Below are 288358 nucleotides of genomic sequence, written 5' to 3' on the forward strand. Positions count from 1 at the left end.
TTCATGGACCCACTTGAGGTTGTATTAGGGCTCACCTTGTTTGTTTCCTTCACTCAGGGATTATAATCTCGTGCTGCCTGTTTCCTAGTATCTAAAATATTTTTCCTTGTATATTTCATTTCCTTCCTACTTAAACGTGAAATGAAAAGTCTGGCACCAAACTACTCCAACAAGACTAGAACTGCAAGTTTATACTTGCCTGTTCCATTGTTTTTGAAAATCTGCTATAGCACTTTTTATAGTTTCCAATATTTAAAAAATTTTTTCTTTAAACAGATTGAGCATAGATTATTATAAACACCATGTCATATAAATCTATTGTGTGTAGACCATGCATGCCTGGTAAATGTATTTTCTGTTGATTTTCACCCAGGTTCAGCATTTCTTATTCTCTTGTATGCTTTGTAAAATTTCACAGCTTACTGGCCATTGTCTTGAACAATAATTACAGTGTTCTCTGAAGTCAAAGAAAGTTGTCCCTTCCCTCCAGATATCTTTTCCTTCCTTTCTGCTATCATAGGTTTGAGAATGTCTCAAACCAAATTAAAGATGTAAATTCCCCTGATTCACCCAGGCTGAGCATACTCACTATGAATATACAATAGAAGGTTAAGTCTGTGACCATAAACTTTTCAATATTATTTTTTTTAATTTCATTTTTCTCTTCTTTTCCACGTTGTGCTAAGGAAGCCCTCCCTGCATTTCTCAGCACTTGTTTGCTTTTACTTTGAAGATTAGTTCTTTAGCTCAAGAAAGGGGAAAGTGGCAGGACTCTAGGCTATGATCTGTGTCTTTTTGGTCTGCACCAACGAGGGAACCAATAGAGCTGACTGGAGTATGGGTAAATGCCATGAGGGCAAAAGTATCATTAATAAGTATTTTCCCCTTCCTTCTCTTACTACATGCTTTATGTAAAAATTGACATGGGAGTTTCCCACTGTCTTTTTCAGATTATTAATGATTTCAAGCATCTGCTTTGCCAACACAGATGTCTACTCTATAGGGTAAAATGTGAATTATAGGATAGTCACACAATCCATATTCCATTAGAAAATATTCCTATTAGAAATATTTATTTTGAGCCTAAGGTGCTTCTTGTACTTTTCTAATTCCTCTATAAATCAAATCCTTATAATCACTTCTAAGTATAGTAATACTGAGTTTAATCCACTATCAACATGAACTGAACAAATATTATGCTTGATATTACATGAGGCATTGCTTTTGGTGAAAAAAGTTGTAAAATACCAGGATTCCATAGACAAAAGGAACTGGAAAGACAACTTACTTGAGGTCTTTTAGAAGAAAAAGGTTTTACTGGATTTTAAGTCTGTCATCATTCAAATGAATTGAACCATTATAACCACACTTACAAATGCTGGAAGAAGTCACAAAAAAGAAGATCCTTATTATATACTTATGCCAGAAAGTTAGCATTTCCCTAGCAGGAAATTTTTGTCATGCTCCGTTACTTACGATATTGTTAGGAATGTTAAAAGGATTTGTCATGGTAAATCCACATGGTTAGAATTATAGTATGTGGAAATAGCATATCCTAAAAACTATGTTAGAAAAATAAACCCTTTTTAGATTTACAACACCATATTAACAAGACATAAAACAAGGAGGCAAGTCACACTAAAATTTAAGTTGCCTAAATATCTAAATCTAGATATCAAAGGAAGATTAAATTATTAACTTCTATCACAAAATTAATAGGGAAATGTAAATGTGCTCTAATAAATTTTCTTTTTCAAAAACAAGAAAGCCTATACAAATTATAAATGTATTTAATTTAATAAACGTATTCTAAAATTATTTCCTATGTAGCGATATTTAAATCAATTATTTTACACATAGGTGAAATGCCAGAAAATAATTTAAACTAATGTTTGGTTGTCACAAAATATGATTGGTTTATTAAATCTAAAATTCTTTATTTCAATGGGCCACCTTAAATATTATTCAGTTATGGGACTTTCAACCTCTGCTTAATTGTATCCTGAAAAATATCTCAAAATACAATAAAATTCAGTTTCTTTATTTAGATAATCTGACAACGTTATTTATCTGGTGAATTATTCAAACCAAATTCTAACTAAAACTCTAGTCAAAACTTTGTAACAAATTTTATTAATTCTACCATTGGGATATGTTTGTCATTTCTAGAGGGGATTGGTAAGAATACTAACACTTACTTCATAACCAAAGAACTACTGAAGGGGATTTTTTGAGAATGTAGGGCTTACTCAAATCAAGTTCAGGGTATTGCGGTGAGGAACTGTAATAAATTGCACATGTTCTTAACTCATCATCCTGAAGGTTACTAGACAACTTAAATTATAAGCAAAACCCACTTTATGCAGATACAATATAGATAAAAAGACAAACAGGCACATATTATATATGAATGGGAAATTGATGCTCAAATATTAATATAAAAATATATTATTTTTTATTAGCTTGTGCATTATTTATTTCCCCTATTCAAATACACACCATCCTGAGAGTGAAGTTTTGAAGAGAATTTCATATCTGCTCTTTCCATCCGATTGAGGGAAATGTCTTCCTTAATAAGAGACACAGGGGTGACCTTCAAGATGGTGGAGAAGTAAGACATGGAGATCACCTTCTTTCCCACAAATACATCAGAAATACATCTACATGTGCAACAACTCCTACAGAACACCTACTGAACACTGGCAGAAGACCTCAGACTTCCCAAAAGGCAAGAAACTCCCCATGTACCTGAGTAGGGCAAAAGAAAAATGAAAAAAACAGAGACAAAAGAATAGGGACAGGACCTGCACCTCTGGGAGGGAGCTGTGAAGGAGGAAAAGTTTCCACACACTAGGAAGCCCCTTCACTGGTGGAGATGGGGGGTGGCAGGGGAGAAGCTTTGGAGCAACAGCGGTGCAGAGGGCAAAGCGGAGAGATTCCCGCATAGAGGATCGGTGCCGACCAGCACTCACCAGCCCTAGAGGCTTGTCTGCTCACTCGCTGGGGCAGGTGGGGGCTGGGAGCTGAGGCTCTGGCTTTGGAGGTCAGATTCCAGGGAAAGGACTGGGGTTGGCTGCGTGAACACAGCCTGAAGGGGCCTAGTGAGCTACAGCTAGCCAGGAGGGAGTCCGGGAAAAATTCTGGAACTGCCTAAGAGGCAAGAGACCATTGTTTTGGGGTGTGCAAGGAAAGGAGATTCAGAGCACCGTCTAAATGAGCTCCAGAGATGGGCATGAGAGGGGGCTATCAGCGTGGACAACAGAGAAGGGCATGAAACGCTAAGGCTGCTGCTGCAGCCACCAAGAAGCCTGTGTGCAAGCACAGGTCACTATCCACACCTCCCCTCACAGGAGCCTGTGCAGCCCGCCACTACCAGGGTCCCATGATCCAGGGACAACTTCCCCGGGAGAACACACAGTGCGCCTCACGCTGTTGCAACATCATGCCGACCTCAGCCACCACATGCTCGTCCCGCATTCTGTACCCCTCCCTCCCACTGGCCTGAGCCAGAGCCCCCTAATCAGCTGCTGCTTTAACCCCATCCTGCCTGGGTGGGAACAGATGCCCTCAGGTGACCTAAGTGAAGAGGCGGGGCCAACCCAAAGCTGAACCCCAGGAGCTGTGTGAACAAAGAAGAGAAAGGGAATTTCTCCCAGCAGCCTCAGGAGCAGTGGATTAAATTTTCACGGTCAACTTGATGTACGCTGCATCTGTGGAATACTTGAATAGACAATGAATCATCCCAAAATTGAGGTGGTGGACTTTGGGAGCAACTGTAGACTTGGGGTTTGCTCCGTGTGGCTGACAGCGTCTTGGTGCTCTGGCCGGGTGTCAGTCCTGTGACTCTGAGGTGGGAGAGCTAAGGTCAGAACATTGGTCCACCAGAGGCCTCACAGCTCCATGTAATATCAAATGGCAAAAGCTCTCCCAGAGATCTCCATCTCAACGTTAAGACCCAGCTCCACTCAACAACCAGCAAGCTACAGTGCTGGACACCTTATGTCAAACAACTAGCAAGACAGGAACACAACCCCATCCATTAGCAGAGAGTCTGCCTAAAATCATAAAAAGGTCACAGATACACACCACTGGATGCGGTCCTGCCCACCAGAAAGACAAGATCCAGCCTCATCTACCAGAACACAGGCACTAGTCCCCTCCACCAGGAAGCCTACACAACCCACTGAACCAACCTTAGCCAATGGGGGCAGACACCAAAAGCAACGGGAACTACGAACCTGCAGCCAGTGTAAAGGAGACCCCAAACACAGTAAGCTAAGCAAACTGAGAAGACAAGGAAACACACAGCAGTTGAAGGAGCAAGGTAAAAACCCACAAAACCAAACAAAAGAAGAGGAAATAGGCAGGCTACATGCAAAAGAATTCAGAGTAATGATAGTAAAGATGATCCAAAATCTTGGAAATAGAATGGAGAAAATAGGAGAAACATTTAACAAGGGCCTAGAAGAACTAAAGAGCAAACAAATAATGATGAACAACCCAATAAATAAAATAAAAAATTCTCTAGAAGGAATCAATAGCAGAATAACTGAGGCAGAAGAACGGATAAGGGACCTGAAAGATAAAATAGTGGAAATAACTACTGCAGAGCAGAGTAAAGAAAAAAGAATGAAAAGAATTGAGGACAGTCTTAGAGACCTCTGAGACATTAAATGCACCAACATTCGAATTATAGGGGTCCTAGAAGAAGAAGAAAAAAAGAAAGGGACTGAGAAAATATTTGAAGGGATTATAGTTGAAAACTTCCCTAATATGGGAAAGGAAATAGTCAATCAAGTCCAGGAAGTGCAGAGAGTCCCATACAGGATAAATCCAAAGAGAAACACACCAAGACACATATTAATCAAACTATCAAAAATTAAATACAAAGAAAGAATATTAAAAGCAGCAAGAGAAAAATAACAAATAACATACAAGGAAATCCCCAGAAGGTTAACAGCTGATCTTTCAGCAGAAACTCTGCAAGCCAGAAAGGAGTGGCATGACATATTTAAAGTGATGAAAGGGATTCAGATTCAACGGAGAAATTAAAACCTTTACAGACAAGCAAAAGCTAAGAAAATTCAGCACCACCAAACCAGCTTTACAACAAATGCTAAAGGAACTTCTCTAGGCAGGAAACACAAGAGAAGGAAAAGACGTACAATAACAAACCCAAAACAATTAAGAAAATGGTAATAGGAGCATACATATCAATAATTACCTTGAATGTAAATGGATTAAATGCTCCCACCAAAAGACAGAGACTGGCTGAATGGATATAAAAACAAGACCCGTATACATGTTGTCTACAAGCGACCCACTTCAGACCTAGGGACACATAAAGACTGAAAGTGAGGGGATGGAAAAAGATATTCCATGCAAATGGAAATCAAAAGAAAGCTGGAGTAGCAATTCTCATATCAGACAAAACAGACTTTAAAATAAAGACTATTACAAGGGACAAAGACGGACACTACAGAATGATCAAGGGATCAATCCAAGAAGAAGATATAATAATTGTAACTATTTATGCACCCAACATAGGAGCACCTCAATACATAAGGCAAATACTAACAGCCATAAAAGGGGAAATCGACAGTAACACAATCATAGTAGGGGACCTTAACAGCCCACTTTCACCAATGGACAGATCATCCAAAATGAAAATAAATAAGGAAACACAAGCTCTAAATGAAACATTATACAAAATGGACTTAATTGATATTTTTAGGATATTCCATACAAAACAACAGAATGCACTTTCTTCTCAAGGACTCATGGAGCATTCTCCAGGATAGATCATATCTTGGGTCAGATATCAAGCCTTGGTAAATTTAAGAAAATTGAAATTGTATCAAGTATCTTTTCCGACCACAATGCTATGATATGAGACTAGATATGAATTTCAGGAAAAAAATATGTAAAAAATACAAACACGTTGAGGCTAAACAATACACTACTTAATAACCAAGAGATCACTGAAAAAATCAAAGAGGAAAACAAAAAATACCTAGAAAGAAATGACAATGAAAACATGACGACCCAAAACCTATGGGATGCAGCAAAAGCAGTTCCAAGAGGGAAGTTTATAGCAATACAATCCTACCTCAAGAAGCAAGAAACAGCTCAAATAAACAAACTAACCTTACACCTAAAGCAATTAGAGAAAGAAGAAAAAAAACACCCCAAAGTTAGCAGAAGGAAAGATATCATAAAGATCAGATCAGAAATAAATGAAAAAGAAATGAAGGAGATCAGCTCTGTGCTTTGCGACCACCTAGAGGGGTGGGATAGGGAGGGTGGGAGGGACGGAGATGCAAGAGGGAAGAGATATGGGAACATACGTATATGTATAACTGATTCACTTTGTTATAAAGCAGAAACTAACACACCATTGTAAAGCAATTATACTCCAATAAAGATGTTAAAAAAATATATATATATATTTCCTCATTTAAATATTTAATAAATATAATTAATTGGACTAAATAGAATTTGGTGTTAAATGTATTAAAGTCATGGCATACTTAAAATATTCTATCTTTAAAAAGATAATTTAATAAATCAGTCTGTATTTCTCGTAAAAAAAAAAAAAAGAAATGAAGGAAAGAATAGCAAAGATCAATAAAATTAAAAGCTGGTTCTTTGAGAAGATAAACAAAATTGATAAATCAGTAGCCAGACTCATCAAGAAAAAAAGTGAGAAGACTCAAATCAATAGAATTAGAAATGAAAAAGGAAAAGTAACAACTGACACTGCAGATATACAAAGGATCATGAAAGGTTACTACAAGCAACTATATGCCAATAAAATGGACAACCTGGAAGAAATGGACAATTCTTAGAAAAGCACAACCTTCCGAGACTGAATCAGGAAGAAATAGAAAATATAAACAGACCAATCACAAGCACTGAAATTGAAACTGTGATTAAAAATCTTCCAACAGAAACCCAGGACCAGATGGCTTCACAGGGGAATTCTATCAAACATTTAGAGAACAGCTAACACCTATCCTTCTCCAACTCTTCCAAAATATAGCAGAGGGAGGAACACTCCCAAACTCATTCTATGAGGACATCATCACCCCGATACCAAAACCAGACAAAGATGTCACAAAGAAAGAAAACTACAGGCCAATATCACTGATGAATACAGATGCAAAAATCCTCAACAAAATAATAGCAAACAGAATCCAACAGCACATTAAAAGGATCATACACCATGATCAAGTGGGGTTTACCCCAGGAATGCAAGGATTCTTCAATATACGCAAATCAATCAATGTGATAAACCATATTAACAAATTGAAGGATAAAACCCATATGATCATCTCAATAGATGCAGAAAAAGCTTTCAACAAAATTCCACACCCATTTATGATAAAAACCCTCCAGATAGTAGGCATAGAGGGAACTTGCCTCAACATAATAAAGGCCATATATGACAAACCCACAGCCAACATCATTCTCAATGGTGAAAACTGAAACCATTTCCACCAAGATCAGGAAAAAGACAAGGTTGCCCACTCTCACCACTATTATTCCACATAGTTTTGGAAGTTTTAGCCACAGCAATCAGAGAAGAAAAAGAAATAAAAGGAATCCAAATCGGAAAAGAAGAAGTAAAGCTGTCACTGTTTGCAGATGACATGATACTATACGTAAGAGAATCCTAAAGATGCTACCAGAAAACTACTAGAGCTAATCAATGAATTTGGTAAAGTTGCAGGAAACAAAATTAATGCACAGAAATCTCTAGCATTCCTACACACTCATGATGAAAAATCTGAAAGAGAAATTAAGGAAACACGCCCATTTACCATTGCAACAAAAAGAATAAAATACCTAGGAATTAACCTACCTAAGGAGACAAAAGACCTGTATGCAGAAAACTATAAGACATTATGAAAGAAATTAAAGATGATGCAAACAGATGGAGAGATATACCATGTTCTTGGACTGGAAGAATCAACATTGTGAAAATGACTCTACTACCCAAAGCAATCTACAGATTCAATGCAATCCCTATCAAACTACCACTGGCATTTTTCACAGAACTAGAACAAAAAATTTCACAATTTGTATGGAAACACAAAAGACCCCGAATAGCCAAAGAAATCTTGAGAAAGTAAAACGGAGCTGGAGGAATCAGGCTCCCGGACTTCAGACTATACTACAAAGCTACAGTAATCAAGACAGTATTGTAGTGGCATAAAAAAAGAGATATAGATCAATGGAACAAGACAGCAAACCCAGAGATAAATCCACGTACATATGGTCACCTTATTTTTGATAAAGGAGGCAAGAATCTACAATGGAGAAACGATAGCCTTTTAAGTAAGTGGTGCTGGGAAACCTGGACAGCTACATGTAAAAGAATGAAATTAGAACACTCCCTAACACCATACACAAAAATAAACTCAAAATGCATTAAAGACATAAATGTAAGGCCAGACACTATAAAACTATTAGAGGAAAACATAGGCAGAACACTCTATGACATAAATCACAGCAAGATCCTTTTTGGCCCACCTCCTAGAGAAATGGAAATAAAACCAAAAATAAACAAATGGGACCTAATGAAACTTAAAAGCTTTTGCACAGCAAAGGAAACCATAAACAAGATGAAAAGACAACCCTCAGAATGGGAGAAAATATTTGCAGATGAAGCAACTGACAAAGGATTAATCTCCAAAATTTACAAGCAGCTCATGTGACTCAATATAAAAAAAACAAAGAACCTAATCCAAAAATGGGCAGAAGACCTAAATAGACATTTCTCCAAAGAAGATATACAGATTGCCAACAAACACATGAAAGGATGCTCAACGTCACTAATCATTAGAGAAATGCAAATCAAAACTACAATGAGGTATCTCCTCACACCAGTCAGAATGGCCATCATCAAAAAACCTACGAACAATAAATGCTGGAGAGGGTGTGGAGAAAAGAGAACCCTCTTGCACTGTTGGTGGGAATGTAAATTGATACAGCCACAATGGAGAACAGTATGGAGGTTCCTTTAAAAACTAAAAACAGAACTACCATATGACCCAGCAATCCCACCAATTGGCATATAACCCGAGAAAACCATAATTCAAAAAGAGTCATGTACCACAATGTTCATTGCAGCTCTATTTACAATAGCCAGGGCATGGAAGCAACCTAAGTGTCCATCAACAGATGAATGGATAAAGAAGATGTGGCACATATATACAATGGAATACTACTCAGCCATAAAAAGAAACGAAATTAAGTTATTTGTAGTGTGCTGGATGGACCTAGAGACTGTCATACAGTGTGAAGTAAGTCAGAAAGAGAAAAATAAATACTTCATTCTAACACATATATATGGAAACTTAAAAAAAAAAAAAAGGGCAGGACAGGAAAAAAGATGCAGATGTAGAGAATGGACTTGAGGACACAGGGATGGGGAGGGGTAAGCTGGGATGAAGTGAGAGAATGGCATGGACTTATATATACTACCAAATGTAAAATAGATAGCTACTGGGAAGCAGCTGCATAGCACAGGGAGATCAGCTCGGTGCTTTGTGACCTCCTAGAGGGGTGGGATAGGGAGGGTGGGAGGGAGATGCAAGAGGGAGGAGATATGGGGATCAATGTATATGTACAGCTGATTTACTTTGTTATAAAGCAGAAACTAACACATCATTGTAAAGCAGTTCTACTCCAATAAAGATGTTAAAAAATAAAATAAAATAAAATAAATGAAAAGAAAAAAAATAAGAGACACAACATAAAGTATGACTATTATGATGGAGATCTGAATAAACAAGTAAGGCATTTGATACCCCATCTAACAGGTCTATAGTGCATTTCCAAGGAAGTCATTCACTTGTAATGGAAACTACATAAGAGGAATAAGTTGATGAACCAAGTGTGGAGAAAGTGCAGTGGAAACACTGCCCAATGTTTACAGAAGCTTTTAGTGGTTTAAATTATCTCCAGGGACACTGGAAATTGACAAGGGAGTAAGAATTCTTTCAGCACCACTAATAAATGGAAGAATTCTTTATATAGTTAGATTTTGTGTTCACAGGGAGACAGGAGAGCATGATTTCTAGTACCTGAAAATCTGTTGTTAGATAAAACAGTCAGACATGTCATCAAATATTGACAAATATTAGCCTATTTACATGTGAATATCACATAATTTCTCATAGAACACAGATATCATATTATAGCACATGTAATTATTTTCTAGTTAGGAATGTTAAAAATATCATATCCCATAAAATGTACACATAATTATCTAGGATTTAGCAGTGCATTCTCTAAAAAAGTGTGCGTTCACGCCTTCTATATGTATATGGCTTTAATTGTTCATCTTCAGGGCTTACTACTTCCCTGATGTCCATAACTACATCTATGTTTATATATCTGCATCTATATATAAATTTATCTTTAGAAGTCTACTCAAAACTATCTATTGATGGACTAAAAAAATTTCAAACTTCATGTAAATAAATACTTGTTGATTACTTCCCCCCCATCTCTTGTCCAAATGGTACCCTCCTCAGTAAAAGTCACTTAAATCCACACTGTGCCAATAAAATTGTGTTGTGATTTTTGACCTTGATATTTATCCGTCTTTTACACACCACATCTGGTACATAAGCAAAACTTCTTGTCTTCTTAATGTATCCGAAATGATCTCACCTGGACTATGATAATAGTATCCAGAATGGTTGTCAGCATTCTCTATCACTGTCTGTTTTCCACATATTTTTGGTAGTATTAGAGTCATACTTCTATGACCATAAATCAAAACCCATCATTACCACGCAAACCTTTGGATCACATCAAAACAAAATCCAAATTCTTGCTCTCATTTAAAAAAACAAAACAAAGAAATAACTATAAGTCTATACATATTAACTTGCCGAAGGCTATTCCGCTAAGTCATTTGCAACCGTATTTTTTACTCTCAGCTCACTACACTTTAGCAAGACTTATATCTTTGCTCTTTGTTATTAATAACAAATTAATTACCATAGCAGTAAATTTGTTATTGCTGTTCTCTATGCCAGAAATAAGCTGCTGCCTAACTTGCTTCCCACTTAATTCACTGTCTGCTCAAATGCCACTGTCTCCCTGGATTACTCTTATAAAAATAGCCACATCATCTATCATTCTTTATCTTCTTATCCTGTCATATTACTCTTTGAAATATTATGGGTTTTTTTTTTTGTTGTTAGTTTATTGACTATCTCTGCCAACTAGAATGTTAGCTCCACTTCAGCAAAGGTTTTTATCAACGTTCCTATCTGCTATATTCCCAAAAAACTGTGCTTGGGACCCAGAAGATTTTTTTTTTTTTAATTTTGTTAAATGAATGAATGAGTGAATGCAGAGTTAAGTGTATTCTTCTCTGGAGGGTTTATGATCAGTTTTATCCAAAAGCTTACAGCTAACTATTTAGGGAACTAGGGGATATTGGCATACTAATGATTGAAAAGAAAGTTTGAGTTGAAATAAATAATAATTGTAACGTTTAAAATTTGGAAAGAAAAAAGTTCACTTTTAATTGTGCTACCATCTTTATATTTCTCTCTCAGTAGGCAACTTTAGGACAATCATAGTGCTTAATATTTATAATTAGTTTTTTGTTGTTTTACAAAGAAATGTTTTAATGTAATCTGAAAGGTGGAGTGAACCAAAACCTATCCATCCCATCAGTTTACCAAAACTATTTTTCTGGTATTAGCAAATTCTGATTTGCTGTTGGTCCTGTATATAGACAGAAAGAAAAAAAGTAGAACTGTCTGCCTTGTAATGGGATAATGCATAATTCTTTGTGCTTTGTAAAATACATGGTAAAAGGAAGTTTTATTAAAAGTATTATGAAATACATAGGCCAGGAGTTTAGACTACCAAAAAGCTGATAAAATAGGAAAGACATATAATTAGAAATATCCAGAGAATAAAGATATGTTACAGGAAACTTATGATGGAAACAGTGCATTTCCTGTAATTAAGATAATTTTCTCATAATTTCATTCATAGTAATCCATTTTGAATGACACTCATGAAGCACTGTTTGTTGAAAGAAGCAGGCAACAGAACAGCATGGACACTTTGATTTTAACCTTGTTACATTAAACATGGCACACTGCCCTTGTCAACCTTATCAATTACTCTATTTAAATTGATTTATTACGTTAGTTTGCAACTGTATCTTGGAAACGTGTGCTGACAACTTTTCATTCAATTCATCAGTTCTTTCTTTCGAAAGATCAATTACCTTATATTTTCTAGACCATTACCTGGGATTGAAGTAAGTCTCACAAGATAATTATTTAGGTTGTCCTTCTAGTACTTTAAAGTCTGAGTTTATTAACCTTTCTTAAGCCAAGAGAGAATTTACACGATATCTAGAGATTTATTGATAACTATTAGTCTAAATGACTTTAGTAAGACTTTTATATCTTATCAACTATCTCATTATACATATTTTTAGCATGCATTACTATTTTATCTGAAACTTAGCAAATTAAATACATTTTAACATACTTAATCTATAAACATAAAAGTTTTGCTAAAGAAAGATGGAATAGCTCTGTAAGTATAGTCTGGAAGCAGAGTACAAATTAGTCCATCATGCTCAACACTCTCTAATAATAGTAAATGTGATGAGAAGTTATTCTGATGACAAGGATATTCTCTCTCTTCTTTCTTTGCAAGATTCCTGTTTATACTGTTTGTAGTACACCAATCCGGTGTTATCTTAAAATGCTAGCCTGTTGACCATACTATATACTAGTATCCAATTTTTCTTTAATGCCTTCTGACTAAAGAGTTCTGAAACTCAGATGAGAATTTGATTGCTTTGAGGCCAAAAACATGAATAATTTATGTCCTAATATATAAGAAAAGAAACAAATGCAAAAAGTAAGCCTTTTCTTGTAAGATTAATTAAAGTGTTAGAGTTTATTTTATAAGAAGGACTATAGAGATAATAAATAGAAGTTTGGTATTTAACACATTATTCTCAGAGATCTAGGCAGTGCAAATAAACTGAATCAAATGCATATACATACTGAAAAAGAAGGACGAAAAGACAAAATTATGATTGCCTGAAAATAAAATTTTATAGCTGAAGGCCATGGTCAAAAATTAAAATATTTTTTAAATTATGAAAATGCCATACAAAGGCAAATGACATAATTAATACAAAATAGGTTTTCTACAACAAAAATAACACAAATAGGAAATATATTTTAAAAACTGACAGCAAAATATAAATTATATTAGAGCAAATAAAACAAGAGATATCCAAAATCTATGATAGAATAAAAAATTTACTAAAGGACAAAATTAAAGCTTTACGTAAAATGAGATGTTTTGCTTTTGGAAATGAAATCCATAGCCAGCAGAATCTCATTACTGTTGTTAGAGCATAGTTTTATGCAATTTTTTGGATGTTAGTTTCAATTATTATCAAATATAAAATATTTCTTATCTTTGATCAAGCAATTCTACTTCTAAGTATTTGCTGTACACATATAGCTGCAATGTGAAAAAATATTTATGTGAAAATAATTTCTCCAAATCTTTTATTATAATAGTAAAAATTTGAAGACATCTTAAATAGCCAAAAAGAGAGTTCTAGTTATGTAAATATATACAAACCATTACCTCAGTTAATAAATAACATTATTAGATAATCTTTAAAATGATTATTTATGCATATGTAATACAAATATACACATATATACAGAAGACATTCATATTATCTCAGTAAAAATATCTGTAAAAGTGTATTATGTAAATATATGCATTTAGTGATATCTGGAATAAATGTCATCAAAATATAAAACGTGATTATTTCTGAAGGTTGAACTTCACAGAATGATTATGTTCTTCCATGTCTTTTACTGTATGATTTAAATAGTGGATACTATGCATCATTCTAAAAAATATCATTTCTTAATTAAAAGGTGAAAATTAAAGTAGAGCTAAGAAAGCATTTTTGTTTATATAACTATTATTTTTCAGTACAGAAATAATTATCAGAACAATATAGTGGTATATGGTTTTAACACTAATAATTAAAGTTATTATTAACTTTAAAAAGTTTCTCTCCTGAAATTACATTGCATTAGATGCTATTTAGTGATTTATTACTATTTTATAGAATGTATACTTCTTTAAAAGATACACATAAATGATATAGCTGTATGGGGAACTATCTCCAAATATATGGAAAAAATAAACACTATTGCGAAAAATGCCTGAAAGAGTTGGATGTTAACTCTATTTTTTTTATTAAAGTATAGTTGATTTACAATATTGTGTTAAATATTGCACACCAGTTTCTGCTCTACAGCAAAGTGATTCATTTATGTGTGTGTGTGAATATATATATATATCCTTTTTCATATTCTTCTCCATTATAGTTTATTACAGAATATTGAATATAGTTCCCTGTGCTATACAGTAGGACTTTGTTCTATCTATTTTATGTATAGTAGTTTGTATCTGCTGACCCCAAACTCCTAATTTGTCCCTCCCCTACCCCTTTCCCTTTTGGTAACCATAAGTTTGTTTTCTATGTCTGACTCTATTTCTGTTTTACAAGTAAGTTCATTTGTATCATATTTTACATTCCACATATAAATGATATCATCTGGTATTTGTCTATGTAACTCTATTTTCTTTACCTTTAACAAAAAGTCTTGATTTGGAAGTGAGCATTATTAGACATGTTTAATTCTTGAAAAAATAGAAATACCTGTTTAATATGAAATTCTGTAGTAAGATGACATAACATATTTTTCTATTATTTCTGTACATGTTCTTTCCTGTAATTATAAACTAAGTTTGTAGTTTTTATTTTAATGAGGGACTAATCATATTGATAACAGAAACAGAAGACTTCAATTACTCCTCTGGTTTCTTTGTTTGTTTGTTTTAGTTTTAGTTAAATCTGTGCTCTATAAAAATGACTTTCTCCATCGCTTTAATATATAATAATTTTAGTCTCTTAATTGATCAAATATTCATTCATTCAAACATTCAGTGAACATGTATTTTGTACCATCCATATGCCCAACACTAAACTAGGCACAGTGGCCTATTTAAAAAAAAAAAATAAAAGAACTAAAAATTCTTAACTCTGAGACAAAACTATAATCCAATAGTTATAATAAAATCTAATAGATATATTAATACCATGAGTACCAAGTATTATTACAGTGTAAAGCTCATGATAGGGAGTTTCAAAAATATCTTGCCACGGTAGGAAATATAAATCTTCCTACAGAAAATATCTAAATATTGGTGTTACGATTTAAAGATACAATATTTTCCCCTAATCACAGAAAGTATAAGGCATAGCTATTATACTAATTTAGGTGGAATTAGTGATTAAACACTTTGTGATTTAAGTGTTTTGGAAGGTAACTTATTTTGAGTTACAAACAGAAGCTTAGTGAAAAAGTTTTGTCTCTTTAAAGTTGTAGCTCTAAACCTGTGACAAAGACTTCAAAACCGCCCTCTGGTGACGTCTGAGGACTTCCTCTGCACCATCTGTGCTTTTGAAATGTCAGCACTATAAGTATCTGACACTGAGAACAAGCTGCAAGGAGCTCACAGAAATAGGACTACTAACTTTTATCAGATTCAGCCCACTACTTGCCATAGATGGTAACAGAAACAATCTGATGTCCTTTACTTGATGAAAATGGTCTTCAGCAGAAACTGTTAAAAATGTAGGGATTCCTAGGAATTTGCTGACACAATATTACAAATTTGGATAAAAATTCAATTTTATATGGTAAATTAAAATTTTATTATTATTTTTTTTTGGCTGAGACGCTATAAGGAACTTAAGAAATCTGGATATATTCAATGCCCGTTAACCTTTGAAATGTTTGTTATTGACCAAAGAAAAGATGGTAATTTGCCTGTATTCGAATCAAATAATATTTAAAAATGGTTTAATTAACAAAATGACATAATTATGTTCTGTATATTACTAAATAGCTAGTTGATAAGAAAGAAAATCCAACGAATATGCAATCATCTCATCTCAACATTAATTTTACCTGCAATAAAAATTTGAAAAAAATATAAATTTGTCTACCATCTTGTGGGATTTTTAAAAAATGATATTTATTCATATAAATATCTATAAATGGGTTTTAAAATCTATCTTACAAATATCTTGAATTAAATTAATATAAGCTAATGTAAGAAGATCAGTGTGGTGGTATTTTATAATGAACCATGTAGAAGTAATTCAATTGTCAACTTAAAATGTTAGGGACTTAAAAACATACTTTTTTTCAGAGTAAAAAACTTTTCATATAACATACACAATGTTTTTCATTAGATACATTATTATATCAAAAAGGATAAGTTGCATTTTTGTTTTTGTGTAGAGTTAATATGATTCCAACTATCAACTTGAAGAGTAGCTGTATAACATAACAATGGGTGCATAATCAAACCATGAGTTACAAACCAGTTACAGTATAAAGAACAGCAGTGATTTCTGAAATAATAAGTTTAAGTGTTCTTTTTCCCTTTTAAATTGTCAACCATGACTAATGTGCCTTTTTTGGTACATCATCCAATTTGAGAGTTTGTTGGTATATATATATATTTTTTAATTGGAGTGTAATTGCTTTACAATGTTGTGTTAGTTTCTGCTGCACAATAAAGTGAATCAGCTATATGTATACGCATATCCCCTCCCTCTTGAACCTCCCTCCCCCGTCCATCCCACACGTCTAGGTCATCACAGAGCACTGAGCTGAGCTCCCTGTGCTATACAGCAGGTTCCCACTAGCTATCTATTTTACACATGATAGTGTATTTATGTCAAACCTAATCTCCCAATTCATCCCACTCTCCCCTTCCTCCCTTGTGTCCACACGTCCGTTCTCTACGTCTGCGTCTCTATTCCTGCTCTGCAAATAGGTTCATCTGTACCATTTTTCTAAATTCCACATATATGCGTTATTTGTAGAGATGTGGATGGACCTAGAGTCTGTCATACAGAGTGAAGTAAGACAGAAAGAGAAAAACAAATATTGTATATTAACGCATATTTCCTGGTATATTCTTGAACAGCTTTTGCTCTTTGTATCGCCTTGGGATATGAATTAAAGTTGTATAGTGCATATGAATCCCACACTGGTGAGAATACTCTTTACTTGTTTCTACTCATGAGGACAATAATTATTTATTTTAAAATCAGGAAAATAAATAAAATATATAAATATAAATCTTCGTGCTGTAAAAATGAATCTAAAGCAAGGAAGAACCAATATTGTTCATACTTAAATGTAATATTATATTTATATTAACAAAATTTAATTTAGTTAAATGATAATTTTTTCATGTAGCCAACAATTTATTTCTCTAATTATATAGAAATGAAATGTCAATAAGTATTATTTCCTGGAGGACATGACACTGATTCATTGCAGATAACTGCTGTACAAGCAGTTATAAAATGTTCAGTAATTGTGACTTTAACTAATTTATATTGTTTATTAGTCAAAGTATGAAGAGCTTCATATTCCTAATATTTTGGTGCAAAGAAGAGTTGACCCATGTGAATTGTTAGATTTAAGCATAAAGTCACATAAAATTAAGTAGGTACAGAATTACTTAATGAACTCAGAATGATCATAATTCAAAATCTGAAAGAAATTTAATTTTACATTGACTATCTTTTAACTCTCTGTTTTATTTTTATTGCAGGAAGAGATATTTCTTATAATACCTTTAAGAATAGTATCAACTTTTTCTTTCAAAAGTAGGCTATAAATATAGATTTCCTATAGCTCTTATTGAAGTAATTTAAGCCACCACTTTTCAGATGCAGACTTATTTTTTCCTCCTGATTAGGTGACACCAAGCTAATTTACTCTTTTGTATTATAATCACTTTGCTGGCTTTTTTTTTGCATACTGTTTGTCACAGGACAATGCAAAAAGAAATACATCAATTTTTACTATTGTACAATAGTATCTCAATGAAGAAGACAGTATATGGTATGGCAATGATGACAACAGTGTACAAATGTAACTGACATTTATCAATAAATGTAAAGACAATGAATTTTAATTATAAAACTATTTCCAAGTAGGCATGGACATTTTTTTTTGTAAATACCAGATTTTCAGTAAAAGGGGTTTCACTTCTTTCAACTGTGGTGCTAAGACAAGAATCTATCAGATTTCAGGGCAAAAACACAATGACAACTCATAAAGAAAATGAAGTAATAAGTCTTGCACTGTCAAAGATTATCATATTCAATATGATGGGGTATCATATTCAATATGATGGACAAACCTCTTTTAGAAGAACAATGGTACACTCTTGACAAAATACTTAATACAAAATAAAATAAAAAATGAACTGCACAAAGGCAAGGCCACATTAAACAGAAGTTGCAACTTGGAAGAAGGCAAAGATTAATTTCTGAATTTGGGGGCTTTGGCCTGAGGGAGTGGTGTAAGGCAGAGAGGTGCTTGGAGGCTGAAGATACAATAAAGACCCCACCATCATTCTGGCTTGAAAACTCAGATGACAGAGCAAGGTTTAACCCCTGCAGCAGAAATCTGAGAAAGGAATCCCAGACAGAGAGAGCTCTATTTTTTCTGTTTAAATTTTGCCAATTCACTGGCTAAACCCTGAACCTCATATTTATAGCATTCATGCTGCCAAGCTAAAGCTCAAAGAATTGAACTGAGATTTGAACTGCCATCCACCACAAATGAGAAAGAGTTTGCAATTTTTACCTTTCCAATTTAATTTCCTACACACCAAAATTATTACCACTCTCTGGGAAAACACAACAAAATCCACAGTCTACAATATCTACCATCACAAAGTCCAGGACACAGTGTAAAATGATTTGACCCATGCAGAACCAGGGGAAACACAACAGAGATAATCCAGGTGTTGGCAACATTAGGCAAGGACTTGAAAGCAGCTATTATATCTATGCACAATGAAGTAAAGAAAAATACCCTTAGAATGAATGAAAAGATAAGAATATTAGCAGAGAAAAAGAACCTATTTTTAAAAAGAGGTAAATATAGAATTTGTAATTGTAAAATATGATGTCTATAATAAAACCTTCACTGAGGGCTGGTTTCAGCTACAACACCAAAAGGGCTTGGAAGTCATACCCCCTGTCCTCACAGGAAGAAGCTGGACAGATTAAAAATCAACAATCTTTCTCGGACCCATTAGAGAAATGAAGTCACAGGACAAACTGCCATGCTGAAATCTGAAGACAAAGGAGCACCCACAGTGTTAAAGCAGGCAACATCTGTTTACCTGGAATAGAAGCTCCTGGTGCCATAAACTATCATGAACACTGAAATGTTTGATAAATTTCTGATACTGATAAATTCCTGGAGACTGAGTATGAACTGGTATGAAAGTGAAAAACTCCTGAAGGCTGCTTCTGTTGGAGGTCTCGCTCTTTTATGGGTATTCTTTCTAAGAATTTTACCACATTCTTATTATGAGAATCTGTGAAACATTTCCTCATGAATCTGGCAGAGGAAGGGGAGAAGTAACCATTTTAAAACATGCCCAGATCCTTCTCCATACCTAAGACCTACTTTCTTTGTAAGAATGGAATTCTGGAACAACGTATTGGGTGTGCATTAGTCAGTGTTCTCCAGAGACACAAAACCAACAGGAGAAGAATACATACTGTCTTCAATACCCCAAAAGTCCAAAACACTGTTAGATCTAATTTTGATTTTATGAGGCTGAAAACAGTTTTCCTATGCCAGTGGGATTGAATCTTGTGAATAGGCTCAAGAAACTTTATTTCATAAATACAACCCTGAATTTTGTTAGAATTTATCATCCACCCTCCTGGAAGAAATGTGGTAATGTCTCAGTCGGGGACTTTGAAACTAAGGATTTTGTTTTGAAACAAAACAACCACCAAAGCTTTGAACATCAGAGGGTAAAAACACTTGTTTTAAATCCTGCCCACCTCTTAGTGATAAACAGCAGAGGAGTTTAGGAGTTAAGATACTGCTGTGGAAGACTTCCCTTAGCACTTCTCTACATGAGACTCTGCCTGATAGAATTACCTCTGACCCTCATGGCATGTGGAAGTACAATTATTTAATAAATCAATTACTAATATACGTTTAAACATGGAAGCCACAAAAAGTCATTGATTTGCCCAACGGACTCCAAACACAAGGTCACTTTAACTTACTTACTCTTTGTGAACTTTACTCAGATTTCAGCAGCAGACTTTGGGTGGACCCTTCTTCCGTGGGTCTGCATAAAATGGTAACTTGGGTACCTGTATCAACAGAGTAATAATTTGGATCTCTCACATATCTGAAGATTCTCAGATCACTGGAAGAGATACATATGACTTTTAATCTCCCTTGGGATAGGAAGAGTTTAACTCTACCCCTAAGAAAGAAGCAGATGTGAGAATAGAGGGAGGATATAGCTGGGCTATCCAGCTATTCCTGACAGATGTTTGCATATGCAGCAAATTGAGGTCAAGGAGAGGAATCCTGAGTTAAGAAACTCAAATCTTTTATAGTGAGCAGTAAGCATGATTCAGCTCTGTTCTGGAGGCAGACACTGTCTCTATCCTCCAAGGCTCTTCTCTATGCAACCAACCTTGAAAAGATAGTCCTGCAAAAAAGTACAGTCAGTTGCACTGCTCACAAGACATACAGAAATTGGGGAAACTAATAAAAATTTTATCAAGACATTAGAACACAAAGTAAATATACAAAAATCAATAGATGTTTCATAAAGAAACAAAAATTGGAAAATAAAATTGAAAAATCAATTTACAACATCATCAAAAACATCACACTCATATGAAAAAAATTAAATAATACATTGAAAACCTGTACAGTGAAAATCATAATACATCACTGAGATAAAAAATCTTCTAAATAAATAGAGAAACAGACCATATTCTTGAGTTGGAAGACTCAAAATTGTGAAGATATCAACTCTCCCCAAATTGATCTACAGATTAAGTACAATTCAAAAAAAGAATACCAGTGGCATTTTGGAGAAATACCCAGGCTATAGATAATATTTAAATGAAAATATAAATGAGGTTGAATAGCTGAATCATTTTTTAAAAGAACTAAGAAGACTTACACTATTTCATTCTACAATTAGTGTAATTACTTTAATACACACAATGTGATATTGGCATAATTACAGACATTATTGATTAATAGAACTGAATAGCTATTCCAGAAATAGAACCAGAATGTATAGTCAAATGATTTTCCACAAATGTTCTAAGGCAATTCATAGATGAAAGGAAACTTTTTTTCAATAATCAGTACTGGAAACAAAGCTAGATATTCATAGGGCAAAACTTCACCCATCCTTCTCATACACTATACACAAAATTAATTCAAAAGGAATTATCTACCATCAGTTAAGTCACTCTCATTGTGAAAAGAAGAAAATAAAGGGAGGCAGAACATGATAGGAACTTTTTTCAGGGCACTTCTGGAAGGTGATATTTAAAGAAAGTTCCCACTGTGTGGTTTGAGGTAAGAACAGCAAGAGGATGGAGACAGTAGCTCCTAGCACAAGGCCTCACATATATTAAACAGTCCCTGTTCAACAACTATTATTATTGTTATGGTTTAGTCAGGATAGAAAATGCTATGCTGTGTAATAAATAAAACGTTGCATTTTCAGTGATTTAATAAAATAAATGTATTTTCTCACCCATATAAGGTTGGTTGTCCTCCTTTTTTGAGCTACCAGCTGTTGGGAACTTGTAGATTTCAAAGCCACTGTGTCTGGGGAGGGAAGACGTAAGGTGATTGAAGGGCCAGGAAGGCAAGATGCTTACATTCTTCTGCCCAACTGGCACTGGCAGAGACCCAGTCACATGGCAAATCTAATTTTAAGGGAGGCTGGGAAATACAGAAGAGCACAGGATCTTTTTAAATAACTTTTGGCTGCTCCTTTATTTTCATTATCACATTTATGAATAACCCTGTAAATTTAGTGAACCTTTCTAGATGTCTAAAGGTCTACTCCTTTTTCTAAATATTTATCAAGTACAGCAAGAGGAAAAATAATATTTGCCTTATGAACTTTTTTTGAAGACAACATAGTGTATTATAAAGAAAATAACACACTTTTATGCATAGTAGCTACATGGTAGCATTATTGTTGTTGTTACTTAAAAAATAATTTAAAGATATGCACAGCTATGGTGTAAATATAAATACTGTACCTGGCAAAGTATTGTAAAACTTCAGTGATTTTCATGAGTATAATAGATAACCCATATATTTTTATTCTTTTGTTTAGAATGTCTCAATATTGTCACCTACTGCAAATATCTGGATTTCACACTACAAGGTTATGATAGTTTTACCATATAATGGTTCACTTCTATGAAAAAAGTGGTATGGAGAAAGCTTAATATGAAAAGTAAAATGTCAGCATTTTCTTTCAAACATGTCTCTCATAATAAAAAAAATATTCTTTTCTGAATCTTCACTCATAAGGGATGAAAACAATTCATTTTTATAAGTAGTTAAAAAACAACACATTAGAAGTGAAAATTAAAAGATTTTTTTAAGGAAAAAATTTTACTCTAAATAATGTAATGGTGTTTTCCTTTTTAACAAGCAATTAAATTAAATGATATTAAATTACAATACATGAATTTTTTTTTTTTTTTTTTTTTTTGGCCACACCGTGTGGCATACGGAATCTTAGTTCCCTGACCAGGTATTGAACCCATGCCTCATGCATTGGGAGTGCAGAGTCTTAACCACTGGACCGCCAGGGAAGTCCCATGCAATACATCAATTTATATTAAACATTTAGCATTATTACATAATTATATTTTATATATTAACAAACACAACCATATGGTATGTACAATTAAATTATAATCTGTGTGTAATATAGATGCATGTTTCTGTAAATCACATTTGTATATTTTATTATATGTTATTAAATTTCACAAGTATCATTAAGGGGAAAATCAAAATTTTGATGTTTAAAATAAAAAGATTTTCTTGTGGGGGGTAATTTAACTTTTAAAAAATCCCTAAATTCAGATATGTAAAGACATGAAGAAATATTTATGATATGGGATCTTCTAAAGAAGTACCCAGTAAGGTAAAGCACCCTAAAGTCCTATTAATTTTTGAATAGGATTGGTTTGTGAAAGTGTTTTATAATATTTAAAGATTCTTTTGATGGTGGGAGACAAGACTATTACACTCACAGAGATGAAAGGGTTCTCTTTGTTACTTACAGCTCTGAACAAGTGAAGGTTGCCGGGGCTGGCACCCAGGGGAGAAGGTAATAGCAAGCTGGAGCTGTATAGAGTAGCTTATGTATAGTTGTAGGTGGGGTTAACTAGGTCTTGTGGGTCTCCTATGGATTGGCTAATTTGAATAATCTAATGGGCTCCAGGACATAGGGCTTATCCCTTGTTCTGGCCCAGGGGGAATAAAACTGGTGCATAATGGCCCCATGTATGGGAACTCAATATGTGGACAGGTCAGGGTGTGATCTTAACCAGCTAGCTACTCAAGATGCTGACTAGCCTTTAGCCAGGGCCTCAAAACTGAGTGAAGACAGCATTGCAAAAAACAACAACAACAACAACAGCAAAACAAGACAAAACAAAAACAGTGTCACACAGAGTGAATATCAGGTTTACATAATACATGAAGAAGTTCAGTTTTGATTTCACTGTTCTTGGTGAAATGTCATCATGATCACTCTACAATCAGTAGAATTTGGCAATTCTTTGCTCCTATTTTTTTTCATGAAAAAGGTCACCAGATTTTAGTTATACGTTCTTCACTAAGCTCTTGCTGGTCACTCACATGTCCGTGTTCCAAAGCAGAAATGCTATGAATTCATTTCAGCGGTATTTTCATGAATTGCTGTTATAGTCCATCACTTCCTGTGTACACCATCTACTCCCTCTCCATTCCCAAATTTAATCTCTCCCGCTCCCTTGTTTTAGCATCCACCTTGTTACATATTTTCTAATTGATTGAAAAATATCATGAAAAATATATTAACTCTTATCACTTCAACTGTTCGATAATTCTTTTAATTAAAATTTTTTTCTCAGGATTACAAATCTTTCCTTGAATATATTTCCCCTAGCTTGACAAATTCAATTGTTCTTTTTAATGATTATTCTTATATAGAGTAAGAGTCATGTGTTTCAGTGAAAAATATAGGTCATGCATTTCAAAAAAAATTGTAACTATACAACAAGAAGTATGCCTCCAATCCATCTCGGATCCCAGGTTCCAGGGCATAGGGCTTCTCTACTCCAGGACAATGGAAAACCACTGTGGATAGTTTCTTGTTTCAACTTTTTAAAATGTAACTACATATATAAATGCATATATTCTTTTTAACCTATACTTTCTACAGAGATCGAAATGCTTCTTGCCTTTTATTTGTAATATAACATATTACCAAATGTAGATCAATTTTCTAAAAATTTCTTTCTAACTATTTAGAATTTCTCATCTCAGATGTGCCATAACATAGAGATAGAACCAGATTTATTACCTATTGAAGAGAATTTAGATAGTTTCCAATCTTTTAAATATATTTATTTGCTTCTTTGTTTATATTGACTAATTTAATATATATATAGAGAGAGAGAAAGAAAAAAACAGAGAAAGAGAGCGGAAGACTTTGTAGTTATCTGGGTCATCCAACCCTGCCAATATATTAACTTTATTTTTCTTCTAGACCAAATGCCAAATGATATTCAGTTTCAAATTCAGTGTATCTCTTCCCTGTATTCAGTGTAAGCAGCCCTCCTCTTGGAAATCAGTACCTCTACCCAGCAAAGTTTAAGGACTGGAAATATAAATTCTGTGAGAAAAAGTAGACAATTTCCTTCCATCACTTGGGTCTTAGACCATATATGGTGCATCCTTAATAGGACCATAACACCTTATATCAATGATTCATTCAATATATATACTACTGCTGGAGGAAAGAGCCCTGACCACCATACAAGACATTATTCACATGTTGATATCTGACTGATGCAGTATATGGTAGAAATATTTCTGTATTGATCCTATCATTCTGCTTTCTCTGTCACTTCTCCTCTGCTCTTTAATAGGTCTTTTTTTGTCTAATTTGATGATGTGAAGGACCATATTCCACAAAATAATGTAACCTATGAACCTTCAGCTGATGATTTTGTTGGAAGTACAGTGAACAAGGAAGGCCTATCCATATTCAGAGAAGGTGTGAATTCCAGTAATGATAAATTACTGTCCTCTCACTGGTGGAAGGCATTAGATGTAGTCAATCTGCTACCAAGTAACTGGCTAGTCTCCATAACGCATACCATACTGAGGGCTAAATATCAGTTTCTGTTACATGTCAGCCTCTGCTGCTGGAATGTAAGTCCTTCAGCAGCAGTAGTAGATAGAGCAGCCTTGGAAAATGGAGTTCTCTTCTTTCAAACAAATATACAGGCTCTATCACTGTCACCATAATCGTTGTATGCATGAATTTATTGCAGTGGCCCAGAGTGGTCAAACTAAGACACTAGCTGGCATACATAAAAGAAACATTTTTCCATTTGATTGTTTAGTGTCCCCACAGCACAAATTTTTTTGCTGTACCTTACCATTAGATCTACAGATCTGCACCCTTTGTGTCTACTCCCATATGTTCATCTACATGCTTTGTCCCCAAACATTTGAATGTGAAATTATGATTTAGTTTCTTTTAGACCAATGACCAACAAACTCAACCATCTTCTATGTCCTAGAATCAAGATATATATAAAGCTTTGGCCACTTCTCCCTCCATACAAAACAAATGTCTAAGTTCACTCTTTTTTTTTTAACATTTTTATAGGAGCATAATTGCTTTACAATGGTGTGTTAGTTTCTGCTTTATAACAAAGTGAATCAGTTATACAAATACATATATCCCCGTATCTCTTCCCTCTTGCATCTCCCTCCCTCCCACTCTCCCTATCCCACCCTTCTAGCTGGTCACAATGCACCGAGCTGATCTCCCTGTGCTATGCGACTGCTTCCCACTAGCTATCTATTTTACATTTGGTAGTGTACATATGTCCATATATACACTACCACTCTCTCACTTTGTCCCAGCTTACCCTTCCCCCTCCCCATGTCCTCAAGTCCATTCTTTAGTAGGTCTCTGTCTTTATTCCCATCTTGCCCCTAGGTTCTTCATGACTTTTTTTTTTTTTTTGACATTCCATATATATGTGTTAGTATACGGTATTTGTTTTTCTCTTTCTGACTTACTTCACTCTGTATGACAGACTCTAGGTCCATCCATCTCACTACAAATAACTCAATTTCGTTTCTTTTTATGGCTGAGTAATATTCCATTGTATATATGTGCCACGTCTTCTTTATCCATTTATCTGTCGATGGACACTTAGGTTGCTTCCATGTCCTGGTTATTGTAAATAGAGCTGCAATGAACATTGTGGTACATGACACTTTTTGAATTATGGTTTTCTCAGGGTATATGCCCAGTAGTGGGATTGCTGGGTTGTATGGTAGTTCTATTTTTAGTTTTTTAAGGAACCTCCATACTGTTCTCCATAGTGGCTGTATCAATTTACATTCCCACCAACAGTGTATGAGGGTTCCCTTTTCTCCACACCCTCTCCAGCATTTGTTGTTTGTAGATTTTTTGATGATGGCCATTCTGACCGGAGTGAGATGATATCGCATTGTAGTTTTGATTTGCATTTCTCTAATGATTAATGATGTTGAGCATTCTTTCATGTGTTTGTTGGCAATCTGTATATCTTCTTTGGAGAAATGTCTATGTAGGTCTTCTGCCCATTATTGGATTGGGTTCTTTGTTTTTTTTATATTGAGCTGCATGAGCTCCTTGTAAATTTTGGAGATTAATCCTTTGTCAGTTGTTTCATTTGCAAATATTTTCTCCCATTCTGAGGGTTGTCTTTTCATCTTGTTTATGGTTTCCTTTGCTGTGCAAAAGCTTTTAAGTTTCATTAGGTCCCATTTGTTCATTTTTGTTTTTATTTCCATTTCTCTAGGAGGTGGGTCAAAAAGGATCTTGCTGTGATTTATGTCAGAGTGTTCTACCTATGTTTTCCTCTAAGAGTTTCAGAGTGTCTGGCCTTACATTTAGGTCTCGAATCCATTTTGAGTTTATTTTTGTGTATGGTGTTAGGGAGTGTTCTAATTTCATTCTTTTACATGTAGCTGTCCAGTTTTCCCAGCACCACTTATTGAAGAGGCTGTCTTTTCTCCATTGTATATTCTTGCCTCCTTTATCAAAGATAAGGTGACCATATGTGCGTGGGTTTATCTCTGGGCTTTCTATCCTGTTCCATTAATCTATATTTCTGTTTTTGTGCCAGTACCAATACTGTCTTGATTACTGTAGCTTGCTTTGGCTATTCGGGTTCTTTTGTGTTTCCATACAAACTGTGAAATTTTTTGTTCTAGTTCTGTGAAAAATGCCATTGGTAGTTTGATAGGGATTGCATTGAATCTGTAGATTGCTTTGGGTAGTATAGTCATTTTCATAATGTTGATTCTTCCAATCCAAGAACATGGTATATCTCTCCATCTATTCGTATCATCTTTAATTTCTTTCATCAGTGTCTTATAATTTTCTGCATACAGGTTTTTTGTCTCCTTAGGTAGGTTTATTCCTAGATATTTTATTCTTTTTGTTGCAATGGTAAATGGGCATGTTTTCTTAATTTCATTTTCAGATTTTTCATCATTAGGAATGCAAGAGATTTCTGTGCATTAATTTTGTATCCTGCTACTTTACCAAATTCATTGATTAGCTCTAGTAGTTTTCTGGTAGCATCTTTAGGATTCTCTATGTATAGTATTATGTCATCTGCAAACAGTGACAGTTTTACTTCTTTTTTTCCAATTTGGATTACTTTTATTTCTTTTTCTTCTCTGATTCCTGTGGCTAACACTTCCAAAACTATGTTGAATAATAGTGGTGAGAGTGGGCCACCTTGTCTTGTTCCTGATGTTAGTGGAAATGGTTTCAGTTTTTCACCATTGAGAACGATGTTGGCTGTGGGTTTGTCATATATGGCCTTTATTATGTTGAGGTAAGTTCCCTCTATGCCTACCTTCTGGAGGGTTTTTATCATAAATGGGTGTTGAATTTTGTCAAAAGCTTTTTCTGCATGTATTGAGATGATCATATGGTTTTTATCCTTCAACTTGTTAATATGGTGTATCACATTGATTGATTTGCGTATATTGAAGAATCCTTGCATCCCTGGGATAAACCCCACTTGATCATGGTGTATGATCCTTTTAATGTGCTGCTGGATTCTGTTTGCTAGTATTTTATTGAGAATTTTTGCATCTATGTTCATCAGTGATATTGGTCTGTAATTTTTTTTTTTGTATTCAAACAGAAAGTCACAAAAATTATAATCATCCTCATCAGTTCACTCAGTCCCATGTAATTAATTTTTTTATCTTGATCTTTTGTTAGCACTTTTATGAATTCATCAGTTTTCAACTAGAGTTCTGAAAATGCTTATTCATTCAGTTCAGCAGTATAGTCAGTTACCAGAAACCTGTACTTGCCAGAGTCTTTTCCATGAATTCCTTGAAGATGAAACCCTTTTATAGGAATATTTTTGCGAAAGCATCAGAATACACCCAGAACTGTCTGTAAATGACAAAAGACTTAAAATGACCACAGTTAAAGATTTGATGAAAGTTCATAATAATGCAATTGACAAGGAAATTTAGTTATTTCTGAGATATACATTTTAAAGTAATAACTAGAATTATGAGTTATAACATTATACCAGAATATATGATTTTTAGAAATTTCATGTAATGTCTGAAAGATTTATATTAATATATTTCCATACAAATAACCAAAAAGAAAGTTTACTATTAGTTGTTTTTGTTTGTTTGTTTGTTTGTTTTATACTGCAGTTTCTTATTAGTCATCAGTTTTATACACATCAGTGTATACACGTCAATCCCAATCACCCAAATCAGCACACCACCATCCCCACCCCACCGTGGTTTTCCCCCCTTAATGTCCATACATTTGTTTTCTACATCTGTGTCTCAACTTCTGCCCTGCAAACCGGTTCATCTGTACTATTTTTCTAGGTTCCACATATATGCGTTAATACGTTAATATACGATATTTGTTCTTCTCTTTCTGACTTACTTCACTCTTTATGACAGTCTCTAGATCCATCCACGTCTCAACAAATGACTCAATTTCGCTCTTTTTTATGGCTGAGTAATATTCCATTGTATATATGTACCACAACTTCTTTATCCATTCGTTTGTCGATGGGCATTTAGGTTGCTTCCATGGCCTGGCTATTGTAAATAGTGCTGCAATGAACATTGGGGTGCATGTGTCTTTTTGAATTATGGTTTTCTCTGGGTATATGCCCAGTAGTGGGATTGCTGGATCATATGGTAATTCTATTTTTAGTTTTTTAAGGAACATCCATACTGTTCTCCATAGTGGCTGCATCAATTTACATTCCCACCAACAGTGCAAGAGGGTTCCCTTTTCTCCACACCCTCTCCAGCAATTGTTGTTTGTAGATTTTCTGATGATGCCCATTCTAACTGGTGTGAGGTGATACCTCATTGTAGTTTTGATTTGCATTTCTCTAATAATTAGTGATGTTGAGCAGCTTTTCATGTGCTCCTTGGAAGAGTTTGAGAAGGATAGGTGTTAGCTCTTCTCTAAATGTTTGATAGAATTCGCCTGTGAAGCCATCTAGTCCTGGGCTTTTGTTTGTTGGAAGATTTTTAATCACAGTTTGAATTTCAGTGCTTGTGATTGGTCTGTTCATATTTTCTATTTCTTCTTGGTTCAGTAAGTTCACTCTTGATATTGGAAAGATTTCCGTTCACTATTCTCCTTCAAGGCATCCTTGAGTGGGATCTAGCTAATGCCAAAATATTTTGCTAACGCAGTTGTGTAGCAGGACTTAGTTTAGGTTTGCTCTTTTCTGCCAGTTGACTGTGGAAAATCCAGCATGAGTACATGTACGTACAAGATAAGAGGCATGAGCTCAACAGAAGTAGGGGTTGGGGATTCTGGGCTACCTGTCCATGCAATAGATGTCCTCTGGATCTGTGTTGGCTGATCTTGAATGTTACATTTCAGTCATGTGCTGGACTGCTGCTCAGCACACATGACCGTTCAATTCATTGCTCTGTAACACTCATAACATGATGGTGTAGTTCTAGTCACAAAGTCCTCTGATGCTCTGTAGTCAACAGGCTTTCAGTTCCTTCTAGGGGTAATAGAACACCAAAAGATGCCTTTCAAATTATGAGTAGTTCTCCGTTGTGGAGGCATGACCTTCTATGCTATGATAATCTTATTGGACCTTGTCAGGCACTTTACCCAGCATGTTAGTGTTGTACTGTCATTTCATCGGCTGTATCAGATGGCTCCAGTGGCCGGTAGCTTTAACCACAGTCTGGAGATTTTGAAGAGTCCTCTTGCTTTAGGACCCACTCAAAATTTGCAGACTTTTGAGTCACTCAACTGTTTTGAGCAATATAGTCCATCCAATGTCCTTGGTGTTTCTTCCATCATTTCAAAAAGTCTCAGAAAACTGTTTTTTTCTTTGTGGTATGGGCTACAACATGCTCACGTGTATTAAGAAGATATCTTGTTCTGCCTCATATGATTAGATACTTTAAAAATTCATAAATGTGATAGGTCCCTCATTCTTCATGCCTTTTATCTCTTACCATGAGGCATACTTTTGTTTTACTTTTTCATCTAGAATACCTGCAACTCCCTGCTCACCAGATCCAATTAGCATCATCGATTATGTGAATTTATGTGTGTTTTTCTATGAATGGCAAGATGATCAAGTTTACTTGGGCCACGTTATTACAGAAATCAGGACGGCTTATACAACCATAAGATAGTCAATGTGGACAGCTCTCCTTACCACATAAAAGTCAATTGTTTTTGGTCATACTTATTGTTGGAGACTGAGAAAAAAAAACAACCCAAACCAAGCCAAACCAAAACAAGGAACACCTAATTTGGCAGATAATGGACTGAAATGCCAAGTGCCAGAGGCTCTGTTGAGTTCTGACAATCAAGATACCTCAAACATCACAGCATCTTGTGTCCTGGCTACCACTTGACTAAATTTAAGATAGTCCACAGACAAATGCCATGATTCATTTGCCCCCCTAAGGATCAAGCAGGTAACTGAGTTAGAGAATAATAGGATCTACTGCCTGCCTTTAAATTTATTTATTTTCCGGAATCCCATTATTTTTTAAACTTTAAAAAAAATTCTATTGAAACATAGTTGATTTACAATGTTGCATTAGTTTCAGGTATACAGCGAAGTGATGCAGATATATATATCTATCTTTCTATATATATCGAGATACACATACACACACACACACACACACAATACACAGATGGCCAACAGGCACATGAAAAGATGCTCAACATCACTAATTATTAGATAAATGCAAATGAAAACTACAATGAGTTATCACCTCCCGCCTTCTTAAAATTTTGAAGATGGCATCAATCTTTGCAACTTCTACTTGTGATTCACTCTCTTGGCTGGGGCCTGGAACTACAGGGAATTTCATTTGGCTCTTCCTCCTACTATGACTTTTAACCCCCAAACCACGTAACTCATGTGTGGGCTTTCTTAGATGTTAAATGTTTGTGTCCTAGTTACATACTGGAAGATTGGGAACATACTAAGTTGGGTCTCTGAATGCACTATAGGTAAACCCATTATATATATGGCTCCTCATCCACCACCTATTGAATCAAATATGCTCTCTCTGGCACAACTAAATACTCTTAGTGAGTGCATTCTAAATCTGCATTACTAAAGATAAAGCTTTTCCTAAGCAGCAATATAATCTGCATAGCTTTGCCTGTTATAGATTATTGTGCAAAATGTGTTGTTTCCCCTTATTTTTCTCACTCAGGGCACTAGTTTAGAATAATCTATTTGATAATGCCCACCACTTGGCTATATAAAGATCTAACAGATGTTTGCTTTTTTAAATTGTATTTTAATTTATTCCCTAGTAATATCTGTATTATATTAATAATAGCTTAATAACAATAATGTGTGATCATTACAGATCACTTAGAAAACATTAAAAGTAATAATAAGAATTCATAATTTTATCCCACAGAGATAGTTTAATAGTTTAGCATATTTCCTTCTAATTCTTTTTCAATGACTATGTTTAATGTGTTTCTATTTATGTATGCATGAGTGTGTGTGTCTGTGTGAGTATGGCCTCTTCCACCACAAATCTGTATGTATAAATAGAAATAAAATTTTTATTTTAGAATAGTTTAGATTGACAGAAAAGTTGCAAAGATAGTACAGAGTTTCCATATTCCCTGCACCTAGTTCCTGCTATTGTTAATATCATATATTACTATGGTAATTTATCAGAACTACTGAACCAATATTGATACACTATTATTAACTGGCCTATTATTATTAATATTTCCTAATTTTTTACTTACTGTATTGTTTACTGTTCCAGTATCCCATCTAGGAATACTACACTACAGTTACTCATGTCTCTATAGGCTCTTCATCTCAGACCTTCCTCATTTTTAATTAGCTTGATCCTTTTCAAAAAGTACTAGTCAGGTGTCTTGTAAACTGTTCCCAAATTTGAGTTCGATGGCAAGCATAAAGGGGTGGAATTTTTGAAATAATTTTAATTTTATTTTTGTTATTTTAATTATAAATAATTTATACTTTTTTTTTACTCGAATTCTGCCATGATATTTTCTGTTCATGAACTTCATCTCATTTTCTTTATATTGTTGGTTTTTTCCTGTGAATTTTCTGTATACATTCTTTATCATTTTTAAATTTTCTCTTTAAAATTAAACTTAAAAGAATTTTAGAATAATTTAAGGTTTATTGAAAACTTACAAAAATAATACAGGGAATTTTGGTATTCTCTAAATCACTTCCCCATGCTGCTGACATCTACGTAACAGGGTACATTAATCAAAAGTAAGGAATGAGCATTAGAATATTCCTATTACCTAACTCAGGACTTTATTCAGATTCCACTGGATTTTCCATTAATGTTCTGTTTTGCTTCAAAGATCCACACTAGAATACCACATTGCATTTAGTCACCATATCTCCTTAGCCTTCTCTGGTCTATTACAGTTTCTTAGTTTTTCTCTTGTTTTTTACTTAATGTTATTTCCCAAGTTCTTTGGATCCAATAAATAATTAGGTAGGTTCCTTATACATGGTGTTTTACCTGAATCTCTATGAGGAAGTATGACATGACGAAACCATTTTTCTTATGTTTAATTAACTTCATATTACATGTTTTTGCCTCTGTTTTAGCAGTTTCAACTAAATAAATTATGCATAGTAAAGTTTTTATTTATCTTTTATCACTGTTTCTATACATATTATGCCGAATCTCCCTGTCCAGCCCCCTACTAGTACCTTAATCAGATTTTGTATCTTGCCAGCGACTTTGTCTTTTTCAAGCTAAGTCCAGCCTAAATAAAGTTCAATTCCCATCTTCATTTGAGGCTCATATCCTTCTTTCATTCCACTATGAAGACTTGACCTGAGATTCTGAATGTTGGAGTTGGGAACCACAGTGGTATTGTCTGGTTCCAAGTTACCTCCTTTTTACTCCTTCTCTAAAACTTAGATGTCTGAATGTAAAGAGCAAAATAATATGTGGGTCTTCACTAATCGGCCATTTAACGGTGTTCTTTCTTTTGCGTGTTGTTGATTCTCAGGCGAAGAGTGACTGATCCTCAAGGCACTTGGTGTGATTGATGCTCAAATCTTGATCCTTCATGGGGAAACCATGTGTTTTGTAGACAGCTCATTGGAGTTACTCTCTCTAGTTTCCTATACTTTCTGCTTGTCCTTTTACCCCCTTACTCACCTCCTTGATCTGAGGCTCTGACCCAAACACACTTCTTCTTTTGATCCCTTCAAATAGCAGGCAGCTCTTTCGAGTGAATCTGGGTAGGGTAACTCAAGTCCAGAAAATACTGATGGCATCTTCTTAGACATAACAAAACATGGGGATATGGACTGCTTATTTTTGACTCCTGTTTCAGTCTTGTCATTTCTCCCTATATTTTTGTAGGTGATGGTGGTGGTTGTTCATGATGTTAATGCAGGCACAGATAAATCTTGCCTAAGAAGATGTCCAACTGGGGAATAAGAGGGTATTGCTCCTGTCCTCCTCCTTGTGCCTTTCCTTCTCCTGCCACTCATCCTCTTTTGTTCTTCTCTTTCTGACGTACACTCTGATACCCACAAAAAAACAGCCCTGAGATAAATGTTAGGCTTTTCTAGGTTGGGCTGAATGCCATGCTGAACAACATCAGTGTTCTCTTTGTAAAGAAAGAGATCACGAACATGGAACAAACAAATAGCAGTGTCTATCACAGACGTGAATCTGGCACATATTCATATCTGACTCTCCAGTCCATGATTAGGGGAAATTCAAGGTCACACAATACGTTAAATACAGCTAGAGGAAACTTGTGATGCTTAGTGAGATAATCTATAGTTAATCATTAGAATGCATTTAGAATTTACATAGTACAAAATGGTAAAACAAAATCATAGAAATCAGAATCAGAAAAACTATGTTCTGGTCTAAGCCTTATGAATAATTAGCTGTTTCTTCTTAAGCCTACTTAAATTTTTCTTCTTCAATTTTCTCACTTGCCTGTTCACTAGAAGCGTATTAAATCCCATTTCTTACCTGAAACTGCAATGAAGTAACAGTAATGGTAATAATCATTGACATCAATAACATTTATTGAACACTTACATTTGAGCAAGCTCCCATTAAAACAAGTAAATACTACGTGTAAATAAATAACATACATAGTGTGCATATATGTATACAACATTATGAATATTTAGTCACATACTCACTTGTTTTCTAATAATAGCCTTTCCTCTATTTTCCCACTTGCTATAATATTTTGAAAAACATTGGTTTCTTTTGAATATTGGTATTGTAGAAAATTTAAATTATATTGGCATTATTACAACTCACATTGTAAGATAAGAACTTTAGACCTTTAGGCAGGAAGAAATAAACCAAGCATAATGGTCCTTGAGGCAGGCTCTAGATATTTATTACCACTCCCTTACAAAATCACAGTCCAAGATGACAAATAGGCCCCATGCAAAGAAAACAAATATTTAAAATAAACTTTCTAATTGAACTAGTTCATGGTTCCAAATAAACCATTATATTTGAAATACGATCACAATTACCCTAGCACTTAGTTCCTAATATATCAGCAAAGAGTCAAGTGAGAGAGTAAGTAGCATGACACTGAAAGTAATTATTTTCATTTAATGATACTTCTACAATGGGACTCTGTGGAATCTAACCCTGTTATCTCTGCCAATTTTTATATCGGTTCAATATGAATACACTGAGAGTGAGAGTATTTGATTTAATTTGCCAGAGGTAGTAGTGAGCCCAACAGCTAAAATTATGGAGATACCCTTTGACATATGTGATCTGAGGACAAGTTGGCTGTGACATCTATTACACAGCTTCAAATGATCTGGCTGGGTGAGTGCCTCTTCTGCAGTCATAACTCTATTTGCTTCTTTCATAAAATGAAGTACTTAATTTGACATGATCACTTCAGCTAGAAGAGGACCTATTTCTTCAGTTAGAATCTCCAAACAAAAGTACCCTTTCTGACCTCAGAGAATCTTTACTATGACTTTTAGGACATTCCTCAAGTCAAATTTGAAATGGAATTATCAGAGACGGCCATTTAATAATATGTAATTGGCACTCATTTCATTTTACTCTTCTTGGTGTAGTCAGGTGCCAAAGAAGCTTATATATTTCAAGCATAATGATGATGATAATAATAATAATAATATTGTTATTTTTAAATGCTTCCATTAGTATTTCTGTCCTCAAATACTATTTTGTGCTTTTCCTCTTTAGCATAATTACAGATATATCCATTAGCCTTCAAAGCATATGTGAGGAAACGTGTCTCTGTCTGGATTGAACGTTAAATTTGGCAAACTTATTGCTTCCATCAAAGTGTCAGAATTAAGCTGCATGTAATTCAAAGGGCACTGCCTGTGTACCTAGAGTTCCCTATTTATGCTAGTCCCCTCTCACCCCAAGACATCCTTAACCTTAGTGTTTCTGATGCTATTAACAGAATCATAGGAGCAGGAGTTTTCTTCAAAGCTCTTTGGTACAAGCTCTGACACAAGGCAGAGATAATTAGACCCTCAGGAATAATGGGCATAAAGTCTCTGCCTACTTCTAATTATTGGAAATTCCTCATCACTTGCGAGAAAAATGTTTCTCCTTTTATCTCTATGTACTAGTTAAATTCCTCCTTTTAGAGTGTATGTGAACAAGCAGACTTAACATTCATTTTTTCACAAAATTCCTCAAATATTTGAGTGGAGCAAACTGTCAATATGTATTTTTTAAAAAATTTGTCTACAAAATCACAGAAGCATTTATCTCTCATAGTTCCTCCTCTGTTGTTTCAAAATAGCACAGTGGAGACAAGTTACAATTCGACTTTCAAATACAGGAGTTATTTATCCAGAGACATGGAAATGTTTCCTCACTTCAAAACACATAAAGCCTAATTTAAAAAAAAATGCAATGAGATAATCTCAAGGTCTAAATTTATAGGACCTTTTATTTATAGGTTCCACAGGTTATTGTAAAAGCACACAGAGAAAAATGTTTTTTCTATCATAATTACAATGTATTCAGTTTAAAAATATGAAATATTTGATTCTAGATAGTTCTATTTCTATCAATCACCTATCAAAAGAAATTACATTTGGGTATTTATTCATACATAAAATGTTAATTTGTGTTTAATTTGATGAAATGACTGAAGTAAATAGGTCATACTTATTTTAAAAGATATTGTCACTGATCACAAGTGATGATTGAGTTTTAGTAAGTGTAGACTAACTTATCACCAATGCAATTTTGTATAAAAAATTTATTAAACAAGATAAAATACAGAATTATTTATGTTCCACATCATATGTAGTTAGATAAAAACTGATTAATAATCACTATGAAATTTTCTAGAAGAAAGATGTAATAATGGATAATATCTTCATTATACTGATAGAAAATTATAAACTGATTTTACTCTTCAATTTTAAATGTGAATATTCTGAAATGTTACTGAAAAATGTAATTTTTTTGTAGTTAAGAAGTTACTGGTACTTCTACTGGTACTACCAGAAAGAGAAATTAAGAAAACAATCCCATTTACAATCACATTCAAAAAGAATAAAATACCTAGGAGTAAATCTAACTAAAGAGGTAAAAGACTTGTACTCAGAAAACTGTAAGACACTGATGAAAGAAATTGGTAACCACACAAATAGATGGAAAGATATACCATGCTTCGGATTGAAAGAATTAATATTGTTAAAAGATACATGCTACCGAAGATAATCTACAGATTCAACACAATCCTTATCAAAATACCAAAGGCATTTTTCACAGAACTAGAACAAATAATTCTAAATTTTATATGAAAACACAAAATACCCTGAATAAGTAAAACAATCTTGAGAAAGAAGAATGAAGCTGAATGTATCACACACGCCCTGATTTCAAACTATACTACAAAGCTACAGTAATCAAAACAGTATGTTACTGGCACAAGAACAGACACATCAATGGGTAAATGGATAAGAGAGATGTGAGATATATATATATATATATGTATATGTATAAAATATATAATGGAATATTACTCAGCCATAAAAAAGAATGAAATATTCTCATTTGCAACAACATGGATGGACCTAAAGGGTATTATGCTAAGTGAAATAAATCAGACAGAGAAAGACAAAAACTGTATGATTTCACTTACATGTGGAATCTAAAAACCAAAACAAATGAACAAACAACAAAACAGAAACAGAGTCATTTATACAGGGAAGAAACAGGTGGCTGCCAGAGGGGAGGAGTTAGAGGAAGGAGAGAAATAAGGGAAATTAAGAGGTACAAATTTCTAGTTGCAAAATAAACAAGTCAGGGATATGTACATTGTGGGGAATATAGTCAATAATTATGTAACATCTTTGTATGGTGACAGGTCAATTATACTTCAAAAACAAACAAACCAGCAAACTCATAGAAAAAGAAATCAGATTGGTGATTGCCAGAAGCAGGGAGTGGGGGGAGGGGGAATTCAATGAATGCAGTCAGAAAGTACAAACTTCCAGTTATAAGATAAATAAGTACTAGCAATGTAATGTACAACATGATAAACATAATTAACACTGCTGTATGCAATATATGAAAGTTGTTGAGAGTAAATCCTAGGAGTTCTCATTAGAAGGAAAAAAGTTTTGTATCTATATGAGATGACAGATATTCATTAAACTTATTGTGCTAATCATTTCATTATGTATGTAAGTAAAAATATTATGTTGTACACATTAAACTTATACAGTGATGTATACCAATTAATTACATCTCAATAAAACTAGAAGAAAAAAGTTACTAGTAGACGATAACACAAAAATGTTCTCTTTATTTACAGTATACTGATATGAGAAGGTAAATTACTGAACTCAAAGGAAGAGACTGTCTTCTTTTGAGTATGGAGGTTCCTTTAAAAACTAAAAATAGAGCTATGATATGATCCAGCAATCCCACTCCTGAACATATATTCAGAAAAGATGAAAACTCTAATTTGAAAAGACACATGTACCCCAATGTTCATAGCAGCACTAATTATTTTTTTTTAATTTACTTTATTCAGGTATAGTTGATTTACAATGTTGTGTTAACTACTGCTGTACAGCAAAGTGATTCAGTTATACATATATATACATTCTTTTTCATACCCTTTTCCATTATGGTTTATTACAGGACACAGAACAGCAAACCTTGTTGTTTACCCATTCTATATATAATAGTTTGCATGTGCTAATCCCAAACTCCCAATCCATCCCTCCCCCACCCTCTTCCCCCTTGGCAACCACAAGTCTGTTGTCTATGTCATAGCAGCACTATTTATAATAGACAAGACATGGAAACAATCCAAGTGTCCATCAATAGATGACTGGTCTAAGAAGATGTGGTGTGTGTGTATATATATATATACACACACACACACACACAATGAAATATACTCAGCCATAAAAAAGAATGAAATATTGCCATTTGCAGCAACATGGATGGATCTAGAGAATGTCATACTAAGTCAGTCAGACAGAGAAAGACAAATACTATATGATATCTCTTATATGTAGAATCTTAATGAATCTATATACAAAACAGAAACAGATCCACAGATATAGAAAACAAACTTATGGTTACCAAAGAGGAAAGGAAGGGGGGAAGGACAAATTAGGAGTATGGGACTAACAGAGATAAACTACTATACATAAAATAGATAAGCATTGAGAATTTACTGTATAACACAGGGAGCTATATTCAATATCTTGTAATAACCTATGACAGAAAACAATCTGAACAAATATATATATATAATTGAAATAATTTATCAATTTGCTAAACCTGTGAAAATGTACAGCAACTAGAGTCTGTACATTTTCACAGGTTTAACAAGTTGATAAAATTACAGTCTCTGCCTTTTTAAAATATAGTTGATTTACTGTATCATGTTAGTTTCAGGTATACAACAGACTAGTTTCTGAACAATCACATTTCTTGTGTTTCTAGTAATATGTGTCAATTTGGAAAGTATGCTGTGTTGTCTCAATAACTTTTTGATTAAGTCAATTTATAAGAAAGGCAATCGCAAAAGCAAGATGTATATGTGTATATGTGCATGTATGTGTGTGTGCAAAATACGTATATACGTGTGTGTTTATGTATGTGCGTTTGTGTGTGTCAATATAGGCACAGAGATATAGAAGTCTAGTTGACCTTTGAATAACTCCATGGTCAGGGATGCTGACCCTCCCAGCAGTCAAAAATGCGGGCTTAACTTCACAGTTGGCCCTCTGTATCTATGGTTCAGCATCTGCAAGTTCAACACGTAGTACTGCAGCATGTATTTAGTGAAAAAAATCCACCTATAAGTGGACCTGTGCAGGTCAAACCTGTGCTGTTCAAAGGTCAGTTGTAAATACAGATATAAGTATGCTCATTCAAGTTTCCTAAACATTAGCATAATCCTAGTTTAAATACTAAATAACTAAATGAATAATGCTCATCATATGAAACGTACCAATTTCTTTCAAGACAGCTGTACAGGTTTCCTTGGTAGAATAATCACACTTAGATATTTCATTTTTGTAATAAAATTTGCATATCTACCTTTTGAGAAAATTTTCTAACATGTGTAATATTACAATTGTAATTATCCTCCAGTGTAAATGAATACTAATTAATCAAATACATTAAAATGTATCTGAAGACATAATATGCTTCTCCAGAGTGTAATTATTGAATTGGTGATCTTCAAACATTGGTAGTGTCTTAATTTCTGTAATATATTTGGAGAAAATAAATTAAAAGTATCCATAACCTTCATTTTGTTGGGTGACTTCAGTTATATTTTACCCCTTAAATTATTTTTAAAGGCATATGGCTTTATTCTCTTTTTTCTTTTTCATTTTATGGGTATCAAGAGAACAGTTATTTTTGCTGCCATAATGAGAATAAAATTTTTTCCAAAATTTGACCACATGCTTGGCATATAAAAAGAAGATAAGCCTTAGTGGAAATATACTATAATAATACATATAAATACAGAAAAAATAGTATGTCCAACTATACCCATTTATGAAAATAATATGTATAATGATACAAATATCAATCTAAATTGTTGAATATGAGGAAACTATTCCTGGTATGAAACATGAAAGTCACCAAGTTACACATTAAAATAAATGTGAACTTATTGACTAATAGGCTACATAATACTTTATGTTGCAAGCGAGGTTATAAGTGCTAACTTTTGAAATTTCACAATATGAAAAATAGTATTTCATCTGTTTTGAGAACAGGAAACTGAGGCTCAGAAATGTTATTTAACTTGTCCAATAACTCACAATTAGCAAATGATGGAGGCAAGATTTGCACCTGGGTTCTTTGCTGATGAAGTGTACACAAAGCATTTTCCAAGATGAAGAGTGTTGTGAAGGTCTTTTGAGAAGCCAATAATTTTTTGAGGTACTACTGAGACTCCTCAAGGCTATCAGAGAATATAAACAAGAAGCAGGGTATGGTGTGAAAGGACTGTTATTTTTATTTTTGAATTTTTTTACAATTCATAATTTTTTTAATATACTGCAATTGTATTTCAGTCACACAAAGTTAGCGTGTAGGAAATTTAAATGAAACAGTATGGTAAAAATAGCAGAGAACCAAAAAAATCTAAAAAGGACAGGAATAAAGACAAAGACACAGATGTAGAGAATGGACTTGAGGACATGGGGAGGGGGAAGGGTAAGCTGGGACGAAGTAAGAGAGTGGCATGGACATATATACACTACCAAATGTAAAACAGATAGCTAGTGGGAAGCAGCCGCATAGCACAGGGAGATCAGCTCAGTGCTTTGTGACCACCTAGAGGGGTGGGATAGGGAGGGTGGAAGGGAGACACAAGAGGGAGGAGATATGGGGATATATGTATACGTATAGCTGATTCACTTTGTTATACAGCAGCAACTAACACAACAATGTAAAGCAATTATACTCCAATAAAGATGTTAAAAAAATTAAAAAATAAAAAGCTAAATATGTAAAAAAATAAATAAAATAAAAAAATGAAGGAAGTACAATTAAAGCATGAGAATTCAACATTCATTAGTATTTCATCTTCAGTTTTTTCAGACTGACACTTGACACTTGCAAATTTTGAAACAACCTTGAGATCATGATGACTATTCTGAAGAGATTTCAGCACCAGAACTAAGATTTGCACATTCAGTTGTTTTGCAATTGACTTGTTAGCCATTTGCATAGCGTATAGTACAGATTTGTCACTGGTCAGATCACAGTGTTGAAGGAAAGAAGTACCTTCCTGTAATTAGAAAGGATCCCCTAAACTGCACTCACCTTAAGACATCCAATGTACAAGAGCACAAAAACCATCACAATAATGTGTCTCCAAGGAACATAGTTTTGATAAGGAAAATAACTTAAGCTTCTATTTCCCATTTTAATTACTGAAATCTCTAACAATGGCAAAACTGTCACATAGGACAGTAAATGTATACAGTAATTCAATCAAACTTCTTGAAAAGAACACATTTAGCAATCTGGGATAATGCAGAATGACAGGAAATATAACGTGATTCAACACTGGTTCTTTTAGTCATTTTACACAGGCATCATGTTAATATTAGACCAAGGCACATAACATTTAGTGCATAAACCAGTTTCTTTTTTAAGATCTATCATTTTTATCTTGGTCTTTTATCTTACTTTGGACCACCTGTACCCAGTACTCTATCCTACTGCTTAACTTAATCAACAAAATCAAAAGTGATTTCTGACCAGATTTATGGGGGACATATACATTTATATTATCAAAGTGTTTCCATGACCAAAAGTACAATAATAAAGATGAAAATGCCTCCTATTTCTTTTAGAAAATAGTACTTTATAAGCTTGCTGTATCTTTAATGTCTTTACTATTGGATGACAATGAATAGTTGATAGAAAAAAAACTGTATACTTAATTATGATAGCTCATCCATCACAGATTAATCTAAAAATGAAGTTTCTACAGAAGCAGGAACTATTTTAACAAGGAAAAAAAATTCCCTCATTCAAACCTCTTGGAAGTGGTAATGGCTGCAAACCTGCAGCATTTAGAAAAGTATGCTATCAACAAGCTCTGTCTTATGAACTTAGATTAAGAAATCTAGAAAGCAGATGGTGGATTGTTCCTTCACAATTTTAGTAAAATTACTGATAATCAAAGATTTCAAAGCAAATATGGCACATAACAACCCAAGCATAAATCAAGATGGAGAGCCTGGAGAATTTTTGATTTCCTGAATTTTCAAAAAATTCTATCATTGCAACATACAGGATTTCTCCCCTATTTTAATCTTAGAAGTTTCAAAGGAAAGGGAGTGGATTACATACTCACATGTGAGTGCCCGCACACACGCACGCTCACATGCACACACTTGGTGGTAAGTAGAGTATCTAGCTCCTTCTTCCCACCACCTAAGTCTCACTTTATTTATTAAAAGAAAATTATGAAGGACCCCTCGTTGTTTTCCTTTTGTCTAATGATTTCTATGACCTTAATTGCTGCCATCATGGTTACTTTTCTAGTATTTCAACATAAGATTCAAAAGCAGCTTTGTAGTCAGGAACGTGTACCTGAACACCTGTATAACTGCAGGGCACCTAGGTAATAATAACTGCCAAATTCAGGGACTGAACTTTTGAGTTCCACAGTAAGATATAATTCATGTGAATTATAAATGGTCTGAATCATGTTTCAGACCATTGAACTTACTGAAGTTAAAATACAAATAGCTGAAGACATGATGTAAAAGATTAAATACTTGGTTCTGTTAACATATTTACCAAGTAAAGTCACAAAATATTCCTCATTATTATTCATGCAGATAATTGAGAAAACGATAGTACAGAAATTAAGTTTAAATTAAACATTATTCCTTCCCTTCCTCCCACTTCCCTATACTCTACAAAATGTTTTCCCTGGGACTAGGCCTTGAAAAGGCCACTACATATTAGTTTGACATGCATTACTGTCTGCAATTAAAAAAGCGAATTTTGTGATGGTTGTAATTATATTATAAAAATGTCCACATTCATCAATCTAAAAAAGGTTGAAAACCTACAGTGAATCTACAATATATTGTTTTACATTTGACCACTGGTTTGTGTTATGTAGGAATCATAGATTTGGTAAATCACTAATAATTTAGGAAGGCATCTAAACCTTTAAATTCTGGATGAATTTATGTTCAAATCTACAAAATTGCTTGAAGGCTAAACTTGAGAGACTTCCTATCATTCTAAAATTCCTCACTCTGGGCAAATCATTTTTAGGACACCTTCTTATAAATATCACCCTTTGAAAGCACATACAATTCCATCTGTTCCACATTTTATGATCTTAACCTACATAGAGCTGATCTCAATTATTCATGGGATATCAAATGTGATAGGAAGACAAACCTGAGAGAAACATTTACAATACAATAGCATAAGTTGCTAAATTCTTCATCAGCATTCTCTGAAAAAAACTTCTCAAAGCCTTTCTCCTCTTTATTTTAGCAATGGATTGTGGAAAATGTGTGATTTTCTCTTGACATGAAAATATTTCAAGGCACGGTGTTCTTGCCTGACTGGTTTAGTATTTTCTGCATAACTGATATAGGAACTCCTATACAACTCTCTTCCACCCTGTTGTAAAGGTCAGAAAAAAGCATCAAACTGGGAGGGTACTAGCTTACTGCTAGAGTAGTAATGTCTGAAGGCTTTCAAAGTATGTTGTCTTTTCCCTCCTTCTGACTGTTTGTCTCCATTTTCTTTTTACAGCTCACAGAATGTAGGGGTTTTGTTGTTGTTAACAGTTGTTCTTTGCAGGGTTGTTTTTTGTTTGTTTTTTTTCTTTCTCCAGATTAAAGTCCTATCTCTTCTTAGTTTGTTTCTCTATGTGGTATTTCACTTGCTCACTTCCTGCCTGATTGCATCGATGAGCTCTTCTTTTAGCTTAGTTAATTCTTTTCTCATTTCATCTACAATGTTTGGCTTCAGCCTGTCAGAGTCCAGTCCTTCTGTCTGGACTCCGCTGGCACTGGTCTGTGATGAGGGTGCAGATTTTGGTCTGTAAATAACAGGTGACTTGCTGCCATTCATTGTATTTGTTCTTTCCCAAGGTTTTCTTGTTGGTTCAGGTGTACTTGTTGAAGAGGCCTTAGAAGTTACAGGCTCTGAATCTTCATTTTTGTCTTCTTTTTGTTCTGTTCCTATTGTTGATTCCTTTTCAGCAATTCTCTTCTTCCTGGCCAGCAGGGTGCTCATTTCTTCCATTAAACCACCACCCCTAATGGAAGGGGTCCTTTTCCACTACCCATAGTTTTAGATGAGGCCAAATTCACACCAGTGATCTTCCCTCTGCTTGGGAAACAGGCATCCTCCATCCGTGACACTTTCCTAAGTTTTGATCCAGAAATTGCAGCTGCAAGTCCAGTTAAAGGGTGACTGTCTTCAGACATGGATCCCCAAAAAATCCAGATGCAGGGAGGGGAGAAGCAGGAGGTGGTGGAGGAGGAGGGGGTACTTGATTAGGAAGAGGTGGTAGAGGAGATGGAGGCCCTGAGGATGGAAGTGGATGGGATGGAGGGAGTCCTGGGGGAGGAGGGAGTGTGACTGATGCCTGGGCAGGACCTGGTGGGAGTGGAGGAGGGGGTGGAGGTGCAGGTGGTCCCAAGACAATGCAAGCCTGGCTCAGCAGCAGAGGAGACTCCCAGCACAGAACTTAGAGGAGTCTCTGAAGAGGCAGGGGCAGCACATTTGACATTCTTCGCTCTCGCTCCCATTCCAGCAGCTCCCTTTCTAGCTGCTCTTGCCGCTCTCTTTCTTGCCTTTCTCGGTCCAGTCTCTCCAGTCTCTCCCGTTCTTGTCTCTCCCGCTCCAGGCAATCCTGACTTTCTTTCTTGTCTCTCTCTCTCCAGCTGCTCCTGTTCCAGTCACTCCCTCTCCAGCCTTTCCCTTTCTAACCTCTCCCCCTCCAATCTCTCCCTTTTCATTCTTTCGCCCTCCAGCCTTTCCCGCTCCAGCTCCTGTTGTCTTTGCTGTTCTTGTAGTTGCCTTTGAATTTCCGATTCTTCTTGTGATGGGCCATTCTGAACTTGGGCAGGTAGCTGTGAATTTTGTCTAGGCAACGTTGGCCCTGTTTCCTGTGAATTCAACACGTCGAAAGCATGCATCACAGCACTTGCGAAGACACTGGCATCTTCTTTGCTGCCAAAGTTGAGACCATACACCTGTCTAGCGTTCCACCATTGGTGGAAGGTCTGTGTAGCTTGATTGTACTTCAACCCTTTATTTTTTTAATGAAGTACGATTGACATACAATGTTACATTAGTTTCAGGTGAATAACACAGTGATCTGACTTTTATATACATTACATACATTACAAGATGATCACCATGATAAATCCAGCTACCATCTGTCAGTTTAATATTATTACAATATTATTGACTACATTCCCTATTTTATATATTACAGCACCATAACTTATTTATATTTGTAAGTTTGTGCTCTTTAATCTGCTTTGCTGATAAAATACATCCCTCCACCCTCCCACCTCCTCTCTGACAATCATCAATTTGTTCTAGGTATCTATAAATCAATTTCTGCTTTTTTTGTTGTTGTTCACTTCCTTTGTTTTTTAGATTCCACGTATAAGTGAAATCGTATTATATTTGTCTTTCTCTGACTTATTTCATTTAGCATAATACCCTCTAGGTCCATCCATGTTGTTGCAACATCTTCACTATCCATTTAACTATCTTCACTATCCATTTATTCATCGAAGACATTTAGGTTGTTTCCTTCTCTTGGCTATTATAAATAATGCTAATATGAAAATAGGGGTGCATATATCTTCTCAAATTAGTGTTTCTTTGTTTTCTTTAGATATATATCCAGGAGTGGAATTGCTGGATCATATGATAGTTCTATTTTTAGTTTTTTAGGAACCTACATACTGTTTTCGATAGCAGCTGCAACAATTTACATTCCCACCAACAGTGCACAAGGGTTCCTTTTCTTCCACATCCTTGCCAACACTTATTTCTTGAGTTTTTGATAATAGCCATTCTGACAGGTGTGAGGTGGTACTGATTTGCATTTCTCTGATGATTAGTGATGTTAAGCATTTTTCATGTGCCTGTTGGCCATTTGTATGTCTTCTTTGGAAAAATGTCTATTTAGGTCCTCTGCCCATTTTTTAATCAGATTGTTTGGATTTTCTTTTTTTATATGTTAAGTTGTACGAGTTCTTTATATACTCTGAATATTAACCACTTATTAGATATAAGATTTGCAAATATCTTCTCCCATTCAATAGGTTGCCTTTTTGTTTTATTTGTTTCCCTTCATTGTGCAAAAGCTTTTTAGTTTGATGTAGTCCCATTTGTTTATTTTTGCTTTTGTTTCCCTTGAATGAGCTGACCTATCCAAAAAAAAAAAAAAAAAAAAAAATTACTAAGACTAAAGTCCAAGAGCTGAATGCCTGTTTTCTTCTAGAAGTTCTCTATAGCTTACGGTCTTATATTCAAGCCTTTAATTCATTTTGAGCTTACTTTTTTGTATATAGTTTAAGATAGTGGTCCAGATTCATTATTTTGCAGGTAGCTATCCAGTTTTCCCAGAACCATTTACTGAAGAGACTGGATTTTACCCATTGTATATTCTTGCTTACATTGTTACAGAGTAATTGACCATATGTGTGTGGGTTTATTTCTGGGCTATCTATTCTGTTCCATTGATCTATGTGTCTGTTTCTGTTCCAGTACCACACTCTTTTAATTACTATAGCTTTTGTTCTTTCTCAAGATTGTTTTGGCTATTTGGGGGTCTTTTGTTGTTCCATACAAATTTTTGGATTATTTCTTCCAGTCATTTGGAAAATGTCATGGGTATTTTGAAAAGGATTACACTGAATCTGTAGATTTTGGGGGGTAGTATAGACATTTTAATAATACTAATTCTTCCAATCCATGAGCCTGGGATATCTTTCCATTTATTTGTGTCATCTTTAATTTCTTTCATCAAATATCTTATAGTTTTCAGAGTACAGGTCTTTCACCTCCATGGTTATATTATTCCTAGGTATTTTATTCTTTTTGATGCAACTGTAAATGGGATGGTTTTCTTAATTTCTCTTTCTGATAGTTCATTATTAGTGTATGAAATATAACAGATTTCTGTATATTAATTTTGTATCCTGCAATTCTACTGAATTCATTTATTAGTTCTAATATTTTTTGGTGGAGTATTTAGCATATCCTATATATAGTATCATGTAATTTGCAAATAGTGACCATTTTATTTCTTCCCTTCCAATTTGGCTTACTTTTATTTCCTTTTCTTGTCTAGTTGCTGTGGCTAGAACTTCCAATACTATGTTAAATAAGAGAATGGCAAGAGTGCACATTCTTGTCTTTTTCCTCATCCTAAGATCAGGAGAAATGTTTTTAGCTTTACACCATTGAATACAATGTAAGCTGTTGGTTTGTCATAGGTATTGTTTACTACTTAGAGGTACATTAATTACCTCTATAACCACTTTGTTGAGGGTTTTTGTCATGCATGGGTGTTGAATTTTGTCAAACACTTTTTTCTGCATCTACTGAGATGATCATATGATGTTTACCCTTTGTTTTGTTAATGTGGTCTGTCATGTTAATTGCAGATGTTGAGTCATTCTTGCATCCCTGGAATAAACCCCACTCTATCATGGTATACGATCCTTTCAATGTACTGCTGAATTTTGTTTGCTAATATTTTGTTGAGGATTTTTGCATCTATGTTCATCAAAGATGTTGGCCTGTAATTTTCTTTTTCCATAGAGTCTTTGGCTGCTTTTGGTGTCAGGGTAATGCTGACCTTGTAGAATGATTTTGGAAGCTTTCCTTCCTCTTGAATTTTTTTTTTTTTTTAATAGTTTGAGAAAAATCAGTATAACCCTTCTTTCAATGTTTGGTAGAATTCACCTATGAAGCTATCTGGTTCTAGCGTTTTGTTTGTTGGGAGTTCTGTGATTATTGATTCAATTTCATTACTACTATTTGGTCTAATCAGATTTTCTATTTCTTCCTGATATAGTCTTGGAAGACTGTATGTTTTTAGGAATTTATCCATTTCTTCTATGTTTTCCAATTTGTTGGCATATAATTGTTCATAGTAGTCTCTTATGAATCTTTTTATTTCTATGGTATCGATTGTAAATTCTCTTTTAATTCTAATTTTATTTGAGACCTTTCTATTTTTTTCTTGATGAGTCTGGCTAAATGTTTATCAATTTTGTTTATCTTTTCAAAGAACAAGCTCTTAGTTCCATTGATCTTTTCTATTGTTTTTGAATTGTTTTTCTCTTGCTACCTGTAAGATTCTCTCTTTATATTTAACTTTTAACATTTTAATAATAATCTCTCTTGGTGTGAGTCTCTTTGGGTTCATCTTGTTTAGGATTCTCTGTGCTTATGGACTTGGATGTCTGTTTCCTTCACCAGGTTAGGAAATGCTTCAGCCATTATTTTTCCAAATAAGTTTTCTGTCCCTTGCTCTCATCTGCTTCTGGGACCCCGATAATGTGAATGTTAGTACACTTGTCCTAGAGATCCAACTATCTTCATTTTCTTTTTGCCTTTTTTTTTTTTCTGTTCCAATTGGATTATTTCCAATACCTTGTCTTCTAGATCACTGATCCTTTCTTCTGTCTTATCTGATTTGCTTCTGATTCCATATAGTGTATTTTTAATTTCAGTTATTGTAATCTTCAGCTCTTGTTTATATATATATATATATATTATATATATATATATATTCTTTTATCAAGTTCTCAGTGAGTTCTTCAATTCTTCTTCTGAGTTTGGTAAGCAACTTTATTATTATTACCTGAACTCTTTACCAGGTAGATTACTTATCTCCATTTAGTTTAGTTCTTTTTCTGAGGTTTTGTCTTTTTCTTTCTTTTGGAACATATTCCTTTGTCTCCTCATTTTGCTAATTCTCTGTGTTTATCTCTATGTATTAGGTAGATCAGATATATCTCCTGGTCTTGAAGGAGTGGTCCATTGTAGAAGGTTTCCTGTGAGGCCCAGAAGAGCAATCCCCTATGGTCACCAGAGCCAGGCACTTCATGAGTATTCCTTCTGTGGGCTGTTTGAGTCCTCCTGTTGTGGTGGGGTCATGTTTGCTACTGGTGTACTGACTGGTGGGGCTGTTCCCTGGTCCAGCTGTTTGCAAGGCCTGGTCATAACTGCTGGATTCATAACTGCTGCCCCAGTGAGGCTGGATTCAGGGCCTGATTGCAACAGTTGTGGGTATGGTGGTTTTATGGGGTTGGTCCCCTGGCACAGGAGCCATTTTGTGGGGGAGGCATGCCAGACCCACCTGAGGCTGCCTGCCAGGTGTGGTGGGGTAGGGCTTGCTTTGGAAAGGCACTGACCAGGGTGGATGGATTGGACAGGGCGGGTCCTCAGGGGACTGCTAGGACAGGGCAGGAAATACTAGCAGGGTAGTTAGCAAATGTCAGAAATAATGCCCACCAGTGCCTGGCCAGCTAGGTAAAAGGAGAATTAGAAAAATGGCATCTACCACTGCTTTGGTACCTTGATAAAGTTCCAATAGATCCCTGCTCCTTTGGGACTCACCCTAAAGTTTGTCAATGAATCTCCTTCACATATAGTCCAGGCACTTTTCAAACATAGGTCTCTTTGCTGGAACTCAGAGTGAGTGAGTTTGTGCACAATCCATTTAAGAGCAGAGTCTGTATGCTATAGCCCTCCAGCTCTCCCAGCCATAAGCCTCAGTGGTTTTCAAAGCCAGACATTATATGGGATCATCTTCCAGGTGCAGGTCCCCAGGGCTGGGCTGCCTGATGTAGAGCTCAAACCCTTTGCTCCTTAGGGAGAACCTCTGCGTTTGTGATATCCCCTCCCACTGTGGGTCACTGTGCCAGGGATGTGGGTCCTGACTAGACTGCATCTCTGCCCCTCCTAGCCATCTCAATTTGGATTTTTCTTTATATCCTTAGTTGTAAAAGAGGCATTCTGCTAGTCTTCAGGTTGTTCTCAGAAAAACTTCTACACATAGCATAGTTTTTGTGTGTCTGTGGGAGGAGGTGAGCTGAGGATCTTCCTACTCCACCATCTTGATTCTCTCCTCCTGAAAGGACTACTCTTGATGAAGATATACAGTGAATTAAAGGCAAGTATTTTGTTTGTGAAGGAGTAGGAGCATCTGTGGCATATATTAGAAATTTAACAGCATTTATATTCTTCCAAACCTGGTTGTATGATATTTTCCCCATTAATCACATGGCAAGGTATATATCAGAGTAGTAATGCAGAGAGTTGGCAAGTGTCATATTGCAAAACAACACACAAATTATTTTCCAAAAATACTTATTCTGAAAATTAAATGACACCTTAAACAAAATAAATGTCCAGAATATAACTTAAAATTTGGCGGTTTTACCAACAAAGATTATCCACTTCTCTTTGATACTTAATCACTTTTGTGCTATCTTTATATGGACACTATTTTTTAAGCTGAAAATTTTCAGCATTATCAACATTAACTTTTATTGTGTACTTAATCAAAAAAACTTAATCTACTCAGGAAGGATTAAAATTTTGAAAGTGCATAAATATTTTAAATATTTTTATCTTCTACTACTGATGATAATTTCTACTGCTACTAACATTGACTGTTCATTTGTTTCTGTGGAAAACAGATCCACCAAAACATAATTTCCAGAACATAATTTCCAAGAAAGATCAATTTGGAAAGCAGTAGATTTAAAAGTTCATTCAATATCATTTTTAAGCTTCTCTTGAAACCAATGACAACATTTCTTGGCAAGAGTGAAAACTAGAGTTGCTAGTACTGTACTGACTGTTGTTTTTTAAAAAATGGATTTAACTGGAATGTGGATTTCTTCTTAAAATAATGCAATGAGGAACAAAATTCTGGAAATTATATTCCTTTTGTACATTATCAAATGTCAGGAAATATTTTGTATATTAGGAATTTACATTTTAGGAAAATACTCATAAATTACATAAATGATTTTGTGAAATTATTATGGAAAATATGGAATTATTATGGAAAAATATGGGAATTATATTCCTTTCTTTAAACATGTAGTATATGACAAATACAGCACTTCCTCTGCAGCTTAGTTTTCTTGTTTACTTTCTGCAAAAGTTAAAAAGCTACATATCTTATTAATACAAGATTATTTATTATAAATTTGCTTTTTTCTTTTGCCTACCTTACCTAAAATTTTCGTCTCAGAGAAGGGTAAGATAAATTCTAAAAGGAATATGGAGACTGAGATGTATTATAGAGGGATATACATTGAATAGAGAGATAATATTCATATTCTAATATAAAAAGCATTATACATTGTGGGAAGGATAACTGTGTTAATCACGATGTTATTATGAGAGAGGATTTTCTAATTTTCTAGCACCATTCCCATTCGAATGTCAATAATGCACCTAAAGGAAACACATAAGTACATTGTCCTGTGTGGTGGAGGGTAAGCATCATCTACAGGTTTCATCATGTCTGATTATGGTAGAATGAGATTGAGTCCTTTTCTGACCTAGTGATATTTGAGGGGTGAGAAGGAAAAAAGTAAAGAGAGAGAGAGAGAGAATCAGATTTGAAAGAGTCCCATTTTCCACCTACATAGTCTTTAACATAAAGAGGGGGATTTATGTTATATCAGGCAAGATGCTACAAGGGCAGAGATAGGAGGGATAGTGACTCACCTGGCTCTCTAAGCTAGATTGAGGAAAGTGGATATCTAGAAGGCTTCCATATAATAATCTAGTACACAGATATCACCATAGAACCTTGGCAGTGTGCTTAGGTATGAGTCATGAGCCTTTCAGAACTTGTAGGCTTAGAATTAAGAACTAAAATATAGTTGTGATAAAAATGCTGAGCAAAAAAAACTAGTGGGTTTATTGTAGTGAGTCAGATGGAAAATTTTGTGGGATTCAAGGTTTGTTTTCACCAAGAATAAGAGAAGCTGAGCTACGTATATCAAAGAGTGTCCCAGCCTATGCTGACTGTCTGGATGTGATTATTATTAATAGCAACTCTTTACTGTCAAAGTATTCCATTTTCAACAATAAGTCACATGGTCACTACAGATACTGTATATTCTCCAAGGGCTTTGCCATTGAAATTATAGAAGTAGAAAGAGGAAAGGGATGCTGAGTAACTAGAAAATTTTATCTAATAGACACCAAACATTATTTAAAAGGACTACAAAAAATAATGTATCATACAATTTTCAAACTTTATATAACAGAAAGCTACTTTTCTCCCTCATCCATGCATAAATGCTCTTGAATCAGACCAAATTAATTACAGATTAACTATTATGTTTTCTAGGCACATCAGCATTGTAGTATGAAAAAAATTTTCCAATTCCACAGCATTGCACTATTTATAAGATTTAAAGATAATGGAATAAAATTGTATTTTTGTTTTCTTTTGTTTTGTCTTTATTTTTGAATTTTATTTAATTTTTTTTTATACAGCAGGTTCTTATTAGTCATCAATTTTATACACATCAGTGTATACATGTCAATCGCAATCGCCCAATTCATCACACCACCACCCCCACCCTCCGCTGCTTTCCCCCCTTGGTGTCCATAGGTTTGTTCTATACATCTGTGTCTCAACTTCTGCCCTGCAAACCAGTTCATCTATACCATTTTCTAGGTTCCACATATATGCGTTAATATACGATATTTGTTTTTCTTTTTCTGACTTACTTCACTCTGTATGACTGTCTCTACATCCATCCACGTCTCTACAAATGACCCAATTTCGTTCCTTTTTATGGCTGAGTAATATTCCATTGTATATATGTACCACATCTTCTTTATCCATTCGTCTGTTGATGGGCATTTAGGTTGCTTCCATGACCTGGCTATTGTAAATAGTGCTGCAATGAACATTGGGGTGCATGTGCCTTTTTGAATTATGGTTTTCTCTGGGTATATGCCCAGTAGTGGGATTGCTGGATCATATGGCAATTCTATTTTTAGTTTTTTAAGGAACATCCATACTGTACTCCATAGTGGCTGTATCAATTTACATTCCCACCAACAGTGCAAGAGGGTTCCCTTTTCTCCACACTCTCTCCAGCATTTGTTGTTTGTAGATTTTCTGATGATGCCCATTCTAACTGGTGTGAGGTGATACCTCATTGTAGTTTTGATTTGCATTTCTCTAATAATTAGTGATGTTGAGCAGCTTTTCATGTGCTGCTTGGCCATCTGTATGTCTTCTTTGGAGAAATGTCTATTTAGGTCTTCTGCCCATTTTTGGATTGGGTTGTTTGTTTCTTTAATATTGAGGTGCATGAGCTGTTTATATATTTTGGAGATTAATCCTTTGTCTGTTGATTCATTTGCGAATATTTTCTCCCATTCTGAGGGTTGTCTTTTCGTCTTGTTTATGGTTTCCTTTGCTGTGCAAAAGCTTTGAAGTTTCATTAGGTCCCATTTGTTTATTTTTGTTTTTATTTCCATTACTCTAGGAGGTGGATCAAAAAAGATCCTGCTGTGATTTATGGCAAAGAGTGTTCTTCCTATGTTTTCCTCTAAGAGTTTTATAGTGTCTGGTCTTACATTTACGTCTATAATCCATTTTGAGTTTATTTTTGTGTATGGTGTTAGGGAGTGTTCTAATTTCATTCTTTTACATGTAGCTGTCCAGGTTTCCCAGCACCACTTATTGAAGAGACTGTCATTTCTCCATTGTATATCCTTGCCTCCTTTGTCATAGATTAGTTGACCATAGGTGCGTGAGTTTATCTCTGGGCTTTCCATCTTGTTCCATTGATCTATGTTTCTGTTTATGTGCCAGTACCATATTGTCTTGATTACTGTAGCTTTGTAGTGTAGTCTGAAGTCAGGGAGTCTGATTCCTCCAGCTCCGTTTTTTTTCCCTCAAGACTGCTTTAGGCGTTTCAGGGTCTTTTGTGTCTCCATACAAATTTTAAGATTTTTTATTCTAGTTCCGTAAAAAATGCCATTGGTAATTTGATAGGGTTTGCATTGAATCTGTAGATTGCTCTGGGTAGTATAATCATTCTCACAATATTAATTCTTCCAATCCAAGAACATGGTATATCTCTCCATCTGTTGGTATCATCTTTAATTTCTTTCATCAGTGTCTTATAGTTTTCTGCATACAGGTCTTTTGTCTCCCTAGGTAGGTTTATTCCTAGGTATTTTATTCTTTTTGTTGCAATGGTAAATGGGAGTGTTTCCTTAATTTCATTTCAGATTTTTCATCATTAGTGTATAGGAATGCAAGAGATTTCTGTGCATTAATTTTGCATCCTGCAACTTTACCAAATTCACTGATTAGCTCTAGTAGTTTTCTGGTGGCATCTTTAGGATTCTCTATGTATAGTATCATGTCATCTGCAAACAGTGACAGTTTTACTTCTTCTTTTCCAATTTGTATTCCTTTTATTTCTTTTTCTTCTCTGATTGCCATGGCTAGGACTTCCAAAACTATGTTGAATAATAGTGGTGAGAGTGGACATCCTTGTCTTGCTCCTGATCTTAGAGGAAAAGCTTTCAATTTTTCACCACTGAGAATGATGTTTGCTGTGGGTTTGTCGTATATGGCCTTTATTATGTTGAGGCAGGTTCCCTCTATGCCCATTTTCTGGAGAGGTTTTACCAAAAATGGGTGTTGAACATGGAAGCAACCTAAGTGTCCATCAACAGATGAATGGATAAAGAAGATGTGGCACATATACTATGGAATATTACTCAGCCGTAAAAAGAAACGAAACTGAGTTATTTGTAGTGAGGTGGATGGACCTACAGTCTGTCATACAGAGTGAAGTAAGTCAGAAAGAGAAAACCAAATACCATATGCTAACACATATATATGGAATCTAAGAAAAAAAAAAAAAAGGTCATGAAGAACCTAAGGGTAAGACAGGAATAAAGACACAGACCTACTAGAGCATGGACTTGAGAATATGGGGAGGGGGAAGGGTAAGCTGTGAAAAAGTGAGAGAGTGGCATGGACATATATACAATACCAAACGTAAAATAGATAGCTGGTAGGGGGCAACCGCATAGCACAGGGAGATCAGCTGGGTGGTTTGTGACCGCCTGGAGGGGTGGGATGGAGAGGATGGGAGGTGGGAGGCACGGGAGGAAGGAGATGTGGGGGCGTATGTATGTGTGTGGCTGGTTCACTTTGTTGTGGGGCAGAAACTAGCACACCATTGTGAAGCAACTGTACTCCAATGAAGATGTTAAAAAAAAGAAAGATAAAAATCAAAATAAAGTCTTAATAAGATTTTAAAAAAAAAATGGGTGTTGAATTTTGTCAGAAGCTTTTTCTGCATCTCTTGAGATGATCATATGGTTTTTACTCTTCAGTTTGTTACTATGGTGTATCACATTGATTGATTTGCATATATTGAAGAATACTTGCATCCTTGGGATAAATCCCACTTGATCATGGTGTATGATCCTTTTAATGTGTTGTTGGATTCTGTTTGCTAGTATTTGTTGAGGATTTTTGCATCTATATTCATCAGTGATATTGGTCTGTAATTTTCTTTTATTGTAGTATCTTTGTCTGGTTTTGGTATCAGGGTGATGGTGGCCTCATAGAATGAGTTTGGGAGTGCTGCTCCCTCCACAAGTTTTTGGATGAGTTTGAGAAGGATAGGTGTTAGCTCTTCTCTAAATGTTTGATAGAATTCACCTGTGAAGCCATCTGGTCCTGGACTTTTGTTTGTTGGAAGATTTTTAATCACAGTTTCCATGTCATTACTTGTGATTGGTCTGTTCATATTTTCTATTTCTTCCTGCTTCAGTCTTGGAAGGATATACTTTTCTAAGAATTTGTTCTTTTCTTTCAGGTTGTCCATTTTATTGGCATAGAGTTGCCTGTAGTAGTCTCTTAGGATGCTTTGTATTTCTGCAGTGTCTGTTGTAACTTCTCCTTTTTCATTTTTAATTTTATTGATTTGAGTCCTCTCCCTCTTTTTCTTGATGAGTCTGGCTAATGGTTTATCAATTTTGTTTATCTTCTCAAAGAACCAGCGTTTAGCTTTATTGATCTTTGCTACTGTTTTCTCTGTTTCTACTTCATTTATTTTTGCTCTGATATTTATGATTTCTTTCCTTCTGCTAACTTTGCGTTTTGTTTGTTCTTTCTCTAGTTCCTTTAGGTGTAAGGTTAGACTGTTTATTTGAGATTTTTCTTGTTTCTTGAGGTAGGCTTGTATAGCTATAAACTTCCCTCTTAGAACTGCTTTTGCTGCATCCCATAGGTTCTGGATCATCGTGTTTTCATTGTCATTTGTCTCTAGGTGTTTTTTGATTTCCTCTTTGATTTCTTCAGTGATCTCTTGGTTATTTAGTCACGTATTGTTTAGCCTCCATGTGTTTGTGTTTTTTACGTTTTTTCCCCTGTAATTCATTTCTAATCTCATAGCGATGTGGTCAGAAAAGTTCCTTGATATGATTTCAATTTTCTTAAATTTACTGAGGCTTGATTTGTGACCTAAGATGTGATCTATCCTGGAGAATGATCCGTGCGCACTTGAGAAGAACGTGTAATCTGCTGTTTTTGGATGGAATGTCCTATAAATATCAATTAAATCTATCTGGTCTATTGTGTCATTTAAAGCTTCTGTTTCCTTATTTATTTTCATTTTGGATGATCTGTCCATTGGTGTAAGTGAGGTGTTAAAGTTCCCCACTACTATTGTGTTACTGTCAATTTCCTCTTTTATAGCTGTTAGCAGTTGCCTTATATATTGAGGTGCTCCTATGTTGGGTGCATATATATTTATAATTGTTATATCTTCTTCTTGGATTGATCCCTTGATCATTATGTAGTGTCCTTCCTTGTCTCTTGTAACATTCTTTATTTTAAAGTCTTTTTTATCTGATATGAGTATTGCTACTCCAACTTTCTTTTGGTTTCCATTTGCCTGGAATATCTTTTTCCATCCCCTCGCTTTCAGTCCTTATGTGTCCCTACGTCTGAAGTGGGTCTCTTGTAGACAGCATATAGATGGGTCTTGTTTTTGTATCCATTCAGCAAGCCTGTGCCTTTTGGTTGGAGCATTTAATCCACTCACGTTTAAGGTAATTATCCATATATATGTTCCTATGACCATTTTCTTAATTGTTTTGGGTTTGTTTTTTTAGGTCCTTTTCTTCTCTTGTGTTTCCCACTTAGAGAAGTTCCTTTAGCATTTGTTGTAGAGCTGGTTTGGTGGTGCTGAATTCTCTTAGCTTTTGCTTGTCTGTAAAGCTTGTGGTTTCTCCATCGAATCTGAATGAGATCCTTGCCGGGTAGAGTAATCTTGGTTGTAGGTTCTTCCCTTTCATCACTTTAAGTATATCCTGCCACTCCCTTCTGGCTTGTAGAGTTTCTGCTGAGAAATCAGCTGTTAACCTTATGGGAGGCCCCTTGTATGTTATTTTTCGTTTTTCTCTTGCTGCTTTCAATAATTTTTCTTTGTCTTTAATTTTTGCCAATTTGATTACTATGTGTCTCGGCGTGTTTCTCCTTGGGTTTATCCTGTACGGGATTCGCTGCACTTCTTGGACTTGGGTGGTTATTTCCTTTCCCATGTTAGAGAAGTTTTTGACTATAATCTCTTCAAATATTTTCTCGGGTCCTTTCTCTCTCTCTTCTTCTTCTGTGATCCGTATAATGCGAATGTTGTTGTGTTAATGTTGTCCCAGAGGTCTCTTAGGCTGTCTTCATTTCTTTTCTTTCTTTTTTCTTTATTCTGTTCTGCAGCAGTGAATTCCACCATTCTGTCTTCCAGGTCACTGATCCGTTCTTCTGCCTCAGTTATTCTATTGATTCCTTCTAGTGTAGTTTTCATTTCAGTTATTGTATTGTTCATCTCCGTTTGTTTGTTCTTTAATTCTTCTAGGTCTTTGTTAAACATTTCTTGCATCTTATCGATCTTTGCCTCCAATATTTTTCCGAGGTCCTGGATCATCTTCACTATCATTATTCTGAATTCTTTTTCTGGAAGGTTGCCCATCTCCACTTCATTTAGTTGTTTTTCTGGGGTTTTATCTTGTTCCTTCATCTGGTACATAGCCCTCTGCCTTTTCATCTTGTCTCTCTGTGAATGTGGTTTTTGTTCCACAGGCTGCAGGATTGTAGTTCTTCTTGCTTCTGCTGTCGGCCCTCTGGTGGATGAGGCTATCTAAGAGGCTTGTGCAAGTTTCCTGATGGGAGGGACTGGTGGTGGGTAAAGCTGTTGCTCTGGTGGGCAGAGCTCAGTAAAACTTTAATCTGCTTGACTGCTAATGGGTGGGGCTGGGTTCCCTCCCTGTTGGTTGTTTGGCATGAGGCAACCCAACACTGGAGACTACCTGGGCTCTTTGGTGGGGCTAATGGCGGACTCTGGGAGGGCTCACGCCAAGGAGTACTTCCCAGAACTTCTGCTGCCAGTGTCCTTGTCCCCACGGTGAGCCACAGCCACCCCCCCCCCCCGCCTCTGCAGGAGACCCTCCAACACTAGCAGATAGGTCTGGTTCAGTCTCCCCTGGGGACACTGCTCCTTCCCCTGGGTCCCGAGGCACACAATACTTTGTGTGTGCCCTCCAAGAGTGGAGTCTCTGTTTCCCCCAGTCCTGTCGAAGTCCTGCAATCAATTCCCACTATGCTTCAAAGTTTGATTCTCTAGGAATTCCTCCTCCTGTTGCCGGACCCCCAGGTTGGGAAGCCTGACGTGGGGCTCAGAACCTTCACTCCAGTGGGTGGACTTCTGTGATGTAAGTGTTCTCCAGTCTGTGAGTCACCCACCCACCAGTTATGGGATTTGATTTTACTGTGATTGCGTCCCTCCTACTGTCTCATTGTGGCTTCTCCTTTGCCTTTGGATGTGGGGTATCTTTTTTGGTGAGTTCCAGTGTCTTCCTGTCGATGACTGTCCAGCAGCTAACTGGTGTTCTCACAAGAGGGAGTGAGAGCACGTCCTTCTACTCCGCCATCTTGGTTCAGGGCCTCCTCTAAAACTGTATTTTTAGAGGTTTTGAACTATGTATAGGGAATTGAAAAGCATTACTCACAAAGTAGTTTCAAAGATATCTGCCCCTGCATTATGAAAAATGGTATAAACATTAGTTCCATTTATGTTTATTTTCTCACTCATGTCCCTCATACTGGGTTTATGGTTTCTGGAGCTAATATATGCTTTGTTTTTTGCTATTACTACAAAGCAGTTATATTGCTAAATATAGCTATTTACAAATAAAACTCACATTTCAACCTCAATAGAAGATGGGGAAATTAAGTTTTGTACTTGTTATATTTTTATATATGTTCTTATTTAAATCTGAAGAACAACTTACATAAATTACAGAGGAAACTAAAATATATTAAAAATGTTCCACAATTACTTTAAAGAAAAAAAGTTTTTGTTCAAATACAGAAGATAACAAACTTACTTAAATGTGTGATAACCTGAAATATTCTGCAAAGTTGTGTTAAAATTACATTTTTGAAATTATTAAATATATATTAATGCCTCTAAGGTATAATATTCTTCTAGTGTCATTTTACCAGACAAAATATGAGAAGACAGGAAAGTTTTTTCACTTTTATGTTTAATTTTAATATTTTTATAAGCAAACAAGAGTCACAGAAGTCATTTGTTAGCTTAACATAAATGTTACAGAGACCTTGATAAAATGTCAATGTTAGCAGAAGAAAGTCAACATATGATAGTTAAAGCGTGTGTATGTGGGTGTGCATGTGTATATATGTGTATAATCTCTTAACTAGATAAATGCTCCATTTATAATTTTAATGCAACACACATATAAGGCAGGAAAAATGATAAAATATTTTAAAAACAAGTTTACGTTTGACGAGTATCATTTATAATTTTTAAAATTCTATCAAAACTTGACTGTGTTTTGAAATTATTATAAGTGAATAATGTCTACCCAACTATAATATGGCTATCAATTTATTATATTTCAAAGGCAAAGGATTTGGGCTGATATTATGGGGGGCGATCATTTTAAAACAATATCAAATACTGTATACACCACAATGCACCTGCAGAACATTTGTTTTATTAACACACCCACCCACCCCCACACACACTTTTAAATGATTTCTTTATAAAGTATGTAGCAGCTGAACTCCACATAGACTCTGTTATGTAGAAGGAGATTAAAGAGATGTAAGTGTTATATTTAAACTAAAGATTGCATCAGATTAGATACTTTGCTAAAGATTTCTCTTGAAAAATTCTAAATGGAATAGTACTACCTTAGTTAACAAAGGACAAAGAGGATTTTTAGGGCTGTGAAAATACGCTGTATGATACTGTAATGATGTATACATGTCATTGTACATCTTTCCAAACTCATAAAATGTACAACACTAAGAGTGAACCCTATGTAAACCATGAACTTTGTGTGATTCTAATGTGGCAATATAGGTTATTCAGCTGTAACAACTGCACCACTCCGGGAAGGGGGAGGCATGGTTCATAATGGGGGAAGATGTATATGTGTTTGTCAGGAAGTATATGGGGAATCACTGCACTTTCCTCTCAATTCTTCTGCAAATCAAAAGCCGCTCTAGAAAATAAAGTTTTAAAAAATTAAAATAAAACGATGATTGTCACACCTGATTTAAATCCAATGCTTATTTATCATGTTTTGTGGATATTCAAAGTAAATGTTGCAAGTAACAGTAAGTTGCAAATTGAATTAGTTTTTTTTAATCAACCACAATTTATTTTATCTTCAATAATAGTGGAATGTTGTGTAAATCATCAACAGACCCATTTCAGCTCAGACAACCAGAGAGTCTTGGTAATAATCAATATCTGGCTTTCTTTTTAATTATTATCATACTTTCAATCCAAACTCCATTCTAAAAGGGATAAGTCCCACTCATTAGTATCTTGAAAACATAATTTTGCAATATGACATTGCTAAAAAGTCCACAGATATCTACAATTTTGTTATAATTATATCTGTTTTGCAGATTAATTTATTAATATGACATGTTTTAAAACCCATTATTAAAAGCAGAAAATCAATAGAAAATTAGAGCACATGAACAAACACTTCACAAAAGTAATATCTAAATAACCAATAAGCATTGAAACACTGGGTAGGATCATTAGCCATTATCAACATGCAAATTAAAACATTTATCCCATACCAAATAATGGGTTAAAAATATCAGAGACATCAAATTCTGGTGAGTGTGGTACAATCGTAATAAAATTATGTTAAAACAAAAAAAACTGAATTATGAAAAAACAGTCATCTTAAATTCAAATTTTCACAAGTGCTTCAATTCAGTAACTGAAGTAATTTACCTGTAAGGTATTTAAACAGCCTTCTATTACAGATAGAATTATAGTTACATTATACTGGAAGAATAAGTTTTTTAAGCTAACACATAAGGGCTTTAAATACTGTTTAATTTGTATATAACACATTACAGTGTTTTAATATAAGGCCCTTCCTTCTGATACCCATAACTCATTTCTTTGCAGCATTCAGTATATATGGACTATTTATCCCTTAATAAAACGTGTTGAAGGAGTTTCTGAAAGCCATTTCAGTGGAAGTAGTTCCATCATCTATACTGCCTGTTGATAAATTCTATTATTTTACTGTTCAGGTTAACACTTGAAATACCCAAAGTACTATCAGAGATAACCTGAAGGAGCAAGCAGCATGGATTTCATCTGTATAAAATGTTAAGGAAAGATTTGGAAAAAAAAAAAAATTCACTATAGTAAAGAACATCTCAACAGATGGAAAAGCTAATCTTGCATTTGTGATGAACATCAGAAATTCCTTTCAGAAATATTATTAGCAAAATTTAGCTCACCGGATATCTGGTAAAAGTCATATTTTGCTAAAAGCTATGCAATCAAGGAATTACTTGACTTTGATTCAACATTCCAAAATTATAAATAAATTAACAGACGAAACTGCCAAAAATCTTTCCAGCCAGTAGGAGTTCAGGTTAAGGTGGTAATATCTTTTGGGCAAAGAGATCTATTTGATTAGAATACAGAGGTAGGGCAAGAATAGATGTCCAAAATTATGTGTTCTCCTAACTTAGCCCCGGATTTTCTTCAAAGAACAAATCCAGTGAAGTTCTGACCATAATGTCCAAATCCTTATTTCTAAGTTAAAAAAATCTATGTTGCATAGAGACCAATTTATGTTTTGTTGCATTCAAAATCTCTTCATTTTTTATACATTTAGTTATACAGAAATTCTGAGATTTTTTTTAATGCTATATTTAATTAAGTTATTTCCTTATATCTGAGGTTAAATTTATTTTGTTATTTCTTTTTACATGATTTCTCAGTGTCCTCCTTATGTACATTCTTTTCTACTGGTGTTTTGGGAGAACTGTCTAACCAAATGTTATTTTTAGGATACATCAGATAAGTTTCTGGGTACTATAGCGTTTAAGAACATAGGCCTGAACGTAGACTCTGGGATTGTAAGTCTGTCCTGGCCCTTACTAAATGAGTTACCTTGGTACCCACAGAAAACCATAATTCAAAAAGACACATGAACCCCAATGTTCACTGCAGCACTATTTACAATAGGCAGGTCATGGAAGCAACCTAAATGCCCACCGACAGATGAATGGATAATGAAGATGTGGTACATATATAGAATGGAATATTACTCAGCCATGAAAAGGAACGAAATTGGGTCATTTGTAGAGACGTGGATGGACCTAGAGACTGTCATGCAGAGTGAAGTAAGTTAGAAAGAGAAAAACAAATATGGTATATATGGTATATTAACGCATGTATGTGGAATCTAGAAAAATGGTACAGATGAACTGGTTTGCAAGGCAGAAATAGAGGCACAAATGTAGAGAACAAACGTATGGACAACAAAGGGGGAAGCGGGGGTGGGAGGGGTGGTGGTAGGATGAATTGGGAGATTGGGATTGACATATATACACTAATATGTATAAAATCGATAACTAATAAGAACCTGCTGTATATAAAAAAAATAAAATAAAATTCAAAAAAAAAGATAAATAAATGAGTTACCTTGGGTAAAGTACTGATTGAACCTCTCTGCTTAGAGACTCCATCTGTAAATGGGGCTGTAGGATAATGATTAAATAAACCAACCCATGAAAATACTAAGATGAGCAGAGAGCATGTATCAATAAATTATCAATAAATAATAGGTATTATTTTTATATTTGTACATTCTTATGTCTGTCTTTAAGTACAGTTGGTTGCCTGTCTAACCTATATTTTACAGTCTGTCACTGTGCCAGGCCTCCTGCTTATTTCTCATAAAATGAGAATAACCCTCAAAAAATCTTCCTGGATTATTGCAGTAACCTCCCAATTATTGCCTGGTGTCTGATCAATCAGTTGTCCAGTGATGTCAGATTACCGTGTAAAAGAATATTTTCCAAAACATATTCCATTAAATCTTGGTCTTTTTTGGTGTATCATGTGAGAAAAGTAATATGTAGTTTATGTTCAGAAAGCCCACTGTTTTACATGGTCATTTTGGAGCTCCATAGGAATTTTAGCAAAATACAGCTCCTGGGGAGTACTGCAGTTAAATTTTGTTTAACTCATAAATTTGACAAGTTTATTTCAGCAACTTCGTTCCAACTAAGAAATAGTATTACTATTATTAACTACTGTTCTGAGGAGCATGTTATAAAAACACTACAGTTGTTCTACCTTGAATCAATAATTTTTTCTCAGAGTGTAAGGCAAGGAATTCTAAGATATTCATGTGATTTTGGGGCAATGGAGTTACTGCAGATGAGCATCAAATATTGTCTGTGTGATGGAACAGATAACAGCTGGAATATATGAACTAATTTTCAAATATATATACCTGCTTTTATTACTAATAATAAATATACTCATAATAACATGCTATTTAATATATAGCAATTTAGTATTACATAAATGTTAAAATACAATTAAAATCATGTAAGACTACCTATTACACTTCATTGTTATAAAAAGGGTAAGAACTATATATGAGGAGAAAAGACCTAATTTTAAAAATCAGCTAAACATGGACTGAATGTCTGTTCCCTCATTAAACCACAACAGAATCCACTATTTATATGAAACCTCACTTATAAGGCTATTATGAGCAAAGTCTGTCAACATTGGTAAAAATTTCTTCAGAGTCTATAGCATCGAGTACATAATAAAATGTTACTTCTTTCATTCTTTCCTTTTGCTTCTCAAGTGTAATTTTATCAGGGTATAGACTTGTCTTTTTCATTTCTACATTCATAGCATATATAGCTCACTATATACATTATAATATATATAGTAGCTCTCCAAACAATATTTGCTAAAGTGATTGATTGTAAAATGGGGGTGGCAGAGAGTTAAAAAAATTATTAATATAGAAATAAAATATGTAGCCAATAATCACATTATTAAAATGCATGTTTATGGAATTTTAATTTTTATTCATTAAATAAAGATGAATATTTGTTCTGTTTGTTTTATACAAGTATAACTATTTTTCTACTTCATTTGCATACTCACTTATAAATCTACAGTTGCTTATGGAGTCCCAGCTGGCAAGAAATGCAATTTTCACAGCGTTTGTCATAGATATTAGGAACAGATGCAAACCTCACCTGAGCACTCACACTATTTAAAACCCCAGATTGACTCAGAGCATTAACATTACTTCTTCATACTCTTAGCAGGAATCTGTCTTTATGTTTAGCCTAAGTCTAAGACAAATGAATTTGTCTGTCTGAGAAAGTCAACTACATATAGTCAACCCTCTTTGCCTGAGCTGCTAGCAATTTGTTTAATGTAAATTATGTACCCAAAGCAAATCTATGAGTCATGAGAGAACCATACAGTAAACCCCCAAAAGAGCAAATCGTCCCAGGTAAGCTCATTTTCCTATTGCAGCATATGGGCTAAAAATTGAAGATTTTTGTAAAAGTTTATTATCATTACCATCAAAAATAACTGTTCTAAGAACAAACATACTGTAACATCAGAGTGGTTATTGTTCAGGATTCCTGGCTGCAAACAATGCAATCATGAGTCACTTAAGCAGAAACAGAATTCATTAATGGATATTTGCCAGTTTACAGAATCTCTGGTAAGGCCAAAACAAGCAAGAAAAAGGTAGCAACAACGTTCCACACACTGCAGTGATTTCTCTACCTGAACATCACTGCCACTATCAGTGGCTCCTATGACATTCAAGGATTGGTATCAGAAACTCTACTACTGCCACCCTTGAGGAGCAGGACACCCTGTCTCATAGGTTGCCAAAAGACTGATTTCCTTTTAGGTGTTGACCACTTCTATATCTAAATCTTGCTTGGTTGCATTAAATAACTGGATTAAATAACTGTAACTGGATTAAATAACTGTTCTCTACTTGAAAGGGATCCTGTGGATGCAGGCTTTCTAATTCTGTTTGAGAAGGTAGGACTCAGTGTCAAAAATTATCAAAATACAGAGATGGAGTGCAAAACATATTGGGTAGCTATAGGTAACAGATGGTCTCAGAGTAGAAAACAATATTGTATAAGGATGGATATGATTTCTAGGAATATGTGCTCTTTTACCAAAACAATAAATGTTTATTTAGAACACTGAAAGACTTGCTTTAATCATATATGTAGCTATTAAGTGATCAATTATTTATCAATTGTGACACTGTAATGAGTGTTGGTGGCACAAAGCTATACAGATACCATTCTGAACTATTGTCAATATAGCATAGAGAGCAGATATATGGTTGTAAGTTCACAGAAACAAGACAAGTCTGTAATGACGGTATACAGATGGAAAATCAGAGGGGACATTTTGTTTGTCTTCATGGGAATGTCATAATTATCTTCAAAAATAAAATTTTGGGGACAGAAGATGTGAGAATGAAAAAAGTAAACATTCTAAAGGTGGACAAAGGAACAAAAGGTATGTTTTTCTCAGGAGAAATATACAGTTGAAGTTAGAAACCATCACATTGTGTTGAGAATTTTCTTTGCTCGAAAGTGTATTTTATTAGATATTAATACAGCCACTCTTGCTTTCTTATTTTTTATTAATGTTTGCATGGTATATCTGTTTCCATTATTTTATTTCAACCTATCTATGCTATTGAATTTGAATAGAAATTCTTGTAAGTAACATACAGTTGAGTCATGATTTTTTGTTCTGTTTTGACAATCTATATCTTTAGATTGGCTCCAAACAACAAATGCAGATATTTACAGAATCATGATAGAAACAGATACTGGCATGAGTTAACCTCAGAACTCCACCACAACACAGTAAGTATTTCTAATTTTGCTTCATGGCTTGAGAATGGCAGGAAATGACACAAAACAGGAATAAATTATACATCCATCAAATCGTTGTCAAGTGCCTACCATGTGCCAGACTGTGATATCTGTTGGAGGTATAGTGATAATCAAAACCTGTACTTGTTGTCAGAAGGCTTACAATCTAGTAGACTATAGTACCAGAGCAAGTTCTGTAGTGTGACTCATTAAACTGTTTTAAATACACATGTCTATTGTCAAGACTGGTCCTAACGATGAGAGATGGAATTGGGATGGGGTTATTAATGGTCTCAGTTGAAGAGAGAAGAGGAATTCAGAAGTTAGACATTAGGAAGATAAAACATAAACTATTCCAGGATATATTTTCTTTTTCTCTCATATTTTGGTTGTTAGTCAGGAGTCAAGATATTTTTCTACTTCTTAAATACTCTGTAACATTCCAGTTGAAAACGTTCCCCTGATTTAAGCCATATGAGGTTTTACATTAAGTGACTTAAAATTTCAAAATTAAACTCTAATTAAAACAATATCAAATGTGTCAGTTTTGTTTAATTTAATATATATACACAAGTCAACTTACTTATGAAAAAGTGTGTCCATTTTTAATGTTTGTATATGAGTTCATATTATTAATATCCTGTAAATATCATAGGACTAATTCTGATGATATTTACAACAATTAAAATATAATTAAAAAAAATTTTCCCCTACTATTTTAGTACTTAGGAAGGGTTGAATATTTGTTTAAAGAATTCATTACGGTAAAGCATAGGAAATATAATTTTATGATTTCAATCTTCTGCTTCATTGATCGATAAGAAGCTCAAGTTCTTTTGCTAATACTTTATTCTGACTATCTTCCATCTAACTCGCTCTGTTTTAATTCCTTGTCCTTGGGGCTATGGGTATAAGTCAAAAGTTTGTGCTGAAGATGGAATATATTTTTATTCATTTAGAGTAAAAAAAAAAAAAAACTCCCCTTTGTTCTATTTCTGGATATATCCTCAGCACTGGAAGACTGCCTTGTACAGAGTAGGCAACTGATTAATATTCTTTGAATTAAATACTTTAGACTTTCAGACCTAAACCTCATGCTACAGGAACAGTTATCAGTAAAGTCTTATATTAGCAGTCATAGGGTATTTTAGCATGGGTAACTAAACTATAGGTTAATTTCCAAAAGATAAACAACCTACTTTACTTGCATTTATAGCAAAAGGAAGTGATATGATTTAGATAACAAAGCTTACCTAACCTCTAACACTGAGTATTAGTTTGGATCCACCTATTTGGAAGACACCACAGGGATAATCAATATCCAACTGAGATCCATTAATGCATTTTGTATTTTGCTGATCACCCCAAAATATATTTATTTTTGTAGAACAATCTTTGGAAAATAGTGCAACTAGTCATCCTTATTCATCAACTTCTGAATATTTATATATAACACTTTATCTGAAAAAATCTTTACCCTTTATATGTTCTTTTTTAACCCTAGGCACACTCTATAATCTTGGAAAACGTCAAAGATCAACATAATAAAGAATTGTAGTATAAACCAACTATTCTTATAATGGTACTTATTTCTCTAATATACTTGCTATTTGTTATAGTTTAGTTTTGAACAACATATAAATTTTGGTAAAAAATTTTAAAACAAAATTTATATGGAAGCTATTTTTTGTTAAAACATACTTTGACTATATTAAAGATAAAGCCACTTTCAGAATAAAAAAACAAAAACAAAAAAACAAGTACTAAAGAAGGAGAACATGCTCCCCAGCTGAGCTAATAGCAATGAAGAACATTTTTTGGATTTAGTCATGGCACTGGGAGGTTGAATGACAGTTTGATGGCCTTGGAGACTAGCAGCCTTGACAGAGCCTCTGAGATCTGTCAATCAGGGATGAGTGGGCAGGGTTTAGACCTAAGGGCCATGAGAATAAAGGTAATATAATAGAGAGAGCCTTGTCTCAGGAGAAGGACAAAAGCTTCTGAAACACACACATCCCTAAAAGAAGCAGCAATAGATGAGTACAGCAGCTGCCTCATAATGATGCCAAGAATAACCAACTAGGTTATTAAATGCTCCCAATTTGTAGGAAGTCCATTTGCCTCCACCGGAAAAAGTGTTTAAAATTCAGCAAAATGAATTCCCAGGGAGAGAGATGTTTTTATCTCTGTATTTAAAAGTTTGGGGGCTTTTGCATCCATTTTCAAAACAATTGTTATTTTCCATTTTGCCACTTCATATCACTGAAAACAGTGGCTTCAAATGTAATTAAATTACAAAAGAAAAAAAATTATCTCCACAGCTCAAAGCTAAAAGAGTTAATCTTTGAAACATGGTCAGTGTTGAAATGAATACTTCCCAAATGCTCCATTACGGCTAAATACTTGAATTCACCCTTTATTTGAAAGAATGTTTTCTGTTTAAAGTTTTATTAAAACTTCTGGATACATTAGAAATTTAATTTAAGTGCTTATCAAATTATATCAAGTAAAATTGGCCTCAGACATAATAGAGTTTAAAACTTGACACAAGCTGGAAGCATTGCCTCTTGGTAAAACTCTTTCACGGAAAAATGTCACACAAATGTGTTCTTAGAAAAATAAAATGTATGGAGAAAAAATTAATTTGTTTTTATTTATTATACTTATGAGCTCTGAATACAGATGGAGAACTCGAATCTTTTATTAATTAAACCAGTTATGTTTGGATTTATCATTAATTGTTTTAAAAACTTAAAATTAATAAATATATATTTGAAATATTCTAAACTTATAGAGTCTGAAATAAATTTGAAATATCTATATTAATACAAGCTCGTAAAACTTTAATAAGTACAGTGCTTCATAGGTGACTCAGAAAATAATGAACATATTAGTATTTTAGCAACTTTAGCTATTTAAAAAATTAATCCACTCACATATAAAAAGAGTAAAAATAGTACTGAAATATCATTTTTTTCTATTAATCATTTACATTAATCGAACTAATATTTTTAAAATGCTGACATGACCCTTTGTCTTAGAATTGACAATTTTTAGCTTTGCTTCCTAACATTCTTGGAAGCCTTATGATGATTGACTTTGTAGTGAATACAAAAAATAAATGATGCAGGCTCTTTATGCTTTCCAAACAAACCAACCTAGTACTTAAAATTAAACAGCAATTACAACAATAAAATCTATTCAAAGGTTACTCATCAGTTGAAATTACTTTAAAAATTTAATGTTTCTTTTTCCAGTGACCAGAGATTTCTTGCTATTCTTGAGCATGTACTACCCTTATTCACTGTACTGACTGCTGTTTCTCTGTTTCTTATTCCTGCTCTTTTAATCTTGGTTCCCCATCACTATGGATGATTTCAGGTATCTGTTTTCTTCCATCTTCTCTTCATTTTTTCTCTCTCTATTCCTAGGGGCATTATGAAACCCCATCTTAATAAACTACACACATACAAGTGTGGTATTTTAATCCAATTCTGACCCTACCTACACCCAGGCTGATCAACAAGGCTGGGAAAACACACAGAATTATTTAAACTGTTCTCACTTTAAATTAATGATCACAAGCTTCCAGTGGAATGGAGTGATCACGAAACTCCTCCCCAGTCCACACACTTGTGCTGTCCTAAAACATCCTATACTTTCTCCCCAAACTTCACTCTCACCTTACGATATTGATCTCTACCTCACTGGGAAAAATCAATCAAAAGAGAACTTTCGAAATCTCAAACCACCACCCAGGTCTCCCAAGGTCACCAATATTCATTTTTATTAAATTGTATCATCCTCATTCATGGTACTTTTCATAGCCTTACCCTGCCTTTTTTTTTTTTTATAGCATTTTCATGACTTTCTATCATAATGAATAATTTACTTATTTGTGTTGTTTATAGTTTGTCCCCATTTGCTCTATCTCCCAGTGCCTAGAATAGTGCCTAGCTCATACTGACCCTCAATAAATATTTGTTGAAGTACTTATCCATATAAATAACTTCTATATCTGCACTTTAAGACCTTGCTTATGTTCTAATTCTGAAGCCCTGTTATTAATCATCCACCTGCTGGAAATGTAAACTTAGTTAAATACTCATCAACTTATTATTTATATATTATTCATTGAAAGTATTAATTATTTATGATTGTCAATAGCTAGTTATGACAAGTAATTACTGGTTAATAATTGGTATTGATGGTCTTTATTCATCATTTATTTAAATTATTCATAAATCATTTGATGTAGGGCCAAGACTATTTTTAATATGATTTCATTAATTGGAGTCCTATATGAACTTCCTAACTATGTCTAAGATGTGTTATCTATGAGTTTCTCTTTCAGGTTCCTTAAAGAAGGGTTAGACCTATTTCAGTTGCATCATTGGCAGTGATTTCTGCCACCTATGAAATTATCGTTTTTCAATATTTTCTGAGCCACCTTCTCCAACTGCCTATTCCATTCTTTTAGTTACACAATTTTTTTCAACAGTTTGAAACTAAGGTATTTTTTTAAAACATCTGAAACCAGGACTCTTCTAAGTTATTATGAGTTTTGCCTAGTTTTATAGTTGCCCTGCTAATTCCTAATAGATTTTCCTTCCCTTACACTTATCGAGGCCATCAAAAGCATAAAAACTGCAACTCTCTTTGCATACACATTTTATTGGTTTATGCAGTGCTTAATGAAATAATATAATTAAAGCTATAAAATAAACTGACAGTAAAAAGTTTAAAAACCAAGAAAACTGACTGACTTATTTTCCTATTGTTGCTGTTTCAAATTACAAGGTCAGCAGGGCAGCATCTTCTCTCATCTCTGACCTTTTTTTTCTTATCCTTTATCTCTCTCACTTTGGCCCTCTGAATTCCATTTTATAAAGGTCCTGGTGATTAGATTGCACCCATTTGGATAATCCAGGATAAATCCAGGATAAATCGAAATCCTTATATCTGTGAAGTCCTTTTGCCACATAATACAATATATTCAAAGGTTCTGGGGAATAGAATATGGACATCTTTGGAGGCATTATTCTGTCTACCATACTGACCATACATTTCATCTCTTAGGAACAAAAGTACACCCAGGTATTGTTCAGTAGAGAGTAACCTGCAAGTGTCCAGTGGTAACCATGCTTTAAGCATCAGTAGAAAAGTTTTAAAGAGGGAAAGGAGAGTGTTATTGATCTGTAAAATCTGCTAAATAGAGATCTATTAAAATATTCTCCTCTGAATGTCTATTACACTTTATCTTTCATGTTTGTCTAATTAACATCATACTATGAATTTTCCATGTTAATAAACAGAGCTGCCGTCATATTTTCAATACTAAAAGTGAAACAAAATTTATTTAATCATTTCTGTATTGATAAGATTTTATATTTTCCAGTTTTTTTTTTCTTTTTGCAATCAAGGGTACAATAAATATCCTTATACATCTTTCCTTAGTCAAACATGTATATATATTTTTCTGAGACATAGTCTATAGAATTCTACTTTAAGTGCAATCAACTGATGAAAAATTAAGCTAATGTTATCACTGGATACAGACAAATAGTTCTCCCAAATGACTATGGCAGTATACATTTCCACCTCTACCTTAACATGCCTTTGCTACACACTTAATAAAATTGAATGATTCTATATTTTATTTTTTCTCAATTTAATTACTGAAAAATATTTCATTGTTTTAATTCACTTTTCTCTATTAACTAGTGAGGAAGGAAAATTTACATATTTAAATGCATTTAAATAAGAATTTCTAAGACTTTGAAGTCAAAGTAATTCAAAATAGCAGTTTATAGCATTGTTGTAGTGCTGCCAGAATCTGTCCTGTAGCACCTGCATCTGATGTTCACCAGTAGTAGTAGCCAAGAATGAAAAGTGGATTTCAGTCCAATAACCATGATAGGGCAATGCCATGAGCAGTGATCAGCAGGAGAAGAATGCGTTCAGCAGACTCTGTGGCATCATTTTGGCACAGTTTCCCACAATCTGAATTCCTGTGATTGCTTACCATTTTCTTAGAAAGATTCTCCAGGTAACTTTACAGTTAATTCCAAATTATTCAACTGATTCTATGAGATATCCAATATATAAATAAATAAATAAATACACACACACACACACACACACACACACACACACACACACACACACACAATTAAAGTAACCTAAAGTCAGTTCCAGTTGCTTAGAGGTAAGAAACCTATGTAAATTATTTATTTTCCTCACATTTAACACAGGGCTCATATACTACTAACGTTAAGGGTTCTAGTGAGGATTAAAAGAAAATATATGCAAATCCCTTAACACAGTGTTTGTCAGTAAAAATTATTAACATATTTTAATATCATTTTCATTGTTTTAATTCTAACTCAAACAATTTACACAGGTCATGAGAGGAATAACGTGTCTAGCAACATAGCATAGGACCTAGTATCCATTAAGTTTTTAATAAATAGAAGGCTCTTTACTGTTTCATTCCTTCAACACCTATTTATTGAGGGCTTACTATGTGCCAGAGTCTTTGAGGTACATGGGATGGATTAGGGTGCATGTGAGATAAGAGTTCTGCAGGAGACATATAATTAACAATAACAGAAATAAGTCAATCACACAGTACTGTAGAAGGTTAATGTGCAATTCTACTAGGTTAATGTGTATAGCTTAGCACAGGTTAAGGAAGACATGGAGTGTAAGAGGGGAAAACAGGGGCTGGCAGCATTTTCAATTTTAAATAATCTTGTTAGGATAGGCCTCAAAGGCAGATGATATTTGAGATTACTGGAAAAAAGTGAGGAATTTTGTCATGGGGATGTCGGAGACAAAAAAATATTCTAAAAAGGATAAAATTAATGCAAAATTGCTAAAATTTGCCTGGTATGTTAAGGAATTGTTGCAGACTTTTTCAAGTGCAGTTCAATTTGTGGAAAAACATACCTTAAAAAAATTTTATTCATTTATTTATTTATTTTTTGGCTGCATTGGGTCTTCATTGCTGCATGCGGGTTTTCTCTAGTTGCGGTGCTCAGGCTTCTCATTGCGGTGGCTTCTCTTGTTGTGGAGCATGGGCTCTAGGTGCACGGGCTTCAGTAGCTGTGGCTCACAGGCTCTAGAGCACAGGCTCAGTAGTTGTGGCGCATGGGCTTAGCTGCTCCGCGGCATGTGGAATCTTCCCACACCAGGGATTGAACCTGTGTCCCCTGCACTGACAGGTGGATTCTTAACCACTGCGCCACCAGGGAAGTCCCTGGAAAAATATTTTTATGGCAGCGCAGGTATGACAACTACATCTAACTTATTTCATATTAAATATAATCAAAATGGTTTTCCTAAAGAATAGCCATTAATCATTTAATTTAGATCAGTAAGTAAAATTGTTTACAAGCGAGTTTTGCTTCTCATTTACCTAATGTTGGTATGCAAGTCTTATAGATACTGGACATCTTTTGAGACATAAATCAGGACATTGTCTGAAGCTTTTTTTTTTTTGCTTATTAGGTAATTTGGAATCTGTTAACATCTAAAATCCCCAATAATATATAATTAAAAGAAAGATTAGGCTGATTTTTATTCTCTTCTTTCCTTTCCTTTGTTTTCTTTCCTTTCTATTTCTCATATTTCTTGGAACCTTGATTAAATGATGTATCTTAAATTAGTCTGTCAATACTGAAATAGTACAGTGTTTTTAATTCAGAGATGTAAATTAATTACTTTATTGCTAATAATCATAATAATTGGGAATCAAAAACATTTCTTCATATATTATTACATATAGTAATATTTATATTACATAAAATATGTTGATTCTTTTACTTATAACAGCCAAAACCACTGCTTCTCAAACTTTAATGTACCCAAAAACTAATAAAAATATATTATCAAAAAATATAGATTCTGATTCAGTAGTTCTGAGATAGGACTTGAGATTCTGAATTTTTAGCTCTTTCATAAAGCCAGTGGTCCATAAATCATACCATGGTAGTAATGGCCTCTCTTATGCATTAAGAGATATTTTGATATATTAGAAATTTATGAATAATTTAGTATACATATACTAATAAAGAATATAATGTTCCATGACAGTTCACATTGATTAAAAAGCGAGTATTTTCAACTCTGAATATATAAAAATGAGATATTCCAATAAACATCATTTAGCTTCACTGCAGAGACAGTGATTTTAAAAAGATGTCTGGAATAAACATGGTAACTGCTGTAAAAATCTAACATCACAATACAGTAAAATGTATGTACATTTTTATTTTTAGTTGCTAATCAATTAATAGAAACCTTGTTAACCTACTATTAACATTGCTATTTTCTAAAGTATGTAAGAAACATGGAAAGGTAATGTCAACAGTGTCTATTTTTGCATCTTAGAAATTCCTTTGTTAAGCCTCAAATTAATTAATTAATTAATTATTTAATGCAATCTACAAAATAACTTCTGATCTCATTGATGTTTTAAACTAGGCCAAGAAATGATTTTCAGAAGGGAAAAAAATTACAAATCATCTATGTAAATGTACATACAGGGTATTCACTCAAGATAAGGAAAATAAGACAGCTATATCATATATCTTCATTCTGTTTAAAATTGAGCTGTAAATGTCCATTTTATACCAAATAGTAGCATTTTATTTTAGCATTTACATTAAAAAGATGCAATAATGCAATTAGTTGTTAATTATTTTGAGTAGTGGCTGTGCTTTCCATTCATGGCTTGATATATTTATTGGCAAATTGTTTTATCAGCATATGTCTGGTTTTAATTTTATTTAACTAACTTATGGGGATGAATTGTTATTTAGAAACTCATAAGATCTAGTTCACAGAGCAGTTCATTAGTCCATAAATAACCAGTTATTTTATTTTGCCTTGACTTTACAATATGACTTTTTATATCTGTTTTTATTTTTTTAATCCTATGACACTAGACTATAAACTACCTAATAGGTTATGATCTTTTTTGCATGGACTTTCCACATGCATTTTAATATTACCAGGAAAAGTATAGTTCTAGAAAACTGAAGTACCTCAATAATAGTCTTCAACTGAATACATCAAATGATGTTAACTTTCACTTTTTTCCCCCTTTATTATACAGTGTTCGATGTCTGTATCTGCCTCCTTTTGGAGAATGCTCTATTTTTCCAAGCTATTTCCCAAGTTGCTTAATATCTTAATTTCTCAATTACCATGGCATCCCAGACAGTGTGCTATGCAAACTTTCCCTCAGGGCAATGGCATTTCTTCAGCAGAATAAAATGTGTTGTTTATCTATCCTTTAAAATATAAAGCCTGCAAAAAAGTAAATTTTCTTATGAAAAATAATTAATAAAATGATGCTAATGATGAATCCTTGGAACCTCTGGTATAGCATAAGGAATTGTTATCTATCTATCTATCTATGTTATTTTTGTCTCCTAGTCCCTGCTTACTCAATCAAAAAAATATGCAAGACAATGGAGTGAATTCCTATGACACTAAGAAGTGAGGGATAAAATGCATTATAACAGATTTCTTTCCAAGTTCACAAGAAATCCTGACTCTATTCTTTGGTCAAGATAAGCGTCCAGGCACTCATTACATTAAAACTATAATATTTACTGCCAAGAATGTACTAAGCATCTAATTTTCACCTATATTTTACAAATACATTAACTAAGACAGACTGTGGAAGCGATTTAGTGAATAGTGCATTAGCAGTTTTAAAAACGAAACTAAAATTATATTAAATTTTCCTGACCTCTGCTTATGCACTTTTCCCATTACACTTTAGAAGATGGGAGTACAAAATTAAAAGAACACAGATTTTTTTACCCTAGATTTTATTAGCTATTTGTACACTTGATTAAATGGTTTTCAAACTGTGTCATTTAAAAAAAAATACAGGCCTCTTATCTAAAATATTTGGGAATCCATTCTGATGTAATTCTTGATAAGAGCACATTTTCTATACTTTGACCATAATGGTTTGACAGTAAATGCTTTTTTCTTTTAATAAGAACGCTTCATTGTCCAAAAACTATAGAGAATTAACAAATTTGAATGAAAATATATGTTGTGTTTGTCCTTTACTGTCAATGGTACACTATTCTTACTTAATCACCACTATAAAAGAGACTGAGGTTTAAATAAAGTCAGAAAATGAGTTAATTTTATAGTTTAGCTCAACCAGGAGAATAGTTAGTCTTTGCCTTGTATTAATATTAGATACAATGTATCAATACATTTATTAAAACCTTGAAATAATTATCCAGTACCATCCTAACTCATTTCAACATTAAAAAAAATATTAATGACTTTGTGTTTGAAAACTCATAAATTACAAAAAGGTTTAACCTTTATGAGAGAGAAGGTAGGCATTCTCCTATACGTAATCTTCCAAAATTTCACTTTAGAAAAACAAAATAATTTATTTGCCCTTGACTGAACCTAAATTTTAATTATGGAATATATATAAGGGGAAAATACTGCTTTAACAGAAGGCATGTTTATGCACTTAGAAATAAAACAGGATACAGTAAGTCTTATTTTCAGATCTTAGAGAAAATGAACAGAAAATCAAATCACAAATGCAGGTGAAAGATAAAATTCCTGGATAAAAAGAATTCTCAAAGGATTCAACAGCATACAGAATTCCAACTTGTAGTGTATTTTAAGTTTTTTCTTAGTCATATTTTTTTGTGGTCCATATCTTGCAATTTTCTTTTATTTTAAAGAAATTGCCTAATGAACTGCTTTATCATTTCCTTCCTTCCTGCCTCTTTATTTCTTTCTTATCCTTTGCACATTGTTATTCATTTTAGTTTGTTATTTTTGTTGTAATTCTTGATTTTTGTTTTTTGTTTTTCTAAAACAGAAAATATCTACGTTCAAGTTTAGATCATATGTAATACAGTAATACCTAAAATATCTAAAAACATTTGATTTGGACATATTCATTTTACATGCAAATTTGGAATAAACATTTCTTTAAAAAGTTGATGAAAGAGAAGCTGAGGCTGCTTCAGCTAATCCAGTATTTGAAACTGGGTCATCATTTTATATCAGCCATAGGTCTTAACCCTGTTATTGGTTTCAGTAACACGGAAGAAAAGAAACTGTTTCATCAATACAAGTAGGCAGAAATAATAACAATTTATACTTGCTTTTTTCTGTATCCTTTACAATATTTACTATTATATCTTAAGAACAAAATAAATTGCCATAGTTTATGTTTTCTGTTTGGTAGCAAGCAGTCTCTAGCTAAGTTTTTTATAAAGATTTCATTTCTTTAGAGAAGTTTTAAGTTCACAGCAAAACTGAAAGGAGGGTACAGAAAACTTTCATATACACCCCCCACACATCCATACCCCTCCCACACCGTTATCAACATCCATCAGAGTGATACATTTGTTACAACGATACTGTAATCTACATTGACACATCATCATCAGCCAAAGTCCATAGTGTATATTACGGTTCACTCTTGGTGCTGTACATTTTATGGGTCTGATCAAATGTATAATGACATGTATCCACAATTACAGTATCATAAAGTATTTTCACTACCCTAAAAATCCTATGTGTTCCATTTATCCATTCCTCCCTCCTGCCAAACTCATGGCAATCACTGATTTTTTTTTTTTTTTTTTTTTTTTTACTGCTCCACAGTTTTGCCTATTCCAGAACATCACACAGTTAGAATCATGCAGTATGTAGCCTTTTTCAGATTGGTGTCTTTCACTTAACATGCATTTAAGTTTCCTCCATGTCTTTTCATGGCTAGATAGCCCATTTTTGCAAAAGACATATCTGATAAAAGACTGTTATCCAAGATATAAAAGAACATTTAAAACTTAACAATAAGAAAACAAACACTCCAATTTAAAAATGGGCCAAAGACCTTAGACACCTCACTGAAGAAGATATACAGAGGGCAAATGAACATATGAAAAGATGCTCCACTATGCATGCCACCAGGAAAATGGAAATTAAAACAACAATGAGATATCACTACACATCTATTAAAACAGCCAAAATACAGAACACTGACCACACCAAATGCTGACAAAGATATTGAGCAATAGGAACTTTCTTTCATTGTTAGTGGGAATGCAAAATACTACAGGCATTCTGGAAGACGCTTTGGCACTTTCTCACAAAACATAACATACTCTTACCATAAGACACAGTTGTGTTCCTTGGTATTTACTCAAATGAGCTGAAATCTTATGTCCGCACAAAAACCTGCACACAAATGTTTTTGGCAGGTTTACCCATAATGGCCAAAATGCGTAGGTAATAACCAAGATGTCTTTCAGAAGGTGAATGGATAAACTGTGGTACATCCAGACAATGGAATATTATTCAGCACTAAAAAGAAATGCGCTATTATGCTTGCTTTTTATTTGAGTAAATTCATTTAAACACTTGAAAACAAAGGAGCAGAAAATTCATTTTCAAAGTTAAATCCACATAAATACCTTGGCATATATATATCCGTTAGTAAATTTAATCTGAAGGTGTAGAAAAATAGATTTCTTACTTTTTAAATATCAACTGTTTAGCAAAAAATCATTTTTTCACATAAAGTTTGACACAGGAAAATGTGACTATAAAGCACAATCTTAGATACCACTGCACTTTTACCTGTGAAATAAGTTTTTTTTTAAACTGAATTTTGTAGGTGTTGAGTAAACCATTTTCTATGTAAGTCAAGTTATTTGCCTTTTCAAGCAGGTTAAAAATGTGAAATATAGAATTGTCAAATGGGGCTCATTTTGTTTATGAAAATATCAGGAAAATGTGAGTTACCACATTATATTTTAGAAAATATTTATATATTGGGACTTTTGCAAAGATCTGAAAATAAAAGAAAATATGACTCTTTGACATACCTGGAATATTTTTCAGGACTCAGACTACATGTGTCAACATGAGTCAGTTTGTTCCCTATGCTCTTCGCTCAGGAAGATAAAACTGTAAATCTATACTGAACTTTATTTTTTGCTTCAGGAATCTCTGGCAGAGAAATTTATCTGAAACGGTAGCCTGCTCAGCTAGACAAAGCATTCACTTATCACACAATATCAAGACCTGCTTCAAGACCATCACCACATGTCATATCTATGGCTAATTACAAATTGGAAGATCTAAATTGGAATTTTTAAACCTATATCCCAAAATCCTATTATAAAAGCCTCTTCTGACTTCCCCTTTTTGAGACACTGCTAAGTCTCTGTCAAGGTAATGTTCTCCCTCAGTCCCTCACTGCAATGAGTTCTAGAGAAAGCAACCTCCATGTTGGTAAATGTTTCTATCACATGTTTTTTCTACTCCAAGGCTAAAGAAGACTGTTCCAGGTGAGTAAAATTCAAAGCACTATTGCAGTTGAGACTGAAGACTCAGCCATGTGGCATAAATGTACCTAGCTCTGGGCAGTGAGACTTTTTGAATGTTGGAACCCATAACTTGCTCAGAAAACTGAATGAGCAAATCCTTGCAAAACTGCCCTTGCTAGAGAGAAGGCGTGGCCATGCCTTCTTCTCTTTGGTTCATTTGTCTCTTACCCCATCTCATCCACGTTGAGTCTGTAGACTGCTTTCATTTAAGAAATGGTACTAGACCTGCTCTTTTCTGATTGGGTCAAGTTCTCTGTTACTAGTTGATGTGCTAGTTCGTTAGTTTCTCATTAGTCTTTCCATATCAATTGAAGGGCAAGATGGAAGTCTTGAAAAGAATGTGGGACAGAATAGATGTAAGAAGCTACCTACATTTAAGCCTGGGTCAAGGCTAGCCTTTGTCTTTGAGCAAATTAGAGAAAGGTGCCAGGTCTGGGATGGTAAATTAGAAATTGCCCCTCCCCTGGGTGTTACGGCTCAGCTGGAACAAAATATTAACCACGAGGCATTTTTGTTTAGAAAAATGGTCCCTTGTCCTTGCAGACACGTGACTTGATGAATGGAATCCCGGCTGCATTTTAGTTCACCCCTCAGCAGGGCATCTATGTGCCCTGCACAAACTCACCAACCATATGAGAAAACCTTGAATCCAGTTTGCTATATTTAAACCAAAACCACAATTATAGATACACAACCTAACATTGACATTTATCCAAAGCTGGCGTTTGCATTCCCTACTTGATACATTTAAGGTACAAGTTCAGTTTTAGTGTATACATTTTAACAAGGTCACAAATAACTTTGAACTTTGTTTCATTGAGAACTTGAAACCCAGATTGCATTTTATTTTCCCATTAAATATATTGTTAATTAATCTCAAAGTCTATAGCATTTTTTTCCTCTCTTATCAGTTCAGAATTACTCCCTTCAGAATGCGGTAAAAGACTGATGTAAATTTAGGGTTATGATCTAATTTTTCTTATAAGAAATCAATACGAAAATTTGTATGAAGGTCTCGCTTTTAGTAGTTTTTTTTTTTTAATTGAAGATTGAGGAGGATTAAAGGTACATCTAAAAGAATTCTGTTGCAATTGAGAAAAAAAATATCAGTTAGATATGTCCCTTATAGTTTACCATATGAATGAGGCTCCACAATTAGTCCCTGGAGGAGAATATCTGTGTCATATCCTCAGTCCCCCCAGTGAATCTTAAGCCCCACAACTCAACTCCAGTATGCATGCCTTAGGTTCTTCCCAAAGTATTCTAGCTCAGTCTCTTTTCACACTTTACTGCCTTTGCTCTTTTATTTTCCAAAAAGAAACTCCTCAAGGGTAATGAGTAAAACACGTGAATTTAAGCTCTGCAGAGTCAAATGATCACTACCCACTTTTTCAATGACTCTATGAAGGATCTATAATTTGTGATAAATATAAACTGAGAAAAGAAGAATTTAAACCATTCACTTTTATTGCTAACAGGCCAGAATAGATTAAGTTTGCATCACCTCTATATGGCTAATTGTTTTGTAGGGAATATTTTTTGGTTCCATCATGGAACAGGAACAGCAATGCAGTGTGGCTAATTCTGTTTGAGGGAAGTCATTTAACTATATGATAATAATTTACCCTATCTTAAAATAGTTTATTTTATTCTCGTCATTGTCCTTCCTCTTCTGTATAAAATTCAACCTATGTTGGTATGTGCATAAATCGACATGGAAACATTAAAAATAATTACTTCATGTTAATTTCACTTACTAAACGTTTGCCACATGTTGAGCACTATGTGAATCATACTTCTCCTATGTGACACTTCTGAAAAAGCCAAAATTATCTACCACCTATAGAAAAACCAGAGAAAGCATTTTGAGTGTTAAGTTCTTTGCTGAGTTTAGCTAATTTTACACCTTAATTTTCCTTTTACCCTCATTTACTGACCTAAGAAATTTTTTTTTGCCATAACATGTATTTTTGTATGTCATTTTAAATCCAGTTAAAATATAATCATGTAAAAATAAATAATGCTATGATTTTTTTTATTACTGGCAAACACATTTGTACAGAAACTCCTAAATCACAGAACCTTGCAATGAATTGAGGCAACAACAACATCTGCAGCAGAAAAATAACTATTACTATAAAACCTTAATAGCTAGAACCTGTAATTAACTAGCATCCATTAAAGATTTGAATTCACAGAAACGATGTATACATAAGTAGCCATGCACATTTAGGAGAATGTTTCTGCAAGACTATTTACTATAAAAAGAAAAATGCACATGGATATAAGCAATTTTAATGGTATTTATATATAATTCAGCACACAGTAAATGTACCTAAAGAGCCCAAGTAGTTAAATCATTTTGTTATAATGGAATGACATCTGTGTTATATAAAACACCATATTCATTGTCTGCCAAAATATTTTTTGTTTGTTCTTATTTCAGTTTTCCTGTTTGTTATTCTGTGACAAAATTATAGGCCAGCTATAATGGCGTGGCAACCAAAAGCTTAAAGGTTTTCTCAGGAAAAGAAGAGACACTGGTTTGTGATAACAAATGCTTACTTTATTTGTGATTTATCAAGTGAGACTGATGTGAAATTTTTTTCTCAAAGTGACAAATATCTCTAAATTCTCTAAAACTATTCAAAATATGTCAAATACTTATTAAATATTTAGTAACATGTTAAGTAAATTCTGACCATTTTTCAACCGAAATTTAGTGATAGTTTACTCAACATGTCTAGAAACATTGACTTAACTCTAATTGGAAGGGGAACAATTGCAGAGTCCATTAATTTCACAACTGACTGTTATTTGTATGGATTTTGGAGTCATAAAAACTTAAGAAAATAATCCTTTGTGAGACTCTGTTTGTTGCTTTATCTATTATCTGATGATATTTAATCCATCCTTATAAGGTTTTCACAAATATGGGCACCCTGTGTTTTTTAATGACACTATAATAAATGCTTGAGACTGTATAAGATGCTATAAAACTACTTTCTGTTTTTATATTTAGGTAACTTGCAGATTCATCCTGAGTGAACTGAACAGATTTCTCTGTAATTCTCTAGTGGTAGTGTATCTGCTCCAAATTACTTGTATAATCATGTGCAGGCCCCAGAGTCATCTATTCATTGATTTGAATTACATTTTCTTGCCTCTATGGGTTGTGGTAGGGAGTTACCCTGTGGAAGTGGAACAAAGAATTTGCCTGTGATATGTCTGACCTGGTCTATACTTTCTGTTCTTAATTGTACACTGTGCTAACCAACTGAGATGATTAACTTTACATCAACTTAGCTAGGCCACAGTACATAGATATTTTGTCAAAAATGTCTGGATGTTGCTGTGTAGGTATTTATTTAGATGAAACTAACACCTGAATCAGTAGACTTCGAGTAAAGCAGATTAACCTTCATAATGTGGGTGGGCCTCATCCAAACTGTTGAAGGCATTAAGAAAAAGACTGACCTTCTCCAAGGAGGAAGGAAATCTTCCCGAAGTTTGCATTTAGACTTAAAACTGCAAGATCACCTCTTCCTTAGGTCTCTAGCCTGCCAACTTACCTTGCAGATTTAGGACTTGCCAGTTTCCATAATCTTATAAACCAATTTCTTAAAATAATCTGCACCCACCCCCCCAACACACACAGTCCTATTGGTTCTGTTTCTCTGGGAAATCCTGACTAAAACACCAGCTAAGCTTTGTGCATTTATTTAGAAAATATTTTGGGGGTGAAACATTTGTCATTCTAGTCAACTTCATCCATGTACTACATGCCAGGTACTGTGTTAGGTGTGGATGAAAACAAAAAGATAAATAAGACATGAGTTATACTTTGAGATGACTTGAAAAAAAAATTTTTTTTTTAAACCCCACCTTTGTTTATTTATTTATTTATTTTGGCTGTGTTGGGTCTTCGTTTCTGTGCGAGGGCTTTCTCTAGTTGTGGCAAGCGGGGACCACTCTTCATCGCGGTGCGCGGGCCTCTCACTATCGTGGCCTCTCTTGTTGCGGAGCACAGGCTCCAGACGCGCAGGCTCAGTAGTTGTGGCTCACGGGCCTAGCTGCTCCACGCATGTGGGATCTTCCCAGACCAGGGCTCGTGTTGCTTTATCTATTATCTGATGCTATTTAACCCGTGTCCCCTGCATTAGCAGGCAGATTCTCAACCACTGCGCCACCAGGGAAGCCCTAATTGAAAATTTTGTAATGAGAAATATTTATAAAAAATATCATTGAAACAAATAGTAGTATATTTAAATACAGAGATAACAGGGTTCAAAATATGGAGAAGAGTCAATAACAAAGAAAATTCATTAAAGAATGAACTATGAGGCAGAAATTGTCTGCAGATGAGAATGGAAAGAAAAAGCATAGAAGACTATGAATGTCATGAAATTACACTGAATTTTATCCTATAAATTAACTCATTCATTGAAAGTTTTTAAGCTTAGGAATCAAATGTATAGATTTAGATTTTTGTTTTGATCACTCTGATGATATTATACGTGATAAATTTGTACAAGGTGGGAACAGAAGGCAAAACTATTGAGGGTATTATTGTATTAAGTTAGGAAATAAATGATAAAGACCCGATCTACAGATGGAGTTAAGGGGACATATTTACAAATATGAATGAGACTGATTTGGGTAGTTTCATTAATGGGGTCATTAAAATGACTTCTATTTCTAGCTTGGGTCATTGGGTGATAAGGCTACCTAAATAAGACATACCAGACAAAAAGAACAGATTCAAAGAACAATATAATGAACTACATGTTGGAAGTGTTGCATTTGAGACACTAGTTAAGTAACTATATGCTGTAAGCTTGTTTACTTTCTCCAATGTAGTCTGATTAGACCTACAATCAGCTGCCACTAGGTAGGTGCCTGGTTTTTGAAGTTCAACCAGTGAGACAGAGATCTTTTCTAGCCATAGACAAATGAGACGATTTCCACTTTATTCCTTGGATAAGGAATAACATCCACGTTAGTTTCTTTCTAGTGGTGTTGGAATTAAAATCCTTTTAACTGAAACAAGAACAACAAAATCCTAGGAAAGAAGTGAAGGAAGAAGCTTCCTAACCTTGCAATACAATTCCCCAATAACCATGTGCACAAGAAAGGAGAAGGTTGTAGAAAAAAGTATCTGTAAGTTTGTGGATATTTCCTTGGCTTTCTTGGATACTGGGATATTTCTAAGCTATTCCTCGTAAAACAAATTAACTTTCTGATTCATTTATTTCCTGATACTGAATAACTAATTTCTGCATATGGTTATTTTGGGAATTATATTACAAAGTTAGGAAGCTTCTTTCCTCACTTCTTTCCTAGGATTTTGTTGTTCTAATTTTGCTTTTCCCTTTTGATGAAGAAATATGTATAATATTTTTAAAATATAAGATGACCATTGAACTAGATATCAACAGATTATGTTCAAATTCTGGCTCTATACAGCTCTAAAGTATATGATACCAGACAGATTACTTAAAAGTGAGGAACAGTTAAATAAATATTTATAGCCTATTTCACACAGTTGTAGGAATAAAGTTTGATATATATGAACACTTCTAGAAGATGGACTTGTATACTGTAAATATTCATTAAAATTTAGTAATTACAGATCTTTAGTTGCAAACAATTTTAAAGCTATTACCCCAAATTTCTGATTGTAGAATTCTTGTCCCTATTCTGTGACTTTAAATTCTTAAGTTTTCATTCTGTAAGTAAATTCAAATCCTTCCGTTTGTAAGAAGAAACATATACAGATTACCATAGATTGGGGGGGGGTATTTTAAGGGCATATAGGCAAGTTGTTACTGTAGAATATTTATTTAGATTTATCCTATAGATACCACTCCCCTTCTGATACAGGTTTTCTTTGTCATCACTTCTTGTCTACTCCACCTCTTTTATCAACCTAGACTCTGTCCCTATCCTTGTTTCTCAATTACAGACATCCCAGGAAGCACGGTTTTTCTGGCTGGATAATCACTATATATAGGCATACATAATCACATATATAGGCAAACTCTTCAAGCTAAGTGCTCTTCCTCATAAGTGACACTAAGCAGGCTAAGGATGGATGACATTGGAAGGATTCCATCTCTAATTCAACATTGGAAGGGTATCATCTCTAATTCAATCAACTTGGACCAAGTTAGAAGAATCATATGTAATGAAGCTAGAGATCTATCTGAGCAGGACCACCTTTGACTGCTTGCTGAGAAGGTATCTTTGTATATTGAAGACTGCCATTCCCACTAGCAGAAAAATAGTTCAGACAATACATATTTTACAATTTTATGAACTAGTAAAATTGCATTGCAACTTTTCATGGATTAATGACGATATAGATCTACTTAAATAAATATTTTTATGGAAATAATTTGACAAGAACAAGAAATGATGCCAGAAGGAATAAAGCAGGGATAATACACACAAACTCACAGTAGAGGTAGAAAAGATATTTTGTAAAATTTATTATATAAATCTAAATTTTATCTAAATAGTATTACCATGATGCATAAGCACATTTGCAAAAGGTTTCCCTCAGGATAACCATATTCTGAACCATAATATGAACCGTGTTCATATGTCAAGAATATTGCAGAAAGGTTCATGCATCAGGAAAAAAATCATACAGAAAAAGTTAAAAGATCATTTTTTTCCTTAAAATTCAGAAAACTACTGTGCTTTACAACTACTTACAGGTTTCACGTTTTGGTAACAACAATGTGGTAGGCAGAACAATGCCCCCCCCCCCAATAAAATAAAAAATTAACAGTCTTATTCCTCAAAGTGAATATGCTGGGTAAAATAAGAAGAATTACAGTTGCAGATGGAATTAATGCTGTTAATCAGCTGACCTTAACATGGAGAAATGATCCTGGATATTCCAGGTGAGCCCAATATAAGCACAAAGGTCCTTAAAAATATTGAATACAAGAGGGAGGCAGAAGAAGAGAATCAGAGAAAGAGATGTAAAGATGAAAGGAAGTTGAGTAAGAGTGAAGGGGTATGAGAAGAACTTGACCAACCATTTCTGGCTTTGAACATAAAGGAAAGAGGCCCCAAACCAAAGAATGTCTCTAGATGCTGAAGAAGGCAAGAAAAGAGATTCTAGCTAGAGGAGATTAAGGTTACAGATGGAATTACGGTTGCTAATAAACTGACCTTAAAATAGCGCCAATAGGTTGGATTATTTAGGTGGGCAATTGCTAAATAAATATTTTATGTGAAATGAATGAACATAATGTAGGGAAGGGACATTTAAAATTGACTATTGATAAGTTAATACAAAAATGTGGGTGACGCAATTCTGAATGAAATCATTTTCATTTTTCATAGACTTCTCAATTAAAAAAAATTACAAAATACCAAGATGTAATTGAATAGATATTAATTGAGTATTAAAATCAAGATTCTAGTGCTTAGAAAGCTCAAAGCCAGATAAGTATAAATGCGTAAGTTAATATTTAAAGTTTATGTGTGTATTTGTATAGAATAACTGAGATTTATGGCATGCAAGTCTGAACAAAAACTCACAAGCCTTATTTTAAAAGGTCAAAAACTGTGCTATTCTCCCCTTCGAAGTCAAATTAGGGGAGTACTTTCTTTTTAATCATTTTATGAAATTGCTGTATATTTCATTTCAGTCCTTAAAACATATGGCAGTCCCACTAATTGAAACAATTTTCTTCTTCATCCTGACTAATTAAATCCCTCCCTTCTTTAATATGCACTGGAAATTTATATCATAGAGGAGTCACCAATAGTTTATTCCTTGGATTACCTTAAGGTCCACTCAGCAGTACTCTAATACTCAATTTAAACATACATTAAAAATGTTTTCTTTATAATTTAATTGGAAGGAATTTTAGCTCAGTTAATGAATTAAAACTCATTCATGGCACAGACATGATTGTTCTGCCTCCCTTTAGTTTGTAGACTTTATTGCACATACCACCTGCTTAATACTCACTTTAAGATGTCTAGGAGTTTGGATTGTCAACTGGATTTCAGAAATTAATAATTGTTGACTTGTAATATTTTTTCAGCTTTATTAAGGTATAAATGACAAATAAAATTTTAACATATTTAAAATGTCCTGGAATTTTGTTTGTTGGGAGCTTATTGATTACTGATTTAATCTCCTTACTAGTAATCAGTCTGTTCGGATTTTCTGTTTCTTTATGATTTGGTGTTTGTAGGTTATATGTTTCTAGCAATTTATCTATTGCTTCTAGGTTGTCCAGTTTGTTGGTATATAGTTGTTCATCCTCATATCTTATGTTCCTTTGTATTTGTGTGTGTGGTAGCAGTTGTAATGTCTCATTTTTCATTTAGAAATTTATTTATTTGAGTCTTTTCTCTTATTTTCTTGATGAATCTAGCTAAAGGTTTGTCTATTTTGTTTTTTTTTCAAATTGTGATATTATTAATATATATTTATGATTTCTGAAATAAAGCTTGTAAATTATTAACATTTGGAATGAGCTGAAATAAAGGATTTATGTCTTATCTTTTAAATCTTGTCTCAGATCAAGCTCTTCCAAGGGCTAATGGACACATAGGAACCATCAAGATTAATACAAACATTCTGATTTCACAAGTAAACACAGATGAAGGTCCCACAAGTCACTCAATAAGTAAGAATACATAGCAAAAATGATGAAACATTCTGTGCTTTGTTTCTGGTTATTTTTCAAGTGAACTATACGATTTTAAGTCTCTGCAATTCAGTTTGTATTTGTGTGTAACAGGAGAATTGAATATTATGCAAATTATTATTATACCTCCAAAAGTCCTTATACCAACGGCAATAATAGGCATCATCCATGCCATTTAATATTTAGATTAATTTCATGTAATTGATTCTTGGTACTTTTTTTTTTAATATAAATTTATTTATTTATTTATTTTTGGCTGCTTTGGGTCTTCGTTGCTGCATGCGGGCTTTCTCTAGTTGTGATGAGCAGGGGCTACTCTTCAGTGCGGTGTGAGGGCTTCTCATTGAGGTGGCTTCTCTTGTTGTTGAGCAGGGGCTATAGGAGCATGGGCTCAGTAGTTGTGGCACACGGGCTAGGTTGCTCTGTGGCATGTGGGATCTTCCCGGACCAGGGCTCAAACCCGTGTCCCCTACATTGTCAGGCGGATTCTTAATCACTGCGCCACCAGGGAAGTCCCTTGGTTCATGATTATGTTAACCGGCTTGCCTTTTGTAAATCCTGTTGAGATTATCTCATTCATGGCACAAGAATTTTATTATTCACTTTGTTTTACCAGAAACTGTCTTCTGTCTGTCATCTATCTATCTAGTTAGCTTGCTAAAACTGGCAAACTTTCTGTTTACTACAGGAATATTTCTAGATTTATGCATATCTATCATTTTCCTTACAATGCTTTAATAAACTCTTCATAGGAACTCTTCAGTGCCACACATTCCTGAAGTTTATGCCAACTTCCTTCCACCCCTGGGATTCACCATCCCACACAAGACAATGCTTGATTCATTGGTAGTGGTTCAACCTGCTTAAAACCCTCATATTATTTGCTCAGGTTGAAGAAAAACATTATTTTTTTCCAGAGAGTACCATCACTCTGTGCAGATCTTTTTTTAATTGTTATTTTGCCAGAGAGTCATTTGGGGGCCAGTATTCATCTTCTTTTTCCACTTGTGTCTCAGTAGGTATCCTGCTGTCTCTTTGCCTTGAGTTCAGCAACTCTTGCTTCTTTCTATATCAGATTCGTTCCTTCTATTTATTGAATATATTACAAAGGAAAGTACATAGCAGTATACAGTTGACCCTTGAACAACATGGGAGTTAGGGGCGCAGACCCTCCAGGCAATAGAAACTTCACGTATAACTTCATAGTTGACCCTCTGTATAAATGGTTCTGCATCCACAGATTCAACCAACTGGGGATCCTGTAGTACGGTAGTGTTTATTTAGTGAAAAAAGTTCACATATACATGGACCCATGCAGTTCAAACTGATGTTGTTCAAGGGTCCACTGTATTTAATAAGCATATTTGTGCATTTTGTGAAAAATAACAAGTTAACAGTAGTAAGGCCATATTCCTCTTACTAAAATATCCCTTTCTAATATTCATTTTATTATGTTAATATAACTCATTTTTTAATCTCCTGGTTAGAAATACAACCCAGGCTGTAAGCAAAAGTACTAAATTGGTGGAGTATGATCTAATCTGGCAACAGGAAATCAGAATGAACTGCAGGTTCTTAAAAGCATAGCAGCATTTATTCCTTAGGATGGGGAGGAAGTGATTATTTTCTTACCAGGGGTCTAAAATCCATAAATAGCCAGGCCACTCTACCACTCTGACTGATTAACTTTAATCTTTCACCCAGACATGACTCTTGATCCTAATTACCAAATAACCAGAAGCTAAGCGACATATTCCCTGAAATTTTAAAAATTGTTCCTGCATTATAACTTATAACATCATACTAATATATTATTTATTTTTATTTTTAATTTTTTTAAACGTTTTTTTTTTAAATTAATTAATTAATTTATTTGTTTTTGGCTGTGTTGGGTCTTCGTTTCTGTGCGAGGGCTTTCTCTAGTTGTGGCAAGTGGGGGGCCACTCTTCATCGCGGTGCGCGGGCCTCTCACTGTCGCGGCCTCTCTTGTTGCGGAGCACAGGCTCCAGACGCGCAGGCTCAGTAGTTGTGGCTCACGGGCCCAGTTGCTCCGTGGCATGTGGGATCTTCCCAGATCAGGGCTCGAACCTGCATCCCCTGCATTGGCAGGCAGATTCTCAACCACTGCGCCACCAGGGAAGCCCCTTAAACGTTTTTTAATGAATGATTCTTTAAGTTTTATACTGCTTTAAAATTTCCAAAAGTTTCACACACATGACTTCATATAATCCCATAACCCTTTTTTTTTTAATCCCCATATTGCCCCTCTTCCTTTTCCTCTCTCCACTGGTAATCACTAATCTGTTCTCTTTATCTGTTAGTCTGCTTCTTTTTTGTTTTATTGACTAGTTTGTTGTATTTTTTAGATTCCATATAGAAGTGATATCATATAGTATTTGTCTTTCTCTTTCTGACTTATTTCACTTAGCATAATGCCCTCCAATTCCATCCATATTGCTGCAAATGGCAAAATTTCATTTTTTTCTACGGCTGAGTAGTATTCCATTGTATATATGTACTATATCGTCTTTACCCATTCATTTGCTGATGGACAATTAGTTTGCTTCCATACCTTGGCAATTGTAAATAATCCTGCTATGAACACTCAGGTGAATGTATCTTTTCGCATTAGTGTTTTTGGGTTTTTTTGGATATATACCCAGGGGCGGAATTTCTGGATCATATGGTAGTTCTAGCTTTAGTTTTTTGAGAAATCTCCATACTGTTTTCCACAGTGGCTGTACCAATTTACATTCTCACCAAAAGTGTAGGAGGGCTCCCTTTTCTCCACATCCTCACCAACATTTGTTATTTGTGCTCTTTTTGATGACAGACATTCTGACAGGTGTGAGGTGATATCTCATTGTGGTTTTGATTTACATTTCCCTGACAATTAACAATGTTAAGCATCTTTTCATGTGTCTGTTAGCCATCTGCATTTCCTCTTTGGAAAAATGTCTATTCAGTTCTGCCCTTTTTTAACCGGGTTGTTTGTTTTGTTTTTTTGATGTTAAGTTGTATGAACTGTTATATATGTTGGATATTAACCCCTCATTGGTCATATCATTTGCAAATACCTTCTCCCATTCCATAGGTTGTCTTTTTGTTTTCTTGATAGTTTTCTTTGCTGTTCAAAAGCTTTTAAGTTTAATTAGGTCATATTTGCCTATTTTTGCTTTTGTTTCCTTTGCTAAAGGAGATGGATCCGAAAAAAAATATTGCTGCAATTTATGTCAAAGAGTGTTCTGCCTATGCTTTCCTCTAGGAGTTTTATAGTATCTGGTCTTACGTTTAGGTCTTTAATCCAATTTGAGTTTATTTTTGTATATGGTGTTAGAGAATGTTCTAATTTCATTCTTTTATATGTAGCTGTTCCGTTTTCCCAGCACCACTTATTGAAGAGACTGTCTTTTCTCCATTGTATAGTCTTGCCTCATTTATTGTAGATTAACTGACCATATGTGTGTGTGTTTATTTCTGGGCTTTCTATCCTGTTCCATTGATCTATATGTCTGTTTTGTGTCAGTACCATACTGTTTTGATGACTGTAGCTTTGCAGTATAGTCTGAAGTCAGGGAGCCTGATTCCTCCAGCTCCGTTCTTCTTTCTCAATGTTGCTTTGGCTATTTGGGGTCTTTTGTGTTTCCATACAAATTTTAAAATTTCTTGTCCTAGTTTTGTAAAAAATGTCATTGGTAATTTGATAGAGATTGCATTGAATCTGTAGATTGCCTTGGGTATATGATCATTCTAACAATACTGATTCTTTCAGTCCAAGAACATGGTATATCTTTCCATCCGTTTGTGTCATCTTTTGGTACTATTACTCAATATATACATTTTCTACTCTCAAATAAAACTTAAACTATGGATTAGTCTCAATTTAATGTTTTCTTTAAATATAACAAGTCTTAGAAAATGTAAAACAGAATTACCGTTAGACAACTTTATTTTATATTTTTGAAAAGCAAAAATAAATAAAACAACTGACAATGTACAGTAAGCCCCATCACAGTGAAATCTCAGTCATAGACAATGCTATCCATCTATTAATATCTCCTCTCTTTTGCATGGGTTTGTGTGTGTGTATGAAATAAAATTCAAATATGTAAATAAATAACCATATACATTCAAAATACATTCATATGAAACTAAGTATCTACACATATGTAAAGGGAAAGAATAATTATATCATCTGCTGTGTCAGATGTTGTGAGTTTTATATGATACAGTCATTTAGTTACCCATATTTTCATCACACTTCATATTTCCAGAATATTTTATAGTGTTATCCATCTAAGAGATGAACACATGTTTGTGAATGACTGAATGGTTATTAAGATTGGTGAAGTTAAGCCATTCTCTTTTCAAGAATTTTGTAGACTATGGTTTATGAAAATCTCTCAGAAAAATACAATGTGATGATAAATAAATATATTCAATAAAAAAAATAAAATCAGAAGAATTTTAGAAAAATACCCATGATTCAATATTGAAAACATAATTGAAAACCAGAAATGCACATATTTGCCTTATATTTGCCAATACTTGTACACCAAAACCTGTTACTTAACAAGCATATGTAGAAAGATACAAAATTATATCATCCATGAAAGTGAGAATTACAAAAATACATTTACTTTCAATCAGGGAGACAGGAAAGCTTATTTTGGTTTGAAAAAAACCCCCACAATTTTACATGAGAATTAATATGCCCTGTTCTGACTTTAGATGGTATTGAGATTTGAATTTTAAAACATGTATGATTCAAGTAACCCCAAGCAACAAAATACACATTAATGTCAATCCTTGTTGATAACACTAGATAGTGCCAACCGAATTTGAGAGTAAAATATCTTTCAAGGAACACACCCTCATCTCAGGCAGCAATGATGTCCATAGGTAAAGCTCCATCAAAAATGAATTGCTAATTCTAAATTATAATGCACAAAAGGAAATAATTTATCATGAGAATAAGCTAAAACAGTAAGTGGCAAGGATAGATTTACAGGAAACTTAATTATGAATAATACAGTATAAACTAATATAAGCATGCTTACTATGATTAAATGAACAATATACTTTCAAAGTAGTCTAGACATATTTGAGAAAGATCTAACTAGAAATTCTTGCAATTAGAAGAATAACAATACAACTAAAATATAAGCTCAGTGATGGATATAAAACAAGTTAGCACAGCCACTTAGAGAGTTTGTGTACCCAAGTATATATTTTAAGTTACATGTATGTGCATATATATTTGTATGGATTTATAGATATAGATACAGATAAGAGAACAGGTCAGAGAAAGAAAGATATGGAAAATATGAAGGAGAGAAAGAGACATGGGGAATACATTAAAACAACTGAGCATGAGTTATGGAAGATGCAAACAGAAAAGAATGAGGAAAATAATGAAGTAATAATGACCAAGATTTTTTCAGAACTGATGAAAACATGAATTCAGATTTAGGAATTCCAACAAAACCCAAGAGAAGTATGGAAACATAACCCTAATGACAAATAGAGTATCTTAAAAGAAGTTGGAGGGGCTTCCCTGGTGGCGCAGTGGTTAAGAATCTGCCTGCCAATGCAGGGGACATGGGTTCGAGCCCTGGTCCAGGAAGATCCCACATGCTGCAGAGCAACTAAGCCCACACGCCAAAACTGCTGAGCCTACGCTCTAGAGACCATGAGCCACAACTACTGAGCACACATGCCACAACTACTGAAGCCCATGTGCCTAGAGCCAGTGCTCTGCAACAAGAGAAGGCACCGCAATGAGAGTAGCCCCCGCTCGACGCAACTAGAGAAAGCCCGCGCACAGCAACGAAGACCCAATGCAGCCAAAAATAAAATAAAATAAATAAGTAAATAAATTTATAAAAAAAAAAAGAAGTTGGGAAGAAAAGTAATAAATAGTAGACTGAAAGATGACGCTTCAACTGTAACAATAAATGCAGACTAATAGCTTCAAAATGCGGGGAGAAAAATTTGCAACGAAACTGTTTTATTCACCTAATCTATGACTCCACACTGAAAAAAGAAATACATTTTTAAGTAAAAATAAATAAATAGATAGATAACTTATAACAAACATGTCCTCAATATAACAGACTATAAAGTCTGTACTTACAGAAGAAAGAATTTGAACCTAGAAGACTGAGCTTCAAATAGGAATAGTTAAAAAAGACAATGGCAATTATGTAAAAAATCTGAATGCTTAAAACAATGAAAGTAGTAATAATGAAACTGTAAATAAAAATAGAACTGAAATACTGGAAAACAGTAATGGAAAGACAAAGGTGTGACCAGAATTAAGGCTTTCACAGAATCTTGGCATACTTGGAAGGAGGAAAGAGACAATGATAACTGTGTATGCTAAAGGGTATGTGATATAATGATAGAAACAGAATGTTTAACTTCCAAATCATACAACTAACTTTCTATATTATGAGGTTAAATAAAAATATTTTAATATAGCTATACTATTTTGATGAACACTTAATGAAGCATTTATAATGCTAAGATAAAAGGAGCTCTTTTAAGTGTCAGAAAACGGCAAAGTCAACAGTTTTCACAGTACTGAATTGCTAATTAGTGAGTTTTTCTCCTGCATATATAACAATATCACTTTTAACAAAAGACCTAGGTAAGAAATATTGCCTATAGTAGGAAAGTTCCAAAAGTTTGGTGTCAAATAGACCTAAGTTTTCCAGTCCCTCCATATGTTTAGCTTATAAACAAGTGTAATTAGATCTGATACTTGGTTTCCTCAAAAGAGGTATAAAACATGTATTTATCTCATTTTGGAAAAATATATAAAAATTGTATGTTAAGTCTGTAGCACTGTATCTGACACAAAGTAAGTCCTCATTAAATGATGGCTACTAGAATAAGTTTTCCAACAATTATTTTATAATTTCATAGCTGATTTTTATCACAAGACTCACTTTGACATCATTTTTCCTTTTTTCTGGAAAGTTCTAATTTTTGAGAAAAATATCAATATACCTAAATATTATTAAGGTTAGGAAAAATCATGCTTTGTATACAAACAATTTAAACTTATATTCCTCTGTGTGTGTGTGTGTCTGTGTGTGATTAAATTGTCTGTATATTCTCCTAGCTTTTCTCAGATTCTCCATGCTAATTTTCTCTTTATTCACTTGTTTCTAAATCAGATTCCAGTTTCATTTGGGTGTTTGTATGAGTTTAAAAACATTTTTTTGTGTGTCAAATTTGTTTAGGGATTTTTTTTTGCAATAAAAGCCCTAAGCTTGTTATAAAGGATTATATAAGATTTATTTTCTAGTAAATAATTTAATAAGTTGACTATGTGTGAATCATTATAATAGAAAAAGGAGCAGGGAAATTTTTTGGTATGACTCATAAAGGTAGAATAAATACTTTTGAATACCTAAAAAGAAATGGTTATTTGTCAAATCATAACACTTGAAAAAAAATCGGAAGAGTGCAAGTGAATCCAGTTAGAATTTTTGCCAAGACATTCTCAACATACATTTAGAAAAAATGAAAAAAAATGACTTAATAATTTGGACAAGGTATATTCATAGAGAAAGTAAAGGAAAAAAAACAAAAAAACAATTACTATCACCAAAAAGTCCCAAATATTTAGAAACATACCAGAATTATTAAGAAAATATTTGTCTAAAGTAACAAATATTTTGATAGTTTTTAAAGGTCATCAGAATTATTACCTTGGACTTTTAATAATCACTGAATATAATTACATGTATATGTTATAATTTAGAAAATATTTAAATATTTTTGAAAGCAAAATGTTTGGGAGTGTGACCATAAGTAGCATAATAATATTATGGCATTCATAGTTTGTAATCTCATATTCATTAGTCAGTATCATGCCCATGACACACAGGAAAATGAAGTTTATCATATAACAGTTGAGAATAAATTCAGTGATCAATAGCAAATGATCTTCATGATGTACAATTCAAGGTTTAAAGCCAGTAGAGCCACAGTTGTACTCTGAATCACACTGTGTGCACAGTAACTACAGTATTGCTAAAGATAATGGAGATTGGCTAGTACCTTTCACATACTGGGAAAAATGGAGAATACTGAGAATTTGGCCCTAACCCAATGTCTTCCCTTTCTTCTATTCCAGAGATAGAAGAAGCCACATGAAGGCTCCTATCTTCTCAGACCACAAATTCACTAAGGATTCATTAAAAAAACAACTGCAATACTAGACCTCAGCTTGAAAGCTTGCAAGAGCTCCAAGATGGCCCCGCTGACAATGTTATGCTTGGTCTTGTGGCTTCAAGACTCCTTCTGCCAATGGGCGGACAATACATTCTATCTGATGTTTGATGATCAACAAACTTTCTGTGAAAGGCCAGACAGTAAATATTTTAGGCTTTGTGGGCCATATGATCTCTTTCACAACAATTCAAACCTACAGTTGTAGCATAAAGGCAGGCATAAAATATATATAGATGAATGTGATTCCATTCTAACAAAATTTTATTGGTGGACTTTAAACATTTAAATTAATTTAATTTTTGCATTTTATCCCGTTGATTAAGAAATGTTTAGGAATATAAAAACTATTTTTTTGTGAACCAAAAAAATAAGAGGCAGGCTAGATTTGGCTGGCTGGCAATAGTTTGCCAACCCCTGATTTAGGTCACCATGACAATCAGATATAGACAGAAAAGGCCTGACAAAAATAAGTAACAATGCATCTAAGCTGTGCTATGAGCTTAGGAGGAAGGTAATCAGAAGGAAAAGGTCCAACATGATTTATCAGTTACAGAAGAAAGATTACTAAAATTCTAAAAAAACCAATTACTTATACATGATTAAGAATAACACAGGTGTTTTCAATGCAAAATCAAAAAAGTATCTAGAAGTAAAATGTATTTTTTAAAATGAAATGACTCAGTGGAACACCAAAGTTTCTTGAACTAAAAGGTTTGCTTTCTAGTAAAAAAATCTATAAGTCAATTAAAGGAAAGAACAGCTGCCCCTGAGTCCTAAATTATGGACAAAGTAAAGGAACTATCCTAAAACATAAACAGAATAAAAGGAAAGAGATTAAAAATATGAAAATTATGAGGGAAGAGACAAAAAACCTGGAGTTCAGATATTGAGAATTAATAACTAAATATTAAAAACCCAGGTAAAAAAGAATTGATAGTAAAAATTAAAAAAATAATGACAACAAATAATAGACACTCATTCCTGGGCCAAAGAGAAACCCAAGTCTACTTTCTTGAATGCACTGATTTCTAACAGACTAATCATGAAAGACAGGCACATAGACACATCCTGACAAAAGCCACACGTTCCCACTCATTTTTAGGAACTAGAGCAATAATTAAAAATAAAAATGTGAAATATAATGAAATAAAACATACTTTTTAAAATATAAAATTAATGAAAGAAAACAAAAATTAGCAACTTCTCTAAAAATAATTGTCTGTAGAAAATGATGCCATACATTGAGATTGAAATTTTGAGAAGATACAGGTTTGAAGAAAGATTGGTCATTTTCAAAATGTTGAGTTTCAGATACAGAGAAATAGAAAACAATGTCATGGAATTAGTGATTAAGAAACTATGGGGTAGGGCTTCCCTGGTGGCGCAGTGGTTGAGAATCTGCCTGCCAATGCAGGGGACACGGGTTCAAGCCCTGGTCTGGGAGGATCCCACAGGCCGTGGAGCAACTGGGCCCGTGAGCCACAATTACTGAGCCTGCGCGTCTGGAGCCTGTGCTCCGCAACAGGAGAGGCCGCGATAGTGAGAGGCCCGTGCATCACGATGAAGGGTGGCCCCCACTTGCCACAACTAGAGAAAGCCCTCGCACAGAAACGAAGACCCAACACAGCCATAAATAAATTAATTAATTAATTTTAAAAAAAAAGTGTCATCTCAGATCAAGCTGTTCAATTGTTGAGGGAAGTAAAAAAGTAAAATCAGCTTCTGAACATTAAAAAAAAATAAAACAAAATAAAATCTAAAAAAAAGAAACTATGGGGTAGAAAAAAAATTTGGAACTCAACACTACATAATTCTTGAATAAAACTCTGGGAGTCAATGAAATGGCCCTGAAAAACATAGTGCGGTAAAAGAAGAGACAATACATGAAGATAAAATTTTGGTAACACCACCATTTATGAGTGAGTAAGGAAAAGAAACCAGAAATGAAACTCAAGAAGAACAGGTAGCACAACATGCTAGAGTAGAAATACAGAGATACCACTCTTCTTGAAACAAAAGAATACAAAATTCTGAGGAAAAAACTTTGGGAACAATAATGGTAAATTTTGCCAAAAAGTTCAATTAAGAGAAGTGTTGGGAGAAAAATCAGCTTTCAAAATGTGGAGGTTTCAATGTAATTAACAAAAGTAATTTCAATGGAGTGCTTTGACAGAAGCTATGTCACTGTCATTTGGAGTGAATAGGTGAAAAGAAAGCAGAAAATATGTAATGTGTATATTTAAGTATTGTGTACTTTAAGATATTAGTATTCTTGGTTTTATGAATAAAGAAACAGTATCAGAAATATTAAGCAACTTTTCACTCATGGCCAAATAACAGATAGGATTCCTGTATTCGGGAATGATTCCATATATTTTAACCTTATATTTATTTATTTTCATTTGTATTTATTTTATTTTATATTTATATATTTATTTTAACCATATGTCTAACATTGTAGTGTGTGTGTGTGTGTGTGTGTGCGCGTATACCTTTAATCCTAGAAAGGTGCTCCATTATTAAAAATATTAGAAGGTCAATTCAGAAAAATCACAGGAATTCATATTTTTATACTCCAATAACTTCAGCTTGTATATTGTATAAAGATATAAATACTATTTTATCTTTCAACATGTTGGGACTGAAGATCTTTATTATTTATTCAACAGTACATTTTAGTTCCTTTTCTCTCCACTAAAAATGGTAGAAATTATATCAATATTATTTATTCATTTTTTATTAAGCATAAGTATTTGGAGAACATACAAATATGTTCAGATCATTTTAAGGGCATTCCTTCATTAGCAAATGTCTGGAAAGCCAAACAACATGCTTAATAAAATTATGAAAACTTATTTTTACTTTTTCCTCAAATAAAATTTCATACTTTAAAAAATTCAATGCCTTAAAAAGGAGGTAAGAATATAAAATGGAGAAAAGACAGTGTCTTCAATAAGTGGTGCTGGGAAAACTGGACAGCTACATATAAAAGAATGAAATTAGAACACATTCTAACACTATACACAAAAATAAACTCAAAATGGATTAAAGACCTAAATGTAAGACCAGATAGTATAAAACTCTTAGAGGAAAACATGGGCAGAACACTCTCTGACATAAATCATATAGCAAGATTTTTTTTGATCCACTTCCTAGAGTAATGAAAATAAAAACAAAAATAAACAAATGGGACCTAATTAAACTTAAAAGCTTTTGCACAGCAAAGGAAGCCATAAACAAAATGAAAAGACAACCCTCAGAATGGGAGAAAATATTTGCAAATGAAGCAATCAATGAGGGATTAATCTTCAAAACATACAAACAGCTAATGCAACTCAATATCAAAAAAAAACCAAACAACCCAATCAAAAAATGGGTGGAAGATCTAAATAAACATTGCTCCAAAGAAGATATATAGATGCTTTAAAAGCACATGAAAAGATGCTCAACATCACTAATTATTAGAGAAATGCAAATCAAAACTACAATGAGGTATCACCTCACACTGGTCAGAATGGCCATCATCAAAAAATCTACAAACAATAAATGCTGGAGAGGGTGTGGAGAAAAGGGAACCCTCTTGCACTGTTGGTAGGAATGTAAATTGGTTCAGCCACTATGGAGAACAGTATGGAAGTTCCTTAAAAAACTAAAAATAGAGCTACTATAGGATCTAGCAATCTCACTCCTGGGCATATATCCATATACACACACACACAATGGAATATTACCCATAAATTTGCAGCAACATGAATGAACCTAGAGAATATCATACCCAGTGAAGTAAGTTAGACAGAGAAAGACAAATATTATGTGATATCACTTTATCATGCAAATGAATCTACATACAAAACAGAAACAGACTCACAGACATAAAAAAAGAATTTATGGTAACTAAAGGGGAGAGGGAAGTGGGGAAGCGACAGATTAGGAGTATGGGATTAACAGATACAAATTACTATACATAGAATAGGAAAGCAACAAGGATTTACTTTATAGCACAGGGAATTAACACCCAATATTTTGTAATAACCTATAATGGAATATAATCTGCAAAACAATCCCTCAAATCACTATGCTGTACACACGTGAAACTAACAAAACACTGTATATCAACTGTACTTCAATTAAAAAAAAAAATAAGCAAACAAAAACCAGAAAAAGATAACCAGAGTATTTACCCTTTGTTTTCCTAACTTTTAATTGTATCTGCACTTTATTGTTCAAATTAAAAAATTACATACAAATATGAGACTTTACTCGATCTTCCTGATCTTCTTCACACAAGTAGAAATAATACCTCCTTCCTTTGAATTCCTGTAGTATTTTATTTAAGAATGTCTCACAACAGTTATTACTCACTATTTTATTTTGCAGTCATTTATTTTATCATCTCAAACAAAGATCATAAAACACAATACCTGTTTGAGATTCAAATGTTATTTGTCTCAGAGATTTGAATAATATGAAAAAACACAATAAATATTTATGGAATTAAAGAGCTAATGAATAAATAAACACTATCCATGTGGTTTTCCCCACTTTGTTACCTGATTTTCAACAAAGAATTTAGTACTCAACATTAGTTTTCTCAGCGTAGTTTCCTCCATTACATGAGTATGTCAACCTACTTATATTCACACATTTATATGTTTAGCATTTAGAAGTTACAGAATATTATATATGAAAAATAATACAGTTTTAAATCCCTTACCCATATGCATATTGAAATATAAAATACCAAGAAAATAACCTCTACTTCTGAGGGCAAGAATATATCGAACAGAGGAAAAATTATGCTCAGAGCCTTTTGGGTTTTAGGGATAGAAGAATTAAAACATGTAATTTCCAAGGAATGCTGCAGAAGTGTAAAAGAGATAATCGAGGTTTATTAAGTCAGTAGGACTAAGTCCCATGTGGACACGTGCTTAAGAGTTATAGAGAGAAAAAAAAAATCTGAATCCACAGCTTTTAGTTTGTGTGTGTGTGTAATAATGCAATTAGAGTTTAGTGTCAGAGTATATAATTATAATGTGAAGTACAGATCAGAAATTCCAGCATGAATCCTGTCCTTCATAAAGTATTTTCATTACATTAATGTATGCATCTAATTAATCTACACTAATTGAAGCTAAATGTGAAACTCTTTAGGTTACAGTAAATTTTTATATGTTTTGAAAACTCTAATTCAAGATATATATGATTATATTACAATATGCCCTTCAGATGCTAAACTTATATGGCAATACTCATATATCTAGTACATTTCATTTTTTTTCTTTAGGTTCTATACTGAGGTGCTGTAATCTGCTAATATATAGTTTATAGAAATACCCCCCAAAGTGCTGCCTTTATATGGTCTGCAAATATTTTATCAACAAATGTTGCACTGGGTTTTAGTCTGCAGAAACATTAAATATTTGGATTTAGGCAAATTATATGAATAAAAACAAAGCAGACAATAATAGATAATTAGAGGAAAGAGAAGAAATTGAGAGAAAAAAAGGAAGGAGGAAGAAAAGATTATGGCCTTGGAATCAGAAGAAAAATGAGGAAAATTTAAGACAGAGTAGGAAAAAGAATTGGAATGGGCAGTTGGAAGGGTACCAAGATAAAAGCAAAGACTAGGCATAGAAAGGGAATGAGGTTGGAATGAGAAGGTGCTTTTGGTGCCAGAAGGAGAGTAGATATTGGGTTCTGAGCCAGATCGGGCTGTGAGGGTGCTGGTGTCCCTTACAGGATTGAGTTATGGCTGGAAGGGAGAACAGGATGTGCCTGGCCAGGAGCAGAGATACTGGAACAAAACTGCAGCATATGAAGTGAGAGGAATATGTTCAGAGCTGTTGGAGGTTGTGGTTATTTAATCATAACTTTGTTCCTTCTGGTGCCAGAAGTCTGATGGAACTCCCTCCCACAGAGGTCAAACAAATGATTTTCTCAACTCAGTCAATTACCTACCCTGTGAATAGAAGGTCAGAATGCTGACTAACCACAGTTTAAGACAAATGAGATGCATTAGATGTGCACTTGCTCCCAAGGTTCCTGTGACCTAATCATTTTAGAGATTTAGATACTGCTTTGCTAAGGTCAGACTAACTGAATGATCAGTATGTTAAAATACTTGTTTTGATATTCTTATAATATATCCTTACTAAGGATATTATATAAACCATTAAGAATTACATGAAGTACTAAACAATAACACTTTAAGGAGATAGAATAGTTCATTACTAACATACCTTACTAGAAATAGTTACTAGCTTTTGATTCAGAAAAATGTGAAATTGAATCCCAAGTCTGTTATTTAACTATTTGAATTGGTAATTTAATGTCTTAGAGCCTCAGTGTCCTACCATTATTATTTAAATAGTAATATGAAACCCACGTGGTTTGTGTAATGATAAACCGGGACTAAATCTGGTTTAGCACAATACCTGGTACACATAATAAATGTTACTTACAGAAGATACTTGATAAGATCTCCCTATATGAACCCTTCCTAAAGGCTCTCAAACTTTCCCACTTTTACCAAACACATTTCCTTAAGCCATTCCTAGAACTATTACACTGTCTTAAAAACAATCCCCTTCTCCTGAATATAGGATATCTTTATTCCGCTGTTCAATCAGTCAAGTGCTGCTGTTTGTTGGTGAATAAATAACGATTTACTTCACAAGAGTTTTCAACTTTGGTTATGGCATTTTGGTTATGGCATTTTCTTACACTGTTCCTCTCTTCTGAACTCATTTGTTCCTATATTCTATAATCTTCTATTTTGAAAGAGCTTTCAAGTGTAAAAACAAATCATTCTTTCTTACCGTAATTGATATGTCTTATTATATTTTAATAGCCCTTTATATTTAACAATACACTGATATGAATTACACAGTGTATCATATCTCATTTTGCCTTGTCTCCCCCAAATATCATATAAAAATCTTAATAGAATGTGCCAAGCCTTATACCTCTTTTAATTCTCCATTGAGAAGAACAGTGTCTTGTCACTGTACAGGGGGCAAAACTTTCACCTCTATACTCTTAAGGTTTTCCTCTGGCCCTGAGAATTAAACTGACATAAAACAGATTAACAGGAGAAAAGCATACAGATATATAAGTTTTATGACATGGAAACCTTCATGAGGAATGAACACCCAAATAAGTGATGAAGTCTATTAGGTTGAACGAAGAGAGGCAATAGTGGAAAAATAACTGAATTATGTGTTAAAGCTAAAAGAAAATAAGAATTATTTTAACAAGATCTGTTTGTACAGAATTCTTTTGGTTTCAGCTTCTTGTCCTTAATGATAAGAATGTTACTTTCCTTCTGGTACAGGTGTTACCAAACCAAACTTGGGTCTGCTCGCCTGTGCACAGTAAAGCCAATCTACTGACATCAGGTTGTGGTGAAGGAAAGTGTAGCCTTTATTGCAGGGCACCAAGCAAGGAGTCCAGGCAGCTAGTGCTCAGAAGACCCAAACTCCCCAGTGGCTTTCAGGGAAAGGTTTTAAAACCTTTCCCCGGTTTAATGGGTGAGGGAGAAGGGTTGTAGGGTGTATGATCAGCTCATGGACACTCTTCTGATTGGTTGGTGGTGAGGTAATTGGGAGTCAACATCAGCAACCTTCTGGTTCCAAGAAGTCTGGGGTCTATATGCTTGTGGGCAGCATACAGTTAACTTCTTCCACCTGGCAGGGGTTTTAGTATCTGAAAAACAGCTCAAAGGATATGGCTCAGAATATTATCTGTAGCCCTTGAGAAGGAACTAAAGGTCCTTGACTTTGTTTAATGGCTACACTATTATTATTCTGTCTTGCTTGGCTGTTTTCCTTTCTTTCTGCATTTTCTCACTTCTCTGATTAAATTTATTCTTTGGAACTTGGGGAAAACCTAGGAGGCTAAAGATTTTCTACAGATAAGAAGCAGGTGGAGGACATGGTGGGGGGTGGGGGTTCTGTTTCCGGATGGCCCCATCGGGTCCTGCTCACATAGGAAGGACACCTTTCGCATGGGCAATTCATCTTCTGCTCTTAAGAAAAAGAAGGAAGGTCACAGTGTTTTTCTTGCATTTTCTGTTTTGCAAGTGCCTTTAACTCAAAATAGTCAATGTGCCAGAGCAGCGAATTTAGGGGTGGCATATTCTGCCAGCCTTCACTGGTAAAGTAAGTCCAATAAAAACTGAATGGTCACTTAATTTGAGAAGTATATATCAGAGGATTGCAGCACCACAAATTCCTTTTGCATTTTGAAGTCCTCTGCTGAGTGAAGACAACACAAAATTAATATTAGTCATTTTTATTAGTCGAAGTTTTATGTGTGATACTAGTGCAAGGTTCCTGGGCCAAAGCTAGATTTTAGCAACTCTGCATTCTGAATCTAGGTATTGTCAAAAATATATCTACAGAGGTTAACAGGAAGGAAAAAATTCTATGAAAACATATCAACTCTACTTACACTATTACTGACAAATGTCTCAGACCAGGAAACCTAAATCTTTTTGTTTCTTATCTCTTTTTCCTTGAATCTCAGAGAATATTTACATAAATTATTGCAAGAACAAGTAGCTGGAATAAGGAGAAAATGGCAGACAAACAGAAACAGATGAACAGCAAGAAGCAGCATGATAGCTTCTGAGTTTAGCACTGAGGTGGCCAAGGCTACATAGCCTCTGTGTGTCCCAGGCCTGTCACTAGACAGGGTGCCATTTGCACAAGAGAGAGATGGGGGTCGGGTGGAGGAGATGGCTGACTATAATGTAAATATCTACCAGAGAGTGGAAAAATAAATAACAAGGAATGTCAACTTGATTTTTAAGACAGTGTTATTATTAATTTTAAAAAAATTAATAAACAGAAACCTCGGTCAAGTAGATTTGGGATACCAGAAGTTAGAGCTCTCACACCCTGCAAAGATAGCAGAGCCCAACAGGCAGAAGAAATTCCTCTTCTTTCCTGTCAAGGACTCAGCCAACAAAAAGCCATGGCCTGTTTGTTTCCGATTCCCTCCAACTTCCTTTTCCCTTCTATAAAAGTGTTCTTCTTGGGACTTCCCTGGTGGTCCAGTGGTAAAGAATCTGCCTTCCAATGCAGGGGAGGCAGGTTCGATCCCTGGTTGGGGAAATAAGATTCCACATACCTTGGGGCAACTAAGCCTGAGCACCACAAATACAGAGCCCACGCGCTCTGGAGCCTGAGCACCACAACTAGAGAAAACCCGCACGCCACAACTAGAGAGAAGCCCGAGTGCCGCAACTGGAGACAAGCCTGTGCGCCGCAACAAAAGATCCTGCACGCTGCAACCAAGACCCGACTCAGCCAAAAAAATAAAGAAAATAAATAAAGAAAATAAATATTTAAAAATAAATAAATAAAAGTGTTCTTCTTCCCTTACCATGTGGTGGTTTGCACATGGCTCGCCATGGCTGCAGACCCCAAACTGCAATTTTCTGCTTATCCCGAATAAATCCATTTTGCTGGAGAACTCAGTGGCTCCAGGGTTGGTGAGAAAACAGGTGAGGTACCCATGATTGAGCCCATTGTGCTCACTGCTTATCTCACAAAACCCTGGAGTTTGAAGGTATTTCTTTTTCTTGGATCTGAGCTTACATGCTCTTTGTGTTTGAAGCTCTCCCGTCTTTACTTAGGATCTTTTTAAAGGTTTCACCTTTCTGGTTAAGGCCTTGTTTTGTATATGCATACTCCTTTGGCACTTTGGTCTGACTGGAGATCAGACTGTTTCACTGAAGCTGGCTAGTCTTCAAACCATTCCTTCCGGAACAGGGGTTGTTTCTCTGAAACAATGCCAATTTTTTCAGCCTTTGGCCAATTCCTTTGGATGGGCTATCTTCTCGAGAGTGCCTAAAAAAAAAGCATTTGGCCTGGCTCCTCTGGGACCAAACTGTCTTAAGACTGGCTAAGATGGCTTGTAAGCTGTTCAAATTAAGCCATTTGTGCTGTAAACTTATTTAAGCTATTTGAAAATTGTTCTTTACTCTAGAAGAAAAACCTCTAGGAAATGGCATCCCAGTATCTAAGTGGCTTGAGGGAGCCTCACTCCCTCCCCCCAGGGAATCTGGCCAATTTTACGTTTAAAAACATGGTCCTTCCTCAGGTACATTTCTAACTGAATGGACCAACCTGACCAAAGGCAATTTAGAATATCAATTGCCATTATGGGGAACTTTTGAAATACCCAAATTTAATTTACTTAAAACTGTACTGGACTACAATAGCTTGAAAGTTTCCAGAACTGAGTGGAATGCTTATTTCAATTAATATTTTGAAGCTTCCTAGCATTATCAGGAATCTAAAATTGCCTCTGTAAAATAAAGTTTTAAAGATTAACTGAGGCAAACAAATGACTAAAGAAAGATAAAATGGCTCCCGTAGCCTCAGGATCTTCTTCCTTGGCTTCCTCTTAGACTCTGTCACTGGCACTATCTTGTCTCTCTCAGCACCTCCTGGCCAGACTCAGCCTCCAGAGTTATCTTCCTTCTTCCCTTCTACACCATCTACACCTCCACCATACTCCCAAATTTCCCATACTAATTCTCTTGCCAAACTTCCCGTTTTCTCTGAAACTCTCCCCACTCCCTTTTTCTCTGACTTGCCAGAACCTGTCCCTTTAAAATTAAGCCTTCTGAGGGTCCAGAGGCTAAATTTTTAATTGTTTATACTTTCTGGATTAAAGCTGAACTGTGAGCCATAGTCAAAGATTTTCCTAAAGTAATCAAAGATCCTCATAGATTTGCTGAGGAATTTAATATAGTCATCCACACTTATCAACCTGGTTTCTCTGACTTACATCACCTAGTTCTTATGCTTGTTGGTAAAGGCCAGGGCCAGCACTGGATGAAAACTGCTAATTGGGAGAGTCTTGAAAGGTCTCTAGAATTACAACTGGGAGACCAGCCTGCTAACTTACGATCACATTCAGGCAATTGCTAGGCAATTTCACTGAGCAATTCTTAGGGCTATTCGAAAACCTGTTGATTAGAACAAAACTCAAGTGTGCACACAAAAATCTGAAGAACCTATTCATAATTTTTACAGTCAACTTCAGAATGTTTTAAAAGAAAATTCTAGTCTTCCTTCAGATGTTGACTCCACCTGAGTAGCTTTTAACTCTATGCTTATTAATGGGGCTGAACCAGGACCTTTCCCTTCTAGTAAAAAGGACCAGGATGGAATGGGAAACTATGTCCACTCCACATTTAATTAACCTGGCAACCAGCTCTCTTGCACTCCAGATGAGTCACCGCTAAGGAAGACCACCAAACTTCTTAATCTTAAACTCCAGCAAATGAAGGCTCCTAAATGAAACCAAACCCTACCTAGTTTCTGCTACTATTGCAAAGAGGAAAAACATTGGAAAGGAGATCTTTACAAATTTAAGCACTTTAGATACCTTCAGCTCTCTAGTCAGCCTTTCCAAAGTCCTCCCTAATGATGGGGCTACAAGGAACTACAGGGGTTCCTCCCAATCCTCCCTCTTGACTGGCTTGGAGGAACTTTTCTCCATATTAGGGATCAATCTCTTCCAGTCCTGACACTGGAGCCACACTCTCAGTGCTCAACTCTGCTACTATGAAACAGCTCCTGCTTCGGTGTACTGAAACAGTTCAACTAGTGGGCATCTCTAATGAACCTCAAGAGGTTCCTGTCCCTGAACCTATTCCTTTTTGTTTAGGCTCTTTGAGAGATACTCACCCTTTTCTCCTTAGTTCCTCTGCCCCTATACGTTTATTAGGCTGAGACTTCTTAGAGAAGCATCATGCTTCTAATTCTAGAAATTGATAGTAGTCATCAAAGTAACCAACCAGGTGAATTAAATGACCCTTTGACATTTTTCATTTGTTCCATTTCTGATGGTACTAGAGCAGATTCTGGCAACACTGATCATTTGCCCCTTTTGAATCAGCTACCACTTTCCTTATGGGCAAAATCTCCAACTGATGTTGGCAAAATTCACAGCCACCTCCCAGCAAAATTTAAATAGACCCCTCAAAACCTCTTCCCCAAATTAATCAATATCCTGTAGGTTAAGAAGCCCTGTAAGGCATAACGCCCATAATAGAAGTCCCAAGGTTTCATTATCCCCTGTACTAGCCCTGTAACACCTCCATTAAACCAGTGAAAAAAATCTAAGGGCCCAGGGTGGAGGTTTGTCCAGTACCTCACAGCAATGAACAACACTGTTATCCCTCGATACCCTATTGTTCCTAACCTTCACAGGTTACTGACATCCATTTCCACTGAAAGCAAATTCTCTACTATAACTGATTTATGCAGTATATCCTTAAGTATTCCAGTTGATGAAGATAGCCAATACCTTTCTTGCCTTCACTTGGGAAGAAAAACAATTCACCTGAACAGTAATTCCTCAGTGTTACACTGTGAGTCCCTATTTCCTGAAAATCCTGAAGGCTGATCTGGATGCTTTGTTGCAGTATGTGGATGATTTGCTTCTTTGCTCTCCTTCTCAAGCTTCCTCACAGGAGGACAGCGTCCAGTTGCTAAAGCTTTTAGCCTTAAAGGGACATAAGGACGCCAAGAAAACTGCAGTTTGCCCAAACTCAGTTTCAATATTTAGGGCATTGGCTATCAGAACAAGTGCTACACCTACATCCAAATAGATTTCATGGTGTCTTAAAACCCAAAACTAAGTGCCAACTGTTGGGTTTTCTCAGGCCAGTTGGTTATTGCTGAAATTGGATTCCAAATTTCTCTCTTATGGGCAAACCTCTATACGTTTTACTCAACAATAACAATCCCAACTCAATTTTATGGGAAGAACCAGATAACACAGCTTCAAGACCTTAAAGGAGAGTCTGATGAACTCACCTGCCCTCTGGCATCCCAATGATCAGATTCCCTTTTTCCTTCTTGTACATGAAAAGGAAGGGAATGCCCTTGGGGTACTCACCCAAAAACAAAGGGACCACTATCAACCGATAGGGTATTATAGGCAGCAACTGGACCCTATGGCATGGGGATATACCCTTGCCTTAGAGCCATTACAGCCACTGCCCTTTTGGTTAAAGCCACAGAGAAAATCATGGGATCCCTTCTAACCATTTTTGTACCTCATGCAGTAGAAGCTCTCCTGATTTCTCATCACAGTCAGCATTTCTCAGCCAGCTGCCTCATCTCTTACAAAGGTCTTTTACTAACTGTTCCTCACATAACTCTTTTACTTCGTAATAACCTTAATCTGGCTACTTCCCTCCACATCACTGAAGTCCCTTACAACTCATTAACACTAACAAACTACCTCCTGACTCCTTGTGATGATCTACAGGAAATTCCACTGGGTAATGTTGACTTCTCATAGCCCACTGATGGTTCTTATTTAAAAGTGACAATGGTAAATATTGTCCTGGAAATGCTATTACACCTCATTTGGATGTTGTTAAGGAATCCTCTCTACATATTGCTACTTCAGCACAACAGGCTGAATTATACAGTCTTTTATGAGCTTATATTTTAGTCAAGAACAAAACTGCCAATATTTATAGTAATAGTATATATGCTTTTGGAGTAGTTCATGATTTTGGAATATTGTGGAAGCAATGTGTCTTCCTTACTTCCAGTGGAAATACAATTAAAAATGGTCCCTATGTTCAGGAATTATTGGATGCAATACTTTAAATCACTGCTTTAGCTATCATTAAGATTCCAGGGCATTCTAAACTTGATTCTATGGAAGCTAAGGGTAATCACACCTTGCTGATATTTCTGCAAGGAATGCTACCCTTTAAGGGATCAACAGCAGCCAAACCTCTGTCATGGTCCAAAGGGCTATTTCCCCAAATAATAATTTAGAAAAACTGGCTAAAGAAGCCCAATAATTGGCCTCAGAAAAGGAAAAACAAGATTGGGAATTCAACAATTGTTGGTCTGATAGAAAGAGGAAGCTCTGGTTTGGACCAAATAACAACCCAGTCTTATCAGAGACTAAAATTCCCACTCTTCACTACTGTCCATGCATTAAACAATTAGTCTACTGACAAAATGGTAGCCTTCATGAATCAATATGGTGGGGAAACATTAACAAAGCTGCAAAAAGTGCCTACCTCACTTGTCCCACTTGTCCGAAGTACAACCCAGGGAAAACTGCTTCCAGTCATTTTAAACTGCCTAATGGACCATTGAAGGTCTGGCAAATGTATTCACACAACTTCCTCTGTTTCATGGATATAAATACGCTTTAGTCATGGTCTGTATGTTTCCACACTGGACTGAAGCCTTCCCTTGCAGATAGGCTACTGCCTCTTCTGTGGCTAAGGTCCTATTGGTAAAGATTATTCCTACCTGGGTAACTCCTCTCAAACTCCATAGATCAAGGAACCCATTTTACTGGCCAGGTGCTCTGACAAGTCTGCACTGTTTGGCTAGTTTTACAACACTTTCATTGTGCCAACCATTCTCAATCCTTTGCTTTAGCCTAATGCAATAATGGCATTATTAAGACTCACTTGGCATACTTTGTAGAGGCCCTCCAAATACTTTGGCCAAAATCATTGCTGTTGGTCCTTCTAAATCTCAGGTCTACCCTTTTGGAACTCATAAACTCTCACCCTTTGAGATAGAGGATACCCACTGTACTTGGCACCTGCTTCTTTTGACCCACACGAATAAAAGGAGAGAGACTCCAATACTGCAAAGACCTAATGGCTTCTATTAAAAATAACCATGTTTTGGTACAGCAGTCTTTTCACAGTGTGCCCTCAGGAGATGAAGGTCTTAAGCTTCATACCTTGCAACCTGGAGATTTTATCTATTGGAAAAACCCCTTCAACCTTGCTGGTTGAAGTACTGCTAACAAACCCTTGTGCCACCCAATTCTAAGAAACAGACTCTTGGATTCACGTGACACACCAAAAGAAAGCACCAAACCTTGACTAGACCTGCACATTATCTGGTAACCTAAAAGTAAAGATTTCCCAAACTGAAGTAAATGACATCTGATGAGACAGCTTTCCCAAGACTAGCTGGATGTCTGTCACCAAATCTTTGATGATGACATAATTCAGATGATTTCAAATGTCTTTGATCTTGAGAACATATGAACTTCAGATAAAAAGTGCCTGAGAGTTCTCTCTCCTGCCCCTCACTGTTACCTGAATGTGACCTTAATAGGTTTCCAATCTGTGAACTTTCTCTCTGAAGTGAGACACTACACCCAGGGAAGATCCTTCCCTTTTGAGGGACAGAAAGCAGCTGAAACTAGAAAACCTGACACCTAATCAGCGAGGTTTCCAAGAAAGAACTTGATCAAAAGAAGAAAATGTAAAAAATTAAGAGACCTCAATTAATTAGAGTTGGGAGACCAGAAGGGGGAGCTCTCATGCCCTATGATGACAGCAGAGCCCAAAAGGGAAAAGAAAGACCTCTCTTTCCTGGCAGAGACTCAGCCAATGAAAAGCCATGAACTCTTTGTTTACTAGAGCTCTCCCAACTTTCTCTTCCTCCCAATAAATGTGTTCTCTTTTTGTTGCCTTCTGGGGCCTTGCCCATGGCTCATCATGGTTGTTGGCCCCAAACTGTCATTCTCTGCTGATCCTGAATAAACCCATCTTTGCTGGAAAAATATCTGGCAGTCTGTTTCAGGTCAAAAATAGTTACCCGTGAAGTAACAGACTGTTCAATACCCAATCAGTTAGAAGGCAACTTCTATTCCAAGACCAAAATCAGATATGAAAATAGAATTTGGGGTGAGAATATTCTGCTTCATAGGAGAAGGCCAAAGTATTGATAGCTCTGCTTAAAATCCTGTAAATGTTCAGATAATTTCTCTTAGCTGTTTGCACTGAAACTTCACAGTCTTACAGAGTTTTCCCAATCGGAACTCATTACCTACAATGCTCTGAAATGTGCATTCAAAATACCTTGTTTCATGGTTAGTAGTTTTTATTTTCTTCCTTCCACAAGAACACATTTTCTAAAATTTTCTGCAACAAAAATGTATACTACTGTCTTTTGAAAACAGACTTATCAGTAATTTGAATTGACTCTAGTCCTAAAAATTACACATCAAACAGACACATTTGCTTCCTCATGAAGGTCCACACATCAAAGTTAGAAATTATCATCTCTCTCCTGGGAGCATTCCAGTGGCTACATGGTGATAACTGACACAAGAACATTTCTGAACATAAGTGCTGAACACGTGTAGGAAATCCATTTTAGGAGCAGTAAATAGAGAACAAATCACAGATTCTGGTGACCTCTGTATCTTCCATCATTTTATATTCCTAAACCTTATTCCATCTTACATTCCTAATTCCATGCTCCCTTTTAAACTATAAATTAATAGATCCTCAAAGTAGTTGGTCTGATCATAGTGCAAAAGTGATTTAGGTAAATTTTTCTTAGCTCTTCATTTTTAAATGTAATTTTAGCCACTAAAAGGAAACTCAGATATAAATGTAGATTATGTTTATATGATATAATCAAATGTGAGTTTATTTATTGGCTATAACTTGTTATTCAGGTCATTCCAGATAGATAGGTAGACAGATAGGGCCCCTGGCTCAAGGAACTTAACACTGTAAGCAGATCGCACAAAATACTGAGTAAATCAGGAGGAAAGAGTGAGTAATCAGGTATGGAAGAGAGCAAGATCAGACAAGTGTGTACTCTGCTCTTTCTACCCTCTAGTTATTTCATTAGTATTTCAACAGTAGAGAGTTACTTCTCTCTACTATTTCATTAAAAAAAATACTCAAATGGTGATCTATTTATGTTTAATATCAAATAGCATCTACCACATAGTCACTGGTTTAGCTTCCACCTGACTGCCAGTAAAGTAACTGTGATGATTATCATACATTCATTTACCGTAATAATTATTAAATAAGCCCCTATTACGTTCCAAACGTTGTAAATTTTGTGATTCAGCAGGGAGCGATGCAGAGTATAACATACATTAAACCAGTAAACATATCATACATAATATTTCATATACTGCTGTACTATGAAGAAAATAATCAGGGTCAAAAAAATAGGAGTAAATGGAATGGGATGGGATTGTTTTGGAAGGGGATTTAGAGAAACTTCTCAAGAAAGAGACCTCTGAACAGAGACCAGCTGAAAGAAAAGGAGTGCCCCCTATGAAGATACAGGGAGGGAATTCCAGGAAGAAAACAACCAGCAAGCTTAGAGATACTGAGCCAGGAAGGGATCAGAATAGTTGAAGGAAAGAAAGAAGAATGTGGCTGAACTGTAGTTGACAAGGAGGAGAATGGTACTGAATGATACTGTAGAAGTAGATAGCAGGTAGACCGCCAAAAATAAATAGGTTGATAAATAAACAAACAAACATAGGACTTTGGCTTTTTCTGTAGATGTGATTTAAAGCTACTGAGGGATTTTTTAAAATGGAAGATACTGCTTTGAATTGCCCTGGGGGAAGGGTAAGGAACAAACACACTGCTTGACTGGCAATAGTGTTTGCAGGCTGACCAGTTAGGATGTTACATTAGTAACACAGATGAAGGATTATGATTCCTTGAAATCAGTGTTTGTTGTGGAGATAAGAAGTGTCTGGCTTCTGGATATGTTATGATCATAGATAACTGGTATACAGATAAGGGAGATAATGAGGAAAAGAGAACCTTGGATTACTCTGAAATTGTATCCTTAGATAGTATGTAATTGGTGATTGTATGGGTAGTAACTCATCTGGATGCCAAATGGATATTTGGGCAAGCCCATTTGCTTTTGTCCTTGGTCACAGGCCATTCTCAATGCTTCTTTTCTCTGCACTGAGCCAAGGGGGGCTGACCCAGGAGGGAAGCTGACATTTGAGGACAGCCTCCTTTGGGCTCACTTGCCAGTAGAATTCTCATTGGGTTCAGTCAATTGGAGGAGGATTTAAATGATCTCCTAAATGCTATTGATTTATAAACATATATTTTTCTAGGGAAAAAAGTTATTCTCCTTTTCGTGTCTATATATGAAACGTGCCTATACAATAAATATCTAAACTCAAAATGTTCCATACTGAACATTCTCTGGAAACATGCTTGCCTTCTTGTTTCTCTCTTGAATCACACTACAATTCTGTAAATTCCTGAATCTCAAACCTATGAATACATCTGATTTTCTAACTACCAGCATATACTAGTTATTAAAGTCATATTAATAAAATCCAAAAATATTTTTACTAAAATTTTCTTTAATTTTTCTCCTTTACTGTCTTTTATAGACACATGTCATCTCTTCCTTTGAACTGTTCCTCTAGCCTTCTGTGCCTAAATTTGTTTTCCAACTTACTAACTGAATGGCCCTACTAAAATTTAACTATTTTGATGTATGTCATCTATAACATCTTCAATTGCTTCTCAGTAGTCTGGGATAAAGTCTAACTGTCTTTTATTTACACATATAACTCATTATTTTTTGGTTTTGCTAACACTTCATGCTCAACCGTCATCATAGACACATCCCCATCCTTAGTGTACACACGCACACACAGGCCACATTGGGATCCAGTGGAAATAGTTATATTCAATTTTAGGCATACACAGCATAGTTTGCATCTAACCCTTGCTTTGATCACCCTCTCTCTCTTGCATAGAATACCCTTTGAACCCACTTCTTCTTTTCTTTTTTTGGCCGCGCAGTGTGGCATGCGGGATCTTAGTTCCTAGACCAGGGATGGAACCCGTGCCCCCCTGCATTAGAAGCACGGAGTCTTAACCACTGGACTGCCAGGGAAGTCCCAAACCCACTTCTTCTAAACAACTATAAATGTAATTGGCTCGACTTGCTTCATATGAAACATTCTTTGTCCCAGTTAGAATTATCTCACTTATTCTTGATGCCTCAAAAGAATCCACACTTCTATATTTATACCTCTAGCACTTTCTTACAAATACTAGTTTTATTTCTATCTCTTCCAATTAAACAGAAAATAATAGTATCTTTCCCAATACCCTGGTTGTTAAATCTTAGGCTCATTACCTCAGCCAATCAGATGTTCCATTTTGAAACTGTGAAATTTGATGGAGTAAAAAAAAAAAGGATAGTTAAAACAAATTATTCAGGGCTTTTGTTGTTACAAGTCCCCCAGAGATGGTAGTACTGACACTGCAGCAGCACGGGCTTATACAGCACTAGCCTCAGCAGCTGGTCACAGTGATAACCTCAGGTGCAATGCATTTCATCCACACTCCCCAAACCTAAACAGTTTTTTCAGTTACCTCCTAGAATAGCTGCTATATCATGCACCTTCAAATACTTACACATCTACTTTATATACATTCATGTATATTTGTAGTTAGTTTAGCTAAATTTTACTAGGAAAAAAAAAAGAACCTTGACTGAACTGCCCTTATACTCTCAATACCAAATAATATGCTTACATCATTGAAGCTTAATTTATATTTGCAGACTGTATAAATGAATGAATATGTTTCATCCTTAAAGATGAACAATGTAACAAATGTTAACATTCATCAAGTGCTTATTTTGGGTGTGGCTCTTTGCAACATGCTTTGCAGAAATGAATTTATTCACTCCTAACCCCATCCCTTGAGGTAGATGTTATTCTTTGCTTTACTGTGTAGGATACTGAGGCATAAGAGTTAGTTATATGGCTCAAAGTCATATCTCGTAAATAGTGAAGCTGGGATTTGTACTTGAGCATCTGTCTCTGAAACCCACACCCATTCCATTGCCTTTTATTGCCTCTTAAAGCAGGATAAGAAGTATGTTTTCTTTTTTGTTTGTATTTGTTTGTGTATTGAGATCATTACTAGTTTAAGCAAAAATAAATGAGTACTCTTTGAATTTTTAATATTAGATTACATTTTTTCTACTGTCCTTTGCCCAAAATAAAATAAATGTGAAAAATAATACAGGTTTATCCAAATTCAGGAGAGAAGTGAAAACGATGTTAATGATCATCTTCTCAGCTGTTTGGTTTGCTTATTAATCAGCATGGTCCATATGAATCAGTTGACACTAATAAGAACATCTAAGAGAAGAATATATGCCTTCAATTTAAAAGTCTAGAATCTATCAATCCCAGTTAAATGAGCATCATGTTTTGTAAATTTGAATGTGTTATACTAGAAATGTATAAATATTCAAACATATCTTCTTTATTATATATAAATATATACATATGATACGTACATATTTATGTGTGTGTGTATATATATATCATTGTAAATGGATATATGTTTTACTTCCACATAAATTCGGTTTTTAGATCCTGTGTCTTTATATAGACAAAGTCTAAGCCAAAATAAGAATTAGCTTGGCTTAGTAGATGCAGAATACTGATGAAGAGCTATCTTTTGAATTTCTTCCTAAATGCTCTTATATTAAACCTTAGAACTGCAGGAACAGAGAGTTCCACAGCCTTGGAAACATGACAAAGACATCCTCCCCTGAATTTTAAATCGTTTATTTCAGTTAACTACAAAATGTCAGAAATGAAAAGGACACCACCAGAAATTTTCTCAGTAACTTTTCACCTCAATTATGGCCATAAGAATATAGCACAAAAAAATTTAAACAGCACAAAACTAGAAGTAAAAAGAAGCTGGCCAATTTCCGACAGACTTGTTTTCAATTGTACTTATTAGAGAAAGCATTATCTTCTAAAAATCAGTATTCTACAATTACAACTTTTTTCTTGACTATAAAAAGTTGAGGCTACTGAGTTTGTAATTCTGAGAAATAAAGCCCCAATACTTATCCTAGATATTGTTGAGTATGCCCCAAGTATGAGCATGCAATGTTTATTCACATCCGTTAATTCATTACAAAAAATTTTTTGAGGCAATATTGTACCTTGAAGTCTGTGGCCTGCAAAAACTTCAATAATTATGCATATGAATATGTACATATATTACATAAAAAATACATAATATAGAGTGTCAATGATCTACATTGAAGTTACTGGTGACCACAGATATAAATCATTTCCTAAATGAACCATTAAGATATTTACTAATTCATGTGTATTAGACGCTAATAATTTTGAAATAATTTTTACTCACATGTGAAAGAGAAGCAATTTTGTTGGCTCAAAGGGAGAGGCAGGACTCAACTTGGTAGGTTTCACGTTGTTTTTTTTTAAACCTACCGGGAGGAACTGAAAGCTGGGAAGGGAAGCGTTACTGCATGGGGAAAAATGTAGAGTAAGAACAGTAATAAAATTAATGTCTGAAATAATCTAACCTAAGTTCTTTATCATACTAGTAGTTATATAGAATGCAGTTGCTTTTTGAACACACTATTCTCCTAATTCTCTGGATTCCTGTTCTGATTCATTCTTTTGCTTTCCAGGCCTAATTCTTAGTTTTTACTCTCAGACTTCATTTCCTTGTTCTCCTGGATTTGGCATCTGTTTTCTGGAAGCCAGATTTTCCACTACTTTAATTTAAAAAAAAAAACAAAAAAAACCAAACCGGAAGCCTTAAAGAATTCTCCAAGAGGCATCAGAGTATCATACTCATGTAAATCTCTTCAAATCTATAGATATTTATGTCATCCTCATACTTGATAGATATTCTGGCAGAAATATTTGAAGAAATGAAAACTCAGAGTCGCCCAAATTTAATTTTAAAAATATACAAAACATCAGTTTGAAAGGACACCTATAGTGTCAAACAGAATAAAGAAGAAAAAGGTCCAAATAGAAACTTGGTAGAGTCAGTTTCTAAAGCATCAAGAAACAGTTCTGAAGACTTATAGAAATGAAAAGCAATTATTAAAAATTAAGAAATGGCCTTCAGAGTAACACTGGATACATGAAATCAATGGATTAATATTTATCATGTTTTGAAGGTAAAAACTTATTATTTTTGATATGGAATACTCACAATAAAATGAACACAAGCTGGGCCACAAAAATCCTCAAATTATTAAACAATGAACATCACTTATCTATATTACCTGTCTAGAATAAATTGCAAGTCACAAATAAGTGGAGATATCAAAAAATATCTTATTTCTAAAAACAGTTATAAATATTCCACAGACAAAAGAAAAAAAAGCTTAAAAGAGATTATGGATAACTGAGAACTAAATTACTGTAATAAAACATAGGAAATAGCTAGAGAGAAATATTTAACTTGGAAGTCATTTTTTCAGAAATAAGTAAGTTTGAAAACTACGATCTCAGTCTCTAACTCCAAAAGATAAACTCCCAAAAGATTTAATTCCAAAATATTAATAGAATTCACCTTTCAAAATATGAAATAATAAAAAAGATAATGAAAGAAATTAAAAAATGGGGTAAATCCTAAAATTTTAAATGGTTTATCAAATATATATGTATTACTTCTGAAATAGATTTTTATTGTTTAATCAAAATTATCATATTGTTTCATTAAAAAATTTCTTTTGGAAAAATTCCTGAGCTAAAACAAAATTTCTCATATAGCATGACTGAATACATTGTAAATTTTATTCAGCAGCAAAATATTTTGGAATTTGTTTAGCTAACAAAATTTACAGTAATCTGAAAAACACTGACCCTTGTCTTATTTCAATAATTTAGCTATTACAATAAAATCTCTCTCTCTCTCCCTCTCTCTCCCTTCTACTCAGTTCAAGAAAACTCTGTTAAATCCTTAAAATGCAAACATAAAGCAAACACCAGACAAATGAGACTTGGTAAGCACTCTGTTTGAAACTAGGTTCTCCACTAGGTTCAAATCTAAATAATAATTTTCCTTGTAATTTTTCCTTTTTATAAATCAAATACTTCAGTGTCCAGTTTACTGTATAGAGTTCTTTTATATCTCAAATCACTTTGTATGGATATTCTCCTCACTAAGTTCTCCCCTTAAGAGAAACAAACACTAACGTGTTAGCAGAGTCTTCACCACATAAGTTAGTAAATACTAGAACAATTTTTTTGTCTCAAACTATTTCATCCACTAATCAGAATGTTGTCCAGATTATTTTGTTCTTAAATCCAAGACAAGCTATTTGCTATATTGCTGAGGAATAATAAAGAGGAGAAAATTCAACTTAACTTCAAAATAAATTTCCAGGAGAATAAAAGAAAATAAATATTAATTTAAAATAAGTAATACATATGTGAGAAATGAATTTGTTATACTGTAATATGAGCATATTTAGACATTTTTATGATTTCCATATTGCTTTTATTTTCATATAGACATTTAAACCATTAGTTTTCATATCTGACTGTAAAATTTCTAGGAAAGATATAGTTATGTTTGAATATACATTATATATAGAATATATAAAGTATATATAGATTCAAATATATTTATTCAAGCACAGACATATAGCATATATGTGATATGCATGAGATATATATGTGAATATATATCTGTGCATATATATAATGCTTCCAGGATGAACCCAACAAAACTTAAAATATGGACTAAAGATATTGTACTAGTATTTATTATTTACTGCATCACTAGCACTTCATCAATCATTTTGAGCAAAATCTGATTCACTTGTCATTCTTACTTGGCAATCAAAAATCTATCTCAGAGACAATGTTTATCCATCACAGCTCCATTTCCACCAACATTAAAATGTATATTTTTTCCAACATAGTCACAAAAAAGTCCCCAAGTTTCGATCTATAATGAAGATAAGGTTTTTGAGTTTAAGAATGACTTTGTCTTAGTTTAATTTAACCAATTTTTTGGAAATAACCAGCCAACTAATGATTTTGAAATTCTTCATGTGCTTTAACTTGGTGTCAAGCCTCAGTTATTCAGGTCCCCTGAACTTCACCATCATGGCTCATATGGGGGTAGTGCAAGGTTGCTCAAAATTTGATAGATTAGAACTATTTCTGTCTACCTCAAATATGTTTCTATGGTATATTTTCTTTGTGAGGCCTCTAGTTGGCCTAGGGAACTAAATTCTATTTTTTTTTTTTGATAGACATTATTTTCAAGTCTTCCATCAAGAAATATCTACACTTAAAACCTATACTTCCGTTTACTGAGCCTATGCTTTCCTTCCTCCACTAGTTGGGAATAATCTTAACTCCAGCAAGAAGGCTTTAGGATGCCAAATTTTTTTCTTTTGATCTACAGTTTTCTAAAATGGCAATACCAATAGTTTTGTCATCAGTTACCACATGCTGCCACGAGTCATTACAATCTAGGGATCAGTATAGAATTCAGAGGATAAAAATCTGGGTCTTAAACTTGGTTACACAACAAGGTAGGCAAGTTGTATAATGTCTATGTCTCCTTTTCTCCATTTGTTAGAAAAACTAATACAATCCTATTTGAGATTGTTTTGAGCATTCTGTAGTACCTAATACTATTTAAAATAGTATTTATTAAATTATTATATATAAGTTCACTCACTGATATTAGTACTTGCAAAGAGCTACTCTACCTACAAAAGTTTAACACCAAGTCAATGGTGTATTGTGACTCTAAAATATGCATAACAAAGCCAGTAAGACACAATTTTTATATGCACGCCTATTAAAATATTAAGTTCAACAGACCTTGGGAATATTCTGCTATAGAAAGATTAATTTAGTTATAAGAATATTCTGCTATAGAAAGATCAATTTAGAAAAGTGATTTGTTTAGCACAATATAATTTAAAAAATAATCACCACAGCTTTTAAAAAGATAATAAAGCTATTTTTCAACTGCATACTATTATTGAAACTATTTGAGGGTACATTGAGAAAAACAAATTCCAAAAATCACCAAGTTTCACAGAATGAATTAAGATGTACTTTCTCATTCCACTCAACACAGCTATGACATGAAATTTTCAAAGTTTTGGATATGAGTCACTGTCTACTAACATTCACTTGGAATTCTTTTATTGATTTTTTTTTTTTTTTGCTATGGCATGGTGCCCTGTGTCTGCTGGTGCTAACGTTTATCTAAGATCAGCATTTTTTCTATAGCATTTTGCTGTGTTTATTTGTTTGTTTTTTTATTTCCTTACTGCTGTAACACAATTGTCTATAATTTAATTTATTCATATTGTCTTCTTTAAACCACTATAGATTTAACTCTTCATTGTGCAAATAATATCATAGATTTCTTTTAAAAGTTTTTAGATTTTATTACTTTTAATAGAAAATCATTTATGTTATCATCAACTTATTTGAAGACACATGAAGCTGAAGAATCCTGGATCTTGTTTTTCGATACAGTTTACTTTTTACTGGATTTTTATGATGCACTTCTGCATATATCTATAATAATAGTGTCAAATAAAAATTACAAAAAATGCAATATATTAAACCATTTTAATACTATAAAGAAATTATGGATAATAATCTGATAATAATAATCTGATATATTTAGTAAAATATCTTTTTTCACAGCATACTAATACCAACATTGGACATACTTAAATATTAATATTTAAGATAACATATAGTATGCCTGTAAATGCTAAAAAAAAACAGTTGGCTACTTCTGCTTTTGCTATCTCTTTTTGCACTTTCCACTGTCACATATAAATATTTTTAAAATATAGAAAGAGGTCCAATAAAGGTTCCAAAAGAATTGTCACAAGATTAAGATTAATCATTAGAAATGTGATCACTCATTACATATGTGATGGAACTATGCTTCCATACAGTATTGCAAAGATTAAAAGAGTCTTTCAGTTCTTATACTGCCTCTCCCCAAACATAACCCTCAACAGAAATGTAAATGCTTGGGGGGAGCATTCTTTGTTACCAAAAGAAACAGATATTAAAATTTCATTAAATCAGTGCATGCAGTTTATAAGTAATTCTGAATCAATAGAATTTTGTAATAGTTTATATGATATCTTCCCTCTAGATTAAATAATATAGTTGTGAGGTCTATTTTTCATACCCTACTCTGCCAAGACTGACAGAAACCTGACAAAGGGATTAGCGTAATACTACCTATTTTTTTATTTTAGAAGTTATTATTGAATTAATACTGTGATAAACAAGTGTTTAAAAAGTGCCTTTAAGGATCTGTACTGATAAAAGTGAATTCACTGTGATTATTGACAAAATCTGTTGAATTAATCTCAATTTCTCTTTGCATTCATCATCCCTTTACTCAGCTAGCAGATATTTATTACATACATTTAAGTGCACAGTGATACTACAGGCACTTAACAATTATTTGCTTATATGCAAATATTTTAAGAATAATATCCTGATTATTCTTTAAGGTTGCATCCACATTTTCAATATTCTGAAAGAAAAATGATCAGTTTAAAATTTTTCATCTTAAATATCTATATACCTACCAGCACTGCAGATCTCATCTGCACGTGAAAATAATCTATTTACCAATGTAAGACAAAATTTCCTTACAAATTTTTGAATATGTGAACTTAAATCTCTTGTAATAATATTGAAAGTATAGTAAAGGCTTGATAAAAGAAAAAAAATACAACCACATATGTCTGCATAAGATGATATTCTATTCTGGTCCTCTCTCCTACAAATTTCAATATTCATTTTAGCCAATCCCAAAGCTATCATCAAGAATTAGTACAGAAACCTCCATCTTATTTTTTCTCTTCAGAATGGCGAGTCTTAAATTTGAACCTCAATGCATTTCAAATAATTAAATATATATAATTCAATCTTCCTTAATCTTTTGCTTCCCAGTAATTTCCCCAAAACTGAATTCTACAGTTCTTCGGTAAGATAAACAACATATATTCTTACATGAACTTTCTAGCAGCATTAGACAGCAGAAGGTGAAAAGCCTCACATTTATAATCAGATTCCAGGCTTCATCAAGCCAAACAGTTTATTAGATTTGAAATACAATTTAATGATCACGTCTGCCATGATTTATTCTTCAGGATGGCCCTTGACTCTGTTCATCTTCATCTTTGCTGAATTTTACAGACAGTAAAACAATATCATCAATTTTCTACACATCATATCTTGCCTGAAATAATTCTTTAAAACTTGTATATTTTTTGTCATCATTTAGGAATGTCTTCCAATGGAGGTGATCTATGATTTATATTGTCATAATAATTAATAACATTGAGTTAGGCACCAAATTAATGCTTAATAAATGGCTGAATGAATTTTTTTTTAAAGTAAATCAATTGATTTGACAAAGAGAACCCTTTAAGAATCATGTTGGGATTATAATAAAAAATAAAATAACCTATTAATTGGAGTGTATCACAGCCTAAAGTGAAGACAGTAAAATATAAAGTTTACTGTTATGGACTGAATTGTGCCCCCCCTCAAATTCAAATGCTAAAGTTCTAATCCTTAGTACCTCAAATGTGAATGTACTTGGAGATGAGGCCTTTAAAGAGGAAATTAGGTTAAATGAAATCTTAAGGATGGGGCCCTAACCAATAAGACTGGTTTTCTTATAAGTGGAAGGGACAATAGGGACACATATGCACAGAGAAAAGGCTGTGTACGAACACAGCAAGAAAACCGCCATCTACTAGCCAAGAAAAGAGGCCTCAGAAGGAACCAAACCTGCCAACACTTTAATCTCAGACTTTCAGATTCCACAACTGTGAGAAAATAAATTTCTGTTGTTTAAGTCATTCAGTCTGTGGTATTTCATTATGGGAACACTAGCAAACAAATACAACTGTCAAAACACAATATCTTCTATGTAATTTGGCTTCTGTTAACATGAATAATTATTATTTCTTAATGAAAAAATATAACAAAGTCTGTGTTATCTAATTACTATCACTTCATGTCATTTTAAAATGATATGACATTTTCTAATCCCATATTAGAACTACTACAGTGCTTTCCTAATTAATGAAAAATCTCTTTTACTCAATATTATGTTGTGTTATGGAGAAATTAATATAACATTTCTTTTATGAAATTGCTAAATGGAGAAATAAACTCATTTGAATTTAGGTTTTAAGAAATTACAAAATAAGGGAACTTTTAAATAAAAACTGAAGCATGTACCATTTTAAATTTGAGAAGATAAGATCTCAAAATATTAGCAAGAAAAAAACACATTAGCAGTTGTAACTACAATTTTTAAACTCAAATCTCAAAGGGCTTTCACAGTTCTAACTAATGCATATCTTAATAAAATTCGTATCTCCTTAAGTGATCACATACCTTTTTTCTTCCTTACTAAATAGTTAAATTGCCAGTTACTTGCAGGCCAGATGATGTCCATTTTAATTTCATATTGTAAGTTTCAGTTCTATTTTCTGAGTATCTGAAAATATTGATGGCCTCTTAAAATATGTATTTGTTATTTGCAGGATTTTTTTTCTATTTCAGATTTTCATGTTTAAAGAAATTGTGCTAATAAACATTGTCATCTGCAATCTTGTGAATAGGATATTGGACTAAGAGTCATTAGAGTTGATATCCAGGCCCACCACTTACACTTACTAGCTTTGTAGCTTGGTACAAGTCATTTAACATCTTTGAGATCATTTATTCATCTGTAAATTACCAGTATTCAACTGTAAACTATCCCCCAAAGGATACTTGATTGCATTAGATATACTAGACAGGGGTTGGTAAACTCTATTATCCAAACAGAAATCATTTTAGAGTGATTAAAATATTTTGAATTATTTAAAATAAAAGTAGCTACAATAAGCATATTATGATTCTATTGATTTGATATTGATTTTTGCATCACTTATTATATTGCTGTTATATGTTCCAGGAAAAGAAATTCTTTCTTTGCCTAATGTACCCCAAATTAAAACAATTTAGCTGTTCAGAACAGTCACCATTTAAAAATGATAACAGCATGTCATCATGTGCACTATGGCTAGTCCTATACCAGTAGGTCCTTTATTATAACTTGAGTGGTAGTAGCACAAACTCTTCATGAGGCTCTTTCTCCAAAAAGTGAGCTTCTTATTCTATTTCATGTGAGATATTAAAAGTTGCAAAGGAAAAAAAAAAACAAAAAACAACACACCTTTAGTTCCAAACTGACCTGCTAGATGACCAATTGATTGACTTACAAAGAGAAATGTGGAAAACCGGTTCCGTGACCCTTATTGAAGGTATAGAAGTGTGAAAACTGAGTAAATTGAACAAGATCATTTTTTTCTTTCCATAGCATTTTTTTAAAAATCCTGTGAGGCTCCCCCGACCGAGTTTTATTGAGATATAATAGACTTATTAGTTTAAGGTGTACAATGCAATGATTTGATATATGTATATATTGTGAAATGATCACAATAAGTCCAGTTAACACCCAACACATTTTTTTTTTTAGATTCCACATATAAATGAGATCATACAGTATTTGTCTTTCTCTGTCTGACTGATTTCACTGAGTATAATGCCCTCAGTGTTCATTCATGTTGTCACAAATGGTAGGATTTCCTTCTTTTTCATATATGAATAACATTCCTCTGTGTGTGTGTGTGTGTGTGTGTGTGTGTGCCACATATTCTTTATCCATTCATCCATTGATGGACATTTAGGTTGTTTCCATGTCTTTTATTGCAAATAATGCTGCAATGAACATGGAAGTGCAGAAATCTCTTTGATACAGTGATTTCATTTCCTTTGGATATCTACCCTGAAGTGGAATTGCTGGATCATATGGAAGTTCTGTATTTAACTTTTTGAGGAACCTCCATACTGTTTTCCATTGTGGCTGCACCAATTTACATTCCTACCAACAGTGCACACCATGTCCTCACCAACACTTATTATCTCTTGTCTTTTTGAAGACAGTCATTCTAACAGGTGTGAGAAGATACCTCATTGTGGTTTTGATTTGCATATTCTTGATGATTAGTAATATGGATCACCTTTCCGTGTACCTGTTGGCCATTTGTATGTATTATTTGTAAAAATTTCTACTCACTTCCTCTGCCAATTTTTTAATCAAATTTTTTTGCTGTTATTGAATTGTATGAGTTCTTTATACATTTTGGATATTAATATCTTAGATACATGAATTGCAAATATTTTCTCCCATTCCAGAGGTTGCCTTTTCATTCTGTTTATAGTTTTCTTTCCTGTGAAAAAACTTTTCTAGTTTGATGTAGTCCCACTTGTTTATTTTTGCTTTTGTTGCCTTTACTTTTGGCTTCAAATCGAAAAAGAAAAAAAAAAAAAAAAAAACCCCACTGCCAAGACCAAGGTCAAGGAGCTTACCCACTATGTTTTCTTCTAGGGGTTTTATGTTTTCAAATCTTACTTTCAAGTCTTTAATCCTTTTTTTTTTTTTTAACATCTTTATTGGAGTATAATTGCTTTACATTGGTGTGTTAGTTTCTGCTTTATAACAAAGTGAATCAGCTATACATATACATATATCCCCATATCTCCTCCCTCTTGCGTCTCCCTCCCACCCTCTCTATCCCACCCCTCTAGGTGGTCACAAAGCACCAAGCTAATCTCCCTGTGTGATGCAGCTGCTTCCCACTAGCTATCTATTTTACATTTGGTAGTATATATAAGTCCATGCCACTCTCTCACTTCGTCCCAGATTACCCTTCCCCCTCCTCATGTCCTCAAGTCCATTCTCTACGTCTGCATCTTTATTCCTGTCCTGCCCCTAGGTTCTTCAGAACCATTTTTCTTTTTTTTTTTTTTTTTAGATTCCATATATATGTGTTAGCATATGGTATTTGTTTTTCTCTTTCTGACTTACTTCACTCTGTATGACAGACTCTAGGTCCATCCACCTCACTACAAATAACTCAATTTCGTTTCTTTTTATGGCTGAGTAATATTCCATTGTATATATGTGCCACATCTTCTTTATCCATTCATCTGTCAATGGACACTTAGGTTGCTTCCATATCCTGGCTAGTGAAAATAGAGCTGCAAAGAACATTGTGGCGCATGACTATTTTTGAATTATGGTTTTCTCAGGGTATATGCCCAGTAGTGGGATTGTTGGGTCATATGGTAGTTCTATTTTTAGTTTTTTAAGGAACCTCCATACAGTTCTCCATAGTGGCTGTATCAATTTACATTCACACCAACAGTGCAAGAGGGTCCCCTTTTCTCCACACCCTCTCCAGCATTTATTGTTTGTAGATTTTGTGATGATGGCCATTCTGACTGGTGTGAGGAAATACCTTGTTGTAGTTTTGATTTGCATTTCTCTAATGATTAGTGATTTTGAGCATCCTTTCAAGTATTTGTTGGCAATCTGTATACGTCTTTGGAGAAATGTCTATTTAGGTCTTCTGCCTTGGATTGGGTTGTTTGTTTTTTTGATATTGAGCTGCATGAGATGCTTGTAAATTTTGGAGATTAATCCTTTGTCAATTGCTTTGTTTGCAAATATTTTCTCCCATTCTGAGGGTTGTCTTTTCATCTTGTTTATGGTTTCCTTTGCTGTGCAAAAGCTTTTAAGTTTCATTAGGTCCCATTTGTTTATTTTTGTTTTTATTTCCATTTCTCTAGGAGGTGGGTCAAAAAGGATCTTGCTGTGATTTATGTCATAGAGTGTTCTGCCTATGTTTTCCTCTAAGAGTTTTATAGTGTCTGGCCTTACATTTAGGTCTTTAATCCACTTTGAGTTTATTTTTGTGTATGGTGTTAGGGAGTGTTCTAATTTCATTCTTTTACATGTAGCTTTCCAGTTGTCCCAGCACCACTTATTGAAGAGACTGTCTTTCCTCCATTGTATATTCTTGCCTCCTTTATCAAAAATAAGGTGACCATATGTGTGTGGATTTATCTCTGGGCTTTCTATCCTGTTCCATTGATCTATATTTCTGTTTTTGTGCCAGTACCATACAGTCTTGATTACTGTAGCTTTGTAGTATAGTCTGAAGTCCAGGAGTCTGATTCCTCCAGCTCTGCTTTTCTTTCTCAAGATTGCTTTGGCTATTCAGGGTCTTGTGTGTTTCCCTACAAATCGTGCAATTTTTTGTTCTAGTTCTGTGAAAAATGCCAGTGGTAGTTTGATAGGGATTGCACTGAATCTGCAGATTGCTTTGGGTAGTACATTTTCACAATGTTGATTCTTCCAATCCAAGAACATGGTATATCTCGCCATCTGTTTGCCTCATCTTTAATTTCTTTCATAGTGTCTTATAGTTTTCTGCATACAGGTCTTCTGTCTCCTTAGGTATGTTTATTCCTAGGTATTTTATTCTTTTTCTTGCAATGGTAAATGGGAGTGATTCTTTCATTTCTCCTTCAGATTTTTCATCATTAGTGTATAGGAATGCAAGAGATTTCTGTGCATTAATTTTGTATCCTGCTACTTTACCAAATTCATTGATTAGCTCTAGTAGTTTTCTGGTAGTGTCTTTAGGATTCTCTATGTATAGTATCCTGTCACCTGCAAACAGTGACAGTTTTACTTCTTTTCGGATTTGGATTTCTTTTATTTTTTTCTTCTTTGACTGCTGTGGCTAAAACTTCCAAACCTATGTTGAATAATAGTGGTGAGAGTGGGCAACCTTGCCTTGCTCCTGATCTTAGTGGAAATGGCTTCAGTTTTTTACCATTGAGAACGATGTTGGCTGTGGGTTTGTTTTAATCCATTTTGATTGTTGTGTATGGTGTAAGATAGGGATGCAGTTTCGTTCATTTGCATGTGGTTGTCCAGTTTTATCAGCATCATTTATTGAAAAGACTATCCTTCCCCATGGTATACTCTTAGCTCCTCTGTCATAAATTAATTGCCTATGTATGTGTGCATTTATTTTGGGGTTCATTCTTTTTAAGTAACATTGTCACTGTCCTCTAGATCTCTTCTTACCCCACTTAGATGGGGAAGATGTATAGTGATGTTCTGATTGTTAATTTTATGTATCAACTTGACTGGAGTAAGGGATATCCAGACAGCAGATAAAAAATTATTGCTGGAGTGTCTGTGAGGGTGTTTCTGGAAGAGATTAGCATTTGGACAGATAGAATGAAGAAAACTGCCCTCACCAGTGCAGGTGTGCCTCAGCCAATTCTCTGAGGGCCTTAACAGAACAAAAAGGCAGAAGAAGGGAAAATTTGCTCTCTGCTTGAGCTGGGACATCCATTTTCTGCTGCCCTCAGACTTCAGCGCTCCTGGGCCTTTGAACACAGGACAGGACTAACATCATTGGCTTTGCTGGTTCTCAGGCCTTTGAGATTTGACTGGATTTATACTACCAGTTTTCCTGGCCATCCAGCTTCCAGATAGCATATCATGGGACTTCTCAGCCTCCATAATTGTGAAACCTCATAATAAATCTCCTTCTATAGATCCATATTTATTTTATTGGTTCTGCTTCTCTGGACAACCCTAATACAGGTGCTTTCTTTTTACTGTCAACCAAATAAGAGGACTTTCAGGGGATCATTGGAAAACTTATGTGAGCCCTGCAATTTTAGTGGGTATTGCCATGAAATTCTACAGGCAAGAGGCTGACTTAAGTGACCCATGAAAGCTTAGAAGGTAAGACTGGAAATGTACCCTCACCTCTGTCTGGGCAAAACGAGGTATCCATAAAAGAATATAACTGAAGTTTCCTTAGACCTTATTAAAACATCAGACAAGAGAGGGTTTTGTAACCCTAGCAGAAGGTGGTCCACTGGATGTCCAGAGTTGAATGGGAAATCATTAGCTCCCAGCTGGATGAGAGGTACTGCCCCTATCAAATTGGAGTTGGGAGATCTTAAAGAGAAACATTTGAGAAAACCACACAAGTGTTCTAAGGGATTAAGAATAACTGAAATGCAATTCAGAAGGAATCATCACATATGTCCTTGCACAAAGACATTTGCTACACTTACATCTCTGTTCTCCTTCTTGTTCTATATCTGTAGAGAACAGAAGCAGCCTCAGGAAGGGAGGGGAGAAATACATAAAGTTAGAGAAAACAGAGTGAAACCCTCTATCCAAGCCCAGTTTCTTTCCTCCTACGTCACTCTCCAGTGCAGTCTTTGCAGTTTGAGCCTCAAGGAAAAAAGCTTTTGATTGGTTATGATTATGACAATGGAGTAGTTATTGTAATTGCTTAACTGAGCATGTGATTGGAGCTCAAATGCCTGGAAGTGGAGATTATGGAACTCCATCTAGTGGCAAGAAAAAACTGGTTCAGAGAGTAACTTTAGAGCAAAATTATATTCTTATGTATCAACTTGAGAGTCCCTTTAACAAATGTGTTATACTAGGCCACGGTACTGTGAATCTTCTTTTTCTCTTACATGTTTTTATTTTGCTTTATTTGCTTTTTAGTTTGTTTGTCTTCTGGCTCCTGCAGAGAATAAGGAAGCTGAACAAAAGAGAGATAAGGATATCACTTATATGTGGAATCTAAAAAAAGAAAATGATACAAATGAACTTATTTACAAAACAGAAACAGACTCACAGACTTTGAAAACAAACTTATGGTTACTAAAGGTGAAAGGTTGGGGGGGCAGGATAAATTAAGAGTTTGAGATTAACATACACACACTACATATATAAAATAGATAATCAACAAGGATCTACTGTATAGCACAGGGAACTCTATATTCTGTAATAAACTATATGGGAAAAGAATCTGAAAAAGAATGTATGTATGTATATATATAACTGAATCACTTTGTTGTACACCTGAAACGAACACAACATTGTAAATCAACTATACTCCAATATAAAATAAAAATTAAATTAAATTAAAAAGAGAGATAAGGAAGAAAAGTAAGTCAGCATGCAGTACATTTTGCCTCTCTGGGTGCAACCTTAAAATGGAAACTTTCAAATCTGGTAAAGTCTATCCTTTACATACTTTAAGAAGACCCTAGAGATTATTTGGAGAAACCACTGCTGGTGGAGCTCGGAAAAAAAGTAGACAAGTACTTCTTGAGTTTTCCTTCTCATTTTTATAACTGCCTTTTATTGAAATAAATATTACTATGAATTGTAACACAATTAAATGCATCCATTTTAAGAATACACATCAATGAATTTTAACACACATATATACACTCAAGTAACTATCACCACAATCAAGATACAGAATACAGCCATCTATTATTGTTGGTGGTTCTGTCTCCATCCATGGCACAATGAGCTTTGTGTCCCTATAAATGAGATTTGCCTCTTTAAGTGTTCCATATAAATGGAAAGATACAGTAAATAGCCTTTTGTATTTGTGTTTTGTCACTTAGAACAATGATTTTGAGAATCTTTCTTGTAATTTCATGCATCAATAGATCATTCTTTGTATTGGTATTATTACATTATATGGATAGATCGAAAGTTGATCATTCACCTGTTGACATTTTCGTTGTTTATAATTTTCAGCTATTATGAGAAAAACGACAATAAAATGTACAGATATTTGTAAGAATATATACTTTCATTTATCTTAGGTAAATATTCAAGACTCCAATTACTAGGCTTATGGTAAGTATATGTTTAATTGTATAAGGAATTGCCAAAATACTTTTCAAAGTGGTCACACTGTTTTAGATTTCCATCAGCAATGTATGAGTTTGAGTTAATTTATATGCTTACCAACACTTGATTTTCTGCCCTTTAAAATTTCTCTATTCTAGCAGTGTGTGGTGGTATCTATTGATAACTGTGAGTTTAACTTGCATTTCCCTAATGACTAATTATAGAAGGCAGCATTCCAGTGCTTACTTGCCATTAGCACATGTTCTTTGATGTACAAATTCTTTGCCCATTTTTAATTGGGTAGTTTGCCTTCTTATTATAGAGTTATGAGTCCTTATATATTTCAGATCCAAGTCATTTATCAGATATCAGTATTACAAATATTCTCTTCCAGTCTGCACTTTCCTTTTCCTTTTTAATGGCATTTATGAAAATCAGAAATTTTTAGTTTATCTGAAGTCCAATTTATCATTTTTTTTCTCCAATTGGCCATGTGTTTTGCCTGTCTCAGGATCACAAAGATTTTCTTCTATCTTTCAATCTAGAAATATCATAGATTTAGCTTTCACTTTTCAGGTTCCATAAATTATTTAAATTTAATTTTCATTCATATTGTGAGGTAGCAAAGTTATTTTTTTTTTCTCCCGTGTGGATATCAAGTTGCTTCATCAGCAAGATTGAAAAAACTAGCCACTCCTTCCACTGAATTACCATGGCAAAAGGGTTGAATATCACTGACACATGATGAGTCCATCTGTGGACTCTAATTTATCCTATTGATCTACATGTATATCCTCAAACCATATCACAGCATCTTAACTACTATAGATTTATTATGTTTTAATCACATAGTGTACATCCTCCAACTGTGTTCTTCGTTTTCCAAATTGTTTTAGCTATTCCAAGTCCTTTGTAACTGCACATTTATTTTAGAATCAGCTTGTATATTTCTACAAAATAAAAGTCTGATGGGGTTTTAACTAGAATTATGTTGAATTCATTCAGCAATGTGGTGTGAATTAACATCTTAATAGTATCAAATCAGCCAACCCATGAATAACATTTTTCCATATATTAATTTAGGACTTTTAAATGTCTCAAAGCCATGTTTTGCAGTTACCAGTACAGAGGTCATGCACGTATTTTGTTAAAACTTATCCCTAAATATTTCATATTTTGGGGTGATAATTTGAATGGTATATTTTATTTTGATTCCATTTCCCAATTGTTTCCAATTGTTATTTTCTAGTATATGGTGATACAAATAATTTATAAATGACTTCTCTAATCTGTTATTATTTTTATTATTTTTTGTATATTATTCAGGATTTTCTTCATATACTATAATGCCACATGCAAATAAAGAGATGTTTACTTCTTAGTTTTTTGTTCAGTGTATGTTTTACATCTTTGATTGCCTTGTTGCTCTAGGGAGAATCTCTAATACCATGTTAAATAAAAGAGGTGAGAGTGCATCCTTGCCTTATATACAGTTTTTTCAATTTTCCCTCCCTCTCTCCTCCCTTCCTCTCCCCCACCTCCTTTCTTTTTTTCTTTCATCCTCCCTTTATGTGTTCCTTCCTCCCTTCTTTTCTCTCTCTAACCCTCTCCCCCTTTCTCTCTGTCTTTCTCTTCCTCTCTTTTTTTTGTGATATTCATTGTTGGATTGAGAAAGCTTCCTTTATTGCTCACTGTTTGAGCATTTTCATCATGAATAAGATAAATTTATTTAAATGCTTCTCTGGTAATCTGTTTAGTAGTGAATTATATTGACAGAGTTTTGAATGCTAAAACAGTGATCCATTATTGGAATAAATCTCACATGATCATGATGTCTTAAAATATACTTTAATATGTTTCATTTAAATTATCTTTTAAATATGCACATGCATTTGGATTCCCTTTGCTAATGTGTGGGTATGTATATACATGTACATATATATATATATTTTTTTTTTTTTTCATTTTTGAGTCTAGGTTCACATGGCATAGAGTGGTATATAGTTCTGTTTTTTCCACAATGCTCTTGTCTGATTTGGTTATCGGGATAATGCTGACCTTATAAAATAAGTGGTAATGCGTTCTTCTATCTTTTATTTCTAGAAGAGTTTGGGTAGGATTGATATTACTTTTCCCTAAATTTTTGAAAGGGCTTATCAGAGAAGCCATTTGAGTCAGGAGCTTTCTTGTTGGGAAGTGTTTCAAATATAAATTTATTTTCCTTAGTACATATAGTCTACTGAGATATCTTATTTTTTTAAGTCAGTTTTAGCATATTTCAAAGAAACTATATTTCATCTCTGAGTTGAATGTATGGCATAAAATTGTTCATATTTTCTTTTTCTCCTAAAATATCTGTGGATCCCTAATAATGTATCCATCTTTATTCTTGACACTGGATATTTGCATATTCACTCTTATTGCATAATCAATCTAGGTAGATGTTCATCAATTTTATAAGATTTTTCATAAAACAGATTTTTGATTCATTGATTTCATCTTTTGCTTATTTTCTACTTTATTGCTTGCTCTTTTTATCTTATTATATCCTTCTCCTACATGTTTTGGATTTAATTTGCACTTCTTTACTAGCATCTTTAGATAGAAACTTAGATCATATATTTTAGACCTTACTATTTTCCAATATAAGCCTTTAAAACTATACATTTCACTCCAAGCATTGTTTTAGCTCTATCTTCCAAATTTTGGTAAGACATGTTTTTAATTTTTAAAATTTCCCATTTTATTATCTTTTTTAAATCTGAGGGGTATTTAACAGTGTATTTTTTTAAATCCAATTCTATTGTGGTTAAAGAACATGATTTATAGGATTTCATCCCTCAAATCTATTCAGACATATTTGAATGTTCCAAATGAACTTGAGAAAACTGATTTTCTACTGTTTGGAGTAGTTACATTATTTCAATTACCTTACTTTAAGTCTTCTATATTTTCAAAGATGTTTTGTCTTCTTATACTAACAATTACTGAGAGATTCCTGTTGAAATTCATTTCTACTTCATTTTCTGTCAGTTCTTGCTTCACATATTTTGAAGCTGTATTAATAGATGCATATACATTTACGACTTTTAAAATCTTCTTGAAGAACTGACCCTTTTATAATTATGAAATATCCCTTTATCTCTGGTAACAGTTTTTTTTTTTTTTTTTTTTGGCTGCGTTGGGTCTTCATTGCTGCGTGCAGGCTTTCTCTAGTTGCGGCGAGTGAGGGCTACTCTTCGTTGCGGTGCGCAGGCTTCTCATTGCGGTGGCTTCTCTTGTTGTGGAGCATGGGCTCTAGGCACGTGGGCTCAGTAGTTGCAGCACACAGGCTCAGCAGTTGTGGCTCGCGGGCTCTAGAGCGCAGGCTCAGTAGTTGTGGCACACGGGCTTAGTTGCTCCACGGCACGTGGGATCTTCCCAGACCAGGGATCGAACCTGTGTCCCCTGCATTGACAGGTGGATTCTTAACCACCATGACACCAGGGAAGCCCTCTGGTAACAGTTCTTTTCCTAAAGTTTAGTTTTATTTTTGTAATACTGCCAATTGGGAATTTATCTGATAAGTGTTTGCATGAATTATTTTTCCATCCTTTTCTTTTAAGCTGTATATATATATATATATATCTTTGTACTTAAGATGTACTTCTTGTATGCAGCATATTGTTGACAATATATGACTTTTAATTGGTGCGTTTGGACAATGTGCTTATAATTGAATTATCTATGTATTTGGGTTTAAACATGCCATCTTGGTAATTGTTTTCTATTTATCAATTTGTTCTTTGTACTTTTTGTATTTTTTCTCTGCTTTGTATTGGGTTAAATATGTTTACCGTCTAAACCTGCTTGTGTGTGTGCATGTGGGTCTGTGTGTGCATGGGCAGGTGTGCATGTGTGTGTAAGTGATTGCTTAAGATTTACAATATGCATCTTTACCTTAACATAGTCTGTCTTTAAATAATATTATACCTTCTAATATTGAATATAAAACTCATATCATTGCACACCAGCATTTCTCCCCTTTCAACAACTGTGATATATCAATATAGATAATCAATATAGATAAATGTTTTACAGGGGTTTAACATATTGATTAGATTTTCCCAACCATTGAAAACTATAGTTTTGTCCTATTTTGTATTGTTTGCTTTTTGCTGCTGTTGTTGTTAGTAAAAGTTGGAACTGTTTTTCACAGCTCAAACGTAAATTTATCAGTCTTTGTTAGGAACTGGTAAATGCAGCTACTCAAAAATTAATTTACATCAACTAAAAAAGAAGTCAAAAGCATCAAGTAAAAGTCATTAAAGAAGTCAAATATATATGTATATATATATACACACACACACATATTTGTCTTTTTTATTTTACCTGATTTTTGGGCCTTATATAGCATTACTTTCCCCTTAAATTTTTAGAAGGTAATGAACATGTATCATTTAACAGAACTGTATTTGAGTTCTCTTCTCCAGGTCCTTACCTTTAATACTAAATGGTAAATTAATTAATAAATAAATTTGAATAATGTCGACAAGTAGTCATGAACTGTTTTTAAAATCTATTCATTAACTTATTTCATCAGTTACACCTAGATAAAAATAATTTTCTCAGCCTCAAGGCTTTTAACTCAATCTGCTTGTGGACATTGGTTTGTTCAACATTCCAATATGTTTTAAATTTGCATATAATATGCATTTCAGAGGAAACAAATTTATTTTAGATGTATTTACTGTATTATAGATGAACATTTTTTCTAAGATATTTTTATGAGATAGTGCTAAATTACTAAACATTTATTTAAACAAAAACAGTAAAATATCACAACAGAATAGAAGTGATATGCCAGTGTTGCTATTAATTTAAAATAAAAAGTAAAATTATTTATGAAATACAAAATATATCATTTTTCCAATCATGCAAATTAAAGGTTCTATACGAAACATATTATACACCAATTAAGATTATAAAAGTTTTGGTCATTTAGTGTACTTATAGAGTGATTATGTTAATAAAATGTTATAATAAATTGAACAAACATAAATTAGATAAATGAGTAGTTGATATCATTGTGAGAACACTAAATAACAGAGCTATATGAAAAACAAATATTGTAAAAATGGTATAATTAATTTTTGAATCCTTGACAATGAATACTTAGAAAATTCTAATTGGGAAAGAAAATTAACCAGGCTATGTTTTGGTAAAATTGGGTCCCCTGGTAAAGTAAATTTTATACTATATAACACTTGAACTGTGTAATCAAAAAATTAAAACATTACTTTTAAAATAAGTCCTCTGATGAATTAGTCAAACCCATAGTCTTAGACAATTTCATTTAAATTTCAAATATGAAGTTAGCAAATTTACAGATTGTTATTTTTTACTAATCTGAAATTCAACACCTTATCTTATATACTATATAATATTTTTTATATATATATAATTATAGGAGAAGAACATTAAGAAGAAATTAGATACTGTAAAATCCTTAAGTGGATTTTGTTTAATTCTACCTCATCTTCTAAAAGAAGTCTAATATTTTCTTCTAACTTGATTTTGGCATTCATCAAAAAAAGTTATTTAATGCTAGAATAAGAAGATATAATTCTATTTCATGAGTGCTTTTGTGTAACAGTCAATGTATTCCTCAGTGCCATCCAAAAATGGCAATGCATTTTTTTTTCTACCTAGTTTTTTTTTTTGGAGAATGGACCATTGATTTCATGGAATTGGGATTTATTTCTAACTATGTAGTAAAAAGAAATGACAATTTAAATTAATATTTCTTTGATAACTAATTTTAAAATAATCTCCTTGATACAGACATGCAATACTCTTCAAATTTTATATTTCTAAATGAACAGTTGGCTTTATCGCAATGAAATGATTTAAATTTCATCATAAAATTTGGTATCTTTTGGTTCAAACTATATTGGTGTCTTGAGGATAGTAGGCATTCAACATACATTTACTACTGTTATTTATTAATCCTCTGTGACAGTATGTCAGGTCAAAGTCAAAATTATATTGCAAAATTAAATGAAAAGACACAGTTTATACAGATGCTAAAAAAAAGACGCAGTTTAATGTTTATAAATGATAAACTACTTACACTGATTACAGTTTTCACGTGGTGAAAAAGAAGCCATCTGGATTAAAAACTGTTTAGATCATGTAACACAACCTTTCCTCTAATAGGCCAAAAAGGTTACATTTCTAGAGCAACGTAATGCCATCCTAAAATAATGTGACTACTTATTGAGAAAATTAGCACTTTTAAATTAGATCTCAGATTTTGAAACCAGACCTTCTGAGTTCAAATTCTAGTTCTACCAGCTGCTAATTCTGTGACCACAGGTGTGTAATTTAACTTCACCATACTACAGGCTCCTCATTTGTAAAATAAGAGTAAACTAACATACAAGATTGCTGTAAAAATTAAATGCATTAATGTTAAACTATTGTGACAATACTTGAAACATATTAATTGCTAACTTGTTTTTATTTTCAAATTAACATATATGCATAAAATATTTTTAAATGATATACTGAACAAAATAATCATTTTTATTGATTAATCAATGTTCTACTCATATGTGAACAATACTAGATTAGACTTTTATATGAAAAATGTTTATATATTTGATATTCAAATATATAAAATTCATGAAGATATGAAAAGTTATGTATTAAAAGTCTTTATATAAAATGATAAAATATGTATTTTCAAAGCTGAGATTCAGAATTTTGAATTTTACATGTATAGGTTTAAGTATAAAATGTAAGGCAGAAGAAAAAGAAAGAAAAAAAGAGAGAAAGAAGGAAAGGAGGCAGGGAGGGAGGGAAGGAGGGAGGGAAGGAGGGAGGGAAGGAGGGAGGGAGGGGAAGGGAAGGAAAGAGGAAGAGGAAGGGGAAGGGAAGGGAAAGGGAAGTGGGGAGGGGGAGGGGGAGGGGAGGGGGAGAGAGAGAGAGAAAGAAAAAAAGTAAAGGAAGGAAGAAAGAAAAAAGTAAAGGAAGGAAGGAAGAAAACTAAATGATGACTTACAGTAAACCAGAAAAAAAAACATTCCATGTATCTAATGTTTGGGGTTTAAATTATCCCTACAATGAGACTTTTGCTACAGTATTCTTTCTGATGTAATATACTCTTTCAAACTTAATTTTTAAAAGTAAAAGCTTTGTACAAAGATGAAATATTTATTTTAAAGTCTATATTATCTGATATTAGTGTAGCCATTCCAGCTTTCTTATGGTTTCTGCTTGCAGTGACATCTTTTTATATCCTTTTACTTTCAACCTAATTGTATATTTGGATTTAAAGTGTGCCTCCTATAGAGAGCCTATATATGGATCCTGTTTGTTTTCTATTCAGCCTGAAAATCTGCCTTTAATTAGATTGTTTAATCCATTCAAAATTTAATGATATTAACTGATATAGCTGGATTTGTCTGCCATATATTATGGCAGTTATTATTTTATATAATTGTATATCACTGACAAAAGTTTATATAGAAAATTGAGAGTAAGTACATATTTATAGAGGTTGTTGTATTAACCTGCTCATATATCATTTTGGTTCTTTTCATTTGTATCTATGGTTTGACTTATCATATGGTATCATTTCCTTACTCCAATACAGCTTTGCTTCTACCTACCTCCTTTATGTTCTTATTGTAAAATATATTACATTTCTATGTACTATGGATCCATATAATTATATACAAATTGTTGCACACGATTCTTTTTAAAAATCAGCTAAGAGAAGAAAGGAGAAACATTATACATTTGTTTGTCTTTTGTGTTACATAATTACCTTCACTGGTGTTCACTGTTTGCTGTGGATTTGAATTTCCCTCTTTGGGTTTATTGCTTTTAGCCTGAAAAGTTTCCTTTAATATTTTTACAGTGCCTCTGGGACTTGCTAATTTTGCTGTTGTTTACCTGTTCATTTGTTTAGTGAACTGGCTGATCTCTTTTTGTGGCACCTGTTTCCTCTGCCTTGTAAATCAGGGGTCCCCAACCCCTGGGCCGTGGACCAGTACCAGCCCGCGGCCTGTTAGGAACCCAGCCACACAGCAGGAGGTAAGCGGTGGGTGAGAGAGCAAAACCGATAGCTGATTGTTATATTGTTTCTATCAATTCCCTGGAGCATAAATTAATACACAGTGATCCAACTTCACTTGGGTTCCTTTGCAGAGGTAGTTTTTGAGGCTATCTTGAAAGTTTGAAAGTTTTTTTGCTTTTCCTGGTTCCAGTAGGCTGTCTTTTTACCTTGTTGTCTGTGGTAAACTAGCTGATCTAAAGCTTAGCTCATTCTCATGAAGATATTAACCTTTTCCTTGGTTGTTTACCATTAAAAACTCTCTTGTTTTTGAAGGGGCCCTAGGCTAAATATTGCCTACATGCTGTCCAAAATAAAGCCAGTTCCTTTTGGGAAAACTCTGGTGACCTCTGTTCTTATGGCCTAAATCTTTCACTGGGAAACAATTCTGAGCTCTGAAGATGGGGTTGGGAACACTTGCTTGCTTCTCTTAAAATGACATGCCTAGGATATAAATGGATGCTAGAAAGTGGCTATAGCCTCTGGTCTTCTCAGCTTGACTCTCCCTGTGTGGTACCTCCAACCTGTAAGCCCAAGTGAGGGTAGCTGAAGTACTTTGAGTCTTCCTCACCTGAATGAGGTACAGTGGCAGGTTTTTGCACTGGGGCAAGGTTTTGTCTGGGGTTTGCTTAAGCAACAAGAAGCTAGGGTTGTGAGAAAATGCTGGTGATACCACACTTCTGGAGAGATTCTATAGCTCTTAACTAGGATCTGGGCGGAAAGAGAGACCTCCCATTTTGGCCACAGCTGCCCAGAATGGAACAGGGGTTCAACATGGAGGCTGGGAACAGACCATGGCTCAAGTTATACAGTCTTTCTTTTTTTCTTCCTGATATTTAGTAGATTTTCTTTTTTTTTTAATTAAAATTATTTATTTACTTACCTACTTACTTACTTATTGCCGCCTCGAGCAGCTTGCGGGATCTTAGTTCCCTGACCAGGGATTGAACCCGTGCCCATGGCAGTGAAAGCGTTGAGTCCTAACCACGGGACCACCAGGGAATTCCCTAGTAGATTTTCTTGAATAAATATTTATTCATTTGCTTTATATCTTTAGGATAATTTCCAGTGATTTTAATTTCTTTAATATAACTTTCCTCAGTTATATTTGTTCTACTGGGAATTGGTTTCACAGATCTCCTCCTATCACTATTCAGGAAATGGAATCTGTGTGTGTATGTATTTAATGCCAGTCATCACACAAAATTGTAACATGAAACATAAAGGTCAAAAAGAAGTACAGATAATTATAAACAAATTGGAGGGGTTGGGAGTGGGCAAAATAGGTGAAAGGGGTCAACTGTATGGTAATAGACGGAAACTAGACTTGGTGGTGGTGATTACTTTGTAGTGTATACAGATGCTGAATTATAATCCTGTAAACTAGAAACTTATATAGTAAAAAATAAAAACTAAAGTTAAAACTAAAACAAAACTTCTTTGTGACGTACAAGATACATCACCTGCATAAGTGACAGCACAATTCTGAAAATTATTTTTGTGATTCACAATGGCAATAAAAGGACTGATATGTTCTTTTAAGGTTTTATTCTCTCCATTTTTCCCTTTACTTATACTACATACAGCATTTAAAATCTTGTTGCCATAGTTACTGATATTAAAGCACATACAAGAGAAACAAACCTGAAACTCTAAGAAAATATACTTGAAATAAAAGAAAAATCGCTACAGTGAAACATACTTATATATAATAATTTCCTACCTGACATTGTATTATTTTTCTTCCCTTAGAAGATATAATGATTGAACTATATAGTGCCCCCCAAAAGGTTGCAGGATTTAAAGAACTTTAAAATGTTTCCTTAAAAGAGTCATTTTTAGAAACCAAAAATGGCATGATATTTACAAATACATTGTATATAAATAAGTGATAACGACATGAGAAATACATTGCATGGTAATGAAAAGTTTATCCCAGACACAAATTATAACATTCCTTTTCTCATTAACATATTAATTTCTCATTAATATGAATATTTTTGTTAGCAATCATTTTTTATCAACTCAATGGCATACAACTGACATTTAATTCAAGGAGAGTGAAATACAATATATAAACAGCATTTTAAAAGCTAGATTACTGTATGTGACTCTGCACAGTATGGTAGCCCATTCCATAAGGTCATTTTGAACTGAATGAAAAGGTAATAGCTGACCTGATATGGGATTTGATGCTATTCTTAACAGTATGATGCCTCTTATTATATTGCAATAGATGCATCATTTAAAAGGTTTTAAATCACTTTCTTTCTCTTTTTTGGTCAAAAGAGCATACAGGGTAAAAATAGCTTTTTCAAAACAACTTGAGCACTTTTTTTTTTCAAAACCAATTCCACACCGATAAATCACAGAAAACATAAAGGCTTTGCAGTTGAAATCAGCCCACTCAAGTTCCTTCATCTGAATTCTACACATTAAATGTGAAAAGCTTGAATTTATCATATTTTCTGTACACTGGGATTCACCAATATCTTTATAGATAGAAATATATAGATTGCATACTTAGATATACAGATATAGATATATAGATATACGCATAGATATAGATATCACACACCAACACACAAACACACACACACACACACACACACATAAACACATATATATAAATTTAGGAGGCCAGACAGAATAACTTCTTTATCTTTGAATCTTACTGCTCTTTTGTTCCTGTTATACATAATATTTATTAGGTAGCTTAAATAAGTATTAACTGATTGATTTGTCAAAGGAATTTGGAAATTTGAGCAATTTAACATGCTTAATATTAGGATCAAAAATTAATAATTGAAGAAAAAAGAAAAGTACTTTAAATTTTCAAATTATCTGGAACATGCATTGACTTATTTTTTGACAACGCTCAATTTTAAATCTCCTATCCTGCCTGCTCTTCTAAATTCCTCTCTCATATATTCAATTATTCACTTACTATGAGCTTCTTTGTTCGCAATAGAAATACAAAGGCAGAATCCTTAAATCAATTCATGGGACACCGCTGATTTTCTCCTGCCCATTCCCTCCCCCCCGACACACACATACCTGAAAAACCATCCAAATCTCAGCCAAGAGTACTCTCCACTTAGATATTTGTACCTACAATCTGAGAGTGACTTTCTGTGTGTGTGTGTCTGTCTCCCTCCCTCCTCAAAATCAATCACCAACTGTTTGATTCCACTCCTGAAATATTGATCAAATCTCTCTGTTATTCATCTACAGCGCCATGACATTAGTGAGAGTCACCATTCTCTTCAGCTTAAACCTCGGCCACTATGGAAAACAATATGAAGAGTCCTCAAAAAATTAAAAATAGAGCTACCGTATGATCCAGCAATTTTACTTCTAGGTATATACCCAAAGGAAATAAAAACAGGGTATTGAAGAAATATATGCATTCACATGTTTACTGCAGTATTATTATTACTCACAATATGGGAAAACCTAAGTGTCCATCAGCAGATACATGGATAAAAAAGATGTTGTATGGGGGCTTCCCTGGTGGCGCAGTGGTCGAGAATCTGCCTGCTAATGCAGGGGACACGGGTTCGAGCCCTGGTCTGGGAAGATCCCACATGCTGCGGAGCAGCTGGGCCCGTGAGCCACAACTACTGAGCCTGCGCGTCTGGAGCCTGTGCTCCGCAACAAGAGAGGCCACGATGGTGAGAGGCCCGCGCACCGCGATGAAGAGTGGCCCCCGCTTGCCACAACTAGAGAAAGCCCTCGCACAGAAACGAAGACCCAACACAGCCAAAAACAAATAAATAAAAATAAATAAAAAGCCCAGCCCTCCAAGTATTTAAAAAAAAAAAAAAAAAAAAAAAAAGATGTTGTATGGTATACATACAGTGAAATAGTATTCATGAGAAAAAGGACATCTTGCCATTTGTGACAGCATGGATGGAACTTGAGGAAAGATACTATGCTAAGTGAGATAAGCCAGAGATGGACAAATACTGTATGATATGACTTACGTGTGAATTAAAAAAAAAAAAAAACTGAACTCTAAAAACAGAATAAAATAGTGGTTACCAGGTGGGGAAATAAGAGAGATGTTGTTTAAGGGTACAAACTTGCAACTAGTAGACATATAAGTCCTGGCGATCTAATGCACGGTATAGTGATTATAGATAACAATATTACATTATAAAAATTAAACTTGATAAGAAACTAGATCTTAATCATTCCCACCACAAAAAAGAAATGATAATCATGTGACCTGATAGAGGTGCTATTTAACACACTACAATGGCAATCATACTGCAGTATCTAATGTATCAAATCAACATGTTGTACAACTTAAACTTACACAATGTTATATATCAAATATATGTCAATAAAAGACAACAAAAAAATCCCTGCAGTACCCTGTTAACTCATCTGCTCTGTCCTCTCTTGCAGCCCTTCATTTGGTTCATCACTAAATATCAGAGAAGTATTTTAAAATATGATTTGGATAAGGGAGCTTTCCTGCTTAAAACTTTACAATGCCTTCTCCTTTAGACTACAAAACCTTGCATCAACTGGCTATGACTTCATCTCTAAATTTACTTCACTCTTTTCACAGTCAGCTACTATCTTTTCTTAACAAATACGACATAGGCTTATTCACATTCTCAGGATTTCAAGTCCTCCTCTGTCAGGCATGATTTCTCTTCTTCTTTACATGGGTTAATTTCTCCTCATCTTAGCTCCTTAAATTTGCTTTCCTAGGAAGTCTTCCATAAAACTCACACTAGGTAAGTCTCCTTGTTATAGCTATAATCTAATGGCACAAATTTTAATATAAATCCTTATTTCCAAATTTTAAAGTATATCTCTTTTGAGATCCCCAGCTTCTTGAAGCCAAAGACTGTTAATCACTTAATTCCCAGCACCCAAGCTGACTAGCTAGTAATGAGTAAATACTCAATAGTGTTTGTGGAATAAATGAGTCAATCAACCAATCAACAGTAGATTGGTGGGGAGCACAAGTGAGATTATAAATGAAATAAAAATTTTACAAAATGGGAACATATACAGAGTTCTTCCAGGAACCTCCATTATAATTACCATTATTTAAAAACTGGATCTTCACTCCATACTAATTTTCTGAGAGCACTAATGCTGAATACTGGCAACAGGGAATACAAAGCTCTTTTGTTTGATTTCATGAGACACAGATGAACAGATATTAGAACAAACATCTTAAAGCAAGGCATATAACTTCCTTTCCAACCAGAATCAGTTTCATTGCTATCTGATTCTGCGGAACCTCTGGAGGTTCTGAGATAAAGAAATATAAGTGGTGTTGACAACTTAATTGGAATTTCAAACAGAGCAAATCAATTCAGTGAGCATTTTATTGAACACCTAGATAGGCAAAGCCCTGTGATAGTATGTGTGGAGGCACAAAGGTGAATAAAGCACACATACTGCTGATTGTCTAGGTGGCTACAGCAGGGTCCTCTGAGTCCATGAACACTTCTCATTATGGCTCTTTTTGGCTATACATTGATTCTCTCAGAACTTCCTCCATCACTGGTATACTTGACCACGTCATTTTAAGTATTCTGATGAGGGGTGATTATGGAATAATAGAAGGACTGCAGCATGGACACAGAGTCTTTTTAGATCTAGGGTTCACACATGCAATGTTTGTGATTTCTGAATTGCATTTTCTCAATGTGTAAAGTGAAGAATTAATATTACTTATCTTTAAGATCACACATTGACATATCCAAAGCTTTTCTGATGTTGATAATGAGTATTAACTCACAAAAGATCTCTAACTATTTAATCCTTTAACAATATTGTTGCTAAAACTGTGCCTAAAATTTAGACAGCTGAGGGAAGGAAAGCAGAGTACTTTGCAGTGGTCTCTTCTAATCCAAATCCTATGGATTTGCAACAAACTTGAAATGGTGTGGACACTGGAACTGTGTGAAGATCAGATATGGCCTCATAAATAACAGTAAAGGAGACTATATTTTTATTTTGGGAGACATAACCCTCATCTTCTTACTTTTCATATTTCATTTCTTTAGGATCCTAAGCCAGACATGTTTCAAAAACTTTGTCATCCTGAATAATGTATTTCCAGTTCCCTGTTATATATACTTTCTTGTGGATGCCTTTTGATGCAACTGATTTCAATTAGGTAACTGAAACAAGATCTTATCCTTTTTATTCTCAGAAATTTTACTACCTTACCTCCAAATTTATGGAATTATCTATACAGTATATATGTCATCCTTCCAGGTTTCTCTCTAGTTTCTATAAGTATTATTTTTACTTTATAATATTTGTTTGTTCTATTTTTCTCAGAGGTAGTTAACCCAGCGTTACTCCTCTGCTCTTTAAAATAATAATAATGCTAATTATGGAAGTACTGCTTATTTATTAAGAGAATAGAATTATAGAATCATTCCAGTATAACACCGTGTTCTTTGCATGCATAAACTTGTTAAATATTCACAACGAATTTTGGCATTAAGTACAAATTCCTGTTTTACAAAGGAACAAAATGAGACTCAGAAAAATTAGGCTACTTGTCTAAGTTATAGAGCTAGTAAGTGGTAATGGGTTAAAGCCAAGAATATCTAATTCCAGAGACTGAGGTCTGAATTATTATGCCATAAATACATTCTCACTGTTGCTTGGAGAAATTGTTTTGATTTTTAGTGAGAATAGTCTTCTTAGATGACGTACTCAATTACATATGTGAAGTTACAGTAATGTAATTTCAACCAAAATGCAATTAAAGTGATTTGTTAGCCTATTCTTAAGAAAGCAACCAGCTTAAGTGATGAGGGCAAACCACAGGACAATTCAAATTAAGAGGCTTGATTGGAACATTTTCCTACCTTCATTCCAATGTTCTTCTGAGTTCATACAACACATTCTCTCAGGTGTAATACATTTTTGACTGCTCACTACTCCTTGGAGACACTTGGACTCTCTGAGAAGTCACCTCTGTCAGAATCTCTCCTTTCATTATCCCCATTTTTAAAACTTGTTCTCAGCTTAGAACCACATTAGAAGATAAAATGACGACTAAAACACATATGTTAACGGCAGGCACCAGTTCGCAGAATTTTGTTAATTTTTAACAAAATATGCTTTCTTTAAAGTAAGAAATTATAATTTAAGGCAATTTTACATAGTGTGTGGTCAGTAAATGTTTAATAACTGATTAGTTTATGACAGAAGTTCAAAGATAGGCAGTTGAAAATACAGATACATTTTTGGCCAAGCCCTACCTCTATCCCCATCTCTCACCATGCATTCACACGACACAGTCAACTGCCTTTTTTGCTGTTCCTTCCTGTTCATGGTGTCTCTCATACGTCATCAAAACCTGCAAGTAGAGACACTGCAAAGTAGAGACACTGACAACCTTTTAATTTTTCTTCCTGGATTACTTTTAAGGATGTTGCATAGTGAACAGCTTTGGAAGATAGAGATAATGAGGGCAGAATTGTTTGCTATTCAGTTTAATAAAGATAAGCTCTCCCTCTGGGTAATAGATTGGGTAGGTTTGCTTGCAGTTCATTATAAAAGACTGAGGTTTTATAATCTTGGGGTTTCCATCTGCGACACAAGCCCACTGCTGCACCCAGCTCTACCCACCTGCGTTATGTGCTCAGGAAGTGGATTGGGGACGGGGAGAGGAACTGATATAATTATGAAGTTTATGCTTCTTGCTGTATCTGAGTAACAAAGTCCTTTTTCTCTGTTATGGGTGTCTCATGTTTTCTGTCAGCAAACATAAAACCATGGCAGGCTTATTTGCTAGTTTGCAAATCAGGTAAATCTCAGGCCCTTTATCATTCTTGACACCATCCAGTTTAGAAATCAATCCCATGATTATCATAAAATAAGGCTAGGAAGATGGCTACACCTGCAGCTTCCACCTGTGTGTTTCCTCTACTTTAGCTTTCCGAATATGTAAAACTCCAACCAGCATGAAAAGTTGGCTATTTTCTTCCTGATTGTTACATTTTAAAAGGAATTTAATTAGCAATGGTGGAAAATTAATGGGAGTTGATAATTCATAAATTTAAAGACAACATTGCCAAATTTAAACTTAGAAGTTGATATTGTACAATTTGTGTATTTCTTTTCGTATTTTGAATGCAAAGATTTTTCAAATAAATTAGTATAATCTATATTAATGATTTTAAAATGATTTCTATATTTGTCAGGGTAGGTACCTTGGTGATATGTAAAGGTATAGTAGACAAAATGTAAATCTAAGCAGAGTAGAGGTGACAAATTAATATCCACCTATATATCATTCACCCTATTTCCATTAAAATAGAAGATAATTCGGTGGTAAAAATATTTTGCTCTTACTCACATTCCAAAAGCCCTCAAAATTTCTTCTCGTTGGATTTATACAAAAAGATACTGAATGGAAGCATAAAGATCTATCTCCATGGCTCTTTTTGACTGTCAGAAAGGTAGATGGAGAATGTGGCAGAACCTCACTCCACTCCAGACTTTGGCATAATGGTGCAGGAAAGCTAATCAGTGAGTGAGTTATTGATTTTTTTTCCCTCTGCCAAGCAATAGCATTTGCAAACATTAGTGGAGTACTGAGATCTCAGGATTTTCTCTTAGCAGTGGTGGCCACATGATGTTCAACTCATTAAGTAAGCTGATACACACAGTTACCTGGAGAGACTGTCATATATTAGAATACACAGTTTGACCTTTGGCCAGTTGCCTGAAGCATATGGTCAGATATTGACTCATCCTCAATGTTAACGTATGTTAAACGTTCTTACTGTGTACTCTCTTGTTTTAACTCCCTTCTTGTTGTTTTTTCATTTCTGTGTCTCACCACCCTCTTGCATTCATGTGTCTTACTAATGAATCTGGAATGCTTATTCTTCTAGCTCACCAGGTTCAATTACAGTGAAATATCAGTGTAGTGAACCAGTGCGATTATCTGTAGAATATTTTTCTGAATGTCAAAGACATGAAATTAACAGCAAAGTTGGGACTAAAATTCACATATTTCTGTCTTTACAAGTCAATGTGTTTAACAGAATAGAGTGTTTCTTAACATAATCCTAATATTAAGAAGGCTATAATGTGCAATACTATGTTTAATCGTTCATTTGTTCATTCTTTCATGAATTTATTGAAAAGAAATAGAATTATGCCTGAGGATAAAGAAATAAATAATATAGAAAACTGTGACAGTTTTAATGAGGTTATGTCTAAAACAAAAAATTGATACATTAGAGTTAAAAAGGACATTTTTATCAGATCCTTTAAATCCGAATTAAAGGTCTGACTTTTACCTGAAAGAAATGAGAGGTTTTTTAAGTGTTAGGAAACAAATTGTGAGCAGATGTTTATTTTTAAAATATAATTTTCATTGCCATACCAAAAATGGATACTCCTCATGCAACTTGTATAGCAATTTATTTTCAAATTGACAATATTTTAAACTCAGGTATAAACAGGAGTTATAAAAAGGACTCCAGAAGCATTTTAAAGTAGAATAAAATAAACTTAATATATTTTTTAAAATCATATGGTAGATTCATGAGAGGGTGGGAGAGGTCTAAGAATGACTTCTAAATCTGAAACACTATAATGGGAAACTGGTTTGATTAAGGTATCATTTCATGAACTAAGGTTTAAGAGAGAAAATAAATTTTGTGAAAAAAGGATGAGTTCAATTTTGTTTAGATTGGTATTGTGGCTCCTAAGAGGTATCAAATGTAGACATAAAATGAGAATTTTGAAATATGGGTGTGAATTTCAACAGACATCAGAGTCGTGTAACTTGAATTTTAGTTTATAAATAAACTGATGAGAAATTAATCCTTGGGAATAAATAAATTAGCCCATGCCTATATATTAGTTGTTGATTGCTACAATAACAAATTATCCCAAAGCTTAGTGGCTTACAACATTTATTATTTCACAATGTTTGTAAGTTAGGAATCTGAAGTGGTATAGTCGATACATTTGGCTTTAGGTCTCTCACAAATGTACATTCACTTCAAGTCTCCCCTGGGAAGGATTCACTTCCTAACTCACTCATGTGGTTGTTGGCAGCCTTCAGTCACTCACAGGCTGTTAAACTGAGACCTCAGTTCTTCATGAGGTTTGGCTATAACTGTCTCTCAGTTTCTTAGCTCATTTTCATCTACATACACTACCTTACAACATGGCTTGCTCCATCAGAGTGATCAAACAAGAGAGCAAGAGAGAATACCAGCAAGAGAAAATGAGTGCAAGCAAGTTGAAAGTCACAGTTAAGCTCATACCAGAAATGATAACCCATTAATTTCCATACTCTATTCATTAGAACCAAATCACTAGGTTCAGCTCACAAATAATGGACTAAGCTTAAAGAAGAACATGAGTTCGAAGAGATGGGGTCATTGGAAGTGATGTCAAAAGCTACCAGCCACCGCCCCAAGGAGTGAGAAGTAGTAAGAGGAGTAGACTCATGGCAAACTTGAGAAACATCTTTAATGTTATAATTTTAAAATTATCTGGTACAGAGCTAAAAAAATATTTGAGGAACATCTCAGGCATTGTTTAACTTCATATTCTATTTAAACTATCCACATATATGGAAATTGTTAACATTTCTAACTATAACCTAAATTGAAGATTCCATGTCTTCTATTCACGCCTTATTTAAGTGCTCAATGTTCAACAGAGGTATTTGTTTATTAACCTATTATAAACAATGCTACAATTTATATCCATTCAACTGATGTCCAAGATGGAAAATACCACTCTACAATTAATAACAAAAACATATCACATTCTGATGATTACTATAAATACACTCCTTTCTTATGTCTTCTCTAGTTCAATGGTTTGAATATAATTTGATATTTTAATTATTAATATATAGAATTGTAATTGCTATATTATGAAAGTTCTCTATATTTCATTATGTTTCATTTCCAATCTGAACATCTACAGCTAATACTCATGAGTCAAATCCAATGAAATATAAATCACAAGGAATTTCCGAATGATCAGAACTATGTTTAAGAAGTCTACGATGGAACCATAGGCTAAGAAAACAGACTGAACAGAAAAACTGACACTTAACCACAAGAAGCATGTCTAATTATGTAAGATTATTTGTGTGATTCACTCAGTTGTATGGTTCATTCCTTGATTATGACTTTCTGAAGGCAACAGCATTTTGCTATAATATAATCATAGCAAAAATTGCCCAGCATAACATTAATTAACAAAAATATTCTTAAGTATATTTTTAAAAATTCAGTTTACAGTTTAATAGCTTACTGACTTCTCAGTATTAGTATGATCATATTTTGAACTGACCTCTTAAATTTCTTTACAGATAGTTCACTGTTGGAGTATTTGAAATGCAAAGCATTTTTCTATGTTGATTTTTTTTCCTGAAACTTTACTGAATTCATCTGTTAGTTCTAGCAGTTTGTGTGTGTGTGTGTGTGTGTGTGTGTGTGTGTGTAATCTTCAGGGTTTTCTATATATAAGATCATGCTATATGCAAACAGACAAAATTCTACTTTTTCCTTTCCAATTTGCATGCCTTTTTTTTCTTACTCTACCTAGGACATCCAGTACTATGTTGATTAGAAGCTGTAGAGTATGCATCCATGAGTTGCTCCAGATCTTAGAGGAAAAGATTTCAAATTTTCAAAGATATTTCATGGCTGAATATTCTGTTAGCTGTGGACCTGTTATACATGACTCAATTATGTTGAGGTAAATTCCTTCTACACCTAATTTATTGAGAGTTTTTGTCATGAATTGATACTGAATTTTGTCAAATGCTTTTTCTGCATCTATTGAGATGACTGTGTAATTTTTATCCTTCAGTCTGTTAATGTGGTTATCATATTGAATCTATAGGTTCAATGCTATAGCCATCAAAATCCCAATGACATTTTTTATAGAAATAGAAAAACAATTCTAAAATTCATACACAACCACAAAAGACCTCAAATAGCCAAAGAAATCTTGAGAAAGAAGAACAAAGCTAGAGGCATCACATTTCCTGATTTCAAAATATATTACAGTGCTACAGTAATTTTAAAAGTATGGTACTGGCATAAAGACAGACATAGAGGCCAACGGAACAGAATACAGACCCCAGAAATAAAACCATATATACAGTCAACTGATCCTCAAAAAGCGTGCCAGGAATACACAATGGGAAAAGGATAGTCTCTTCAACAAATAGTGTTGGGAAAACTGGGTATCCACATGCAAAAAAAAAAAAAAAATTGGAACCTTATTTTACACCATACACAAAAATCAGTTCAATTTGCGTTACAGACTTGCATGTAAGACCTGAAACTGTAAAACTCCTAGAAGGAAACATAGGGGAAAAGCTTTTGGACACTGGTCTTGGCAATACTTTCTTGGATATGACGCCAACAGCACAGGCAACAAAAGCAAAAATTAATAAGTGGGACTGCATCAACTAAAAAGCTTCTGCAGCATCAAGGAAACAATCAACAGAATGAAAAAGCAACCTATGGAATGGGAGACAGTATTTGCTAACCATATTATCTGATAAGCGATTTATACCAAAAAGTGTATAAACCTTAGACAACTCAATAGCAAACAAACAAAAAAAACCAAATAAACTGATTGAAAAACGGGTAAAGGACCAGAACAGACATTTCACCAAAGAAGACACACAAATGGCCAACAGGTATATGAAAAGGTATTCAACATCAGTAATCATCAGGGAAGCACAAATGAAAACCAAAATGAGCTATCACCTCACACCTATCAGGATGGCTATTATCAAAAAGACAGAAGATAAGAAGTATTGACAAGGATATGGAGAAACTGGAACTCCTGGAGGGAATGTAAATTGGTGCAGTTGCTGTGGCGCATAGAGGTCCCTCAAAAAAAAATAAAAATAGAATCACCATTTGATCCACAAATCACATTTCTGACTACATATCCAAAATAATTGAAATTAGGATTTAAGGAGATATCTGCACTCCGTGTTCACTGGAGCATTAGTCACAAGAGCCAAATTTAGGAAACAACCTAAATGTCCATTGATGGGTGAACGGATAAAGTACACGTGGCATATATGTACAATGTTATTCATCCTTAAAAGAGAAGGAAACCCTGCCATTTGAGACAACATGGATGAACTTGGCATTATGTTAAGTGAAATAAGCCAGTAACAGAAGGAAGGACAAATGCTGCATGATTCCATGTATATGAGGAATCTAAAGTAACCAAACTCATAGAAGCATAGAGTAGAACGCTGGTTGCCAGGGGCTGGGGTAGGGGGAACAAGGAGTTGCTGTTAAATGGGTATAAAGTTTCAATTATGTAAATGAATGATTCTGGAGATCTACTGTACAATGTAGTGCCTACAGTTAATGGTAATCTATTGTGGGCCTGAAAAATTTGTCAGTAGGGTAGATCTCATAGTAGGTATTCTTAATACACACACACACACACACACACACACACAGGGCAAGAGGAAACAGTTGGAGGTGTTGGATATGCTTATTACCTTCATTGTAATGATTGTCACAAGGGTGTATGCATGTGTCCAAACTCATCAAATTGAATGCATTAAATATGTACATTTTTTGGTATATCAATTAGACCTCAATAAAAAAAATTTTTTTTTACAGTAATGATCCCTTACCAAAATTTTGGTGGTACACAGGAAAATTTATAAACCTAAAATAATACTCTTTTTCTGTATAATATAGTTCTAAAGATTCCAAATACAAATAATTTAAAGACAATCATCATTAACACTTGGTACCTAAATAAATACAAAATTTTTGATTATCATCTTAATAAATGTTTTACAGAATCTATTGTATATTAGGTAAAATAATAAACATAAAAATTACTCCATATTTTAGGAGGCGGAGCTTTTTCAAGGTTATGTTCAAATGCATACTTTTTAAATATAAACATACCTTAAAGGGTATAAAACATAAAACGATTAGTTCCATATTGATTGTAGATGAAAAACTGGTTTTTAGGAAATTGCTGTTAAAGATTTGTTTCCATACTTTTCCAATAATTTTTATATTTCCTGTACAAAATGAGGTTGCTCAAATAAGATATAACAACATAAAAACCATGTGGCAAGATGCTTTTAGGAAACAAACTAAATGTAATAAATATAATAGAAATTTATGCTAAAAATAGAACCGATAAATGAACACAGCAGCAGAAAGCAAATATAAAATATACAGGCACCGTATGGGATTCCCTTTTATATAATTAACTGAAAATACACTGCGCACCACAGTGAAGAGTAGCGCCCACTCACCACAACTAGAGAAAGCCCACGCACAGCAATGAAGACCCAAGGCAGCCAAAAAAATTAAATAAAATAAATAAATTAAAGAATTTTTAAAAATACATTCAATAACTATATTTGTGATTAGTCAAATTCATAGAAGATTTGAGAAGGGTAGAAAATTAGGCTAATAGGCACACTCGGAATAAAACAACTATGGAAACAGCAAATTTATTCTAAATTTTACTTCATTTTAGTAATTCTAAAGTAGTCAAGGGCTTCCCTGGTGGCGCAGTGGTTGAGAATCTGCCTGCCAATGCAGGGGACGCGGGTTCGAGCCCTGGTCTGGGGGTATCCCACGTGCCGCGGAGCAACTGGGCCCGTGGGCCACAGCTGCTGAGCCTGCGCGTCTGGAGCCTGTGCTCCGCAACGGGAGAGGCCGCGACGGTAAGAGGCCCGCGCACCGCGATGAAGAGTGGTCCCCGCTCGCCACAACTGAAGAAAGCCCTCGCACAGAAACGAAGACCCAACACAGCCAAAAATAATAAATAAATAAATAAATAAATTTTAGAAAAATAAATAAATAAAAATAAAGTAGTCAAAACAATTCAAGTATAAGGGAATTTATATGTTGGTTATTGCTGTAAAATGTGTAAAATGTGTTTCTTTAGAATAATTAACCTAAGATGTGTAAAATGTGTTTCTTTAGAATAATTAACCTAAGATGTGATATTATTTCACTAATATTTCAACTAAATTTTAAAGGGTAATATGCATTCTGGAGAGTGTTTTGGTTATATAATACACAGTCACTCTTGCACTCTTGAAGACATAAGAAAAGCATAAAATTGGCCTTAATAATTACTGAATCTAAAATTAATTTTGAAAATATTCAACCAATTATATACAAAATATTTGTGACAGGCTAGTAGGATGGTTCTACTTATGAATTAAAAAATACTGAAAGACTTAAACTATCTGTAGCTCTTCAGTGACCAGTCCAGACAGTTTAGGTCTTGCCACTTGCTTGTGTTGTGCTGACATCAGCATCTCTTTGCCTAGAGGCATTCTCCACTCTTAGGTCCTCTGCCCATGTGCACTGCAGACTGGTGGTAGTTAAGAAATTAACACCTCCAAGATCATCTCTCAACTAATGTCTGATGGGAGTTTTTATGTACATACAACATCTCTCTTAAGATGGTATAATTTTGAGGAATGTGTTTTACACCATTTTCCAGAATTTCCCCCTTGAAATTAAGTTTCAGACAGGCATAATGGTAACAGGATGGATAGTGCACCCATTATTAACTGTAGCTCCTCTCCTTACTAACTTCTTCACTCCCATACTGATGTAGCCTGCACCCCCCCCAAATAAACTACTTTCACACATTTTCTTTTCTCTGGATCTGGTTCTGGGAAAAGCCAAATCAAGACACAAATAATACAAGGATGCCTGTCCTTAGTCACATAATTTTCAATAATAAGAAGTCTACATTAAACACCTGGGTTTATATGAATGTGCTTTATATGAATGTGTTATGACAGAAGGAAAATTTTAAGTGAGACTAGTGCATATCACGTAACTATATAGAATAGTGCCAATATTAAAAAAAAATAGAAGCCATAAGATTATCTTCAGTTCCCATGAATAATGAGACATTCCTCACTCTATGATAAAATCAATCTTCACTCATACTGTGGAGCCTATTTCCCTTCCCATCTCCAGAGTCTCCACATCCACTTTATTCCATTCATTCTCTCTGATGTATCTCATTCATTTCTATGGCATCGATGATCACTTCCGGGCTTTCAAATGTCTATCTCCAGCTCCAAGGTCTCGCACAATCTTCGGCTTCATATAGCAAATTTCTTACTGGACGAGTCCAGTTAGATATTCCACAGGCACCTCAAACTCATAATGTCCACTATTCCAATCACTACTCACAATCCACACCTCTTGCCCTGTTTCTTCTCCTCTTTATAACATCATTTTGCAAACAAGAAATTTAAGTTGTATTCTTGATCTGGTTCTCTTCCTTACCTCCAAATCAAATTAATTTAAAAGTATGTAATTCTATTTCCTGAACATTGTTATATGTGCAATTTCCACCTTACCATACCTCCCTGAGTGTCAACTCCCATCATCTGTCATGCAGATTACTGCCACATCTCTCAACTGGCCTATCTGCCTCAGTCTTTTCCCTTCCAATCCCTTCTGCCCAAACTAATACCGATGATTACTTCAGCCTTGCCTCTTGCCTGTTGCCTCCATCCTTAGCTTTACATTCAGTACTCCAGTTACTCAATATTGTTCAGTTGCTTCAAAGTACATTTTCTAGAATGTCTGGCTATGGGCTCAAGTTTTTTGTCTGCCTGAAATTCACTCCACCCTTTTCTCCACCTCAGGTTAATTTATACTCATATTCCAAATTTTAAATTATATATATTGATTCATCTGTTCAACAAACTTGTTTTGAGTGCCAACCCTGTGTCAAGATTTATTGCAGAAACTAAGAATAAATTCATCAATTAATAATACAGATAGAGTTCATGCTCTATTGGGTCTTACACAAAAGCATACAAAGGATTAAGTGACATCATGTGTAATGAAGAAAAATAAATTAGGGTAAGGTGAGTAAAGAATCATGAAGAGATAGGGTGGCCAGCAAAAGCACTCTGATGAGATGAGTATCTCAGCAGAGGTCTGCATGAACTAAAGGAGTGAATTATGCAATTATTTAGGGGAAGCAGTTTCCAAGGTGATAGAACAACCAGAGTAAGGATGCCCTTAGGTAAAAGTAGGTTGTAGGGATCTAGGAAAAGCAGAGATCAATGTGTTATATCCTGACATCTTTGCTGTTTTATATGGCTGCCCACTGAGCTTTCAGAGCATACTATTCCCCCAGCCTACAAACTGATACACTTTATGTAATCACCTGCTTGCTGACTGTTTTTTCAACTCTCACGCAAGCATTCAAAAGACAGAGTCCTGGCCTGACGTTTTCACTTGGTACACGGTGCCCATGACAAAAAGGCTCAATATATATTTTATCAAAAATGAAAGTATAAGCAGACATTCATACATAAACACATACATAGGTAGGTGCATGTATATATATTTTTTTTTCTTCGCCCCCAATTTTTTTTTTTTTGTTCTTGCATTACATTTGTGTTTCCAACTGTGCGGAAAAGAATGCTTAGAGAGTTGTTACAACACAGCGTGAAGTGGACACGAGACACGCGTGGCCCCCAGGCCCATCACTTCCCATCGCGCCCCTCTCCCAGTTAGACCGGCCCGGCGCCGGATCGGCTCGGCCTACCTGGGCTCCGAGGGCTTTGCACTCTCTGGATCTGGCGGGTCTCGGCTAGGGCCCTCAGCTCCTGCCCTGGGAGTGGCCACGGCAGGCAGAGGGCTGGTGCTGGGGCCAGACGCGCTGTCCCGTGGCTGAGGCGCGTTCACAGCCGTCTCCTCACGCGCCCGGAGCCACGGTCCGGGCCCGACCCTGTGACGTGGCCTGCGTGGCGTAGCGTAGCGTCTGCGTCTCCGCCGCTCGTGAAGCCTCGGCTGCCGTCGCGCGTGCGTCAGGGTCGGTCCACCAGCTCGTGCAAGTCGTCTGTAAAGGTGCGGCTCTTAACTGTTATATATATGTTTATACTATATATTTTATACACTTTATAACATTTAATATATGTAACATGTATATACTGCTTGAATATGTAAAAGGTAAACATTTAAAGATACATAATTGAATATATAAATAGGTATCAAACACGTGCACACACAGAGACATACCCTTCTGTTTCTCGCTCGAGAACCCTGGTGACATATTTTGATACTGAGAGTGGTTCTGGAGAACAGAATGTTAAGGATGAGTGTTCTAAATTGGTTCCAAGGTTTCCGGAATTGGTTCTCTACTCTGATGAGATTTAAAGGCATTCATGATTCTATTTCCAGTGGTAAAGAAGGCACTGAGAGTCCATAATGTGAAGCAGCAACAGAGGTAGGCAAAATATCATCACTGAATTCTCTCTCTCTCTCTTTTTTTTTTTTTTCCAAAAATACGATTTGAATGAGGTATTCTTCAAAATCTTCCCTTTTTTCTATTGGATAAATACATGCAAATGTAATCTTGATTGTTTTCACTGAACTATCTTTTAAAGCGTTAAGGACCTATTTCTTTTCCATGGTTAGCATGAGTATTTTCATTTAACTTTTTAAGTTGAAGTACAAGACACATCCAGAAAAAGATAAAAGGCACGTATGTATATAGCTCATTGAATTATCAAAAAGTGAGCACGCTTATGTAAATATTACCTAGGCCAAGCATATTACAGTATGTCAAACACCTCCTTTTGTGCCCTTCCTCATCACTACTACCTCCCCTATCCCCCAAAGTAATCATTGTCATCACTGCTAATGCATGTTTTGAATTATATACAAAAGGAATCATGCAGGATGTACTTTTTACACCTGGCTTCTTGGCTTAACATTATGCTTGTGAAAGGTATTCATGTTGTTATGTATAGGTATAATTGATTTATTTTCATTGCTTTACAACATTTCATTATATAAATATATCCCAATTTGTTTATCCATTCTACAAATGGACATGAGAGATGTCTTTTGGGAGTCTTCTGAATAATATTTCAAAAACATTCACGTGCATGTCTTTTGTAGAGAGTGACGGCTTTTCTGATGGACACATTCTCAGGGTGAATATGCTGGCTCATAAAATAAATGCATGTTTATCTTTAGTAGAATATGTGAAAGACTTTTTATGGAGATTGTACTAATTTACACTCTCAAGAGCAGTGTATGAAAATTCCATCCTTTACAATATTTCGTATTGTCAGTTTTCTTTCGTTTTAGCTTTTTACTGCTTCTCTCAATTTTAGGCATTCTGGTTGTGCAGAACTCTCTCACTGTGGTTTTAATTTGCAGTACCCCTATGACTATTTAGGTTGAGCACCACTTCATAGATTTGTTAGTCATTTAGATATTTCTTTTTGTCCCTATTTTTCTTACTGCTTTGTAGTTCTCTATATATTTTGAATACTAATGTACTGAAAAATAGATTCTTCCTATTTCTGTGGTTTCTGTTCCCAGCATTTTAACAGTGTCTATAAATGAACAGTTCTTAGAATTAATGTAGTCTGGTTTATCCGTCCTTCCTCTTATGGTTAGTTCCTTTGTGTCGTTGGGAGACTGCACCACAGTCCTGAAGATATTTAGCTATGCTGTCTTCTAATAGCTTTATTGTTTTGCCTTTCACATCTAGGTCTACAGTCTTACTGGAATTCGTTTATACATATGATTTAAGGCAGTGATCAAACACTCATCTCAGATTTTTTCTCTTATCTTTTTTGTCCAGTGTGGATATTCAATTGACCCAGCATTGTGTATTTAAAAGAGAGTTTTTGTGGGGTGTGTGTGTGTGTGTGTGTGTGTGTGTTTTCTGTTTTGTGTTGTATCATCATTGAATACTCTTAATCAAATATCAGTACTTATGAAAGTAAGGTTCTGGTTGACCATATATCTGATATCTTAGAACAATTTTGTCAAACTAACTAGTATAATGAGATTGGCTGGTTGCTCATAATTGTACGGGGATAAGTTGGGAAAGAAAAGAATGAACTCAAGGCTTAAAATTCCCAGTTCAAGCTCAACATATATGACCTGAAAGGTTTTATATCTGTCCAGAAAGAAACCTTTATCTCCCATAGCCACAGAGCTGAAGTTTCTCAAAACCAAATCTAGAGTCTCATCATACAAGTGACTGAATTACAATCTAATTTGAATCTCCCAACCATACAGGGTATCTTCTGTTAAGTTGAGGGCATTGATTGGGAAGAAATGGGATCCTGAAAGTCAGAATAGAGACATGGGCAGATTCTGATGAAGCTGGGGCCATTGGACCCCTAAATTCTGCTGCGTCTCCTCGGCCAGTAGAAACAGCTCTTTCAACCCTGTTTGTTGACTCACTTTTGCCTGAATAATCTGTAATGACCTTCCCTGAGGTAGCTGCCTAACAAGACACTGCAGGTTTTCTTCAGGACCAACCCTCACCACCCTTCTGTGCTTCTACCTGTAAGGAGACTCAAGCCCAAGCAGGTCTCGAAAAGTGAACTACAAACATTGACTTACGAAGAGGTGCCCATAGTCCAAAACAACTGCATGATTTTTCTAATTTATGCAGACATTTAGCTGTGGAATATGTGTGAGAATGTATATTAAGAGAGAGATAATGGCAGAAGGACAAAGTTTTATCAGGCTGAATTTATTCATATGGCCCAGTAAATTGTCTTTTTATAATACAAATTGAGTAATATCACCCACTTCCTTAAGCCCTCAGAAAGGTTCCTGTTGCAGTTAGAAGAAAATTTGACCATTTTTTTCATTGCTTCGATGACTTTGTTCAGCCTTGTTTTTTACTGCCACCTGGTCTCTGCATTCCTTACTCATATGGCCCATGTTCAGTTTCTTGTACATATCAAGATTTCCTCTGCCTCAAGGCTTTAAATTTGCATAATATCAAAGTTTCTGTATAACTACTTTCTGTTGTCCCTGTCTCAGCATCACATTTAGAATAAATACACGTTCCCTCCACTCTTTATTACTTCTTACTGATTTATTTTCTTTTAACTAGTTATGATGATCGTAAATGGAAATGCATTCATAAATTCATTATCTGTATTTCTCCCACAAAACCCCAATATCCAAATCTAATGCCCACAAGACAAATAAAATAGTGCTTCACACAAGTACCTGCTCAATAAATATATGTTTAAAGAATGAATATAAATTACACATGTAAGAATAACACTGATATACTCTACAAATATTTTATAATAGTTTCTAAAAATTCTATACATTTAAATGTTTTAAAACTCTAGATATTTACAACATTCTAAACAAAATACTATGAAAACGTTCACATTCACAACTGGCATATCTATGTTATGTAATCAATACATACAAATTCCTTGTGATGTAGAGGGTAATATATATTCGAATGGGATTAAAATTATTTCTTCAAGTCACAACATTGGTAACTGTTTCACAAACCCATCATTGGCAACTATAACACATACACACAAACTTGCAAAGCTCAGCTATTTAAAAATACTTTCCTTAGAAGAAAATATTGATTTTTCTATGTCAATAAGTAGATTTAATAGTCCCTTTTTTGATCTTCCATATAATTTTAACCACCTCGTAGCATAGAATCAGATATCTGTCTTCCCTAGGACCCTGACAGCTCCTTGAAGCCTTGATAATTGCATATTTGACAGAATAAAGTATCATATAAAAATTGGACTAAGGGAGTTTTAGAAATAATTATATTTATTTTTAAAAGGGTGCCTGTTAAAAACAAACAACAACAACAAAAAAATAGAAACAACAGAACCAACCAAGAGTTCATGGACAGTAAAACCAGAAAGTAATGCCAGACAGCAACTTTCTTCACTAAGCTATAATAAAAAAGGCCATGCAGTTCACCACATTTGAATGGTCTGATGATGGCGAGAGCCAAAGCACAGGGCTTGAGGGGTCACTGGGTACTAAGCTGGGTTGGGCCAAGGATGTGAACAAAGGACGGAAATTTTTACTTGTATCTGTATGAGTTCATTTATTTGGTAACCACATTATGTGAAGCCTACAAGTTTGAGAGCTGTTGCTTCTCTTACTTCGATCAAGTCAGTGTAGGTAGGAAACCAGGTAACTGGCTATAATTATCGGTGTGTATGTTCTAAACACAATGCTAGAAAATATGAACTGGGGACATACGAAAAGCTCACTCACCTTGTTATGTGCTTTATTGTTGAAGAGGTAGCTTGAGACAGAAGCTTAAAAAGTACATTTTTAAAAATTAAAATTTCCAGTTTTTTTCTGAAACATTGACGCTCCTGTGTTTAACATTACACTGATTGATGAAGAGAAAAACTTCCAAAATAAGATACATATTTATTAAAGTATAAGACATGTTTAAGGTTTTATTGAGGATTAGAAACTAAATTTAACTTATCTATTGTCACATTTTCAATTCTGAATCAGTTGCCTTAGGAATTGAAATATATCCATTCTATTACTTTGTTTCTGTTCTTTAGGACCTCCAAGACAAGGTGTAAATACTTGAGGTCTAGGACAACAAATAATGCTTCCTTAGTGCCATCCAGAGCACCCAAAAGAGGTAGTTATGGAGCAGTACTTTAAAAATAAAATAATCAAATGACCAAACATTTTTGATTGATTTGCAAACTATTGAATGATTGACTTGTGAACTTATTGTTGAAATACTGCCTGTCATGTTTGGTGGGTACTGGTTACAAAGAAACTTATTTCAGATTTATTTAACCAGTGGCTTATTAACATTAGGATTAAGTTAAAGAGAGTATCAACAAATATATATATGTGTATATATATAATATTTTTATATACATGTAAAACGTAGATAATGTGAAACTTTAAAAAAATTAGTCCATCACAGTAATACAGTAGTTCTAATATATCATAAGTACTCTAATTGCAACAGTGCCAAATGCAGTGCAAACAAATGCTTTGTTGATATATTGATTTGTATCAGTATTTTTTTTTTTTTTTTTTTTAATGAAGTCTGATTCTACACTCTTGGGCAGAGTCTAGTGGAGCTTGGTAACTTAGGTACCTGCCTACTGTTTTTTTGTTTTTTTTTTTAATTATTAGCACCTTTAATTATTATTTATTTATTTATTTATTTATTTATTTTGGCTGTGTTGGATCTTCGTTTCTGTGCGAGGGCTTCCTCTAGTTGCGGCAAGCGGGGGCCACTCTTCATCACGGTGCGCGGGCCTCTCACTATCGTGACCTCTCTTGTTGCGGAGCACAGGCTCCAGATGCGCAGGCTCAGTCGTTGTGGCTCACGGGCCTAGTTGCTCCGCGGCATGTGGGATATTCCCAGACCAGGGCTCGAACCCGTGTCCTCTGTGTTAGCAGGCAGATTCTCAACCACTGCGCCACCAGGGAAGCCCAGTATCAGTATTTTTTGTTACAGAACATATTGATTTCATTATCAGTTATCTTGTTTGTAGCAGTATTATCTACTTAGGTATTGACTCAGTAAGTCTGGTCATCTTGTAGCCCTGTGCTTCTGATGCATACCTAATTTTAGTGCCAATTATAGCATCATTAACCATAGATGGTTTATTTCAACCTTTAGTGAGATGCCAAATTTAGCCTCAATTTTTTTCTTTTTGGCCAGAATAAGAACTTGAATAAAATGAATCACTTACGTAGATTTTTTTAATGATAAAAAAAAAAATTCCTCAGAAGTAAATGAGATTGATCACAGCAGTGCATAGATGCAGTCTGTTACTAAACATTTTTTCTAATTTTCACTTTTAAAAATTAGCCTCATCTGGAAGAATCCATTGAAAGAGTCAACAAATTTACATTATATGAGTTTGTGTGCAGAAATACTTAAATCTAATAGGAACTATATGCTTACTAACATAGTGCTATAACATCTGAACTAAAATGGGGTGTGATGAGAAAAAAATTAACTTAAAAGGTGTTTTGATTACTGCTTGTCTACAGCATGTACATAAAAAATAGAAGACCTTCTTGTTATTTTGAGTGTGACATTTTCCTGTAATGGGAGATGTCAGTAGAATCATAACTGTAATAATTCAGAACTCTGGCAAGATCATGCACCTTTAAAAGTGGTCTTCAAATAGTAATGGGAAAGAAGGTTTTTTATTTTTATTCAAGTATCATTGATTTACAATGTTGTGTTAATTTCTGCTGTACAGCAAAGTGACTCAGTTATACATATATATATATATATATATATATATATATATATACACATTCTTTTTCATATTCTTTTCCATTATGGTTTATTACAGGATATTAAATATAGTTCCCTGTGCTATACAGTAGGACCTTGTTGTTTATTCATCCTATATATAATAGTTTGCATCTGCTAACCCCAGACTCCCAATCCATCCCTCCCCGATAACTCCTCCCTTTTGGCAACCATAAGTCTGTTCTCTATGTCTGTGAGTCTGTTTCTGTTTCATAGATAGGTTCATTTGTGTCATATTTTAGATTCCACCTATAAGTGATACCATGTGGTATTTGTCTTTTTCCTTCTGACGTACTTCACTTAGTATGATAATCTCTAGGTCCATCCATATTGCTGCAAATGGCATTATTTCATTCTTTTTTATGGCTAAGAGAATTGTTAAAGAGTATACACTTGAGCCTTCAGTGGAGTCAGGGTATACCAATTATTCCTCCTATGTAAATAATCAGATAAATTGGATTCCTTCTGGAAACCAACCAACTAATCAACAACAATGAAGAGGATGAATATAATAACACCACAACCCTGATTAACTAAAAGAATTATTCCAAGGAGAAGACAGCAATTGCCTTCAAAAGAAAAGGACATAAAATTGCTTTTTAGAAAGTAAAATTCTTTTTTTTTAATATTTACTGTCTCTGAATATAGATACCTCCCCTTCCAAAAGAGTCAGACTTAATGAGTAAAGATAAAAAAGAGAGGAAATTTCTAGTTTTAAAATGTCTCAGTTAAATATCAAAAGTAAACATATGTCTTTTGATATTCCTGATTGCATTTATTTTGAGGGATTAACTAAGAATAAAGTTTAAGCAAAGGACATCGATTTTAAAACAAACTTCATTTATTCAGTACTCGATAAAGCAAAAAAAAATAATTTGTTTCACCTTTCAGTATGATTTAATTCAGCAAGCAATCATTGATTTTCTATGCTGTACAAAGCTTCGTCCTTGGTGTTATGAGAGGTACAAAAATGAATAACTGTAGTTCCTAGTTTTAATAAGCTCATTGTCTATTGAATAAAACAGATTCATAAACTGCCATACAAAATATCAGGTAGTAATTTTATAAAAAAAGGAAAAAGGCTGTCAAACTTTAACAAGCATTGGAATTATCTGGAGGAATTGTTTAAATTAGATTGATTGGCCCCACCCTCAGAGTTCTCAATTTGAATTTCTAACATGGTCTCAAGTTATGCTTATGCTGCGGATCTTGGTATGATACTTTAAAAATTACTGCTTTAAGGCTATGATGGAGTTATTTCTTTTTATTTGGTCAACAAAGGAAGAATTCCCAAGAGACGTGGACTTGCTATTTGATAATTCATTTGCATTTGACAGGAAGATGAAAATTAGGCAATCATACGGAAAGAAAATAAATCAATCAAAGACGTAATAAAACCAAATATTGAAATCATGTATAGAATGTGTGGTTGGACCATGAATGAATGTATTTGGCTAGTAGAAAGGAGAACTAGAAAGATATGCAGTGTAGATTTACTAGAATTTTATATATGACCATCAAAATAAAATCTGTGTGTAACAAGACAGGGTATCCCACCAGGATGTTAAAATCAAATCCAATAACAATATCAAGTTCTGACAATGATCAGTTTAACTGGAAATTTTATTCATTTCTGATTGTCGTGTAAAATATTACACCATATTAGGAAATCACTTTGTCAATTTTTTATAATGTTAAGTGTACATTTAACATATGATTCATCAATCTTATTCCTAGATATGAGGCCAAGAGTAATGAAAACACAATCATCAACAAAAACACAAATGCATGAATGTTCAAAAAAGCTTTATCTGTATTAGTCTAAAACTGTGAATAACAAAAAAAATACATCAATGAGTGAATGAGTAAAATTAAAAAACGAACTGCAAATATAGGTAAATCTTGAAAACATGCTGAGAGAAAGAAATCAAACACAAAAGAGTACATAATGTGGAATTCCATTGTTTTGAAGTTCTGGAAGCAAAGATAATCTATGGTCATTGAAATCATATTAGTGTTTTTCTAGAAGAGAAATCTGCATAAGGAAAATTTCTGGGTTCTGGAAATGTTATATTACTTGATTGGATAGTCAAGGGAGTAATCTCACTGAGATGTAACAAATAGTATCTATAGAATGACTAGGTATTGGTGGTAATGGTAGAAGAGAAGAAATTAGGGTGACATGTTTTAAGCCCACATAAATGAATGCATGATGATGTTAGTAAGTGAAATCGAAAAACAACAGCGACAAAAAAAGTAGCATTTATAGGTGTATTCATTTTCCATTGCTGTGTAATAAATTATGGTAATTGTAGCTGCTTAACACAACACACATTTATTATTTCACAGTTTCCATAGTCCAGGAGAGACTTAACTGCGTTATCTCCTTCAGGACTCACAAGGCTGCAATCAAGGCATTAGCTGGGCTTCATTCTCACTCGGACGCTTTAGTGATGAAAAGTCCACTTCTGAGTTCTCTCACATTGTTGGCATAATTTATTTCCTTGCAGCTATAAGACACGTGGCAGCTTCCTAGTTCAAAACCAGTAAGAGAAAGAGAGAGGAAGAGGGAGATAGGAAGCAAGTGAAAGAGCGAAAGGGAGAGAGAGAAAGAGAGAGAGAGATGCTAACCAGATGGGTATCACAATCTTAGCAATCATCTGTAATCGTGTAAATGTAATCATATGCATCTTATCACCTTTGCCATTGGTTAAAGCAAGTCATATGTCTTCCCACACTCAAGGGGAAGATTTATACAGTAGTGTGAAGACCAGGAGACAGGGATCATGTGGATCACCTTGAAGTTTGTCCTCCATAGTATAGAAAGCAAAAGTTGTTGTGGATTTGTGAATCTTCAGTGTGTCTCTGTCAAGAATGCAGTAGAAAATGCAGCATGACTTATGATTATTTAAGGCTACCAATATAAAATATTTAAATGGCATTTTAATACCTGCTTACACTTTCTATTAAATTTCTGGAATATAAAAGAAAACAGAACTTGATGTCAATCTCTCTATTTTGGAATAATATAAGTTGATTTTCCAGTATGATGCAAGTAAGGAGAGAAATTTTCCCATTTAGATCAATTGGACTGTGGAGTTTTAAAAATGCTTTTCAGGAAACATGACTAGAGACATTTTTAAATTGCAAAGATACGTACTAACATAAAACAAGAGCAAGGAAACGAAGATAGATGTCAGTTCTGAACCAGTGGATTCACTGAACATATTTTCTCTTCCTGAGTCCAGGGATAAGATAACCATTATCACAGAATGCTCATAATCAGTTTTGTCAGTCAGTTCTCTAGTGATCTGTCTTAAATCCCTAGAAATGAATCTGTGGATAAAAGGTGACCACTTGGCCGAAGATTAACGAGGTTGAAATATAATACTTAGGCAAGAACTTAGCAAACTCTCTGACAGGTTTGATGATAAGAGAAAAGAAACTGTCGGGCCACACAATTTGTGGGAATTTGGTGAGGATCTTTTGGTAATGTTGATAGTAATTTACTAAATGCAGAAGGTAAAGACAAAATAGCAGTTTTTTTATGGAATAGTAGTATTCTAGCTATGTGAATAAAACAACTCTTGGCAGATTCTTTAAGAGGTAGTGAATATGAGGAAAAACGGTGCAATAGAGAAGATAATCATAGAAAAGATATTAGAAAATACTTAATGACCATTTAAGAATGAACTCAGTTAAAGTAGAGATAAAAACCTGGTGAAGATTTTTTAAAGCAACAGTTCTAGTAATTCCAAGTATAATTTAACTCACTTTTGGTTGAAAATGTCATTGACTTGGGAATATAAGATTACAGGTAAACTGTCTCTGAATTTATAGGAGAGGTTTTAAGCAGATTAGTATAGAAATAACATCTTCGGTTACATAAGAAGTTGAGGAATATGAAGCAGTAACAGCAGAGAGAACAGGAGCCAGTGTTGGGGCAGAGAGTAGCTACACTATTCCATTAATTCAGGATGGAGAGGAGTTGCTGTTGGAAGTGGAATTGTGTTAGGTAACATGTATTTCCCAGCCCAGGGGCTCCATCAACCATCTGAAATTTAAACAGAATTTCAGTTGTCTATGTATAGGCTCGTTTTTCAGAGAATAATTTTTAGAGCTTACATAAAATTCTCATCAGCATATATGACCCCAAATAAGTATAAGATCTAAAACCTGTTGAAACTAAATTACGCTTTTTTAGAGACTCCTTCTCCCTTTAAGAGCAAAGAGGACCAAGGACATCTGAATGGGGCTTTTGTGCTGAGAACTGACAGAAGTCTAGCCCTTGTCATAAATTTGCCAAGGAGGGAGCCCAAGACAGTTGTTACATGTGGAATGATATTTCAGAATACAAGTGCTGACTATACTGTAGATGTCTTTTGTTGTTGTTCTGGTCAGAGAATAAAACCAAGGAATGACTGGCAAGGGCTGTTGAAAATAAAATATTTAAATAAATGAAAAACATGTTCCTAATCATTACTAATTGCTTAGGCAATTAGGAAAGCCCCAAATTATCACACTCAAATATAATCTGACTAGACCATTCCTGAAGTTAAGGTTTTATAGAAATAGACTCCTCACAGATTATTATACATAGAGATTTTAAACAAAGACTTGTTAAAGAAAAATTTCACTGGATGGAGTTAAACAGGCAGTGAAGAATTTATTTGATACTGTTGCAGTAGGGCAGAGGGATTGAACTCAACTCTACTAACACAAAAGGCAGGAGGATTTTTACACTGGGATGAGCTCATGGAAAAGTACAGGAGGATGTTAGGGGAGAGGGAGGTTGGTCACTGTGCTTATGCCATCTGTGTTTGCTTGCTGGTACTTATCTAAATTTGACTCCTACCCTCCCTTAGAAATTGGGTGATGGATGGGCTTTCTTGATGATTAGATTTCAAAGAGATGGTTCCCAAATCCTTGAGAAAGATATGCCTGTGTTTATAAATCTGGCAAGAGGTTGTGAGAAGATTTACACCTATAAAGAGTGGACAAATAATTTACAATTGCAAGTTTTCTAAAATGTATGCTCTAAGAAAGGAAGGTCGGGGGACTATAGTCAGGAAGAAACCTATCTAAAGTTTAGACAAGCTGAGGGGCACATAAGGCTTTCTTAGACTAGTCTGTTGTTCAGTAATTTCCTTGTATGACAACTATACACTCAACTGAAATAGCTCCAGTCCTTATATGGAACCATGAAATTAGTAGTGTTTTCCTTTAGCAAATGCTGTGGAAGATTGGACTTGGAGCTGCCATACTAAATACCATACTAATTACTGCAAAACAGAAGCACTGTGTTTCTACTTGCCACTTTCAATTTATTAAACCATTCAGTTTTCTCTGAAGGAAAAAAAATGTATATGCACATATATTTGAAGATCTTATTTTAACACATATGCAGCCTGTAAAAATGTTTCCACTAGAGTTTCAAGGCTTTTGCTGACTTGGCTGAATTTTGTATATTGCAGTAAAGCTAACTATTCTTTTGCTTACACTGCTGTAAATTTTGCTTATTGTTATGTATAATGTATGAAGAAGTACAAATGTACAGTGTATCTTTTGCAGGAAGATTATGAACTAAATCAAAAGTATTTCCAATATAAATAATAAAATAGAAAATACAATTTAAAATTGAGCCAGAAAAGCTTAGACTCAGAAATAAAATTTTCACAGCTACTTTGGAAAACAAATCATTCAAGGCACATTGTGGGCACAAGGCTTAGTTATTTGTTAGAACTCACTGGAGATATTTTTCAGTTCACATGTGGAACTTAATGTTGAAGCCTACTTTAATTTCTGATGAAAGTTAATCACTCAGTTTTTTTGGCTTCACACTAATAGTTAATATCAGATAGAGGAGAATAAAAAGAATTTAAAGTATTATCCACAAAAAGAAAGGAAAGGATATTTGCAGACAAGAAGAGCTTTCTAAAACCTAATAAGTAACACTAAATACTCAAAAAGAAGAGAAAGCTATTCAAAGATGACTCTTGGAGAGTTCCTTCTTAGACACTGAATAAGGTCAATATGACTTCAAGATTTATGGAAAATAACAATGGAACAAATGCCCCAAATAGGACAGACTTTTAACATAACTTCCCTCAATTTAATATTGAAGTAAACTTGAAATATAACCAATTCTGAACTGAAAGAAGCATTATTTCTCATTTTGGTAACATTGTTGGCCGTGTAACCTGGACAACAGATATTTAAGGGTCAATCCAAACTGTTCTTTTGCATTTACTAAATGGTGGATGGTGTCCAGATCTCTCTTGGCTAGTATGGATTAGAAATATTAAAAATACACTTAATGGTCTCTCAGAAAGAGATGTTTTGGTCATGAATCTAAATGGTACTCTTTCAAATTAAGTATACATAGACTAGTTGTCCTTGAGAAGAGCAATCTGGGTAACAGCCAAATTAAAATTTTATGGAAGAAATAGACCATTATCAAGCTACTGTTTTTGGCATACTGTACTGTACTAAGAAAGTGAAAGAGGTGTGTGTGTGTGTGTGTGTCTCTATGTATATGTATATATACATAGGGTACTTTTAATTTTCCTTTTCACATATACTGGAATTGTTCACTCTGAATGTATGCATTTAAATTCTGGTTTCATTATTATCATTTCATTGTATTGCCTCTATTCTTTGTTACTTATTTTATGGTCACTGAATGTTTGAGCCTGCAACACAGATAACCTCCGTGTTTCTTGAATATCTTCACTTCAGCCTAAATTCCACTCTTGTTGGAAAATAAATATCTCCTGCATATCAAAATCTCTGAGAATGTTTACATTTAATCTGTCACATCTAGCTCTAATTTGCTCTTTTCATTAAATTACCAATCTCTAGTTGAAGTCTTTTACAGCTGCTTTCATCTTCTAGAGCCACGAAGATACTCAGTTTCTCCATTTCCCTAAACAAATCACATCAACAAAAATCTTCTATATGTCATATTTGTCTCAAGATATTGAGTATGGAGGAGAAATACATGGTATGATAAGACTTTCAGCAAAATAAAGTTAAGACTTTGTTGATGGTCGTACCTCTTTGGTCTCAGATTACCACTAAATATTGCTTTTTTTTTTTTCACCATATATTTGTAGGTACTTCATTTTCTTTCTGAATTCATAGGTGCCTCAGTAAGTCAAATTTCATTATCGTTATGTGGAAAAATCACCTCCATTTAGTTACTCATGGCAGTGAGACTTATCAAGCATCTTGGCTTTATCAGAAAGAGGCATCAAAATGTATTTTCCTCAATAATTAGATTATATACTTGGATACAATTACACTACTTTGGAAAAAGGAAAAAAATCAATGGCATTTAGATTTTTGTATAAAAGAGCATCTTGACACTATTTTTATATTTTACATTATTATTTTCCTTAAAATATTCTTATGAATCAATACCCATATATTTTATTATTTATTAACATGTATTGTTAATTTTCTTTTGGATTTCTTTGGACATTCTTTTGTCCAATAGGAAACATAATCACAATTATAAATTAATATAACTTTATAATATACCTCTAAAGGAGCTACCATTTTATTTAAAGCATTTATTGATATTGATGTTACCAGTAGAATAAAGTTGAAATTATTTTCATGAAGTCAACAATATATATGTTTGGCATAAAGCCTGTATTGTTAAGGAAAAACAAAGGAAAACCAAAGACCATTAAACTAAGCAGGATATATGCTACCAGATTTTTGGATTTTTGTCCATCTTTTCAATGTTCCTGAGCATTCAATTACTTTTATTGCCTGGATTATGCTTCTTGGTAATTTTAATTGTACATGACATTTTGAAAACAATGGGTTGTACTAGGTTAAAGGAAGGAAAAACTTAGATATTCAACTGAGAGAAATGCAGCAGAAGAAATTTGCAGGAAGAAAAATCCTTGAAAAAAATGCATAAAAAAAGAATAATAACAAAAGATCAAAGTTAATGTGTTAAAAAAGCAGTCTGAATAATCTGTCCTGGGAACTGTCCGATCTTAATGGTTGAATTCTGTCTTCATCAATGCCGCAAATTTTATTATAAGGAGTAAGAAAATGAGTAGAGTTATATATAATTTTGACATGTGATCTGAAATTAGACAAAGAGAATATTATTTTATTGTACCACTGAAACTAAGTTTGCCATCATTTTCTTGATGTTCTTTCATTTGAATTCAAATTGATTGTAAATTTTCGGGAATACTTTGAACCACTGAACAGCTAGCATTACTCATTATTACTATGTTTATTAACAAAACGCACTTTAACTTTTTTAGTCATGGAATAAAAATTAGTTTAACATGATGTGTTTACAAGACATTTTGCTAAGTATTAATCTGTGATTAAATTGTGAAATGTATTTTTTTTTAAGTAAAAATTTCATCTGTAAATTACTCTAAAAGCCACTTAGACTGTGAAAGTCTTTCTGATAAAACTAGTGGACATATTCTTTCTAATTACATGATTTAAGACCACCATATATTATTTGTATACATTTGGAGAGTAAAAAGTAAATATGATATTATAATTAATTATATACAAGTATAATATAAATTTAATTATATAATCCAATATATCTTAAAATCATAATTGGGAGGCAATATGCTAAATAATTTATTTAACAATGGGTAAATAAATTGTGCTTGCATTTTATTTACTGTTTTTCTGATTCTAAACTATTATGTGATAATTGTAGAGAATTTGTAAAATTCTGAAAATGAAAAGAAAATATGAAAAAATACAAAACAAAAACATTATAATGCACTACTCATGCATTTAAACACTTAAGACTCTGCAACTTGATGCATATTTTGTGTTGTTTACTATAATCAGATGAAGATACACAAGTATGTCTATATATGTATAAATTGGAGAATAATATTGAATTGGTACAAGAGCATGAATTATTACCCCTTAAGCTTATTCTCCACACGGGAAGCGAGACACAGAAGCATTAGAGTTTTCTACCTGGTGGAAGTTTAGTAGCCATGGTATGAAGTCATTTCTTCCCATGCCATAGGGAAAGGAATGGTATATCCAGCATGCTATACCCAACCCCTGTTCCTTGCCTAAGTTAAATGAAATGGTCTCCAGAGATCTGAGTGAGGTCGAAGATGCCTGCAAGATGGGAAAAGACCATTCAGACCCTGATAGGATGATGGCTGAAATAGTGAATGACTAGGCTGTTCCTCCTGCTACCTCAGCAGTAGACAGATAGAGACATGGATAGGCAGATAGATGGATAGATTTAGAGAGAGGTACAGATGTGGCAGGCTGAATTTCTGTTTTCAAGTCTGGGGCATATTTTCTGTGAGTTTATTTTGGGTCAAGGAGAAAATGCTAGCAAGACCTGAACTGTTTTGTAGTTACCCTACCAAAAAGGGCTTCTAATCTGGAGGAAACCTTAGCAGCTATGGAAGAATTTGAGCCAGAAGGGAAATTTCACTTCCTGGAGCCTTGCAGCAAAAGGGCCACAGAAGAGACTGTGAAGGACTCACACCTAGAACCACATAAGTCAGCAGGGCCTGGACGGAATTTAATTTTAACAGGAAGGAGCTACAGGGATAAAAAGGAATCGATTATTTTGCTCTCCACACTCCAAGTCCCTGAAGCCACAAGTTAGACAATCATGATGGAAATGGTAAGTATCTTAGTCAGTTCAGGCAGCTGTAACAAATTACCACAGACTGGGTAGCTTAAGCAAGAAATATTTATTTCTCACAGTCTTAGAGGCTAGAAATCCAAGATCTGGCCACTGTGGTCAGGTTCTTGGGGAGGGCCCTCTTCCTGGTTTAAGGATGGCAGCCTTCTCTCTGTGTCCTCATATGGCAGAGAGTTAGCACGCTATCTGGCCTCTTCTTATAAGAGTATCTATATTTTATTTTGTCACTTTCAGTAATATGCAACTTCCAAGTAACTTTTTCATTTCATGTAATTGGTGTTATTTATAATGACCCCTTTTTATTATCTTAATATCTGAAAGATCTTGAGTAGTATACCCTCTATAATTGCTAGTAACGGTGATTTGTCACTTGCCTCCTTTTTCTTGATCAATAGATTATGAGGTTTATCAGTTTTATTGATTTTTTTCAAAAAAAACTTTTAGTGTTATTGATTTTTATCTTAAGGTTGTCAGATTTAACAAATAAAAATACAAGAACCCAATTAAATTTGAAATCAGAGTGATAATGAATATTTTGCATGCATAATTATGTTCCATGTAATATTTGCGACATACTTAAAAATGTACTTTATCTGAAATCCAAATTTAACTGAGTGTTCTGAATTATATGGGGCAGCTCTATATTCTGTATTTTTGCCTGTTTTCTATTTTGTTGGTTTCTGCTCTTTATCTTTATAATACCCTTTCTTCTACTTAGGATATTTTTTGTTTGCTGTTCTTTTACTACTCTCCTATGGTTGTAGGTTTACAGCATTGATTTCAGACATTTCTTCTTTTCTGATATTTACATTTAACATAAAAATTGCACTTTAAACATTTCTTTAGCAGTTTCACATATAGTTTGATATGCTAGACTTATAATATCATTTGACTCAAAATACTGTGTAATTCCCTTTTGTGTTATATGTTGATACATGTGCTGTTTAGAAATGAGCTATTTAATATGTATATATTTGGGGCTCTTCTATGTGTATTTTTTTATTTCTAGTTTATGTTCTGATCAGGGAACATAGTTTGAAAGAAACCCTTTTTTAATATCTATTGAGATTTGTTTTATGAATCAATATGTGGTCTATTTTTGGGAACACTCCATATGTGCTGGAAATAATGTTTAACCTGTAGTTGTTAAGTATAATGTCTCACATATACCAATTAGGTTATGATGCCGGCATTGTCATTCATATCTTGCATATCTTTTTTTTTTGGTCTAGTCACCCTATGTATTAATATGAGGTATAAAAGGATCTGGAAAAGAATAGATACATGTATATGTATAACTGAATCAATTTGCTGTACACCTGAAACTAACACAACATTGTAAATCAACTATACTCTAATATAAAATAAATTTTTTAAAAAAAATATGAGTTATATATTAAATATTGAATTCTATATAGATTTGGCAATTTTGTTAGAAGCTCCAATTTCTGTCTTATTTAGATACTGTATGGTGTATTTAATTATTTTTCATATTGTATTCAGTTTTTATAATTGCTATCTGTAGGAAGGAAACTTCATTGCTTTCTTGCCATTATGGGTATGATGTTAAATTAAATTGGTTTAATAAGTGTTAAGGTTTTGGATCAAAGACAGTTGTTATAGTTAGTGCTTGATAAATGTTTCCTAGATTCAATATGTTTTAAAATGGGATTATTATATATGTATACATAAAGTCATATATTTTAATATAGATTAGATCTTGAAATGAGTACTCTGGGTGAAAAATTTGTTAATTTATTATAATGTTATGTTTAAGGCACTAGAACTATCAATTTTGACTGGTTCATTTATGACTTTTAGAACATATTCATGACGGCATTGTTCTATTTAATGCTTCCCAATTGAATCCTAGCCTCCCAGCACATATTACTATGATTTTTCACTAGTGTTCGCTTCTGGGGCTTTAGTAATGTAGAGGAAATTGAGGTGGTATTCTGATGAGAATTTTCTGCTTACTGACTGACATGAGCTACTACAGCCGCTATATTAATCTTCTTCCAATCCCTTCACCAGTATAGAAGAGAACCATATAATTTATTTATTTAGGTGATTTCTCTGATCTTCTTAGGTTATATAAATTATTCAAGGCACACTGTTGAGAAGATATAGGTTCTGTTGATAGTCAAGACCATACGATTCAATGCATGTATGTGTATATGCTTTATATACTCAGCAGCAAAGACAGAATTTTTTATTGGATTCAAAAAATAAATATATTTTGAATGTTTAATGGATAACTTAACATGTGTCCTAGATAGCATCTGGGCTTTCCGATTTTTTGGTGATAAATATAACTTTGTATCACACCCAAAATTCTGAGGATTATGAAAGTCAAGACTGTCTTCAATGATTTTTTTCTTAAATATTCACAGGAACTTAATTTCTCATGTTCCCCAGTAGTACTCTCATTGGTGAGTTATGTGACTATTTCTTCTTGACCTACTATTATAATCCTCACTTTCTTTAAAATCAAACAAGAAGCTTAGCTAATTCCTTGACCACTATATAGAGAACAGATATCTGCCATTTATCTTGCCAATACCTTGGTCTCTCTTGGCTTCTCAGGTTAGTTCCATTGTGAATCCTTGTTTAATTTCCTTCCTAGGGGTTCATATTTTATTCTTTCATTCTGTAGAGAAATTCAACTTCCTTTATTCCTTCCCCATATTTCATGACAAATCATTGATATTGTAATTAGCAACTTTTTCTTGATACCTATAGATAAATAACAATGTTTATATATGTCTCAGAAAAGCCATCATTTAAATAAAACTTTGAAGATAATATGCAGGAATTATTTTTAAAAGAGTGATATTTATTTTCTTTTTCACATGACATGGTATATTAAAAATATCAATCTGAATAAGGTAATATTTATTTTATACAAGATTTTAATAACTATGTACTGTACTTGATGAGTATTTAAATAATTTATTTATCATTATGTTAGTCAGCTCTGATTGCCATAACAAAATACCATAGATTAGATGGCCTAATCAATAGAAATTTATTTTTTCTCAGTTGCAGAGGCTGTTAAGTCTGAGATCTGGGGTCAGCATGGTTGGGTTTTGGTTAGGGCTCTCTTCCTGGTTTGCAGAAGGCTAACTTTTCACTGTGGCCTCCCATGGCACAGGGAGGGAGAGATGGCTCTTGTCCTCTTCTTATAAGAGGACACACTCCTATCAGATTAGGGTTCCCTCATATTACCTCATTTAACCTTATGTAATTACCTCCTAAAAGTCCTACCTCTAGATACAGTCACATGGGTGGAGAGGTAGGACTTCACCATATGAATTTGAGGAGATACAATTCAGTTCATAGTAGTTACTATTGAGTAGTTACTACCTAAATAATAATATATTGGCCCTTACTGTGTGTTTACTCTATATGGAGTTTACATTTATTGTTATTGTTTTTTCATTCTTTATTTTGAATATTTGAAATTTTTATAGCTGTGTCATTTGGAAGTGACTTAATACCTTCTTATCAATTTGTGTCAAAAAATTATATAACTAAAGTCTCATATCTAAATAACAAAAAATGACTTGAATTAATTGCTTTTAAATCTTTAATCTTAAACTGTTTGGATTTATACTTTATTTTAAATACATGTGCTAATATTTTTAGTTTGTACATAAAATAATGAGGCCCCAAGCAGTCTTATTTTTAAACATTAATCAGTTTCTCTCCATCTATTTACTTCTTCTGAAGCATCTATTAGTATTAACCCAGGCTGTGAAAAGAGTGACTGAAAGAAAGAAGAATGTTAGGCAGTGCTAGGATTTAAGTCATTTGTGACTCAACAAAGAACATCTGCTAAACCAAATGTGCACATCAACTGCAAAGGGAGCTTTTTTCAGACATTCCCTAGATAAGGCCCATTCTCTCCAGATTTCAAAACAGCCAATGCCTACAAAGTCTGATTAATAAAAAAGGTTTTGATATTTATATTTGGGACTGAATTACAATCATGAAGAGAAATTCAGTGCTTCTGGATTTTTACAATCTTCAAACTATTTGGTTTTACTAAGGCAAGTACATATAACTTTTTGAAGGAAATATGGAAACATTCAAGTTAAGAAAAAAAAAATTAACACTCAAACAATCATTTTGTAGAGAGATTTCCTTATAGAAATTATTCAGATATCAGAGCATCACATGGAAGAAAAAGTCTGTTATTTTCTAGGAAAGAGAACTAGTAAGCATTATTTAGTCAGTAGTCCTAACTTGTGGAGTTTTCTGTTTTCTGATGCTTTCAAGATACACCAATTAGCTTTTTGTTGCAGAAGTCTATATTCATGTGCCAACATTCCATTTCCTTATCTTCTTTTGAAAGCAAGTTTAAGCATTTGCTCTACTAATTTCTCCAAACAGGGATTTACCTTGCAATCAATCTTTTAATTTACTGTATTTCAATCTTCCTTCTTTTTTAAACAGAAATAGCTGCTGGCTATTATGGAATTGCTTTTAAAATGCTGATAATATGAAGTCTCTATAGATTTTTTTCATGACATGAAGGTTTTTGTATTTCACAAAAGTGTTTTATCAAATGTGCAGGAGGGAGCCTGCCACTCCTGGGAAAATGAATAAATAGCAATCTTAAAAATTAAAAATTTCTTATTTTTATTGAGGAAGGAAAAGAGATTCATGGATTCATTAGTCATTATAGTTGAAGATAAATGAAATGTGAGTTTTTATAAGTGATGTAATAAATTGAGTGATGCTATTTTAGATTGGCATTATTTAAGTGTTGTTTGTGGAGGAAATAGAATATTAAATTTATGTTGCAAACAAACAGACAAGTAACATATGAGATAAATTCAAGCCATATAAAGTAATTGTGAGAATTACATGAGATTACAGTATTCATCTCAATACAGTATTGAGATGAACTTGAATTAAGTAGAACATTTAATTTGGGGGGCTGTGTGTGAATTGAAAGGTTATCCATCCAAGGATTAATCCTGTATGTAATAATCAACATTTAGTGATCTAACGAAAAGCATATTACTCAATACTTATATGACCCTCAGTTTCCTTATCTGCCTTACCAATTTTATCTACCATAATCATCCCAATGTGTAATATGTGAGAATCATAGAATCATATTTAACATCATTTTAAAATAAATGATGAACATCAAGATGAAGAGAAGATTTACTAAGAGAAGTATTAAAGCTCGTTATATTGTCAGAACAAGAAGTTTTCGACAACTATGTTACCATGGTGTCTGCTTAATGCATTCAACATTTTATAAAGAAAAAAAACTGAAGAGAATACACACACACACACAACTTTCATCAGATGCATTGAGAGTTTCAGAATTCTTTAAAAACACGGAGAAATCCTGAACTCCTACAGGAAAAAAGAAAAATATATAGAAAATATATTAAAAAGGAAAAAAAAAAAGGAGGGAAGATATATTGCTGCTCTAGTTGTTTCATCATCAAAAATCATTATAGGAGTCAAAATGAAGAAATAAGATGAGAAAATGTTTACGGAAAAAATTTTTTTCTAGGACCACATATCCCAAAGATGAATTCAGGTATCATGCCAATATCTAAATTACTGGGACTTAGATTGTTACTGAAAATTGAATGTACCTGAGGGATGTGTTTGTCCTAAGTTAAACTCAATAAATATGGGGTTTGATGTGATCTTCCAAAGAGAGAGGAATTCTTCACTTTACTGAATACACTTTATAGTATCCTGAATATTAACATGAGGCAGAAAATTTTGACCCAGTTAATCACAGGGAAAAATTTTCTATAATAGTAGCTATTATTCACTGATAACCTACTGTGTTGAAACATAGTAATATGCCTATGCATTCTTTATCTAAATAATGCCTTCTCAATTAAGGTGTCATAGAAAGTTCTAGGTATTCTATGTTAATGTTATTTTCAGCCTTTGAGGTGACAGGTAGGAACCTGAAGGAACCTGAGCAGGCTTCTGTGTTTTACCCATTGGGACATAAACGTATTATCATCTTCTCTGTGTGCAGTAAAGTAAAAGTTAGGAAGCAATGACATAATTCTTACAATGTCCTTATTAAATAGTTATTGTTATTATCCTCACCTGACATAAATTTAAGCTGAGAGAAGTTTAGTAATTCTATTTAAAGAAATTAAGTAACATTCTCTAGATCCCATGGCTAGAGAATCTTGTGCACTCTAAATCTGTCTGATTCAATCTTGAGCTTTCAAGTACTTTACGAGTACACATGATAGAGTCTCTCCAAACACGTCTCTCTACTTCCAAGTCATCTGTATACTCTCCTTCCTCTTTTCTGCCCCTTCTTGGATGAAGGTATTCATGCATTTGTTAATTCCATCCCCACTATTATACTTGCAAATCTTATTTTACAAATGAAATGCAGTAGAAAGAGTATAGACCTTGGAGTCAATGAAACCTGGGTTGTAGCCCAAATTCTAAATGATAGCTACAGTAATACTTTTATGTGGGTTAAATTAGTTAACTCCAAACTCTCTAGGATTCTAGTTTAGCTTAATGAATGTGAATGTATATGGAGAATTCACCTAAATTAATGGAATGTGTAGAATCTCTCATTAAGCTGGTTTATGGTGGGTAATCCAGTTTCAGTAGACTATGTCAGTGAAGGTGGGCCAGAGTAGAGTATCAGACAGAAGCCCCTGCTAATATCTTCAAATGCTATCCATTGTCCCTGATCATCTCAGGCACTGGTTGACCATCTGCTCTTTAACCACTGTGATCTGAAAAAACTGATGTTTTGGTTCCATGACCAAATAATGACTTTCCCTCATGTATCTCCTCCCATCAATTAGCCCCGGTTAGTGTATACTTTATCTTATTCAATAATATGAAAGAGCATATTTGCTAGTTATTATTGAACTCCTCCAGACAATCAGATGGGGGGAAATATACTCTGATGTCTGGGAAAGGTGTAGAGGTAAAAATATATATTATCTACAGGGAGCACAGAAGGGTTTCTAATGGATCAAAATTTCTCCAAATTATGGCAAACCAAAAGCAATGTCTTGTTGGATAAGAATGGTCTACACCTAGATGTGCAGCTGCTGGGACACAATTCTAAATAAAATTAAACAATACTCTTGAATCTTACATAGCTCATTGGTTTAGACAGAAGTCTTCTGATTTCAGATTTAAAAAAGCAGTAAACTCAGAAGGTTTTTGTTTTTTTGGTTAAAGGGTGATTCGTAATAGCTTTCCTTCCAGATATCTATATGATAATAGAGTTTCCAAGTCTAGTTAATATTAACACCTTAGGAGTTTATCTCCTCACTATAAAGTGTATAGTAATTCCTCTTGTCACACAATGTTATTTTCTTCTTCTTCTCCTTCTCCTCCTCCTCCTTCTTTTTTGTCTTCTTCTTCTCCTCCTTCTCCTCTTCTTCTTCTTCTTCTTCTCCTTCTCCTTCTCCTTCTTCTTCTCCTTCTTCTCCTTCTCCTCCTTCTCCTTCCTCTTCTTCTTCTTCTCCTTCTCCTTGTTTTTCTCCTCCTCCTTTAACACCACCACCACCACTATCACTATACTTGACACAAAAAGAGGAGGAAAACTATGTAATTTTGGTTTATTACTGATCTCTCAACGACACTGGACACAGTTCCTGCTATATATTTGGTATTCAGTAACAATTTGGTATGTTACAGGAAATTCTAGAGAGGATAAAGGACCTCAAGGGAGAAGATGATGTATCATTTAGGGTCCAATCATGAAATAAAAACCACATAATAATTTGAACACTGAAAGTTTAAATATGTATTATCTACTTTAAAACAGGTTAAATATTAAGAAATAAAGAAACTCTTAAATATACAAGAGTAGTGGTCATTGAGAAAAAACACAGTCTCCATGACTGAGGATGAGTACAAAGGAAGGAACAAATTTGGAAGACCTCTACCCCCAAGTCTGAAATTTGGATCACATAAGAGAATAGGAGAACATCTTTTACTGGATGGCAAAGAAGTTATCTATAATGTTGTAGGCCAGGAGCTGGCAAGTAGTAAATAAGCACATAGTGTCAAAAACACTTACTGAAAAGCTGGCTGAGGTGAGAGTTGGAACTCACTGGGAAACTGGCATGGGGGTGCTGTGGAAACTTGCTGGAAAGCCTCCTTCTGGAGCTCTTGGAAAACCGACTTGGAAGCTTCCTATGCAACAAGCTGCTAAAAGGTGGTTAGACTAAATAATAAACAAATATATAAAGTAAAACAAATTATGACAAAGCTCAAGCAGGTCCAGAAGTTACAAGTTGCATGAGCAGGTAACTCAGACATTTTCAATACCAATTGCTGTTGTATAGTCTCCTCTCCCACAATCCATGTCTATGGCTTCCTGGAGTGTTTCTTATGACTAATTGACTAAGGATTAAAAAGACCCTCGAGCCTGGTTTACATATATGTTTGCCTGACATTCTGGTACTGCCTAAATGTGGACAACTCCAGCACTGCATCCTCAGTCAGGGTCACCCTTTGTCCGTATTTTTCATATGGACGCTGGCACAATGTTAATATTGTTGGTAGAGGGTACTGGAAGGACACTGGAGGGGAAAAAGGCTTTTCTTCTCTGCTCTCCATTTTGTCTCAATTGCCAGTCTCCTCAAGGGCAAAGCTTCCTCCAATGCTAAAATCCACCATAGTACAGCTAGTTCTGTGCTAAGCTCCTGCTTGTGGATGTTTCTTCAGTTATGGGCTGAGGTACGGTGTGACTTCTTCCAGTCCCAGCTGTTGACAGAAGATAGATTCGCCAGCTCCTAGTTCCAAAAGCAGTTGATTTTCTGCAGTCCCCCCAACACCTTCTTTAATGGCTTCACAAAAGATTGCCACAAGTGAGGCTCCTCACCTGGCTCTCAGGTGACTGTTGTGCATTCTGAGGTGACAGTCCTCTCTGTGGATGGCTTCCCCCAACACCACAGAGAATATATTTTCAGAAGCGTCTTAGTACCATTTTTCACCATACAGTGATCCATAAACGTGCGTTCCCGTCCCTCCGCCCCATGCCACCTTTGGGAAGGGGGGAAGAGAGGCTCATTAGGTAGCTGTTGCAGCTCTATGAGTAACAGATATGATAACATATATATACCTACATACACGTACACACAGAATTCCTAGTACATTATCTCACACAGCCTGAAATGTGTGTATTCAGTTCTCTTTCTTCATTTCACACTTATGACTTAAGCTATGCAGTCTGAGGAACTAGAGAATTGGAAGGCATGCCACTAAGAGTCCTTATTCTTTCTGCATTCCTCATCCAATTTGTTACCAATCTGGGTCATTTCTTGCTCCCTTCGTATTTATAAACTTACGTGAATCATTTCTACTTCTTTGTTCAGGAGCTCATAATTTCTATCATGGTTAATTAATATTTTTCTCAATTTATTTTCTATCTTGATTTAATCCTCTTGAACCAATTTTTCATAGAGTTACTAGGGTGATTTTTATTAAAATTCAGATATGATCATGGTGTCCCTTTGAAGTAGTTCAATGTTAAAATACTTTGGGGATAATAAGCTCATTACTGAGAAATTAACATTTCTATTCTAGGCTGTAACTACTTTTCAGTCACTTATCATTTCATCTCCTAAACCCTATGTGCTGTTCATACTTAAACAGTGCTATTCTCTAAATAGTGTTTAAATTTAATTGAGAGGTACAAACTACTGTGCATAAAATGGACAGGCTACAGGGGGAGGAGTACAGTGAAATATAACCATTATTTTGTGGTGATTTTAAATGGAGGATAAGCTATAAAAATGTTGAGTAGCTATGTTGTACACCTGAAACTAACATGATGTTTTAAATCAACTATACGTCAATAAAAATTTTTAAAAAAGAAAGTTAAACTTTAGTAATTCTGAACTGCTTGCATAACTCATATTATTTTACTCTATCTATTCAGCACCTAGCATTGTGAGTGGTCAATGAATGATTGTTAGACTAACAGGTAAATGTATGAATAAAGTGGGTTAGAGAAGCATGGATGAAGGAGCAAATAGACCAACAGTTTCTTTTCATTCAGTTGTGTGAAAAAACTCATACTTGATATTTGGAGATGACTAATTTCTTACAGTATTGTAGAGTAAAATGTGCATCAAAGATGTATTCAGTATGGAACATGATACTGGTGTAAATATAATTTTATATAAGTTTAGTATAAAATATGCCTATGTAAAAATCCAAAAGTACTCATTAAGATAGTAGTACAATGGGAATGCTTTAAACACCTAAAAATATGAGAAAATAAACAGTTCAGTAGGAAAAAATTAACCAACTAAGGACAAAGAGCTTGATAAAAGCCTAGGAGAGGTAGGACTATAGATTGCTATATAAAGAAGTGGAAAGAAAATATGTAAAGACAGTTGATTTAATAATGTGGTGGAAAGCTAGATAACTAGCTGGAGAATGGACAGAAAGATGACCCTCTTGCAGAGAAATTAAATTAGGTGATTTTTTTTTAAGAAGAGAAGGAAAACAAGAATAAAAATATAGTGGAGCCCCTTAAATTATAAATCAATAAGAAGGCATTTTAGTTAAGATGAATATGACTAGAATCTCAAAGCCAAGAATTCTCATTCACAAATCTGGCATGGTCAGACTTCTACCGGTTGCTATAGATGGAATGTTTCAGTTCCCCCCAAATCCATGTTAATTCCTAAACCCAGTGTGATGGTATTAGAAGGTGGGGACTTTGGGAAGTGATAGGTCATGAGAGTAGAACTCTTAAGAGTGAAATTAGTGCCCTTATGAAAGAGATCACAGAGAGCTCCCTTGTCCCTTCCTCAGTGTGAAGATATAGTGAAAAGAGAGCAGTCTGTGAACCAGGAAGTGGGTTCCCACCAGACAGTAGATCTGCCAGTGCCTTGATCTTGGACTTCCAGGCTCTAGAACTGCGAGAAATAAATTTCTGTTATTTATAAGCCACCCAGTCTATAGAGTTTTATCATACCATCCTGAATAGACTAAACTAACATACCAGTTTAAGCTTCTGAGGTTATTTGCATTATTTGTTATGAGAAAAAAAAAATCAGTGAATGGATGCTATTTATACTGAGCTTGCAATTTGATCCTAATCCCTTACCAGTGTCTTTTGAGATAATGTAGAACGTCAAGAAGTTTGAAAAACATATTTTGCCTATTATAGAATCATGCTAACTGACCTTCCTAGTAGTTCCTTCATCTCCTCTTCCATCCTGCTAACATTGAGTCTTCACAAGTAGGAGAGGAAACTACTTTTGATGGATAAGATTCCATTTTCTTGAAAGCTTTTCAGAGCAAAGAGAGAAAAGAATTTTTAGAAAGGGAGAAAGTCATCTAGCAATACTCACTGGGGTTTTAGGAGTCCCAATAACAAAAAGTTTTCTCCCCTTAGCCCCTTTGTTTAAAAGCTTCAATTAACGTTACCATGCAGAAATTTTCTGTCTTGATTCCTATCTGGCTTCCTCCCTGCAAGTAGAGCAAGTGAGGGGAGACAAAGAGGATGGGATCTCTGAGATATCATTAAAGGTTAGTCACTTGTTTTTTCATTCACTCGAAGTTTGGTACCCAGACCACCTACATAAATACCACCTGTGGTGCTTTTTAGACGTGCAGTCTGCAGGCAACACTCAGACTTAACTAAAACAGGTTCTAAAATATGCCTTAAAATACTCTGAGACAATTGTTATGTAAAACAAACACTCTGACCACTGCTATAATGTCTGTTCTACAAGCGTATTTGGAAACTTAACTCCAAACTAAGGTGGAATACAGAAAAACAGAATAGCGTAGGGTATAAAATAGAGCACAATAGTATGATTACTTTGTTCAGTGAAATGTTAGCAGAAGTGACATGTGTCATTTCCACTGGAATTTTTCAAAGCCTGAAAATAAATTATCATATTCTTTTTCTTCTGCCAAGGTGATCTTGAAAGCGAATATTAAGATGAAGCTATATCAGCTGGGATCCCAGAATAACCATAATGAGCTAAACATGCTGCCAACATGATATACTCCTAGTCTGAGTGAGAAATAAACTTCTGCAGTGCTAAGCCATGAGATTTTAAGATTGTTACTACAGAATACCCTGGGACGGACTACTATGGCCAATTACTCTATTGCACTAACATAGGATTGAGATATGTTATCAATACCAACAACCCATCTTTTCTTCTTGCTCATGTTTATTTATCTTCAGGGGGGGATCCTAGTGCTTTCCATGTGTTGCCCTTTGAGCATTTTTCTTCCATGTGGGCTTCTTTCCCTGTTTTATTAGTGTGTTTTTAGTCTCATCTTTTCTTGCTTATATCAAAAATTTTCTACAAATGACTGGGTATGCAAATGGCAAAAGGCTCTGCAATGTGGATGTTGTTAGACTTTTTACTCTTTTTATTGTTGCATTGAATATTTAAAATTGGCTTTTGGAATGGGGCAAGTGTTATCTGTCTAAGTTCAGTTTGCTATTTGAATCACAGTCTGTAGTGGGGATTTTTGAAGAACGTTTATCTTCTATGTCTTACATGTTCAACTGGCATTCTTTGAAGTTGAATACGTTTTTCATAGACTGTTGTTTTTGATTATCTGTTGATATATTTTTGAATGATTAGAGATATGTTTTATCTTGTGAACATCTACAGATTGCTTTTGCTTCCCCACATTTTCTAACTGTTTAATATTAATTCCTCCTTTTAAACCATAAGCTGTAGGACATTGATGTACACAAACTTTTTCCTAAATTTGAATATTTACTAATATACATCTGTAGCTGTGCAAGTCTCTGTAAGGATCTTTGATCCTGATGCGTGGTCTTCTTACATGGAAGCATGTAGTTTATTTTAAATATTCTAAAGGTATTTGTGGTTTTCTGTCTCCTGAGAATGAACAAAATATAATAACCTTCAGAGTATACTGAGTTTATTAACTTTCTTGTAATATGTGCACCTATTCATTTATATAGACCCACTGCTTTCCACTTCTGTCTCCCACCATATCATGTCATAGGTAGTAATAATCTATAGTGAATGTACAGTAGGAAACAGCTATGGAATAAAGTTGGAGGTAAAGTGATTCTAGCTATTTTGGAAAGAAACTCAGGACTAAACGCATGAAGGTACAGTGATAGCAAGGTAGCAACCTCCCCTGACCCTTCTCAGAAGATATTCAATTCATAAATATGGTCCACTGTGTGTGAATTCTGATTATAATCACCTTAGAGATAAGGGAAAGCAATCACATAATGGAAAATTTCCTACACAATATTATTAATATAATTATGATTAATACTTCTCAGAAAATAAAGTCAACTATAGTACAAATACTAAGTATGTTTTGGTTTAACATATAAAAGAGATTATTCAATAATACATTTTGTATCAGTTGATATGGACATGACTAAGCTCTAGCAAGGATATGAAAATGTTGGAAAAATGCATATTTCCTGCACGTATGGTCTTTTGTTGTCCAATTCTATTACAATAACTGCCCACCTAAGAATAAAAAACTGAAAACAGATATCAAGCAAGGATTATTGACCAAATTGGTCACTGCCATCTTATCTGTCACGCCAAACCTGTCCAGAGGGAAAATCTCTGGTTGTAAATGTATTGTAGTATAGAGTAGGTGACCAGCTGATGATTCAAGCACTTCCTCTTTTGCCTTCTAAGTTCATGACATCTGATGAATACATCTCTTTTTAAAGAAAAAGCATTATTTTTAAAGTACCTGGTTATGAGTGCTCAATTCAGTAAGAGCAATAGGTTACAGATAGAGAGACAAGGGAGTATATTGAGAAACAATTGTTTAAATTCCTTAAGAAGTTTAAAGGATACTTGAAAACTTCTTAAGGAATTTAAACAATTTTTTAAATTGAGGAAACAATTGTTTAAATTGAGGAAAATTCAAAGGAGTGACTAGATGTTAATATACTGTCTTTCCCACTGTGGTCCAGTGTTTTACCAGAGAATTTGCTGTAATGTAAGAAAGGTGGAAATTTCTCAGTGTTTCTGATCATATTCCAAATTCCCTACAATTATTTGAATTTTACACCCCTTTTGACTGTTCATTAATATTTACTTGGAAAGTTGAAGAGTATTAATCAGGTAACAGTATCTTTCAGTGATCATAACCACTCACCATATTTTTATTGGAAGAATAAATGGTTGAGGTGGTATTAACAACAACCTTATAAAAAATACAATTAAAATTACGTGAGACATCACTCATTCTGTTAAAAGGCACAGTTTTTAAGAAGCAGGTCTTGTTCAGTGTTCTCCAGAGAAACAGAACCAAGAGTATAAGGCCATTGGGGCAGAATTCACTGTTACTGGGGGGGAGGGTCAGGGGACTATTCTGTTCTGGCCTTCACCTGATTGGATGAGGCCCATCCACATTGAAGAGAGCAATCTGTTTTACTCAGTCTACCTATTTAAACGTTAATCACATCCCAAAACACAATCACAGAAACCCCAGAATAATATTTGACCAAACATCTGGGCACCCCATGGTCCAGTGAAGTTGCTGCATTAAATTAACTATCACCAAGTGTAATCACTTTATCACTAGCTTTCTATTTGTTACTTGGAAAATATACTTCAGCTTCTCTCTTGTATCTGTAAGTCAAATTATGTGTCAAATAATACTGGTTTTCCATTACTTCAAAGAGATATTGCAAGATTAATGTGCTAGTTTCGTAATACACATTGAGTTCCTCATAAGAAATAAACAAAGAATTGACATGTTAATATTATCAATATGTTATAGTATTTTAATATATTCAACAAACACCGTCATTCACTATATGACATGAATAATGAAAAACATCTAAGGAAAAGAAGAAAGTTTGTAAAATCTTTTGAAGAATTCATGAATAGATGTGTACATAACTTGTGTTCTATAATGTATACTAGGTACCGTATTATGGGATATGATAAAGGAAGAAAACTAATATAATCTAATTAGATTTTATTTTAAAGTTTGTACTGTAAGGGTAGCCTTGAAGTGTTTTTCAGTATACTTTGTCAATGGATATCATACTAAAGATCATTAGATTTACCTTCTAATCCAGGAACTTTGACCGACACCGTGGTCAAATCAATTTGATTTTAGGATATTCATTTGTAAAATTGTTAGAAGGAAGACATGATCTCTAACAAAACATCCTGTTTTAAGATTCTGTATTTTATATGGTAGGTTGCAAACCAGTAGCCTATAGGTTTAAAAAAAAGAAAACAGGAACATATCATTTACAAAACAGAAAATTTTACATAAAAATTAAGTGGCTATATTTCTCTAAAAAAATAAGATCTGACAACTCCCCCCTAAATTTGCATATAGTATCAGTTTGTACCAAGGGTATAATCTTTCCATTTTATTTCTCATCCACTATTTAAACAAATATGTTTTGAGTATCAGAGACTCAACATTCCTACATTAGCCAATGCTTTGGCTTTTCCACCTTTGGTAGACAGTTTTAATTGCAATTCATGTTCTGAAAAAGACAAAAAAAAACTTAACTGATTTTTGTTTTGTTTTGCCTAACTAAATTGATGAATTAGTCCATGAAGTCATATGAATATCATATTAAAAGATTATTAAATCCTAGGATGTTACCAAGTAGTAAAGTCTCATCTCTTTTAAGAATAATGTGACTGGTTATTTCTTTCTTCTTTCATTTGCTATCCAGATTGACCCCAAATGACTCAATTTTATGTGAAGGGAAAAGAAGAAAATAGTCTCAATTTGCTCATAATGAAAATGAGTACTGATACTACTTTTTACTGAATAAATAAGTTCCCATTATCTTTTGTGTTAGTGACATCAGAATAAAGAGGAACAGGTTAGCAAAATATTTTACACTAAGGAACTGTTTACCAAAATACGTCAACACAAGGAAAGATATTCACAAGTGAGTCTAAATTCTTGATTTATCTCTAGAGAACTGACTTAAATCTGATGTCATCAACTATGAGTACATAAAACAATGAAAATATATTACTTTAAAAAATTTTAATCATTTAAACAGCCCTTATCTTGCTACTATACCTCTTACCAAGAGGTGGCAGTACCATATTTTCAACATTCAAGTGATGAGAAATATTTAATATTGACAGTGTATCATTTTTTCCCTTTTTCTGAAAATTAGTAATACAAGTCAGTATTTAAGTGTATTCTCATATAAATCAACTAATGTGTGATAATTACAGCATATTCTTTGTAGGCCATCATTAATCTTCTTTATAGATATTATCTAGAGCTTTCTTTGTATTATAGACAGTGTTCTCTAATGATTGCCAGCACATACACACCAGACTGCCTTACCCCAATATTCAGTTCTTAATGTGCTTAAGGAATGATAAGTATAAAAGTACCTTAAGTAAAAATACAATCTATTGTAATTTAGTGATATAAATGGGGGTTGGCCCAAAAAATGTTATAATGTTTATGTAAAACAAAGGAATTTTGATCTAAATGATAAAGACCCTTGTTTCTCTCAGTGTGGTCCACATTAGTACCCTGAGAGCTCATTATATGTAGAATCTCAGCACCCACCCAGACTTACTTAATCTAAATGTACATTTTATCAGGATCCCCAGGTGATTTGAATGCATATTAAATGGTGAGAAGCACTCATCTGAACTAATGATTACAAAAATCATCATCAATAATCACAACTGGCCTTAGAACAAACAGTGTTTTATAAATTGTGTTCCACCAAATCCTGTAAGTGTGAAGTAGTGCTTCTCTGACTACTGAGAGAAAGAAGTGTCCTAGAGAAGGACAGTTACACTCTCATCTGTTTTTTTTTTAATTTTAGTGAAAACACTTAACATGAAATCTACTGTCTTAAAAAATGTTTAAGTGTACAATACAGTATTGTTGATGACAGGTATAATGTTGTACAGCAGATCTCTAGAATTTATTCATCTTATTTAACTAAACTTTCTACCCATTGACTAGTAACTCCTCATTTCCTCCTTCCTCCAACCCCTGGCAACCGCTCTAGCATTCTTTGATTCTGTGAATTTGACTATTTAAGATACCTCATGTATGTGGAATCATGCAGTTTTTTGTCTTTCTGTGTCTAATTTGTTTCACTTAGAATAATGTCTTCAAGTTTCATCCATGTTGTCATGTATCACAGAAGTTCCTTTGTTTTTAAAGCTGAATAATATTCCATTGTGTTTGTGTATGTGTGTGTTTATATATATACACACACATACATACACATTATATTTTCTTTATCCATTCATCTACTAATGGACATTCAGGTTCCTTTCTTACCTTGGCAATTGTGAATAGTGCTGCAGTGAACATGGGAGTACTAATATCTCCTTGAGAACCTGATTTAAATTACCCAGAGGTGTGATTACTGGATCATGTAGTAGTTCTGTTTTTAATTTTTTGAGAAATTTTTTTAAATGTTTTCTGTAGAAGCTCTACCATTTTGCAGTCACACCAATGGTGCATGTACTGGTTGTTCCAGCACTTTTCTTGAAAAGACTATCTTTGCTCCATTGTATTTGTCATTGCCCCTCTGTCAAAGGTCAGTTGACTATATTTACATGAGTCTATTTCTGAGTTCTCTGTTATGTTTCACTGATCTATTCTCTTGCCAGTACCACACTGTTCTGATTACTGTAGCTTTATAGTAAGTCATGAAGAAGTCAAGTAGTGTTAGTCCTCCAACTTTGTTCTTCTCCTTCAATATTATGTTAGCTATTCTGGGGATTTTTGCCTCTCCATTTCAATGGAAGAAACAATTTGTTTCTATCCACAAATAACTTATTGGGATTTTGATTTTAATTGTATTAAATCTATAGATCAAGTTAGGAAGAACTGACATTTTGACAATATTGACATGAATCTTAACTATCCATGAGCATGGAATTTCTCTCCACTTATTTAGTTCTTCTTTGACTCCTTTCATCCCAGTTTTCCTCATTTACATCTTGTATATATTTTGCTAGTTTTTTACCTAAGTATTTCATTTTTGCAGGTGCTACTATAAATGGTATTGCATTTTTAATTTTAAATTTCACTTGTTCATTATTGGTACATAGGAGAGTGACAAACTTTGTATATTAACCATGTATACTGCAACTTACTATAATTTCTTATTAGTTCTAGGATTTTTTTGTCAATTCTTTTGGATTTTTTGCATAGACAGTCATGTCATCTGTGAACAAAGACACTTTTATGTCTTCCTTCCCAATTGGTATACATTTTATTTCTTTTTCTTGTCTTATTGGATTAGCTTGAACTTCCTGTATGTTGTTGAAAGGGAGTGGTGAGAGGAGACTTTCTTTTCTTGTACCTGCTCTTAATAGGAAAGCTTCAAGTTTCTCATAATTAAGTATGATGCTAGGTAATAAGTGTTTTTGTTGATATTTTTCATTAAGTTGAGGAGATTTCTCTCTATTGCTATTTTACCAGAAGTTTTTATCACATTTAGTGTTGGATTTTGTCAAATGCTGTTTCTGCATCTATTGATATGATCATGTGATTTTTCTTTTCAGTGTGTTGATGTGAAACATTACATTAGTTGGTTTTTGAATATTGAGCCAGCCTTGCATACCTGGGATAAATCCCACAATGTCTTGGTGTATAACTATTTTTATACACTGTTGGATTCGTTTTCTTCTTGTAGTTTTACAGTTTCGGGTCTACACTTAAGTCTTTAATCCATTTTGTATTGTTTTTTTTGTGTGTGTGTGTGTGTGTGAGTGTGGTGTAAGATAATGGTCCAGTCCCATTGTTTTATGTATCTGTTTTCATGCCAGTACTAATACTGTTTTGATTACTGTAGACTATACTTTGAAATCAGGTAGCATGATGCCTTCAGCATTAAATCTGTAGACATCTTTGGGCAGTATTGATATTTTAACAATACTAAGTCTTCCAGTCCATGAATATAAATATTGTTCCATTTTTATGTGTCTTTAATTTCTTTTATCAATATTTTATAGCTTTTGGTATACAAGTCTTTTGCTTTCTTAGTTAAGTTTATTCCTCATCTGTTGTATACACAATTGAGTTGCCTATTATGTGGTGAAATGCAAAATCAGCACTAACAGTGAAAATCATTTAAATTTTCCTTTAGAATTCTTAGGAAAAAATACACTGCATTCAGAACATCTCTAAAGTATTTTAAAGCAAGCAATTTTTAATTCATTTATGAAATAGATCACCTTTTTGGCTTGATCACTGCTGCCTTCTTGATGGACTACATTGTAAATATATGTCTTTATACATTGAAGTAATAATTGGTTCTGTATGAAAGTTAAAAGAGAGTGGCTTTTGACAAAACAAACAAGCAAAAAAAACTTTAAGTTCACATCTCTCACATAACTTATTTTCAAGAAAATCTGTCCTTGACTACAATGGACAGAGTTACATATGACAGTGACCATTCTCTCTCTTTCTCCTTCACTTTTCCTCTTAATCTAACATTTGTTAATATAATTAAAGTAGTAACATGATAGAATTCTACCTTAAGTTTCTCTTTAAGCTCTCCACTAAAATATGAGAGGTTGAGTATATTATATGAAGTAGATGATTAGTGTATATATACTTCCTTTGCCCTTGTTACAACTTCACCTTAGTCTCAGTTTATATCAATTGATATCCATGACATATTTAATTTTGTACTAATAATAGAGGAAATGTAAGTTATGAAAGAGAGTATATGGGGGAGAATAAAAGAGAAGGTTGCATATAATATGACATCTATCAGTGTTAGGCCTTACAACTTAGTTCACTTTCCAAATTAGTAGATGAGAGGGTTTAGAAGTTTCTCAAATAGATGAAAGGAGGTTTTTGAGATAGAAAAGTCTGATGCAAGCATTACTAATTCATAGTTTATATTTTAAAATGAAAATCCTTCTCACTTCCAAAATCAACCTGGCAATTACTACTCCACATGATGAGAATATCCAGATGTAAGGTGTTTGTTTGTTTTTAGGTGAATGTCAGCATCTTCATGTTGTGGAAAGTGACTACAGTGTTCATCAGCAGTTTGGCAGGCACTGGGCATGTATAGAGAAAGAGCAGTGACCTTGCACAGCAACTTCTGTTAACAGACTGTTTTATATGGACAGGTAAGGCATCCCTTTGGGAACTCCTATAAATAGTGGGAGAGGGATAAACATTGAATGAACTAGTTTCTATCAGGATGGTAGGAATTCTATTACTATAATTTAATTTAAAAAATAGCAATGACAACCTTCCACCAACAGCATACATGGATTCCAATTTCTTCACATCTTCACCAACAATTATTATTTTTTGTTTGTTTCTTGGATAATATTCATCCTGACAGGTGTGAGGTGATATCTCATTGTGGTTTTCATTTGCATTTCCCTTGATGAAATTTGCATTTTCCTTGATTGATGAATTTGAGCACCTTTTCCCTTTACCTGTTGGCCATTTATATGTCTTTGGAGGAATGTCTGTTCAAGACCTTTACCCATTTCTTAATTGGGTTATTTGGTTTGTTTTGCTATTGAGTTGTAGGAGTTCATTATATTTTGGAAATTAAGTCCTTATCAGATACATGGTTTGCAGATATCTTCTTTCAGTCCACAGACTGCCTTTGCAATGGGTATAAAGTTACAATTATACAAGAGCCCATTAGGTACTAGAGAGGGAAGGCACTCATGACACTCTAGCTTAGAGAGACACTCCTATATCTTTTCTCTCAAAACAAAATTATGTGTCACAGTTCTCCAAAAGTTTTGCAAGAACCTTACATTTAAATATACAGTTTGTCATCTACCATGAGTCAGTTTAGACCATGATTTGATTGTCCTTTTATATAACCTTAATAATAACTCTATTAAAAACAATAGGACATGGCCCTCCCTAGCCCCTGCACCTCTCATGGAAAACACCTGTGAAAGCTTCTAGATATCCTCCCACAACCATCCCCATAGTTATCACTCAGCAATTCCATGATATGGATGAATGTATAATTGCTGTCTGAAATGGGTTAGAACCTTCTGGCTACTCAGAATGGAAATTAATACAACTTGTTACAATAGGGCAGACCTGAGGCCAGATTAGCAAGAGCTAATCTCAGAGAAGTGTTAACAACAATTAGGACACCATTTGGTCACCTGTTTTTGAACCTATTATCAGGTATACAGCATGCAGTATTATCCCAAATTCTTCCACATTAACCAGAAATAGAACAAAAGATCATTTATTACCCAGTAGATCATAGCATTTTGGACAACATGTTCACTATCCATTCCCATGAAATTTCTGCACATCCCATTAATCAATATACAGAAAGCCTATATTCTTCCTTTTCCAGAAATAGATCTTTGTCAGCATGCTATCCTCATTCTAAAATTGTCAAGAACTATGAGAGATCTGTGACTTTGCTCTGCTTGAAAGCTGGCACATAATTTGCCACAATTTTAGAAATGCTGGCAGAATACAGGAGACATGAGCCATAGACATAGAACTTTATGGCTAATGGCAATATAAGCAGCATGAACATCAGAGTATTTCCTCAGTCCACTTTGCAACTAAGGCTCATGGGAATAACCCAAGTAGGTCCATATAGATGCCTGAGAATGCAAGAGTTTGCATTTTATGAAAGGCACCCTGACTTTAGGAAACTGAAGTCTTTTATAAGGGAGGCAAGCATGCCTGCTACAAAGGGAGACATTGTTTCTGTCTTCTTAGGCTGATTGCTAAACAAATACCTTTGAAAACATAGTCTGGAACAAAGGCAGTCAAAGTCTCTGCAAAATGTCAGGAAACCTCAGGTACCCATAAAGAATTGTCTCTCAGTATTGGCTTCCTCAGCTTTACCTACTTTTCTTCTCTCTCTCTTTCCCTCTCCCCCTCTCTACTCCTTCCTTCCTTTCCCTTTATTTCTCTCTCTCTTTCATTCTTTCTTTCTTTCTTTCCTTTTTTATTTCTTCTATTCTTGGCTTTAATGGTCTTCACAAAGATAAGACTAAAATAGTAGTAAATAAATATTTTCAGGTACAATGATACATAAAGATTAAATAGTCCTGATTTCTTTCGTTGTGCAATTAGTTTAATTTTCTCCTTCAGATTTTATTTTCATACGTCATATGTATGTTTCTATGTGAGTGTGTGCATGTTGCGGGGGGGCAACACTTAAAATGTTATAAGTTAAGAGTTTGTATCAAATTTGCTTAATGTAAGTTTGTATGGTCAGATTTTCAGACTATTCCTGTGGAAATAATATTCAATAGTCCTAAGATGGTACCCAGAGTTTACATTTTTAGGATAGAGCAAACTGAAATCTTAAGTGAAGCAATTTGAGGAAAACAGGCATGGAAAATTTTTTAAAAAGAGAAAGAAATGGACATATCTTCACTAAACACATTTTTTACAGTGACAAGATAACTTCAAATGGTCAAACCTTTTTTTCTTTGTGTGTTAATGAGGTAAACACATTTTTGCTTTGTTCATAACTAATGTTTTCTTTAAGTGTATCAACAAAGAACAAATTAACTGCAATTTTTATTGTAGCATGTAGATGCAATTTGATATAGCAACTTTATGCAAATTAATTTAGTGCCACAGAAAAACACATCTGTAACACTTAACAAATGAGAAAACAGTAGAACAAAACAAATATGAATTGTAAAATTTCATTTATCTCATAACATCTTGCATCATATTGAGAGAAAAAAATTAAACCCTGAAAATTCTAAATGCATGAATATTGTATGAAAAATGAAAACAAACAATTGAGAAATACAGTTATTTAGATACTCATCTATATACCAATACTGAGATCCTGTAACATGGTGACACAATATATGTAATCTCTACTTCATGAAACTTAAACTATATTGGTAGGAAAACACACTAAACAAATTATTTAAATATGAGGAAAACTTAAATTGTGATAAAATATAAAGGAAAATAAAGAATTGAGTGAGAGATTTTAATGGGCAGACCGATTTAAAGTGAGAGTTAAGGTGAACCTTCAAAATTACGATGAATATGAAACAGTACAAGAAATATGAGTAAATAGGTTCATGATATATAAAAACAAAATATACACGCTTGTGTTTGTATCTACCAAGACAATACTATATTACCATATTATGATTATAAGAAAATATCACTTTTATTATCGCCCATTTATATATAATGATGTGAAATCTTATAGACTCTTCCTTGCAATACTGGATATCTTAATTTATGCCTAAGGCATTACCAAGATAACTTGAACTACAAAATTTGCTTGCTGACGCTCTTGGAGGAAGACGCGATCCCCGCTGCAGCGGAGCCTCGGGCCCCCTGTTCCTGCTCCTGACTCACCGCTCTTCGCTCTCGCCGAGTAGCAAGTCGGTCCAGAAGCCGCGCCACAGCCATGGCTTTTAAAGATACCGGAAAGACTCCCGTGGAGCCCGAGGTGGCGATTCACCAGGTTAGAATCACCCTCACCAGCCTCAACGTGAAGTCTTTGGAGAAGGTATGTGCTGACCTGATCAGAGGCGCGAAGGAAAAGAATCTCAAAGTGAAAGGACCGGTTCGGATGCCTACAAAGACTCTGAGAATAACTAGAAGGAAAACTCCTTGTAGTGAAGGTTCTAAGACTTGGGATCGTTTCCAGATGAGGATCCACAAGCGACTCATTGACCTGCACAGTCCTTCTGAGATTGTCAAGCAGATCACTTCCATCAGTACTGAGCCAGGAGTCGAGGTTGAAGTCACCATTGCAGATGCTTAAATCAACATTTTTAATAAATTGTTAACCAGTTGTTAAAAAAAAAAAAAATTGCTCACTTATGTCTCGGTGATATCAAGGCAGATGTTTTTTTTTGTTTTCCTATATATTGTGTGGATCACATGGTAGAGTAAAATGTTGTTGAAATGAATTATTTTCTTCAAGTATAGTAGGTTAATTATAAAATAAATTATTTTTATGAAAATATTTTAGTTTTTACTGGGAAAGAAAATAGATAAAACATTAAACAATATAAAGTGTATAGGTAAGTATTTGTAAAGCTAATCAGAACTTCAGATGAAAAATTGTTAGGAATCATAACCCATAATTCATCTCTGACATTTCTATTACACACAAATATAAAACTATACTGGTCAGATCTTCATTAAAATTTCAAGGGAGCCTCTTTAGGCTACTAAGAAGAAAATATCTAGAATCAAATCCTCAAAATTTTTGAAATTTCTTTTTATGTTTCCTTTCAGCTCCAGCCCTGACTTTTAAAATTATTAAACAGCCATTGCATTTCACTTTTATTGAATGACACATGGTAAGGGATAAAAACTGACAACTGCATTGTTACCATGAAGATTTCTTTTAATACAGGTGATTAGATAGAGAAAAGTATCTCTTTCTAATAAAATGTTGTAGAGAGACTAAATTTGTGTTTTAAACAGAAAGAAAGCAGAGTCACTTCTTTATTGGAGCAACCATTTGCTATGGAATAAAATTAAGTAGAACTGATTTCTCTCAAATCAGTTCTTTCAGAGCACATAAGTGGTTTTATGAAGGAAGATATGTACATATGTATTTTTAAACTTGAAGAAGTAAAATTGAAAAAGTAATACAATTTTATACCCAAATAATATTATTTCATTGCAAGTGCTTTAAGACAACCCAAGCAAAAACAATTTAATATTTTAATCATCGTTATTTCTTTAATCGAATGGGAGAGAACCACAAGACAGAAATCTGTCACCTGTGATATAGATCAAGAGTGTAGTAAAAAAGTTAGTCTTATGGACTTATCTTCAATTGGATTGATTGGAATATCAAAACTATTTGTTTAATTTTTATTTCTTTATCAGCTCAAAGTGAAACCATTTATAGCACATCATTTTATCTTTAGATCCAGAGAAACTGTTTCAACCTGTAAGGATTTTTTTGCTTAGGTACTTCCTTTTTGACTTAAAACTTTGAAAAAAGGTATTATACAAAGCAGAATGCACTCAAATATTAGGGTATTTAACATGGTGTCGAAGATAAGGTTAGTTTTGATAAGAATAGAATTGGGTAGAAAACATTATAGCTCAGGAAACAGAATGATTCATGGTGAACTATTTTAGGCAAACTATTTTCAGGCAATTGGTAGAATGCTGAAGAAGGATGAGTGCAAGAGGAATAATAGATAAACTTGGATATAATACAATAAACTAGGTATTTGGCCATGTCAGGAGGCCAGTACCTTTAAAGGTTTTATATAGTTACTGTAAAATCTTAATCTATTTTAGCTTTATGTAAAAATACTGTCAATGTATAAGCCTATGCATACACACACACAGCTATACACAGCTGGCACTTGATTACAGTATTCTTATAATACTAGAATTTATTTTGGTTTAGAACAATTCCTTGATATGCCATAGGGGTTAAATAAAGAAGGGCATAATCACAAAAAGGCATAGATATTCTTTGCATACTTTAAAGGTAGAGATGTGTATTATTTCCACTGGGGAGGAGATTGTTGTTATGGAGAGGGGAGAAAGAGAAAATAAGTCTAGGAAAGATTGATGCATAACGGCTTGTGAAAATGTGAGGTAATGGGGTAGGTAATGGGGTCCTTTAGGTGACTTTCAGGCACACACGTAATCTTTTTTTTTTCACACATGTAATCTTAATGCATCTTTAAACTGTTTGAAATATTACCATGTAAAATTGTGTCACTTGGAAGCTTTATTTATGCCACATGCACGGCTCCTCTCAGGACGCTATTTTGTGGTTGTTTTAAAAGTTAGACAAAAAAAAAAAAGTTAGACAAAGGGACCCAGTACATGTCAGACTATGTTACAGTATAGAGGCAGCTTATAAGAAATTGCATAATAATCTGTAAACTGAACTAATTCAGCAAAAGAAAGAGTTTGCACCAAATATCTATCATGAGGGCATAACCCACCAGATCCTAGAAATTCACAGAAATCTGGGGAAGGCATCAATATCCCCTAAATTTTTCAACGGAGTTTTAGATACTTGTTTACCACACTTTAAAAAAGTGCATCATATCTTTGGTGACAAAATTTTAGTGAGGTTCTTTTTTTCATCATTTGATTAACTTGGCTTTGATTTGAAGCACAAATTCATCTTTCTATTATTTTCACTGTTTTGCTTCCTTTCAAAGTGTTAGTCTGTTCTTCAGCCCTAGCACTTGGATTTACTATTTATTCTTGTTCTTTCCCTTCTTTTTAATGCATCCTGAGCCATCTCTTAAGAGCATTTGACTGCTATAAAATCAGTATCCTATTCTCAGTAACTAATTTTCAGTTCCAGGTCAAGTTACTTTTCTCATAGTTCTCCAGTCTGAACAATTTCTGTCTAGTAGATTTTGAGGACCTATACCCAGAGGATCTAAATTGAAATATGATCAAAGTGGTCTAGCAGTATAGTTTGCAGAACAGGTGTTGGAGGGAAAAATAACTTTTCCCTCTACCAACGTAGGTTAAATGTTTCAGGGCCTGAGAATAAGCTGACAAAAGACAGATTAACAGGAGAAAAGGCACAGCTTATTCATATTCTTGGGAGCACATAAGAAGTGGCTCCAAGAACAGCTAGAGTTAAGGGTTTATACATCATCATAAGAAGAAGTGGAGTTAGGACCTTCAGAGAAAGCAAATGATGGGAAACTAATGAGAAACAAGAGGTGGAAACAAGTGAAAGGTAAGGAAAGTTTTGATAAGGTTTTGTTTATGTAAGTTCTCATCCAGGTGTGAGTGGTCTCTCTTGGCTGTAAACCTCCAGGAAAGGAGAATTGTGGTGGCTTTATTTGGGGGCAGCTTTGCTTAAGTCAGCAAAAGAAATTTAGATCAAGTTGTGTGTGTGTGTGTGTGTGTGTGTGTGCGGCTTTTTGTTTTGTTTTTGTTTTATTGTTGTAGCTTCTGTTTGTTCTGATCTTTTCAACTTAGAAAAGAATCTTCATACCATATCAGTGAGTCCAAATCAGTCCTATCACAGGTGACAGAGTCTCACACTTTTTGAGAAAATAAGATGATCTCTATTGGATACTGGCAAATACACATTTGAATTACTAGTTTGGTTACTTTTTATTAATCACATTAACTTGATTTATAAACTCATTAGAGCATAACAACAAAGAACAATTGATTTCAATTCTTACAGCATGGGGATTGAGCCTTGGCTTGGCCACTCATGCTCTGTGAATGTGGGAATGCGTCCTAATTATCCTGAGTCTCAGTTACTTATTAAGAAAAAAAATATTCGGATATATGTTAAGGAGCAAAATAATAAGGATTAAAATGGACTATGAAATAAATTAATATTTTAAATATCAAGTAAAAGAATAATAAATAAGTCAGTTTTATATAAAACAATATGTGCAAAATATTTTTAAAAGGCACGTAACATTTTTTTGCATGTGTATTTTTTAATCAAAGAAGCATAGTATGGTTTGTATACCTTTAATATAACTTTATCATCATGAAAGGTTTGCATGGGAAAGTTTTACTTTCAAGATGGTTTCGTGAAGAACTACAGGGAAACAAGCATAACTGGTGAAAATTATTCTTAAAATGCAATCCTAGAAAACCTCTGGAAATTGACCTAAGAGCATACAGAAAAAAAAGAAAGCTTTATTTTAAAAACATTTACTAAAACTCAGTAAGAAGAGTGGCATGTGAACCACAGCATGCTCCTTCTTTTCCCTCTCCTAGCTCAGCATGATGGAAGCTTCACTCTGGGTGGGTATAGCCAAGAACAGAGCTGCTTCTCCACCCAACTTACAGTCCAAGACTAAGATATCTCCATGAAAGGGGCTGGCTGCTAGCATTTCTCACTTCACCCAGGTATGTGTTGCAGAGGATAAGTTATAGGTGAGGGCAGCCAGGAGCTTGTAGGATTCCTTCTGCTACCAGTTCCTACTTGTAGAGCTAAGTCTTTACCCAGGATAAGGATGTTGGGGACCTCATTGCGATCACACCAGCTTGCTCACAGGGCAACCGTTCCAATCCAGGGGAGGCAAGCCAAGAAGACAAGAGCCTACCACCCTTAGTGTCTCACTTTTATAGGAGTGTCACTTCAAAAGAAGTAGGCCTCTGTCTCCACTCCCAGATCCAGAACAATAAATCAGACATTTTGCACAGGAGGAAAGGCAGGCCATCAGAGCAGAGAACTCTAAAACAGTAATTACCAGTCTAATGGCATATAGCGTGGGACTGAGGAAGGCAGTGTTTTGCATCACAAGTCCATGGACAGCTTTAGGCACGAAGGGTTGTCCAGAGACTCCAGGAGACATGAGAGGAGATTGCTAAAGCTTCTACAGAAACTATAGTGAAGGAAATTTGGGGTGGGGGAGATGAGGGGAGGTGTGGCACGAATGCGAGTGCCTGTTATATTGTAGTTAACCCATTCTAGAGTCTTTTGTTGGTGAGTTCCTATTTATATAGTAGGTTGATTTGCAAGTAAAAATATAAATGAGCTTAAGTAAAATCTGTCAGTGAGGTACATGTTACCTTATCTTGAGGTCAATTGTTACTTTTTAATCATGAATAAATGAATCTAGCCATTACTGTCTTCACATCCTAATTATAATTTAATTGCTATGATTTCAGTTAAGAAATACAAAGTTTTTACACCTTGTTATGTGTCTAGTCTTCTCAACTATTACCTACACTTCGAGTCTTTTTTGGAGGGGGAGAGTGTTTCACATACATAAATTAAGGTGTAATCAGTTTTACAATCTGAAAGTTGAAATAAATATCTTATGCATGAGGAAAGTCAAGCTTTGGCTTTAAAATGAGGTTGATGGTTTATGCCTTTCTGATTTCACATATCTTATTCATAATAAATTCTGTTTATGTTGGGATAATTTTATTATTTGAAGAAGTTTGCACACATTTAGTCTTTAAAATATTTTTATTTGATAATGTTAAACTATTTTAAATGTCAGTGTACAATAAGAAGCTATAAAATAGATCATTTAAAATATCTTTTCACATACAGTATTTGGGCAAATAGGAGAGTCTATCCTGACTTGTATAGTCCTCAAAATTAAATTAATGCCTAATTTAAATTGTAAAAGATCTCTGTAATTCTCACAGTTTTATATGTTTCATGAAATTCTACTAGTCTTTATGTATACATACATTACATATCACGTAATAGTTGGCCTGAATGCCCAGAAATGTCAACATATTCTCACGTCTGGACCTTTTTTTCCCCTTCTGTTCCATATATCTTGGGATATATCTTAATGAATCAAATTCTGGTGTCTTAATACAAAAACTAAAAAAGACCACTGCTTTCTCTTAATCAGCTTCAGGGTAAGCAAAGTGCAGACACACTAAAAATCAGTGGAGACTAGCTCCCAACACTGAGCTGACAGCTAGAATTTGCTCAGCCATCTCTACCCTCTGCTATCATCCTTCCCATTTGTTTTGTTGTTGATGTTATTAAGATAGGCAGGTCCAAGGAATTCCTGAAATTGTTTTACTCTTGGATTTTGTAGTCGTCATTTGTGAGAGTATTCTCCTACCTGCCTGAAATTAGAACCTCAGAATTTTGCAATAGGAAAGAATGTTTGGATTTAGGATTTAATGAAGAATGTTGAATAGAATGCTCTAAACCAGAACTTTGGAGGTAGATACCAGTTGAGAAAAGAGAAGAGAAGATGGAGCTTTGAAATTCCTTTGTGGGTGGAAATAACAGGGAGAGATACTGAAGAGGTCAGTCAACACTTGCTCAAATAAAAACAAAAGTTATTTTAATTGTAGTTGATAGAGTTGTGAACTGTCAAACAATTTCAAACGTAGTCACTTAAAAAACATCGTGTGATACTTATATAATTATGTGAATTTGAACAGTTTATGAAAATACATATTTTTCTCAGTACTAGAACAAATCTATTGTTTTAGGTACTATTACAATGTGCAATGTAAAAAAATGAAACAATTAAAGAATACTATAGTGTTTCCCAAAGCTTTTAAAAGCTGTATCATATTTATTGAATATATAATGCTATAGTACATCAGGGGACAAAACACATTTCCTTCCCTACCAACAAAATAATGGATTGTTCTTATTTCAAATAAAATTCTGCATACTATAATTTTATTGAAAGAAAATCCTAAAATATGGAGCTTTGGAACTCAGTATATTAATGATTAAGAATAATAAATTAATCTAGGCCAAAGGATAATCTACTTCAAATTTTAAGGTATTTCTTATAGCTCAAAGATATATATATATATATAAATATTTACATGTATAAGCTGAATACATATTTTGATATTTTCTAATTTTACTTTGAGTAAAACTTTGGTTTTCAAACTTTATGCAAGTGAATTGCAGTATGGTAACATTAATTTAGACTTACCAATCTAACCTTTTGAAATTCCACATGAACTTTTAAAATCTGAAACAATAAAAAAATATTTAGGCAACACAGGAATAAAATTGAATGTGAGAAATCTAAAATAAATCTTACTTATATGATTCAATTACTCGTACCCAGTAAGATCTTATTTTCATATTTTATCTTCCATTGTTTTAATCTCATTTGCCAAGAATGAGTTTTATTCAGTTAATAACAGTGGCTATAGTAAGTGGCTATTATATTTAACTCATTTTATGTGTATTCAGATCTCTTCATTTCCTTGTGTAAATCCAAGTTTCTGGTATCATAAATCTTCCTAAAGAATTACCTTTATCATTTTTGTGGCATAATTCTTCAGTCAATGAGTTTACTCAACATTTATTTGTCAAAAAATGCTTTGCTTTGTTTAATTTTTTGAAAAATAAATTCCTTGGGTATAGATTCCTCAGTTGATGTTTTTTACCTTTCAGTGCTTTCAAAATATCACTCTATTGCCTAGTTTGCTTAGTTTGTGCTATAATTTCTGTCTTTTTCTCTGTATATAATGTATCATTTTTTCCCCCATCCCCACTACTACCTTCAAGATTTTCTCTTTATCCTCAGTTTTCACTAGTTTAATGTGATGGTTTGAACATGATGTGTTGAGGTATGTGTTTACATGTATGTTTTGCTTTGTTTTCGCATTTCTTTTAGACTCATTTGGGATTCTTTAAATTTTAGGGGTCTGTGGCTAATATCTTTCTATATTTTAAGAAAATTGTTGATTACCCAATGTCTTTTTAAATATATATTTTTCCTATTCAGTTTATTTTTATTCTGAGGCTTCAATTACATGTATATTAAATCTTTTAATTTTGTCCCACAATCCTAAGATGTTCTGTTTTTGTTTCACTTGTTTTTTCTTTATGAGTTTTCATTTTGGTAATTTTTTACTGACCTATCATTCACTAATTTTCTCCTTAGATGCGTGTTTCTTCAATTGATGAGTCCATTGAAAGAATTCTTCATATCTGATAACGTGTACTTTTAAATTTATAGTCTTTTATTTTGGCTCTCTTATAGTTTCCATCTCTGTGCTGAAATCCTCCATCTATTCATGCATGTTGTCTCTGTTTTCCATTACATTGTGCTTATTTGACAGCTCTTTTTTGCTTCAGTGCTCTACCACATTTTGTCTCGCCTTAGAGACATCTGTCCCCTCTTGAATATCAGGCCTCCTAGTTGCCCTGAAACCTCAGATCTCTGATTACTTGCAAAAAAAAAAAAAAAGTTTGTGAAAGTTACATTTTTTGCTCATTGTTGTAGTAGGGCAGCATTTCTCAGATTTCAACATCCTGGGTGGAAATAGAATCCCACTTGACTGTTATATTAAATAGCAGGTATTTTCTTGCCCTTAATAAATTATTTGTAACTATGAATATTATACATATGAAATTTGAATTTATTTTAGTATATAATGAAATTAAGTGTACTCATTTAACCAATTTAAAATTGTGACTATTTATAGTTATGACCTTCAATGTATCTGTCCTTGATTTACTTTTATGTTGTCCTATAAATGAAGTATATTTTAAGAAAGGCTACAGTTCATTCTGATTATTCTTCTGCTAGAGGATAGATATACTGATGAAAAGCCGAGACAAAAACTATTTGTCTTTCAGACAAACATTTCAAGTAATGAATAGTAGGAAATCAGACTCAAAAGAGACTTGTTGCATAAAAATCTTGGAAAATTTTACAGAATCTACAATACTAAGCTGTGGCAAAATTATCTGACTCAGCATTCATTACCCGTTATTTTCCAAATCTCAAATAATGACTGCTTGAAAAATTTCACTACACTTTGATTTCCTTTTCTTTTCTTTTTTTTAAAACACGTTTTTTGGAGTATAATTGCTTTACAATGGTGTGTTAGTTTCTGCTTTATAACAAAGTAAATAAGCTATACATAGACATATATCCCCATATCTCCTCCCTCTTGTATCTGCCTCCCACCCTCCCTATCCCACCCCTCTAGGTGGACACAAAGCACGGAGCTGATCTCCCTGTGCTATGCTGCTGCTTCCCACTAGCTATCTATTTTACATTTGATAGTATATATAAGTCCATGCCACTCTCTCACTTCGTCCCAGCTTACCCTCACACCTCCCTGTGTCCTCAAGTCCATTCTCTACATCTGCATCTTTTTTCCTGTCCCTCCCTTAGGTTCTTCAAAACCATTTTTTTTAATTAGATTCCATATATATGTGTTAGCATACGGTATTTATTTTTCTCTTTCTGATTTAATTCACTCTGTATGACAGACTCTACGTGCATCCACTTCACTACAAATAACTCAATTTCATTTCTTTTTTATGGCTGAGTAATATTCCATTGTATATATGTGCCACATCTTCTTTCTCCATTCATCTGTCAATGGACACTTAGGTTTGCTTCCATGTCCTGGCTATTGTAAATAGAGCTGCAGTGAACATTGTGGTACATGACTCTTTTTGAATTATGGTTTTCTCAGGGTATATGCACAGTAGTGGGATTGTTGGGTCATATGGTAGTTCTATTTTTAGTTTTTTAAGGAACCTCCATATAGTTCTCCATAGTGGCTGTATCAATTTACATTCCCACCAACAGTGCAAGAGGGTTGCCTTTTCTCCACACCCTCTCCAGCATTTATTGTTTGTAGATTTCAGATGATGCCCATTCTAACTGGTGTGAGGTGATACCTCATTGTAGTTTTGATTTGCATTTCTCTAATAATTAGTGATGTTGAGCATTCTTTCATGTGTTTGTTGGCAATCTGTATATCTTCTTTGGAGAAATGTCTATTTAGGTCTTCTGCCCATTTTTGGATTGGGTTGTTTGTTTTTTTGATATTGAGCTCCATGACCTACTTGTAAATTTTGGAGATTAATGCTTTGTCATTTGCTTCATTTGCAAATATTTTCTCCCATTCTGAGGGTTGTCTTCTCATCTTGTTTATGGTTTCCTTTGCTGTGCAAAAGCTTTTAAGTTTCATTAGGTCCCATTTGTTTATTTTTGTTTTTATTTCCATTTCTCTAGGAGCTGAGTCAAAAAGGATCTTGCTGTGATTTATGTCATAGAGTGTTCTACCTATGTTTTCCTCTAAGAGTTTGATAGTGTCTGGCCTTACATCTAGGTCTTTAATCCTTCTGAGTTTATATTTGTATATGGTGTTAGGGAGTGTTCTAATTTCATTCTTTTACATGTAGCTGTCTAGTTTTCCCAGCAACACTTACTGAAGAGGCTGTCTTTTCTCCATTGTATATTCTTGCCTCCTTTATCAAAAATAAGTTGACCATAGGTGCGTGGGTTTATCTCTGGGCTTTCTATCCTGTTCCATTTATCTATATTTCTGTTTCTGTGCCAGTACCATACTGTCTTGATTACTGTATCTTTGTAGTATAGACTGAAGTCAGGGAGCCTGATTCCTCCAGCTCCATTTTTCTTTCTCAAGATTGCTTTGGCTATTCGAGGTCTTTTGTCTTTCCCTACAAATTGTAAAATTTTTGTTCTAGTTCTGTGAAAAATGCCATTGGTAGTTTGATAAGAATTGCATTGAATGTGTAGATTGCTTTGGGTAGTAGAGTCATTTTCACAATAATGATTCTTCCAATCCAAGAACATGGTATACCTCTCTATCTGTTTGTATAATCTTTAATTTCTTTAATCAGTGTCTTATAGTGTTCTGCATATAGGTGTTTTGTCTCCTTAGGTAGGTTTATTCCTAGGCATTTAATTCTTTTTGTTGCAATGGTAAATGGGAGTGTTTCCTTAATTTCTCTTTCAGATTTTTCATCATTAGTTTATAGGAAAGCAAGAGATTTCTGTGCATTAATTTTGTATCCTGCTACTTTACCAAATTCACTGATTAGCTCTAGTAGTTTTCTGGTACCATCTTTAGGATTCTCTGTATATAGTATCATGTCATCTGCAAACAGTGACAGCTTTACTTCTTCTTTTCCGATTTGGATTCCTTTTATTTTTTTTCTTCTCTGATTGCTGTGGCTAAAACTTCCAAAACTATGTTGAATAATAGTGGTGAGAGTGCCTTGCTCCTGATCTTAGTGGAAATGGCTTCAGTTTTTCACCATTGAGAACTATATTGGTTGTGGGTTTGTCATATATGGCCTTTATTATGTTGAGGTCAGCTCCCTCTATGCCTACTTTCTGGAGGGTTTTTATCATAAATGCGTGTTGAATTTTGTCAAAAGCTTTTTCTGGATCTATTGAGATGATCATATGGTTTTTCTACTTCAGTTTGTTGATATGTTGTATCACATTGATTGATTTGCGTATATTGAAGAATCCTTGCTTTCCTGGTATAAACCCCACTTGATCATGGTGTATGATCATTTTAATGTGCTGTTGGATCTGCTTGCTAGTATTTTGTTGAGGATTTTTGCATCTATGTTCATCAGTGATATGGTTTTCTTTCTGTAGTTTTCTTTCTTTGTGACATCTTTGTCTGGTTTTGGTATCAGGGTGATGGTGGCCATGTAGAATGAGTTTGGGAGTGTTCCTCCCTCTGCCATATTTTGGAAGAGTTTGAGAAGGATAGGTGTTAACTCTTCTCTAAATGTTTGATAGAATTCGCCTGTGAAGCCATCTGGACCTGGGCTTTTGTTTGTTGGAAGATTTTTAATCACAGTCTCAATTTCAGTGCTTGTGATTGGTCTGTTTATATTTTCTATTTCTTCCTGGTTCAGTCTCAGAAAGTTGTGCTTTTCTAAGAATTTGTCCATTTCTTCCAGGTTGTCCATTTTATTGTCATAGAGTTGCTTGTAGTAATCTCTCATGATCCTTTGTATTTCTGCAGTGCCAGTTGTTACTTCTTTTTCATTTCTAAATCTATTGATTTCAGTGTTCTCCCTTTTTTTCTTGATGAGTCTAGCTAATGGTTTATCAATTTTGTTTATCTTCACAAAGAACCAGCTTTTACTTTTATTGATCTTTGCTATTCTTTCCTTCATTTCTTTTTCATTTATTTCTGATCAGATCTTTATGATTTCTTTCCTTCTGCTAACTTTGGGATTTTTTTGTTCCTCTTTCTCTAATTGCTTTAGGTGTAAGTTTAAGTTGTTTATTTCAGATATTTGTTGTTTCTTGAAGTAGGATTGTATTGCTATAAACTTCCCTCTTAGAACTGCTCTTGCTGCATCCCATAGGTTTTGGGTCGTCGTGTCTCCATTGTCATTTGTCTCTAGGTACTTTTTGATTTCCTCTTTGATTTCTTCAGTGATCTTTTAGTTATTTAGTAGTGTATTGTTTAGCCTCCATGTGTTTGTAATTTTTACAGATTTTTTCCTGTAATTGATATCTAATCTCATAGCGTTGTGCTTGGAAAAGATACTTGATACCATTTCAATTTTCTTAAATTTACCAAGGCTTTATTTGTGACCCAAGATAGGATCTATCCTGGAGAATGTTCCATGAGCACTTGAGAAGAAACTGTATTCTGTTGTTTTTGGATGGAATGTCCTATAAATATCAATTAAGTCCATTTTGTTTAATGCATCATTCAAAGCTTATGTTTCCTTATTTATTTTCATTTTGGATGATCTGTCCATTGGTGAAAGTGGGGTGTTAAAATCCCCAACTATGATTGTGTTACTGTCGGTTTCCCCTTTTATGGCTGTTAGCATTTGCCTTATGTATTGTGGTGCTCCTATGTTGGGTGCATAAATATTTACCACTGTTATATCTTCTTCTTGGATTGCTCCCTTGATCATTCTGTCGTATCCTTCTTTGTCTATTGTAATAGTCTTTATTTTAAACTCTATTTTGTCTGATATGAGAATTGCTACTCCAGCTTTCTTTTGATTTCCATTTGCATGAAATATCTTTTTCCATCCCCTCACTTTCAGTCTGTATGTGTCCCTTGGTCTGAAATGGGTCTCTTGTAGACAGCATATATATGGGTCTTGTTTTTGTATCCATTCAGCCAGTCTATGTCTTTTGGTTGGAGCATTTAATCCATTTACATTTAAGGTAATTATCAATATGTATGTTCCTATTACCATTTTCTTAATTGTTTTGGGTTTGTTATTGTAGGTCTTTTCCTTCTCTTGTGTTTCCTGCCTAGAGAAGTTCCTTTAGCATTGGTTGTAGCTTGTTTGGTGGTGATGAATTCTGTTAGATTTTGCTTGTCTGTAAAGGTTTTGATTTCTCCGTTGAATCTGAATGAGATCCTTGCTGGGTAGAGTAATCTGGGTTGTAAATTTTTCCCTTTCATCACTTTAAATATGTCCTGCCATCCCTTCTAGCTTGCAGAGTTTCTGCTGAAAGTTAAGCTGTTAACCTATGGAGATTCCCTTGTATGTTATTTGTTGTTTTTCCCTTGCTGCTTTTAACATTTTTTCATAGTATTTAATTTTTGATAGTTTGATTAATATGTGTCTTGGCTTGTTTCTCCTTGGATTTAACCTGTATGGGGCTCTCTGCACTTCCTGGACTTGATTAACTATGTCCTTTCTCATATTAGGGAAGTGTTCAACTATAATCTCTTCAAATATTTTCTCAATCCCTTTCTTTTTCTCTTCTTCTTCTGGGACCCCTATAATTCGAATGTTGGTTCATTTAACGTTGTCCCAGAGGTCTCTGAGACTGTCCCTAATTATTTTCATTCTTTTTTCTTTATTCTGCTCTGTGGTAGTTATTTCCACTGTTTTATCTTCCAGATCACTTATCCATTCTTCTGCCTCAGTTATTCTGCTATTGATTCCTTCTAGAGAATTTTGAGTTTCATTTATTGTGTTGTTCATCATTGTTTGTTTGCTCTTTAGTTCTTCCAGGTCCTTTTGAAACGTTTCTTGTATTTTCTCCATTCTATTTCCAAGATTTTGGATCATCTTTACTATCATTACTCTGAATTCTTTTTTAGGTAGACTGCCTATTTCCTCTTCATTTGTTTGGTCTGGTGGGTTTTTACCTTGCTCCTTCATCTGCTGTGTGTTTCTCTATCTTGTCATTTTTCTTAACTTACCGTGTTTGGGGTCTCCTTTTCGCAGGCTGCAGGTTTGTAGTTCCCATTGTTTTTGGTGTCTGTCCCCAGTGGCTAAGGTTGGTTCAGTGGGTTGTGTAGGCTTCCTGGTGGAGGGGACTAGTTCTGGTGGATGAGGCTGGATTTTGTCCTTCTGGTGGGCAGGACCATGTCTGGTGATGTCTTTTGGGGTGTCAGTGACCTTATTATGATTTTAGGCAGCCTCTCTGCTAATGGGTGGGGTTGTGTCCCTGTCTTGCTTGTTTTTTGGCATAGGGTGTCCAGCACTGTAGCTTGCTGGTCGTTGAGTGGAGCTGAGTCTTAGCGTTGAGATGAAGATCTCTGGGAGAGCTCTAGCTGATTGATATTATGTGGGGCCGGGAGATCTCTTGTGGACCAGTGTCCTGAATTCGGCTCTCCCACTGCAGAGGCTCAGGCCTGACAGCTGGCCGGAACACCAAGACCTTGTCAGCCACGTGGCTCAGAAGTAAAGGGAGAAAAAAAGAAAGAAAGAAAGAATTAAATAAAATAAATAGTAAAAAATAATTATTAAAAATTTAAAAAATTAAAAAGAGAGAAAAGAAAGAAGAGAGCATCCAAACCAAAAAACAAATCCATGAATGTTAACAAGCGCTAAAAACTATACTAAAAAAAAAAGCGACAGACAGAACCCTAGGACAAATGGTAAAAGCAAAGCTATACAGACAAAATCACACAAGGAAGCATACATATACACACTCACAAGAAGAGAAAAAGGAAAAATATATACATATCATTGCTCCCAAAGTCCACCACCTCAATTTTGAAATGATTCGTTGTCTATTCGGGTATTCCACAGATGCAGGCACATCAAGTTGTTTGTGGAGCTTTAATCCGCTGCTTCTGAGGCTGCTGGGAGAGATTTCCCTTTCTCTTCTTTGTTCGCACAGCTCCCGGGGTTCAGCTTTGGATTTGGGCCCGCCTCTGAGTGTAGGTCGCCTGAGGGCATCTGTTCTTCGCTCAGACAGGACGGGGTTAAAGGAGCAGCTGATTCAGGCGCTCTGGCTCACTCAGGCCAGGGGGGAGGGAGGGGTACGGATGCGGGGCAAGCCTGCGGCGGCAGAGGCCGGCGTGATGTTGCACCAGCCTGAGACGCGCCATGTGTTCTCCCGGGGAAGTTGTCCCTGGATCACGGGACCCTGACAGTGGTGGGCTGCACTGGCTCCCAGGAGGGGAGGTGTGAATAGTGACCTGTGCTTGCACACAGGCTTCTTGGTGGCGGCAGCAGCAGCCTTAGCGTTTCATGCCCGTCTGTGGTGTCCTCTCTGACAGCCGCAGCTTGTGCCCATCTCTGGAGCTCGTTTAGGCGGTGCTCTGAATCCCCTCTCCTCGCGCACCCCAAACCAATGGTCTCTCGCCTCTTAGGCAGCTCCAGACTTTTTCCTGGACACCCTCCCGGCTAGCTGTGGCACACTAGCCCCCTTCAGGCTGTGTTCACGCAGCCAACCCCAGTCCTCTCCCTGGGATCCGACCTCCAAAGCCCGAGTCTCAGCTGCCAGCCCCTGCCCGCCCCGGCGGGTGAGCAGACAAGCCTCTCGGGCTGGTGAGTGCTGGTCGGCACCGACCCTCTGTGCGGGAATCTCTCCGCTTTGCCCTCCGCACCCCTGTTGCTGTGTTGTCCTCCATGGCTCTGAAGCTTCCCCCCTGCCACGCCCCAGTCTCTGCCAGTGAAGGGGCTTCCTAGTGTGTGGAAACTTTTCCTCCTTCACAGCTCCCTCCCAGAGGGGCAGGTCCCATCCCTATTCTTTTGTCTCTTGTTTTTTCTTTTTTCTTTTGCCCTACCCATATACGTGGATAGTTTCTTGCATTTGGGGAAGTCTGAGGTCTTCTGCCAGCATTCAGTAGGTGTTCTGTAGGAGTTGTTCCACATGTAGATGTCTTTCTGATGTATTTGTGGGGAGCAAGGTGATCTCCACATCTTACTCTTCTGCCATCTTGAAGGTCTCCCACTATGTTTTTCAATTTGTAAAATTGATAGCATCAGAAACCCCTATAGATTAACAAGTAAATCACTTCGAAATAGACAAATATCTCTGAGAAGAACTTAATAGCTAATAGTAGCTCATATTTAATCCTCCCCACCCCATAGTAACATGACATTAACTGCACTGGGGAATTGGTAATGAAGATGATGGGAAGTCGGGTAGATAAATAGTACTATGAAATAACAGAACTATAGGGCAGATCTTTAAAGATTTAGAATTACTTATCACAGCATAGTAGTACTGGAGATCTAATCCATTTGAAGCAAAAGGGAAAATGGAGCAGAAATATTAAATATAAAACATGCCCATAGCAAAAGTTAGCTTAGAGTAGATTTTAATCCCAGGAAACAAGAAGGAAAGTTAAAAATACTTAGGAAAGGAATTAATTTTTTAAGTTCCCTTCTCTTCTAGGCATATATTTTATTGAACTTTGATTTAAATAAATACAAACCTGATAAAACAATCTTTCTGGTGTTGTTATTACGTCTGGAATATTTGTAAGTAAACAGCAGGGAAATAAACAATACAGAGTAAAATAGATGTCGGTCATTTAATCAGTGTTACATACAAGTTTTGTAAATAGTTGGCTAGGTCATTCAATCATTTTTCAGTATAAATTAATTTGATTAGATGTTCCTACATTACTGTAATTAATTGGATAATTTTAAGATGAACATATTTACTTTGATTATGAACCTAACCAAAATACTAAATCATTTCTCTTCTCCAAAGTGAGTTACAGAAAGAATATTGACTAGGAAAGTACTCAACTTTTAGTTCTCTTTCAAAAACTGAATAAAGAAATTTTTTTCCTCCTGAATAAAGAGCTACTGTGTTTCCAATGCAGAAATAATGCCCCTAGAGATAAAAGTATTATAAATTTGCTCTACTGGATAGTTATCGAATCAAACTGAAAAACTTAAACAAAATGAGAGTCTTCTGACAGTAGGTTTGTTTGAAACCATAGACTGTAAAAATTGTCTACAGTCAGGTCATCGCATTTCAAATTTAAACTTTTTCTCATTATAGGCTATTCTGCTTCTGCAGAATTATTCTAGCCATTAATATCCACATCTTAGGCCAGACAAAATTGTATTTTTAGGAAAATAATAGAAAATCATTGAGCACTAACACAAAAGTTTTAGCCGTATACCTACCTGTGTGAAATATTGAAGTTACACCCAATAAAGGAATTCTTCTATTCAAATAAAACGATTATTGCTTATTATTTTAACATAAACTTGATATATCATGTCTGTAAGACTTAGCAAAAGGTTTAGATTATACAATATTTTAATAGTCTAAGATGTTTAATAATCTATAATTAGAAAATATTTAAGTGAAACTTACATACATATTGCTGAGTGAAAACCAGTATAAAAATGCTACATAATGTATGATTTCAACTATATGACATGCTGGAAAAGGCAAAACTTTAGAGACAGTAAAAAGATTAGTGGTTCCCAGGATTTTTAGGGGAGAGGTTGAGCACCGATCATTTTTAGAGCACTGAATTTATTCTGTATGACATTGATGTATTTTATATATGATATTAGGTATTTGGCAAAATCCATAGAATTTTACAGTACAGAGTGTACTCTAATGTAAATGGTATACTTAATAATAATACATCAGTATTGGTTCATTAATTGTGATAGATGCATCACACTAAGAGAGGAAACTGTGTGTGGGTAGAGGGGGGTATATGAAAACTTCTGTACTTCCTATGCAATACTTTTTTAACCTAAAACTGCTTTCAAAAATGAAGAGTATTAAAGTTTTTTAAAATGATCTTCCAAAAGATATCCATGTTAAAATCTTAGAGCCTGTGAATATTATCTTATTTGGAAAAAGGGTGTTTATGTAGATGTGAAATAGTTAAGGATCTTGAGATAAGGAGACAATCCTAGCATATTCATGTGAGCCCCAAATTAAATGATACTTCCTTATAAAAGAAGGGCAAAGGGAGGTTTGGGACAGACAGAACAGGAGGACACAGAAAAGAAGTGTAGACAATGTGACCCTGGAAGCTGAGGTTGAGTGATGCATCCACAAGTCAAAGAATGCTGGCAGCCATCAAAAGCTGAAAGAGGCGAGGAATGGATTCTCCCCTAAAAGCATCCAGAGGAAGAACAGCCCTGATGACACCTTGATTTTAGACTTCTGGCCTCTGGAACTATGATAAAATAAATTTCTCTTGTTTTATTTTACGAAGTTTGTGGTAATTTGACAGACAGAGACTAATATAGGTATTTAGTCAACTAGGTTTGCTGTGTCTTTTTAGAGAATAGATAACTTTATCATGAAGTAATGCCTCTCCTTACTCCTGACAGTCTTCCTTATTCTGAAGTCACCTTTGTCAGAAATTAATTCTCTTATTTTCTTTGGGTTAGTGTTTACATGGTATACCTTTATCCATCCTTTATTTTCAACCTATTTTATTTAAATTTGATTTCCTGTAAACAGCATATAGTTTGATCTTGATATTTACTCAGTCTGACAATGTCTGTCTTTTAATTGGTGTATTTAGACCATTACAGTGAAAGTGATTATTGATACATATGGATTAATGTCAACCATATTTGTAGCTGTTTTCTACATATGCGGTGTTTTTTCTGTTTTATCTGGCTTTAATTGAGAATTTTATGTTAATTTCATCTCCTTTCTTAGCATATCAACCTTAGTTCCTTTAGTACATTTTAGTAGTTAACATAGAGTATATCATATATATTTCTCACAACTGTAAGTCCATTTTCTAATAATTGTTTTCTGCCTCAAATGTAGTGCAGATACTTTATAGCAGAGTATTCACAATTACTTCCCCTCATCTCCTATGAAATTTTCTGTCATTTATTTCACCATTTGCTGTAAGAATCCAAAGCAGTATTGCTATTAGTATTACTTTAAACAGTTATATTTTACATTATTTGTGAATAAGAAAAAATGAATTTATTTTACCTTAATTTATTTATTCTCTGATGTCTTTGCTTTCATATATAGATACAAATTCCTAACCTATATTATAACCCTTCTACCTGAATATAATATTTTACTGTTTCTGGCAAGGCAGACCTCCTAGCAATGAATTAACTCAGTTTTTGTTTGTCTGATAAAGTCTTTATTTCTCTTTCATTTTGAAGAAAGAGAAATAAAGTTGTGGCATGCTAAATTAGTGTTTTTCTTTTTGTCTTTCAACACTTTAAACATTTCATTCCATTTTCTTGTTGCTTTCATGGTTTCTAATGAGAAGTAGGCTATTGGTCTTACCATGTTCATCTATAGTTAAGATTTTTTTCCCTCTAATTTTTTTTTTAAGATTTCCTTTATATATGGTTTTCTGTAGCTTGAGTATATGTCTAGGTGTAGTCTTACGGTTATTGTTTTTTTTTGGTATTTATTCTTTATGTTTACTGAACATCCTGGATCTGTGGCTTGATATCTGTCATTAATGTTGGAAAGCACCAGGTCGATATTACGGCAATGTTGCTGTTGTACCTTTCTCCTTTTCTCCTTTCTGGTATTCCAGTTATGCATTTGTTACACGTTTTGAAGCTGTCTCCAAGTTATTTGCTGTTCTGTTCTTTTTGAAAAACTATTCTTTTTCTCTTTACATTTCAGTTTGGGAAGTTTCTACTGACCTTGACTTCAAGTGTACTGATACTTTCCTCAGCCTTGTTAAGTCCGCTAATGAGCCCTTCAAAGACATTTTTCATTTCAATTACAGTATTTTTGAATTCTAACTTGTTCTTTTGAATCTTTATTAGAATGTCAATTTCTCAGCTTACAGTACTTATTTGCATATTATCTACTTCATAGAGGTTTCTATAAGGTTTATAGAAACCTTAGCATATTTATTGTAATTATTTTAAATTCCCTGTCTGATAATTACAACATCTGTGTCACATCTGAGGCTGGTTCTGGTGCTTGCTTTGCATCTAAAGACTGTGTTTGTGTTTCATATTGGCTTTTAGTATGCATTGTAACTTTTTTTCTTAAAAGCCAGACATGCTGTGTCAGGGAATAGGAACTGTGGTTAATAGAACTCTAGTGTGGGGATTTATGTTAATCTGGCTAGGAGTTGAGTTTTGTTCTTTTTGTACTTGCTGTAGTGATAAGTGTCAGAGACTTCAAATTTCTCTAGTGTCCTCATTTTTGTCTCCACTCTTGACTTTGGCCTATCCTAAGTACTCCTTCTCACTTTGAGTCTGCCTCCTGCAGCTCTTTCAGCTATAATTCACTATGATTATCCTGGAGTCCTGTTGGTATATTGATAAGTGTTTGGAAGTAGAGGATTATTTTAGTATCTTCCAATTAAATCAGTCTTTGGTGGGCATGTGTCTCCGGGCTTTACACATTTTTCTTATTGTATAGCTTTCCCCCTTTCCCACCTCTTGGTGATATATGAAGACTAACAGGGGTTGCAGTGGGAGAAATACCCTTATACATCTGTTGGAAAAGTCTCTGGTAAAGATTTTCCCTCCTGAAGAGTAGGCTTTTGTTATTTAGAAGGACTTGGACATGCATGACAAGGACCACTCTTTTACTCCCCTGCCAGACAGAACCATGAGTGGCTCGTTCTCAGTTCTTCACTATGAATTGCAAGAGGCAAAGCCCAAGGAAGTGTGAGCTCCTCCCCCACCAAGAACGAGTCTTCATACATTTCTCATTTTCATACTAGTCCACACTCAGCCTCCAGCAGTTCATCACCATTACCATTTAAGTGCTTCTACCAGTTTATGGCTCCAGTGGCTTCCGTTCTACCTGAGCATATCTCATCTGTGACTCTCTGTATTCATCTGTCTCTCCAAATTTCAGAGTGGGTAGTTTACTCTGTGACCTATGTGGGAATAATGACTTCCGAGCTCTTTACATACTGGAACTGAAAATAGAAGCAATTTTATAATTTGTATAACCTTGCACAGGCAAAAGAAAACATATTTGGAGGTGTTCTCTTTGAAGCCAGTGTGTCAGCTCTGCTATTAATCTTTATATATTATAAGCACTGTTGTTTACAAAGTTAACTTGATGCTCACTTTAGTGATTAAAAACTGATATGTGCATTAATTTTCACTAGATGAAATTAAAGTAAGTTCCGGCAGGTAAAATGACTTTCTTATAACCATACTGCTAGTGAATGACAGGAGTAGGTCCTTAAGTCTTCATATTAAAAATTAAATGAATATATTTTCTCATTTTTACATTACCTACCTCCAAAGAAGAAAACAAATAACATTTTGGAGGCTTATGTATAATCCTGTAACCTCAAAAAAAGAAAAAATAAACTTTATATGACAGAGCTTCGTTGCACATTCTAACAAGTAACTCAAATGTGAAAATATCTTGAAAAACAGTACTGACTCCCTCCTAGATTTTTTTGAATCTTGGGTTAATGGAACAGCTACTAAAGTCACATTCATTTTGGGATCTGTTTCTTACACACTCCCAACAATTGTTACATATAAATCATCACTAAAATAGGTCTGTATCATTCTACTGTTGATCTACTGCTCATAGATTCCTCTTTCCATGGAAAGAGAAAAGCTTACTAGTTGCTTTTTAATTGCCTTCTCTGAAAGTGTTTAGCTGGGGCTTGGCAAGGATCCCTGACAGTAAAGGATATAAAGGAAGGAGGGACACAGAGATCCAGCTCAACATGTCTATTGTGATCATGAAAATAAGCCCAGTGTTTCAGCAATCTTTATTTTTCCTCCCTCCCATGTAGGTGACAAATTAAAAATGAAAGTTTCCAAGTCATACAAAATAAGAGAGAAAACCAAAAACATAATTTAAAGCATTGTTGTATCCAGTTGAGACTCACTAGGTTATGTCAATGATTCCATTTCCTTTGTAAGGCTCTGACAGGGAAGTCATATATCTTTACTAAACAAGAGAGAGAAGGTGGAATATATTTTATCCCATTTTAGACCATTTTGAAGTAAAGGCACAATGGGACAACTTAGAATATTGGACCCTGCTGCTGATTTCATCTTTTATTTCACTGATCTGACAACAAAGTAGTCAACTGATCTTTAACTCAGTGCGCATAAAAAAAAGTAGCAAAACAAACTCACTGTGGAACGTATAAACTGTGTTGAAACCCTGTACCCATCTCTCATTTTAGAAATCATAAATGGTGAAAATGAAGTTGTATGTTTAATCACAAATTAACACTTTTATGTTAAAATCCTATAAAATTGTCTCTGATACATCATAAGGTGTTTGATGTCTTCAGTATTTTTTGGTTCAAAACATATTCATCCTGTATTACCCTATGTGTATATACCAGTTTTTTGTTTTCCTCATTAACTCAAAAGCACACACATAATACATTGAGAGTGCTATTCATTTGAAATAGGGGCGGGCTTCCTCCCATTTCAAAGTTTCGTCCAAATATTTTGAGATGTCCTCAGGGTGTGTTTCATATAAGCCCCAAAACATATATTACCAGCTACTGTATCACGTCCACTGGCTACTACTGCTGTGTTTTCCCTCTCTTCCCAAGTCCTTCACTTTCACACATGCCAGTGTCACTGTTTTCCATCATCATCCATGGCTACCACCATCAGTGAACTGGAATCTTGAAGTCCACAAAGAATGACTTTTGTCCTGACTCTTTTTGCCTAATATTCTTTAATTATAGAAATACTGAAACAAGTCCTCATCTAACCAGTGTATTTGAGAACTTTAGGGAAATGGCTGTTCCTGATTTAATTAATGGTCCTTTCTCTAGGATCTGTTCCCTTGTTATGGAGCTAGGCTGGGTGTATTTCTGCGGGACAGATAACACTTCATAAGAAGACTCTTGTGTCCTCTGTGAGGTCTGAGGCATTGTTACTGGATCAAATTGTATGTGTTCAAGCTTTCCTCTAGCATAATTTCTCTCCTACGAAGCTTGTCAGTAAATCCCATACGCATGTTATGAGGTAAGCCCTGCAGTTTTACCAGACAGGCACAGGTGGGAATGTGCCACAGTAATGACTCGGTTAAGCTTAATCATTAGTTCCCAAGATACATAAATATCCTATATCCCTCAGCAAATGGGAGGTTCAGAAGTAATATAAAATAGCTGCATGTGAAGTTCTGGTGATGTAAGTTTTATAAACTACTGAATTACAGTATTTTACTTCATTTACTTAAATATATGGAAATAATGGTAACATTAATTTTAGACCCAATTGCTCTAAGGTAATGGATACTACGACAGTGTGTATTCTTGGAATTATTAAGAAGCTGTTGTGTGACAGTGTGAAAATCTGTGAAACAAAATAAGAAATTTTAGGAATTATTCTTATAGAAAATTTTATGCAGATGGGTCATAGTTTAAAGGAGCAGGTTATTACTACCAATGATATCTTAATGGGGAATGCTATATTTCCTAGAGTAGCAAAATTACTTTTTTCATTAAATTCATTTTAAATTTAAAGATTCTTCTGATTTACACAGATTTAGATGTATAGTAAATAAATCTATAAACTTCTGCAGTGTTTTTTTCCCCACTTCTTTGTTTTTATTCCTGTCTTAATGGTGAAAATATATTTTCCTCCAAAGAATAGATATTCAGAAGAAATGGGAGCTCTGGGTTTCAATTATTAGAAATTAGAAATATGACATCCAGACTGTATGTATTAAAGACGCCTCTGGCCATTTGTGTTTGTGTTATGTATGGTTCAAGATTTTACTTCAAGATGATATACGAAATGTTTCTATAATAAACATGGTGAACACTATTGTAGTCAAGATAAAAATTTTTTACAGAATCTGCTGGATGAAGATTTGCAGTTCTGTGCCAATGAGCAAAATCCCAGAGGGTTCATAACCTTTGGAAAAGTACAATATTTACCAAATTCCTAAGAGACCAATGGAAAGATAATTAAATGGATTTGGGGATCATTCCTTCATTATATTTGCTGTACATCAAATAACTTTTTTAAAAATCTTGGGACAATAATTACAAGACCAGATGCTTCAAACTTTTAAATAAGACTATTAAATGTGAATAACTGAAATGTGGAGAGAGCAACAGAAGACCAGGCATATGTCTTCTGGTATTTTCACCCCTAGATCTAGAACTTCAAACCTTAGTATGGAGGTTGGGTTAGTGAAAAGAGGGAAGAAATAAGCTGAAAAATGGCTCAGAAGAAGACTGACTGCCCAAAAGACTTCGTACAATTGTGCAATGAAGGCTATGTTCTCTATCTGTGCCGTCCAATAGAATACATGTGGATACTGAGCATGTGAATTACAGTTATTATGACTGAGGAACTGAAATATTAATTGCATTTTAATTTTTAATAAACTTTTAATTTCAGAATAATTTTATATTTTCAGAAAAAAATGCAAAGATGGTCCAGAGTTTCCATATACCTCTCACCCATTTTCCTTAATATTAACATCTTATATCAGTAAGGTACATTTGTTATAATTAATGAACTAATATTGATGCATTAAGTAAAGTTTGCAATTTATCCAGATTTCCTTAGTCTTTACCTAACGTCCTTTTCCAGGTCCAGGATTCCACACAGGGTACCACACTGTATCATCATGTCCCTTTAGGTTTCAGTTGGCTGTGACAGTTTCTCAGACTTTTCTTGTTTTTGGTAACCTGGACAGTTTGCAGAGTACTAGTCACGTATTTTGTAGGACAACCTCTAATTAGGATTTGTCTGATGTTTCACTCATGATTCGACTGGGGCTGGAAGTATGGGAAAAAAACCACTGAGGTAAAGCACCATTCCCATCACATCATACCAGGGGTACATACATCAACATAACTTTATCACTCTTCATATTAAACTTGATCACCTGGCTGAGATAGTGCTTGTCAAATTTCTCCACTGTAAAGTTACTCTTTTCCTCCCTGTGTCAGTACCATCCTCTTTGGAAGGACATCACAATGTGCAGCCTCCGTTTAAAGAGTGTGGATTTATACTCGACGTCTGTGAAGGTGAAGTATCTACATAAATTATTTGGAATTTTTCTGCATAGTCAATTTGTCTATTACTCTCCATTAATGTATTTATTCAATCATTTATTTACATCAGTATGGACCTGTGGACATTTATTTTATACTCTGGGTTATAATCCAATAATACTTTACTTATTTGTTGCTAATTTTTTTTCTGACTTTGGACATTGGAATCTCTTTCAGTTAACTTCTGTGTCCCTTTGACATAATCCCATCATTTGTTTAACACTTCCTTGCTTCCAGCACCAGATAATGTTCATGGCTCGTCTTTAGTATTTCTTGCCCGGTTCTAGATTCACCTCTTTCTCAAAGGAGCCTGGTTCCTGTTATTGGATAATAGTATTAACATTTGTTAGCTAAACATTTAAAGTAGTTTAGCCTAGGGGATGGGGGGAGTATTGAAGGAATCGCAGATTCCCTGTAAAAGTAAAAAGAATTCATTCTTTTTGCATTTGCTGATTGAACTTTATTTGCTATTTCAGTTTTTAAAAAGGATGAAAAATATAAAACTTTGGTGCATTGTAGGAGGATATCTTTTCTTCCTTGATCAGAGATAGACCATGGATCAGCCTTAAATGCTTTTATATTTGGTTCTTAAATCCAGCCTCAAATAACTTTTTTTTTTTGGGGCAGGTTCTACTGTATATTAGAATGAATTATTAATGTTGTTACAAAACTCATTAAACATTTATACTCTCACATGATTTCAGGAAGAAAGAAATATGTATTATTTTGGTTTTTTCATAAACAACCTGCCTTTCTAAATGTGATTTATGAGAATTTGTAATTCAGAAGAAAGTGTAAAATAGAAAATACATATTTCAGTAACATACTGTGCCTGCTCTGAAATGAAGTAGGGTTAATACATCAATCCAGGAACACAGCACAAATCTCGACATCAGCAACATTCCCCACGTGGAATGAATGCGGGAGGGCCAGAGCTATGGCTTTTACCTAGCTTCCCGGGAGCAGGAGCAGCTCTGTAATGTCCAGTTAACCTCCTTTCTTTCTTCCCTGTCTCTTTTCTTTAACACCTCTTCAGCATTCTATCACTTCCCACCTTTGCCATACGTGATAAACTGCTATCCTATGCTATGCCTGAGGGCAGGGGCAGAAGCAAGGGTGACGGGAGGCTGAAAGACAGATACTGATGCCAGCTCAGTGTTTAACCTACCTGCTTCTAAAGCCTAAGTCTTTTAAACTAAACAGAACCTTTTATTTTTTAACTACAAATAAGGTTAAAAACCATTATACTTAGAGAACTAACACAGTGATTTCCAATCATGCACATTTGTAAACAGAGCATTTCAAAGCTTTTCTACCAAGAGGAGTTTGATAGGTGGCTAGGTGAGAACTGCTAAGACAGACTTTTAATGTGCGTTTCTGCCTGGAGCCATCCTAAAGACCACAAGGAATGTGAATCAGACAGTTATTTACTTACCCATTAGTGAAAATCTTAGATTTTCTGAATTGCCAAAATAATCTCTGTCATACTAAAGCTTAATGTTGGCTCGTAACATTGGTCCAATTAAGTGAAGTACTCCACAGCCATCTGTATTCTGTCAGTGTATGTGTCTCCAGGGTGCAGTCAGGAGCATATAATAATTCAGGAATGATTGCCTCAAAGGTTTTATTGGACTCACTCAGTTAACTCAGATAAAATACAGAGAAAAAGAAAATCTTCTTGCTGGCGTTCTGACTTTCAGCTCTTGTGTTTGTTTTCTGCCTAGACATGTGTTATGCAGTTAATAGAGAGAAATATATATTAAGTGGCATAGCACAGGGAGATCAGCTCGGTGCTTTGTGACCAGCTAGAAAGGTGGGAGGGAGGGAGACGCGAGAGGGAAGAGATATGGGGATATATGCATATATATAACTGATTCACTTTGTTATAAAGCAGAAGCTAACACACCATTGTAAAGTATACTCCAATAAAAATGTTAAAAAAAATAGCCCTATAATTTGTCTAATTATCAAAGTTCCATAATTTATTATTTTTTTCAGGGGAGAGAAATCTGGCCCTCTAGATAAGCGCTCTTTTAAATACTTAACTGTAGCTGGTTGCTCTGTGTAAGAAACAAGTAACCTGTGTATTCATTTGGGGTGTAGGAGAGCTCATTCAAACTCATATTTTGCACTACTTAGAAAAAACAGGGAAGGAATGTTTTATGTATTTACATTATATTGTAAAAATTAATAAACAGAAACTTCAATTAAAATAGAGTGGGGAGGCCAGAAGGGGAAGATTTCACACTTTACCACTAATAGTAGAGCCAAACAGGAAGAAGACTTTCTCTTCTTGCCTGGCAAAAGCTCAGCCAATGAGAGCCTGTCACAACTTGGCCAATGAAAAAGCTACTATTCTTCATACTCTCAGTTCCTCCAATGGATTCTGTTTACCATAGCCCTCCCAATGTCTTTTTCTTCTCTTTAAAAGAGTTCTCCCTTCGCTGTGTAGGGATCTGCATATGGTTTGCTATGGCTGAAAATCCGCAAATTGCAATTCTTTGTTCATCTCAAATAAACTCATCTTTTGCTAGAGAAGTAACTGGCAGTTTATTTGTTTTAGGTCAACAATATGTTACTTGCATGGTTTAGAAACTGGAAGGATATAAGTGAAGACAATTACATATATTGTTAACTTTATGAATTTATCCCTGCTTTTGGGGAAGTGAAACAGAATATAAATATGGCCTCTTTGAATCCAGAAACCATGTTGGAATACAAGGAATAAATTACATGATATATTGTTGAATAAGGAAGAGTTGCTGTGCCCCCAGTATTTCTCTTTATCATATCCCCTTGTGTGTTGTTCCTTCTGCCTAAACTGTCCTTTCTTAATTCTACAATTAGCAACCTGTACCCATTGTTATCATCTCTTGCCTAGTCTACAGCAACAGGACTTTTCATTCAGTCTCCAGCCTCTCTCTGCCTGGTTATACTCCATACTGTCAAAAAAACCCACTTTTCTTCAAACCAATAAACTCATGAACAAACATATATAATCTGATACTGGCATCCCCCATTTTGACAAACAACACATGAAAAATGGCAACCATGTAATAATTTTGTTAGCTCATTTTTCCTTCTGGGTTAAGTTGAAATGTCTCAGTTCATTATACAAGGCCTTGAGTAGTCTGACACCAGCCTCACTCTCCAGCCTCTTCTTTATCCTACATCACCTATCACTTGCTTTATTAGCCATGATTCTCCAGAGAGAGAGAGAGATTTTAAAAGTTTATTACAAGGAATTGGCTCACATGATTATGTGGTTATGACTGGAGACCCAGGTGAGCCTGTGTACATAGTACCAGTCTGAATCTGAATGTCTGAGAACCAAGAGAGCTGATGATATAAGTTCCAACCCAAAAGCCAGCAAGCTTAAGATACAAGAAAAACCAATGTTTCAGTAGGAGTTTGAAGGCCAGAAAAGAGCAATATCCCAGCTCAAGCAATCAGGTAGAAGTTTCCTCTGACTCAGCCTTTTTGTTCTATTCAGGTCTTCAGTTGACTGGTTGAGGCCCACCCCCATTAGGGAGTGGGACTTTACTCAGTCTGCCGATTCAAATGTTAATCTTATCCAGAAACATCCTCAGCGACACACCAAGAATAATATTTGGCCAAATGTCTGAGTACCCTGTGGTCCAGTCGACTTGACACATAAAATTAACCATCACACCTGCTCTCACCCCGTTGAGGAGCCACATGAACATGTCCTCACTTCCTGCATTTGCCACATTTTTCCATCCTCTGCTATGACTTTGTACAGTCTTCTCCCATTGAATCGAATGGCTTCTCTTTTTCTCTATGACTGGTATTTTTTTTTATCCTTAAAACCCCCTTCACAGTCACATCATAGTGAAGACTCCGTGAATTGACCTAGGCAACATTAATTTCCTGCTGCCCTCTCTCCCTCTGTTTTAGCTATGTGAACTATCATGACTATCTGGCAAGACTATTTCTCTGTCTTCCTCACTTGACTATGAGCTAATTACTCCAGGGCATGGCTCTCAAGCAGGGGTGTTAGCTGCTCATCCATCAGGGGATATTTGTTAATGTCTGCAGACATTTTTGTTGTCAGAACTGGAGGAGGGAATGCTAATGCATTCTACTGTATAAAGACCTGGGTGTGGCTAACCAAATTACATACAAGACAGCCTTCTGCAACAAAGAATTATCTAGCTAAAATCTCCTTGGCACTCTTGATATTTTGGGCAGGATAATTCTTGGTTGTAGGGAGACATCCTGTACAGTGTACGATGATCATCAGCATCTCTGGCCTCTACCCATCAGAAGCCAGTAACGGCAGCGCCTCCAGTCATCACAGATGTCCCCTCACTTGCAAAATTTGTCTACTAATGCTGAGAAATATTTTTTAAAATACTGTGAAAAAGACGAACTCATAGAGACTAAAGTGGTGATTACCAGGGACTGATGTGGGGGAAATGGGAAGATGTTGGTGAAAGGGTACAAACTTCTACTTGTAAGTTCTGGGGACCTAATGCACAGCATTGTGAGCTTAGATAACAATACTGTACTGTATAATTGAAAGTTGCTGAGAGAATAGGTCTTAAATGTTCTCAATACAGAAAACAAACGATAATTATGTGACTTGTTGGAGGTGTTAGCTAACACTAAGTTAGTAATCATACTGCAATATATAAGTGTATCAAATCAGCATGTTGTACACCTTAAAGTTACACAATGTTGAATATCAATTATATCTCAATAAAGCTGGGGAAAAATACTGTGCATACTAGGACCTAATTAGGCAGGATGGTGAAAGGCTTAAGAAAATGAACTCCAGAATCATAGAATCCTGCAGTTGAATCCTGTCTGCACTTCATGAAGGGAATAATGAGACATATCTAACCTCCCCCAAATCTATATTTTCGTCTGTGACCTGATGGTCTAAAATACAAAATGACTCACACAGTAGTTGGGACAATTAAATTAGTTAATGTTAGTGACGGTAGATGGTAAGTGCTTAATAATTGTAGCTATTGTGATTGGCTAAGAGAATGCCACCATAAGGACAGGGGAATTTACCTTATAAATACCCTTAGTTACATCATTTTAGAACATATATAAAACTTAAAATTTGCACCAAACATCTTAGCACAGAATTACTGTCTGAATTATATTTAAATGTTTCATGTGTAATTTTTGTCTTCTTGAATACAGGGATTACATTTTTGCTTTTGCCCACAATGCAGGCTGTGATAAATATTTGTCAAATTGAAACTAACCAGAAAAAAATATTACCAGTTATAACACTGAGTGTGGCTGCTGTACCTCCAAATAATTCTTATTTGCCTGTCTCACCCATTACTGTTATGAGTAGTTTTCTTTTTATCAGTATTAAATGCATATGGAGGCAGCACGTAAAATATCAATTTACAGTGCCATGCTATACTGCTGCAATACTATGATGTAATGCAATGAAAGATGAAATTTGGGACATAGATGCCTGTAGGAGGTCCAAAAGTTATGGGAAAATGATTCAAATTGTATAGAACACAATCACAGGATTAAGGAAACCAATCGTCACTTGCACTGTGTGGTGATAACGAGAGTCGGAATGTGCCAGGTGCACAGTTTGTCTGCAGCTGTTGTCATTTGAATCTTTTGTGCAACATCCATTTTCTTTCTCAACTGTGTGGGATTTATAAGTGCAGAGAGTTGATCAGAATTACTTTTGTGTAGAGACTACTTGTATGATAGCTCTTAGATTTAAACCATGCATAAGAAAATATAACCCAGAAATAATTCCACAAATACTGCTTAAGCTAGCACAAATGCCTATGTTGATGGATTTAGCTGGATATAACTTTAAAGTGCTAATTAGGTCAGGTTATGGACATCACCAACTAGAGCAGGAAACTTATCAATTGCTCAAATGCCATCTTTGGGATAAACAGATATTTTAAATGCAGTCTTCATCTGTATAATTAGCAGATCAATCTCTACCTAGCAAATGTATATTTTCCCCTATACATTAGATTTGTAATACGCTTTTACTGGAAGATACTATGTAGAGAATATGATTGAAGAACATATGAATGCACCATATACATAACATATGAATGCACCATATACATAACATATGAATGCACCATATACATAACATATGAATGCACCATATACATAACACATTACACTTTTACAGTGCACCATATACATAACACATTATAAAAGTGACCCTAATTTTATAGGTGTATTTGTTGCTCTCATGTTTGTATGTGTATTTTGCTTATGTATGTTGTATATGTATAGATTGATATGTACTGATTGAATTAACAATCATCTTTGTTATATTAAAGACTAAGAAATTACCTTAGATTTCTAGAGTAAAATTATCACTTCTATAAATCAGCCACTCAACTATTTCATTTTATTTTGCTCCATGCCCAGGCAAGCAAACAGCTTGAGAGAATTTTTATAAACAGTAACTTGTAATTTGATCAGCCTTGATAGACTCTTTGTCTAACTAAAGCCAACTCCATATCTTTTGTCCGGATTAGTTTACTTTTTTTTCCACATTCTGTGCAGCTTTTATTTTAATCAGGAACTAATCAAATCTACATACAGTCTAAAACAGTAGAAAACATGAGTAAAATGGCCTGCAGTCTGTCTGGGGTAGAGCTAGAGAGTGGACTGGGCACCCAGAGAGAACTGGCATTGTTCTGGCAGCAGCCAGGATGGGGCCAAGCATTTCCTGGCTGACTGAGTTGTCTGCCTGTGCTCACAGGGCAGGCAGAGACCCTGAGACTACCTGAGTGGCCAGCCAGGAGAGAAAGCCAAGACCCAGCCTGGATTCTCTGTTAGCAAATCCAAACCTTCACAGTACTACCCACAGCCCCTAAAAGTTGGTCCCAGGACACAACCAGTACAGTCACCCTGCCCTGGTGATACAGCAGGATCTGCGTGTAGATGATGTTGTCCGTATTACAAACCCTGAGGGACGGGTAGTAGCATGTGCTGAAGACTTTGGTCTGGTCTGACATCAAGATGACCACCAGGGCATACACGGTGCCCATGTGGCCTGCCAGTCAAGGTCCATACATGCTTCTTGGACTCAACATCCCACACATACATGAGATTCTCATAGGTGCCACACACGATGAAGTGATTCATCACATTAATAGAGTAGGTACTGCCACCAGATGTCTGCAGGACATGGATGCAGTTGAACTTCCAAATGTCCCAGATCTTGCTTGTCTGGTAGAAGCTGCTGTACAGGTAGCTTGAACAGCCACAATGCCCACACCCACTTGTTGAGGTCTGTGAGATCCTTCTTCTACTGCAGTTTGGTACCCATAATGTCCCAGGTCTTTATGGCCTTCAGGAAACCACTCAAGAGCATGTTATGCAAACAGACCAGCATGTACATTGGGTTGTTGTGGGCCTGGATTATGTTCACCTTCTGCAGGTTCTGGACACCCTACCTGGTGATGATGCAGTCTTCTGAGCACTGTAGAGATTGCACCCCTGAATGCAAGGTGGTACATGTGTCCCATGTATTGGTGGTCTGGTCAGAGGAGCCCCTAAGGGCAGGTCATCCATGGAATAAAACAGAGACAGCAGATGGGGCCCTGATGGACCAGAAAGTTTCCTTTGCACTTGAAAATCTGCTGAGGGTCTTAGGATCCTAGGATGCCCATGTTCAGCCATGCACTGGTGTGGGACAGCTTGTCATTCAACATTAGATACCTCCCTCTGGGACTCCATGAGGTCGTAGCTGAGCTTGCTCTGTTTTTTGTCCATGGCATCAGACTTGAGCTCAAGGCTCTTCATCAGCTTGTCAGTATTCTCCGAGACTTTGCCCAGCATGGAAGAAAGAGAGTGATTTTCCTGGGCCTTCCAGGCCAGCACTACGTGTATCTCATGGAAGCATTTGTCCCTTGCCTGCAGGAACCCACTTAAGCTCTTGAAGTGTCATGTCCCAAGGTGTGTCTCATACATGTCCTGGTTCCCATTGAACATGTGCCAGTACTTGGAATGAGGATACTTGATGTGTTCACACTCTGAGATGAGCCTCCAGGTTCATCTTGAGGAAGAGCAGGCAGCTGGGGTTGTTGGGGGCACATTGGGGCTGTAGTCACAGCTCCCCTTGTGGTCCTTCTAAGCACTAAGCTTGATGGTGAAAGGCACCATGGAGGTCCACATCCAAGAAGATGGCTTCCTGATCCCTGCCATGGTGCAGCCATGCTTTCAGTGAATGAAGAGCTCCCAGATCTGCTCAGCCACCGCACTGGTGTTCTCTACCACCATCAGCTTGGCATTGTCCACAGGACCCTTCTCTGACTTCAAGGAGCATCTTTGACAGAATGTGTGTATACACATGGTGATCTCAAGGTCCTTGAACAAACTGCAGCAAAGCTGGAAGCAGAGCTTTCTGAAGGCTGCTAGGCAAACACCAGTGGCTTTGGCTCCTTCTCCCCATTGGACAGGGAGAACGTGGAGAACAGGGACATGCTGGACTCAGAGTGGAGGAAGCAGATGGAGATGGAGGAGTCAAGCAGCGTCTGAGTGGCAGGGAGGCTGCTGATGGGGGTGGGGACATGCTGTGTCCTCTTCATCCCTGGAACAGTTAGACGAGGGTACTGTTTGTACTTGCTGGTACCCCCCGCCCCAAAGAGAAGCAGTTGCAGCTGGCACTCATGCCCAAGCTCATGCTCTAGAAAGGCATCTAGGGTCCTCGGGTGACCCCACCCTCCCACTTCATCGCCCCCACCTTCCCCCACTGCTGGAAAGGGCTTAAGTGTACTTCTAAAAATTTAGAGTCTTCTAACTGGTATCTTCCTCCATATTCTTATATGCTGTTAGATTCCCAGTTTCCTTTGATGATTACCTGTCATAGATATATTCCAAAAAAACTGTCTCTTGCTATCTGATTCTTGTTGCTAGAATTGCTCAATTTATGAGCATGAACTTTCTTCTCTGTTCCAATAGACTTGCAACTAAAGTCACGTTGTGTTCTCAGATTCATAGAGCAACTCCAATAATACAATCAGATATCTATAATGAAAAGCTGTAAATTCATTTTATCCAGGTAGCCCCTTCCTTCTTGGCTGAGATAGCATATGAGGGTGAGGATGTTGGTAGGAGAGTACAGAGAAGGAAATCTTGGGGATAATAATGGTTTAATGCACAATCATTGTTTTCTGATGCATAAGAGCTTGTAATTTGAAATGTGATGGACTATATAAAAGTGTACATCTTCAATTCCAATTATTTTTCTAAGTGACTCAAGTGAATTAACTTTTAAAGGTGACTGTCCCAGTGTACACTGGTCTGAAGAAAAGCTAGTAATTTTCTGAATTCCAAACAATATTCTATGAAAAAGAAAGTATTTGAAACATTCAAAATAGATTTTAATCTACAAAATGTAAAAACACTCTATCATGTATCTCATCATATGCTTTTTGGTTCACATGCTCAGCTGAAAGGACCCCTAGGTAACTGAGGTTTTTGTCTTTACTGTGCAAGATACCAGTTGAACTCAGGTTTGCTTGCCCAACATGCAGCAAAGCCAGTCTGCTGATACCTGGTTATGGTGAAGGAAATTATGGCGTTTGCAGGGCACCAAGCAAGGAAACCATGCAGCTAATGCTCAAAAGACCTGAACTCCTTGATGGCTTTTAGGGAAGGGTTTTTAAAGTCAACATTAGGGTGCATGGATGACAGCACATCTGTTTACAACATGGTTTCTTGAATCTTTTAATCATCTGACATACTGCTCAGAAAAAAGATGCCTTTCAAAATATTACTGCTCATTGACAATGGCAGCCGGTCACCCAAGGGCTGTGATGGAGATGAACAATGAGGATAATGTTGGTTTTTGTGCCTGCAAACACAACATCCATTCTGCAGCCCATGGATCAAGTGATAATTTTGATTTTCAAGTCATATTATTGAAGTAATACATTTCCTAAGGGTATAACTGCCAGAAATAGTGATTCCTCTGATGGATCTGGGCAAAGTCAATCAAAAACCTCCTGGAAAGTATTCACCATCTTAGATGCCATTAAGGACTTTGTAACTCATGGGCAGAGGTCAAAATATCAACATTAACAGAAGTTTGGGAGAAGCTGTTTCTAACCCTCAGGGATGACTTTGAGGAGTTCAAGAGTTCAATATAGGAAGTAACTGCAGATGTGCAGATGTAGTGGAAATAGCAGGAGAACTTGAATTAGAAGTGAAACCTGAAGTTGTTACTGAATTGCTGAGGCAAGTTCTGAGAGGACTGACTTCAATTTTTAAAGAAGTTCTACTGAAAGTAAAATGTGACCAAGCCGTACAGCATGCTACAGAGAAATGGTTCTTGAACAGAAGAGTCAATCAGTGTAGCAGACTTAATTGTCTTATTTTAAGAAACTGCCACAGCCACCCCAACCTTCAGCAGCCACCGCCCTGATCAGTCAGCAGCCACCAACATCAAGCCAAGACCCTCCACCAGCAAAGAGATTATGCCTTGCTGAAGGTTCAGATGATGATTACCATTTTTTAGCAATAAAGTTTTTTTTTAATTAAAGAATGTACATTGTTTTTTAAACATAATGCTATTGCACACTTAATAGACTACAGTATAGTGTAAACATAATTTCTATATGCACTGGGAACCCCAAAATTTGTGCGACTTGCTTTATTGCAATATTTGCCTTATGACAATGGTTTAGTACTGAACCTTCAATATCTCCAAGGTGTGCCTGTGTATTATTTTCACTGTCAGCACATTGGAATATATTTGACTGATAAATGTAAGGATTTTTATGATCAAAGAGATTAATAGTATGAAATTTGACAGCTCTGTTGTGAAGCTGGGACACTGAATATGTTGATAGTTGGTGGCAGTAACTAATGTTAGAGTAGGACCTGAGCTCAGAGACAAGAGCTTGGTGGTCTCAGGAATAAAAAAGAGAAGTAGTCAATTGTTTTCTGTGTATCCTTCCAATCAGAGTGATTCCAAGAAGAGTGAATCTGTTGATCATATTTCTAAACTACTGTACTTTTCAATGAAAATAACTCCTTTTAAAATAATGTCCCATTATATACATACATTTAAATAAAGTATTCCTCCCTGGAAGATGATCATATTTCAAAGTTACTACCATTACATTCCAGGCATGTCTCTATCTATCTGTGTCTCTATCTATCATCTATCTATCTATCTATTGATAGCCAGATAGATATACCAGAGAATGCGAAATGTGAAACTCTGGTTTGAGGATCAGGCTTCAAAATTACTTACCTCATATTTATAACAATTTCAAATTTTTTACAATTTCTTGGTACAAACATATTGTGAAGAAGAAAGCGTACAACTCACTCAGTCACTCTTTTAAGCAGCTACAATACGCTGTGAATAGGAGGTAAAATATTATGATAATATAAAACTGTGAACAAAAGTTTTACTTTTTATTGAAATAGCCACATATCCCTTTAAAAAGACATTAAATTTCTCAGTAATTATAGTTAAAAATGTGATCTTAATTTTCAGTGCTTATTAAAAATCCTTATAATCCAATAATCATGGGCTAAATTATAAAAAAATAAGAATTTGTTATTTAATAATTATTCTCATTTTGAATGTGTGAAATCTCAATAGTCCTTTAGATATAGAGTAATGTTTTATAAAACAGCTGTCTAAATTAGATGTATTCTGGGATCGATATTTAATTATATATTAGATAAATGTATTTTATAAGAAAATTATACTGCCTGTATATATATATATTTTTTCTAATTTATTTATTTTATTTATTTATTTTTGGCTGTGTTGAGTCTTCATTGCTGCGCGCGGGCTTTCTCTAGTTGTGGCGAGCGGGGGCTACTCTTCGTTGAGGTGCGCAGGCTTCTCATTGTGGTGGCTTCTCTTGTTGTGGAGCACGGGGTCTAGGCGCACGGGCTTCAATAGTTGTGGCACGCGGGTTCAGTAGTTGTGGCTTGCGGGCTCTAGAGTGCAGGCTCAGTAGTTGTGGCTCACGGACTTAGTGGCTCTGCTGCATGTGGGATCTTCCCGGACCAGGGCTCGAACCGGTGTCCCCTGTATTGTCAGGAAGATTCTTAACCACTGCACCACCAGGGAAGCCCCTGTGTATATATTTTAATAAAATAAAATTACTTAGATTTTCTAAATATAAAATATATTTTAAAATACTAATGAAAATTTACATTTCAATATACAGGCCTTATAAGTATTTCAATACATTTGTTTAAAGGTATATTTTGGTTCCAGAGTGTTTTCATACATAGAATCATAATATATTCATCCAAAAAAGAATTTACAGATAATTTGATCCAGCCTCTTTATTTAACAGGTGAAGAAACTGATATTCAGAGAGGTCATGAGAAATTTACAAATAGAAGCCAGATGTTTTGACTTTCTGTCAAATACTCTTCTGTTATACATGTTGCAACTTCATGAATCATCAGTTTTCATCAAAATGAAATGTCATAAAGGCCCAATATTAAACATATTTAACCACTGTATTATATTAGATTGATGAAAAACTAAACGTTTTTCAGTATCCCTAGATCATTACTTAAATATTAATGAGTGTGTGTTTTTGTAATTCTGTAGATAAACAGCTATTGGCTTTCTACTTTGAAATGCCAGTAGATCAATAATTTATTTCATCAAGACAATTGTAACATTTTTTCCTTCTTGTTTCTGTAGTTTTTTCATACTTTATACAGTATTTGAAACAGAATCTATGTTTCTTTTTATACCTTTATCCTACTTCTTCATGGTTTTTAGATCTCTTGCAATTTTTCAATTGCTTTCAAAGTGGTGAAAGAGATGACTTATCCTTACTTACCTAGCTTGAAAGATTCATCTATATATCAGCCCATAGTGCCCATGCTCTCATACAAATCATAGGACAAGAATAGTAATTTTTCTATTTTGTAATGTATGTTTCTCTTAAAGGATGCCCTTGTTTTAAATAACAGAGATAAAAATAACCTTTCTCAAGGGATTATTATGAGCATTGCACAAAATCACACTTGTAAAGTATTACTTGTCTTGAAAAAGTAACACTATTTGACATCTCTCTTTGTCACTGGGTGTAATGAAGACAAACCAGAGTAGCATGAGGAAATGTGTAAGCTTCTGTTACCCCGAATGTTAAACAGCAATGAATTTCTCACACATACCTCATTTAGGTCACAACAAATAGAGTTTTCTCATTTAGTAATTCAAACTCGCATCCCAAATTAAAATCTCCACACACTAAGACAAAATCTTTGAATGAGAAGGAAGTCTGACAACTTCAGCATAAGTGAAGGGCATCTTCAGTGACCTTCACCACTGTTTAAGGAATTTGTCTGCTGGACATCCATTAACTTTTTGATCATAGAATGTTTTGCATCTTATAATCTTCAGCACCCTGAAAAACACTAAAGGACTGTTCCCTATGACAAACATAATTAAAGCAGTGTATTGGCATTTTGAATTTATGTGCCAACAGGTGTCCTAGTATAAGAAAATATAAATGGATATTTAATTTGGACAAAAGATTGCCTAAGTTCTTAAAAAAGGAAATAACTTTTACTGAAACAGAATTATTGTACCTTAAAGAGGGAGTCAGTTATTATTCCTTAATTTCTATTTCTGTTTCTTTATAAAGACTCACCAACACCTGCTAGGGTGCCGAACTTTTAAAGAAAGCTTAAAAAGCAGAATTCTTTTATGGTTACTATTGTTGGTTATTTTGTTTTTAAAGTGGAAGAAAAGTCAAAGAAGGCTATATTAAGCACCAATTTAAAGAGAGTGCTAAAAGCCACAAAACTGAAATACTTTGTATGAAATTTAAATATTTATATACTACAAGATTCTTTTGAATAATAATTATCACAACCTTCGGTGCAATGCTAATGTATCTGAAATTTTTTCATTGCCAGAACTTACTGCAGGGAATGTGTGAGGAAAAAAAATAATCAGGCATTATCTAGAATCTCTAGGCAAATAATAAAGATGAATCAGTCACCTTTCTAATTAGAAATGCTTTACAAATTATAAAATATAAAAAAATTTATGTCAATTAAATATGTATGTTTCGTATTCCATATCTGTTATAGTGGAACTATATATACATGTTTGTGTGTACATGAGTACATGTGTGTGCTTATGGGTGAATTTGACACATGTATGTTTGTTAAGGCTACTTATATAATAAATTTCTAAGGCAACTTAAGATTACTTTATTTGAAGCCTAATTATGTTATATAAAGCCATTATACTATGTAGTAAACGCAGTTGGTACCCTGCCCATATCACCTTTATTGGGCTGGAGTGCCCATGTTTCAGCTACTATGGCTGTTGGCTGACAATAGTTGAACTCTGTTCCCTTATCCTGAAAAATGGTCTTGGCAAAATTGAGTTTTCTGAAACAACCAGAAGTAGCTCACAGTTTTGCACTCACCCTAGGCATGGGTAAAGCCCAAGACTAACAGATACGGGAGTACAGAAAACTAGCAACCTTCCCTCAAGGTTGACAACTTTGTACTGCCATTTATGCTCTCTGTTGGTTCAGGCTGAAGCTAGAGATCAGCTGAAATCAAATCTTTATCTAGCTTTTTTTTTCATGCTTAATCTTGCTTCCTCACACTTTTATAGGTTGTTTTTTTTTTTAATTTCATTTATTTATTTATTTATTTATGGCTGTGTTGGGGCTTCGTTTCTGTGCGAGGGCTTTCTCTAGTTGTGGCAAGCGGGGGCCACTCTTCATCACGGTGCGCGGGCCTCTCACTATCGCGGCCTCTCTTGTTGCGGAGCACAGGCTCCAGACGCGCAAGCTCAGTAATTGTGGCTCACGGGCCCAGTTGCTCCGCGGCATGTGGGATCTTCCCAGACCAGGGCTCGAACCCGTGTCCCCTGCATTGGCAGGCAGACTCTCAACCACTGCGCCACCAGGGAAGCCCACTTTTATAGGTTTTAATGACAGAATTTCATTACTATATCATTTGCACAATAATCCTTCTTTTAGTCTCTGCTCCTAGAGAACCTGAACCTGAAAACAAGAATCCAGCTACCACTGTGTACAATGAGATTACAGCCAAAATTGGATGTTTTGAGAAGTCATTATTTGCACAGTTCTATTTAGTTATTACCTAATGGTTTGCAGAGGTCCTAATGAACCTTAAGATTCTAGAAAACTTGGGAGAACATTTCCCATAGATCTCTCATGTTTCTGCACATCTTGAATCCACTTTTGTTTTGGAATATTTTTGTTATTATTATTGACTTATTTTTAGAACAGTTTTAGGTTCACAGCAGAATTGAGAGGAAGATACAGAGATTTCCCATTTTCCTATACCCAAACAGCCTCCCCCATTATCAGTATCCCCCACTGGAATCATACAATATGGAGCCTTTTCAGACTGGCTTCTTTCACTTAATAAGATGCATTTAAGGTCCCTCTGTATCTTTTCATAACTTGATAGTTCATTTGTTTTTGGTGCTGAATAATATTCTATTGTCTGGATGTACCACAGTTTATCCATTTACCTACTGAAAGATATCTTGGTTGCTTCCATGCTGAGGCAGTTATGAATAAAACTGCCATGAACATCTGTTTGCAGGATTTCTGTGGCTATAAATGTTTGAATCCTTTGGTTATATAAAAAAAATAATAATAATAAATAGAAATCTCAATTAAATAGAGTAGGAAGACCAAAGTGGGGAGCTCTCACACCCTGTGATGATAACAGAGCCCAACAGGAAGAAGAAAGACTCCATTTCTTTCCTGGCAAGGACTCAGCCAATGAAAAGCCATGGAATTTTTGTTTACTAGAGCCTACCCAACCTCCTTTTCATCTCTGTAAAAGCATTCTCCTTCCCTTGCTATGCAGGATTTGCATATGGCTTGCCATGGTTGCAGACCCTGAATTGCAATTCCCTGCTGACCCCAAATAAAACTATCTTTGCTGGAGAAATATCTGGTAGTCTCTTTGTTTCTAGTCAACAGGTAGATACCAAGGAGCATGATTGTTGGATCATATAGAAAGAATATGTCTAGTTTTATAAGAAATTGCCAAACTATCTTCCGAAGTGGCTGTACCATTTTGCACTCACTCCAGAAATGACTGAGAGTTCCTGTTGCTCCACATTTTCTTCAGAATTTGGTGTTGTCAGCGTTCTGGATTTTGCCCATTCTACTAGGTGTGTAGTAGTATCTCATCTTCATATGCATGTCTCTGATGATTTATGATGTGGAACACCTTTTCTAATGCTTACTTACCATCTGTATATCTTCTTTGGTAAGGTGTCTGTAAGGGTCCTTGGCCTAGTTTTTAATTGGGTTGTTTTCTTATTGTGGAGTTTTAAGAGTTCTTTTGTTAATATTTTGGATAACAGTCTTTATCTGATGTGTCTTTTCAAATATTTTTTTCCCAGTTTGTGGCTTGTCTTCTCATTCTCTGAACATTGACTTTCATAAAGCAGTTTTTAATTTTAATTAAGTCCAGCTTATCAGTTTTTTTCATGGATCTTGCTTTTTGTGTTGTACCTAAAAAGTCATCACCATACCCAAGGTCATGTAGGTTTTTGCTTATGTTATTTTTTAGGAATTTTATAGTTCTGCATTTTACATTTAGGTCTGTGTTACATTTTGGTAATTTTTGTGAAGGATATAAGTCTGTACCTAGATTTTTTTTTTTGGTTTTTTTTTGCACATCGGTATCCAGTTGTTCTAGCACCATTTCTTGAAGAGACTGTCTTTGTACCATTGCATTGCCTTTGCTCCTTTGTCAAAGATCGGTTGACTATATTTATGTAGTTCTGTTTTGGGGCTTCCGTTCTGTTCAGTTGATCTATTTATTTGTTCTTTTGCCAACACCCTACTTTCTTGATTACTGTAGCCTTATAGTGAGTCTTGAAATTGGGTAATATTTGTTTTTCAACTTTGTTCTTTACCTTCAGTATCATGTTGGCTATTGTCAGCCTTTTGCCTCTCTATTTAAACTTTAGAAACAGTTTGTTGCTATCTATAAATAACTTTCTAGGATTTTGATTGTGACTGAATCTATATATCAAGTTGGGAAGAACTGCCATCTTGACAGTATTGTGTATTCCTATCCATGACATGGACTATCTCTCCATTTCTTTAGTTGATTTCATTTATCAGAATTTTGTAGCTTTCCTCATATAGATCTTTTACACATTTTATTAGATGTATACCTAAGTAATTTATCAGATGGTAATATATAAATGGGATTGTGTTTTTTATTTCAAATTCCACGTGTTCATTACTGGTATATAGAAAAATGATTGACTTTTATATATTAACCTTGTATTCTTTAACCTTGCTATAATTGTTTATTACTTCCAGGAGTTTATTTGTTGATACTTTTGGATTTTCTACAGATAATCACATCATCTGTGAATAAAGAGAGTTTTATGTGTTCCTTTCCTACATGTATAAATTTATTCCCTTTTCTTAACTTGTCCCATTAACTAGAACTTCAAGTAGGATGTTGAGAGGGAGTGGTGAGAGTAAACTTTCTTGCCTTGTACCTGATCTGAGTAGGAAAACTTCAAGTTTCTCAGCATTAAGTACATTAGCTGTAGACTTCTTGTAGATATTCATTATCAAGCTGAGGAAGTTCTCCTCTATTCCTATTTACTAAGAATTTCTATCATTAATAGATGTTGGATTTTGCCAAATGCTTTTTCTGTACCTATTGATATGATCATGTGAGTTTTATTTTTTTAGCTTATTGATGTCATGGATTACATTAATTGATTTTCAAACGTTGAACCACCTTTTCATGTTTGCAATAAACCCCACTTGGTTGTGGTATATAATTCTTTTTATACACTGTTGGATTCTATTTGATAATATTTTGGTAAGGATTTTTACATATATTTTCATGAGAGATATTGATCTGTAGGTTTCTTTTCTTGTAATGTATTTGTTTGGTGTGATTTTAGGGTAATGCTGGTCTCATAGAATGAGTTAAGAAGTGTTCTCTCCACTTCTATCCTCTGAAAGAGGTTATAGAGAATTGGTAGAATACCTTCCTTAAGTGGTACAATTTACCAGTGAACCCATCTGGGCCTGGTGCTCTCTGTTTTAGAAAGTATTCGTTCTGGAGTAATCTTTCCAAGGAGGTTTGTATAGGGGACAACTTTAATGATAACATTAATGGCTCTCTCCATGCCAGAGTGCTGATTTGTTTACTGTCCAAGATAATAAATATAGTATCACCATCTGGGACAAAGATGGATAGGTTTGCTAGCAGCTTCCTTATATAATTGGGATTCCCTAAACTTATGGTTCCCTTACCTGTGATACAAACCCTCTGCATGTGCAGCATCCATCAGGGCTGCTCTGTATCACTCTATGGGACATGGCGGGGGGGGTTGCTGAGGGAAACCAGTGCAACTGTGTAGCCTGTGGTGCTGTTGTGCTGCAAATAATAAAATCTTATACCTCTGACCAGGGAGTTTCTTGTATTCTGCCAGCATCTATAAAATAGAGATACTTATGGGAATATTTCCCTATGTTTTCTATAATATTAAGCTTCTTTAGAACCTCTTTACACCATGAGGTAATAACTAAAAAATGAAACAAGGTAAAATATCATATCCATCACAGTTCTTCACAAGAAACCTCCCCAGAAATATACATATACCTTATCTAGCAAAGATAAGTGAACAGAGATGCAGAAATTATGCTAACACCACATCTACAGAAACAGATTTAATTAAAGACAATATAGAGTAAACATAATGTCTTGAGATACTTTAGAACTTTGATGATCAGAGTCAGATTCTGTTGTTTACTGAGATCTTCCAAATAGATGTGATCCATCACAGACTTTATTAACAAATGATGTGGAAAGGAATTTCAAATATATTAATAATGTATATGCAGAAATACCCAGCTTGGAGCGAATGGTTCTTGTTTGACATTTTGAATTCCAGAGACTCTTCCTCCTTATTCCTGGCAGGGTATGAAATAATCAGTATATTCTCAGCCACATGAATTTAGACATTGCTTTTTGTATCTTTTTACAAGTCCGTTGGCCAAGCTGATAATTATTCAGTGCATACAATTGTGACATTAGATTCTACCTACATTTCTCACTGACTTTCATGTTCCATTTGAATTTGAGGCTTTTTTTTTTTTTTTGGAAATTTGGGACAACCAGGAATTTTTTAAATAGATACAAACAAGTCTTACCTTAGAACAGGACTTCTTTTTTTAACATTTAATAGCTTTTCATTCAAGTCAGATAAAACATAAATAAGAGCAGAATATTTTAACTTTTATATTGTATGTCAGGAGGTTAAGGTGAGGCTTCTCACAGATGACTTCAAATTAAGATTTAATCATTCTATTTTCCTAACATTTGGAAACAGCAGTGATCTTAGAAGAAAACTGAATCAAGACATTTAAACATCTGGGAGAGTTCAGCTCTGAGATTCACTTCCAAACGACCTCATGCAGTGTATTCATGCTCATGAAGTGTATTCATACTCACTGTGTTTAACAGAAAGAGGCTATGTTAAAATGAATCTAAGGACATGTTTAGCTGTAGCATTCTATGATGAATCTAAGATCTTAATTACCAATTATAAAATTGTTTTAATGAAGAATCATGATGCATTTATAGCTATTTAGGGAACAAATACAAGGAAATACTGATACTATTACGTACTAAATTAAATTTAATATAGTTGGTGATTTTTGTATGAGCTGTTCATGATAGAAGATTTAGAAATTAAAATAGAGGTGAGACTTGAATGATAACCAAACATATGCTTGAAGACCAACAAGGTAAAAGCATCCCAGACAGTATTTATATAGACATAAGGGTATGAGAGTCTGCTATGTTTGAGAACTACAAGTGTATAGTTTAGAGTTACTAGAACATAAAGTTGGAGTCAGGAAAGAGCTGAGAAGGATTTTAACATGAGCAGAGGCCAGCCCATGAGCATTCAGTGAAAAGGAGTTTAATTTGTATTATATCAGCTGTATATAGCCATTGAAGTTTTTGAGGACGTTTGGGATATAATTAGATTTCTCATTTTCAATTCTTGCTAACAAAAGGCTGTGTAGGAAGTAAGAGAAGTAGGAAGGAGGAACGGATCTCTAGTGCAGAGAATGACCGCAGCCAGCCGAGTGTAATTTGAAAATTAGCACAAGGTTACAATCTTTCTTCAAAGTCAGCCTTAGACTCTTGCTATTTGGGAACTTGGATACCATCTCTTAGCATGTGGTCAGTCCAGGGTGCTGTTTTCTATTAACTCTCCGTATCTAGTGTATATGGACAACCTATGATCTATTTTTGCTCTATTTCTTACACTTGATAGGAACTACATTTTCAGATCAAAAGTGGAAGAACTTACATGAATGAATGGTTTTGCATGCTTTTTAGGATTCTCTAAAGACAAAGACACTAAACATGAATATTCTACCCAGAATTGAGTACACTTTGTTAGTAACTTTGAAACAGCCTTTAAATCATTTGCCAGAAAACTCTGTGATAGATAACACCTAGGACTGAGGCTCTCACTTTATATCAGAATGTAACTAGCGCCAACCCTTTGAAGCTATATTAAGAGTTTGTTTGTTTTGTTTTTTTAATGTGTAACTTTGATGATAATGTAGCGCTCTTATGTAAATATTCCTTGAAAGTTCTGTTTTACTCATCATATCTCAGATGCAGATCATTTTTAAATAGAATTTTAACTACTTTAGTGAAAGGAATCAGTAAAGCATCAAATGCTAATCCTATATCCTATCTCTATTTGCTTCTTGATTTGAAAACTTGAAGGACATGTTCAATTATATTATTTAAATAAGTGTTTGCCAAACATACCTAGTTGTAGGACACTAGTGGAAAGTATGGAATCCCAGGTTCCAATTCAAGCTCAATGAATCAGTAACTCCTGGAAAGGAGTCTTGAAAGCTGAATTGTAAATATAACCCACGTAAGTCTTCAGAACAGAGATTTTTGGAAATCAATTGCATTATCTCATTCATTACCTGCAAACTGAACAATATGACATTGTAGCACTTCAAATAAATTAATGAATAACAATATTTCCTTATGTTCTTCATTTATGATTTAAAAGAGGGTAAATAATGGAGTTAAGAATGGCTGTAAAAGGAAAAAGAATGATATATGTGCAGTTTGAATGAGGTATGGACAACGAAGATGAAATGGTGAATGGCAGATTGGATAATACCTGTCCCCAGATTCCCGAGTAGCAAGGACATTTTTTTTCTGAAAGAAAGTATCAATCTAGGTTGTGGATGGTGGTAATAAATATCACTGAGTCAAGAAGCAATCACTAAAGGCATCTTTTATCCCCCCAATTCAGTCGACAGAATCCACTAAAAACCAACAACCAGTTGTTCAGCTTTGTCAATAATTTTGTAGTCAAGGTCATATTTTCCCAGAGTGTTTAATGTTATGGTTTGCAGGACAGAATCAGGAGCCTTTCTAAAGTTGAGATAGATTATGTGTACTGCACTTCTTGATCACTCATATCTGTCACCCTGTCCTAGGGAAAAGAGATTATTTGACAGGATTTCTTCTTTTAAATTCTGCCTGAATGGGCCCAGGAACATGTTTCATGCAATTTTAGGTGAACAGTTTACTGTGTGTTTCTAAATAGAAAGATGCTCATAATCTTCTAGATTCATGCTCTTCAGGGGATCTTTTGTTAGGTTGTACTTTTACTTTTTGGTGTTATAAATTATGACTATGAATCCCTAACTCTAGTGACTTGAAATAATCATTTTCAGGGTTGTAGGCTATTTGTAAATAATTTTTTTAACTCTTGAAGTCCACATTTTATTTTGTTCATATTGTGCATAATATGAGTTTGTTATTCTGTTTGGTTTTAGGTTAAGAGTTGTAACAGCAAGCATTGTAAAAACACAAAATCATGAGAGCTCTCTCATATAAATTGCATTTTGGCATGGGAAAGGGGAAAGTAGACCAGAATATGTATTTGGAAGATAAATTTATATAGGGAATGATTCCTCATTGTTTGATAGAATTGAAATTTTACTAATTCAATAATTAGTAAAAGTGTAGTAGTAGGGTGTTTTGCATCTATCAACTCTCCAACAGGTAGATGGTAAACCACAACAGATGGAGAGCCAGAATCTGTGAAAAATGCCTGGAGTAGTTTGCAGGTGATAATTAATAAAAGTAATATTTAGAGAAAGAGAAATCAAGGCTTTAAATTGATAGTGATATTCATTATGAGCCATAAGTTTCTTTCTTTGAAAATTTGCTCTATAGATTATGGATTTTAATTTTTTTAAAAAGAGCAAGTAAAATTACTCTTTTAGGTTTTGACTGTAAGTTAATTCATTTGGTAAAAAAACTTTAGTACTGCAACCTTGCTTGAATCCAGCCACCGTTATCACCAACCAGGAGGCAGTCCCCAGAGGTGGAGCAAATCATTTGAGAATTTTAAAGCCTTCCTAGTGCCATCTCAGAAACACAGACTTTACAAGAGATGGAAATATTATGCCTTTCTACTCATCCTCAAGGTTATTTGTATTTCCGTGCTAATGTGTTGTTCACTAAAGTTATAATTATCATCTTTTGGCTTAATAAAAATGCAACCTTGTTTTCAGCTAAATCTTATAATTTCTCTCCCTTTCTTCAAAACCAAGCAAACTGTTTTAGTTTGATCAGGTAGGGTGTTACAAAGAACTAAGTTTAACAAAATGAAAGTAAATCTCAGAAATACCTCTAAAGCTAAGTGTGCTGGGTCAGTCCTTATCTCATCATAGATATGCAAAATTACGAGAATAGTAAGTAAAAGAAAAGTGTTTAAGTGAGTGCTTTCTTTTCTTTTCTTTTTTCGGGTGGATGAGAGATTTATTTCTGTAAAGTGGCAGAAGTGGGGGGGAAAAGGTTGGCTTTACCGGGGAATATGCAAGCAACTGTCTTATTCTTCTAATCTGTGTGAGAAAGAGATCAAGTTCCTGCCTTTTTTTCAGTTAGAGGAGGGAAGTGGGTAGTTCTATTCACTATATTCTACCACCAGCCGTTGTCCCTCTTATGTGGTGATTTGAAATCTGTTATCTCTGCTAGATGCATGTATGCAACTGTGTATTTTGTCTTTATTATTTTTATTGTGCTTTTCAAAGTTATTCATCTACATAATCAATGCAAAAGTAAGAAAATAATAGGTGTAGCACAAGTCATGGTCAAAAGGAAGTACTAAACTAGAGGATCAGTTGATCAGTGAATTTCCTTTGCAATTGATACAGGTTAGCTCAACAGATAACTTCACCTGGCCCTCAAAGACCTTAAGGCAATGCCGCTAATTTGCAGGTAGAAGTACTATAGAAGTTACTGTCACTTCCAGGAATTTATGGCCCTGCCTAGCATGGATAGCCTCTTAGTGGGCCCACTGCTTTGACACAGGGTTGTTTCTTGTCTCAGAGCTGAGGGTGTTCACTGTTTCTTTTCTTGGCGATTGACAAAACCTTGAGGAAGCACAGTGGCTTGATTCTCCTTCATTATGACCAAATTCTGCAACACTTGAGCTAGTCTTTCCACCTGTTCACTCTGTGTAATTCTGATTCTCTGTCCCAAGCATGCCTCCCCTTCTTGATCTTTGGATTCTCATCCTCATATTTCACAACCTGATTCTGTCACTATAGTCTCTTCCCTTTGGGGCCCTTACTCCTTGAAAGCTTAGAAAGCCAAAAAACAATACAAAACAGAAGAACAACAACAAAAAAAAACCCACAGTAACCGCTCTCATCTTAGCAGCTGTTTTTTTTTTAGACTGATTATTTCTAAATACATTATAAATGCAGTAGAATATATGCAATTATATCTTTCTTCAGTTTAGCCACAGATTTCAAATTCCTTCAGTCTTTTTAATAGTTTAATACTTGCATATATTATCCCTTGATTATTGGTTGTTTCCATACTTCAGTGTTTCCACACACAATGTTGAACATTGTGCATACTCTGCAATAAAAAATTTCATGCATATAGCTTTTTTATTATGCTGGATACTTTCCTTAAGGCAAATTCTCAATTGTGCATCAAAGTTTGTAGAAATCTTTATAATTTTGCTGGTGTTAAAATCCTTTCCCTTGTATTTAATAATGCCTAAACATTGTAAAAAATAAAATAGTACGAAGAGTTTATTACAGAAAAACAGTATTGCCATCTTCAGTTTCATTTTCAAGAAGTAATAATTCTTAACATTGTGTTTTAAGATATGTCCATTTCCTCTATTTAACTGAATGATATATTTATACAGTGAACTTTTAATTTGCTATTTACTCTTTTATATAATCAATGAATGGCTTGCTATCAAAAGTGAGAATTTTTTTAATTGATATAATCCTCATCTGTCCTTTCAATATTGTCATTCCTCTAATTTTGTTAGTTAAGTTTTAAATAAAAATTATATAAGCATCAGTTTCTTATTTCATCTGCTTTAAACTATGCTTCATGGATTCCCACTACATAGAATAAGTGTATTAAGCACCCATCCCCATCACCACCTTTTTTCCTTCTTTGTTACCTCTCTCAAATTACGTCAAATTTAACTATAATTTTACATTACCAAGCTGGCAATATTTTAATTTTAGCTTAGTAACATTAATTAAAATATCAGTTATGTCCAAACTTTGTCCACAAGTTTATTCCAATCATTAAAAAATAATTAGCAAATATTCAGTAAAATGTATATGAGTATATTTTCACTTTAAAATCACATAATACTAGGATTACACTTTCTCTACAGATCAATGTGACTTATTTTTTTACATGCATTCTCTTGTTGAAAAGCATGATGTAGTACATTCAGATCTATCCAAATGTACTACATATCTGTATATATCTATTCTATATATATCTAGAATATATAGATATATATATTCTAGATATATATAGAATAGATATATATCTATCTATATATTCTATATATATCTATATATTCTTTGTAGGTTGTCTGGTTAGTTCATTGGATCCTGGAGTTCATCTTTGCATATGCTTTTGTTGCTGAGAGCAAAATAATATTCTTATTGTCCTAATGATTTACACTTTTACTTCTTCTTCTATGTAATGGTGTAGTTCATCCCACTTAAAGTACATCTACTATTTCTTTTCTGAAGATGATGCAGAAACATCATTTGAAATTTAAGGATAATCATGAAGCCAGATAGTCTTTTGGGAACATATAAAGAACTTCTAATTCCCTATTGCTGGAGGATAGTAAAACATAAGAATTAGGACCAGATATAATTATAGAGGTGACATAGAATGTCATTAAGATGGGTCTACTTTCTATCTGCAAAAAGAGAGGAGAGGTAGGTGAATAGGAGACATGTCAAAATTGTATGTTTTTCTTGAAAACTAAGAGATAAAAATGTTTTCCCCAATCATTGCTCAATTCTTAACTGGGTTCATTAATCCTGTAACTCTATACTATTTAATATATCTTATTATTTTAAACATAAAAGAATCATGAAAAACTTAGGTTTGTAAAATAACTTAATTATTTGGGCTGTATTGCTCAGTTATATGGACCAAGCAGTCAATCACTAAGCCTTTTCCCTGCCAAACTGAAGTTTCTTGAATAGATCAACTTAACTGCTTTCTACCATTCTATTACCTTCAATGTAGGTGGTCTACTCTGATGATTTCTTCCTGAATGACTTTCTAAAATATTAATGACAGCTGTTATATATTAATTAATTAATTCTATGATTGTATTTTGAGTAAATACAATGTACCAGATACTATGGTGAGTGTTTTATGTGTGTGACCTCATTAAGTCCGTAAATCAGTATGAATTGGACCTGAACCTGGGAGATCAGAACTTACAGAGCCTCTATTTAAATCAAAATTGTCTGACTCCTCATCTTCTGTGCTTAAACACAATTCATATTGTTTCTGAATCACAGCTATTTTGGAGTATCTGGCAAGACCACCAGGAAATTTTAACAAACAGAGCTATTAAGATAATTGTCTAAATGGGTTGAATCAATCAATCAGCTCACATATTTAAAGGCTGCTTATTTGGCTCTTTATTGTCTCTCTTTTTTTCTGGCTTCCTGTCTATGGCCATTTCATTGCTCTTTAGCACTTCCATTAGAGATTTGGCATGAAAAGAGAAAAAAGATAAAAACTAAATGAGGCTATTTGAATTTCCCAATAGGCTTAGCAATTTTTAAATATTCCTTCAGGGGAGTATGATGCAGTGTAGGTAAGCTCACCTACTCATCCAGAAGGCCATATACCATATTTAAGCATTATCCTTTTTGTCCATTGGAAATTAGGCATGTGTAAATCCACGTGAACTTATTTGAAAATACTGCAAAATCTGCCTTTTCGAAATGTTTGCAAGTTTCAGTGATACACTAGGTTTATTGATTATCCAGTTAATTTTGATTAGTGTATTTTATTTCATTATGTTTTAATTTCATTTTTTCATTAAATCGTTTTATTGAGAAGTCGTTCACACATCATAAAATCTGCCAATTTACATTGAGTCATTTCATGTGATTTTTAGTAGCTATCCTGAGTGGGGCAACTATTAACATAAATCGATTTTAAAACAATCTTATCCCTACAATAAGATCTCATATGGCCATTTACTGTAAATATCCAATCTTATCCCAGCCCTAGGCACCCACTAATCTGCATTCTGTCTCTATAAATTTGCCTTTCCTGACTGTGTAATATAAATGGAATCATGCAATACATTGTCTCTTGCGTCTGGCTTCTTTAAATTAACAATATAGATTGACATTCATCCAAGATGTAGCCCATGTCAGTAGCTTGTTCCTTTGCAATGCTAAATAGTATGCCATTATATTAATATACCACATTGTGTACATCTGTTTACCAGTTGATAGATATTTAGATTGTTTAATTTGGGCTATTATGAATATTGATGCTGTGAATATTCACATATGTTTCTTTGTATGGGCATGTGTTTTCATTTCTCTTGGATACATACCTATAAGTAGAATTTCTGGGTCATATACTAGTTTTATTTTTATCTTTTTGAGAAACTACCAAATTGTTTTCTAAAGTGACCTGTAATTTACATTTACACACTAACATAATTTATTTATCTGCTTGAGTTAAAATAATTATGTTAATATTATCTTGAAGTATAAATTTTTCTGCAGTGGTTTCTGAGAAAATTAAATATAATATATTGCTAATTATTTGAGAGAATATCAAATCTAATTTTATAGAACTAAGAGATGCATTTTACAAATAATGTATTATGTTTCTATAGAAAACTTGATAAAATTTTAATAATTAACTTTATTTGAAAGGAATATAAAACTAAAGGAGAAAGTTTACATATGTACTCAACCTACACCTGGAATATCTTTAAGGGAGTCTCTGTATTACATATGTGTGATGTTAAAAGACAACAGGCTCAAAAGAATTCATCTGTGCTAAGCCCTCATCACCAAACAGAGATGCAATACCTAATCTAGTTGCAGTTTCAGCCTCTCCCAGTAATGTAACCAGTCAGTCTGGAATTACCTGGTCAGCACTAGTGAGGTAATCCACCTGATAGACTCCTGCAATCCCCCAAAGGAAGGCGACTTTGCCTGAACAATCCACTCTTTGCTAATAACTTCCCTGTCCCACCTCCTTTGCCCTATAAAAGTCTTCCCTTTTGTACAGCTCCTCAGAGCTCTTTTTTTCTGCTAGATGGGATGCTGCCTAATTCATGAATGGTTGAATAAAGTCGATAAGATCTTTAAATTTTACTCTGTTCAATTTTGTTATTTAACAGTGCCATTAGAAACAGTAATAAGTAATATTCCAAGTGGAGTATTTCACTACTAAAAGACAGAAATTTAAAAAGTTTTTGATCTGCTAATGTCAAAGTAACTTGTGTAAGACTTAACATTTTACATAAAAAGATTACAAACTTTGCTGAGGGAAATCTTGTTTGAAGACACTGGAGAGAAACCCAAAACATCTGGAAACTGGAGGATGTATAGCATTTGAAAGACGCACTGGATAAGACTCATGTTTATATGAAGGCACTCTCTAGTCTCCTCTAGGGGGAAACAGCTATATTCTTTTTATAATAGATGCACTATAAATATAAAGACAGGTTGAAAGTTAAAGAGTAGGAAATGGCCTAACATGCTAACTCTAAGCACAAGAAAGCCAATGTGGCAATACCAAAACCAAATAATGTAAATCTTAGGATACAGAGTACTAACATAGAAAAAATAATTATTTATAATAAAAGGGTAATTTCATCAAGAGAACATAATAAACAAAACTTTATGTACAGATTTAAAAAATCCACAGTCATAGGTAGGGAAATGAATACCCATCTCTCAGTTAATGATAAGCAGCAATAAAGTTTTAAAAATTAGTATAGCAAGATCCTTTTTTTTTTTTTTTTAAAACACCCCAACTCCCCATGGGTTTCGACAAAGTGTTTTGTTTTGTTTTGTTTTAAATTTATTTATTTATTTATTTTTGGCTGTGTTGGGTCTTCGTTTCTGTGCGAGGGCTTTCTCTAGTTGCGGCGAGCGGGGGCCACTCTTCATCGCGGTGCGCGGGCCTCTCACTATAGTGGCCTCTCTTGTTGCGGAGCACAGGCTCCAGACGCGCAGGCTCAGTAGTTGTGGCTCACGGGCCTAGTTGCTCCGCGGCATGTGGGATCTTCCCAGACCAGGGCTCGAACCCGTGTCCCCTGCATTAGCAGGCAGATTCTCAACCACTGTGCCACCAGGGAAGCCCTACAAGATCCTTTTGACCCACCTCCTAGACTAATGAAAATAAAAACAAAAATAAACAAATGGGACCTAATTAAACTTAAAAAGCTTTTGCATAGCAAAGGAAACTATAAACAAGACGAAAAGACAACTCTCAGAATGGGAAAAAATATTTGCAAACGAAGCTACGGACAAAGGATTAACAAACAGCTGATGCAGCTCAATATCAAAAGAACAAACAACCCAGTCAAAAAATGGGCAGAAGACCTGAATAGACATCTCTCCAAAGAAGACATACAGATGGCCAAGAGGCACATGAAAAGATGCTCAACATCACTAATTATTAGAGAAATGCAATCAAAACTACAATGAGGTATCACCTCACACCAGTCAGAATGGCCATCATCAAAAAATCTACAAACAATAAATGTTGGAGAGGATGTGAAGAAAAGGGAACCCTCTTGCACTGTTGGTGGGAATGTAAATTGATACAGCCACTCTGGAGAGCAGTATGGAGGTTCCTTAAAAAACTAAAAATAGAACAACCAAATGACCCAGCAGTCCCACTCCTAGGCATATACCCTGAGAATTCAAAAAGAATTCAAAAAGAAAACGTAATTCAAAAAGACATATGTACCCCAATGTTCATTGCAGTGCTATTTACAATAGCCAAGACATGGAAACAACCTAAATGTCCAATGACAGATGAATGGATAAAGAAGATGTGGTACATATATACAATGGAATATTACTCAGCCATAAAAAGGAATGAAATTGGGTCATTTGTAGAAATGTGGATGTACCTATAGTCTGTCATATAGAGTGAACTAAGTCAGAAAGAGAAAAACAAATATCGTATATTAATGCATATATGTGGAATCTAGAAAAATGGTACAGATGAACCTATGTCCAGGGCAGGAATAGAGATGCAGACGTAGAGAACAGACATGTGGACACGGCAGGGGGAAGGGGAGGGTGCGATGAATTGGGAGATTAGGATCAACATATATGCACTACCATGTGTGAAATAGATAGCTAGTGGGAACCTGCTATAAAGCACGGGAAGCTCAGCTCGGTGATCTGTGTTGACCTAGATGGGTGGGATGTGGGGGTAGGAGGGAGGTCCAAGAGGGAGGAGATATATGTACACATATAGCTGATTCATTTCATTGTACAGCAGAAACTAACACAACATTGTAAAGCAATTATACTCCAATTAAAAAAAATTAGTATGGATATAGATGACTTGAATAATTCTACCAACCAACTTGATCTCATTGATGTTTCTAGAATACTCTATCAAACATCTGTGGAATACATGTTATTTTCAAGTTCACATAGCTAGACCATTAACTAAATCTTAAAAACTAAAAAAAAACACACAATAAAACTAGGGTCATGCTGAATATATTATTTGGACAAAAGTTAATTAAATTGAAGATAATCAAAAAAATTTACCCAAAAATACTACTAAATAATGAAAATTAATACAATGCACCTTTAAATAAATCATGCATTTAAACAAAAATTAAAAGGGAAGTTAGAAAATATGTCAAACAGAATAATAATAAAACACCATGAAAAATTTCACACTTCAATGAACTGAAGTGGACTGTTGCATGCCATCTTTGCATCTCACTCCTACACTCCCTCGTTAATCTTTATTTATGTGTAATTGAGAACAGTATCACTCATACAACTGGAACTGACACTTTCAGACAGTCTCTTATGGGGAAAATCATAAAATACTAGAAATAGATATTGGTCACCAGATCATTACCAGAAGTGGCTAGTAAAATGTAAGTCAAGAAGAATCAAATAAATGGAGAGATATCCATGTTCATGGATAGGAAAACTCAATATTGTTGAATGTCAGTTCTTCCCAAATGTATCAATAGATTCAATGCAATCCCAATCAAGATCACATCAAGTTATTTTGTGGATATCAGCAAATTGATTCTAAAGCTTAAAGACCTGCTGGACACAGGGTTGCCACAAATACTCAATTGTAAAATTGCTAACCACAATAAAGCAAAGTGCAATAAAATTAGGTATGCCTGTACTTGGCTTCACAACTTACTCTGAAGCTACAGTAATCAAGACAATGTAGTATTGGTATTGGCTAAGAATACATCAGTGGAACAGAATAGAGAGCCCAGAAATTGACCGAAATAAATATAATCAACTGATCTTTGACAGAGGAGGAAATGCAATGCAATGGAGCAAAAATATCTTCAAGACATGGTGCTGGAACAAATAGACATCCACATGCAAAAAAAATGTATTTAAGCACAGGCCTTACACCCTTCACAAAAATTAACTCAAAATGGATCACTGACCTAAACATAAAACACAAAACTATAAAACTCCTAGAAGATAACATTGGAGAAGACCTAGGTGACTTTGGGTATGGTGAAGCCTTTTTAGATACAGCACCAAAAGTAAAAATCATGAAATAAATAAGCTAGACTTTATTAAAATTAAAAACTTCTGCTCATAAGATACAGTGTCAAGAGAATAGGAAGACAAACCACAGACTGGGAAAAAAGATTTCCAAAGGACAAATCTGATAAAGGACCGTTTCCCAAAATACACAAAGAACTCAAAATACTCAACAATAAGAAAACAAACAACCCAATTAAAAAATGGGCCAAAAACCTTAACAGATACCTCACCAAAGATACACAGATGGCATATGAGAAGATGTTCTACATTATATGTCATCAGAGAAATGCAAATTAAAACAATAATGAGATACCACTATGCACCTGATAGAATGGCCAAAATCTGGAACACTGACAACACCAAATGCTGGTAAGGATATGATGCAATCAGAACTCTCACTCACTGCTGGTGGGAATACAAAATGCTAAGATACTTTGGAAAACAGTTTGGTGTATTTTTTTTTTATACAAAACTAAACATACTCTTTATCATACGATCCAGCAATTGCACTACTTAATATTTACCCAAAGGAGTCGAAAACTTAAGTCCATAATGCACCTGCACACAGATGTTTATAGCAGGTTATTTATAACTGTCAAAACTTTGGAGCAACCAACATATGCTTTAGTAGGTAAATGGATAAATAAACTATGGTCTATCCAGACAATGGAATATTATTTAGTGCTGAAAAGAAATGAGCTATCAAGCCATGAAGACATGGAGAAACCTTAAATGCACATTACAAAGTGAAAAGTCTACATTATATATAATTTCAACTATATGACATTCTGGAGAAGGTATGGAGACAATAAAAGATCATTGGTTTCCAGGGGTGGGGGCAGAGAGAGATGACTAGGCAGAGCACAGAGGGGTTTTTTTTTTTAATATATTTTTTATACAGCAGGTTCTTATTAGTTATCTGTTTTATACATATTAGTGTATATATGTCAATCCCAATCTCCCAATTCATCCCACCAACACCCCCACCCTCCCCCCGCTTTCTCCCCTTGGTGGCCATACATTTGTTCTGTACATCTGTGTCTCCATTTCTGCCTTGCAAACCAGTTCACCTGTACCATTTTTCTAGATTCCACATATATGCATTAATATACGATATTTGTTTTCCTCTTTCTGACTTACTCCACTCTGTATGACAGTCTCTAGGTCCATCCACATCTCTACAAATGACCCAATTTTGTTCCTTTTTATGACTGAGTAATATTCCATTGTATATATGTGCCACATCTTCTTTACCCATTCATCTGTTGATGGGCATTTAGGTTGCTTCCATGACCTGGCTATTGTAAATAGTGCTGCAATGAACATTGGGGTGCATGTGTCTTTTTGAATTATGGTTTTCTCACAGTATATGCCCAGGAGTGGGACTGCTGGGTCATATGGTAATTCTGTTTTTAGTTTTTTAAGGAACCTCCATACTGCTCTCCAGAGTGGCTGTATCAACTTACATTCCCACCAACAGTGCAAGAGGGTTCCCTTTTCTCCTCACCCTCTCCAGCATTTGTTGTTTGTAGATTTTCTGATGTTGCCCATTCAGACTGGTGTGAGGTGATACCTCATTGTAGTTTTGATTTGCATTTCTCTAATAATCAGTGATGTTGAGCATCTTTTCATGTGCCTCTTGGCCATCTGTATGTCTTCTTTGGAGAATTGTCTATTTAGGTCTTCTGCCCATTTTTGGATTGGGTTGTTTGTTTTTTTAATATTGAGCTGCATAAGCTGTTTATATATTTTGGAGGTTAATCCCTTGTCTGTGGATTCGTTTGCAAATATTTTCTCCCATTCTGAGGGTTGTCTTTTTGTCTTGTTTATAGTTTCCTTTGCTGTGCAAAAGCTTTTAAGTTTCATTAGGTCCCAGCACAGAGGGTTTTAAAGGCAGTGAAAATACTCTGTATGATATTACAATAATGTATATATATCATTATACTTTTGTCGAAACCCATAGAACGTACACCACCAAGAATGAGCCCTAAGGTAAACTATGGACTTTGTATGGTTATGATGTGTCAATGAAGGTTCATCCTTGGAAAAAAATGTACCATTCTGGTGAGTGATGTTGATAATGTGTGAGGACACGTGTACCTGGGAAATCTCTCCACCCCCTTAATTTTGATGTGAATCTAAAACTGCTCTAAAAATAAAGTCTCTATAGAAGAAATGTGAAGTGGTGCTTTTCACATATTGGAAAATAAAGGTTGCCTTTTTGCTTCCTTTTTTGGAAAATGTGGTTTAAATACTTTTATTTTAAGAAGGTAAAAAAATTTTTCTTTTTTTGACCCATGAAATATTTATAGTCATGTTCCTTCTTTTGACTTGTGAGGTCACACGTCAGCTTTCTCTCATTCATGGTCACCCCCACCTTTGCATCCTCAAGCACTTGCTTGGTAAGGCATGGAGTATTTCTATCAGCTGCTTCCCTATTGATATCTACTGTTTATAAAGTCAACATCCTAGAAACACTAATTTAAAGCAGCTGTATAAAATACGTATAGGGCTTCCCTGATGGCACAGTGGTTAGGAGTCCACCTGCCAATGCAGGGGACACGGGTTCGATCCCTGGTCCGGGAGGATCCTACATGCCGCAGGGCAGCTAAGCCCGTGCGCCACAGCTGCTGAGCCTGCGCTCTGGAGCCCAAGAGCCATGACTACAGAGCTCACACGCCTGGAGCCCGTGCTCCGCAATGGGAGAGGCCACCGCAGTGAGAGGCCTGCATGCTGCAACGAGGATTGGCCCCTGCTCGCCACAGCTGGAGAGAGCCCGCTCGCAGCAGCGAAGACCCAACGCAGCCAAAAATTAATTAATTAATTAATTAAAGTTTTTTAAAAAAAGAAAAAATTCCTTTAAAAAAATGTTTAAAAATATATAAATAAAATACGTATAAACCATGCTTAATTGAAGTACTTTTCTTTCTGAACAAATGATGCCTGTTTTCCCCTCCCCCCAAAAAAAGTTTTATAACAATATGCATTTCACTTAAAAACGCGGCTAGCTATTTCAACAATGTCTGCACAGTATTGGTTTCCGTGAGCCAATTATTTAGTTTTTGGCTGTAGTTTCCAAAGATATGGCTGTTTCAGCTGGTGATAATCACATAAATGTGTCACTTTTTTTCAGATACTCATCAGTATCAAGAGACTTTATCTAGCCTATAGCTAGTTGTTATTTCTCATTTTTCTAACACTTTTATATACACTGACTTGCATGTATTACAGTGAATCATATAACTTTGAGCTACTCTTACAGCTCATAAAGGCACTAATCAATAATTCCACATTGGTGGGAGAAAATTCTTGCACCCATTCATCATCCATCAGACTTACCACTGAATTAAATGAAAAACATGCAGACGTTGCATCTTGTCCAAAAATCTGGAAAATATTTAAATTTATTTTCAAAGGGAAATGTCTGTCTTGAGATTACAGGGTTGGGCAATTAATCCCCTGTCCAAAAGTAAATGTGTGCAAGTAGATCAAATTGATGGATTATACTGAGTTTTCATATAGTTCCAGAGACATATAATATGTCCTCAATGTTATTCACACTTTTTAATATAATTTGCTATGAAAATAGAAGTCATAAATAACTGCCACTTTTTTGCACAATATAGTCATAATAGTTATCTTGCAGTTAGAGTAATATAGCAGTCTTACTCTCCCAGTACACAATCTCTCAGGAAATTGTGCTATCTCCATTTCCTCGCTGAGTGCTATACGTAACTGCTCATTTCAACTCTATAGACCTTAAAGGGTTGGATTGGTTGAGATATATCATATATGCAACCAATATTTATTACCCAGTATGATGGAAAGCTCTGGGTATCAGAAATATTTAAGTACAAATACCCATTATTCATTTACAAGTTACGTGGACTTGATCAAGTTAAAACTTTCTAAACCTCAGTTCCTTGTCTAAGAATGAATATAATGATTTCAACAATTTTGTGGGAATTGTGTGAGGTATAATATGTGAATTAGCACAGCATTAGCAAAACGTTGCTGAGTGATAACTATTATTGTCGTGGACTAGACACTTGGCAGGTATTGGGAATGCAGTTATCATCAGTGCCACCAAGGAATACACAGATGGAGGTGGGAGGACATGTGTACAAATAACAATATACTGTGCTTTATTACTCCAAAATAAGATTGCACTTGTGAGTTAACTGCACTAACCAGCTCATCTTTGATTTCTCATATTTTTATTGTTAGGAATGTTTTAAAAAGAGAGAATTAAAATTAAATGGAAACACATTCTTCACACATATAATTAACTTTTTTTTTTTTACATTTCCTTTCTGTCGTTTTGCAAAAAGAATTAAAATGCCTTTTAAACATCATTTCAGATCAATTATGTTTTTCTTATCCCTTGTGGCAACCATTACTGTGAAAATGGTGAAGACCTTTTTAAATCATTTATATAGAATTTTTGCTCCTCTTTTACTTTTAAAACATATTGATGTTAAAAATTGATACTAATACAACTTTTTAAAAATTCAACAATTGTTTCTGAGATATGATCCTGTATATTTATATTTGTGTCTAGAAAAATCTGTCTATATATCTGTATATAATCTATTTTTCTATATACCTAGATTTTTGACACTGCAAGGTAATCAAAGGGTGTTCATACTATATAATCTTTAGTTTCTTATTGATGGATAGAATATTGCAATCTTTTTTTCTTCCAGTTTTATTGAGATAAAATTGACATACAACACTATATAAGTTTAAGGTGTATACTATAGGTATTTAACATACATACATCATGAAATGATCACCACAGTAAGTTTAGGGAACATCTATCATCTCATAGAGATATGAAATTAAAGAAATAGAAAAGAAATATTTCTTCCTTGTGATGAGAACTCTTAGGATTTACTCTCTTAACAACTTTTGTATATTACACACAGCAGTGTTAATTACATTTATCATGTTGTACATTACGTCCCTAGTACTTACTTATCTTGTAATTTTAAGTTTGTGCTTTTGATTACCATCATCCAGTTCCCTCTCCCCCACAGCCCCTGCCTCTGGTAACCACAAATCTGATCTCTTTTTTCTATGAGTTTGTTGTTTGTTTGTTTTTGAAGTATAATTGACCTACAGCACTGTGTTAGTTCCTGGTACAGAACATAGTGATTTGATATTCTATATATTCCAAAATGATCACCATGATAAGTCTAGTTGTTTTCTGTCAACATACAAAGATATTACATAATTATTGACTATATTCCCCACACTATACATTTCATACCTGTAACTCATTTATTTTGTAACTGAAAGTTTGTACCTCTTATTCTCCCTCACCTTTTTCTCTCCACCCCCCAGCTCCTCCCCTCTGGCAACCACCTGTTTGTTTTCTGTGTATATGACTCGGTTTCTGTTTACTTATGTTTGTTCATTTGCTTTGTTTTTCTAATTTCCACATATAAGGGAAATCATATACTATTTGTCTTTCTCTGACTTTTTTTCACTTAGCATGATACCCTCTAGGTCTATCCATGTTGTCACATATGGCAAGATTTCATTTTTGATGACAGAGTAATACTCCATTGCATATATATATATCACACATCTTCTTTATCCTTCTTCTATCGATGGACACTTAGGTTGCTTCCATGTCTTGGCTATTGTAAACAAGGCTGCCATGAACACAGGGGTGTATATATCTTTTCTAATTAGTGTTTTGAGTTTCTGTGGGTAAATACCCAGGAGTATAATTGCTGGATCATATGTTAGTTCTATTTTTAATTTTTTGAGGAGTCTCCATACTATTTTCCACAGTGACTGCACCTATTTACATTCCTTCCAACGGTGCATAAAGGTTCACTTTTCTCCACATCCTTGCCAACATTTGTTATTTGTTGTCTTTTTGGTAATAGCTCTTCTGACAGGTGTGAGGTAATATCTCATTGCAGTTTTGATTTGCATTTCCCTGATGATTAGTGATGTTGAGCATCTTTTGATAAGTCTGTTGGCCATCTGTATGTCTTCTTTGGAAAAGATAACTATTCAGATCCTCTTCCCATTTTTTAATCAGGTTGTTTATTTTTTGATGTTGAGTTGTATATGAGTTCTTTGTATATTTGGATATTAACCCCTTATCCAATGCATTTTGGAAATGGCCCTTTGTCTTTCTTCTTGGCAACTAAGTCTAGAAATAAGATTAAGTTTCAACATAATTATAATTAACCACATGAGGTATGTTGGACCTTATAAAGAACTATAGGAAACTGAGTCAAAATGTATTGGCAGCGCTGGGTAGGTTTGAATTCTGAGGGTGCTTCATTAAGTGGGACAGAATGTAAGTGTGGATAAGATAGAATTTATCATTTTGGAGGTACTTGATTAGATACAAGATTTATTATCCTGGTTAAAATTCAAGAAGATAAAGCAAATTTACTACTATCATTGTTCCTAGAAATATGGAAAAATTTATGTCTCATGCAAAGGGTAGATGAAATAACAAAAATGCCTTTACAGACGGTACACCAAGTACAAGGCATTGTACTGGAGGAATGTGCTGGTGATGGAGGAACAGATATCATTAAAGTAGTCAGTATTGATTTTTCTCTCTGGGCCAAGCCTTACCCTAGGAGTGGCAAAAGTAGGATCACTAAGAACAAAAGGCATAAAGGACCCCAAATAATAAAAAATGGTGGCAGTGATTAGTTGTCAGTATATAGGTGGACACAATTATCAAAAGCTCATAAAGAAAATGGCAGGGGAGGCATGACCCACAGAGAGTTATGGGAATGGTTAACAGAATATAGTGTTCGTAGAGGTCAAATAGAAGGGTAAACATATGTCCTTATCTAAAAAAAAAAAAAAAAGTCAAAGATTTATTATCAGAATGATGAGGGCAGTCAACAGGTTTTGAGATCCAAGCTGGTTTATAGACCCAGACACAGTAAATGAATAAGAGAGCAAGCTAAGTCAAGTGTATATGTAAGTTATTCACCCAACCTTTCTCCAAAGGGACCAAAATTTACTCAGTAATTGTTCATTGGGGAAAGAAGAAAAATCCAGTGTCCAAGTAGAAATTGATTCCTGAAAATCAAAGTCATCATAGAACACAAGTCTTCATGTTCTCTCCTTTTTTAACCATTTTACTATATAAGGATTTTAGAGGTTCAGATGTGGAGATAGGAACTGGGGTGAAATTTGCTGTTTTCAATATGCTACCTTAACCAGAAACACTGCTAGATTATCTTTAAAGTTCTGTTTTGATTACAAAATTGGAGATTACTAATGTACAATAAACTTCAAGTTTGTTATATACCCTAAATAAAGGGGAAAACTCATTTTATCATGATTGTTTACTTTTCATGGCTGATCTGATTGAAAAATTTTATTTAGTGTTGTTCCTGAACATTGTTTCTCTATGATGAATAAAGATTTGGGCCTAATAATAATTAGAATTATGGTTTTGATAAGTGGGTCTCAGTGTAAATAATGTTTAATAAGAAAGACATTATTTGGACAGAAAGAAAATAGGAACAGGTCCAGTTTCTCTGTAGGATACAGAGCTGGAGAAAACTGCACTATATTATAATTGAAATCTGGTCAGTAAGTGGGCTTTCTGTATAACATTTTCTACATGTTCAGATGGGTGCACTGAATTTCCTAGGAAAAATTATATTTGTTGTTTGACTAATTATTATAGTTAAAAGGAAACTGACCACCAATTTTTTTATTACCATATTCATCTTAAGAAAGATATCAGGTATTGTGACATATCTTACCCTGGGACCTAGACTGTGAGCTTAAGAAAGATAAATTTGTGCAATTAATTTTTCCCTATTACATGGAATAAATTAGGATATTTTTACTCTTTAAAAGCTTGGAATTAAGAAGGATCAAGTCAGTAAACTCATCTGAGAGTTGGAAAAAGCTATTTCCCAGTGTTCTTAATTATTCTAGCCAACCAATTATATGTCTGAAATATTGCCTTATCCCTGTTTAAAGAACAAGGGTTTTACATTTTAAGTAAATATCTTATATTTTATAAATATTTATTTATAAATATATATTTTAAAAAATATTATATTTTGAATAAAGAAATTTATCATATGCCAACATCCCTTTTTTAGCTTAGAAAATTTCAAGCTTGCCACAATCTTTTGGATTTCAGAGTAGGATCATACTTTAATATATTATTTTGATCTGAATTTAGTTTTAGCAATCTATGACCCTCTTATCAATATGGAGGAAAGGGCAGAATATAATTCATCCTTGGGATAAACTTAGTGTCCCAGGAAAATCAGGAGTGTGAGTCTTAAGATAAACTTAGTAGTTAGGCACTAGCCACAAACTTAAGACCAATCTAAATTTAACACTAGGAGTTAATTAGCTTAACAAATTAAGTAGAGGACATAATGTGCATATATATAAATGATGTCACTATGTTACCTTTAAAATATAATTTCTCTAAAATAATGTAAGCATATTCTCACAATGGATATGAGATACCTTTAATAAATCTGGGACAGCTGGACTACTGGATCTGATTTCATGTAGTTGTGGCCATGAATATAGGTGCCCACCTACCCACTGAAAATTAAAGGGCAGGTTCTAGCTTTAGGGTTAAAATAAAGTTATTAACTCTCTTTCGTATTCACATTACCTTTCACCCCTTAAAAAAGTTTTAAGCAGCAGGATACCTTTGTTCTAAACCAAAGCCAAATTTCAAAGACAATCAGGAAGATGAAGCTTCTTAGAAGGTGAGGCAACATGAATTTTTAAATAAATTCAAATTGTTTTCAGTATGGCCTCATCCTTGTCTAAAGCGTAAGACATCTCATCAGAATTATCCCCAAATTGAAATTGGGATCTTTATTTTTTTTTTTAATATTTAAATTCTTTTTAATATTTGACTATTATAAGTAACAGTGCACTGAACATATTTGGACATACACATTAGTACAAATTTCTGAATAACTTACTTTATAATATATTTGTAAAAGGGAAATAACTGAGTCAAAAAGAATGTGAATTCTTTTTAAGTTAATACACTTAGCTAAATTGATTTCTATAACGCTTATGCCAATTTACATTTCAAACAATGATGTCTGCAAATGTATTTCACTGTTTCCTTATCAACATTGAAGAATATCAATTTTTGCCGATTTGATAAGCAGAAATGGTATCTCATTTCAATTTGCATTTCTTTATTAGTGAAGTTGAACTTTTTAATGTTATTAATCATTTACATTTATTCTCCTGTAAACATGAAATTGGGATCTTCATTTTCATTATCATTTACTCTTGTTCATGTAATTTTCTGATCTTGTATGATTATCATAGAGAGAAGGTCATGAGTATAATAGGTCATGGCTACAGAGAAAGTCATGCTATTCAGGGAAGCAAGAACAGTCCATGTACAATTCAACCATAGGTGACCTCAGCATATTTGGCTAATTCCGACCGCCTTCTGTTATATTTTCATTTTGTAATCATAAAAAATATTGGCACAGTTCTGTTGAAAATTCTTTTGTGTATTTGTGTGTGTCTCTGTACATTCTTTTGACAGCAATTTTTTCTAAAAGTATTACATTCAAACAATTTATTTTTATGAAATAACCCTGGTAAAATTTCTTACAAGTTATAGAATAGATTTTCTTTCTGAATGTGCACTCTGATCAAAATTAATTTCACTAACATAATGATGAGCAGTAATTTAGAAAGCAAACTTGGCTAAATGCACAAATGTTAACAAAGGAGCACTTAAATACTGAAGTTAATACATTTATTTTATTAATCAACTACAAGGTGTTACTATGCCAAAAAACTTCCTGTGATTTTTTTTTCTCATTGGCAAGACAATCGGATACAGAATATTTGGGGGTTTAGAAATTTTTACAAATCTAATTGCCACCATCAATTCCTTCTTAAGGCTGACTAAAGAAAGGAAAGAAAGTACAACTTTTACATTACTCCAAATCACAGATAATCTTTAAAAATAAGCAAACTGTATAAATGAGCATAAACATTAATTCATTGTTTAATAACATTCTAGTAAATAATTATTTTATTCAATGTCTATATTAATTCTTTATAACTATTACATTTCCTATTTGGAATGAATTCTCATTTAACTGAGCAAAATGACATCATGGTTTCTTTCATTCATCACCAATTCAGTAACTGAAAAAATATTATTATTTTTATTTCTAAAATATAACAAGTGAATTATTTCATGTATTTCAGTCACATATACTCATTTTGGGTATATAAGTATCATCAAGGGAAGGAAGATATAATTATTTGTAATTTTTAAAAACTCAATAATTACTATGGATGATTAAGTTTTAAACAAGATATTTTAATAAATATAAATGGAAACTTTCTCATTGTTATAATAATGGATTCATTATGAAATGTATGTTTCACTTTTTATATCCTTAAAAAATCAGACAACATTTTAATTGTAACATTATGCACCTTATTTGGGTATTACTATTAAATTTACTCTTCTTCATCCATTTCCAAATTAATATTAACATCTAAAACAATATTATAAGAGATCTTGACCTTTCAGGAAATACACAAGAAGCCATTAAGGGAGAATTGAATTGACTAAAATTGCATAGGGTAGTAGAAGTCTGCAGAGAGAGAATATCGTTGAATGAATGAGAAAAAAGGTTATATATTTGTATTTGTTACAGTAGCTTATTTATAAATCATGACTATGTAGTAAGTCACACAGAGTTTAAAAACATTATTTTCTTATTCTGTACTATCAAAGTACACACACACACAAACACACATGCAAACCACCCTAAGTGCAAGACAAGCTGGAGAATATAATAATTAACACAATTGCCAGCCCAAATAAAATTAGTAATAAGTTAACAAGGAAGAGAAGAAAAAATTGAATCGCAACATGCAATCTTTGAAAAAGAATATGTATTAAAGTAATAAGATGAGAGATTTTGAAAGAGGGGTGGGGTAAATAAAATTTGATCAATCTAATATAAAACAACTAAGAGAGTAAATAAAGGAAAACAATAAATAGCACAAAAATTAAGATGATGGACTTAATCTAGTTGTAATAATCATTAAAATTATTAAAGTGGATTATATTCCTTTAAAAGACAGGAATTCCCATATATAACAAAAAATAGTTTTGTGCTATTTATAAGATGCTTATCTAAATACATGAATTAAGTCAACAGTAAATGGCTATTAGGAAGATTGGAGAACATATAAAAAGCAAGTACTAACCATTAAAACTTGGAATAACAATTTCTATATAAGACAAAAATTGATAAGCATATACAATATTTTAAAAACAAAATGAACAATCTTGATTTACTTTTATATGTAGGAAACTGTACACAACAAATGTAAGATATGCATTACTTCTTAACACAAACATTTATAAAATTTATCTATGAAATCTTTAAACAAGTGTGAACAAATACAAAAGTAATTAATATGATAAAGACCACATTTTTTCCACATGACACAAAACAGTATAATTTGAAATGAATAACAAATAGATATTTTAAAATCTCCAACACATGAAAATAGCAAAAGACTTATTTAAAATAGTTCACCAGTAGAAGAAGTTGTCAGAATGAATGTTACAAAATACTTAAAATTACATTGATGGCAATAAATATTCTAAGTATCAACTTGTCAGATGGAAAAACAATAGTACATAAATAGCAATGTTTAGCTTTAAGTGCATTCATGTGTACCAAAGGGAGATCGAAAAGTGACAGCTTAGATATTCGATCAAGCTGCTAATAAAAAAAAACTTCAGAGTAAAGTCAAAGCAAAGAAAAACTAAGAAATAATACACACTGTGTAAGAAATGTATGTAGTGGAAAGCAAAGAAAGAGTGGAGTCATTGAGAAGAAAAAAAAAAAAAGAAGAAGAAGAACTGACAAAACTCCCCTGGAAAAATTGATCAAGGAAAAGAGACAAAGGTAAAGTAATTATATAGGGAATGAGATAGGTGCTTAACAACACACACAGGGAAAAAATGTAAAAGCCCATAGAGAATACCATAGGAATCTTTATATCCAATATATTTGAAAAAAGACAAATGGGCAATTTTTAAGAAGATCATAAATAACAAGTATTTAAATAAAATTTAGAAAACTGAATATACCTAACAGCATTAAAAAAAATAATTATTAAAACCGCTCTCACATACACACGCGCACACACACACTCTTTATCTCTCTCTCCTATAATAAATACTTTATTGAAAGAAAGAAGACAAAATTCCTGCATTATATTAATTTTTCTAGGAAAGGAAAGAGAAATAAATTTTAAAATTTTGATAGTAAAATTGATCTAGGATATGCTATTCCCACTTATAAACATAGATACAGAAATCTTAATATAAATTCGTGTTAAAAATTATTCTGACGCTTGTTAACATAGTAAGGGATATTTTATTCAGGAGTATTGAGAAAGGTGTCAAGACTATCTAAATAGGGAAGAGGGATCAGGTTGCGTTCAACTCTGACTATAACCAGAACGAGTGGGGTTTACAGCCAAAGAGCATGTTGGGGTGTGGGGACCGCTTTGCTGCTGAATGGAAGTTGCTAAGACGAGACATTAAGGGGAAGGGAAATTCCTGCCAGACTGACCAAACAGGATTCTTGCTGAGGGCAGGCCAGGGTGATGAGGACTAACCACTGAATAAGTGGAGGGTGGAGCAAATATGAGATAAGATTAAAGACTTGAAATTAAATAAGCAGTCTTTTGTAATTCACAAAAGACATAATTGCCTAAATAGGAAAAAAAAATTAACTACAAATTATCTAATAAGATTGTTTAGCAAGATCCCAAATAAGGATTAATGTATCACAAGCATGAAAGTAATGTTGTTTGCCTTCTTAACATTATTGTTTAAGATAACCCAAATAAGCTGCATGACAACTGATGCACTTTAAAAATAATTATTTGTTTAAATATAAAGATGAAATTTAAAAGAAAGAAATTGAAAAATTCTGTCTGTACTCACTCTATTTCCCCTCAAATAACTGAAAATAAATGTTCATGAGAACTACTCTCTTTTAATGTTTGAAAAATAATTTTGTTTTGTAAAATGTCTATTCGTGAACTTAAAAATAATCAGAAAAAATGTTCCCATATAAACTGAAATGCATATGAGTATTGATTAAAATTAAACTCTGTACCGATATACTATTGACATCATCTTTAAAAAAACAGTTAAACATGATCAGAACCATCATTCCCTTAAACATTCCAAACACAAGTCCCCAAATTTAAATACATGGAGCTCAGTTTGCCTAATGTGCCCTAAGTGTGATGTAAGTCATTAACAGATTGAGATCAAACATCAAATTCATGTGCTTGACAGAAAATCTCTGCTGGCAATAACAAAGTTTAGACGCTTAAACGTGTGGTATTGAAAAGATGAGAGTTTTTCCCTGCAGATACGTCTTTCAGGATGAATAAAAATATTTGAATAATCTGTTAGAAATATATTGCTATAGCTTTAAGCAAGTAGTCCCAAGCTTTGGTATTTTGATATACCAAAAGGGTGCCAGGTAAAATAAATTATTATTTAAAAATGATAAATATAGAAAGCATGAACCCTTGCCAGTTGTGGGTGTGTATTTGATTGCCCATTCACATACACGTACATTTATGTAAATATATATATGTGTTTATATATATGTGTGTGTATATCTTTGTGTGTCTGTGTACATGTATAAACAAAATTTATGTTGAAGAACTTAATGTATGTATACATTGACTATTTCTATATCTCCTTCCCCTTCCCAAAGGTTAGTTTTTTAGGAAAACTTCAGGGAAATGATATGTACATCCTTAAAAACAACGGTCTTTTACCAATTACAGTTAAGAATCATCCTGATGCTACTCTGTTCTTAAAATAGCTGAGTTTGGTATTTAACCCCTGCCAAGACATACATACCCCATCTTGGCAAATGATGTGATCAGCAATAAATGTTCCAAAAAGAAAAATAATTCAGGACTAGCTTGAGGGAAAAGAAATACATCACATGGGATGACTGGCAGATCAAAGACAAAAAGTGAACACAGAATAGCCATAGGCAATGCTTTGATTTTTTAATAGTCCCTTTGCGAATGTTTAACTTCCCTGTAGACAGGAAACCAAATTCCTGTGAGACCCAAATTTCTAAGAATTGAGCACCTGAGTAGATTCTACGTAGCATTAGAAGATGAAGAGGATTTTGTTGAGTGTTAAACCAAATCAATCTGCACCAATGGATACTTAATAGCCATGCATTTATAGATATATATAAGAACCTATAATGATCAGGCACTGAGCTTGGCAGTAGAGATACAAGGGTAAGAAATCAAAAAGAGGTCCAGAATCTCATGAAGCTTATGTAAAGAAAAAAAAAAAAAAAAAAGTCATTATTAAAGGGTAAAGGCCCTGAACATATTTGAGGACTGGAGAGAAAGCTCAAGAGTGTGATTAGAGCATGGTCAACTGACACTTCAACTAATTTGTGTGACTTCAGCATTAATGTGTTCACATTTCATCAAATAACTTTTCCTTTCTGTAGTAAGGAAGATGGGCAGCTGTGTAGATAGCATCAGATACAAATTATAAGAAAAGTAAAAATTGTAGCACAGACATGATCATGTAATATAAAAAATATAAATAGAAATACCAAGAATGAGTGGCTTACATTATTTGACTATTTTCTCCACTGTTTTATGTATTTCAACTCAATATAGAACATGCCATCATATAGTAATACTATGTGTAAGGATGAAAACTACATATTAATTTATCTTATATAAGATTTTGTTTGTAAGAACACTGAGAATTGTATGAAAAGATGCACAGCAAATTGATGAATTAAAATAGCAAAATATAATTGGGAGAGTAGAAGAGGGAATTATTTTCCTTTATACAATTTCTTTATTTTTGTCTTATTAAGTAAATAGTAATTTGAGATTGACAATATTTTAATAAATCTGTGTGTTTCAACTCATAATTACATGTACTTTTATGAACTGAATGATTGTGTACCCCCCCCCATTCATATGTTGAAGCCCTGATCCCCAGTGTGGTGGTGTTTGGAGGTGGGACCTTTAGGAGGAAACTGAGTTTGGATGAGGTCATGTTGGGTGGATTTCCCATGATGTCACTGGTACCCATATAAGGAAATGAAGAGACCAGGGTTCTCTCTGGGCCATGTGATGATACAGTGAAACTGTCCTGTCTACAAACCAGGAAGCAGGCCCTCACCAGAACTCAGCCATGCTGGTACTCTGATCTCAGACTTCCTGCTTGTCCACGGTATTTTGATACAGTGGCCAAGCCAACTAAGACATGTACCAAAAATAGAATTGAAAATATATCCTTCAGGTTTTGCAATACAGATAGAGGAAAATCAGGTATAAAATGGAAGAGATTTCATGTATAATTTAAATTATCTAGATTCCTACTTTTAATTGAAGTCAAAGTATTAGAAGGATACTTTTAAAGAATAGTAAACAAAATTTTTTTTAATTTTATTGGAAACTAATTTACTGCAAATATCATTGCTGCAAAGTTTAATGGAAAGTGCATTGTTATTGAATTTATATGGCATTTTAGTTCAATATCTAAGAAGTGCCTGTTGAGTGTGAATTTTAAATAGCAAATCCATGTGAGTAAGTCAGTTTATTATACCAGCTTAATATACCTGCCACTCTGTTACTCTGCTGTTTATAGTAAAATTAAAACAGGTTTTCAGAACATCATCTTCTAATCCTTTCTCACTTAGACTCCCATAATAACATCCATCTTCTTGCTTCCCTTTCTTAACCTGTCCTTCTCTAAGCCAGTTTCCACACTGTGGTAAATGATCGTTTTTAAATAGTCATCTGATCAAAATGCCTCCCTGCACAGAACTCTCAAATAGATTACCATTTTACATGGTAAAATCCATTCTTCTTTGAGCAGGCAGTTAAGTCAGTGACAAAGGTTACCTATTTATCTTTCATCTTTTCTGTTTAACTCCCAGAAAAATATAAATATAAGTAATATATACCCACATATGTTTATGTACATACACATATTATGCATGTACATACATGTGTATACCATCCCTCCATTACAGCCATGTAAAATAATTCAATAGCCCCCCTACTATCTCTTATGAATTTTTTAAATCCTTTTTCTTTTCATGGGTTTTCCTGGATTTTTTCAATCTTCCTATCCACTCTAATTTGACTGATTGCTTAAATATTGTTCCCAGATAAAACTTATTTCACTTTCCCTTTTGGACAAATGTAAAAGGTCACTTGTAAGATGCTACTATAATTATTGATTTGATTTTAGTTCCAACATACTATGAAATTCTGAAAGAAAACATTCTTAGTCAGGTTTGAAATATTGATTTTAACAGTGAGCTTAGTAACTATAGATGGATTTCAGGTTTTAAGTACTAACTAAAGACACACTATTTAAAAGACCTAAACAAGGAAAATATTCCATTTTATTTAAATCAGGTAAAAATAAAATATCTAAAATGAGTCATTTTTAAAATGTAAATCTGTAGTACAGGACTCTTTTTTTTTTCAATTGTAATCATTGGTACCAAGTATTTCCTAAACACTGAATGAAGAAATACGCAAGTTTAATAGAAGACAACTTGGCCATACATCAAATGTTTTTCAAATTGCTATCAAAATTAAATCAACTTGCATGTAAAGTGGCTTGACTGCTAATGCATTTTTTCCCTTTGTATTGAAAAAAACATTATGATGTTCTTTCCTAAAACACTGAATTGCTATGTGTTTGATTAAATTTTCTATTCAGTTAAATGAAAGCTAAATAGTTATCAAGGGTTTCTTAATGGTGCCATGCCAGTAATATCACCCTACATTTCTGGCAGAATATGAATGATTTCTAGTAAATTGGATTTTTTTACCAAATTCATATGTAAGGGAGTCAGTTATTCTGTAGAATGGAATATTATTATGCTTTGAGAGGTTTGGGTAAAAATTAGTAATATTTTAGAATGCAAAACTAGGCTTAAATACAACAATATAAATGTAATAAGATTATAAGAAAGCCATATTCATAGTATTTATATACAAACATATACACTATCAAAGGACAAAGGCCATTTGATGTAATATAATAGCAGTTTTTAAAATTTTACATAGTGAACCTTAAATAAAACAAGTGGTTGCAACTTAATGGTTGACTTGAGGTAGACTTCAAGATTGGATGTGAGTTAAATTAATAACACAATCACCAGGTGATTAATAAAGTAACTAAACTAGAATGATTGCCATTAAGTCAGTGACCTGAATCTTAGTTTCTTGCCTAGTAATAACTGGTTAGCAACTAAAGATTACTTAAAAGTAAAAATAAATATTTTACTTCACAAGATCTGCTGAGATTTGAAAATATGATTTTGATAGCATTCAGACTAATGTGATTAGTTGAATGACTCTTAAGTCACTCAGGTACTCCAGGGAAGCAGCACTGTGTTTAAGAGGATGATTTTTTTTTTTTTAACCCCCCACCTGCACATCAGAGAGTTGACACTGAAGGTGAGAAAAAAGAAAGCAACTTTATAAGGTAGGGATTTTGGGAAATGGGGCAGAGTCTTCCAGGCAATGCTGATTAAAAAACAGTCCTTTTACCTCTTAATCGATGTAGGCCTGTGAAATACTTTACTCTACAGGTACATCTTGGTCTTCGTAAGCAAAGGGCATTTGGTTTTTCTCCTTCTAAGAAAACCAATAGAGGCTTAATTCTAAGAAGTTCTGCTTTGCACAGATTTTTTAAAAACTGTTATGAACATGTACAACAATAACAGTGTAAGTACAATGCCTGGGTTAGGGAGAGTGGAGGATGATTTGCTTTGTACTTCAAGGATTGGACTTAATAATTTCCATTAGAGAAGACATCAACTGACTCTAGTCAGCATATACATTTTGTTATTCCAAAGCATAATCAAACTGGCTTAAAGTAAACGAAGCCTAAATCCAGACAACAAAGCAGAAAATATTGTGCAAACAAAATAGCAAAGGAAGATGAGAATTGGTGTCCAGGTATAAGCATAAAACAAGTTCCAGTGATTTGGGAATTAAAAGCTTATTAATACTGATCTTTTTATGAGTCAGTCTGTCCTGGGGAAGGCAACCAGAAATATTTTACAGGATGAAAAAGCATTTGAATTAGTCTTTGAATTAAGTCTAGGGTTTCAAATGTTAGAAATGAGGAAGGAGCAAATAAAAATTAGAATCGAACACAAGGAAGTACAGATATTTCTGTAAAAAGAGCTTAGATCCAGAAGGGTCTTGCATTCTATACCCACACTTGACCTAAATTCAATAAGTGAACGGGAGTTAGTGACAGTACAGTGCAACTGACTTGTATGATTAGAACTCAAGTAAAGAAAACATATTTGAGCAACAACTTCAAAAATCCATGACAAGTGGATAAAAGATGGTGCAGAGTCATTTAGGTGAGACCCGTTTAAGAGTTGAACTAGGGCAGTGGAAGAGGAAATGAAGAAAAGCCAGATGTACGAAAAGAAGAGCAGGCCAGAATTCATAGTATTTGGCTACCTAATGAATGTGTGCAAAAGAAAGGGACTTGGATATAAAGAGTGATAAAGATGATTTTGAATTTTGAGTCCAGTTGCTTGGGCACTAGGATAGAGAAGCAAGTTGGTTTGGGGTGCAGGGTGATGAATTTTATGGTTAAGAAATATTGGTTCTTATTTGTAGCTGTATGCTCAGTATATACTAGAATATACCTATAAATAAGTATAGTATAAAGTAATATCTAGTTACAAAATAGTATAGCATTGGAAGTGTTACTAACATTATAGTTATTTTTTATTTAGTTGTTTTCATTGTTTTGCTTTATTTTAGTTACACACTCTCATTATACATAATAATGTATAATATTTGGAATTGACATTAATATCTCCACCCCTCTTCCTGCATGCCATCCCTAGGAGTAAAATGAAAATTAACTTAGAAGTGCTGATATGGCAGCTCTACTAAGTAAATGAATAAAATAACATTATTCTCTGGAGTGCATTTGATAAGTAAGCAAAGCTGGATACTTTGGTTTCAAGATTCTACCAGATTAATATCTGGCACCTGGAAAGCACACAATAATTGTTCAGCTCTTATCTGGCCTATAAGACAAATGTGGTTTGGCAGATAATCAAATCTATCTTAATTTGTATAAAATTTGCTTTCTGGAATATTTGAATCAACTTTCTATTCAATGCCTGTAAATATGTAAGTATTTAAAATATCATTTCAATTTTACTAAATAGCATGGCTTCAATTAATAACCAACAGTAGGTGAATATAGCAAATATCAATAATATTTGTCTTTTATAATAATTAGGCTGTTTTTGCAGAGCAACAGTTTTGTTGATTTAGGTGTTTTGTTAATATTCAGAATTATGTAACTACTACCAGACTTAATGTTCTCATTCCATAAATATAAGTAATATGAAAAAGGAAATTCATTTCATAATGGTATTAGATTTTTTTTGTTCTCTATCATTTGAAACCCTATAATTCTTGGATCTTCTACAGAAATAGACTACGAAAGTATTGAGACCATCTACCTCAAATACTCAAATGCAAATTGATAACACTCGTTAGTTGGTAAATTATATAATGAATCACTGAAACAATAAAAACATTGTGATTATTCCAAAGAACCATATTAGTAGACAAATCTGAAACACATTCCTGAGTCTCATTATATATTTGTTATACACTGTATATGAAGTACAAAGTGGAAAACCATATCAATGCAAACAGATTTTTTATATGTTGGGTAGTTAATGTGTTTTAAACTAATATTAAGTGTAAAATAAATGTAAGAAGTTATAATGAAAAAAATCTGAAAGACATAGATCTGCTTTCCTCTCTGACAATGAGAAAAAATGGATCCTACCATGTAGATGATTATGTAAAAGTATAACGTATCTATAAATTATGTCTATTACTTGACAAGCTAATAAGCTCTAAGATATAATTATAAACAATATATAATGGAAATATGGAAAAGCTAAAGACCGATTTTAGGTGAGGGCTTTATTTTAAAAGCATTTTGAATAAGTTAAGATTTGACCTGTTTTGAAAAATATGTATATTTATATAAGAAAGGCATTGTGTGTGCAGGAACCAGGAGAGTTCAGAAGGATTTTGGGAACTGATCTTGTCTAAAACAGCCAATTCCAAAACTGAGATTATGAAAATCACTTGGCACTAAATCAGCTCTACTGAGTAACAATCCCCAGTGTTGGGTAGAAGGGTATCGATAGTGGATAAATGGGTTAGTTGACTTTTAATAATGACTGGGAACATTTTTTTTTTAAATTTCATGAGTAAACTAGAAAATGTTTGGGTAAGAAAATTATAATATGAAAGTTTTATTTTATAAGCACAATTCTAATTAAAATGTGTACAATTTTGGAGACATGAAAGGGATACAGTTGACCAATTATAAGGCTATTATAATTGTACATTTGAATGATAGTGAAAAATTTACCTTTCACAATACACTTAGTTACTGAAATAAGGAAATGGCAAATATTTTGATGTTAAAATAGCAGAGCAGGGACTTCCCTGGTGGTACAGTGGTTAAGAATCCACCTGCCAATGCAGGGGACACGGTTTCGAGCCCTGGTCCAGGAAGATCCCACATGCCGCGGAGCAACTAACCCCACGTGCCACAATTACTGAAGCCCGTGAGCCTAGAGCCCGTGCTCCGCAGCATAGAGTAGCCCCTGGTCACCGCAACTAGAGAAAGCCCGTGCGCGGCAAAAAAGACCCAATGCAGCAATCAATCAATCAATAAATAAATAAGCAAGCAAGCAAGCATGGTTTCCAGTTAGTTCAGAAGGAAGAGAAAAATTTTAAATATGACTTCCAGGTAAAATGTTAATTCCATTCTGTTGGAAAAAGCAGTCCACGACTGTAGTCTTTCAGCCTCCACTTTGCCATGTAAGAATGGGCCTTGAGCCTGGAACACATCCTTACCAAGAGATGAAGAACCCAAACAGACTGTGTCAGGCTTATTGCCTTATGTGGGAATATCTTTTCCTTTTCCAGGGGTGATGAGTGTTCTTTTGTCTCTGCATAAAGCATGTGCATCATATGGAACCTGACCAACCCCACTGCTGGTTTCTTCCATTACTGCACGAGAAGCTGCACTGGGCAAATTGCCCTACTGTTGGCATCCAGGAGAGACCTGCTGTCCATGGAGGATTGACACTCACAACTGAAGCTGATCTTGCTGTGTCTCTTGTCCATGTAAGTAAAATGTTGCTCCATCCAGAGCTTGACTGCTCTGTGGTTTTTGTTTTTGTTTTTTTTTTTGGCAACTTCAATACCAAGATGCAATGGACAAAAATGTTTCCTCCCTTGTGATTGATAACCAGTGCACAGTACTTTACTCCATTGGCATTGATAATTGGTGCATGGTACTCTGCTTGACACATTCTGTGACAACAGCAATGGACAGAAATTATATTTGAAGTTTGCAGTAATATGATGAGTAATGATCTGAACATGCTTATTGCAGAATGCCTGCCCAAATACTTATGAAAATTTGATTTGGTCTTCAAAGAGAGTTATCAGAAACTCAGGGAGAGGTCAGGGCTAAGGACAAAGAGTTTGGGACAGCTTAGCTAAAAGATGCAGAAGGTAAAGGGGTATGTAAAATAAAAATGATAGTTTCATAAAGAAAATGAAATGATTTTAGGATTATCTCCTTTTTACTTTATAAAGCTGTCTCATAAGAAATGTTCCCATTAAATATATGTTATAAGGATGGAAATAGGTAATAAACAATTTTAAAAATGAATAATTTAAGTAAACATATAAATAAATGCTATGTAGAAAGTGAATAGGATGAAAAGTAATAACTATAGTTAGAATTATCAGTAGAGGATTTTCTTTAGAGCAGATATTTTACCTGAAATATGTAGGTTGTGAAGTTCTTGGGGAAAAGCTTGTCCATCTAAAAGCAAATAACAGGTGCAAGTGCCTAAAGAAAAAAAAGGGCTGAGTGTGTCTGAAGAAGAGAATGAAGCCTTCCTATAACGAACAATGGAAGAGCATGACTATACTCACAGGAGAATAAAAGAAATTACCAGCAGCCAAAAAGAGACGAAGCTAAGAACCTGACTATTAAGCAGACCTTAAAATTAATGGCTCTCTAGGCATCTGACATTTAATGACCTGCCAGTGTTGTCTTCAGATAATAGAATTATTAGATTTTAGAATATAAAATAATACTTATTCTCAAAACCTTGTGACATATAATTGTAGATGTCCAGTAGAGAGTCATTTAGGTTAATTTGGATCTCAGGGAAGGGGTGTATGTGTGTGTGTGTGTGTGTGTGTGTGTACCCAGTTGTTTGTTAAAGTTCTGGGTTCACATGTTGCCTTGTTATCATTCAAAGAGAAAGTAAAGACAGAGCAAGGAACAGAACAGAACTTAGAGTTACTACAAAATTATGGAAACCAGTAAGATAAGGAGACAAGCAATAGGGCAAATTAAGAGCCAGTTGAGAAGTAAGTTAAATTAGAAAAGTATGGTGTCATGGAAACCAAGACAAAAGTGTTTTAAGAAATGAACCTTCAAATAGCTTACCAAAAAGTCCATTCTCATTAAGAATTTGAAAAGATCTGTTTTATTTGAGGATGACAGAAGATTGATGAGATAATCGGGGGATGACAGCGTGGACGATAAAACTATAGAAATGTTTTTTGATCATATTTTCCATTAAAAGAAACAGAAAATTTAGGTGGTGGCTGTAGTGGTTGAATGGGACCAGGAGAAGGTATTTTCAAAGATGGGAGGTGAGAAAATTTGTGTATATGGGTATGAATTATGTAACAGTTTAGATGAGTTGTTTAATATAAGGTATAGACATAATATTTAAGGAATTAATCCTTGAGAAGATGACATGGGACCCGATTCCCAGAGCATAAAGAGAACAGACTGTACTTTGATAAAGGCAGGAACTATTTATGTCACCAAACCAAACCAAACTTGGGTCCGCTTGTCCATGCACAGTAAAGCCAACCTACTTTCACTGGGTTGTGGTGAAGGAAAGTGCAGAGTTTATTGCAGGGCACGAAGTAAGGAGTCCAAGTAGCTAATGCTTACAAGGCCCCCCAACTCCTGAAGGCTTTCAGGGAAAGGTTTTTAAAGATAGGGTGAGGGAGGGGGTTTGTGGGGTGTATGATCAGCTCGTGGACATTCTTCTGATTGGTTGGTTGTACAGTAATTGGGAGTCAACATCATCAACCTTCTGGTTCCAACCTGTCCGAGGTCTACATGCTTGTGGGCAGCATAGAGTTAACCTCATCCACCTCGTGGGGATTTCAGTATCTGCAAAACAGCGCAAAGGACATGGCTCAGAATATTATCTATAGCCCTTGAGGAGGAACTAAAGGTCCTTGACTTTGTTTAATGGCTAACTTATTATTTTGTCTTGCTTGACTGTTCTCCTTTCTTTCTGCATTCTCTCACTTCACTGATTAAATTTACTCTTTGGAACTTGGGGAAAGCCTCGTAGGCTAAAGTTTTTGTATGGACAAGAGGCAGGCGGAGTACAGGACATCTATTCTGGGAAGGCCCCATAGGGTCCTGCTCAGTTGCATTTACCTATTGAGAGAACTGAGAGAAAAGCAAAACACATTCAAAAATTTATAAATTAAAAGTTGTAAAATGAATGTAAATTTAAAATTTTAAATTAAATTGGAAATTGGAAAATTGAAGGCAGTTTCCTCTATTATCTACTATATTTTTCAAATATTTATAAGCTGAAGAGTGGTATCATACAGGCAATATTAAGATCAATGTGGAGCTCTGCAATAGTAAATTTTGGTATGATGCCCTGATTTGCAAGGGAAGTAATATAGAATTTTTGCTAGGAAGCTTTAAATGCACATATGAGGCTTGAGGTCATAATTTTTTGGTAAAGTAAATTGATTTGGGGTGATTTTTCTCCAGCAATATTGAGCTATTCAGGTGAGCTATTTATTTAGTTTTGTTTTGTTATGTTAGTAGAGAGTAGTCGTCTTTTCTAGTGAGATGCTGTTTCCCCTCCCCCCTCAGGTGTATATAGTAGAAATGAGAAAAATGTGTATTTTTTACAGTGACTATAGGGTATTGTTATTGCCAAATTATGTGATCTAATTTGGCGAAAAGAGAGACTTTCTGTAAAGTAGAAAAAATTTAAGGGTAGTGGCATCAGTGAACTGGAAATTACCATATGGTTAAAAATAATTTTTTTAGAGCAAGTGAGGAAGAAAGATAGGAAGTGGTAGGAAAAGGTTTTTTTGACTGGGGTAAAAAATTTAACAGATGTATCTGTTAAATGAGTCATCTGAAATGGTGGTAACACACCATGATAAAATACATCACAAGAAAACATGATAAAAGACATTAATCCAGGTGGTAAAGACTTCAGTAAGTTAAGGAATATGATTGAAAAGTCAGTAATGAAAGCAGGGAGGAATAGTAGAAGTTAGTATAGCCAAATGGTATCCTTTAATGGAACTCAAGTTTGTGAACTAAGAAGGAGGTCTAGTGTTCTGCTTGCAGCAAAGGAGAGCGAGAGTCCCACTTCTTGGACCTCAGGTATGGGGAGTGGGAAAGAAAAATATACTCTGCTTTATAAGTTATAGGTGATACAGTGTTTTCATGGACAACATGGTTAAAAATAAGGCAGAAGTTGAAGGGACATTAGGGAAATAGTTTAAGACATACAGAATACTGTTAATAATAACTATGGTGTTATACAGAGCTGAGAGGGATGGGGGAATTCGGTTGGATTAGGAATTACACAGTACTATTAGCATGAATATCTTAGTCATAAGAGCTGGTATGGGAAGATTGGATTTTTTGTTTTTAAGTGTACAAAACAGTGTTGTTAATTGTAGGTACAATATTGTATATCAGAAATCTAGAACTTATTTATTTTGCGTAACTGAAACTTTAAGTTGAATATCATCTCCCATTTCCCCCTCCCCCCATCCACTATTCTACTCTCTTTCTATGAGTTTGACTATTTCAGACACCTCATATAAGTGAAGTCACACAGTTTTGTCCTTCTGTGACTGGCTTATTTCCCTTAGTATAAAGTCCTCCGTGTTAATCTATCAATATGTTGTCGTATGTGGCAGGATTTTCTTCTTTTTTAAGGCTGAATAATATTCAATTGTATGTACTTATCATATTTTCTTTATCCATTCATCTGATGGATGTTTAGTCAGTTTCTACATTCTAGCTATTGTGAACAATGTTGCAGTGAACATGGAACATTATTCTTGGAGATCCTGACTTCATTTTTTTTTTTTTTTACTACATATCCAGAAGTATGATTGCTGAATCATATTGAAGCTTTTTTTTTTTTAAGTTTTTTAAGGAACCTCCATACTGTTTTCCATAGGAACTGCACCATTTTGCATTCCCACCAACAGTTTCCCGAAGTTCCAATTTCTCCACATCCTTGCCAGCACTTGTCATCTTTCGCTTTTTTGATAAGAACCATCCTAACAGGTGTGAGTTAATATATCATTATGGTTTTGATTTTCATTTCCCTGATGATTAATGATGTTGAGCATCCTTTTGTATACCTGTTGGCCATTTGTATGTCTTCTTTGGAGAAAAGTATTTTTGACTCCTTTTCACATTTTAAAAATTGGGTTATTTGTGTCTTTGCTATTAAGTTGAAGATGTTCTTTATATATTTTGAATATTAGCTCTTATCGGATATATGATTTGCAAATATTTTCTCTCATTCCATAAATTGCCTTTTTCTGTGTTGTTTCCTTTGCTGTGTGGAACCTTTGCTTTGATATAGTCCCACTTACCTATTTTTGCTTTTGTTGCCTGTGCTTTTGGTGTCATATTTGAGCGAATTGGGTTTTTAAGGTACCTGAAATAAACAGAGATGTCATGCATGATGGGAATAATGTAATTATCCTCTAAGAAGAAGCACCGTAATGCATTCAAATTATGAAATTGGGAACATGGCCTGGGGTGAAGGGTTGTCTGGAACTATTTGTGGGAGAATGGTGAAAAGAGCATATATGTGTGTGTTTGTGTGTAATGTGTGTGATTCTCTGCATGTTTGGACAAATTATTAACCTCTCTGGCGCTAACAAGTAATGTGATAGAACCAGAAAAATGTGAAGATCAAAGTTCTACCAATTTAATTTTCTAAATTAAATTTTAAAAGGAATATTAACTAGTAGCCCTTCTCTTTCCTTACATAAACTGAGCAAGGAAAGATTACCAAAAATCCTATCTGAAAATTAATCATTAAAACCTGTAATTGCAAAAAGGCTTAAATGTTAATGAATTTGATAAAATATTTATGAATCAGATTCAAAAGTCATACAGATTAAGATTAGAGGTCACACAAGTCAATTAACTAATTAAGAAATATCATGTAGAATAGATTTTATAATGTTCCAAATGTTTTTAATATCAAAATGATCCAACACAGGAAGTATGTGATGTGGGTTAAAAATATTAATTATTATCTTTATATATCTTTTATAATAAAAAAGTAGGAGGAAAACTGGTTTACCTTTTTCATAGTAACAATATTCAATTTGAAGCAAATTCAGAGATTGTTTTAAAAGAAACAAGAGTTAGGGCATATTGAGGAAAGGGTAGATGCAGTTCCTAAGTCAAATATGTCCAGAAAAATAACTTAAAAATTAAGTTCATTGAGGCAGAAATATATCTTCCTTTCTTATCCTTTCTCCATGTTCCTTTTTAGAATATAAATCTGGGGCTTTTATTTATATATTCAGCTTTATTTTCTGAGATTTTTTTTCCCCATGTACGTAGTACATTCAAGAATTGCCAAGCCCTTCCAATTTTAATCCTCAAAATGTGTATAAAATCAAATTTATGTTCTAACTGTGTTATTTTTTATGCCCCTGGAAAAATAAAAGATGAATTAGACATTGAGTATACAACACAAACATATTTAATGGATAAATACAATAGCGAACAAATTTGAATTTGGTTTAGAAAATATGATTGCTCCATATCTACAACTATTAATTTAACAGTACCCTTTTTTCTTCAATAATTCACATGATTCTTGCAAATTAAAGTCTTTCTAAATAAGGGGGTTCAAATCATTGTTTCCCCAATTCTACTTCATAGGTTTAGTAATTCCTCAAGAAATTAACTTATGATTTTTTATCTAGTAGTCTATAATATTTTATAGATAATTTATCATTGAGAAGTTTCAAAGATGTTTATTTAAATTTTCTATTTCTTTAGTGTTTATACATTGTATGTTTTGTATGCTGATTCAGTTATACATTGCTCATTTATAGTTATTTGCCTTTTTTATTTCTCAGTATAAGCCATGCATGCCTGGATACAGATCAGATACTTAAACACCACCACAGCAGTAGGCTCATTCAGCCACACATAGTTATATCAGATACAATTGTAAAGAGTAAAAACCACTTAAAACCAACTAAAAAGTAGCTTACCCAATAAAACGGTCATTATCTCAAATAACAAGTTGTATGGAAATAGGGTCAGTTCAAGGTGGGATAATTTAGAGACATATCAACATATTTGGAATTCATTTCTTCATCATTTTGCTGTGCAGTCCTCAGCATGTTGATAGATTCTGGTTTTAGGACTGTAGCATGTCTATTATGGGCATAAACAGTAAAAATATGAAAATATCCAAGAGGGAGAAGAGGGATATTCCTGTTTAACACTTTTTATTAGCAAGGAAATAAATAATTTTCTAGAAACTTCCCAAAAGACTTTCAGTTCTCATTAACTAGAATTGGGTCACTTCTGCCAGAATAAACAAATAATAGCAAGGGAATAAGATAACCACTGTTGTCCTGAACAAATTATTTTGTACCCTTGAAGCTAGAGAGGGTCTCATTCCCTGAACACATTGCCACTGATGATGAACTTTCAGACAAAATTGGAGCTATGTCATCAAAGAGAGAATGGAGGGATAGAATAGGAAAGCAACTGCACTGGGTCATTAAAAAATAAATTTTATATATATATATATATTTTTTTTTAAGGGAACTATTTTGGTTTGTGTGATCTCAGTTTGGCAGTATCACAGTTAACTTATTTTACAGTGCAGAGACTTTTTCCAATTACTGTTCATGGAGGTTCAGTGTGATATTTGTTGCCCAGATTTTCACATCTTTATGCCTATTGAGTTCTAAATTGGAATAAATGGCATATCCTCCAACGTTTTTATCAAACCTAGGAAGAGTAAGGCAAGGTAAGGTGAAGTAAGATAAGGTAAGGTAAGAATCTGATCATAATCACATTCACCTCCCAGCTGTGCATGTTTGAAAAGTTCGAAAAGTGAAGTGTCTTCTGCAAAGGTGAGAGCCTTGTTGAAGTTATCTCACTACTTGGGGCAGAAAATGAATAGAAAAATCCTTTACTTTCATCATCATCAAGTACTGTTAGTGATCATGCAGGTAAGAGAAGCTATTGGTGTTAAGAAGAAGAGCAACGCATAAGAAATATTCTTTGTCTAAAAAAAGAAAATGGTTTTAGAAATATGGACAAATTGATAGCCATCAGATCTATCACTTCCCTTTTGTGAAGTCTCTGTGAGTGAGCAAATTGGTGAGTGGTACCAAAAAACATTAAAAGGGTATTATTCCATCCTAGGTAGTAAAGTGGAAGGTCTCATGTGAACATGAGAACAAGGTAGTATGATTCATCATTATAAGTCGTCTTAGTTTTGAATTGCCATTGTCAACCAGCTACTTGAAATTAATTGCATCTTGCTTCTGATATCTCCCCAATCTTGCCACTTGTTCTTGTACTTTCCTCTTTGACTTATGATTACTTTTTATAAAGTGTTAATGAACTATAAAGTATACAGTTTTATATGGTTTGACATATGTATACAACTGCAAAATTATCTCCACAATCAAGGTAATGTACATGTCCATTATTCCCCAAAACTGGGATTTATGTTTGATTTTTTTCAATTTTCTTATCTCAACAATGTCATTTGTTCTCTACCCTAAATATAGCAACTGATTCCATTAATGGTAAATGTTTCTTCAAGCTTTATGGAGTCTCAGACCTCTTCTGCAAGGGATACCAACCCAGTATGCAGCAGTCATACATTCACTACGTATGCATCAAACAAAGACGGGTGATTCTTGTTATTTGCAGCAATTATGTTCTATAAAATTATCACGGACACTGATCTATTGCTACTGGGAAATACGTATATATATGTAATCTGCATATCTCACATAAATTATAATCTTAAATCATAAAAACAACTCATCCTTGTAGAGTCTATTTTCTTTATTTTAAAACAGGGAAATAAGGTTCAGAAGTAAGTGACTTGCTTGAGACCATCCCACTAACAGGTGCCAGAGCTGCTTTTCACACCCTGTCCAACTGCCCGAGAGCCAAAGCTTCTTGCACTAACTACACTGCACTGCCCCATACCGTCTCCATTTTTTTGGTCATCTGTATATGAAAGCTGAAACAAGAAGGCAGAGTTTAATCATGTTTGACCTCAGCTAGGAACATATGAATCAAGTGATTCAAATTTTTCATGCTCTATGCATGTCTGCAATGATTACCAAAGTATAATGAATATTGATTTTGGGGTCACAAATATATATTATAGTGAGTAGGTAAATACACAAAAGTGGAATTTATAAACAATGAGGATAGATTATATTTAGTGAGAGGTCTGTTGCATGGCCACCAAAAAAGCCATGTTTCAAAGGAAACAACCACAATCCATGACATCAGCACTCTTTAGATACATCTGTTCTTTTGCTCTTTATCTCCAGGATGATTACATAGAATCCCTTAGTGTATTATAGTTATCCATATTGAATATGAACTTGTCACACCCCTTTACATATTGTGATTGACTTCACTGAGAGCAAACCCATTGCTAAGCATGGTCTCTAGCCTAGTTCCTGTCTCTGCCCACTATCATAACTACAGATTAAATCCATGGATTATGCAAGATGGTGCTCAAGATGATGATGATGATGGTGAGGATGATGATGATGATGATGACATTATTTTTAAAGTTAAGCAAATTAAATATTCATTATTTCCTAGAATAGAAACAAATGTCTCATAGGTGACTTTTTTAAATTAAGAAATGTTTTGACATTAAACTAATTATATATGGCCACAAGCAAATTAACACAGATACTTTTTTAGTCAACACCTTTTATTCAATGTACACAAGCAAAAATAAACAGAACTAATGTGTCCATGTCACCAAATTGATGGAAGTTTTGCTATAGATTTCAGATGTAATTTATAGCTATGAGATAGAATATTTACTGATACGAAGCCATGTTTTTTATATAAATTGTTCTAATCACTGATATGTAATCTCATTTTTGTATAAATTGACCTAATTGCTTATATGAAATCTGGTTTTGATATAAATTCATCATAAGATTTTTTTTTTTACTTCATTAAATAGAAAAGTCTTGGGATAACTTTATTTCAAAATAGAGAATAGGAGAAAACAACTATATTTAACACAGTATATTTCAATGTGAACATTTTTGTCAGATGGCAACCCTAGTTATTAGGCCAAGAAAAACAACAGCAAAGGAATAAATGCCTTCTTATATATTCAGATGCTCCCTGGGGACGGTGGCCTTCAATTGAGAAATACTGATCCAGATAAATGTATGCTTTACTTCTCTATTCTTATATTTCTTGATCTCTCATCAGTATTTTTTAGTCTTTTAGGAAATTATGTTTATTCTTTCTCTTATTATCTAACTCTGAATAATGTAAAAACCAAGGGCCCTGTTCTGATCCTTCTGTTTTTCTCCATCTAAACACTGTCTTTATTTAACTTCACTCTAGCACATTTTGAATTACAATTACATACTGATGAGTCTTTATGAATCTTGAATTATTTAGGGTATAGCATAAGACACCTTAACAAAGAGACCCCAAAATAAAATAGTTTCAATGAGGTAAAATTTTATTTTTCACTCATATTACAGTAGAAGAGAGTTGAAACTGGGTAGAGAACTCTAGTGCATAAGATATTTTGTGTCCCAAGCAGGCAGAAGAGAATACTTCCTAACTAATTCTGTGTGGCCAGCATTACCCTATCCAAGCCAGACAAAGACACCAGTGAAAAAGAAAACTACAGATTAATAGCTTATGAATATAGATACAAAACTCCTGAACAAATATTCGCAAACCCAATCCAACAGCATATTAAAAATATTATACACTATGAACAGGTTAGATTCATCTCAGGAATGTAAGGATGGTTAAAAATCAATCAATCAATATAATATACCACATTACTGAAATGATGGGAAAAAGAAAAACACATAATTATCTCAATTGATACAGAAAAAAAGCATTTGACAAAATCCAACACCCTTTCATGATTAAAAACAATCAGAAAACTAGGAGTAGAGGTAACTTCTTCAACATGGTAAAGGGTATTTATGAAAAACCCAAAACTAACAGCATATTCAGGCAAAAGATTGTAAACTTTCCCACAAAAGTTAAGAAAAAGACACGAATAATATTTCACCACTGCTATTCAAATTGTACTGGAAGTACTAAAATTCAAAAATTCTTAGAGAAAACATAGGAGTAAATCTTCATGACTTTGCATTTGCCAATGAAATTTTACATATAATACCAAAAACAAAGGAAACAAGAGAAAAAGAAAATTTGGGCTGGATCAAAATGAAAGGCTTTTTGCATCAAGGACATTATCAAGAAATTTAAAAAAAAAACCTACAGAATGGGAGAAGATATTACAAACTATATATCTGATAAGACTTTAGTATCCAGAATATATAACAAACTTTCACAACTCAACGATGAAAGAGCTAAACAACTCAAGTGAAAAATGGGAGAAGAGTTGAAAAAACACTTCTCCAAAGAAGATATACAAATGTTGAACTAGAACATGGGAAGAAGCTCAATCTCATTAATAATTAAGCAAATGTAAATTGAGATACCACTTCACACCCACTAGGATGGTATAATTAAAAAAAAGAAAACAACAGGAAAGCAATGTGTTAGTGAGGACATGGAGAAATTGGAACCCTCCTGCATTGCTAGCAGGAATGTAAAATGTTTCAGTCACTGTAGAAACATTTTGGCATTTCCTCAAAAAGTTAAACATAGAATCATCATATGACTCAGTGATGCTACTCTTAGGAATATACCCAAACGAATACATTTACATACAAGTGCTATTGAAAATAGCCATGCAGTATTACAGGTGGTAATCGCCTAGTCTCACACACACTTCTCAGTTGAGGAAACTGAGTCTCAGAGACTTGAAGTGACTTAAGTGACTTCCTCAAATGCTGACAATCAGTGAAAATGCAAAAAAAAAAAAAAAGCCAATTTAGTCTCCATATTACTGCTGAGCACACAGGAAGTGAATTGCAGTTAAGGTCCAATATTTACAAAACGATACCAAACACTCCTCATGTTCTTATGATAACCAGCAGTCCACCAAGATACCTTTAGTAGGGCTTTTGAAAATAGAGCAGAACAGGTCTTTATAATAAAGCCACTAAGTCCCTACCAACTTCAGAAGGGGAAGAGGGAAGAGGCATTGTCAACAGTATTTTAGGGACACTCTATTTGCTGAAAGGTTACTCTCTCCCTCTTTGTAGTTATGTTCCTGTAAACATAGATCCTGGGATCCTCCAGGAAAAAAATATTTGGGAAAATTAAGCGTGCCTATAAGAACCATAAACTGGCATTTCCTTCCCCATTTTATATCAGTGTGGGTACAAGATTTAAAAATCTACTCATTCATTTTAGAGCAGGGTGAAAGGAAATTGCAGAGAGAGGGAAGATCAGAAAGAACGGTTGACCCAGGAGTTGCCACCACTCCTGTCATATATTGTGAGAGAGTACATGATTTTTTGATGGATCAAATAGACACTGTAGAAAGAAGCTGTAGTTGATTAGTGCTGTAGTATCTTAACAAAGGATCTTCTCAACAGGTGAGAGTTTGTAGCAAAAAAAAGAGGCTAGGAATGAGAACCTTGAGAACCACTGATGGTGGGAACTGAGGTTGGAAAGGTGGAGAGGGAGAAGATGCTGGGTCAACACCAAGTCTTCCACATCAGCTAATTGTGTGGTTGGGTGGCTTTGCAGGTACCCATCATGAACCTATACATGCACCCTACAAGAAGGACAGCATTGGGATGTTTATCATTCAGAAAATATTGACAGCCAGTCAACGTAAGTCAGAAAAGCAGTAACCACCACCAAGAGGGAAACTGCATATTCACAAGCCTCATAATTAAAAAGATGTGTGTCCAGAGGAACTAGTGTCAAGAAGATCAGAGAAAGAGGAATCCCAGATTCCTTGAGCCTGAATTTAATCTGCATTGGAATAAAAGCAAAACTTTAAATGTGCTATATAGTTGGAGATTTATACTGTCTTAGAATTACTTTTAACAGCCATAAGTAGCTGGAAAATTACATACTATGCCCCAAACATATCATAGCTTAAGTAGAGTATATTAGTTAGTATATTGTTGCATAACAAACTATCTCTCAGAACAAAGACGTATCATCTCAGTTTCTGTGGATTAAGAATTAAGGAGCTGTTTGAGTAACTCTGGCTATGTCCTTATGAAGACTCAGTGAAGGATTTGGTTGGAGCTTCTCTCATCTGAAATCTTGGCAGGGGCTACAAGATATGCTAAGATTATGGATAGGGCTTAAACAATTTTGAGTAGAATAGAGAAAACTCTTAGGCATATGGAGAAATTAGGTTGATTGAATATTTATATTGTGTTATAAAATTACGTTAATTTTGAAAAATAGAGGAAGAATAAGAAAGAAAATTCTTTCAGTTCTCTGACTCCACATTATCTTTTGCAGTTTCTATTTCTTGAATTACCTTTTCAGCTACCAAAGCTATTCAAATTACCATAGTAATATATGGTAATTCTTTTATTTTATTTTATAAATTATTAGAAAAATACACATTAAATGGTCAGAGAAATGTTCCAGTGGCTCCTTTCAAAAGAATTCTGAATAGAATATGCAAAATGTAAGATGGACTATTTTGATGAGTATGCATCCCATTATTCTTAAAGTATAAAAATAACAGCTATAACTCTACTGACAATGCTTAGCTTAATGTCCCATAAAACTTTCCTTTCATATTTTGACAAATATTCTAGATAT

General features: G+C 34.4%; 1 protein-coding gene and 2 pseudogenes across 1 annotated transcript; 1 reads left to right on the forward strand and 2 right to left on the reverse strand.

Moving 5' to 3' along the window:
• Positions 1-44726: 44726 nt before the first annotated feature.
• Positions 44727-198025, reverse strand: LOC133076339 (protein enabled homolog; annotated as a pseudogene).
• On the forward strand, positions 198024-198383 carry LOC133076485 (small ribosomal subunit protein uS10-like). The gene has a single exon (XM_061171017.1). The coding sequence runs from the start codon at positions 198024-198026 to the stop codon at positions 198381-198383; it is 360 nt and encodes a 119-aa protein (XP_061027000.1).
• Positions 198384-229788: 31405 nt separating this feature from the next.
• On the reverse strand, positions 229789-231546 carry LOC133076340 (E3 ubiquitin-protein ligase TRAF7-like; annotated as a pseudogene).
• Positions 231547-288358: the final 56812 nt, after the last annotated feature.

Source organism: Eubalaena glacialis, chromosome 16 (genome assembly GCF_028564815.1).
Source record: "Eubalaena glacialis isolate mEubGla1 chromosome 16, mEubGla1.1.hap2.+ XY, whole genome shotgun sequence".
Classification (NCBI taxonomy): domain Eukaryota; kingdom Metazoa; phylum Chordata; class Mammalia; order Artiodactyla; family Balaenidae; genus Eubalaena; species Eubalaena glacialis.

Excerpts from the sequence above, each read along its gene's own strand:
- LOC133076485 (XM_061171017.1), top strand. The coding sequence starts at position 198,024 with ATGGCTTTTAAAGATACCGGAAAGACTCCCGTGGAGCCCGAGGTGGCG.